Source organism: Macaca mulatta, chromosome 15 (assembly GCF_049350105.2).
Source record: "Macaca mulatta isolate MMU2019108-1 chromosome 15, T2T-MMU8v2.0, whole genome shotgun sequence".
In the NCBI taxonomy this organism is placed as follows: Eukaryota; Metazoa; Chordata; class Mammalia; order Primates; family Cercopithecidae; genus Macaca; species Macaca mulatta.
In genome coordinates this window covers 7,978,164-8,255,278 of record NC_133420.1, presented here as the reverse complement: position 1 = coordinate 8,255,278, position 277,115 = coordinate 7,978,164, and the positions used below count along the sequence as shown (strand labels likewise).

Below are 277,115 nucleotides of genomic sequence, written 5' to 3'. Positions count from 1 at the left end.
CCAGGGGATTCTGGAAGGAAGGGGGCCCGGTGGTGGTGGTGGTGGTGGTGGGGGGTGAGGGTTGCTGGTTGCGGGATGGGAGAGCTCAGCAGGGTGTCTGTCGGGAGAGGCCTGTCTGGCAGGGCCTTGTGGGGCCTCATCAAATGCACCTGATCCTACAGGTGGGAGTCGGGGAGGCAGAGAAAGAGCAGTGGGGACTTTTCAGGAAACCATGGCCCAAGTGAACGCCGGTTGGCCCGGGCCTTGAAGTTAGTTCTTTGTTGAGGGCAGAGAGAGAGATTAGTTCACCTGTCTGCACCCCCAGGGTTCATCCACCCAAGACTTTCACTCCTCTTTGGGGTGAGTTTTGCAGGCCCGGCCTGGTTGAGGGGACCAGCTTCAAGGGGAGGCGGGTGGCATCCATGCGTCTTTGGCAAAGAGCCTCGTAAAAGGGACCCGGACTGAAAATCGATTCTCTAAAGCTGAAATCAATAACAATAACTAGTATTAATACTGATGGTCCTCTCCCTACTGCACTTTGCAGTGGGGGAATGAATTGTTTTCAAGGATTAGCAGAGGCGGCTCTGCAGTGTGGTTGGGACAGGATCAGCTGGGAGCCTGGTGCTAGGCAGGAAGGTGGACCCAGGGGACCTGTGCAGCCTGATACTTCCTCTGCCTTCAGTTCAACTTTTCCAAGAGCTGGCTTCCTCGTCATTGTCCTCAAATGAGTGGGCTCACCAGCCGCACGGCTTTTTGAGCCCTGTGGGATGAGGGGAGCCCGTGACCTCAGGGGCTTAGGATCGGGGTACAGTGAAGGGGAAGAGGGGTTTGGGACATTTCTCTGGGGCCTGTGAGCTTCTAGCCTTGGCTTCTGCCTATGAGGCGATATGAATGATGCCGTAGGGAGCCCCGAGGCTGGAGTGGGCAGAGAGGGACGGCAGCACTGCACGGAAGTGGTCACACAGGTCCCGCCTGGTGCCCCGGCTCCCACCTGCTCTTTCTGGGGCTCTCTGCTGGGCATATCCTGGATTGTGGGGGTCTCTTTGCTGGGAGTGTCTGGGACTTTTGTCAGAGTCTACACAGAGGGGAGCCCAAGGTGAAAAGGGGGTGCCCGGATTTCAGGCCTTGGGGCCTCCGCTCTCCCCACTGAGAGGAACAATCACTAACTCCCGTTTTCCAGGTGCACAACGGGGAGCTGGGTGGGCCTCCCCAGGACCAGGTGTTTACGGGGCAGAGCAGGATTGAGAGCCACAGCCCTGTGTGCCCTGAGGCCCCCAGCACTGTGCACGGGGGGACGCAGCATTGTTGAAAATGGTGTTGGAGCTTGGGGGATCTGTGAGAATAACGAGTTAATATTCATGAGGCAGGTAGGGACGGTGTTATTTTTCAGGGAAGACTCTGAAGACCGTGTGTGTGTGTGTGTGTGTGTGTGTGTGTGTGTGTGTGTGTGTCCATGTGCGAGCCCACACACGGGGACATTTTGAGGACACAATTAGAAATTTTTCCTAGACAATGTTAGGTGGCTGAGTAGCCACTTTCTGTGTATAAGTTGGAAATCTGGAAAACAATATATACTGAAGCATAGAACTGAAACATGAAAATTGAAGAGAAAGTTGAGGAATAGTCTAATGGGAAGAGGAAAGAGAATTACCTCAGGAGCCAAAGAGGAGCTACTGCTGTTATTGGTCACTTAATGTGAGTCTGAGCTTCCTGGTAGCCACAGCAAGAAAGGAAAGCACAATGGGTTTTGCAGTTTTTGCCAATAAGAAGATACATTCAAGATCCCCTAGAGGAGGAATTTTCCTGGTGTGGAAGTCCAGAATTGATGATCAGATGTATCCTCATAAAAGACAAAAATAGTCCATGCCTCAGGAGCTTTTTTCTGAGTCCTCCTTAGAGGCAGGGCCAGGTTTAATAAAGTTCCCTCGAGGTGTGGGGGTAGCTGAGCGGACACTGTGGCTCCCTGGCAATGGGGTCCTATGTGGACTTAGAGCAGAGGGAGCCGCAGGGCACAGGGCGCAGCCCACCTCACTCGCCACTAGGTCCTTGGACCAGCTCGGTGGCCAGGAGTACCAGGTGCTGGTTTAACCATTGTCCCTCCTCCCCCAGGACAGTGAATGAATGAGGGTCATCCCTTGGAGGGAGGAGAAATCATGGGGTGAGGGAACGAGGCAGAGCCCACTGGGGTGCTGCTGGGGACTAGGAGAGACATGAGAGCTGGGTCGAGGGTTCCAGGTAGGCCTGAGGCTGCCCGGGCTCCTGTTGGACAAGTAAGTGTGGTGGTGCTTTGTGGCCACACCCAGACCAAGCTGCATCGTGCCCAGACCTGGGCTGCAGGTGTTGGGGGGCTGTGAGCTCTGATTCCTTCTGGAAATACGGCTCAGGGGGCGCGGGCTACACTCTGGCCATTTTGTTGGCCAAGCGTCCTCCCTGCTGCCCCGTTGCTGGGGCTCACAATCCTCGTTCCACAGCCCTCTGGGCAGATGGCAGAGTGGGATGGGCCGTGGCCAGCTGCTCCTGGCATGGCCGGGCCGAGGGGAGGCAAGCCCTCCAGGGCACTGCATTGGTCCTTCTACCACAAACCACATCTGTTTCCCTCAGTGAGAACCATTAGTGAGTCCCCGAGCCCCCAGCCCCCTGACTCCATGGTGGCCAGAGGGACTGGCCGAGGTCTTGGTTTTCTCAGAAGTTTCTGGAAGGCCAGTGCCTGGCAGGGAAAAAGCTCAAAGCAAAAACACTAAAGAGTTGAACCAGGTCTCTCCCCGAAGTTGTTTGGATGACAGCCTAGGTTGGGAGCTCTGGGTGAGATGGGGCTGGGGGTGCAGCAGATAACAGGGCACCCCACCTCCCCTGGCCCCCCGATCCCCAGCCCCCAGGTCCCCATGCCTTGGGGCTCCCCGTCCACGTACTAGAGGACCAAGTAGGCAGGAAGCTGGCGTGTAGCCCTGGCCCTGCTTCTGATGGGTGCCCATGTGGTGCCAGCCCTTGTCTCTGGGCCCTGGTGTTCCTGCTGTGGGATGGGGGATGGAGGCCATGGTCCCTGGGCATGGGGCAGCCCTGGGGAGGGCCTCTCCTTCAAGACGTGGTGGCCACTCTGGCCCTGGCTGCATCTGGCTCAGTGCTCGCCACAGGCCCAGGCCCCTGGCGTTCGTCCCCCACCCCCGTCCCTGGCTTCTCCCAGTGGGGGCTGCCCCTTGCCCCTTGCCCCGCTAGCCCTCTGGGCTGTGTTTACCCACTGTCCATCTGCCCTGATGTGGGCAAACAGACTGAGGCCAGGCCCGAGATGGGGGAGATAAGGCCTGGCTGATGGGACCAAAGGTGAAGGGGTTACCTCGCTCCCCTCCTGTCAGTTTATTTACTGTCCTTAAACTGTCACCTGCCCTCCTGGGAACACAATGGCCAAAACCATGAGGGTGTTTCCAAGGGCCCCGAGTCTCGGCTCCGGGAACCCTGTGGGCTGCTGAGCTGCTGAGGATTGCACAAGGAAAACAGAAGGAGGGAAGAGGTTCCCCACTCACTTTGACCTGCACACTCATGCCAGGCCTGGCCCCGGGCACACTGCTTACCTCCCACTGAGGTGGGTCTCAGGACAAATTAGAATCGTCAGGGTCGCCATTTTTCAGACGAAAAAACTGAGACTCAGAGAGGCTGAGCCGCCCGTCCTGGGGCACAGGTGCAGTAAAGTATTAGGTCAGGATTTTAATTCCCGTCATTCTGATTCTGGAGTTCAAGCTCGTCAGGACAGCACTGTTCTGCCTCCAAGTCTAGAAAGGACAGAGCAAGGACAGCAGCCAGCAGGCATGGACGAGGCGGGGCAGCCCTCAGGACCCGTCTTACACTGGCAGGCCCAGGCAGCGGGCAGCAGCTCTGCCCGGCCCGGCAAAGACCCCGCTGTGCACCGTGCCCGTCACACAGACACAGACCAGGACAGAGCCTCCATTAAATACAGGAAGCACAGCTTAAACACCCCCAAGAGCGAAGGCCGTCACTTCCCGGCCTTCTGGGCTCATTCTGGGCTTTGGGACTGAGCCTCGGTTTATCCTCTTCCTGGTATTTTCCATACTTTCTGCTTCACCCTCTTCCCAGGGTCCCAGTTGACAGAGGCAGAAATTGCTGAAACTGCTGTGCCTGGGGTCTGCCCATCCGGGGCCTGGGGTGGCTGCAGAGACAGAAATGTTTAACTGCCAGCAGTGGGGACAGACCCGGGGCGTGGGGCCCTTCCTTTGAGTGATGCTGATCAGCCACAGTTGATAGGAAAGCCACACCTGGAAGAAGCTTCTGGAGCGCAGGGAGGATAAGCAGGGGTCTGTCCTGTGACCCCCAGTGATACCTCAAGGTTAAGAAACCCCAGCCTCGGCTGGGCACGGTGGCTCACGCCTGTAATCCCGGCACTTTGCGAGGGTGAGATGGACGGATCACCTGATGCCAGAAGTTCGAGTCCAGCCTGACCAATATGGTGAAACCCTGTCTCTACTAAAAATACAAAAACAAATTAGCCGGGCGTGCTGGCGAGTGCCTGTAATCCCAGCTACTTGGGAGGCTGAGAATTGCTTGAACCCGAGAGGTGGAGGTTGCAGTGAGCTGAGATTGTGCCACTGCACTCCAGCCTGGGAGACAAGAACAAAACTCCATCTCAAACAAAACAAAACAAAACGAAAAAAGAAGCCCTGGTCTCTGCCATCCGTGCTGGCGAGGGCCCCGGGGGCCATTCCCATCGCACACATTCTGACCCCCCTCCCACTCCCTGCTTGCTGGGAGCCCAGAACCAGCCCCTGCTAGGGACAGACCCTGCCTGCCCCAGCGCTGCTCATGCTTCATGGTACAACCCCCTGCTCTGGGAGCCTCGATGGAGCTCAGACCTGGACCCCCCTCATCACACTCCACAGAGACAGCGCCCTCGACTCTGCCACCATACAGGAGCCACCGCCAGTGGTCTACAAGACCAGCGAGTGCCCGGCGCCACCCCATCCAGGTCCTGCTCAGGGTGTCCCGAGGTCAGGCATTCACCCGCCTGCTCCTGCTGCATATTGCTGCCTGACCTTTTTGGGAAGGAGGCAGTCGCCCGACAAGGGACTGTCTGTATATGACCAGAGACGAGGCCTGAGCAGGAGGAGTGGGGGCATTATCAGAGATGTGGCAGAGGTTCAGCCAGGCCGGAGCAGGGCCGTGGTTTCACAGTGATCCTGCTTGCCTAGTGGGCTGAGGGTGGCCGAGCAGGACTTGCTTCTCCAAAGCTGAGTCCAGCACATATCTGAAATAACTCCTGCCTCCTTTCACCTGAATCCAGGCCCCCATTCTTGCAAAGCGGCTCTGACTCCCCTGCCTGCGGCTGCAAACCCCAGTGAGAGATGAGGGTAGGGGCCCCATGAAGTGGAGCTCCTTCCTGCCACTGAGACACAGACCGCTTCTTCCCATCCCTGGCAAAATGCCGCCCAGATGCTGCTCAGATACTTTCCGTGATGGGAACTCACCACCAGCAAAGGAAGAAAGCGTCCCTTAGGGCCAGCGAAGAGCTGCCTCCTGGAGGCTCCTGTCCCTTGGCCATTCCTTTGTGGTTTTGTCCACCGTTTAGAGGGCCCACAGCTGGATGCAGGGAGGGAAGTGAGCAGGCTGAGGCCTTGGGGGTAGAGGTAGTGCAGGGAGCTACAGGGACATGCAGTGGGGCCCCCTCTTCTGGGACATGACCAGAAAGCCTCTCCAGAAGAAGTGACAGGTGAGTTGACACCTGAAAGGTGAGGCCGGGTTGGGCATAAGAGTTTCCAGCTTAGGGAAGGCAGGATCTGTGGCAGGGTCATGAGACAGCTGGGTGCATTTGGGCGACGAAAACAATTCAGTGCGTCTGGATCCCGAGACAAACAGGCTGGAGGACGCAGAGGCTGTGGCCCCAGGCTTTGAGGGCCCAGGCAGGGCTGATGTCTCCCTGAGTTGGGAAACGGCGGGATCAGGCGGTGGCGAGGAGGTGGATGCCCCGACAGGGCACAAGGCACCCCAAAACCCTGGCCTAGCCCCGCCCTCCTCTCCAGACTCTCTCCAGGCACCCCACCCGCCACGTGTCCCACCCCCACGCTTCGGCCACTGCTTCTAACATGGCCTGAGCCCATCGGCTCCTGTCTTCCTTGGCCAGGACATGCTGTGCCCCTGCCTGAAGCACTGCTCTTCTGGCTAAAGTTGGTCCTGGGGTTTGCATTGCCTCCTCCAGGCAGCCCCCCAGTCTCTCAGGCCATTTAGGTGTCTTTTCTGTGTGTCTCACCAGTGCCTGGATTGTTTACTCTTCTGACACCCCGCAACATGCGTGTGCGCGCGCGCACACACACACACACACACACGCCCCGGGCACTGTCTGCCATGACATGGGCATGGCCTGCAATCCTATGGGGCAGTGGTGGAGTTGCCAGGCTGGGGAGGGTGTCTTGGGGTCCTTGGCCCCGTCGAGGACACACAGCTACCTCTGGGTGGACAGTGGCCCTCCTCTGTCCCTTTTAACTGAGCAGAGTCTGGAAGATAATGCAGAGGCCTATGGTGGCCCCAGCCCCAGGGGGTGCTCAGGGCGCCCTTCCCACACAGGGTCGGAGGGTTAATCTCAGAGACCCTCGTTGGAATTGGGGGTGGGGGTCTGTGTCTGTGTCGGCCCCTCTCCCAGGCCACGAGGGTATGCAGAGCAGTGTGTGACATCTTTTTCTCTGAGAGTCCCCCTCTGGTCCAGCTGACACCAAAAGAGCTCAGTCAAGTTCTGTGGGCTGCAGTCAAGTGCCCGCATGAGCCGTACCCACCTGCGCCCCTGTACCACCCCAGCTGCCCTCCCACCCCCTGGCTCACAGCTCTGAATGAAAGGCCAGCTCCACCCACGGCCCCTTCCACAGCCTCTCCTCTCAGCTGCTGGCCGACCTATTCCCAGGGACTTTCAGAAGCTCGGGACCAGGCCACCTGGAGGGGCTGGGAGACGGGAGGATGCGACCCTGGGCCTAGGCTGTGAGCTGGGAGGGAAGGAAAGGGTTTATTTTCACTCTTGGCACATTTGAGCCGCTCCCCTACCCCGAGACACTCAGCAAAGGGGTGAACGAGGTCCGCTCTGGGGAGCACTTTCTTTCCAGGGATGTATCAGGGCCGAGCCAGGAAACCTGATGCGGGTGGGGAGGGCAAGAGAGCGGGAAGGAGAGAAGGAGGAGGTCTGTGGTCTGCAAGTGGGGTTCAGGGCTCGTGGTTTTGCTGTCAATTATTTGGAGTGTTTCTTTCACCTAATCAGCTGCAGTGTTTCCCTGAGGAAAGGACTGCGGTTCCTTCTTGAAGAAGATGCTGCGGAGACCCTGGTCAGCCTGGCCGGGGCCCAGGAACAGCCGAGGGACCAGGTCTTGGCTAGAGTGTTCTCTGAGTTTCACGTGGCCGTGATTGCGTTCAGCGGCCCCTCTCCCTTCACTTCTGGATGAAAAGAGGGAGGGTTTCTGTGTCAGCTGGGGCGGCGGCCCTGGGGCTCCCTGCTCCCATCCTGCCCTCCTATCCTCCATGGTGGCCTCCTTGGACTCGGGAGAAGGGCAGCCTCTGCAGGTCTCTCCCTGCCCCTGAGCTCAGAGTCCTGCAGACGCAGCTGGTAGCTGGAGACTCAGGGAGAAGGCCCGAAAAATCAAAGCCCACTCCCAGCTCCACCACCACCTGGTGAGGCCACATGGCCAGGCTGGGCCTCAGTCTCCTCGTCTCTGAAATGGGGATGGCGGAGTGTTCCTGGCAGTTTTCCGAGTGAGCAGAACTAACCCAGGAGCTGAAGGCAGTGACAGCGAAGGCTCACCCGCACAGCCCCTGGCTCGTGGGATCTGCAGAATGGCGGAGGGGGTCACAGTGCCCCCTCTTGGCTTTTTGCATTTCTCTGGCCACAGGAGGGGTCAGCTAGAGGTGCTGGAAGTTGATGCCCCTGAATAGCCCTCCAGCCAGGGAGCTGACGGGCAGGCGTCCCTCCTGGGGACAATTCCAGGGTGTGCTCTGCAGTCTCACAGAGGCCTGGGGTATGGAGCCCCCTTGCCTGCAGCAGATACCCACCCCATGAAGGCCCGTTCTTGTCCCCGTCCCTCCCCAGCTGCTCCTCACGGCGTTTCTGGGGGTGTCTACCTACACCTGCATCCTTGTCCCGGGGGCTGCTTTCAGGGGAAGCCTGGCTAGGAAAGGTGGTTGCTGGTTCATCACCCTGTGACCCGCAGAGAGCGGAGGAGACAGGACAGTGGCCTGGGCCCAGCCCCGAGAGTGCTGACTCTGGCAGGTGCAGGCAGAGTGGAGTATCAGTACTGTGGGCGGACTTCTTAGCAGAGGTCCCTTTTGAGAAACTGGGAATGGTGGGTGGAGGAGGGAGTTAGGGGAGGCTCTGAGCTCCTGCGGCCCCCACTGCATTCCCAACCCGAGAAAGCTGGGGAACCAGGATGGTTTTTGACCCCCTGTCCCTGGACTGGGCAAGCCGAGACCCCTGTGGCCAGAGGGACCATGACAGCTTGGCTGACACCTCACAGATTCCAGGCCGGCTCCTTTGAATGGTCTTATTTGTGCAAGTTAATGTCGTGTCATTAGCAGTTGGAAGCCTCACAGGAGATTAAACATTAAATGGTGTGTGCTTGGAAATGTGGTCTCGTGCCCAGGGCCAAGGGTCAAGGTTGTGGCCCTTGGTCTTCATTTAGAGGTTCTCTACAGATTTTCTAAGTGGCCATTACTGAAAAGTGATGAACCAGGAGCTCTACCTCCCAGGGTGCCCCTCCAGAGATGAGCCAGTCCCTTGAAGAAACTCCCAAATGCCCCCACTGGGCTGAGAATCCCTGGGGTGAGGGCCGGCTGTGCAGGGCAGGGCCAGCGGCTTTCCAAAGACTTGTCAGTTTCCTAGGGCTGAGTCTGGCAAGTCTTCCCAGGAAGGCGTAGGTCAGTCCCCATCCAGATGCGGGGATCCTGTGGCCTGGGACTGGGGATAGCAGGAGGGCACCTTCCCCATGGGCTAGGAGTCATCCTCAAAGAAGGTGCCAGGTGTCACACGTGGGTCCACAGAAGAGAGGGAAGGCAATTCGCCAGGCCAGAAGGACGGACGGCCAGGGCCCGGAACCCCTGGTGGGTGGGTCACAAAAGGGAGCTCTGACCGTTCCTCCTCCTTCCCTCCCTCCCTTCATTTCTTCCTTCTGCAAACACTTCTCAAAAGCATCGGCTCTTGCATTGGGTCTGTGTGGGGATTGCTGATGTGAATAGGACAGGACAGGCCCCTGCCCCTCCAGGGAGCCCCCAGTCTAGAGGAAAAAAAAAAAGAAGGCTGTTGAGGTGCAGAGTGTTCAGTGCTTCTCAGGGACACACAGGAAGCATTAGCTTCGGGCTGCAGCTTGGGGGCAGGTGGGATTTGGATATTTAGACTGGAGGGAAGGATGTTACTTCAGAACATGCAAAAGTAAGGGGATAGCAAGCAGCAGGGAAGGCTGGTAAGGGGCTCAGCAGGAAGCCCCTCATGAGATGGTGCAGGGACAGTGCACTCCACAACCTCAGCACACGGTCCTGTTGGCTAAGTTCCATCCACGAAGAATGCCTGTACTCTATGCTTCACAAGCATCTGTTTATGTGTCTGTGTCTATCTTAAGGGCAGACACCAGGTTGGTGCATCGGGACCCTCTGGGACTAAACAGTAAGACACATGATAGGTGCTGAGTGAATTCTGAATAGGCAAATGGATGAATAGATGGATGAATAGATGAATGGAAGGGTAGATAAATGGATACCTGGGTGGGTGGGTGTTAGGATATTTGGATGGATGGATAGATGGATGAATGGAAGGGTAGATAAATGGATACCCGGGTGGGTGGGTGTTAGGATGGTTGGATGGATGGATGGATGGATAGATGGATGGAAAGGATGAACATGTAGATGGATGGATGGGTGAGTTGATGAATTAATGGTAGGTAGACATATAAATGGGTGGGTGATAGGATGGATGGATGATGGATAGAAAAGTAGATGGATAGATGGATGGGTAGGTATTTAGATAGGTGGGTTGATGGATGAATGGTAGGGTAGATGGGTGGATAGATGAGTGGATGGATGGTTGGTAGGGTAGATATATAAATGAGTGGATGGATGGTAGGGTAGATACATAAATGGATGGATGGATGGATGGATGGATCTCTTTCATCCACCATTTCTGTCTAGATCAGAAGTTGCAGGTTTCCACAGAGAGCTGTAAAAACCTACAGCTTAAGTCACCTCTGTTGGGTGGAAATGGACTGCTTTGTTTGTTAGCAAACGTTCTCTCAACCTTAAATGCAGCCCCATTGAGGCCGGGTCTCCAGCTACTGAGGAGGGTGACGTTTGCGGGTCCCCCTGGTCCCCTTCACGGTGGAAGTGGAGCCCTCTCCTTGGGGTGCAGTTGCTGAAATCAGGTGGAGGTGGGCTCTTGGGGGTGAGGGTTCTCCTCCCCAGAGTAGTTCAGCAGAAGTGAACTCCCCAGACACACTCCCCACCCACTATAGTCCGACCAGAGCCTTGGCGAATGGGTTTGTAATCCCCAAGCCTTTGGGACCTGGGGGTTCCTTGAGTACCTGCCCATCAGTACTTAGAGAAACATCCATGCTCTTGTCAGTGGAACCTTCTGGAGAGCCAGGACAGGGCAGCCTTCAGGAAGTGGAGAGCCCATCCCTGAGCTTCCCTCCCAGAAGGAGAAAAGTTTGCAGCCAGAAGGAGGAGCCAGCAGGTGCATGGACTGGCATAGCTGGAGGGGCGCAGGGCTCCGTCTTCACAGAAGAATCCCTGCCTGGCCCCGGGGAGTTGCACCTCCTCACCGGTTGTCTTCAGAACCCCTGGTTCTGCACTCTCATACATGTGCCAGGCTGTGGACAAATTCGGGCTCACGTCCACATCTGTTGGCTGGACCTGGTGTCAGCAGGCGAGGCCTGGGGTCACTGAGGGGGCTGCAGAGTGGCCAGGAAGGTGAGACTTTGGGTGCTTTGGAAGAACAGGATGGTGTGAGTGTTCTTGTGAGTGCGACCCCAGCTGTCTTCTTAGGTGTCATAGAACTGACCATGACCTGAAATGGGAGCAGTTTCTGGAATGGGCGGGGAGGTGGTCAGAAGGGCAGGAAGCAAAGGCTCCCTCTGCTCAGGGTCTAAATCCTGTGCTTGTTGCTGTCCAGGCGGCGAGGCCTCCCACCCACAAGGACTGGGGTCAGGATGGAGGCTGCAGCCAGCAGCACGCTACAGGCATCGCACTTCACCAGGTGAGGGCTGTCACCCGCTTACCCTGACCTTGGCAACCGATTGTCATGCATGTCTGCGTCATGGGATTGCTGTTCTCCAAGCGTCACTCTTATCAGGAGCCAGCGCTGGAGCACGTGAGGAGGGGCCTGTCATTGTGAAAGGCACCAGCATCCCCGCTAAGCAGATCCTGGTGGGCTCCCTGCCCCTGCCATGGCCCAGCTCTGAGTCTTGGGCTGGATCATGCTTCTGCTTCCTCGCCCGGACACTGGGACAGTGGAGCTTCCTTCTGTAGGTCATGGAAGGATCCAGGAGAGAGTGCTGTGGGCTCCTGTGAATAAGGACCCAGGAGACGGAGGCGGCCCTAAGACTGTTCGTAAATAAATGGAAACCCGATCTCCAAAGCCAACCTCGCTTCTTACAGTGTCTAAACCTCACACACGTCCTGCCGTTTGAGTCTGCAATGAGCTGCCAACACCAAGCCCCTGGTGTTGCTCATCACAAGTGAACCTGAGCAGCTGGTCTCAGGAGCTCAGCTGCAGCCTGAGGGCCCGGGGTCACCTGCATCCTCCTGGTTTGCGTTGGTCTGAGAGCTGGCGGGGCAGGAGGGGAAAGCCCAGGGGGATGGGGAAGTGGCTGCAGCCCTCTACCCCTCCTCCGAATCGTGTCTCAGCGCAGTCAGATCTGGGCCTGGGAACTCAGCTCCAACACGATTTACAATTCAATTGTGAAATGGGATAAAAATTAGACATCCCCCTTCGGGCATCTCGATTTCCTTTGTTAAAGCTCTGGTTCCTCCTAGTAAATTTATCTATTTCTAGATGAGCTTTTATGTTGTGTTGACAGGCAAGGGGCTGGGTTGTGGGAGGGTGGTCTGCTGACTGCTTTCCTTCTTCACTCTGGGAGCGGTTGCAGTGAGGACCCAGGGCTACAGCAGTCACGTTCACTCACCACGTGGGCTGTGACCTGAATGGTGGAGCTGAACAGCGAGGAAGCAGTCCTGGTGGGAATCCCAGCTTCCCCGTTCACAAGCTGTGTGACCCTAGGTGGGTTACCAACATTTCTCCTTCTGTGTGAATTGGGAATTTATAATGCAGGTGCCAGGCCGGGGGCCAAGGGACAGTGCCTGGGACAGACCCCGAGAGCAGGATTCAAAACTGTGTGTGTGAGTGTGTAGGTCACCACTGTGGGCTACCAGAGCTCTATGCCCCCTGGGACTATGTGAACCAGTGCAGAATTGGCATCACTGCATTACCCAATGAGGGGTGAGAGCTGGGGTGAGTGTCCACCCTTGCCCCGTGAGTGGCAGGCAGCCCCTACAGTTCTGGCCTGTCCTGTGCAGGCAGTACTGGCTCATGTCCAGCAAGTGTCCTCAGGCAGGGCCCTGGGGGCTGGTGGTTAGGCCAGCCACAAGGCAATGGTGGGTGGAAAGGGTGTGGGTGGCTTATTGGGCTGCAAAACAAATTCCCACCAGCTTAGGGCTTCCAGCACCTCATGGCTGAGCGCGGCCCTGTGGGTTGCAGTCTGGCACATTTTGTCTGGATACTCTGCTTAGGGTCTCGCAGGCTGAAATAAAGGTGTGTCCTGGGCTGTGTTCTCACCTGCAGCCCGGACTGGGGAAGACCTGCATTCAGGCTGCCCCACGGGGCTGGCAGAATAGTTTCCTTGCATCTGCATGCCTGAGGTCTATTTGTTTGCTGGCTGTCCTCTGAGGATGCTCTCAGCAACTCCAGCACCCCCAGCTCCTTGTCTATGGTCCTCTCCAAAACAGGACATTTTGCTAGCTTAGGCCAGCAGGAGAGGTCTGCCATTGTCTAACACATTCTGACATCCTTTGCCTCTGACCTCCAGATACAGATTTAAAGGGCTCATCTCCCCTTTGATGATATCAAAATTCTGATTAGAAGCCTAATTACATCTGCAAAGTCCCTCCAGTGTGGGAGGAACAAGTTAGTGTGATGGGAAGCACCCTTCATGGAGTGTCTTCACGGAGTGCCTTCACCCTTCACCTTTCACCCTTCACCCTTCACAGAGTGTCTTCACCCTTCACCCTTCACCCTTCACAGAGTGTCTTCACCCTTCACCCTTCATGGAATGCCTCCACCCTTCGCCCTTCACCCTTCACAGAGTGCCTTCACCCTTCACCTTTCATGGAATGCCTTCACCCTTCACTCTTCACTCTTCATCCTTCACGGAGTGCCTTCACCCTTCACCCTTCACCCTTCACCCTTCACCCTTCACCCTACATGGAGTGCCTTCACCCTTCACCCTTCACCCTTCACGGAGTGCCTTCACCCTTCACCCTTCACCCTACATGAAGTGCCTTCACCCTTCACCCTTCACCCTTCACGGAGTGCCTTCACCCTTCACCCTTCACCCTTCTCTGAGTGCCTTCACCCTTCACCCTTCACCCTTCACCCTTCACCCTTCACCCTTCACGGAGTGCCTTCACTCTTCACCCTTCACGGAGTGTCTTCACCCTTCACCCTTCACCCTTCACCCTTCACCCTTCACGGAGTGCCTTCACCCTTCACAGAGTGCCTTCACCCTTCACCCTTCACGGAGGCCTTCACCCTTCACAGAGTGCCTTCACCCTTCACCCTTCACCCTTCATGGAGTGCCTTCCACCCTTCACCCTTCACAGAGTGTCTTCACCCTTCACCTGTCACCCTTCATGGAATGTCTTCACGGAGTCCTTCCTGTCACACTCACTTGTTCCTCCCACACTTGAGGGAGTCCTACAGGCATCTAGAATCCTGCCCACCACAGCAGGCACCAACTTTGTTTGTTCACATGGTGACCAAACAGCAAGGTCCTGGTCACCAAGATCTCACTGCCCAGTTGTAGAGACAAACAGAAGGTATGCACAAAATGAGATTCTAAGTGGCTGTGAAGGTGAAGAGCAGAGGTCCCGAAAGACGATGATGCGGCGTGGTCAGGGTCAGCAACTCTGGGAGAGTAAGTTTTTTTTTTTTTTTTTTTTTGAGATGGAGTCTCGCTCTGTTCCTCAGGCTGGAGTGCAGCGGTGCGATTTCTGCTCACTGCAACCTCTGCCTCCAAGGTTCAAGTGATTCTCCTGCCTCAGCCTCCCTAGTAGCTGGACTTACAGGCACACACCATGCCCAGTTAATTTTTGTATTTTTAAGTAGGGACAGGGTTTCATCATGTTGGCCAGGCTGGTCTCCAACTCCTGACCTCAAGTGATCCGCTTTGGCCCCCCAAGGTGCTGGGATTACAGGTGTGAGCCACTGCGCCCAGCCAAGAGTCACACTGAAACTGAGTGCTGGAGGATGGGAAGGTGCTGGAGTAGGGGTGAAGGAAGGGAGCGTTCCAAGTGGTGAGAGCACCAAACAGCCTGTGCAAAGGCCCCAAAGCAAGGAGAGCCGTGTGCATCTGAGGAACAGAGGGAAGGTCAGTGTGACTGAAAGGGGTGAGCTGGGAGCAGGGGAGGGGATGGGAGCCTCCAGGGACTGGCAGAAGCAGCCATGCAGTACCCCCAGGGCCAACAGTGATGGGGGGTGGGGATACCCACCAGCTTTATCTTGAAAGAACTGAATTAAGGGCCAGCCATGGTGACTCATGCCTATAATCTCAGCACTTTGGGAGGGCAAGACAGGCAGACCGTTTGAGCCCAGGAGTCGGAGACCAGCCTGGGCAACATGGTGAGACCCTGTCTTTACAAAATATAATTTAAAAAATCAGCCAGGCTTGGTGGAGCGCCCCTGTAGTCCCAACTACTCGAGAGTGAGAGAAACACCTGAGCCAGGGAAGTTGAGGCTGCCGTGAGCCATGATCGCACCACTGTACTCCAGCCTGGGCAACATGGCAAGACTCGGTCTCAAAAATAAATGGAATGAAATTCTATAAGCACAGCAGGTGCCAGCACACAGCCTGGCACGCTTGACGAGGACAGAATTCTGAAGTGACCCCCATCCTCTGTGACCCTCTCCCCTAGGTGTGGGTGAACCCTGTAACTTGCTTCCAGCTAGTAGAAAATGGTAGAGGTGAAGGGATTGTACAGATAAATCCCCTACTCTGCAGGATTTAAGTTAATCAGAAGGGAGGTGACGCTGGGTGGGCCTGGCCTAATCAGGGGAGCACCTTAGAAGCGAGCCCAGAGGCAGAGGTTTACAGAAGCAGATTCCCTCCCCTATCTCCCTGCTGCTTTGAAGATGGAAGCATCTGCGAATTCTACAGCCCCAAGGAAACGTGAGCAGGGCACCCGGCTCAGCCTTGCTTGGACTCCCGACCCACAGCAACGGTGAGGTCAGCAAAGTGTGTTCGAGCTGCTGAGTGCGTGGCAGAACAGCAACAGAAAACAGACATGAAGTGTGAGCATTCTTGCTCCTCTGACCACTGCCTCTCTGGGGAGTGCACACTGTACCCAAACAGAAGGAGGCGGTTCCCGCTGCTGCCTGGGGTCGCCTCACCCCTGTCATCTATGCATTAATTATTGCAATTAAGTTACGCTTGCCGGCAACCCGCTGTTCGTGTTCAAACCCCTGCCCGTGGGCCGGAGATGCATGCTCTGCTGTGTCCACTCCACACTCCCACCGTGGCGGTGTCTCTCAGCGGTGCCACCTGCAGAGCCAGAGTGCACTTCAGCATCCTCCTCAACACCAGGCTCTGGGCAGCGGCACCTGCTCTTCAGAGCTGCTGGAAGATGGCCCTGGTCTGTACCCTGACCAAGACCAAGCAAAGCACTGCATCTGGCACAGTGAAGCGGCCAGAAATGAGGGGACAAAGTCCCGGGGCCAGCAGGCGACCCCAGGAAGGGCAGGTGCTGTGCTCTGGCCCTACGGGAGGGATGGGGGTCTTGAGAAGTGCAGAACATAAGGGGGGAAGGGGACTTCCGGGAGGGGAACACCTGCACCTGAAGCAAAGGGGCAGAGCTACAAAAGGGGCCCTTCCTAGGTGGGCTGTGAGGTGAGTGGCAGGCACGTTCTCATTTGCTCCTGGTCCTCACAGGTGCAGAATCCTCATGCGGTTTACAAACAAAGAACTGAACCCAGCCTGTGTCAGTGACTCGCTCAAGGCCACTCAGCTGCTCAGTTGTAAATTTGGGGTCAAATCTAAGTCCATCTGACCCTTCAATTTGTGCAGAGAACCAGGATACCCCAGCCTCCCAGGGCCCTCTCCCAGGCTGGTACAGATCCTGTGATCAAGCCCAGCTGCTCCTTTCCCGCCGAATCGCCCGGGTCAGCGCAGTCCCTGCCAGCTGCTCGAAGTCCTCTGTAGGTCCCTGTGTCAAACACTCCCCAGCCCTGGCCACCGCGGCTGTTTCCTCCCTGCCACCGCCCAGACCTTGACTGCCCAGACCCTAACTGCCTGCTGTCCTGACTGCCAAGACCTCCTCTGGGAATTCTTTGCCTCCCCCTCCAGCTCTGGCAGGGAGGCCGGCCCTGGGGGGTCCTGTCCAACGATGGGCCCCTGCGTGCAGGCATCTGTAGAGGGGCATTCACCCCTACTCTGCATGGGAGGGCTGGAGGGATGCCCTGAGCCTGCTCAGCCCCGGGCCCTGCCCAGAATGGGTGATGGAACAAAGGTGTCCAGGAGACTGGGTCTCCTGAGCTCCTGGACAGAGCCAGACATGCCTGCGCCACTGCCTGCCAGGGGCCTCCAGCCAGAAGGAAGCAGCGATGGCCCCGCGTTCTTCTTGCAGCCCCCACACAGCACCTGGGCGCAGCCCTGGAAACTCTGCCCGGCCTGCAGGCCCCCAGGAAGCCTGAGCTTTGGTGTGATCCAGCCTTGCCCCAGCCAGAAGCGTCCTGACCCTGACTACCTGTGGCTCTGGGACAGAGGCTATCTGCCTTCCTCACCACAGCCCCGTGGGCCAGGGTCCCTGCTCCTGCCGGCTGTGCACTTGGGGCCTGGTGGCTTTGCCGGCGCTCTGGGCATCCTGCTCTCAGGGTGGTCTGGAGCGAGTCCTGCCCTGATGCTGGGTTACATTTCGTTCTGTTCATTCACTCACTCGCGCACCCCCTAACCCCTTCATTTGCTCATTCTCTCCCTGGATCATGCAGTACCAGGCTCAGGTCTCCACTCACTGTGGGCTGTGGGGGACTGCATGACGTCTCCCGAATGCTGCCCAGGCCTGGCACACAGAGATGTTGCTGCCCTGAGGACAGAGCCCCAGTTCCTCCTCTGCCCACGCTGACCACCTGTGCTCTGCCCATTTGGAAGGGACCGGCTGTCTTTGTCCACCTGCCTGCTTTTCCTCTCCCCATCCTCCTTCTCCTCCTCCTCCTCCTCCTCCTCCTCCTTCTCCTCCTCCTCCTCCTTCTCCTCCTCCTCCTCCTCCTTCTCCTCCTCCTCCTCCTCCTTCTCCTCCTCCTCCTCCTTCTCCTCCTCCTCCTCCTCCTTCTCCTCCTCCTCCTCCTTCTTCTCCTCCTCCTCCTCCTCCTCCTCCTCCTTCTCCTCCTCCTCCTCCTCCTTCTCCTCCTCCTCCTCCTTCTCCTCCTCCTCCTCCTCCTTCTCCTCCTCCTCCTCCTCCTTCTCCTCCTCCTCCTCCTCCTTCTCCTCCTCCTCCTCCTTCTCCTCCTCCTCCTCCTCCTCCTCCTCCTCCTCCTCCTCTTCCTTCTCCTCCTCCTCCTCCTCCTTCTCCTCCTCCTCCTTCTCCTTGTCATCTGCACAGCTCCTCCCATCATCCTTGGTGTCTCTTTTTGGATGCAACTTCTTCCACATAACCCTGCCTGGTCCTTTCAGTCTGGATAAGGCCCCCAACATGTGCGCTCTGAGCTCGGCCCAGCCCAGGCCCAGCCACACATCAAAGCTGCCTATTGGTTGACCTGCCTTCCCCCAAAGGCCCCAGGACCAAAGTCCTCAGGGGCCAGGACCCAATCACAGTCACCACTGCTTCCCTTGAGCCCAGCACAGGCCTTCACCAAGTACTCAAGGGAAAATGAATGAATGAGGGAATGAACAAAGTTTCCCAGGAGTGGACAAGAGCTTCCTTTTGGATGCTGTGCGCCAGAAGGGGCTGCCCAGATGCACCTGAGGCCCATGAGATAGGGAGGTAAGAAGGCTACTCAGAGGAACAGGGTGATGCCCACGGGCCTGCCGGGGAGGGCGAGGGCACTCACAGTTGACCAAGTGGAGTGTGCGGCCCCCTGCTTGTCTCACTGGGTCCCTGGTCCCCATCACAGATGGCATGAGTTTGGGGGACACCACTGGTGTCCATTCTGAAGGCCAGGCTGCCTGCACCTATGGGGTCCAGATGGCACTTTGGGGACAGAGATGGGGGGCATTCCCCCAGGACAGGTGTCCCTCAAGGTTCTCACCAGGGACCTCCTGACACGTGTCCCAGGGAGGGCTGTGGAGATTGTCCCCGGGACTGGAGTCTGAAAGGCTCCAGCTCACTGTGTGGACTTGGACAAGTCCCTGTAGGACCTCGTTCTCTCCATCTGTGAAATGAGGGCTCCCTAAGCTTTCTTGACTTCCTTAGAGGAAGGTTGTCCTGTGTGAGCCACAAATCCAGACTCAGGACCCAGGCGGACCTGGGTTCAAATCCTACCTTGGCTTCATTCTTGCTGTGTGACTCTGGGCAGGTGGCTTAACCTCTCTGTGCCTGTTAATATCTGACTGTGCCTGAGGGGAGGAGGAGCGGCGGGTGTAAGGGCCTGGGCGAAGGAGGTTTCCAGGTCAGAGAGCAGCTATGCTTGTTTCTGGCTGCTGCAGCCTCTCATGACAACAGCCTGAGACTCCTTGAAGGACCACGAGGGACTCTGGAAGTTGAGGAAGACCAGGCCCCTCCGCAGGGGGCATGGCAGACTGGCTTCTCCGTCCCTCAGGGGCTGCCTTGGCACCCTCATTCTAGACACCACTGGCTTCTTTTTGCAGGGTCCTGGGTTGAATGGGGTGGCTGGGGTCTGGACCTGGCTCTGTGCTAGTGAGGAGCAAACTCACTCATCATGAAGGTAAGCCAAGCCTGCTCCAAGCCAGCACCGAGCAGGAGACACGGGGAAGGTGGCCTGGTGGCCTCTGAGGAGACACAGCAGTTTGCTGTTTGCGTGTTTGGGACTGAGCTATGGAGAGCTCTGGGCGCCCAGTGCAGCCATGCACAGAGGAATTAGAGGGGGTCGCAGGAAATGAGGATGGCCAGCGTTCTCCTGCATTTCCACACTGGATCTTCACAGTAACCCCCATTTTATGGAGGGGTCTTCTGAGGAAGAAAGAGGGTACACAGGGTTTGAGGGGAGGAGAGAGCTCCTACTCTGCTCAGCGTCTGCCTTCAGGGAGCTCCCCGTCTGGCAGGGGGAAAACGGCAAGAATACTAGCTCATCAGCGACCTGATGAACCGTGAGCGGAGTCCCATCCCTCCCTCCACGCAGGGGAGGAGCCCGGGTTTCGAGGTGTAGCCCCACTTCCAGCTTGTGGGACAAGTCGGGGAGGTTCCCTGAAGAGGGCGCCGTGCAGTGTCCCCCTCTGTAGAATGGGGACAGCATAGAGTCCCCCACCCCCCAACCAGTAAGAGTGGAGTCAGTGAGGTCAGGCCTGAAAAGCAGGACCCAGGGCCGGGCACCCAGGAGGCGTCTAACTATGGCTCAGCTCTCACTCCTGTGGCCGGATGGGGACAGACAGAAGCAGACACCTGAGGTCCTCCCTTCCGGCCCTGCCCTGACCCCAAACCCTGCAGGGCAGCCTCGGTCCACTGCCCAGCATGGTAGCCAAAACTTCAGGGTTTGAATCCAGGCTCTGCAGCTTCAAGCTCTCAATCTCCTCCCTGTGAGGTGGAGGCAGAAAAGATGGGGAGGGGAGGGGCTGCCTCATCAGTGCAGTGACCAGCAGACCGGACTGAGAGAGGGAGGTGCCTTGGGGGTAGAGGGGCAGGAGAAGATCCCCGCGTCCCCAGGGCTAAAGAGAACCCTGATTGGAGTGAGTGAGCCAGACTGGGGGCGGCGGGGGAACCTCAGGGCATTCCCAGCCCCCCACATCTCAGGGCAGCTTTCCTTACGCCCCTTCATATCTAAGAATAAGCACATCCAGGATGAAATAAATAGTGCAGGGCGAGGGCCTTCCCTCCCCACCCACCCTGCTGCCGAGGGTCCCTGCTCCATCCCCCGGGGGCCCAAGCTTCCAGGGCTCACGATGCCCACTCCCAGTCTCACTGAGGATGGCGCTGGGACCCCGCTGGTATTTTGGAAGGCAGATTGGAAACGGGTATCTGAAGCATTTTCCTTCAGAAGAGTCACCCCAGGAGGTGCCCACTGGCTGTGGGAGGAAGTGAGCCTCTCGCCACTAGTAACCAAGCAGAGGTTACAGCAGTATCTCTCAGAGGTCTCATGTCAGATTCAAGGCCACAAGGTAACCTTGGAACCCGCGGCCTCGGCGTTGACCTCATGGTCCGAAGGCCCCACTGCCCAGTGGATGCCCGAGGAGGCCCTCCCTCGCAGTCCACCCCTGCTGGCCCCAGACTCAGGCCTCGTCCCCTCCCATCCCCTCTTGGGAAACCTGACCCTCGGGCTACTTGAAAGAAGAGAGGAACTTGGGTTTGATGTTTTGAAGAAGTGGCTTTTTATCAGAAAGCCCTCTGGGAGTCTGGGGCCCACAACCAGTGACATTATCGCTGCTATTTCAAGGCGGGAAGAAAACTTAGGCTGATGGCCATTGAGATTTATGGCTTCCCCTGAGTCTAATTGCCTTGAATCTTTTTAACAGTTGGGCTAAGTGGTGCTAAGAAGGACAACAATGGCTTGGTGGCGCAAGTACTCCCTCTGTCCCTCCCTCCCTCCCCTTTCTCTCTCTTCTCTGTCCCTCCCTCCCCTTTCTCTCTCTCCTCTTTCCCTTCCTCCCCATTCCCCTTCTCTCTCTCTGAGTCTCTCTCTGCTGGGGCTGAGGAGGCGCAGGCAGCTACTGGTGTCCAGATCTCTGAACGCCTTGGGCTCGGGGTGCTGTGGCTGGGGGCCTGTAGGAGACGGGGTGAGCGGGCGGTGGCAATCCTGGCCAGAACAGGGCAGGGCTCTGACTTCCCAGTGGGGAAATGGTGCCCATGCTGTTATGCTGCATTCAGCTGGTGCTCAATACATGCACACTCTGGTTGTGCCTTGGCTGACTGAAGATCTGCCCTGTGGGAGCAGAAGTGGGACTTTGCGGCACTGCTCAGGTCAAATAAGGAAGAACTTTCTAACGGCCGCCTCAGTGGAAGTGAGACACCCATCTCCAGAGGCATGGAAGCAAAGCCAGACGACCTCTGGCATGGAGGCAAGAGGCAGGGCTTCTGCAGCAGAGTGAGATGGAGCCAGACTTACTGGGCTTTGTAAGCCTCTGCTGGGCTTTCCTACGCAGTCACCGTGCCCCTGTCTGCTCTCCTTGTTCATTCATCAGACAATTCAATGCCAATCACTTTGGCACTTCCCACCCCTCCCTTGCCCTAGAGGCTTCCCGGGCTGTCTCCCCAGCCCCACCTCCAACGTGGACAACGTGGATACCTGGTGGCCAGGTCTGGAGCACTTGGGGCTCACTGGTGAGAGAGGTTGCTGGGCAGACCCCACGGTGGAATCAGGGGCAGCCTTCTCCCTGGGTCAAGCTGTGTTCAATGCCAGGCCCCTGGAGCCAGAGGCAACTGCGTGCCTGGATGGGGCAGGTGGCACTAGGGGGCCACATGGACTCCAGATGGTAGAGATGTACTAGTGCCAGGTGCCAACCTGGTTTCCTTGGTGTTGAGTGGCCAGTGGGTGCAGAGGCAGGCTGAGTACAGGGTCTCCTCCAGGCACGGTGGAGTCTCAGAGGCTCCTGCACAAAGGTCCAGCGGGGGCAGGTGGCGGGGGACCCCTAGACGACATCCTGACCCCTTGCAGCTCCCAAGGCTCTTAGGAGAGCAGGCTTGGTCCTTCGCTGTGGCAGGGCAGGGCAGGGGACTTGGCTTGCTCCTTTACTGAGCAGTGACGGCTCATGTGTCCTGAGCTTCACTCACTGCTCCCCAGTGCCTCATGATGAAGGCAGGGCCTTGGGTACGGTGCCCAGGTCCTCACTCTTCTAATAGGTCACTCCGTGCCTCCCACTGCGGGTGAGGAACTTCCCCGCCCAGCCGTGTTGGGCCTGGGTTTGGGCCTAGCCTGGGCTCAGGGACAGCCAGTCAGGTGAGTGGTGAGGCCGACCGGTGCACGCTTCTGCAGCATCTCACTCTTCTACGCCCTGTTGAGCTGTCCCGGCTGAGCATGTTCCACGGAGCCACTGGTCCAAGGAGAATGAGGAAATACAGGGAGCAGACCTGAACCCAACCTGCGGCCCGGGGCGGGTCCAGCCGAGCACAGCTGAGCCTGCCAGGGCCACTGCCCACCCACAGGCCTACAAGCAAGGAAACCACCATTTGCTGTCGTAAGCCACTTAGTTTTGGGGTGTTTTGTTATGCAGCAAAAACTGACTAATACACATGGGTACTATTATCATCATCCAATGCCACCAGTGGAGAAACAGGCTCAGAGAGGCCAAGTCACTCCGCCAAGGTCACCCAGTTCTCAAATGGCGGACTGAGAGTCAAGCTCAGGCAGTCCCGCCCCTCAGCTGTCACTCAACCTGCAATTCCCCCTTCCAGGTAGAAGCCTGAGGAGCTCACCAGGCCTTTGGACAAACCTTCAAAATCAGTCTCTGGATTTGAAGGTTTCTGGGCAGACACCAGGACCAGATACATGTATTTGCCAAATGCCTCTCCTATTGCCCCGACCAGGATGGCTTCACTTTGTCCTTCAACACCGTGGTGGCCCCCAGCTGGACCTCGGCTGCGGCCTGCCTCCAGTCCAGCCTCCACCAGCACCTAGGGACCTGCTGACAGTGTCAATCTCACCCTACCACACTCTGTGGCTCCCTAGCACCGCAGGATCCAGTCCTGGCGCCTGGCATCTTACTGTGGTCCACAAGGCTCTGTGACCTGCAACTTGCACATCAGACCTCGCTTACACACTGACACACATGCATAGCCACACACTCACACACGCTCATTCACACACTGCCACATCCTCACCCACTCACATCACACACTCACACATGCTCATTCACACACTGCCCCATCCTCACCCACTCACGTCACACACTCACACACTTACACACCTCATTCACACACTGCCACATCCTCACCCACTCACATCACACACACACACTCACACACCTGCTCATTCATACACTGCCACATCTTCACCCACTCACATCACACACTCACACACTCACACTCACACACTCACACACACGCTCATTCACACGCTGCCACATTCTCACCCACTGACACCACACACACACACTCACACTCACACACTCACACACACGCTCATTCACACACTGCCACATCCTCACCCACTCACACTCACCCACTTACACACTCACACACTCACAACTCACAATACTCATTCACACACTCCCACATCCTTGCCCACTCACATCTCACACACTCACACACTCATACTCACACACTCACACTCACACACATTCATTCACACACTGCCACATCCTCACCCACTTGCATCACACACACACTCACACACTGACATGCTCATTCACACTGCCACATCCTCGCCAACTCACACCACACACAAACTCACACACACACACTCACACACATGCTCATTCACACACGCCCACATCCTCATCCCTTACACGGATTCACACGCAGGCCCATTCACACACTCCCTCACCCACTCTCACACACTCAGATCCACACACTCACACACACTGATTCACACATTCACACTCCTATTCCCCCCACGCCCTCACACACTCAACCCAGCTCCGGCCAGGCTGAGCTCTTGGCTCCTGGAGCTCCCGGGCTCCCCTCGCCTCCTAGCCTTTGTGGCTACTCTTCCTCTGCCAGGCGTCCTCCCTGGCCCTGCTCCTTCACCTGAGCTTGGCTGGTCACCTCCTCCTGGAAGCCTTCCCTGGCAGCAGCCCCCACACCCTGCACATCCGTCTTGTGTCTCAGCAGACACTCATGCCCTCCCTTCATGGTGACAGGAGCCCGTGCCCAGGACATAGCAGGAGTCCCTCATTGTGGGTGAATCACTGGTCACCACAGAGCATTGCTGAGAGGACAGCTTGGGCCCCAGCAGCCCCCAGGAGTGGGGAGTGGTCTCCTTTGGAGGGACTCTGCCAGACCCCGGTGTTCTGGGGCTCATGCAGGCCCAGGGGGCTGCTCCTGTATGTTTATCCTCAGGGTCTCTGCTCCCCGCCAGCTCCCTGTGCCCCCAACCAATGCGTCTGAGCCCTCCTTTCTCCCAAGGTACAGACACAACCTAGAAGATCTGTCCCCACTAAGATCCAGATGCAAGTGACAAATAAATGGAATCAGGATGTCTTTAGGCCAAGCTGCACTTTGCCACCATCAGCGGTCACAGGGGCAGCCATGGCCCAAGGGTTCCAACGACTGGGGGTGGGTTGCAGAAGGACAGTCCCATGACCCACGTCCTGGGGGACCTCTGGTCGTACGGTGGCCTCAGGGCAGTGGACTCTCAGGGGCCCTGCAGGCCCCTCTCCTCCCCACAGAGGCCCCTGGCCCTCCACCGACATCAAGGTACCTGGCCCTGGCAAGGGCAGGGCTGGTAGGATCTTTGGGCGGCAGGAGCAAGGGAGGGGCACGGAGGGTCCGAGGTGTCCCTCCACCGTGGGCCAGCCAGACACACGAGCATGTGGCCACCTGCACACAGCACGGGGCCTCACACAGAGCTGGGTGAAGGAAGCCAGACACCAAATAAGAAATTAGCTTGTTTGTTTCAAGCTGGACACAGGCAAAGGCCACCTCAGATATTGGGAGTCAGGAGAGGGGTGTGCGGGTGTGACTGGGATGGGCCCGGGGACGCTTCGGGCCTTGCAGGGGGCGGGAGTGCCTGCCCCTTGCCTGGTGGTGCTGACACAGACCATGGCTTTGTGACAATTTACTTATTCTCTGTACACTTCCCTGTGTATTTTCCGTATCTTGATGAAAAAAATAAAGGGTTGCACTTCAAAAGGAGGGTGGTTCCCCAGGCCAGCCCTTGGTGACCTGCAAGTCCCAGCTGCCTCCCCGGTGTTTGGGCTCCAAGCTGGAGCCATCCTCTCTGCCCTAAGACAGGGGTCCGGGTCTGGCCAGGTCTGTCAAGGCTACCTGCCTTCCCCATCTCCAGGCTGGGTCCAGAAACCTCTGTGGGGGCAGACGTGAGGACGGAGATGGGGGCACAGAAGAGACAATGCCCTGTGAGAGTGACCGGCCAGGGAGGAGACCCCTGGAATGGCGGGACAGAGCCTCCACCGGATGCTCCTGAGACAGTGTCCCGGCAGCTGCGGGAGAAAAGAACTCCCTGAGTCTATCAGTGCCCTGATTACCGTGGCTGACATCGGAACAGTCCTGGTGCTGGGCACGAAAGCACGCTCAGGTGAGACTGAGTGTCTCCGCCGGGCTCATGTGTGTGGACGCGCACACGCATGCACATTTGTGCTTATGGATGCACATACGCAGTCGTGCATGTGTGTGTGCGTGTGCACGTGTCTGCTCGTGTGTGCACGTGTCCACGTGTGTGTGCGCCGTGTCCCTGCCCAGTTTACACAATGCACACAATTGCCTCCAAAGAAATGGGATGTTCTTTAGAAAGAGGATGCTTTTTTGCATTTCAATTGACCGCCTCAACAATGTCCGTTTAATTAGTGTGTTTTGAAGGGGAAATGAAGGAAAATTATAACTCATCCGAGAAAATGGCTTGTACGTGCTCAGCTCTTCTCGCGGGTTCCGGTGGAGCCGCCCCCCAGGTCCGGCAGAGCCTGGGCCCAGTGCCGTCCTCCCAGAGGAGGAAGGGAAGAGCTGGCATGGCATGGTCCCCGGGGGTGGGGGACACGGGGGACAAGGGCAGGTGGACGCTGCGATCTATCTGGTGGCCGGGCAGTGAATGGGCTCAGATACAGAAGCCGCAGGTACCACCCCATCCCCTGTGAGGCCGTGAGGCAGAAGCAGTGCGGTCCAGCAGAAAGAGGACAAGGGCTCACTCAAGACCTGAGTTCGAATACCGGTTCTGCCACCGTCATCTGCGAGAACCTGCCAAGATTCGGTTTTCTTGTCTGTAAAAACATTTGTAAAATGGTGCTGATGGCTGTGAACTCAATAAAGGGATGACCAAGAAAGGGCTTTCTAAGTTGTTGGTCTCAGAAGGATGTGGTAATAGGCATCTCGAAGGATCCAAGGAAAGTCCCACATTGGAGCTGCGGCTTGGCTGAGGCGGCTCCATGGCCTGGGGCCTGGGCTCCCTGCGTACTCCTGAGTGCCTCCCGATTGCTCAAGACCGCCCTGAGCCAGCAGGTTCTGCCCTCACCCTGCCTAGGGCTCCTGCCTTGAGGCTGCCTCCAGCAGGGTCCTGAGTGCAGGAATCGGAGAGATCCACAAGTACAGCTCCCGGCCCCGGCCCTGGTCACACCGACACTGAGGGCTCCAGTCTCTTCTCCAACCCCCAGGCTCTGGGTTCTCCCCACTGGCCGCGTCGCCACCACCTGAGCTCTGGCCTGGGCTGGGGTGGGGAGACTTACTCTCCTCCCTACACCTGCCCATCCCCTCTGCTCCTCCGAGCTCCCCTCTGCAGAAGCCAGAGGTCTGTGGGCGGCTGTTGCATGACAGGCTCAGAAGATCAGGTCACGTCGAGGGGCGGCTCAATGTGAGGGTAGGGACAGTACGGGGGCTCCAATTCTGGAAGAGCCGGAGGTGGGAGGCAGTCTGCATTCCCAGGGTCCCCAGAACCCCTCCACTGACAACCCCACTGTCCAGTGAGGAAGGTTGCCCCTGCTCCAGCCTAATGGACCCCTGTTCACTGCCTAATGGAACTATGCCTTCCCCATTTGAAGGTGGGGAAACTGAGGCCCTGCAACGTGGAACCACTGGCCGGCAATAGCACCCTTGGTAATGACAGGTCTGGGTTCAGGCCTCAACTGTCTGACTCCAAAGCCCCTTTGCTGTGTCATCAGGTGGGCAGCAAGATGTGGGGGCTCCCCGCAGAGCTGGGAACTAGCACACAGACTACCCCAAGCCACCGTTCCCATGTGTGCCCACCCCCCCGCCTTGCCCTCTGGCCCACTAAGCGTGAACGGCTGTGTTGCTGTGGCTGGCGTGCCCGTGCCACCATCCTGCCCCTCCCCGCCTCTGCTGCCAACCCTCCCAGCGCCGTGTGCCGACCGGGCCCGTACAGCTGCCTTCCCGGCCGCTGGCTTCCCCGAGCCCCATTGTTGGGTACCTGGGAGCTTTCCAGTTCTTTGCTGTATGAATAGCATTGTTTTAACCATCTTGGCACGAGCTGCTTCTTTCCCCTCCCGCTCACGTTCTTTCCCTCTTGCAAGGGTTTGGGCACTTTCCCTGACACGTTCATTCTCTTACGCAGCCAGGAGCTGGCGGGACGCCTCCCAGGAGAAGTTGGCGGCCGACCAGGAGGCCTCGGTCTCCGCCTCTTGCTGCGGGTGAGCCTGTCCTGGGAGCGTGGGGCTCCTGCCTCCTTGGCGAGTGAGTGTGCCCAGCTCTGCGCCCATTGCTTTACACGCACATTGGTTCAGTGAGGCAAGAGCCAGTGTCCCCATTTCACACACGAGGACACTGAGGCTCTGAGAGGTTCAGCCATGACACAGAGGATGTAGGAGCAGCCAGACTTGACCCAGGCCAGTCTAAGCAGAGGCCAGGCTCAGTACCGAGACCCTGTCCTTGGGAGCCCCGTCTATACCCACCTGTCCTTGTGCCCACTGCCCTGGGTTCACCCCAGTCTCCTTGCTTCCCTGTCCCAGGAGGCAGGTCCCCCAGGAAACACAGGGGTCCTCCATGCCAGCCTGCGCCTCTCCCCACTCCCATCCTAAACTCCTTCCTGGGGCTGGCAGTGAGCCCCCTGACTGGGTCATCTGGAGGTGCCTCCTGTGAGCCACCCATCACGCCTGCTCCAGGGCGGTCTGTGTGGGTGGGGACCTGAGCTCCATGGTGGGCTACAGGGCAGCACTGTGAGGAGCCATGTTGGGAAGCCCACGGCTCCCACTCCAGTGCCTCTGCCTCCCACCGCCCCCAGGCTTGGCAAGAGCTACTCGGATGGGCAGACAGGTGGACGGGTGGACAGATGGACCAGTGGACCAATGGATGGGTGGTGAGAGGATAGGCTGAGAGGCGGCAGGATGTGCCATAGAAGCCTTGGAAAGTGCCACACGTGCCCTGAGAGGCTGCATCTGCCAGGAAGGGAGTGCCCACCTGGACCCCATGCTCTGGTAGGTTGCAGGCCTTCTTGGTGATGGAATCTCAGCCCTCCACTGGACGTGGCAAGCCCAGGTCTCCCTACTTGCAGCCCGGCCCCTCCTGTACTGTGGCAGACATGACCGATCCCCCAGGGCTCGCCCTCCCACTGAGCCTGGCTCCCGGCCCTTCCTGGCACGCCGAGTCCCTCGGAGTTCCTCATGTGTTTTGGGATGGCAGGAGATGCCAGGGTGAGTTTCGGACATGTGAGACCAGAGGGAGCAGCTCCAGTGCAGCTCTGGACCCAGGCGGCAGAGGCTGAGCTCTGCCACCGCAGATCCGAGTTTCTGCTGAAAACCCAGGGGCTGAAACGCAAGTGTGCTGGGTGCCGCCAGCCTGGAGAGCGCACAAGAGGCCCTAGAGGAGTGGGGCCCAAATTCATTCTCTGGTTGCCCCCCACCCTCCCTGTCTCCTTCACTTCACTTTCCACAAACACTGGGAGTCAGTGTTCACCCTAAAAGGTCCAGGGCCACAGGGAGAGGCCCAGCTATGTGAGGGAATTGTTGGGGGGCTCTGGGCACTGCCCAGCCACGCGAGGGCATTGTGGGGGGCTCTGGGCACTGTCCAGCCACGTGAGGGCATTGTGGGGGGTTCTGGGCATCAGCGGGGATGCTTGGTCCCCATGTGTTTGTGCTGGTGCGTCCGGGGCGGGGCCTGGAAACCTGCATTTTTCACAAGCAGGAGCAGGAGCTCTGGGGACCACCCCTACAAAAGCACAGCCCTGGGTGGTCGGCTCCCTGGGGCCCCAGGATAAGGTGCTGCTCTCCCACCATGGAAGGTGCCAACTCCTGGAGGAGCGAGCTGGCCATGGACATGTCCCCTGCAAAGCTCCCCTCGCCTCTGTATGTCCCCAGGACCCTCCAGCCTGGGGTGGGTGTGTCCTACTACAGAGTCCTCGCTTGAACTTCATGGACCTCAGAGTCCTGCAAAGACCCCCCACCAAGTGCTTCTCAAGGTGTGTTCCTGGGGTGGGAACCCACGCTGCTGCTGGGCTCGGGGCCTTGTCTGTTCCTCCGGGTGAGCCGCACCTTCCCGACACTCTGCCCGCTGTGGGCTCTGTGAGCCTCACTGGACCTGTGTCTGTGTGTGTCTGTGTGTGTGTCTGTGGTGTGTGTGTGTGTGTTTGTGTGTGTGTCTGTGTGTATGGTAAGTGTGTGGAGTATGTCTGTGTGTGTTTGGGGTGTGTGTGTGTCTGCGTGTATGGTGAGTGTGTGGAGTATGTCTGTGTGTGTTTGTGGTGTGTGTGTGTCTGCGTGTATGGTGAGTGTGTGGAGTGTGTCTGTGTGTGGGGGGTATATGGTGTGTGTGTGGTGTGTGTGTCTGTGTGTATGGTATGTATGGTGTGTATGTGTCTGTGTGTGTGGTATGTCTGTGTGGTGTGTGTATGGTGAGTGTGTGGAGTGTGTCTGTGTGTGTTTGTGGTGTGTGTGTGTCTGCGTGTATGGTGAGTGTGTGGCGTGTGTCTGTGTTTGTGGTGTGTGTGTCTGTGTGTGTGTCTGTGTGTGTGTGTGTGTGTCTGCGTGTGTGTCTGCGTGTATGGTGAGTGTGTGGAGTGTGTCTGTGTGTATGGTATGTATGGTGTGTATGTGTCTGTGTGTGTGGTATGTCTGTGTGGTGTGTGTGTCTGTGTGTGTTGCATGTGTTGTGTGTGTGTGTCTGCGTGTGTGTCTGCGTGTATGGTGAGTGTGTGGAGTGTGTCTGTGTTTGTGGTGTGTGTGTGTCTGTGTGTGTGTCTGTGGTGTGTGTGTGTGTCTGCGTGTGTGTCTGCGTGTATGGTGAGTGTGTGGAGTGTGTGTGTGTTTGTGGTGTGTGTGTGTCTGTGTGTGTGTCTGTGTGTGTTTGTGGTGTGTGTGTGTCTGCGTGTATGGTGAGTGTGTGGCGTGTGTCTGTGTTTGTGGTGTGTGTGTGTCTGTGTGTGTGTCTGTGGTGTGTGTGTGTGTCTGCGTGTGTGTCTGCGTGTATGGTGAGTGTGTGGAGTGTGTCTGTGTGTATGGTATGTATGGTGTGTATGTGTCTGTGTGTGTGGTATGTCTGTGTGGTATGTGTGTCTGTGTGTGTTGCATGTGTTGTGTGTGTGTGTCTGCGTGTGTGTCTGCGTGTATGGTGTGTGGAGTGTGTCTGTGTTTGTGGTGTGTGTGTGTGTGTGTGTCTGTGGTGTGTGTGTGTGTCTGCGTGTGTGTCTGCGTGTATGGTGAGTGTGTGGCGTGTGTCTGTGTTTGTGGTGTGTGTGTGTCTGTGTGTGTGTCTGTGGTGTGTGTGTGTGTCTGCGTGTGTGTCTGCGTGTATGGTGAGTGTGTGGAGTGTGTCTGTGTGTATGGTATGTATGGTGTGTATGTGTCTGTGTGTGTGGTATGTCTGTGTGGTATGTGTGTCTGTGTGTGTTGCATGTGTTGTGTGTGTGTGTCTGCGTGTGTGTCTGCGTGTATGGTGTGTGGAGTGTGTCTGTGTTTGTGGTGTGTGTGTGTGTGTGTGTCTGTGGTGTGTGTGTGTGTCTGCGTGTGTGTCTGCGTGTATGGTGAGTGTGTGGAGTGTGTCTGTGTGTGTTTGTGGTGTGTGTGTGTCTGTGTGTATGGTGAGTGTGTGGAGTGTGTCTGTGTGTCTGTGTGTGTGTCTGTGGTGTGTGTGTGTGCCTGTGTGTATGTCTGTGTGTATGGTGAATGTGTGGAGTGTGTCTGTGTGTGTTTGTGGTGTGTGTGTGTCTGTGTGTGTGTCTGCGTGTGTGGAGTGTGTCTGAGTGTGTGTCTGTGTGTGTGGAGTGTGTCTGTGTTTGTGGTGTGTGTGTGTGGTGTGTGTGTCTTTGTGTATGGTATGTATAGTGTGTATGTGCCTGTGTGGTGTGTGAGTCTGTGTGTTGCGTGTGTTGTGTGTGTGTGTCTGTGTGTGGTGTATGTGCGTGTGTGTGTGTGAAGTGTCATGACCCATCTCAGAACCCTCACAAGGTAGAACCCAGGTATGCATATTTTAAAATTCTGAAGTCAGCTGGGCACGGTGGCTCATGCCTGTAATCCCTGCACTTTGGGAGGCTGAGGTGGGCAAATAACCTGAGGTCAGGAGTTCGAGATCCACCTGGCCAACATGATGAAATCCCGTCTCTATTACAAGTACAAAAAATTAGCCAGGCGTGGTCGCAGGCGCCTGTAATCCTGGCTACTCCCAAGGCCTGAGGCAGGAGTATCCCTTGAACCCGGGAGGTGGAGCTTGCAGTGAGCTGAGATCATGCCACTGCATTCCAGCCTGGGCAACAAGAGCGAAACTCTGCTTCAGAAAAAAAAAAAAAAATTATGAAAAAAAAATTCTGAAGTCTACCCCAATTACAAACCACTGACAATTCAGCCTCCTCATTGTTTTCATTTTATGTTATTTATTTATTTATTTTTAATTTTTCTTTATAGACAGGGTCTAGCTCTGTCGCCCAGGCTGGAGTGCGGTGGTACGATCATAGCTCACTGTAGCCTCGACCTCCTGGGCTCGAGCCATCCTCCTGCCTCGCCTACTGAGTAGCTGAGACTACAGGCACACAGCATCATGCCTGGCTAATTCTTTTTTTTTTTTTTTTTTTTGTAGGCGGGGCAGGGGAGGTCTTACTGTGCTGTCCAGACTGGTCTTGAACTCCTGGCCTCAACAGATCCTCCTATCTTGGCCCCCCAAAACACTGCGATATACCTTCTGTTTATTGTTTTAAGAATGTCATATCGCTAAAGAGAAGTCATGAAAAAATCATGTGTAATCCAACGTCCTTAACACGTGAGTCTGTTCATTGTTTGCTCCTCAGCATCACTTGGCCCCTGCACCATCCCCCACCCCCAAACAGTGCTGTCAGTGAAGCTTGCACTTGGGGCTTGGCCTGGCAGAACGACCGCCCCCCAGGCTGCCTGCAGCCCCAGGGAAGTGAGACATTCTGTCCTGGGCACCGCCTCCCAGGTGGGGGCCGCTGTGCCGTCCGCTGTGGCTGCCCGCAGGCCGCCTCTCTGCCTGCCAAGCCGGCCACACACAGCCCTTGGCTCCCCCCGAAAGTCAACAGACCCGTTTTAGCAAACGTGGAAGCCACAGAAAAGCAGAAAGATGTCAACAAACTGCCCGTTCCCCGTTCCGCCCCAGCTCCGCCACCCTCTGGACTGTCCTTTTCCACGTTCGCTTTTACACAGTCCTAATAAAAGCACCCAGCCCGTCCTCCGAACCAGGGCCGTGCCCCAGGCCTCTCTCTATTCTCAGGACGACGTATGAACTGGGTCTTAATGATGATGCTCATTTCACAGATGAGGAAACTGAAGCGCCAGGACAATCTCACAGTGGCCCCGGGGTGGGAGACAGGGAATAGCTAGGGAGATGTGGCTGTGTGTGAACCCCGGTACCCTGAGCCCAGTTACCTGTGGGGCTTGTAGCCACAGTGGGAGGAAACACCTGGGAGAGACGATGAGCGAGAGGAGAGCGCAGGAGACGTCTGGGTCTCCTGAGAAGTTCCCGGGGCCCCAGGACCAGGCTGTGGCTTGGGCTGGAGTGTTTCAGAGTCCCTTGTGTGTCCTGGGATGGCAGGAGATGCCAGGGTGAGTTTCGGATAGGTGAGACCACAGGGAGCCGCTCAGTGTCACTTGTGCCTCAGTTTCCACATTAGTAAGGTGGAGCCAGTTGTCAGACCTACCTGGCAGGACCCTCAAGAGGACCCTATGAGTTCTGCTGGAAAGCACCCAGAGCTGTGCCCAGGTCAGGCGAGGGCACGCCGTGGCTCCTGCTGGAACTGAAAACGTGTCTTCGGCGGCCTCGCTGGAGCTCGCCACTGCCGCCCCCTCCACCCCGACTCCGGCGTCCCTACTCACTGAGGCCAGGTCCCCAGGTTTTCTCGCTCCTGCTGCAATGGCAGTTGGTTGCTGCATCCGACTGGGGTAGAGGCAGGGCCTCGACTCCAAGGAGCTCCCATATAAATCACCCCCACGTGGAGCAGCTCAGAGCACCAGGCCTTCAGGGCCCGCAGCGCTTCACCCCCACCTTCCCGCCCCGCCCTCCTTCCCACCCCTCCCCCCGCCGCCCTCCACTTCTCCCCTGGGCCTGCCTTTGTGGGCTGATCAGCCGGCCGGCAGACACGGCTGTCTTCCAGGTGAACATTCCTCAGAAAAATGACTTCATTATCACCTTCAGTGGCCTAGTGTTGGGGGAGGGATGTGTGTGGCCAAGAGGGGCAGGTTGGGTGGACGTCCCCTCCCACCGCTCCTCCTGCAGCTGGGCCCAGGATGGCAGGAAGGCCTGAAGCCCAGGCAGGCAGGGACCCCCATACGGGCAGGCTGACGGAGACAGATCTGTGGGATTAAGAGGCTGGAGGGAAATATTACATTATGATAGCAAATCACTCGGCTGATTGGAATTTAATTACGTCTCTTTTATCTTGGTGACAGTCACGCACCTGGGCTCGAGGCCCTGGCTGTCGGAGCTGGGGCCAGGCTGCTGCCGGGAGGGAGGCCTTGGCCCCAGGGGATTAATGAAGCCAAATCCTCCCCTGCCCCTGCCCCTGCCCCAGAGGAAGCTGCGAGCTAACCCTCCCCTTCTGCTGGGGCGGGGAAGCCACGAAGGCGGCTGTTCCTGCAGGAGGGTTGGGATCACAGGGTCTTGGTGTGGGTAGGATGGCCCAGGGGGTGTGGCCAGTCCTGCCCAAGTAAATCCAGGCAGGGCCAGACTCCAGGAGAGAGGCCACCACGGGCGATCCAGTCATCAGCAGGTATCTACTGGCCATCTTGGATGGATGGTGTGATGTTCCAGGTCCAGGATAGGGACGTGCATGACTTTGTGGCACCCCAGAATGGGGCAGGACAGGAAAGGGGCTGAGCTGGCTCTGGATAGATTGCAGAGGGCCAGCTGGGCCTTCTGGAAGCCCCAACCATGACCCCGCCCTATTCAGAAAGCAAAATCCTGCCAATAGCCACTTCTTTTTGAGGACAGATGTATCTATGGATTTTTGAGAAATGGCTTTGATTTTAGACATTTTGACCGCAGACCCAGTGAAATTCAATATTCTGGAGTTCCCATGGCACTCCCAGGGCCACTTTGTCCAGCAGAGGAGAATTCGCCTCCTGGAATATAAGTTCACCAGAGATCTTTGCAGGGCACCCTGTCTGGGTCCTTCATGAGTGGTGAGGCCCTGGCGGGGGGCCCTCCTGGGTCTTGGTCTCCTCATCTGGAGAATGGGGCGAAGATCCCGAGCCTCCAGGTCTGGCTAGAGGCTACATGAGATGCGTTTTCAGTTCTACGGTGAGCCACGGAGCGCCCTCATCCAAGCTGGGCACAGGTCTGGGCGATTTACAAAATTAACTTGCTGAGCCCTTGTGAGGGCCCTGCCAGGTCAGTCTGACATCTGGGCCCACTTTACTAAGGTGGAAACTGAGGCACAGGCTGGTGGTGTCACCTCCCCAAGGCCACACAGCAGTTAAGAGGCAGAGCCAGGATTCGGGCCCAGGGCGTCAAGCCCAGATGTCCACTCTTGGGGGCAGCTGTCTTGCTTTCTGTATCTAGCTAAAAGCAAGTGTCCCCAGTGCAGACATTATCAGAGTTGTCATTTATACAATGATGGTTCATTCATCAAACTATAGATACCTTTGCTGTACTAGGCAGCAAAGGGGGTTCGTGTGGAAAGGGGTGCATCTTGGGGAGGGAGAATAGGGTTCTCATGCAGGACCCAGGGTATGGATTGAAGATGCCAGGGTGCCCATGGCCCCAGGGACTCCCCTGACCCTCTGAGGGCCCCCCCTCTTGTGGTGGGGGTGCTCTGGGACTCTTTTGTCCCCCATTAGAGAATGTAGGGCTCAGGAGTTCATCACAGGGGGTGCTGTCCAGGCACTCTCCCTCCCAGCTCTTGGCTGTGGGGTCCGGTTTGGGTGTCCCCCTACTCTGTCCTCCCAAGGGTCGGGAGGGGGGCCATGTGGGTCTGTCTTCTGGACGCGGGGCAGCCTGGCAGTGTGCACACTGTTTCACAGACTGGTGGATGGCTGCGCATCATCCGAAAGGCGATCCAACAGCCCAGCTGCTAATGGCAGGGAGGAGAATGATGTTACTGCTTTGGGGACAGGGAGGTGGCAGGGTGGGCCTCCGTCTCCCACCCACCTCCCAGTAAGGGGTGGACAGTCTCTGGAAGAGACTGGGGTGGAGATGGGATGAAGCATGATTTGTGTGAGCATGTGTGGGGCACGTGTGTGTTTGTGGGTGCACACGGGTCTGCAGATGTGAGTATGGGGGTGTACACAGCCCGTGGGGTGCACTTTGAGTCCTAGACACTGGTGCGTTATGTGCCCTGGTGCATCTGGGGCCATCCACAGGCCTGTGCAAATGTGTGGCCAGAAACATGCTTGACATGTGTGCTCAAGGATTTGCATAAGGGCTGTGGACTTGAGGGAATTTGGGGTACAACTGAGCTGGACAGGGAACCCTAGGTCTGTCACACACAGCCTCTCACCTGAAGACAGTGGACACAGCAGAGCTACTGTCACTGTTGCCTTTGCCTTCCATGAGGACCAGTGCAGAGTCCAGCCCAGTGTGTGGGCTCACGGGCACTGTTGTCAGTGCGTGGAGCCGGTGTGATCCTCCTTCAGCTTCGTCCACCCCAGCTTCGCTTAGGAGCGTGTGCTGAGGTGGCACATTACTCAGGGCTCTTTGGAGAAACAAAGCAATAGGACGTGAAGAGGCTTATTGTAAGGAATCCGCTCACACAATGATGGAGGCTGAGAAGGCCCCACTCTGCAGTCTGCACGCTGGAGACCCAGGAATGCTGGTGGCATTCGATCAGATCCTCATGACCCAAGAGCCAGGAGCACTAGTGGTGTAAGTCTAAGTCCCTGGGCAGGAGAGGACCCATGTCCCAGCTCAAGTAGGCAGGACGAGAAAGCCCATTCTCCTCTCCTCGGCCTCTGCATTCTATTCAGGTCTTTGGCAAATCGGGTGAGCCCGCCCACACTGGGGGACACCTGCTTTCCTCGGTCCAGCATTCAAATACTCATCTCCAGAAACACCGGCGTGGACATACCCAGAAATCACTTCAACCAAACATCTGGGCACCCCGTGGCCCAGTCAAGTTGATACGTAAAATTAACCACCCCAGGTGGGTTGGTGCACAAACATGTGACCACTTGTCCCTGCTTGTGTGGGTTTGGGTGTGGGTGTATAGGTGTGTGCGAGCCCCTCAAGTTTCCTGGAGATGGATGCACATCCTACTACGTGCAGCTCTACACACGTGTGCATACCTGTCTGCGCTGCAGTGTGTGCTCATGAGTACTGTCCCGGGTGGTGTGTTTGCACACTTCCGTGCTTGTACACCACACCTGTGCATGCAGGGGTGTGTGCACACAGGCATGTTTGTGAGGGCCCGGTACAGCATCTCTAGGGACCACCGGCCATTGGTGCGGGTCCTTCTCTCTCAGCCTCAGACAACTCACTAGTGGCCCAGACTTCTCTGTGCAGAAGATGCTGTGTGGACATGGAGGCTGAGCTCAGCGGTCCTGGCCTCCACTGGGGTCCTGCTGGGCCTCAAGGTGCCGTTGGGGATGGGGTTCTCAGACAGGAAGGCTCGGCTAGGGTAAGGGATGTGATGAACTTTGGGATGGCCAAGGGACTACCAGGGAAGTGCCCTCTCTGCCTGAGACCTCATCACAGAGTGAGTACAGACATGAACAGAGTCAGGGTGTCCTGGGGCCCGCCCTATCCCTAGCCCTCAAGGGAGGGCTGGTAGCCCACGGTGGCCTCCTCCACCCACCGCTGTCCTTCATGGAGGAGTCAATAAAGGCCCTGCCGGGATGGCACCAATGTGTTTACCTCCCGCCCATGGTGCTAAATTTGTCCCTGGTGTACAAGGACGCTCAGTCTCGTCGAAGGCTGACAGCCTGCACCTGGAGCTCCTCCCAGAGCCAGTGCCACAGCCACGGGGTGGGGCTGGCACCCAAGCCTCTCCTCCCCCACGGAGAGACCAGAGACAGCCATCAGCCCACTGGGCCAAGGCTTGCACAGGCTGTTCCGGTTCTTTTCTGAGGGACAGCAGAGGCAGCAGCAGCCTTTTGGAGCCTCCAGCATCAGACAGGGCTGTGCTGAAATCCAGGAAGGGAGCTTTGGGCAACTTGCTTCACCTCTTGGTGCCTCAGTTTCCCCACCCCTGCCTTGGAGGCCTGAGGACAAGCATCCGTGTCCACGGTGTGGCGGACCTTGGCCATGGTGTGTGCTCTGTATGGGTGGCCCAGGCTGAGGCTGCTGGGGCTTGGTGCCTCCAACTTGCTCCCGGAGGAGGGGCAGGAGGGCAGCCTGGGAGTCCCTTCCACTCTGGGCCTGGGGTTCCTCCGCCTGGGCTAGGGAGGAGTCAGCGAGATGGCGCGGCCGCCAGACAAATGCGTGGTGGACAACTGCACGTTGCGTGAATGCGTGAACTCAGGCTCACCGGGCACCAGTGGCAGCCTGGCTGCTGTTGCCCTTGGGACCTGGGCTCCACGTCTCCATCTGTAGGCTGCCTCGTTCTGGCCACCGTGAACTGTTCCTGAAATGCAACATCGCCCAGGACACATGTGCAGGTGGAGTGTGGCCAAACCCCCCGGGCCTGTCCTTGCCTTCCGGGTGTGGACCAGTCAGTGTGGACCACCTGGATTCCTCTGGGCAAGATGGCATCCGATGGGGCACCTGCCTCCCTTCCTGGGATGCTGAGCTCCAAGCTCATGCTATGGATGGAGCTTTGGTGGACACCCCGTCCCCGATGGGGGCTTTGGGCAGCTTGTCGCCTCTTGGCACCTTGGTTTCCTCACCCCTGCCTTCGAGGCCTGGAAGAGATGTCTGTGGCCACGGGGTGGCGGAGCTTGGCCTTGGTGTGTGCTCCGTACCCAGCCCTCCCCTGCAGGACCCAGGGCCGTCCTTGGGGGACCCAGGGATGCCCAGAGGGTTGAGGGGCCTGACTCCAGTTGCCTAAGCCTGAGGCCAGTGTCTGGGACTGGGCCTTTCTGACAGTACAGGCTCAGCCCCTCAGCACCCCCACCCTCCCTAGTCCCTGCCGCCCTTCTCCATTTCAGCCCCTGTGCTTGTCACCATCTGGGTTCCTCTCTCTTGCCTACTCTATGTGGGTTACAAGGGCAGGGATCCCGTCTGTGTGGTTCACTGCAGGTCCCCAGCCACTGTAGGAGTCTGCGGAAAACTGGCTGAATGAATGAAGGAAGGAAGGAAGGATTAATGAGCACGGCTGAGTCTGGAGCTTGGCTCTCCTGTGCTGCCTGTCAGTTTCCCCTGGAGCCTGACCTTCACCTTCAGCAGAGCAGCAGCTCCCGGTCTCCATGTGGTCACCACTCACCCCTGAGGCTCAGGCCCGGCCACCTCCGGGAAGCACACCCTCACCACCCGGCAGCCCTGGGGCCCCCTGGTCTCTGCTGCAGGTCGTTCTACCGCCTTGACCACCCCGGCAGCCCCGGGCCCCAGTCTCTGCTGCAGGTTGTTCCTCCGCCTTGTCCTTGCAGTGAAGGCAGGGGCTCCTGGAGGGGGGACTATCCTTGTGGTTACCTTTGTCTTCATCTCCACTCCCCCCACAAAGCACCTGTGTGAACCAGGCCCGGGAGGCAGCACGCGGGGAGAAGGGCAGGGCGCGAGGCGGCCTGACGCTGCTGGACTCTGAAGTCTTTGCTTACCCCAAACACATGGTCAGGTCTGCAGCAAACCCTGAGGCACCGAAGACTGAACAAAGACTGGCAGGGCGGCTTCTGCGGGGGTGAAGCCAGCTGGAGCTGGGCCTGGAAGGGTAAGGGCATTCCTAGGGACACAGATAAAGGGGTTGGGGGAACCTGGGTGCAAAGGCAGGGAGACGGAGGGCTCAGTGAGAGCCAGGACCCAGGGGGTCGCTGGAGCAGGCCTTGGCAGCCTTCAAAGCCGTGGGAAGGAGCAGAGGTCCCTGGGACCCCCTCACCTGATGCAACCCTAAGGGGCTGGTGGAGAGGAACCCTGGCCTCAGCCCCACCCGCGGGGGCTGCTTCCGCCCACGCCCTGCCCCCTCCACAGGCTTCTGTCTCTGCTTCCGTAGACTCTGTTGGCTCAGACTGCAGCCCTCGCCCTGCACCAACCCCCCCCCCAACCCAAAGTGGAAACAGATGTGTCTGTTCACGCACACGGAAACGCACACACGAGCCGCCTTCACATCCAAATCCCCATTTCTGGGGAGAAAAATACAAGTGACAATAAGTATAAAGACAGGAAAAAAATTTCCATTTCAAACAAGCGAAAGCAGTTTGCACTCCAGTGAGCCCGGGAGGAAGCAAGCAGCTGGCGGGGGAACAACACAGCGCCAGCTTCCCAGCGAGCCTCCGCAGGGCCTGGTCCTGGCTGGCGCGCGGGTGTGGCCCGGGGGGTTGGTCCGGGGTTGTCTCTTGCTCCGTCTGGGCATCACTTTGATTTCCAAGTCAGTTTGCTCCATCCAGTGAGCTGGCTCAGGGAGCTCCTGCCCAGTCGGTGGACCCCTTTCCCAGGACACCTGTGAGGAATGTGAGTTGGAGGTCGGGTGTGCTGAGGCAGTTACGTGCCCTGGGGTCCACACAGATGCCGCCAGGCAGCTCGGGCCTCACCTGGGCGGCTCCTCGGCCTTCCCTGGCCTGTGCACTGCAGCCTCGTCCACCCAGCACCAGAGAAGTCTCCGGGGGCGGGGCTGGGGCTGCGGTTTGCATCCGGAACAGACACGCTGCCTGCCTGTGGCCACCTCTCCTTCCCAGCCTGGCCGCAGCTGCGATGAACTCCTGGTGAACGTGGAGGACTTCACGGGACTGGCTGCCCTGGAAGCTCTCTGAACACACTCCTTTGCTCGTGGCACCTCTAGGAGGTCAGGGTGTGTGCTGGGCTCCGCCCGTGCCCTCAGCTCGTTTTCCCAGCCTGAGCCGATCGGACCACAGTGAAAACGAGCTGAGGGAAACCTGACCAGGACGTCAGTGGAAACACCCTGAGCTCCTGGAGGTGCCGCGAGGAGCCGAGTGTATTTGATAGGTCGTGTGCATGACACGCTCAGGGCGACCTCTGGAACCCTAACCCTGGCTGGAAATGAAGCTTCCGGATGGCTCTCGGGATTGTTTTCACAGACACCTGATCCCTGAGGACCTGACCCCTCCAGGTGGAGGCGGGCGCCCTGGATGGAGAGGGCCAGCTTCCATCGTTAGGAGGGGGTGGTCGCTCGGCGTGAGACGGGCTCGCTTCCTGGCCTTGCTGTGCCCAGAGGTAACCGAGAGCACTCTCCAAGTCAGTGGGTCCACGCGGAGAGGGGAGTCCCCCAGGGACTCTTTCAGGCAGCCCCGAATGTGGAGCACACGGATGAGGCTCCCCTGCAGGTGGGGTTGAGGGGGGCGGGCAGGGCCTTGCCCCAGGCCCAGGCCCACGCCGGCGCTTCACATTAGGGAAGGCAATCTGCTTTACTCTGCCGACTGAAACATCAGTCTCTTCCCAAAACACCTTGAAGAAACCACCGGGGTCATATCTGACCCGGTATCTGTGCACTGTGCGGCCTGGACAGGCTGGTTGATGCCTAAAGTGAAGCAATGCACTTAGCATTGCGATTGGATAACACAAACCCTCTCCCCACCCAAGGCCCTTACCAGTGCTGACGCCGCCCCACATGCCAACCCGTACCATCAGACAAGTGATTTTCTGAGGCGGACCATGGTAAAGACTTTGGGGGCTTTTACCTGCCTCTCGTGGCCACTTTTGTGACACCTCATAGTCCCCAGCCCCTGAAGACGTGAACTCACGCACAGCCCAGGTGACTGGCTGAGAGTGTGTGAGGCAGAAATCCTAAATTCCCCGAGGTGCCAGCCAGGAATGCGCCTGCCCCCGTGGGTCGAGAGAGGAGGGAGGTTCCTCGGGAGGGCAGCGTCTTCTGGGGGAACAGGTCTGGTGGACACAGTCAGGTGTCCTCTCGGCTCTGCTCACCTTCTCGCCTTTCCCCTGCCGCTGCCCAGTGCCAGTGCTCACACCCAGGACTCCACCGGCCTCCAGGTCCCCTCTATCTCTACCGGCCTCCAAGGCTTCTTCACATTCGACCATGGCCAGCCTCCCAGCCCTTCCATAGCTCCGCAGTGCCCTAGGTAAAACCCAGACTCAATGTGACTGACCAGACCCTGTGGGACCCGACTGTGCCCCTCCTGCACCCACCCCAACTCTGCCCACCAGCCAGACAAAGCCACCTGCTGCTTAGGGTGGGCAGCGACGGGCAGCATCCTCTCCAGCCTTTGCACAGGCCATTCCCTCTACCTGGGATACCCTCCCTGCTCTCCTGACCCCAGTCATCCTTTAGGCTGTTACCGCTTCTGACCTCCCAGGCCTGGTAGAGGCCTTGCTCGGAACTCCTCTTGTCCCTGACACATCACGTCCACTTATAAGGACACAGGTCATATCAAATTAGGGTCCCCCCCAATCCCAGCATGATCTTATTTTAATGAATCACACCTGCCATGACCCTATTCCCAAAGAAGAGCACTGTCTGACGTACTGGGGGTAGGGGCTGCAACGTATCTCTTCCGGGGAGCAAAGGCACCCCACAATGGATGATTTTGAGGGTTAAAGTGAAAATATTCACAAAAGCATTGCCCTGACCAGGCTCTAGACCTGGGAGGGGAGCTGGGCATGTCACTGTGCGGTTCAGCTTCTTGATGGGCCACGCGGCTTTGTCTCCTGGGGGTGGCACTGGGAGACTCCTGGGGACCATCTGCCTCGAGGCAGCTCTGCCCTTTCCCTAGCACCAGGACGCAGACCCTGGCTGCCCACGCGCCACTCCCGGCTACTGGGGCCCATCTCCGAAGCTCCATCTTTGCAAAATCAGCAGGACGGTGCCTTGTACCCCTCCCCCGAGGTGTAGCTGGAGCCTGCAGCCCTGCCCTGGGTCTACAGCCCACCTGGCTTGGCACTGGACACCGCCTCTGTAGGGAGCTGGGAGGCAGGCACTCCTCTGGTGCTGAGGCTTCTGTGTTATTTGAGGGTGCAAAGGCCGGTGGCGGTGGGGGCAGGCCTGGGGGAGATGCAGCGTCCACGGGTACATCTTCTTCCCACAGTCCCCCACACTGAGCTCCGCCTTCCCTGGCCCAGGAGCCATAGCCCCCAGGTCCCTTTCATCTTTCCTGTTCCAGGGCTCGGGAAGAAAGGACAAACAAAGGTGTCAGCGGTATCATTTTTCTCCCCGTTCACCCTCTGGTCCACCCTTTTCTTCCTTTTATAATGAATTTTAATAGGGTCGACCAAGATGGATGGCCCTGCACTGGGATGGGCGGTGCCTGTCCCCTCCCGCCCTGGCCCTTGAGCCTGGCACTGTGCGCTTGGAGCCAGGACGGACAAAGCCAGCAGGAGGAGGGGCGCGCGGGGGCTGGAAGCAGGGCGCCCGCTCCCTGCCCTGGGGTCTCCTTGAGAACCTGGTCTGTGGCCTCCTGGGGTGCTGGACCCTAATTCCAAACTGCCCCCTGCTCCTGCCTGCCCCAGTAGGGCCCCCCAGCAGTCAAGGAGGCCATATATGGGGCTGGAGGTCTGGCCCCGTGCCCAGCCTTAGCGTGGGAGCTGCAGAGGGGACCCCCAAGCCTACTCCTTTCCCTGGCTGAGAGGTGGACTGACTCACAGCACACCCACAGGAGTCTTTGATCTTTTTGGGATGAATGGGATCCCTTATTGAAACTGTCACAGGCTCCTCGTCCACTCCTAGTGTTCCTTCCCCATCGACTCAACTATTCACGTCTATGTTAATGACACAGATATCATCGTCCCCATTTTACAGATGAAGAAACCGAGGAGCGGGGATCGAGCAGCCAGTGAAAGGCTGAAGCAGCCTCCCAGCTCCCAGCCCCTGAGGCGGGCAGCAAGGAGGATTCACCGGACTCTCGAAGTCCAGGGCCTTCAGCCTCCCAGGCCCGAGGGCCTCTGCTGTGCAGTGCTAGGGGCAAGTGGGCCTCCCTGATGCTTGGCTTCTTGGAGTCTTTGGCAGTGTCATGTAACCCCACCCCTCATGGGGAGGCTGAGGCTGGGAAGGACCGGGAACCCGCCCACCACACCTTTGAGTATCAGGAAAATGGGGCTTGAAATGGCGGCTCAAGTTTCTGGGCCGACCCTGCCTCTTGCTCCAGGAAAGAAACTACTTTTGAAAATCCAAAGGGCCGACCGCAAAGGGGGTCAATTCACACGTGAAGCCAAATCCAAATGGAAACGCACGGATCGATGTTTCCCTCAACAAGAGAGTTGTTCCTCGGCTTCCGCAGGCAGTTCTCCCTCGCTGGTGTGTGGGGGTAGCTCTGCTCACGGGAGCTAAAAGACAGGAGCAGCCGTCACGTCCACCACCAAGGAACGGACCAAGGATGCGTGGCAAGTGGAATATTACGCAGCTATGAAAAGCTATCACATGGATGGATTCTGTAAACTGTGCTCCATGAGAGAAGCCAGACACAACAGCCAGTATACTATATGACCCTGTTAATATGAAGTGTCCAGAACAGGCAAATCTATGAAGACAGAAAGGAGATGAATGGATGCCAGGGACTAGAGGCGGGGGAGAAGGCTAAGGCCATGGAATTCCCTTTTCTCTTTCTTTCCTTTCCTTCCTTTCCTGCTTTTCCTTCCTTCCTTCTGTCCTTCCTTCCTTCCTCTCTCTCTCTCTCTCCCTCTCTCTCTCCTTCCTTCCTTCCCTTCCTTCCTTCCTTCCTTCTTTATTTATTTATTATTTATTTATTTATTTTTCTTTCTTTCTTTCCTTTTGAGACAGAGTCTTGCCCTGTCACCCAGGCTGGAGTGCAGTGGCGTGATCTCCACTCACTGCAAGCTCCACCTCCCAGGCTTACGCCATTCTCCTGCCTCAGCCTCCCGAGTAGCTGGGACTACAGACACTCGCCACCACGCCTGGCTACTTTTTTGTATTTTTAGTAGAGAGGGGGTTTCTCCGTGTTAGCCAGGATGGTCTGGATCTCCTGACCTCGGGATCTGCTTGCCTCGGCTCCCAAAGTGCTGGGATTACAGGCATGAGTCACTGTGCTTGGCCTTTTTTTTTTTTTTGAGACAAAGTCTCGCTCTTGTCCACTAGGCTGGAGTGTGGTGGCGTGATCATGGCTCACTACAACCTCCACCTCCTGGGTTCAAGCAATTCTCCTGCCTCAGCCTCCCAAGTAGCTGGGGCTACAGGTGCCTGTCACCAGGTCCGGCTAATTTTTATATTTTTAGTAGAGACGGGGTTTCACCGTGTTGGCCAGGCTGGTCTCGAACTCCTGACCTCAGGTGATCCGCCTGCCTTGGCCTCCCAAAGTGCTAGGATTATAGGCATGAGCCACCACGCCCGGCCAGTGCCATGGAATTTCTTTTGAGGACGGATGATGAAAACTTTCTGGAGCTTGATAGTGGTGGTGGCTGCACAACTCTCTGACTACACGCTAAGAGCCACCTGCTTGGTCACTTTAAAATGGTGGATTTTATGGTATGAAATTATATCTGTGTTTTTAGAAAGCCCTAAGGGGGATGTGATGGTTAATTTTATGCCAACTCGACGAGGCTAAGGGATGCCCAGCCGGCAAAATGTTATTTCTGGGCGTGTCTGAGGGTGCTTCTGGAAGAGATTAGTGTTTGAATCAGTAAACAGGGAAAGGAAATCCACCCTCACCGGTGTGGCATCGGTCAATCCACTGAAGATCTGAATAGAACCAGAGAATGGAGGAGAGGTGGGTTCTTTTTCTCTGGTCTCGAGCTGGGACATCCATCTCCTCCCACCCTGGGACGTCAGATCTCCTGGTTCTTGGGCCTTTGGAGTCAGACTGGGTCCTACACCATTGGCGTTCCTGGTTCTCTGAAATTTGGGCTGAGACCGGGACTACACCAGCAGCTTCTGGGACCTCCGTCTTACAGATGGCTGACCACGCGACTTCTCAGCTTCCGTAATCGTGTGAGTTGAGTCCCATCATAAACCTCTTTCTACATCTCTATACTTCTACCCTGCTCATGACTAATACAGGGGAGCTGTGGTCAGCCAGGGCAACATTCTGTTCTCTGGTGCTTTCGAAAGTGGTGTGCAGGTGCAGCCCTGGCTCAGCCCCTGGAAGGGAGCTCGTGTCAGGAGTAGGGCAGGACTCTTGGACCATGGCCTTGGAATCTCAGAAGCTCGTGGCTGGAACAGGTGTTCTAAGCTCAGCTCCTTAATTTGACAGATGGAAGACTGAGGCCCAGAAAGGGATGGCAACTCCATGCAGAGTTTGGAATTCCCACCCCTCAGTCCTGAGCTCTTTCCCCAAAGATTGTGGTGGAAGCTGGGTGTTCTAACAGGTTCATCTGAATACCTAGAATGTGGATTCCAATCCTTCATTTCAAATGTACCATAGGTTTGCATTTGAGTATATACAAGTTATCTACTGACGAATAAGAAGCTATCCCTCAACACGTAGTAGCTATGATAAAACCAACAATAACCATTCATTATCTTCCACAGTTTCTACAGCTCAGGAATTTGGGAGCAGCTTAGCTGGGCAGGTCTAGCTTGGAGTTTCTTGAGAGGCTGCAGTCAACGTGTTGGCTGGGCTAGCAGGACTTGATGGAACTGGAAGATCCAGTTCCAAGGGGCTCACCCGCATCTCTGGCAGACTGGTGCTGGCTGTTGGCAGGAGTCACCAGTTCCTCCCCATGTGGACCTCTCCACAGAGCTGCTTGAGTGTCCTTGCAACATGGCAGCCAGCTTCCCCCAGATCACACGACCCGAGAGAGGGCAAGTCAGAAGCCACAAGGTCTTTTATGACCTAGCTTCAGAAGACACACACGGCATTTCCACAACGTGCTATTGGTTACACAAGTTGCGGGGTCATCCAAGGGCGTGAACACCAGGAGGTGAGGGTCACTGGGGGCCATCTTGGCGTCTGCCTAGTACAAGTATATTAAGTTTACATTTGAAGTCAAACTCTTTCTGGAGTTGGTGAGTGCAACCTCTCAAGCTTTTGCTGTCACTGTTTTTAGTCCTTCCAAATAAATTGATGATAATTCCCTGTGATTGCCCACACTGCAGCAAATCTTGTGTGCATCTATCTGCCCAAGGCGGTATTTTAAAAGCTGCCTAACACTGTCTCTTTAGCAGGCGGGGAAGCTGACAAACCTGGGGAGTGAAGGCAAAAAATGTCCCCACACACATCCCGTCCCACCCCCAACGGCTCGCACAGGACAATAAAGATGGAAGCAGATTGTGGCACTGGTGCTTGCGGGACGGTCCATGCCATGATAATCAACAGTGCTCATAAATCAGTAAGAAAGGCCAGGTGCAGTGGCTCACACCTAGAATCCCAGCGCTTGGGAGGCTGAAGCGGGAGGATATAGCTTGAGGTCAAGAGTTCAAGACCAGCATGGGTAAAAACATGAGACCCTGTCTCTACAAAAAATTAGCCAGATGTGGTGGTGTGTACCTGTAGTTTCAGCTACTTGGGAGGCTGATGCTGGAGGATCCCCTGAGCCCAGGAGGTCCAAGTTGGAGTGAACTATGATTGCATTGCTGCCCTCCAACCTGGGCAACAGAGTGAGACCAAAATGAAGACAGGAAGACAGGAAGAAAAGAAAAGAAAAGATAAGAAAAAAATAAAAAAATAAAGAAAGAAAAAAGAAAGAAAAGAAAGGAAGAAGGAAGGAAGGAAGAAGGGAGGGAGGGAGAAAGGGAGGAGAGGGAGGGGAGGGGAGGGGAAGGGAGGGGGGAAGGAAGGAAGGAGAGAGAAAGAGAAAAGGAAGGAAGGTAGGAAGAAGGCAGGGAGAAAGGGAGGAGAGGGGAGGGGAAGGGAGGGGAGAAAGGAAGGAAGGAGAAAGAAAGAAAAGGAAGGAAGAAAAGAAAGAAAGAGGGAGGGAGGAAGGAAGGAAGAAAGAAAGGAGGGAGGGAGAAAGGGAGGGGAGGGGAAGGGAGGGGAGAAATGAAGGAAGGGGAGAGAAAAAGAGAAAAAGAAGGAAAGAAAGAGAAAGAAAGAAAGAGAATGAAATTAGAAAGAAAGAAAGAGAAGCTGACTGAGCCGCAGGTCATCCTTGGCCTCTCGGGAGCCTCCTCCCTAACCTCCATGTGGCTCTGTGGCCTTGGAGGCTGACCCTTAGGGACTGAACGAACAACTCAGCCCTCCAGCCTCAGAGAGGCGTGTCAGGTATGGTCAGGGTATTGATTTCTCCAGCTCCCTCCCTGAGAGGTCACCTTAGGTGAGCTGCGTCATACCCCCTGCCAGTGTCCCCTCCCTGCCCTGTGTCTCTGGGCTCAGGTCACTGCCTCCTCCCCTTCCGCTGGCAAGCCTGCAGGGGAACAGTCCCTCTTTTCTATCGTAGCCTTGAGCAGGGCCCAGGCCTTGCAGTTTACTCGTACCCGTCACCAGCGCTCCCTTCACCAGCACCCCTCCAGTTCCTCTCTGTGAGGGTGCTGGAGGTTGAGGACCCCAACCGATACGCATCTCAGGGGGAAAATGGGCACGGGGCGGTCGACAAATGGACCTTGCTCAGATAAACTCTGTCTCTCTGCAGGGGGATGCCCGGTTCTGATCAGTTTTGTGGATGGTGAGAATGTGAAAAAAAGGTTCACATACCTGAGTCATAAAAGAACTGAAAACCAGTCCTCAGTAAAACACCAACAAATAGCTCTCAAGAATACCGTAAAGGTGACAGCCGGGCCCTTCCTGAGCTCACCAGGCTGCAGGGATGCAGTGAACACACGTCCGGCCTACAGTTCCCTGGCCAGGGAGTCATGCTAAGAAAACAGCCCGGGACCCACTGAGACGTATGGACAAGGGTACTTGTCAGAGGAGTTATCTTAGAGAAGAGCCGGGTTAATTGCTATAAATCTGTCCGCCAGACTCCACTGCAACCATTACCAGTGAGAGCTTATGGGTATTTAATGAGACAATAAAATGTGTCTAATTGAAAATTAATTGAAAAATACTTATTAAGTTAATAATTTGGTGGAAAATGTACATTTGTAATTAATAATTAACTAATCAAATTAAATTAATAATTTAATTGAAAAACAGGGTAGAAAGTGGTAAATATAGTATGATCTGAATTATGTAAAAAACGTATGAATTTATTCACGATAAAAAAGGCTAACAGGAAATGAAACAAAGCACAAATAATGGTTATTTCTTCAGGGTGAGGTTTTTTTTTTGATTTTTTTTGTCTCTTATCGTTTATTTATTTTTGGTTTTTTGTGTGTGTTTCTTATCCTTTATTTAAAAAAAATTTTTTTTTTTTTTTTGAGACGGAGTCTCACTCTGTCGCCCAGGCTGGAGTGCAGTGGCGCAGTCTCGGCTCACTGCAAGCTCCGCCTCCCGGGTTCATGCCATTCTCCTGCCTCAGCCTCCAGAGTAGCTGGGACTACAGGCGCCGCCACCGCACCTGGCTAATTTTTTGTGTTTTTAGTAGAGACAGGGTTTCACCGTGTTAGCCAGGATGGTCTCGATCTCCTGACCTCGTGATCCGCCCGTCTCGGCCTCCCAAAGTGCTGGGATTACAGGCGTGAGCCACCGTGCCCGGCCTATTTTTAAAAAATTTCTAAGCTTTCTCAAATGAATTTCTTTTTTCATTTAAAGAGGAAAGGACTTTAAAATTCATGCCTCCTGGGACAACATACATAGAAAGGCCCACTTCAGACAGACGACCTAACGTGATGGAGGTAATACCTCTTGCACCTGTGCCCTGTACCCTACAGTTTACCAATGCCTTGTCCTGCAGAGTCCCAAGGAAACACTCTGACAGAGGCTCCAGAGAGGTGGTGACAGGTGACCAAGAGCGGAATCAAAACTGAGGAAGCAGGGCTGGACCATGGGATGGATGGGGTAGCCTGAGGTTAGCTCCGGGCAGAAAAAGCCCTATAAGCATGGTCAAGAGGGTGACCGTATGGACCATAAACAAAGAATGGCTTTAGAGGAGATGGCGGGAAATGAAGGTGTGTGGATGGATGGGGGTTTGCTGTGAAGGTGGCAAAGCTGGAACTTCTGCACCCTCACTTGTCGCAGGACCTTTCTGCAAGGCTGTAGACCTAATTTTAGATTCCTAACTTAGTATGCTTTTTCTTTGAGACGGAGTCTTGCTATCTATAGCCCAGGTTGGAGTGCCGTGGCACGATCTCAGCTCACTGCAATCTCTGCCTCCTGGGTTCACGCCATTCTTCTCTCTCAGCCTCCCGAGTAGCTGAGACTACAGGCATCTGCCACCACACCTGGCTAATTTTTTTTGCATTTTTAGTAGAGACGAGGTTTCACCATGTTAGCCAGGATGGTCTCGATCTCCTGACCTCGTGATCTGCCTGCCTCAGCCTCCCAAAGTGCTGGGATTACAGGCGTGAGTCACCGTGCCTGGCCTTTTTGTTTGTTTGTTTGTTTGTTTGAGATGGAGCTTCACTCTTGTCTCCCAGCCTAGAGTCCAATGGCAAGATCTCAGCTCACTGCAACCTCCACCTCTGGGTTCAAGTCATTCTGTCGCCTCAGCCTCCCAAGTAGCTGGGATTACAGGCGTCTGCCACCACACCTGGCTAATTTTTGTAATTTCAGGAGAGACGAGATTTCGCCATGTTAGCCAGGCTGGTCTTGAACTCCTGACCTCATGCAATCCGCCTGCCTGAGCCTCCCAAAGCATTGGGATTACAGGCGTGAGCCACCGCGTCCAGCCTGTATTCATTTGCTTAAAGAGGTCTGCAGATTGAATGTGCTTTCTGCCTCTCCCGAATCTAGACCTGCCCTGACATAAACACATCCAAACTCCTGGTGCAGAATCCCTGGCTTAGGTGAGGCAGGTCCTGGGCACTGTCCCCGCCAGCACTCCCGCCCCCGCTCACCTCCATCCTCGGCCCCCTTCCCCATGGCAGGACCTCCTAGAGCCTGGTCTATCCCTCTCCCCTTCTGGATCGGGGCGTTCAACCGTGTGGCTCCTTCAGCTGGAAATGTGCTTCCCTTCTTTCTGCTTGACTGCTCTGAGACTTATGCCAAGCCGCTTCTTTAGAGGGCCTCCTCCCTTCCCAGCCTGAATTAGGCATCGCCTCTGCCGTCAAGCCTCTTCCCCCAGCCTAATGTTCACCACCTATCCCTGTAATTGTAAAACCGTCAGCCCCAGGGCAGGGGCAGTCGCTGCCTCAGTCACTATTGTGTCCTCCGTGTCTGGCACTATCCCTGGCACGTGAGGGATGCTCAACATTTTTCCTAAATAGACAGCAGGACAAAGGAATGGATAAAACCAGACCCTTCCCAATCCACGTGGCCCAAACAAGTGCCTTGTGCAGGTCTCCTAAGCCCGCAGGATCCCTGGAAGGCTGTGTGCCTCTTGCTACGGATGCCCCGTCTCTGATCCACCCAACCCTCCTCTGCCTGCACTTCGTACCCCGAGCAGGGCGTGGGCTCTTCAAGAAGCCCATGTCTGGCTGCTTCTTCCTGTTCCCCTGGTCTCCCAGCCGGACCCCTGTCTGCCCACTTGGGGTCACTGAGCTGGGATTCATTCAGGCCGCTGGCCACCCCGGGCTTGGCAGAAGGGGCGTCTGTTGTCCTCAGTGTGTGCCCTCTCCTCACCGTCCGCTACTGTCCCTGGCCCCCGGCCCCTGCGATCATGCCCTCCATTGCAGCTGAGCCCCATGGTCAGGCGGGCCCTGCTGCTTCACTTCTGACTCCTCATTGTCGATAATACCCTATTAAAACTTGAAAATACATTTTCTTCCTGCCGATCTCTTTCCTTTTCATTTAGCAAACATTGATTTTTTTCCCCTCCTGCAGATGGAATAGAAATGAAATCACACACGTCTCTTTGGGGTGATTTAGTTGTCAGAGCCGGAGGCAGTGGGCAGATGCGGGCTGCTCTTGTCACCTCATCCACGGGTCGCTTCGTGACCTCCGACAGTCGTCTGGCCTCTCTCCTCTGCTGTGTCTCCCCACCCCCAGCTAGAAAAGGAGACCTTGGTGCCCCTGGCTGGGCAAGCAGGAGGCCCCGTTCACCAGCCAGAGGAGCCTCCTGGAGAGGTTCGGATAAAAGCCTCTGTTAGAAAGCCCAGCTCAAGGTTGTGTCAACACCAAACACCGTGAAGTGGCAATTATCCAATTAGCTTGATCAGTGTAGACAGCACTGCCAGCTGCTGCTCTGCACAGCCCATCCTGTCCGTCTCCCGAGCTCAGACAGCTGTGCAGGACCTGAATACTGGACGCAAGAGGCTGGGCCTCCAGGTACACCCGGGCTCGCCCTCTCTGGGCCCTGATTTCTCCACTTCTTGTTTGGGGATAATAAAGACTTCCTCACAGTCTGTGGTGAGGATTCATGGGCTGGCCTCAGCGCAGCCTCTGGGAGACAAGAGGAGCAAGTGCTTTGATGGTGACCACTTGGCCAGTGGTGTGGTGTAGGCCAATTGATACTCAGGGCCCCAATGCTTCTCTCAGGGTCATTGTGGGCAAGCCACATTGTGACCTGGTTTCTTCTTTGGTTCCAGAGGGATTCTGACAGCACTGGCCTCAGAGATGCATAGGCACAGGGTTGGTGCCCCACAGTGAGGGTGACTGCCATGAGGGTGATGATGATGGTGATGATGACTATGGTGGTGATGATAGTGGTGATGATGGTGCTAGTAAGGAAGATGGTGGTTATGATGTTGATCGTGGTAGTGATGATGATGTTGATGGTGATGACAGTGGTAATGATGTTGATGGTAGTGCTAATGGTGATGATGGTGGCAATGATGCTGATGGTGGTGGTGATGGTAATGATGGTGGTGGTGATGATAATAATGGTAATGATGTTGATGGTAGTGATGATGGTGGTGATGGTAATGATGCTGATGGTGGTGGTGATGATGGTGGTAATGATGATGCTAGTTCTGATGGTGGTGATGGTGGTAATGATGTTGATGGTGGTGATTGTGATGGTGATAATGATGCTGATGGTGGTGATGATGGTGGTAACGATGTTGATGGTGGTGATGATGGTGATGATGGTGGTAATGATGTTGATGGTGTTGGTGATGGTGTTGATGGTGGTGGTGATGATGATGGTGATAATGACATTGATGGTGGTGATGATGATGGTGATGATGGTGGTAACGATGTTGATGGTGGTGATGATGGTGATGATGGTGGTAATGATGTTGATGGTGTTGGTGATGGTGTTGATGGTGGTGGTGATGATGATGGTGATAATGGCATTGATGGTGGTGATGATGATGGTGATGATGGTGATAATGATGTTGATGGTGGTGGTGATGATGATGGTGGTAATGTTGTTGATGGTGGTGATGATGGTGGTAATGATGTTGATGGTAGTGATGATGGTGATAATGTTGCTGATGGTGGTGATGATGGTGTTGATGGTGGTAATGATGTTGATGGTAGTGATGATGGTGGTAATGATGTTGGTGGTGGTGGTGATGGTGATGATGGCGGTAATGATGTTGATGGTGGTGGTGATGATGGTGATGATGATGGTAATGATGTTGATGGTGGCGGTGATGGTGATGATGGCGGTAATGATGTTGATGGTGGCGGTGATGGTGATGATGGCGGTAATGATGTTGATGGTGGCGGTGATGGTGATGATGGCGGTAATGATGTTGATGGTGGCGGTGATGGTGATGATGGCGGTAATGATGTTGATGGTGGCGGTGATGGTGATGATGGCGGTAATGATGTTGATGGTGGCGGTGATGGTGATGATGGCGGTAATGATGTTGATGGTGGCGGTGATGGTGATGATGGCGGTAATGATGTTGATGGTGGCGGTGATGGTGATGATGGCGGTAATGATGTTGATGGTGGCGGTGATGGTGATGATGGCGGTAATGATGTTGATGGTGGCGGTGATGGTGATGATGGCGGTAATGATGTTGATGGTGGCGGTGATGGTGATGATGGCGGTAATGATGTTGATGGTGGCGGTGATGGTGATGATGGCGGTAATGATGTTGATGGTGGCGGTGATGGTGATGATGGCGGTAATGATGTTGATGGTGGCGGTGATGGTGATGATGGCGGTAATGATGTTGATGGTGGCGGTGATGGTGATGATGGCGGTAATGATGTTGATGGTGGCGGTGATGGTGATGATGGCGGTAATGATGTTGATGGTGGCGGTGATGGTGATGATGGCGGTAATGATGTTGATGGTGGCGGTGATGGTGATGATGGCGGTAATGATGTTGATGGTGGCGGTGATGGTGATGATGGCGGTAATGATGTTGATGGTGGCGGTGATGGTGATGATGGCGGTAATGATGTTGATGGTGGCGGTGATGGTGATGATGGCGGTAATGATGTTGATGGTGGCGGTGATGGTGATGATGGTGGTAATGATGTTGATGGTGGTGCTGATGGTGATTGTTGGTAACGATAATGATGGTAAAGAAGCTGATGGTGGTGGTGATGATGTTAATGGTGGTGGTGATGATGTTGATAGTGATGATGTTAATGGTGGTGATGATGATGATGTTGGTGGTGCTGATGGTGATTGTTGGTAACAATAATGATGGTAAAGAAGCTGATGGTGGTGGTGATGATGTTAATGGTGGTGATGATGATGATGTTGATGGTGATGATGATGGTGGTAAGGATGTTGATAGTGGTGATGATGATAATGTTTATGGTGATGATAAAACCCCTTTCTCATGGGTTCACTGTACAGCCAGCCAAGGAAACAGACTTGTCAGAGAGCCCTTCCAGAGCAATCCCTCTCCTATTGAGAGGTGGAATCTAATTCCTCTCCCTGTGAATCTGGGTTGGCTCTGCAGCCTGCTTAACCAACAGGATACAGTGGAAATGATGTCACATGATTTTTAAGCCTGGCCAGAAGAAGTCTTGCAGCTCCCCTTCTGAGCCTCTGGGACATTCTGGGAGCCCTGAACTGTGACACAGAAGGTTGACTACTCTGAGAACACCATGCTGGATAGGCCATGTGCAGGAATTCTGGGTGACAGTCCCAGCTGAGCCCAGCCTTCTGGTCACGCTGCCAAGAAGCCAGACTTGTGCAGACAGCCCTGTTAGAGCCTCCAGACCAGCTGGCTGCCAGCAAACACCACCCAGTGAGCCTCGTTTACACCCCATGGAGCAGAAGCAGCTGGATGGACCCCATGGGATTCCTGACCTACGCAGTTGTGAAATGTAATGAAACGGCTGCCAGGAGCTACTAAATTTGGGGGCAATGTGTTCTATGACAATCGGCACCAGAACAGTGGATCTGATGGTTCTGGCCTCAGCCACCTCTTAGACAAGTGCCATGGCCGCCTGGCTGAGCGTTACAGGCTTAAGCCCCGACCTGGGCCTTGTCCTGCTATGGGGTCCACAGTTTCCAAACTGTGGTTGTTTTTTTAGACAAAGAGCCATCCAGACCTCTGACTTCTCAGCATGGGGGAGGCAGGCATGTTTTGAGGCTGGCACTTACAGAGCTGTACCAAGCCGTAGAAGAAAGGCCGTGAAGGTCGTGTGTGGCCCCAGCACAAAGTGAGCCAAGAGCTGCTCCGGGGCCCTGGTGGAGCATGGTCACTCCAGAGCAGGGCAGCCCTGGAAGATGAGGCAGGCTGGAGGGTGCCACCCAGCAGCCCCAGGGGACCCCATGCTACCTACAGCTGGGGACTTTCTCCTGCCAGGCCTGCCAATGGGGAGTCACCACAGGGTCCTGGTTGCCCGGGGCTTCCCTGAGAGGAAAAGGGGCATGGGCAGTGGAGAGTGATCAGAGTGGGAACAGAGCAGCCTGCCTGCCCCAGAACCTGCCTGAGGGAGGAGGACTTCCTCTCCCACCCATTTCATTTGCAGATGAGAATCTCGGGGTTTGGACTTTGGAGACTGGACTGAAGTCACGCTCCTGGGGCCGGAACTTGAACCTAGGTCTGCCTGATCCACAAGCCCGTGCCCTCTGTCTCTTCCCAGGATCACCTCATAAGAAATTGAGGGGTTTATGGTTACAAGGCAGGGTGCTTTCTGAAGCTCTTTTCCTCCTCAGAGGGCTCAGTTTGGTTATGGCATGGAGCACAGCCCATTGATCTTGGAGCTAACTGAGTCCCGCCCCTTTCAGTGATTAACTCCCCCCACCTACATCGGGTGAAGTTCAAAGTCTTCTCTGATCAGACACACCCAGTACAAATAGCTAATTGTATTTTAGGTGTTGGGGTGGGGCGTGGAGCGGCCAAATGTCAGAAGGCTTAGATGCAAGGCCAGGGAGCCCGGTACAGCCCACTGCTTGCTGTTTCCTGGGGGACAGGAACATTTTTTAAAGACTCACAGGAGCTGCTTGTGGCCCAGATACAGAGCCAGACCTTGAGCAGGTGAGGACAGTGGAGAGTACGTTGATGCTGGGACCTGGGATCCCAGTGATTTTGATTTTTGACTGCCCTCAGGCCCTCAACTCACATACTACTGGTGTGGATGCTCTTGCCTCTCACTCCAGCTGTACCTAGCACTGACAGCTCTAGCTTCTACCAGAATTCCCTCCAGGGTTCTGGTTCTGAGCCCTGGACCACACAGCCAGTCCCTCCCGGACCACAGACTCTCTTTTTAGGCACCCCAAAGTGTCTAAATCTGTATGGTTGCCCTGCTTCTTTGCTCTGCTTATGCACTCTCTTCCTGCCTTCACCCAGCACCTGCACCACAGACACCTGCACCATGGCACCTGCACCACAGGGACATATACCACAGGAGCAGACACCACGGGAGCCCCCATCATGGAAGCAGACACCACAGGAACCCACACCACAGGAGCAGACACCACGGGAGCAGACACCACAGGAGCCCACACCACGGGAGCACACACCACAGGAGCCCACACCACGGGAGCCCACACCACGGGAGCAGACACCACGGGAGCCCACATCACGGGAGCCCACACCACGGGAGCAGACACCACTGGAGCCCACACCACGCGAGCAGACACCACGGGAGCCCACACCACGGGAGCAGACACCACGGGAGCCCACACCATGGGAGCCCACATCATGGGAGCAGACACCATGGGAGCCCACACCACAGGAGCAGACACCACAGGTGCCCACACCATGGGGACACCACAGGAGCCCATACCACAGGAGCAGACACCACATAAACAGACACCACAGGAACAGATACGATGGGAGCAGACACCACGGGAGCAGACACCACGGGAGCCCACACCACGGGAGCCCACACCACGGGAGCCCACACCACGGGAGCAGACACCACTGGAGTCCACACCACGGGAGCCCACACCATGGGAGCAGACACCACGGGAGCAGACACCACGGGAGCCCACACCACGGGAGCAGACACCACGGGAGCCCACACCACGGGAGCAGACACCACAGGTGCCCACACCATGGGGACACCACAGGAGCCCATACCACAGGAGCAGACACCACATAAGCAGACACCACAGGAACATACGATGGGAGCAGACACCACGGGAGCAGACACTACAGGAGCAGACGCAACGGGAGCAGACCCCATGAGCACCCACACCAGTGGTGTCCAATGTGGCTCCCCACTCCCAATCTTGGGAGCTGATGCTCACTGAGCCACTGATCTCTCTCTATGATACATCAGAGTAGACCAGACGGGCTCTTATATCCTCCCTGTTTTACAGCCAAGGAAGTGAAGAATTGGAGAGGGGAAGGCACACAGCTAACAAGTAGCAAAACCAAAGCTGGAATCTCCAGGGCCCACAGAACCTTCTGTCTTGCTTCCTTTGGTGACATATTGCAGGAGTAGGGGAGGAAAGCTCCACTCTGAGGGCACCTGCTGTGAACACTCACATGCAAGTCTTTCTGAGAACACGTGTCCTAGCGGTGGATGGTTGGGTCATATAGGAGATGGATATTTAACTTTTAAAAAATTACCATTTTTTCCCCAGAGTGATGATACCCTTGTCTAGTCTTGTGACCAGTATAGAAGAGTTTCAGTTGCTCTATATCCTCCCCACCACGTGGAATAGTCAGCCTTTGATTTTAGCCATTTCAGTGGGTGGGTGGTGATATTTCATGGTGGTTTTAATTTGCATTTCCATAATGAGTAATAATGTTGAGTGTTTTCTGTGTGCTTATCGGCCGTTCATATATCTTCTTCTGTGAAATGTATGTTCAAATCTCTTGACTGTTTAAAACTTGGTTGGTCTTCCTACAACTGTGCTTTAAAAGTCCTTTATATATTCTAGATAAAAGTCCTTGTATGGGGCCGGATGCAGTGCCTCATGCCTGTACTGTCAGCACTTCGGGAGGCCGAGGCGGGAGGATCACTTGAGGTCAGGAGTTCAAGACAGGACCTGGCCAACATGGTGAAACCCTGTCTCTACTAAAAATACAGAAATTAGCCGGGTGTGGTGGCAGGCGCCTGTAATTCCAGCTACTTGGGAGGCTGAGGCACGAGAATTGCTGGAACCCAGGAGGCGGAGGTTGCAGTGAGCTGAGATCATGCGGCTTCACTCCAGCCTGGGTGACACAGTGAGACTCTGTCTCAAGAAAACAAACAAACAAACAAACAAACAAAAAAACACAAACACAAACTCCTCAGTGTGATATATGTCTGGCAAACATTTTCTTTCAATATGTGCCTTGTGCTTTTATTTTTACTGGTATATTTTGTAGAAAAAAAGTTTTTAATAGTGACAAAGTATAATTTACCTTTTAAAAAGTGTCATGATTTTTGTACTCTAGCTTACAGTCCTTTACTAGAGATTGCAAAGCTCTCTTTCTATATTTTCCTCTAGAGATTTTATAATTTTAGGTGTACATTTAGTTCTATGGTCCACTGCAAGTTAATTTCTGTGTTTCATGAAGGGTGGATATTTAATTTTTATGCGGATATTTAGTTGACACGGCACCATTTGTTGAAAGCTTTCCTTTCAACCAATTTTCTATCAAATTGCCTTGGCACCTATGTGAACAATTGATTGTACATATGTGCGTCTGTTTTTAGGTTCTAATATAGTACATTCCTATTCTATATATTCTATACATACATATGTATGTGTGTATGTATATGTGTGTGTGTGTGTATATATATATAGCCAATAGCAAACTGTCTTGATTAATGTGATTTTATAGAACGTCTTAAAATCAGGCAGGATAAATCCTCCAACTTTGTTCTCTTAAAAATTTGCTTAGACTATTCTAGATTATTTGCATTTTCATATAAATTTTTGAATTAGACTGTCAATTTCTATGAAAAATCATGTTGGGGTTTTGATTGGAATTGTATTGAATCAAATTGGGGAAATTGTCATCTTATCTGATATTTAGCCCTTTATCGCATGAACATGGTATGTCTATATTTACTTGTGCTTCTTGACTCTTTTCTCAGTACTATCTTGTTCTTTTCAGTACAGCATTCCTGGACAAACTTTGTTAGATTTGCACCTAAGCATTTTACTTTTTTTGTGCTATTTAAGTGGAATTTTTAAGATTTTATTTTCCAATTGTTTATTCCTAACAGATAGAAATAAAATAGATTTTAAAAATATTAACCTTGTGTCTTGCGACTTTGCTAAATTCATTTACTGGTTTTGATTGTTGTTTTGTGCATTCCCTGGGATGTTCTACATAAATACTAATTATATCACCTGCAAATAGAGACAGTTATACTTCTCTTCTGGGCTCTACGTATTTTATTTCATTTTCTTGGCTTGTAGCAATGTCTAGGATCCCTGGTACAATGTTGAATAGGAATGGCAAGAGAACATCCTTGCTTGTTCCCAATCTCAGGGGAAAACAAGTAAGTTTTTTACTGTTAAATATGATGTTTGCTGTAAGGTTGTTCTGTTTTTATTTTATATATTCTTTTTGTCAGTTTGAGGAAGTTTCCTACTATGCTTAGTTTTCTAAATGTGTTTAGTATAAATGGATACGGAATTTTGTCCATGGCTTTTCTGAATCTTTTAAAATAATCGTATTTTCATATACTTTTTCTCCTTTCATCTGTCAATACGGTGAAATCTATTGACTGTTTTTTGAATGTTAAAGCAACATTGCATCCCATTGGTCATGAGGTATCGCCTTCTTAATTTAATGTTGGATTTAATTTGTCAATATTTTGAAAAAGATCTTATTACATTTTTAAAATGTTTTTCTTAAATGTTTAATAAAAGACTTGAATGATTGATAGAATTCACCAGTGAAACCATCTGAGCCTGGAGTTTTCTTTTAGGAAGGTTTCTGATAACAAATTCAATTTCTTTAATTGCTGTAGGGCTGTTCATATCTTCTGTTCCTTTTTGTGTCGGTTTTGGTAAGTTGTCTTTTTCAAGAAATAGTAGAATTTCCTCTACATTGTCATGTTTTTGGCACAAAGTTGTTTTTAGTATTCCCACATATCTTATTAATGTTTATAGGGTCTGTGATGACAATCACTTTTTCATTCCTGAAAATGACGATTTTTGTACTCTTTCTTTTTTCCTTGACCATTCTAACTAAGGGTTAATCAATTTTGCTATTTTCAAAGAACCAGTTTTTGCCTTTGTCAACTTTCTCAATGGTCTATTTGTATTTTATTGATTTTTTTTGCTCTTATCTTTATGATTTCCTTCCTTCTACTCACTTCTGACTTAGTTTACTACTTTTTTGTTTGTTTGTTTTTTGAGACAGGGTTTCACTCTGTCGCCCAGGCTAGAGTACAGTGGCACGATGATAGCTCATTGCAACCTTTAATTCCTGAGCTCAAATGATCCTCCCACCTCAGCCTCCCAAGTAGCTGGGAGTTCAGGTGCATACTACCATGCCTGGCTAATTTTTAAAAAGTTTCTCAGAGACAGGGTCTCACTATGTTACCCAGGCTGGTTTCAAAATCCTGGGCTCAGGTGATTTTCCCTCCTGTGCCTCCCAAAGTGTTGGGATTACAGGAATGAGCCAGTTTACCCAGTCTCTTTTTTTTTTTTTTTTTTAAAGTCATCTTAAGGTGAAACCTTAGGTCATTGATTTTAGATCTTTCTTCTTTTCTAATATAAGCATTTAATGCTATAAAGTTCCCTCTAAACACTGCTTTAGCTGCATCCCACACATGTTGACATGCACGGTCATTTTTCAATTGCAATTTTATTCCCTATTTTTGGAGAGGGCAGGCTAGATCCAGAGGCCACGTATGTGGTATCATTTCCAGGCACTAGGGCAGAAATAGGCCCATGATCGGGTGAATTCTTGCAGTGCTGGCCTGCTCTGGGAGCACTGGGTCATATCACGGATTCCTGTACAAACCCCATTTCCCTTGGGCTCCCTCCACCCCAACGTCTCAGACCTCACCAACCTCCTCTCAGCAGCCCTTCCCAGCCTCAGAAGTTTCCAACAATTCCTGACTCCTCTTTGGAGCAGGGATTAGTGCCTGTGGGGGATCTATACTGCCTGCCCCAAGCCTGCCTGCAGCCTGACCCTCTCTCTGTCCATTCATTCTCTGCTGCTGTGGCATGACCAGCTAGCCCTGTCTTGTCACACCCGTTGTGCCATTGCTCCAGGCCACTGGTCCAACCCACGTGGTGCCAGAGTCTATTCCTCTCTCTGGACCTCTGTTTCTTCCTGCATGAACTAGCAGTCTTGGTCCTCATGGCTGGCATGAGTCCCGTCCTTCTCCTCACTTGGGGATCTTTGTCTCCTCCTCCCCTAGGCTGGCACTTGGTAATCACGGTGGCAGCACAACCCACAGTGCTTTGGTCTCCTCCTCACTCTGGTCCTTGCAGAGACTTTATTGCCCCATTATACAGATGGGGAAAGGGGGTTTGGAGGTGCTGAGAGCCTTGCCCAGGCTCATGGGCACATGACTCATCTACGGAAGCATGGAACATGCAGGACAGGTCTCACTGCTGCCAAGAGTTGTGGCTTCCCAGTAGCAGGGGCAGCTCTTGGTAAGCATCTAGAAAGTTGGCTCGAGGTTAACATGGAAGTGGTGCTGGTGTCTGCTTGTTCTCGCTGGAGCTGCTGGCTGGGCCCAGGGCTGGGCCCTCTGCTGTCAGAAGGAGTGCCTTCTCCTAAAGAGGCCCTGGCAAAGGCACAGGCCGGGGAGGCTGGCTCAGAGGTCTGGGACACATGGCTTGAAGGAGAAGAGTCGGCCTCCTTCCTTGGCCACACAGATGAAATCTGGGGCGTGTCTGGGAGTTCTCTTCCCCTCTTCCCACAGTCAAATTCTAATTTTATTAAAGCAAAAGTACATGATTTGCCGTAGATGTGCACTGAGCTCTGCTTTTTGGCCCTACAACTCCCCAGGGGGTGCCACTACGGGTGCCCATTTTACAGGTGAGGAAGCTGAGGCTCAGGGCCGAGACTTGTCCCAGGACACAGCCAGGAGGTGGTGGAGCCCAGATCTGCCCACTTCCATGGGCCAAACCACAATTCCCTTATCACATGGGGCTCCAACCCATCTTGGCATACCCTGGAGAGTGCTGGTAACCGAGGCATGGAGGCCTTGCCCTCTGAGTTCCATTTCAGAGGGGAGAAGCCAAAAGTTACCTGAGGCCAGTGGGGACCAGTCTCAGTCCCCTCGGAGGTAGCCACAGCATGGATCTCTTCCCAGGACACACTGGCAGCCCCACACAAAGGCCTGAGAGCACGCTGGGGGGGCAGTCCCAGCGTTGTGGGCACCGCCTGCCAGGACCCAGCAGACCCAGCACACCGGTGAGAGGGTCCACCTGAAAGGGATAACAGACTTGTTCCAAGTCAGCAGCATCCTCTGAAGGCTTCGTTCACCCAACATAGCAAGGACGTTCGGCAGGTACACAGGACACCTGACCTGCTTCCCGATGCTGACAGCAGCCTTCACGGAAGGCCCTGCCACCGAATCTGGAAGGAAGGAGGGTGCCACCACGGCGCTCATTCTGGGCCTCCTGGACGCGGATTTAACCTGAAGTGCTTAGCAGGCCCCACTGGTTCTGCACCATAGCACGGCCCCCAGCAGTGTGGGGAGGGCCGTCTGGCCAGGCCGTCTGTTCAGCACCTTCGCCTGCTGGACTGAAATCTAGCTTAGCTAGGAGCAAGGCTGACTGTAAAAAGAGAAACTATTCAGAGCAGCTCAGGCTGGTGGTCCAGGCCTGGGGAGGCGACTCGTGCTAATTCCTCTTCAGACGCCGAAGGGGGTAATCACAGGCGTGGCAAGGCGGAGAAATCCTGTTAGTCCTTTGCTCCCCAGGGCTCCTGTCGAGTGGCTCCCCGACAAAGCAGCTCCAGGGCTTCCTGAGGACAGCAGGCTTGAGGCAGGCGGTGTGGACCCCCCACAGGCACTAATCCCTGCTCCAAAGCAGAGTCAAGGGCTGGGCGGCAGCCTCCCTGGGCTCCAGAGACTGCTGGAAGCTTCTGAAACTTGGAAAGGCTGCGAGGCCCTGCACACGGGGTGGCATGGGCAAGTCCCTCCCTTCTTCTGGAGCCTCAGAGTTCCCATGTGCAAAACTGCGGGGAGGGGCGGGGTCGGGAAGAGAAGACCTCCAAGGCGGTTAGGGGGGTCTTGGGCATCTGAGTCTTGCCCAGGGCAAGGGCTCTGCATTGCTCTCGGGTCCTCTGGAAGGCAGTTGGGGCAGGGTGAGGCCCCTGGCTCTTCTTGGGGGGCAGGGCACCGTGGCCCCAGCAGCTGAACTGGCCTGGAGGGTGCTGGGGTGGGTGTGTGTGGCAGCTCCCCAGCTCCTCCCCTGAGGAGGTCAGGGTAGCTTTGCCCTCTTGGAGCCAGCCCCGGCAGCTTCCCAGGCCCCAGCGGCACAGCAGCGGGAAGCAAGTCAGCCCCCTCTCAGCAAAATAGAGCCAATAACGGCACCATCTCTGCTGGGGAATGAAGCGCCTCAGGTGGCCACACTGGGACGCACCACCCAAGTGCAGGTCCCTCTGGGCTCAGAGCCCCCTTTCAGCAGCCCCTCAGCCTGGGGATCAAGGCCCTTCCAAACCTGGGCCACCCCAACCTCCGAGAGGCTCCCCACTGAGCACCCAAAACACCTGTGACCCCACACCCTGCCAGTGCCCTTCCGCTGCCCACCTGGCCCCATGCCCGCCCTTCTCTCCATGGACCTGCCGCCTCGACACCTGGACAGAAGGCGGCTCTGGTCCCTCATCTCCTGCTCTGTGAGTGTCTGGTCACCGTGGCAGCCATAGGTTGGCACCCAGAATCTGTGTTGGACGCCGGTGCTTCACCTGGTGCTTCCTGGTGTTCCCCTCCTCTGCCCTGTTCCCCTCCTCTGGCCCGTGTTTCCCTCCTCTTCCCTCCCGTTGCCCACAGGAGGTGCTGCAAAGCCTGCGTGGCATTGGCGGGGTGCTGGGGTCCGGAGGAGACCAGCCAGTCGGCTGCGTTGGAAAGAGACGGACCTGAACAAGAGCCAAGCGGTTTCTGCATCAGCTTTTAAAACCACCAAAATGAGCTCACTTGTCGTGCTGTGGTCCAAATATTTTGGCCATTTAGATGCAACCTTCTGTGCTTCTGAAATGAGGTGTATTATTAATCTCATCCACCCAGTGACAGGGTGGGCAGATCAGACAAGGATCCTTGCAGCAGGATGGGGAAGGGTGAGCATGTTCTTATCGGTGCAAAGCTGACACAGGGTGTTTCCAGAATGACAGTGATGGAGTGCAGCCTGCCTGGGGGAGGGGTGGCTGGGAACCCCCTGTGATGAGGAGGGCATGGGCACGGGGGTTGCTTAGGGAGGAGAAGAGAGGCTTCTAGATACACGGTTACTGGCTTCCAGGATGTCACATGGGGTGACACGGCAGGGGGTTTCTGCAGATGGGCTTCTGAGATAGGGCGATACGGCCAGCTGGGGTTGGCTGCAGGCTCTAGGAGTTAGGTTCCAGATGGATTTCAGACGGGACTTTCTTGCTAACCCTACTTTTTTTCTGATTATAAAAGTAATAAAGACTCCTTGAGAGAAGGAGGCAAAATACAAAGGAGAGTGTGAAGCCCCCATCGCTCCATTAACGTTCACCAGTGGGAGGGCGGGAGGTGTTTTCCTTCCAGATTTTTGTGTATACATTTATAACCGGCATCCTTTTGCGTGCAATGTTAACTGCCTTTTGTTTTCACTAAGCCATGTATTATTTTGAGCACCCATTTTGGGGGAGTAGACAGCCTGCACCGTGGTCAGCCCGCAGACAGGCTGCACGGATCCAGGCACCTCACAGGCTCCGAAGCCCACGAAGTGACCCCGCCCACGATGTCAGAGGAAGAGCGTGCCTGCTTGGCTAATGTTTCTTGGAACCTGGAGAGCGGAGAGGACCCGTGGCTGGACTGCTGTGTGTCGGGGGCTCTTGAGGCCAGCCTGGTGGCCACCTCCTTGGCACTGCCAGTTGCAGGGGCTAACCACCTTGTGACGGACAGCCCGCTTCCCCCAGGATCTCTTGGCTCTTCCTCTCTGCTGAGTTGTGACAAGGTGTGGGCTTGGTGAGGCGAGAGCTCTCCTCTCTTCCAGTGTCCATGTGGTCACTCTGACAGCAGGAATCCATACTGCCCTCAGCCAGCTCACAGCAGGAGTCCATACACCCCCCAGCCAGCTCACAGCAGGAATCCATACCCACCCCAGCCCCCTCACAGCGGGAATCCATACCCCCCCAGCCAGCTCACAGCAGGAATCCATACCCCCCCAGCCCCCTCACAGCAGGAATCCATACCCCCCCAGCCCCCTCACAGCAGGAATCCATACCCCCCCCAGCCAGCTCACAGCAGGAATCCATAGCCCCCCAGCCAGCTCACAGCAGGAATCCATACTGCCCTCAGCCAGCTCACAGCAGGAATCCATACCCACCCCAGCCCCCTCACAGCAGGAATCCATACCCCCCCAGCCAGCTCACAGCAGGAATCCATACCCCCCAGCCCCCTCACAGCAGGAATCCATACCCCCCCAGCCCCCTCACAGCAGGAATCCATACCCCCCCAGACAGCTCAGAATGGCCCTGGGGCCCTGCTGGGAGGCACTTCTGTTCCCCTCCTGCCTTTCTGAGTGTAGAACTTCTTAAGAGCTGAGATCCAGGGTCCAACCCAGCCAGGTGCAGCTCATGGTGAAGAACCCTTCAGGCAGCTCCGTGCCCGTGGGCTCCGGGTAGCGACCTGTCATCCCATCCGTGGATGGACTTGGCCAAAACGGCCCTGGACCCACCCAGAAGATCAGGGACAAGTCTATCAATGCCAGGCCAATCTGGAAGTTTTGGGCCATGCTTAAATTAGTTAAGGCTGGGGCCCGGCCACGGGTAAGCTTGCCTTTCGCACAACTGCTGGACTCCCTGCTGAGCATGACCACAGGCCACGGGGCTGAGATGTTCCCTGATGCCTTGGAAAGCCTTGCCCTGGCCGGTCTGATGATTCCATTCATTAGGATGTTTATTGAGTGCCCATGCAGGGCTGGCCGGGGCTGGTGACTGTCCAGACATCTCATTCAAGTCACACGAGGGTGCTGCAGGGTCAGTCCTTTCAGAGGGAGAAACTGAGGCCTGGGGTCTTGCCCATTGGCCCACGGGGGACTCGGGATCAGAGAGCTCCGACCCCTGGGCCCCTCAAAGTCCAAGATGCCCTCTCCCAACACCTAGCAGGGTCTAGCATGGATACACAGGTGCGATTAACCTGGAGAACACCACATTTTTTTTCTCAAACACTAAATATCCCCAATCACAACAGCAGAACTTCAAATAGCAACCGTGCCACAAAAGCAAAATGAAGTCAGCTGACCCCTGGGGTGCAGAAATCAGATGGAGTCCAGTCCTCCCTTGGCTGCTGGCAGGGCAGGGGGAACCTGGGGGATGCTGGCTTCCTTTCCTGGGCGTGTAGAGCCCTCAGCTGTTCCTATAGCCCTGAGCTTCAGCATTGCAGGCCAGAGACATGGGGCTGGGGCCCTGTGGTTACTTCCAGGGTTGGGTGGTCTGCAACTCTGTGGAATCTAGTGGGTGCCTCAGGGCAGGGGCCTAGTGGGGCAGGCTCTGCGGCCCCCAAGTGGCTTCAAGCAGGGCATGGCACCCCCATCTGACATCCCCTTTCCATGTTCAGGGGATTCTGGGAAAAGGCCTGGTAATTAAACCCTTTTAAAGCCCACTGGCCCTGGGCAGTTGTCCAGGGCATGGGACCCAAGGCCTCCTGGTCCGATCTCCCTTTGCCTTTTCTAGGTCTCTGTCACCCCTGGGCAGGAAGGGACAGTGATGATGGGAAGGAGGTGAGGACAGGGTGACGTCAGCCAGCCCACTCTGAGAGTGCCTGCTGCGTGCAGGGGTCCAGCAGGCTCTGCGGGGGGAGCAGGGGAGCCTGAAACCCAGGGATCTTCTGCGCAAGGGAGGCCCCAGCAGGAAGATAGCAAGTCCCCGGAGTCTTGGGTGGAAGGCGGAGGGTCTGGTGAGAGCCCCACACATAGGTGCTCCACTGGCCAGCCCTGCAAATGAAGCAGCAGGCTGGGAACATGGCGGGCAGGGGCCCAGGAGGATGGGGCCAGGCCTACAGCTTAGAAAGCAGGCACAGATGCTTCTTTTGGCTCCTCAGAGATGCTCTTTCAGTCCAGCCAACGACCTGCCTACAACAGTTGTGCCTCCACCCCGAGGAGTGGCGCTGGGGCCAGGCTGCGGACCCCTGGCGCTGGAGGGCTGCAGGCGGCTGGCCGTACTCCTCCTGGGTGATCTCATTTCCAGGGCAGCCCCTCCCCTCCCTGCATCTTAGCTCAAGCAGCTCCTTCCTTGGGGACCCTCCTTAGTGGGAGAAACAAAGGCCAGTTGTCACCAGGAACTGGCGATTCATCAGCCTCTGGCCTGGACTGCCCCTCAGGGAGTGTGGTGGCTGTCTGCTGGGGGCTCGGAGCTGGGGGCTGGTAGGGCAGGAGCTGGTGGGGCAGTGATATGGGTGGGGTGAAAAGTGTCCCCCCCATTCTAAACTTCGGGGGAAAGAAAAAATATTTTAAAAGTGCTGCCCACCCTCTCCGTCCAGCAGAGATTTTTCTCAGTGTTGTCTTTGGTGCTTCCTACAGCAAGGCTTCCCAGGCTCCCTGGTGGGTAAATGCCCCTAAGCCTTCAAGGGGCCTTCATCCCTGGGGCCACAGATTCATTTCCTGATAGGTAAACCGAGGCCCTGGTAGGGAAGATCATTTTTTCTAAGTACAGAAGGACTGAGATGTCAACAGGTATCGTGGTGGCCCACTAGGACTTGGAGAGAAGCCACTGACCTGGGGGCCGAGCTGGGCCCCTTGAAAATAGTGTCTGGGAGCATTCTGATCCCACAGCTGTGCCTAGTGGGGAAGGCGGAGACTGGAACTCCCAGTTCCTGCTCTCAGCAAGCTCTGACCCTGGGAAGACACGACCAGCTGAGAGCTAGAGGCACACGCAGGTTGCTGTGGGGTGCAGAGAAGCCAGCCCAGGGAGTGTGTGTGTGTGTGTGTGTGTGTGTGTGTGTGTGTGCGTTGGGGGCTGGGGGTGGAGATGGGCAAACTGCTGAGGGCCACATTGGAGCTTAGGCAGCAAGGAATGCAGAGTGGCCAGGTGTGGACGGCCTGCAACAGCAGTCTCTCCTGTGCTAGCCTGGGGGGCTCTTGTGGGAACAGCTCGGTGCGGGCGGGCAGGAGGGAGATGACGAAGGGAAGGGAGGGAGGGAGGGCCTGGTGAGTTTTGCTCAGGAGTTTGGACTTTATCCCAAGGGCAGTGGGCAGCATGAAAGAGTTTTTAAACTGGGAGTGCCAGGGTTGGGGGCAGGGGGTGCCTCCTGCTTAGGCCAGGAGAGGCTGGGAGCAGGCTGACGGAGACGGAGAGGGGGCGGGGACCCAGGCCTTCAGGGACCTAGCCACACGTGGCTGTCCTGAGGCCTCCTCGGGGAGGATGGCAGCCTCATCGGACCCTGAGCTGCAGCCTGGAGCCACACCAGGCCCTCCACGAGCCAATGAGTGGAACAACGTGTGCCGGGCTGCGTCTGCCCCCCCCAACTTGCTGGCAGCGTGGGGGCGGAGGGAGCCGCATTTTAAAGTACAGTTTCTTTTGATGCAAGCACCAAGGGGCGTTAGGCAAACTCCTGGGCTCGGTTCCTCATCCTTCAATGCAAAATGACTCTTCTTTACGGTCCCGTCAATAACCGCTGCCATCTCCCCGTCGCCGCAGAGGCCACATAGATCATATTTAAACCACATTGGTGGATGACAGAGACGTACGGATATTTTTAATCCCAACAGACTATTACGGTTCATATCATGTCTGTCAAATAAATATTATGAATCATTTCCCGTTATCTTTATGGGGGCCGCTCGACTACATCAGGGGGACCGGGCTCGGGGCCTTCCCGCACATCCATCCGCCTTGTATGTACACACATGTGCAGGGGGAGATGTATGGAGAAGGTGTCGATAATAAATGCCCCCGATAAAACACATAATCTCCTCGCCTGATGGGCATCTAGGGGTGCACGGTAGAGAGGCGTCAGGGAGAGGCGTGCCACCTTTAGAGCCAGGGAGGCTGGGCTTGGCCCCAGGTTGGGAGCATTGGCCTCTGTGTGTCTCCTTAGCTGTTGTGAGACAGGTTGTCATTCTGTTTCCCTGTAGTCATATTCTTATTTCTGTGATTAGCTGGTTCTTTTCTCTATCTTGTAGAAGAAGAGACTGATGTCTTGAGAATGCCCTTGTCCAAGGGCCATGTAAGAGTTGGTGGCAGAGCCAGGCTATGGCCTTCTCCTCCTGGTACCTTCCCCAGCACCCTGTTTTCCAAGTCTGTTACCTGTGTCCCTTCCCCCTGGACTTTGGTCTCACCTGGCACCGGCTGCTCAGGCCAGCCGACCTGCACTGTGAGAAGCGGGGAGGTGGTGCGGCTCATTGGAGGCTGGGGGCGGAGGTCAGCGGTTGTCTGGGGGCTTTCCTGGGGGTTCTGACCACTGACCTCAGCCCCGTGTCTGGTGACTGCGGTGCCAGAGTCACCGCGTGGTCTGGAGTCAGTCACTGCTGCTCTCGGCCTCAGTGTTTCCATCTGGGAAACGGGGAAACTGGAGTCTTGGTCAGCCAGGGTGGGGTTAGAGGGGATGGTGCCTGGCAGTGTGCAGCAGACTGGCACCTCGGAAACCTCAGGTTCCTCCTCTGCGGACTCTCAGAATGGCTCTCGCCCTTCTTTGAGCATCTGCGACTCCTCACAGCTGGTGCTGGGATTTGGTGGGGCTCTTTGGTGGCTCCTGGAGGGAACCCACTGTCTCTTGTCTGGAGCTGCCCTGAAATCCTGGTTCTTCTTTACAAACCAGCTCCTGTCCCCTTAAGCCTCACTCACCTGAACTCTCTGGCTCAAGTGCCCATTCAGCTCTCCAGAATTCTGGAAGCAAGACCCCAGCTGATGACGGAGGTGGCAGTTGGCCTTCAGAGGACCTCACCTTTCTCTTCCCCGGTGCTGGTTTGGGTTTGGGGCGTGCAGGGCCAGCCAGCTGACTGCTGCCAAGGCAGATGCTGTCAATGGTGACTGCCCTGCAGGCCTGCAAACATTTTACCAGAGGCCCAGACCCAGGAGCAGAGGCGTCCTCTTCTCTTCCTCTCCCTCCCCTCCTGTCCTCTCCTCTCCCCTCCCTCCTATCCTTTCTCTTTCTCTACACTCCGCAGAACAGGCTGGAGCCCAGGTGTGGACAAGTGGCTTGTGTGTTTCCCTCTAGACTGATGGAGAGATGAGCTATGATGGAGAAAGGGGGTTGGGGCTGGGACCTCTGGGCCTACTCCCAGTTCCATGTGGCCCTGCCTGGGGCCCCCTGCCTCTCTGAGCTTTCCGCTCTACTTCCCAGCTCGAGTCATCATCAGTCACCAAAGACAAAAGGTGTTGGTCCCCAGAGGAGCCACAGCGGAGGTGAGAGTCCCCGTAGGCCGAGGTGCTTGGGGACAGATCAGGCCACCTTGCCCAGGAGTGCCCAAGCCCTTGGCCTGCCTCGTTGGAGGCCAAGCTCCCCAAACTCCTGTGAGGTCCTGCTAGTGACCAGCTCAGGACCACATAGAGCCTCTGGAAGCAGCTTAGCACCCCGTTGGTGTCCTGGGAACTTCTGGGAGCAGTCCACCCAGACGCCAGCTTCCTCAGGCTCAGCCAGCACAGACACCGGCCTTTAAAAATATTATTCAACAAGCAATTTCTGGGACTGTTTACAAGACTGAGCCGAGACAGGCATACGAAATAGGCCAAAGTACCTTAAAAAGCATCCTTCAGGGAAATTAAAAAAAAAAAACAAAAAAAGACCCAAACAAAAAAACAGAAAACAAAACCTTCTTAGATCACAGGTTGTGAATAAATGGATATTACTATAAAAATAGTTTTGGCTGTAGCAGCACATGGTGGGACGGCTGGGGTGTTTTTTTCCATGGCTGGCTCAGACCTGGCCATTTCATATGGGGCAGCCACTATCCCGGGAGGTTTCGTGTAGAATCATTTGCACCAAAAAGTTCCAAACTGAGGGGGAGGATAAAAAATAGTGGCCGCAGAAATAACAAGCGGCATCGTCATTTTCCATCAAGGACCTGGTGTGTTTTCGGCGGCCGAGCACCCAGGTCCCTCTGCCCCATGGAAGAGAAAGGCAGGGCTGAGAGCCACTCACTGTCTGTGGGCACAGAGGTTGGATGTGAGCCCAGATCTGCAGGACTCCGGACTCCGTGCGCTCTCCACGTGGTCTCTAGAGCAGGGGATGACGCCTTCCGGTGTTCCTTAGGAACAGAGGGCCCTTCTGGAACCTTCAGCCTTCCCAGGAGGAACCCACGTGGAAATCTGTCTGCGTGTGCCTCCCCGACTCCAAGCACCAACAGCTCCTGAGTCTTGAGTTTTCGGGGACAAGGAGTGAGATGGGGGTGGGGTGGGGAGTATAGCGTGCCACGCAGCCCACTGTTGGGAGGTGACCTCAGACACTTCAGCCCAGCCTTCCCACCACTACCTGGCGTGTCTTGACTTGCCAGCTGCGACCTGCTGCTCCTTCCCTCCGCAGGCCGCTGCTCGGCCGGCCCTGCTGCCTGGGCGGCCACTGCCTGACGGAACCTCCCTCCTCCAAAACCTGACTCAAGAACCAGTGATCCCAGAAGGCTGGACAAGGCCTTCCTCTCCCAGCACTGAGCACAGGCGAAGGGCCTGCCTAACTCAGCGTCATTTCACCATCATCATCATCATCACAATAACCGTCACACCGAGCTCCTCCTCCTGAGGGCCGACTCTCCGTATTATCTCATTTAGTCATCTCAGTGAGTCTGAGGAGGGAGTAGTTGTCTCCACTTTACAGATGAGGAAACTGAGATACAAGGAGGGAAGTGACCCAGCCAGGCCACACGGTTGATAGGAAGTGGACCTGCAATCTGGCCTAGGCCTTGTCCATCTGGGACCTCCCCCCTCCACCTGAGTATAGTCAGAATGGGGCCAAAGCAGTGACAGAGACAGGCCTGGAACCGGCCGGGCACATTTGCGCAGTGTATGCTGGTGCTTATGGGGGCTCTTTCTCGGTCCTATCCTATGTTTGTCGCCCCCTCCCTGGCAGGAGAAACTGTTTTAGAAGGGTAGCGGGTTGGGCCGGCATGCCATGTGCAGTGGCAAAGTGGGTTTGTTGTGGCTGTGATCACAGTGGGTGAAGACCAGGTGTCAACCTCATCCCGGAGGGAGGCGGGCAGGCTGTCTGTTGGACAGGGTGTGTAAGGGGGACAGAGTGGCCTTTGGTAGGGGCCCAGGCATCAGTGAAGAGGGGGAGGAGGAGAGGGCTACCTTGGCCTCTGGCTGTGCTGGGGGTGGACTGCCCAACCAGGGCACTCCTGTCCCAAGTGGAACCAAGACCTCCCACCGGGACAGGCCACCGGACCCCTTGTGGAATCCAGCTCCAGGTGGCCCGACTTGAGGGGCACCCAGGCAGCAGGACACCTCTCTGGTCTTGGGCTGTTATCTCTGGGCGGTGTCATGCCTGTCCACACGCGGTCATCACCTCCTCACCTACCTCCCCATTGGCGTCCCCTGACCCTGGCCACCACGTGTAGCCTGCGTGACTGGTCAGCCCCTGTGCCTCGCAGCCCGGGCCCTTAGGTCTAAGCGGGCAGCAAGCTCGCGGTGGGGGCGCGGAGCGTGGGCGCGGCCGGGCGCCTCGGCGCCTGCTCAGGAAGGCTGGGCTTGGCGGCGCGCAGGTACCTCACACCCAAACCCGAATTCCAGCCGCCTGAGACGGCGGGCAGCGCGCGGCGCGGAGGAGGCCCCAGCTGTCCCGGGGCAGGAGTGCTTCCTTTCGTTTTCAAACAAATCTGGAATTTAAAAGTCAGGCAGAGAACTACCCGGGGTATAAAAATAGCCACCGGCCACAAAGTCTATGTCCAACTCCGGGCAGCGCCTGCCCAGCCTGGTGCCTTTGAAGAGGGGTCCAGGAGTGCGGGTTGATGAGGCGGCGAAGCGCGCGCCCCTCCTCGTTCCCGGTGGGCTCATGGGTCTCTCCGTGGGGGCAGGGCGTGAAAGTGGGGGATGGACCGGGGGGGAGCGTCCGGAAGACGAAACCTTCCCCGGACGAGGAGCTCGTCCTCTGGCGTTGGGGCTCATCGCCACTCCCGGGACTCAGTTTCCCCACGTGTCCGCAGCGGCGGGGTGCGAGGTACCGGTGCCGCGGCCGTCCCGCCCCACTCTGCGCCTGCCGGGCCCGGGCCAGGGTCCCCGCGCGGCCACCGCCCGGCCGCTTTGTGTGGCCGCGCAGACAATGGCCCGGCCGCTGGGCTCCCGGCCCGGCTCTCCGCCTCCTCCGGGCCCTGTGCGTGCGAGTGTGTGTGTGCGCGCGAGTGTGTGGCGGGCTCGGGGAGGGAGTTCTGCTCCCGCCCCCGCCCCGCTCCCTCCGCGCCCCGCCCCCTCCCACGCCGCCTCCTCACGGCTCCCGGGAACCCCTGGCGGAGGCGAACTCGCAAGTTTGCAGGGCGCTCGCAACTCGGCGGCCGGGCGGGCGGCGATCGCGGGGCGGCGGCGGCGGTGGCCGAGGGGGCGCGCTCCGGGCGGGGCCGGGAGGGCGGGGCGCAGGCCGAGCGGTGGCGGCGGCGCTGCGCCGAGTCCGCGCCCGTCGCGGGCCCCCCGCCACCCCCCCGCCGGCGCCGCAGCGCCGCGGTCGGAGCGGGGCGCGGGCGCGCGGCGGCGGGGGCGCGGGCCGGGCGCGCGCGGCGGCGGCGCGCAGACACAAGTAGTTTACATTGTTGGGCGACTTTTGCAACAACTCGCCGCGCCGCGGCCTCCGCGCGCCGCCGCCGCCACCGCCGCCGCCGGCTCCCCGCCGCCCGGGCCCGGGCCGGCCGCGCCGGGGGCCGCCGCGCCCGCCGCCCGCTGCCTGCGCCGCCGGCCGGGCATGAGTTAGTCGCAGACATGGACACCAAACATTTCCTGCCGCTCGGTGAGTGCTCGCCGGGCCGGGCGGGGACGGGGCCAGGGGCCGGCGGGCGGGGGCCGGGGGCGCGTTGGCGGCGCGCGCGGGGGTCGCCGGCCCGGGCCGCGCTTGGACCCCTCGCCAACCTTCGCGAGAGTTCGGGCGCCGGGCCCGGAGGGGGTCGACCCGGGGCAACTTTTCGCGGGGCCCGGGCGAGGCTGGGCAGCGGGCGGGCGGCGGGGCCGAGGGGGCGGGTGGCAGGTTCGCCCGGGACGAGGAGGGGTCTCCCGGTCACCGGCGGCAGCCTGCGCCCTGGCGCCCAGCTGCAGCCGGGCCGCGCAGGAACCCGGCCGGAGCGGGAGGAGCAACTTCTGCGCTCCGCGGCTCCGGCCTCCCTGGCCTGGGGACCGGGACGGCGCGCTGGGCCCCGAGCGGCCTCTGCGCCGCCTGCCCGTCGGGCTGCGGCTTCCAGCAGGCCGCTGGCCCTTGGGTGTGTGTCCGCCCAGGAAACAGACTGGGACCCTGTTATCCCCAAAGCAGCCCACGCCCGGGTGGGCAGGGTCCCCCGGGAGCTGTATGAACAGAACGTCAGACCTAGGAAGACCCCATCCCAGAAATGGGGCCCCTCACTCTGGCAGTCCCGGGTGTTCTCCTCGGTTGGCTCTCCATTTGTGAGCAGGACAGCGCAGAGGGTCAGTTTCCCTCCTCCTCCTGCCATCCCGCCCGGTGGCTTCCTATCCCAGACTGCCCGCCAACTCCAGGCCCAGACCTGCCGAGGAGGAGGAGAGGGCACGACTGGGGCTCCCACCCATTGCCCTCCCAAGGGTTTGGAAGCTAGTGAGAAGGGGGAGACTTTATAAATGAGCTCCGGGAAGGATATTAATTTGGTGGTGGGACGGCAGCCAGGCTGTCAGGCCGGGTGAAGGATTTGTGCTGAATGGAAATTGAAACAGCTGATTATGAATGAAACCCCGCCATTCTTAGCCCCTCCTGCCCACCCTCCCTACAGCCTGGGGTGCAGCTTGGCCACCCCAGGAGGTGCTCAGAGGCCAGTGTAGCTGCAGGGATGTTTAGTGAGATGGGACATCAAGGGGAGCCAGCATGGACCCAGCCCCTCCTGGATATGAAGGTGAGAGTCTGAGTACCCCTACTACTCACAGGCAGGTGTGCTGCTCCGTGACTGGGGCGGGGTGGGGGGTGGGTTCCAGGTTTGTCAGACCTGACACTTACTCCCTGACTCTATCATGATGGAGTGGTGGGCTTGAGACCTTGAATGAGCTCCAGGGCTCAGCCTCCGGGGGTGGGGGCTCATGCCCATTTTGCAGATGAGAAAACTGGCAGGGAGAGGCTGAGCCCCCAGGATACAAAGTGGTGGATTTGGGATTAGCACCCGCAGCTGGTGGTACTGCTGAGTGTGAGGCAGGAGGGAACGCTGCGCTGTCTGTGACTGAGTGCACTGTGGGGCAGGGGGGGCTGCCTTTCCCCGTTAAAGCTTTGCACTCACACATCTGCACACACACATCCACACGTACAGAGCTACGCTCTCCCAGACGATTCCTCTGGAACAAGAATGCTCAGCTCAGTGTCTGGCCCCCGGACGTGGCAGGGGCCTGGCTGGTTGCACTTCAGCTGAGTACTGAGAACCGAACAGGTCCCTGTTTTTAATGCCCTGGGTGGGACAGGGATAGTCCACGGACTTGGTGTATGTAGGGTGAGGGAGCAAGGGTGCCCAGTCCCCATGGTGGCTTGCTGGAGTCCCTGTGAAGAGGAGAGGTCGTGCCTCTGAGCCACTGCCCCAGGGATCTCCCTGGGCACTCCCCTGCCACAAGGAAGCTGGGAGTCTTCTGTTCTCCAGCTCTCCCGACCAGCCCATGGCCTCCCAGGCAGCCCACGCCCCAGGGCTGAGCAGAGAGTCCTGGGCTCTGATTACATTTTATTTTTTTTCTAAGCTTGTGACCAGCTCTGAAGTCCAGAGCAGTCGAAGGTCCATTTAAGCGGTTACTTGTCTAAGCCCTTTTGTCAACACAGCCTAATCCCTCCTGGGGGTGAGTGGCGGGCGGAGGGCCTGGCTTGTCTTGGCCCGGCTGGCCGACCAGTCAGACCTGGAGCTGCTGGGGGAGACTCGGCCACCCCTTGCAGCTGCCCGGCCACTTTTGGGGTCTGGAGTAGAGAGGGCTTCTTCCTCCCCGCATTCACTGCTGCTGGGCTTGGTGGGCCGGGGGAGGATCCCGGTCAGTGCCCACCGAGCCACTCAGTGAGGGCAGGGATGAGTCCAGCATCCAGATCTGGAAGGAAAGCAAGGCCGAGGGACTCGCCAGAGGCAGCCCCAGCTTCCTGGCCCTGCTGCCCAGGGCTGGCCGTGCTCCTACGCCTGCCGGGGAGAAGGCCCTGGCTGGCCTTATCCTGAATGGTGGGACTCAGGCGGAGTCCACGGAGTCCAAAGGTCTCAGACCGCACCAGACCCCATGTGCCTGTGGAGAGACCCGCCGGCAAAGCTGTAGGCCCACTGACCACTCTTGGAGTCAGGGCACTCAGGGACCTGGGTGAGCTTGCAGCCTGGGTGAGGGGCTTCTGGTAACATCAGAGCCCTTGGGACCCAAAATAGAGCACATTCCGGGGCCTCCCGAAATAACAGGGTCATGTGACTCTCAGGAGGCTGGACTTGGGAGTCCCGCTCCGGCCTGACGAGGGCGTCTTTTAGCGTGGGCACTGCCCGATGGCGGGGTGTTTGTCTTGGTAAACTCTGGAGGGGCCCTGTTTGTTGACTGGGGAGGTGTCAGGGTGAGAAAAATGGCCCAGTCCGATGGTGGCCCTGGCCTTGCTAGCCTCCATCTTTGCCTGGGGCTCACTGCTGGGCCTGGACCGGAGCACGCAGCTGTGACCCTCTGCCCAGATGTGGGTGGGATGAGCTGGGCCCCTAGGAAGGGCTGGTGGGGGGGCGGGTGCTCTGAGTCCCTTGGGGTGTGGAGTGCAGGTTGAGCCGGCAGCCCTGGTCACACGGGCAGCTGCTGTGACTGGCTCCCGGCTCTGCCAGCACCTGGTGGTTCTTCCAGCTGTGCCTGTCCTTCAGGGCCTGTGGGGGGCTCGCCTCCACCAGGAGGCCCCTCTGACTGCCCTCTCTTGACCCCTGCCCCATCTTCCCCGTGGCTGTGCGGGAAGTCTCTGTCCGTGGGCTTTGTTTCCTCCCCTGGGAAAGGGTACCTGGAGGATTTGCTGTGGAATTACTGTGGGAACAGGGGGTACTCAGGGGTGTGCCCCTCTGCCCCTGGGGGCTGGTCGTGCATGTGGGGAGGCTCTGGCATCAGGAGAGGGTGGGACAGACCTCAGCTGCATGGAAGATGGTGTGGGGGTGGGGTGAAAGCCTTAAATGCCCACCCAGTGCCAGTGGAGGCTGCCTGGGAAGTTTCATTTCTTAGGTGACGTTTGGTTTTGCCATGGGTCAAATGTTTCAGGGCTGGGACCTCGAGTGGTGAGCAATGCCTGTCCTCTGGAGAAGAGGGCACAGCTGTCCCAGCAGACACAGGACAGAGGCCCTCCCCAACCCCCGGCTGGCTCAGGGCTTGGACACTGTCACTGGGACCTGGGCTTTGCAAGCCAAGACCTGCCCCTCCTTTCCTTCTCTGCCGGGCTTGAGTTTGTATTTTTTAGCTGGCTTTGGTGGCCAGGGCCTTGGGGTGGCCCGTTAACTGGTGTGTTTTCATGGGAATTAGCCATTTGCTGGGCTAGGGATGAGGCTGGGGTCTGGGGCTACAAGGGTCTGGGGGGCTGGCCTGTGGCTGTTGGGGGCTGGTGTCCATTTGGGGGTCACCTTCCAGACCTTTGTCCTGAGATTCTTAAGCTGATCAGTTTTAGGGTGCTATGGTGTGGGTAGAGGGGTTACTCTCCTCCGCCTGCACCTTACCCACCTGTCTGTGTGTTTCCATTTTATAGGGTGCAGCTCCGTCTTTCATCCTTCCTTCCCCTCCTCTGCCCCCTCCCATTCAGGGCCTTTGTCACCTGCAGGATGGAGGTAATGGTGGTTTTGCAGGGATCCCGGGATCAGCACCTTCCCGGAAAGAGGTTCCGACAGGCGGTGTCCCATTGCTGGGCGGGTGGTCAGGCCACCTGGGGTTGGGCCTTCTGTCCTCGCTGCCTGCCTGGTCTGCTCTTTGGCCTCTTGGGGCCTTGGCTGTCCATCTGGAAAATGGACACACTCGTTGGCTCTTCCAGATGCTGGAGAAGGCAGCCTCGTGTGTCATAGGCTGGCTGGGAGTTCGGGGAGTCCGTTCGTGGGTTGTTTCTGCTAGCCTGTGGCTGGGTCCTCTCTGTGCCTCCTGCTTGGGTTAGGGTGGGGCCAGGTTTCCAGCACTGGACCAGAGCAGGCCACGATGGTCGCTGGGCTGTCAGGTGTGGAGGAACAGACTCAGGAATAGAGGACGTTGGGGACACTGAGGTAGCCTTTTCTGTGGGTATAGGCCTGCCACTGGAGAGCTCTCACTGCTGCTGGGGCAGGGACCCTCCTCAGAGGCCCAAGGAGGGAGGTGGAACGAGGGACCACGGTTTGCACACCCACCCGAGCCTGGTGCGAGATGTTCTGAGCAGTTGTGCCCCAGCGCCTCACAGACAGGGAAATTGCGCCCTAGAGTTACAAAGCAATTGTCTAGCTCAGCAGCTGAATGAGCGTGAAATGGAGCAGAAAGCAGCTAAGGAAAATTGGCCCGGCCACCGTGGGGAGAGCGGGTGCGAACTGCGTGCGGGGCCTGGGTGTGTTCACGCTCACCGTCGCGCACACACGGAGTCACAGGCTCTCACCTGGCGCTGCTGGCCACTGGCCCGTGTCCTGGCGTGCCCATGAGTGAGCCAGGCCTCATGGGGTCCCCCAAGGAGCACGGTGGTCCCTGCAGGATTTGTTCGCCTCCTTTTTTTCTACATCTCGCCAGCTTGTCCAGGACTCACCCTGCCCCCATGAAGGTGCCGATGGCTGCAGCGGGCGCCTGCTACCTGCCAGGGACTTTATTTTTGGGACCTTGCGGAGGTGTCACAGAGACAAGCCCACTTAGCGGATGGGGACACTGAACCCTGGGTGAGGTCTGTGGGCCAGCCTTTGTGTCCCGCTATGGGGTCTGCTTTTTCTCAGGCACTTGACTAGCAGGGGCTGCCTTGAGCTCCAGCTGGGAAGACCTGTGCCCAGAGTGGGGGCTGTGCTGCCCCAGGTCCTCCTGCCCCTCAGCATCCTCAGAGGCTGCTCACCGACCAGGCTGGGTCTGTGCCCCACGGTGGTTCCCGGGAGCCCCATTGCTGGTATTGGCCCGAGTGAGTGACGTTTTTTGTTCTGTGGGGGCACTGGTGGAGGGCTGAGGTCTCACCTTGCCAGCTCTGTGCCCTGGGACTGGGCATCTCGGCCCCTTGTGCTGGTTGAAGGCCCTCTCAGGAGTGGCGATCCCTTGATCCTCTCTCCAGGCTTGTCCTTGGCTTGGGGTGGTGGCTGGGAGAAGTTCCCACTCCTAGCTGGAAAGCTGTAGTTGGGTGAGCAGCAGAGGCCCAGCCTGGAAGCTGTGGCTTGCCCACCTTCTCACGCCACCAGGACAGCGCTGTCTGCAGCAAATTCCTAAGGGACCTGGGGGAGTGGACAGGGTGAGGTTGGACCCCGGGGTCCCAGGGCAGGGCAGGGGTGAGGTTCCTTCTGAGGTCCTAACCCAGCACACGTGGCCCACCCCATGCATGCAGGCGTCGGCCCCAGCCTTCCCAGGGTGACCAGGCAGAGCCTTGACAGCCCTGGCTGGGGAAGCCGGGACTGCAGGTGGGCTTTTCCACACGTGGCTTAGGGAGAACCCCCTGGGTGCTGGCCTGGTCCTGCTGCCTGTGGAGGAGGGGTGGGGGAGGGGTGCCCAGCAGTAGGGACAGCAAGGTCTGGCCTGGAGTGGGTGAAGGGGGTGAGGACACAAGGGTGGGGTTGCAGGGCTGGAGCCAGGAGGGGGTTCACGTGGGAGGTGAGGCTGGATAGGGCCTGTATGCCGGGCGCAGGTGCATGGGTGCCTGAAGACCAGGGGATCCCAGCATGGTGCTCCTGGCTGGGATGAGGCCCCCAGCGTTGTGCAGAGGGTGGCTTGGCGGCAGCCAGGCGAGACCTGGAAGGCGGAGGTGACTCTCCAGGTGGCTCACTGGTTTCAGGTGGGCCTTGGGGCCCCTTTGAATGGCCGTGCACCCTGGCCCTGGCTGGGCTCCTCAGCGTGGCAGCCTGGGAGGGGGGTGGAGGATTCCTAGTGTCTTCCTAGGGGCGTAGGCCAGGTCCCTGGGCTGGCCTGGAGCTTGTCTTTCCTGGGCATGGGTATGGGTGAGGTACCTTTTCCCTGGCCCTGGCTCCACCTCCCCTCCCTGGGCACTGGATGAAGTGTGGGGCAGGCTGTCCAGGGGAAGCAGAGCAGCCAGGCCTCTTGTGGCCGGGTCAGGGATGCTGAGACTGTGGAGGGGACCAGACTTTGGGGCTGGGGGGTGAGACATTGAGGGGTCCTTGAGGGGATCAGAGCCTCTGAGGTTCTCTGTGTCAGGAGTTGCCACAGGGTCTGCCCTGCACAGCCCACATCTGGCTTTGATGATTGGCTTCAGCTCTGTCGCCTCTTCCAGGCGCTGCCTGCTGGGGCAAGGGACCCCAGGAAGCCCTTGGTCACAGACCTACCTCTGGGGTGACCCAGAGGCCGTGCCTGGCCTCCCTGCACCTCTGTTGGCCGTCTAAGCCATAGTAGTTTCCAGCTGGGCCTCGGTTTCCCCAGCTGTACCTGGGGCCAGGGCTGGGGGTGATAGGTGTCGGCTCAGACTGCTGCTGTGCGTGCGGGGTCTGGAGCCTCCGGCGCTGAGGGGAGGGGAGAGTGAGTTGGGCCCGGGCCAGGCCGTGTGTAAATCCTCCAGCCGCCATGGATAAACCCTCGGAGTTCAAAGACAACCCCGGGTGCGGCCGCCGGCTGTAATGAGGTTACTGATTCAACAGGCTTCCTGGTGCTGCAGCCCAGAATGCAGTGAGGCTGGGAAGCCCCGGGGAGGGATCTAAGTATCCTGTAATTGACCAGTTTAGCTTAAGTGTCCACACTGGCTCTGGGCAGAGGTCAGGCAGTGACAGCACAGGTGGCTGGAGTCACTGGGGTGGGCTCCCAACAGCTGCTGTGTTCGAGCCCCTCTGAATCGGGCGCCTCTGGGCCTGGGCCACCCTGTGCCTCTGCCGGGACTCCCCCTGCCTGCTCTGCCCTCTCCGCCTGTGTAGGCTCAGCCTGCCTCTGCAGCCAGAGCCCACCTGCCGTCCTTGGTGCCCCGCAGCCCCCTTAGTGTGCACGGTATAGAGCTTGGAGTGGGGCTGCGGCTTTGGACTTGTTGCCCGGAGCCTGCATTCAGATCCCGCTGGCAACCTGCTGGGTCTGTGCCTGACTATTGCCCAGTTTTCTCCCACCCGAGGGCCGTGGGGTGATCCCATGCCTGTGTTTGGCGTTGAGGCCGCTGCTGGTGCAGGTGCCTGGCGGGTGGGAGCTCTCCACGTGCCAGCCACCCATCCAACCTCCTCTTTATTCCCAGGCTTCCTGAGGGCAGGGCCCTTCTGAGGTGTGGGCACCCCTGCAGCACCCAGTACGGATGTGCCGGAAGGGCTCACTTGACTTAGAGAGTGGAATCAAAAGCATGTCTCCTGCCTGTCAGCAGTGGCTTCAGCACCTGTGCTTGGGGAGGATGTGCCTGGTGCATTGGAGAGAGGCTGGCTGGCTGCATCCAGCTCCTGGTTTCCCGTCAACCCAGGCATGGTGTCCAGAGGACCACCTTGGTGACCGTTTGCTCCTCAGAAATAGGACTGGGCATTGGGCAGCAGTGTCAGTGACTGCTGCAGTGATAGGGTGGGCTGTGGCAGTAGTGGTGTGTGCCCGGCCGTCCCTCGAACTCAGCTTTCTGCATGGTGGGGGCTGTTCTCTGACCAGGCTGCTGTGTAGCCCCGGGTAGGTCCCTTCCCCTCCCTGGGCTTCAGTTTCTCTGGGGGCCCTCTGGCTGTCAAAGCCTCTGCCTTGCCTTCACGTCACCCTGCCTTTGTTCTGATGTGCTGTTGGCCATTTGTCAGGGTGGCACACTGGGGACCAGCTCCCTGGAAAATGGCTGTATGCCCTCCCCAGCTGAGGGGACACGACCTGGGCTGGGGTAGGGTCTGGGTTGCTGGGGTCCAGGACGCCATGGGCTCTGAGCCAGCCAGGGTGGGTCTGGGTCTGGATGTGTACTGGGCGTATTGTGGTGAAGCACTTTTGGGATGTGAAGCTTACAATGGGGAAATGGTGGCCTGGGGGCATGGCAGAGCAGAGGCAGTAGGGGCCACTGATGAGTGGCATTAGTCTCCGTGACGGTTATCACTCAAGGCCAGGCTAGTCCTTCTCTCTTTGGGCACTGACCTCCGTTGCCTGGAACCTTCTATGGCACCACGTTGTCCCTAGCACGGAGACCAGGCCTTCACCTGGTGTCACGTGGCTCTGTAGCTTCTCCTCCCTCATTAGGCACCTCTCACTGATTTTCTCTTGTCTAAAACGAACTGGTGAGGTAGGCTGCCCCATGCGATGAGTGAGCGCCCCTCTGAGTCACAGGCTGTATGGCCCTAGGCTAGCAAATTCACCTCACTGGGCCTCAGTTGTCTCACGCGTAAACTGCCTGGGGGAGGTCAGGGAAGCTTCACAGAGGAAGTGATGTAGTTGGGCTTTGAGGGATGAGTAGGAGTTTGTTGGGTGGGAGGTGGGGAAGGAATCAAGGCAGAGAGAGTGGGTGGACTCTCTCCAGGGGGATCTGGTTATAGCCAAGGGTACAGGGAAGGGATGCCTGAGTGGGGGGCTTCCCTGTAGGGTTTCTGAAGGAGCTGACTGTGTGACCGGGCTCCTCTGGCCTGCCCCTTGCTGGCTGGCTTCCAGCTCTGTGCTGGTGTGGACCCCTGTGAGCACGGGGCTACGGTCAGCTGGCCTGGGACTAATTAACCTTGTGAGCAGCTCGGGCTGGGGGTGGGTCTCACTGCAGCCTGGCAGCCCCCACTGGCTTGATGTCCCCTCTCCTTCCTGCCCAGGTCTGAAGTGTGACTCCCACTGGTGCTCTTGTGTGGTACCCCAACTCGGGGCTCCGGCTCCCGGGGTGTGTCTGCCGCTGGGAGGAGCGGCCGGGGCCCTTCCCCACCACCTATTCCTGTACCCCTTGGTCTGTCCCTGTAGTGTCCTGTGGTCCTGCCTCGGTCCCTGCCTCTCCCTGTGGGCAGCTTAGGCGCCATTTGCCTGGAGGCCCCTGTGTGAGTGCCAGGCTGTCGGATGGCTTCTCGCCCTCTCCCCACCCGGAGGGAAAAAAACAGCTCTGACCATGGGCAGAGTCCACGGGAGGCGGCAAAGCTGTCCCTTCCCCACCCCTTCGTGGACTTTCTGCCCAGGATCAAGGTTGAGGTGCAGGGCAGGGAGGCGGGGACTCCATCAGGGGTGCCAGGTCACTCTGGGCACAGACAGTGGTGAGGCGGGCCTGGCGGACAGCACCGCCCGCACTGTGCCGGGCCAGTGGAGGGGTGAGGACTGGAAGGGCAGCGGGGCCTTCCTCTTCCCTCCCCTCAGTCTCCTGGGCACAAAGTCAGAGCCACCCACCCTTGTATCCTGTGTGACCCACCTTCTCCCGAGGCTGGGATCACAGGAGGCGCCACCCCTTAGCGGCAACGTAAGAGCTGGTCTCCAGGCCCCTGCAGACAGTGGACCCGGGCATTCTCACAGCCTGCGTCTTCTCTGCCACATGGACTTTGTGGACTTTGTGGACTTTGTGACTTGGAACACATTCCTTCCTCCCTCTTGGTGTTGATTTCCTCATTTGGAAAATGGAAGGAAGGATGCCAGGCAGAGTCCACGGCGGGAAGTGTGCCGCCGTACCCTGTGGCCGGCCGGAGCCTCGGCGGACGTCACCGAACGGGCGCTGCTTCTCTTCCCATGGGGCCCTCAGACCTCAGAGTCTTTTTTAACACAGGGCTGGCTCCAGGCACCCCCTCTCATGGCTCGGAGCTGGCTCTAGGTCTTCGTGGCTGCTGAGCCCACGGTGCCAGGTGCTGTATAAGCCTCGTGAAGTTTGTGGCATGAATCCATGCGGTCAGCCGACTGATCCCCTCAACCCTCAGGTTCAGAAATGTGACGGGGGAGCCCGTTCCTTGCAAAGTTAAGTTCTCAAATCATGAACTCCCCTCCTTCTGGAGGCTGGTCGAGTTTCCAGGGAAGGGAAGTCCTGCTGTGTGTGTAGCTCAGTGTTGGTTTCTGGGGGTGGGAGTAGATGGGAGGGTCTGGGACTGTCCTTGAGGACTCCTTGGGCCAGCTGGAATCCCTGGGGGCCCTGGGTGGAAGCTGAGGCTGAGGCTCGGGGTTGGTGTTGGGGGGGCCCTGCCTGTGGCGAGGCCCCATCGTCGCTCAGTGTGTTTGAGATGTGGCTGCCGCCGGCTGCTGGACAGAGCCTGAGAGTCCTTGAACTCAGATTCCCACATTGAGAGAGGGAGGGGTGCTTGGCCCCAAATGCCTGGCCTTGTTGGGGACCTGGCTCCTTCCTCCGCTGGTAAGCACGTCTTGTTGACACTTGTAGCAGTGTGGGGGTCAAGGCCAGCCACGAGAGAAGAAGTAGCATGCCTCCCACCTGCCTGCTGTCTGTCCGTCCATTCATCTGTCTGTCCGTCTGTCCACCCACATCCATCAGGCTCCTGCTGGCCACCAGCAAGGCCCAGTAGAGCCAGGCTTAGCCCTGAAGTGGGCGGTAGTGGTCCCTGGGGTCAGGTGGCCTGGGGTCAGGTGGCAGACCCCAGTGCTGCTACTTGATGGTGTATGGCCTTGGACCAGATGTTTTAACTCTCTTTGGGTCTTAGTTGTCTTACCTGTAAGGTATCCCTGATCCCAGTCTGGGGTGGAGATAGTGTGAGCATGGTGGTGGGAGGAGGTACTGGAGGCAGAAGGGACACGGAGGAGGCATTAGCGGCTCACCCTGGCATGCAGAGAGTTGGGGCTTTTGAACTGGGTCATGAAGGATGCGTAGGAGTTGGCCTGGGAGAAGCCAGTGTCTCGTCCCCAACACCTGTGTCTTCGCTTTGCGTCATCAAAGGCTTCCAGGGCAGAGCTCGCTGACTCTGCCTTCCCTTGCATCAGACAGCAGTGCGCCTCCCCCCGGGGGGTCACCCAGAGACTGTTGGGTGTCCTTGGAGCAGACGTAGAATGCAAAACTTGAACCTCTCCAAAAAGAAACGAGACAGACGGGTTTCGTTCGGTTCAGGTGGCCGCGTGCCAGCCCTGAGCGGTGGCAGGGGAGAGATGGGTCACTGCGCCACCAGTGCTCATGGAGGGCCCCTCTGTCCAGAGCCGCTCTGAGGATGTGACAGGCAGGTCCTTGCCCTCGTGGGCTGCCAGGTCAGCGGGGGAGATAGGCGGTCGGCGGCAGCCACGGACGACGTAGGGCTCAGGAAGGGCATGGAGGGAAACGCTGGGCAGTGACCACAGGGAGGGATGGAGGTGTCAGGAGCCCTGACAGAAGATAGGTGTGTGGTTATGCTGCGCTGTCCCGGGGCCTCCCTGGGCCTCCCTCCGGCTGGCAGGATGGGCAGGTGTGTGGGGCACGGCCATCGCCAGGCATTCGACCCCTGCTGGCTCATTCCTGGCTCCCTGTGGCTGCTATTGGACATGGTTTCTGAAGAACAAATGCCAGCCGTGGTGCTGGAAGGGCCTCCTCATGTCAGGGGCCCCCTGGCTGCAGGACACAGGCCACTTCCGGTCCCAGATTGACGGGCCTCCAGCCCAAGTGGCGTCTGGGTCCCTCTGACCTGGGCTGGCATCCCCCAGGCCATGGGGTCACAGGAGAGGTCACTGCCACTCTTGCTGGCTGGGAGAGGCGTGTCCCCGCGTGTGTCTGGCCGCAGTCAGTGGCCAGGACCTGCCTGCGTGTGGACAGTTAAGCCTCCTGCCTAGGAAGCAGTGATGCTCGCCGGCTGCTGGTGGGGTAGGGGAGGGGCTGGCTGCCGGAGCCCACGCAGCCTGGACGTGGCTGATAAGCTGCGAACTCGTTATCGGAGGGGGCAGCTGGTGCCCCTCACCTCACAGCCGGCACCCCAGCCTTGCCCTGGGGCCAGACCCCTGCACTCTGCCCAGCCCTACGGGTGAGGCTGGGGAAGCGAGCAGGCCTCTGTTGGTACTTGGGAGTCTCCAGGGTTCCCCAGAGCCCAGAGATCCTCCCTCCAGGACTCTGGAGACGGCCCCCGTGCTGCCCTCTCTGCTGACCCCTCTGCCCTCCCTCAGGTCTGCCTGGCCGCCTTTCTGAGAACAAGGAACCGATTGTTGTCACCACTGCTGTCTGCCTTCTGCTGTGGACGCCTTGCTTGGCACTGCTGGTGCCCACACCGGCAGGGACCTGGGGACTCGGAGCCAGACCTGGGTCGCCGCCCGTGTGCCTGGCGTCGGGGCAGGGCTGGTGGTCGCCTGCCTGGGGTTGGCCCCATGGGCTCAGGGCCCTGCCTGCCTGTGCCCTGTCCATGGGGACCCTCTCATGCCCTCTGGCCAGCTCAGAGGCTCCGCAGCCTGGAGGGCTCTTGGCAGAAAGGCCAGGACTGAGGTGGCTGGCATGGCACCCTCTGCGCTGTTCCTTCCTCCCTGCCTGGCCTTCAGGGGCATGTCGTCCTCCCCAGACCCTCCTCTGGGCACCTGGAGCCAGAATAGCATGGAGTGAAGGGACAGGCGGGCTTACGTGTGTGGCTGGGGTTCCAACCAGGGTTTGTGCCCACGAGCCCCTGTCTGCGTGTGAGCCTGTGAGCCTGCCTGTGAGAGTGTGTGGGTGCCATGCCTGTGTGTGTGTGCCTGTGTGTGTGTGCCTGTGTGTGAGCCTGCCTGTGAGAGTGTGTGGGTACCATGCCTGTGTGTGAGAGCCTGTGTGTGAGCCTGTGTGTGAGTGTGTGGGTGCCATGCCTGTGTATGTGTGCCTTGTGTGTGTGCCTGTGTGTGAGCCTACCTGTGAGAGTGTGTGGGTGCCATGCCTGTGTGTGTGTGCCTGTGTGTGAGCCTGTGTGTGAGAGTGTGTGGGTGCCATGCCTGTGTGTGTGTGCCTGTGTGTGAGCCTGTGTGTGAGCCTGTGTGTGAGTGTGTAGGTGCCATGCCTGTGTGTGTGTGCCTGTGTGTGTGTGCCTGTGTGTGAGCCTACCTGTGAGAGTGTGTGGGTGCCATGCCTGTGTGTGTGTGCCTGTGTGTGAGCCTGTGTGTGAGCCTGTGTGTGAGAGTGTGTAGGTGCCATGCCTGTGTGTGAGCCTGTGTGTGAGCCTGTGAGTGTGTGGGTGCCATGCCTGTGTGAGTGTGTGTGCCTATGTGTGAGCTTGTGTGTGGGTGTGCATGCCCCTGCCCTTGTGTGAGCCTGTGTGTGTGAGTCTGTGTGTCTGTGTGAGCCCGTGTGTGTCTCTGCACATCCATGGCCTTTTGTGAGTCTACGTGTGAGCCTGTGTGTGTGTGTCTGTGTGTGTGTGCCTGTGTGTGAGCCTGTGTGTGTGCATCTATGTGTGTGAGAGCCCGTGTGTGCACACCCATGTCCTTGTGTGAGCCTGTGTGTGCTTGTGTGTGTGTGAGTCTGTGTGTGTAAGCCCGTGTGTGTGTATGTGAACACCCATACACTTGTGTGAGCCTGTCTGTGTGAACCTGTGTGTGTATATGAGTGTGCACGTCTCTGCCCTTGTGTGAGCCTGTCTGCGTGTACCCGTTCATGTGTGTTCCTCTGTGCACATCTGTGTCCGTGTCTGAGCCTGTGTCTGTGTGCACCCATGTCTGTGTCTGTCTGTCCCTGTCCCTGTGCAAGCGTGTGTCTGTGTGCACCTGCGTCCTCATGTGTCTCCCTGTGCCTGTGCTGTGTCGGCGTGTGTGCGTGTGTGTGCTTCTGTGTCTTGTGCCCCACACCTTCTGATGGCCCGCACCTGCGAGTCCAGGTTTCAGATTGGCCACTGCCCGTGTCTGGCTCCCTCCTTAGCTAAGGGTCCTGAGGGCTGGGAGTCCAGGACAAGAGAATGGGGAGTTGTAGGGGGCTGTGGAGGGCCGCAGGCAAATATATGTTCTAGAAAGACTTTGGCTGTTGTGGGGATGGTGGTTTGGGGCAGACCAGTGATGTCATCCCCTGACTTTTCAGCCAGTTCCCAGGAAGTGGCACAGGGGTGATAATGATCAAGCCAGGAGCGAGGGCCGAGGGGCTTTAGGAAGTGCCAGGGAGCACTCTGAAGCAGTATGTTTTGGTTCAATGGGGCTCACGTGGCACCGGCTCACTGCCTGCCCTCTGGCCGCAGCGTGGCGGGTATCATCGACCACCCGAAGCACTCAGATCCCTTTCTGCAGACACCTAAGCAGATGGTCTCGGTGCATGAGCCTTGACCCACATCTCGTCCTGCAGCTGCCTGACTGAGCGATGCCGCAGTGCAGAAGCCGCACGCCGTCCAGGCTGGGCGGGTGGATTGGATGTGTGAGCTGTGGCCCAAGCAGTCCTCCCTGGGCCTCTCGCTGGGGTGTCTCAGCTCCAGGAGCAAGGAGCTTGTCTTCTGAGGAATTCTGTGCCCTGGGAGAATGAGCTGAGCCGATCCTGAAGCCAGGGTCAGTCACGCACGCTTTAGTGCGAACGAGCCTCATGTGAACCCTGGAAAGGCCTCGCAGGAAAGGAGAGGAAGGAAGGCTTCCTCTAATTGTGTGGATGAGGAAATTGAGGTCTGAGAGCGGCACGGCTGGCAAGTGGGGCCAGCTGACAGCCAGGCTGTCTCCTGACCCTGGCCTCGTGCCCTCACCTCCTGACGGCCCACCTTGGGGCGGAGTGAGGGTGCAGATGGGAGGACCCTGGTGGGGACAGGGAGAGGTGGGTGGCCGGAGCTGTGACCGCAGGCTCCGCTGTGGGCGGTGGTACCTGGAGCATGTGGTCAGCACAGCGCGGCAGGCTCCCTCCCTCCCTGCACCGCAGCGCTGATCAGGAGGCCAAACCCCGGAGAGGGGCCCAGCTCCTTGCCTGATATCATGTGGCCAGTTAACGGCAGAGTCGGGATTCGAATCCAGATTCTTGGGACTCTTCTTTGAGCCACTTCCAGCCTGGGGTTCTGGCACGTGGTTGGAGTTCTGGGGGCTGCTAGGGTCGCGGGACATTCCTCCTCTGGGAGGGACCTGGAGCCGAGCCCTCCCTGCTGGCTGGGGAGGGGCCTTGCTTCCTACACAAACAACCAGGCCTGGCTGGAGCCATTTTATTTTTATTTCCTATTTTTACTTCCCCGTTGGCTCTTTTTAGCAACTCTGGGTGAGATAGGCCCCCGCCCTCCAGTCTCCACCCGGCTTCCTGGCCCAGGCCAGGACCTTGGAGGAGGCGTGGGCGTGGGTGGCCCGGGGTTGGGCCGGCTTGCAGCTTGGCCGGCACACACCTGGTGGCAGAGCTTCTCTCTTTCTGGGAGCTCTTCAGGGTGGCTGACCTCTTCCCGCCTTCGGGGAGCACCGTGGGGTGTACGTGGTGGCAGGGGAATGTCTTGGTGTGTGACTGTTGCCACCCCTCTTCTGGGTCTTAGCCGGAGGTTGGAGTTTGGGAGGTAGAGGCACTGGGCAGTGTGGCCTGGGAGCTTGGCGCGTGACTGGCAGCGTCACTGCCTGGGGCCTGGCTGGGCAGGGCTGGGCTTGGGTTTGTTGAGGCTCTGCCCACTGCTGGCCTGGCCCCACCTGCTGAGGGTCTGCTGTGCTCCAGGGTCTGTGAAGCCCAACATGGAGGTTAGGGGTGGTCAGAGCATCCGGCCGGCTGGAGCCTGCCTGTGGTGGGTGTTGCTGGCTGGGGGATGTGAAGACCCCGAATGGGGAGGCATCTCCCTGAAGGCTCTCTGCTGGGCCTGGGGTGGGGGTCCTCGTGCTGGCATTTGGTGGGTAGTGGGTTCTGAACTATGAGATCAGACTGGAGAAAGCCCCGGGCCCACTGTGGATCCCAGGCCAGAGTGAGGGCAGGGGCGGGGGTCCGGGCCAAGGACTGGCAAGCCACAATGTACCAGGTGCCCCGGTGCCAGCTTGTGCCAAGCCCATTGCCCTCCCAGAACCCTGGGGGAGGGAGTTGCCCCCACTTACAGAGGAGGCCTGGGCTCAGGGAGGCTGAACTGATTTCTTCAAGGCCACACAGCTTGTGGGCATGGAGGGGCCGATCCTTGCCCTTTCCCTGCCAGGAAACTGAGGCATAGAGAGCAGGGGTCCCCCAGGTGGTCAGGCCCCAGAGGCCTGCACTTGGGACAGCGTGCTGTGTGGCCTCTTCCTGCCATCAGCGGGGGACAGTGGGGCGGTACAGGCAGAGTGATAACAGCAGGGTGAGGGCAAGGGACTGCTTGGGAGCTGCTGTGAGCCCAGGCAGGTGGTGGGGCTGCGGGGCTGTGGGAGGAGGCCCTTGTGGTTCCTGCAGGGCCATGTGTGGTCTCCAGGGCTGAGGTGGCTGGTGTGGGCTGCCCTGACCTGGTGGGTTTGGGGGAACCTGGCCCCACAGGAGAGTGGACAGTGCTGTGGAGGAGGCTGCCTACCTGCCTTCCTGGCCCTTCCTGCTCTGGCTGGCTCAGCGGGTGGAGCGCAGGTGGTGGCTGTGGCCCTGCCACCGCTGCAGTGACCTTCCCTTTGGATGTGAGTGATGTGGGTGGCATGGCTGTGGATGCAGGCACATGTGGGTGCCGGGGATTGTCGGGTAATCCTTTGATTAGAGGCCAGGAAACCCAATCCCACGGCCCAGGCAGTGGAGGGGACCTCCTTCTAGAGAGGCCCCAGCAGATTATGGGGTTTCCACTTGCCCCGTCCTGGGAGGCTTCTCGGGCCGAGAGCATTTGGCCTTGGGAGGTCTGGAGGGGTTTCCTGCCCTGGAGCCCGGGAAGCTGTCTGTGGCCCACCGTTCAGGGCCCGACACAACCTTTTTACATGCTGTGTGACCTGGGGCAGCGAGTCTGTCTCTGAGTCTCGACTTTCTCATCTGTGAAGTGGAGTGAGGGTACTTGCTGCCTGGGTGGTTGTGAGGGCACTTGCTGCCCGGGTGGTTGTGAGGGTTCACTGAAGTAAGGCCTGTCCTTCAGTTCTTGCCTGGGAGCAGGGAAGGGTGCTGGCTGGGGTCCCCTCTGAACCTCTGTGTCTTTGTCTGAGGGCCAGGAAGAGGAGTTTATTCTTCTGGGTTCTGGGGGTCATGCAGGATTGCCCATCAGCATCATGCAGCCCCTGGAATAAGGGGCGCTGAGTGTGGGGCGAAGGAATGTGAGGAGGGCATGAGTGTTCTGTCTCACCGGAAGAAGCATTTTCTTGGGAGGAGTGGTTACAGGGGCAGCTAGTTCTGGAACCATCTTAGGACCTAGAAATTGCTCAGGGCCAGTAAGTGAGACCAGTCACTGGGTGCAGCCTTGACGTGAGCTTAAGGGGTCACGTCCCCTGTCCTATCCCCGTCTTTCTCAGTGACCAGAGGAGAGAGGCGTGTGCACTTGGTGGACTGTCACGGGCCTTCGGGCCTTGGGACCAGCCCTCCATCTGCCCGTCCCCAGCCGGGCGTGGCACTGAGCTGAGGGAGCCTGCGTTCTTCCTTCAGGCAAAGAGGATCTTCTGCAACTGTGGGAAAGAGTGTTTCCTCCTGGAAGGCGGGGCCGGCTGGCTGGGTCACCAGATGGGCTCCTCCGGCGCCTTCTCACCTTCTGGCCAGTCGTTGGCCCTCGTGACCCTACCACAGTGGGGTGGGCATGTCCCCATAGACCCTCCCCACAGGACGCAGCCCTTCCTCATGGGGCCTGGTCCTGCTGAGGTCCCCGGAGGCCATGCCCCATGTGGCCCCACCTCTGTGCCGCCTTTTACACCGTTCCCTCTGCCTGGCGTGTGTGCCTGCTCTGCCCTTCTTTTTCCATCCTTGAAGGCCTGAGTCCAGCGTCCCCTGCCCTTTGAAGCTGGCCCCAGGGACCAGGTAGGCTGGGGCCCATGCAGTACAAATGTGGACAGGTCTGCCCCCACCCTGCCCTGGGCCTCCCTTTCTCCCAGCCCCCTCTGGCACCGACATGTACGGAGGCTGTGGTGTGCCTCTTCCCTGGGTGGAGGAGTGGGGAGGGGCTGGTTTTGCAGCTTGGGGTCTATCTAGCCTCGTAACTGGAGAGACTTGTGGGGTGCAGCTTCCTGCCCTCACCGCCGGAAGGGGCTGAGATTGGGGTCCCGCCCCTTTGCTCCTGACTCAGCAGCTGCAGAGTGGGGGAAACTGGAGGTTTCTTGGCAAAACCCCCAACCCTGGGCACCCGCCCAAGGCTTAGATTCCTCTTACGAAGGTGGAAGCGGAGTCCTTGGTTCCTTTCTCTGGGGGCTCCCAACAGGAGGTTGGGACGGGGCTGGATCCCAGGCCCTGGGCCCTGGAGCCCTCTCCTCCCCACCTCCCGGGCCTCCGAGGACTGTGCTTCTCTGCTGCGTCGCGCCCTCTGTGGTTCCCCAGGGCGGAGTTCTCGCTGCCGCCTGGCCACGGACGCCCCTCCGTCCTCAGGAGCCAGGCAGGCCCCACCACCGTACCCCTTAGCAACCAGCTTCCCACTCTGACCCGTGTCTGCCTGGGTGCTGCCTTCTGCAGCAGACTTTCTGGGCTTAGGTCCCCTCGACGCTCTGTGGGCACTGGGCTTCCTGTCCCAACACACTGGTGGTAGTGATGGGACACGGCCTCCGTGCGGGCCCCGTGCCTGGCGTGGACCCAGTAGAGTTGGGCGGCGGATGTGGAGTTGGGGAAGAGGGGAGCAGTGACAGCCATTCAGAGTGGGCTCTGCCTCCTGCACCCCTGGGCCGTGTGCCTGGGGACAGTTGGCCAGAATCGTGAGGCCCAGTGCTCGAGCTGCAGTGTAGACGGGTGAGTTCCCTACCCCAGGCTCCACCTCTGTCCAGCTCAGCGAGCGTGGCAGCCCCTATGCTGCTGGGACGACTGCCAGTGGCCGAGAAAATGAAAGTGGACGTGCCCTGGAGGTTATGGGCTCCAATATCCCCACCGGGTGAGTGAGGAAACTGTCCCCCTCTAGCTGCTCTGCGGCGGGCCCGTTGTCAGGTACTCATTACGTGTAGCTGCTGGGAAGGAGGTGGAACGTTTGGACCAAAGCCCTGATGGGTTTTTGTGTGCCCTTGGGTGGTCAGCAGTGGGGGTACCTGGTTCGTTCACTGCACTTCAGGCCCCTCCCTGGGACTGGCATGGATCCTCGTGGAGGGATCTGGAGTTTGGGGTTGGAGAAGCCCCAGCCTTGGCCTTGGTGGCCTCCATCAAGCAGAGACCAAGGCCACAGGCAGGACGGGGGCTCTGGCGGGAGCTGTGTCACTCTGGCATCGCATAGCTGGCCTGGCCGCACCCACCAGGTGTTCATCCAGGAGCTGCTGGCAGCCCCGGCAGCCTGTCCCACCAGCTGCCTGCCTCCGTCCTCCATGGGGACTCGTGAAACCTGGAACCGAAAAAGAGCCAAGGCAGGAGAGAGCAATCGAAGTTGAAATTAACTGTTGCTACATCTCCCTAGCCCCAGCCCTGACACTGTCAGTGCAAAATGCGTGACGGGGAAGGTGAAAATAATCAAAGTCTTGACTCTCTGGCCTGGTTCATTCATGACTAAATATGTGTCAGTTCCTGGCACAGGTGAACGTGGAATGGGTGCCCCCAGGTGGGACTGTGGCTGCTGCTGCGTCCAGATGTCCCCTCTTCTAGGGAGCCGTCCTTGATTTCCCCACTCAGGAGGTCCTCTCCTATACCTGTGTTTTCTGATACACGTGCATCCTACAGTGTCCATGTAGAGACAGTTGAGAGTCAGGGCAGCAGCCTAGGCCTCTTCTGGGGGGTGGGTTCCAGGCAGGGTGTGGCCGGCAGCCCAGGGTGATGTGGTGTTGGGGGCCACGCAGGGTCCCTTGGCTCTACCAGTGCTGGCCCATTCTGAGCACCTGATCAGGACCATGCCGCCCTCCTCTTTAGTTCCTCCCGTTCTGCTGTGGTCCTAGGGGTGGAGTCCCGGCCCTGGCCCTGGCATGCATCCTTGCCCTGCCCTCCCTGCCCTCCTGCGGCTTGCTGGGGACCAGCTGTGCTGAGTGATGTGATGTCTTCAACCGTCACAGCTTCGCACTTGCTGTCCCCTCCCCCAAATGCCCTTCTGCCGTTGCCCGTTCAGGTCTCCCTTGGCTGTTGGCTCCTTGAGGGGCCTCCCCGGACCCCTGGCTCCCGTGGCCTCACAGGGCTCCCGTGGCCTCACAGGGACCCAACTGGTCCCTGTGGCCGGTTCTGCTTGTTCCTTCTCGCACTCCTGCCAGTGGCTGGCCATTCCCGGGTGTGTTGGGGGCTCGTTAATCTTCCTGACTAGGACCTGGGCTCTGGGGACTAGGGGTGCCCAGGGACTGCAGGACCTGCCCTGTGTCCTGGCACTGCCCAGCTTCACATTAGCAGGGGAAAGAAGCCTGTGTCTGGGTGCCGTGGGTGGATGCCCGCAAGGGTGGAGCCCCCATTTTGGGGGTGTGCTGAGCCTTCACCCCACTGTCTGCTCGCACTCGTGAGCTGCTGGAGTCTGAAGCCCAGGGTGGGACAAGGAGCTGCCTTTGAGGGAGGGTCCTCCTGGAGGCCCCAGGGGTTTGGGGAGCCCGAGTCGGGACAGTGTGGGTTGGAGGAGTCATAGGTGGGACTGGCTGGGACCCCACCAGCGCTTCACTGCTCCCAGCTTACGGAGAGGAAGGGCGAGGCTGGTCGGGGGCAGCTTGAGAGGCTCTGCCTCTGGGCAGCACATCCGGGGCCTGGCCTTGTCTCTGTGGAGGTGGCAGGCAGGTGGGAGTGGGGTGGTGGCCTGTTGGTCACTGTGGAGGTGACAGGTGGGCGGGAGTGGGGTAGTGGCCTCTGTGTCGCTGTGGAGGTGACGGGCAGGGGTGGGATGGAGGCCTTGCCATCACTCTGGGGGTGGCAGGCAGGCGGGGGTGGGGTGGGGACCTCACAGTCATCTGTGGACAGGATGGGGCAGCCGTAAGGAGAGCAGGTAGAGAAAAGGGTTAAAGGACTGAGGGAAGTAATAATGTTTCTAATTTTCCTGTGTAATTTAATAAAAATGTAAATTGCCGGGCGGATGACACGCCCTGCCACGGTGTTGACCGAGATTAATTGCGGGCGCTCATGGTCAGCCTGCCTTTGTCTCTGCGCCCCGAGCGCAGCCCGGCTTCTCCGTCTGCCTGGGAGGCAGACACCGTGCCGTCCACCCTGATGGGGACTGCAGTGTCCGGGCTTCTGCCGAGCAGGAGGGGGGCCTGGTCAGTCAGAGCCAGCCCCTGCTGTGACCCCACACCCCTCTCCGGAGGAGCACGGGGCTGGGAGAGGACATTCAGGGGCCTGTGCTGACGGGCAGGTTCCAGGTATGCGGAGGGTCCCTGGCCAGCATGGTTAGGGAAGGCCCTCCGGGGGGATGCTGTAGGTGGACTTGTGCATGGGAAGGAGCAGCCGGTGGGGAGGTGGAGGAGGACCTCTCAGGCCAGGGGAACAGTGTGGGCAAAGGCCCCAGGGTGGGGCTCACTGGCAGGGGGTGGGGTGGTCAGTTAAGAGCTGGACGTTGAGGTCTGGCAGCCAGGAGGGGCCCGGTGGGTGACAGAGCCAGGCAGGGCATGGCCAGTGGTGCTGGGCATGTCCTGATAGTGGTGAGCATCCTTCAGAGGCTGTGAGTGCTGAGTGAGGGTCGTGGCGGCTGGTGAGGATGGACCCTAGGGGCAGGAGGGGAATCCGTGTCCACTCGGAGACGGAAGCAGAGGCAGCCGTGGCCATGACTGTGGGGGATGGAGGAGCCGGTTAGAGCCGTGGCCGACAGGCCTGGAGCAGGGGCTTGGGGTGACCCTGTGGTTTGGGCCCACACAGTGGTGCCATTTCTAGGGACGTGAGGCATCGAGGGGAGTCGGGGGTGCCAGGTGTGGAGGCAGTTGCAGTTGAGGTCATGCAGGACCCCTTGCAGGTTACAAGAGCAGTGCGCATTGAATGCCAGAGCTCTGGGGTAGACCTGGAAGCCTCCCAGGAGGCGAAACCCCAGGGTCTGTGGTTGGAGCTTGGAACATTTTAGTGGCCCCGGGGTCTGTGGTTGGAGCTTGGAACATTTTGGTGGCAGGGCCAGGGTTTTGAGAGGGAGGACAGAGCAGCATTTGCTGGCGCAGCGGGCATCGTGGTGCGATGGTTTCCAGGATGCAGGGCAGTGAGAGCCAGGTGCAGCTCCTCTGAGCTCAGGCTGGCTGGGAGGGTCCCCGCAGCCCAGTTTTGTCCCAAGGTCCCCCAGGGCCCATGTGGCCGCTTGTCCCCTGCTGCAGATGGAGGCCAGTCACGGACAGAATGTTGATCTGGTCCCGGGGGATGCAGGTGGCCGACACGTGGGTTGAGTCTTGGCTGAGTTCAGCCAGGCTCGAACAGCCATGCTGCTGTGGGATTGCGATGGAGGGCTGGCTCCTGCTCAGTGCTTCCCGGCCTACGTACGCCCTGTCCTCGGGGTCCTAGGCTGCATGGCACCTGCCCATCCATCCGCTGTCAAAGGCATCACGTGTCCGCTGTGTGCTGCCTCAGGCCCAATGCAGGGTTCGGTGGTCAGAAGACTTCACGTGCCTCCCCCGGATGCTGGATGTCGAGGTGGGTGAAACTGGGCCTGGGGTTGCAGTCCCTGAGGGAGAGCTGAATGTGTGTGCGTGGCTTTAAAACACCCAGAAGCCCCAGACCTTGGCAGGACCTGACTTTGGACACCAGCTCTGTACCGCCTGAGTGCCAACCGTGGCATTGCGCCAGCAGGGCCTTGAGACTCGGGAGGGGCTGGCATATCCGAGACCCAGTTCTGTCACTTGCAGTGAAGGGCTGGTCCCCGCTGAGAAGGCTGGTGATGCACGGTGGGTACGCCGCTTCCCGGGAGGGGACCTGTGCTGTCCCTGAATTCACCGAGGGCCAGGAGGGGTCCCAAACACTGACCCGCCTCGTGAGGGCCTGCACAGAGGCTCTTGCAGGAGAGGGGTCTGGCTGGGCCTGCAGACCCCAGCTCCCTGTCCCAGCCTGGCCCCAAGCTCCCGCTTCCTCATGCTGGGCACCCGGGGAGCCCTGCTGACCCCTGCTCTGCACCTGGACAGCTGGGTGTCGGTGGTGGGCCTGCTGAGGGTAGCTCTGGACAGGGGTGCCTCGGCCTGGTGGAGGGCTTGGCCGAACTTGGTGGCAGGGAGGGAAGCCTCTCCACGGGGAGCAGGAGGGAGGATAGGGACGGCTGGTTGGTGGGGAAAGAGAAGAGGCTGGCTCAGGTGGCCTGGGGTCTTCGGCTGCCACATGTGGCAGTGGTACTGCAGGGGTGGCTCGGCCCTGAAGCTCGTGGCGGGTAGAGCATGCATGGACAGGGACCCAGCAACTTGGCGAGCATGGGCCAGATGGGCAGGGTTCTCAGGTGGCCCCATGCGTGGGTGCCATCAGGAGACCCCGCATCGGGCGAGGTTACCTGTGTGCCTGCTGACTTGTCTCATGAGGTTTGGGGACTTTAGTTCTACCTGAATGCCCGTCTCCCTGGAGGCACAGGGCTGTGCACAGGGTTCCCCAGGGCTGGGCCTGCCGGGCGGTGTCCACCCGGGAAAGCTGCTTGGAGGAGGGGCAGAGCTGGGCTGGCTCGGGTGGGCGGACGGGTGCCGCAGGCTCTCCTGGGGTGGGAGTGGGGTGGACAGTGTGCACGATCTCGCCCTGCCTGTGACACCTTCCTCTCCTCCTAGTTGGGTCAGCTTCTGGCTGCGGCTGGTGTCTGGAGGTCCGCAGGCACCGCTGGGACCCCTGCGCCAAGCCCAGGACCCCTGGTTCATGCCTCTTTCCAGAGCACTTGCCGGCCTATGGTCGGGAGGAGCAGACCCGCCAGATGGCTGTGTGTGTGTTGAGGGAGGGTGGAGGATGGGGGTGCAGCCGCCCAGAGATACCAGGAGATGTCATGCCGATCGCACGCTTTGATTAAACAGCCTGTCTGGGGCCGAGTGGGCAGCTGGTCAGTGTCAGGCTCCCAGGGCAGGATGTATGGAAACCACCGGGGGAGGGAGGAACTGGCCCCCGAGAGCCGGTGGGGCTGGAGCCGCGGAGTGGCCTGAACACAGCGCTGCTGCATCGTTCCCTGGCCCCCGCCTCGCCAGCTGCAGCCTTGGAAGGCCCTTTGCCCCTCCAAGCCTCAGTTGCCTTTTCTGTAAGGGGGGATGGCTGTCCTCGCCCCCTGGGTGGTGGCTCAGAGCTGGATATGCTGTGTAGTAGTCACATGGGTGGCATACTGGTGGCTGGGGTCCCCAGGGGCTGCCCGTGGGTGGTCAGCTCCATTTGGAGGCCTGTGGTTTCCGGCTAGTGTCTTCCACCAGGCACAGCAAGCCCCAGACGATGCTACATGAGGATTGTGTGGGCCCCTGTGCTGTGCCCGGGCTGTGCTCACCCACATGGGGAGCCTGAGGCACTGCCCACTGGGGCCTCCCTGGCCCAGCTCCACTCTGCCCTTCCCCACGAGAACCAGCCTCCCCCCGGGAGCAGCTCCATCTGGGGCATTTTCATGCCTTCTGCTGAGGTGGGTGGGGGTGGGGATTGGGCCAGTGGCTCCGCTTTCCTCGGCCGCCTGTCCCCACTGCATGAGGAGACGCATTCGAGGGGCTGAGAGGCTGAGCCCGGGGCCCGGCCTGGCTTGGGTGGTGTCTCCCCTGCCACCTTGTCCTCATCTGTACTGAGGGTCAGCATCAGCATCTCGGCTGTATGATGGTGCGGAGGCCACCTGTCCTGCACCCACAGGAGGCCCTGTGCCTCAGCAAGGGGGGGCCGAGCTTCCCTCACCTGCCTAAGTGTCCCTTCCTATAACATGGAGCTCCAGCCTCAGACTTCATGGGAAGTGCGTGTGGCCTCGAGGTACAAACACCCTATTGTAAGCCCTCTGAATGCTTTGCTTAGGAAATCAGAACGTTGGGGCTCCCTTCTCCTGCACAGGCCAGGCTTGGGGCCGGCAGAGTCTGAAGAGGTGGCAGGTCTGGGGCTAGGAGGCCTGGCAGGAAATCATGGGAGGCCTTGGGGCAGTGCCTGGCTCTCTGGGCCGCGGCATCCTCCTCAGAGAAGGGACAGTTGGGAGGGTCACTCGCGAGGGGCCCTATGCCAGCAGCGGGCAGAGGGGAGGGCAAAGTGGTGGTCCTGGGCCCCGCAGGCTGATTGTGAGGCAGGCTGGTCTCCAGTCCCCACCTGCATAGCTCTGTTCCTCCAGACGGCCCTGACCCCAGCACCCCAAACTCTGTCTTCCCAGGTGGGGAGCCCCGACAGGGCAGGGATCCTTCATCTCAGGAAACGCAATCCCTTCCCTGGCCTGTGAATATTTCATCAGCAGATTAAAAATTGAAGCTGAACCATCCCTGCTCCTCCGGGAGGGTGGAGGAGGGGGGCCGGCTCCGTTTCAGGCTGGTTTGAGTATTTTTCTTGATAATGGAGCCGCGTCAATTAGAAAATGACATTGCTGGTTAAAATGCCGTTCTGCGGCCCTCTTTAATTAAGGCCGAGACGTAATAACCAATGCGCTGCTGCGAACGCATTTTTAACCATCAGAACGCGAGGTGAATGACATGGAGTTGGGTTGATCAGAGCGGGCGTGCGGGGCCTCAGAGAGATTTATGGAGGCCGCACAGCAGCTGCGGCTCTGGCAGGGCATGGGGTGTGCCAGTGTGTGTTGGGTCAGGTGGTTCTTCTTTTCTGTGTGCACGTGTGCGTGCATGTGGCATGTGTGGGTTGGGACCAGAAGGGCCTGGGGGCTGAGGTTGAGAGTCCTACTGAGTTTGCCTGCATGGGCCATGGTGCTGGAGCCAGAGGGCCCTCCGGGCAGCCCGAGGAGGGAGCGAGGCTGCACAGGCTGCGGGAGTCAGAGGCTGTTGAAGGCAGAGTCAGGCTGGGGTGCAGCAAGAGGAGGGTTCTGGGCATGGAATGAGGACAACAGCGTGGCCCAGGAGCCGCTGTGGGTTTGATGGTGCCTGGTGAGATGAGGAAAGGGGCAGACTGACTCTGTGCCTCCCGGGGTGCCTGGAAAATCCTGGGGAGGTGCGTGGGGGGCGAGGGGAGGGGAGCAGGGAGGTGGTGTCCAGCCAGCCCCTCAGGTGCCTGAAGGATGAGCATGGGAAACAGCTGCCTCGGGGACCCTGGATGAGTCCGGGGTATGAGGAAGTCTGAGGAGCCGCAGTCCTTCCCTGCTGCTGAGCGGGGGCCCTGCTCTAGGCCCCAAGTGGGCAGCACAGGGCCTGGTGGGGCTGTCCTGCCTTCCCTGCCTCACCCCTGCCCAGCCGTGTGCAGACTGTGCGGGAACTGGCGTCTGTCAGGACCACCCGGCCTCCTGCTGGCCCTGCTTTCCATTGGTGGGGCTGAAGGTGCACCCTGGCTGAGCCCTGCAGCTCTTGGGCTGCTGGCTTGACACAGGGGACCAGCTGCCCCAGGGAAAACAAGGTCAGGGCTTGCCTGGGACTGTCTGGGACGGGCAATGTGGGGGCCAGCATGGGGCGGGCTCCACAGCCGACGGCTCACATGCCTGTCTGGGCCGTGTCGAGTCTCGCTTGAGGTTGGAGCAGTCTCCCTTTGGGGACATCCAGGGCTCTTGGGCCTGTCTCTGGCAGGGAGTCAGGAGCCCTGGGGACATGGGAGTTCTCTCCTGCTTCCTTGGTGTGAGGAAGTACGTCCTCAGCCTGCTCTTCTCTTTAGGGACACTTGGCCCTGCCTTCTGGCGCCCACGTGGAAAGCCAGCCAGGGATGCTGTGACGTTTGTTGACACCCTCCCACCACCTGTGCTGTCTGGGCTGGCCTCTGGGGGTGCAGCCTGGGGGGATGAGCCACCCCAGGTATAGGGTCCCCTTCGGGAACGGGGAGGAGGGGCTGGAACTGGCTGTTGGTGTGGCTGGTAGGGGCAGGCCCATAACTGGGAGGTTCTGGGGCTTGAGGAAGAATCCCAACTTTTACTTTTGAAACAAGAGCAAACAGCAAACTGTGGAGGAGGTGGGTTTGTTTTCTTCAGTAGATTTGCTGGAGTCCTTCTCAGGGGTATCCCTGGTGCCCCAGAGGTGGCATCTCTGATGGCCCATGGTTGTAGGAGGCCTCGGGCCAGCATGCTGAAGAGTGAAAATGCAGGTGGCCTGGGCCGTGAGTGCACATGTGTGCATGTGTGCGCACAGCCCCATGCGTTACAGCGCATGTGTGTGCACATTAAGCCAGTGTCCCTTCCTGGGGCCCGGCCACAGGCGCCCTTCGCTGTGAGCCAACCCTCGCTTACGTTCAAAGGTGTGTTCACTGCCCAGTGGTGCCCCAGCAGCTTCCACGGCCTCATGGGTTCACGAGCCCCTGTACAGCCAACACCCCTCCTCTCCACAGCTAGGAGGGAGGACGCTGGCAGCTTGTCTGCCTTGTCCCGCTTTCCCCAGGGTGGCAGGGCAGAGGTGCCCTCGGTGCAGGGGTGTCAGGCCCTGGCAGGCAGGAGAGGGAACTGCTGCCTCCTCATGCTGCCCATGGGCCTGGTTGACCTCCAGGCCCGGGCTGCCCCGTTGGGGCTGCGCCTGTGGGGTGTGTACCTGACCTCTGGCTGAGAATCTGGTGGGGCTCCGGCAGCCATACTCATCTATGAGCCCTGCTGGCGGTGAGCTCGGACGGCCTGGCTGCATTTGGGGAACGTGTCCCCAAGGCTGGTGGGGATGGGGCTGTGGGTGGATGAGAGCTCGGCTGAGGGTGCCTGGTGGCTGTTCACTGGGCATGGAGGTGGCCACAAGCTCCTGGGGAAAGGGGGCAGAGGCAAAGACGAAGCCTGGACTTCTCTGTTGCCACCGTAAAATAACACTTGGGTCCGTGCCTGGGAAGGCCTAGAGGTGCGTTCCAGCCTGTGTGTCTCTTGTGACGGGTCGGATGGGGTGCCTGGGACCCAGCAGGGAAGGTGGGTAGGTGGATTGGTGATGTCTGCAAGGAGGGCTGTGGGGCACTCCTGCGTGCCACATGCTCCCCTCCTGGCCCTGTGGTCTCTGTGCTAATCTGATGTCACCTTTCTACCGAGAGCTTAGTACCACCGCTGTGTGTTTTCACTGTGACTTCTGCAGAATTTTCTGCCCATACTGCCGGCTCTTCTGGATCCCCCTCCTTGGACAGTGTTGGTGTGAGGGGGTGGTCGGTGCGTGTGTGGTGGTGGAATAACTCACCCGGGTTGGAGCCAGCCTCACACTGCCGGGGCTCAGTGGGTCTTACCTGGGCTGCCCATCGGCAACGTTTGAAGATGAGGAACTTTTAAGATTCCCGGTGCCCCGGCCACACCTCAGACCAATCAGATCGGCAGCCGTGGGGGTGGTGCCTGGGTACCAGGGCTCCCTGGTGATTCTGTTGTGCCTCAGGGTGAGCCCACTGGTGGAGATGGCCTGGGCCGGGCATTCCTGGGGTTCCTCCTGCAGCTCTGCTGGCATCTGTTGTGCCTTGGCCTTTGCCATAAGACTGAAATCTTCAGAGGCCCTGTTGTTGCTTGAAGTCTCAGATCTGGGCCTGCCTCCGCTGTCTTGGGCCCTCCAGGCTCCCCAGGCTGCAGTTGTCCTCGTCCTGGATTTGCCTCTCCCCTTCCCATAGGCCTATGTACTCCCAGTTCCCTAAGAGCGGGTGGAGCTGGCTTAGGGATGGAGGGGCTGAGAGGCCACTGGGAAGCTGTGGTTGGGAGTCTGGGAGCCAGTCTGGAGTTCTGGGTGTCGGGAGCAGAGCGGCTCCGGGAGACTGCATGAGCAGAGCCTCTCATCTAGAAGCGGTCAGGACCGTGATCCCAGGAGGCATGTACATCCCATCTCCGGCAGGGATGGGGTGGCTCAGCTCCAACTCTGCCCACGTTGGCCTTTGGGGTTCAAGGCGGGGCTGGGGCTGGGCCACCCCATCTCTGCAGGCAGGAACCTGGCATCCCTGAACCCTTTCCTGTGTCCAGCTCCTTTCTGCCTCACCCCTTGTGGGCACCACCCCTGTGCATGCTGGGGGAGGACCTCGGCTGTGGGTGCTTGCATCTTTGCGTCCTTCTCTTTCCCCTGACCTCTGTCCTCACCTGCGGGAAATGCAGGCCCAGTTGTCCAGGAGCTGTGCTGTGGGTCCCAGGTGTATGAGCAGTGCCTAGTGTGCCTGGGCCTGGCATGGGTATCTCTGCGTCTCTGAACTCCCCAGCTGGACCGGGCACTGTTAACTGAAGAGCAAACAGTAAAAAGTAGCCTGACCCTTGGCCACTTATCCTCGGTCAGGGAGGTAGTGGACAGAGTCCCCGATTCCTTCCTAGCCTCAGTTTCCTGCTCTGCCGGTCTCCGAAGAGCTGGGAGGGTGAACAGAGATGAAGCCAACGGAGCTCACCTGCAGCTCAGCCAGCGCCAGGAACTGCTAGTTGTCGTTTTTGGTTAATTTTTCCTCGCCTGGGCTTCACGTCTCAGGGTGGGTTGGGAGGGAGAGGCACCGGCCCAGAGTTACAGTGGAGGGGTGGGGTAGTAGAGTCCGGCTGGGAGGGGCGGCGCTGTCCACACACAGGTTTTCAAAGCTGCGCTCTGTAGCCAGGCTGAGGACCCAGAGGCCAGGGAGCTGTGTGCACCCCCGCTGGGTGGGGGAGGTCCTGGGCCTGCTCCTCTGGAGTATTCAGCTTGGAACGCAGCCTTGCCACATGTTGGAGACAGGTAGGGACCTGGCCCGTTGTGCAACCTGCAGCTGTGCGGGAGAATTCCTCCCAGGGCCCTGGGCTCACCCTGCCCTGGAGTCTGCATTTTTCAGGAAGCTCCGCGGGTACCCTCTCAGTGGGTCAGAGGCTTGGAGGAGGCCAGGGTCCGCGCCCAGGTGTCAGACAAGCCCTGGGGGAGGGCAGCTGAGGGGCTGGGGGACAGCTCCCTGCCCACGGGATGGCCGCTGGGCCCGCACTGCTACAGAGTAGTGGCAGGGAGGTGCTTCCATGGCGCCCTCACTGTGGGATCTGGCTCGGGCCTGTCCCAGGCCAGGCCTCCTTTCCCTGGTGACCTGGAAAAGCATGGACCCTGCTGGCATGTCCTTCCCTCCTGCCCCTGCCAGGTGGAGCAGGGTGGGGCCTTCTGGGGAAGGTGCTCCACCCTCACCTGGCTTCCTTGCCCCAGCCCTGCAAGGGAGGGGAACTGTGTCAGGCTCTTGTAGGTGACTCTCCCTGGGGGAGCTCTGGGGCCTCGGGCAGGTCACTTCACCAGCCGCAGCCTTGCTCTCCTCATCGGTAAAAAGCGGGGAAGGGTTTCTACCTTGGATTTTGGTAAGGGGGAGCCATTGTTAAGCTCCCGCCGGAACACACCTGGGATGGCGTTGGGCTGGGGATTGCGTGCTGGCTGGGCTGAGAATCCAGGAATTGCTGCCTGTGCTTCTGCAATGCCCACCCGGGCTTCCGGGTATATAGGGCAGCATGGTCTGCAGGATGGAGGCCCTTCCTGCTGACACAGGAGGCTGGGGAAGGTCTGTGGCTGGAGAAGGTCCGTGCCTTGCCCAAAAGTGTGTCTTACCACCCCTACCTCGAGAGATGGCCCGGTGCACTGAGCACCTACTGTATCCTAGCACTGTGGTGGCCGTCCTGCTCAGTGGCTCTTGGATTAGCCATCCTTGGCCACCTGCAGGGGAGGACGAATGTTCTCACCACTGTCCTGCTGTGGAGGGAAAGGTGACAAGCTTGTCTGGTGGCACCTGTGCCCTCAAAGTGTTGGGAAAGCTTGGTTTTCCCAGGTGGGGGCCCCTGCCACGCCCCAGCCTCACGCTGCCTGAGGCCCTGCTCAGCCACCACCCTCGATGGCCCTGATAGAAAGTGTCTCCCAACACCTCCGCACCCTGCCTTTCTCCCAGCCTCAGCAGCCCTGGAGGTGGCCCGAGGCCCGTGCCCATGACCCATGCTGGGCACCCCCAGGAAGCTCAGAGGCCCCCGGGCAGAGCCGGGGAGGTGTGAAGGCATAGCCAGGGCGGAAGCAAAACAAAAGAAAAAAATCCACCCCTAAACCCACCCAACCCACACCCTGAATCTCCTTATCTGTGTCTCCGCAGCCTGTTGCAATTGCCTGCTGTGAGTGGGTTGAGAAATTCGATGGAGCAGATAGTTGCCCAGGCACTGAATCGTCTAGGGCGGTTGGACAGGTTTGGTTCCTGCCCCGGTGGAGGGCCCTTCTCCAGAACCCGGAGCAGAAACCTGGCCAGAGTTCGCTGCTGAGCAGGCCGCAGCCTCCCGCATCCTCACCTGGGCTCCCTGCAGGTTCCTGGGAAAAGGGGACTTTCAGGGCCAGGGACGGGGGGTCACACGGAGCTGATTCACGTCTCAGCCCCTCTGCTGTAGCCGCGTGAAGTCAGGTGCTTCCTGGGCCTCAGATTTCTCACCTGTGCTGCGGGTTGGGGGCCGTGCAGTTGGTGAGATCTGAATGTTCACGAGGACTGTCCACACCACAGGAATAGTGGGAGAATCATGGGTAGAGGGTGGGAGACCCCCAGACCTGAGTCAGCCCCTCAGAGAGCCGTGGCCCTGGGTTTGAGGCCAAGGGTTCGGCTGTGGTTTGTGCAGTCCCAAGCAGAAAGTTCAGGTCTTTGCTAGGGAATGCCCTGCTTAACCAGTCAGATATGTTACCCAGAACCTTCCAGAACACAAACACGCACCAGAGGTAAGCAGAATTGGCCACCCTCGGGGCAGAGCACCTGGGAAATTACGTGTTCTTAGAAAATTATGTGTAAATCACAGTTTCTTCATAAGTTTGTTTATTGATTTTTCCCTGGCAACCTTCACGCTGTCTGATCCTAGGGTGAGACCATGGGGGTAGTTTACAGCGGACCCCGTGGGCAGGGGGAGGAGCCACAGTGGGGGAGGAGCCACAGCGGGGGAGGAGCCACAGCAGAGGAGGAGGAGGAGGAGGGGGGGCAGGAGGAGGAGGGCAGCATCCGGCCTGGGGCCTGGGATGCCCCCACAGAACACAGGGGCATGGGGCAGGGATGGGATGAGAGGCATACCCGCTGTGCTCCCTGACACCCCAGCTGCTCACTGGCCCGAGGGCTGGCTCCTGCAGCACCGTCTCCGCAGGAGGCTGTGGGCCGCTTCCAAGAGGGCTGCTGCAGGGTGTGCTGCCCAGGCCCCGGCCACCTGCTGAGGACCGAGCCAGGCCTGAGTCTGTGCGGGACAGAGCTGAAACACCGAGTTCTGCCTGCACAGTCCCTGGGGGCTCTGGCTCACCAGCTGGGAGATGGGCACCAGGCCTGTTGGGCCACCACCAGCCACTTTCCTCCAATAGCAGGCAGGCAGGCGGGAGCCACAGTTCGGGGCCAACAGGTCTCCCTCAGCCTGGGTGCGGTGGAGCTGGAGGGAGGGCTTCCTGGGGGAGGTGACAGGGAACATATGGGGAACAGCATATGCAAAGGCTCAAAACTGGGAGAGTTCCGGGGCCTGTACGGGGAGGTCAGGAGCTGAGCCTGTGCGGTCCTCAGAGGCCTTGTGCAGGGTCTGGACTTGGCCCTGTTGGTGCCGCCCAGGAACTGACAAGGTCTTGTTCCAGAGACTTCCCCAGAGGTCTGGGACCTGCTTTTCGGCTCCTGTTTGGGTGCTGTTCCAGCACAGCAGCACTGCCCTAGGCCCTGCTCTCCCCTCCCTGTCCCTCCCTGGTTGTCTGCAGGACTGGGCAGAGCCCCGGGACCCTGCCTGAGACAAGCAGTTTCCAGGACAGGCCTGGGCCCCGGCTGGGGTCTCTATGGGGTGTGCTGGCTTTGGGAATGTTGGCAGGTCTGAGCCTGGCCTATGTGTGTGCTGCTTGCTCACATGAGTGGTGAGGGCTGCGGGCAGAAGGCCAGGAGCCCCCCGGGGCCTGCTGCTAGGCTCAGGGGAAGGGCAGGTGGAGCCCTGGGGCCAACAGCCCCACGTGGCAGGGGATTTTCATTAAGCCCTGTGCCCTACTCCTACCCCATGCCCAGTTCTGGGAGGCTCACCAGGGTCCAGGGAGCATTCATTGTACAGCTGCTGGGGGCTGCCGTGTGGGAGAGGTCGAGAGGAGGGCCAGGCTGTAGCCAGGGGTGGAGGAAGCTTCCAGACCCGCTGTCTATTAAATTGAGGAAGACAGAGGTGTTCTTTCTGTTTCCGGGGTCCCCTGCTCACATCTGAGGGCACGGAGGGTGAGATGTAAAGAACATGCATGCCACTGAATAGCTGGGGAAACTGAGGCAGAGCCAGGGCCACCTGCCTTTGAGGTCCTCAGGCGTTGGCTGTGAGATGGGTGTGCTGCTGCTGCCAGCGGCTCTGAAGTGGGCTTTGAAAGCTTTGGAGGCCCCAGAGATAATTATCTGGCAATAACGAGCTAATTAATGGCTGCAGGTGTGCCCCGGCCCACCTCCCCTCCCTTCCCAGGCTCCCTTCTGCCTCGTGCCTCCCACCCTTCCCCATCCCCTCCACCGGGCACACCCTCATCTCGGCGTGAACATCAGTTCCATAAGTCGTCGCGTGATTCCCGGGGCACTGTGGCTTTGCCTGCTTGGAAGGTGAGGGTGCCCGCCTGGGGAGGCCTGGAGGGGCTGCCCTGACCTCTGAGGAGGGGTGTGACCCACCCCCTGCAGATCAGCCACGTGCATTGTTTTCCCTCCCTCCCTCCCTCTGCTGGATAAATAGCACACACTGGCTGAGGGCAAGAGAAGCGTGGTCCTGGAGTCTGGACAAGCCCCGTGTGGCCCCGGTGGGGTGGGGAGGTGACACCCAGCCCTGCCCCTCCCAGCAAGGATGTGGCCTGTCTGTCCTGGATGGTCCTGGGTAGGCTCTAGGCCCTGGTCCCAGCCCGTTTCCCCAGGGGCTTTGTTCCCGAGATTGTCCTGCTATGCTGGTCAGCATGGTGGCTCTGGGTGGGCCTGGCCTGTGAGGGAACGGGAACAGGGAAGCTTCTGGAGCCGCGGGGGTTCCCGGGCTAGGGTTGCATGGGACCAGGAGGGGAATGGAGCAGTAACCAGAGGGTGGAGGTGTGGTGCGCCCAGTGGGCCCACCTGGCACAGATGCCACCATGCTTTCGCGGCTGCTGAGTGGCCCCAGGGCTTTATCTAAGGCCCCCGTGATTGCTCTGTCCTGCCTGGGGTGGGCCAGATCCCTGGGCAGGGCCTGGAAGCTGCCAGCTGTCCTTGGTAGCCTTGGTGGAGGTTACTGGGCTGGGTGTCTGCCTTCCCTGGAGACTGCACTGCCTGAGCCGGTGACAGGCTGTGGACTGGCCTGTCGGGCGGCAGGTCAGAGCGAGCAGGAAGCACTGGTTCCTTCTCCATTCCCACCCTGCTCGTCGCGGGAGCCTGGTGTGCCCAGGCCTGGACTTGCCCAGCCCCACAGCCTTGCCGATGCCTGGAGTTCTGGGTTCGAGCTCTGACTCCGTTGTGGCTGCAGGCAAGGCCCATCCTTCCCTTGGTCCCGCCGCCCACAGCCTCAGTTTCCCTTTCTGAAGGACTCGTATCAGGAGACAGTGTGGGCAGCCAGTGCCCGCCGTGCCAGCGCCCCTTCCGGCGCACTTGTGTTCAGGTTGCTTGAGGTTACCCACCACTCTCTGGTCTGCGGGAGGCTCTTTTGAAAGCGGCGCGCCTTGGCTGCTCAGCCTGGCATTGTATGGGGGACATGGTGGCCACCGGGCCTTCGTGTGTTGGGGGTAAATCCAGGACCTGGGACCACAGAGAGAGTAGTTCTGGCTAGAATCTGCTGGAAGAAAGAGCCCCCTTCCAATTCCTGGGGCTCGTTGGATTGCGGGACTGCCCCCAGGCAGGCTGAAGGTGGGGACGCTGAGGCCTGCCGGTGGGTAGTGGGGAAGCCTGCTGGGGGGAGGCTAGAGCCCTGGGCTCCCTGCAGGGGCCCTGAACCCGGTGCAGGGCGAGGGTTCCGGTGGCCCTCAGAGCTTTGGGTGACTCCTGTCTTTTCCCCTGGCCTGGGGTTCAGGACCCCGGGAGGCCTGAGAGCTTTTGGTGTGCTGCCATCTCAGAGCCTGGATGTAGCGAGTGTTGCCTCACCCCAGCCCTGCCAGGGATCTTATCTGACGGGCAGGAGCTGGCCCTTCGCTGTCAGACTGGACTTGCCCACGTGCCCTGCCATCTGACTCATCCAATTAATGCCGTGATCATTTTGCTAATTCCTTCAGCTGATTCTGGAACCTTTTCCGGTTGGCCACTGGGTCTTGGAGCTGGGAGGGAACCTGGAGATCCTTTTCAATGTCCTCATTTCACTGAGGGGTAAACTGAGGCCTTCTGGGAAGCACAACCTTTCCTGCCCTGCCTCCTTCCGGGCCCTCCCCTGAGCCCCCAGACCCTCTGTACTGAGGGCCTGCAGTGTGCTCGGCTCCCTGGGCATCTCCTGCAGGGAGGCCCCTTCCAAGGGCCTGCCTTGCCTGCCTGGTGCCGACTCTGTCGTTTCTTTTTGTCTCCCGGCTGGACGGCTGGGACAGGGATGGTGGTGGTGGGAAGGTGCGGGTGACAAATGAGGCTGTGGGCACTGAGGTGTTGCATCTCCTGAGACTAAATGCCTCCAACGTGCGCGATTCATCAGGGCCTTCCGCACCGTCAGTGGCCGTCGCCCGTCATTTGCTGGTAATGAGCTTTTTCATACCGTAATTTGTGTCTCCTAATTGCCGAACAAGCACCTAATGGCTCTGATTAACATCGGAGGGACTCTGAGCTTCCGTGTTTGGGAGCAGGCCTGTGGCTTCCAGGACTGCCTGCCACCTGCCCGTGTGACTGGGGGAGGCAGAATGTTCCGGAACAGTGGCTCAGGGCCTGAGAACCATGGGCCTCCTTCTGGTCTGACCCAGGCAGGGGTTTCAGCGCCTGTCCTCAGGGTCCCCATCTGTAGAATGGGGACAGCAGTGTGTTCATGCCCTGGGGGGCCAGGGTGCGTACATTGCTCCGGCTGCACTGGGTTTCTGATGCCGCCGGGCCCCAGTCCTCCCCTCCTGCTGGGCTTGGCAGGGCTGCCACTGGTGGGAGGAGCCCCAGTCTGTCTCCCAGCCTGGAGCTGCCCCCTGGCTTGGCACTGCCCTCTGTGCCTCTGTGTTCTCCCTGGACTGCCTGCTGGCTCTGCCCGCCCTGGGCCTTCTGTGTGGGTTGGGAGGGGATGGGCTCAGAGGAGTGAGCAGCGCTTGTCTGGGGCCCAGTGCGTGGCCGCTGCTCATGGCAGCCTCTGCCTAGAGCCCTCAGTGGCTCCCCGGTGCCCCTGGGGTAGCTCCTACCAAGCCTTGACCCTGGGGCCCCTCCCTGCGTGGCCGCTGCTCATGGCAGCCTCTGCCTAGAGCCCTCAGTGGCTCCCCTGTGCCCCTGGGGTAGCTCCCACCAAGCCTTGACCCTGGGCCCCCTTCCTACCTGGCCACCCCTCCTTTGAAGGCTGTTGCTCATCCTGCAAGTGCCATCTCTCCCTGGGGTGGCAGGGGCATCTCTTAGGCCCGCCTGGTTGGGCGCCCCTGCAGACACTCTGCAGCCTGTGTTTCTCCGTTCATGCCACAAGCGGTGTTTCCAGCGGCTTGTCCAAGGTCTGGCTTCCCCAGCCCCTGCCAGACTGTGAGCTTCAGGGGTGCGGGAGCCGAGTCTGCCTCATGGTCGCAGCATGGTGCTGGCATAGCACAGGCCCTCATGGGTTTCATGGAGTGAATAAATGATGGTATTCCGGGGAGCAGAGCCTCCTCCTGGGAGCTGGGCGTGGGCTGGGCACGGGGCTGACGGTTAAGTCATGGATTCCTTCACACCTACAGACATACGCTGCCGTCTTAGTCAGTGAGGCCCAGCAAGGCCCCCGTGAGTGTGCCCAGCTCTGCCCGCCCCACTTTCTGTCAGCCCCTCATATGGTCCTGGTCACCTCCCGGCTGGGGTGAACACTTGGCTGGTGGCGCTTAGAGGAGGGGACCCACTTGAACAGGGATCCTGCCTGTGTGTGCCCCCATGCCCGAGTCTGCACTGGCCTCACTCCCACAGCATTGTCCCCAGCCTGATGTGCCCGTTGTTAGCAGCCATCTCGGCTCCAGTTGGAGACCTGAGCTCTGAGTCTGGGCAAATCCTTGCTGTTGTTAATTTGGGGAGGGTGTGGACGGTTGCAAAACAGGACCCCTTTCTCTTGCCGCTTCTCCCAGACAGAAGCTAGGAAGTGAGCCTAGGGCGCCAAGTTCAGTAAATTCACCTTCCCCGGTGGCTGTTGGGTGCCATGTTCTCCTTGTGCCGTGTGCCCTGTGCCTTGTGGGTGCCGTGTTCTCTCCATGGGGACCTTTTGGGAGTCGTCGTTAGTGATGGAGGTAACCCAAGTCATGGCCACGGGCGAGGGGGTGGGGGCCTTGTTGCTCTATCCCCTCCCAGTCCGGCATGTGGCAGGGCTGTCGGGCCTCAGAGGTGTCCCCTCACTCAGGGAGCCTGGTGGTGGGCCCTGTCCACCCACCCCATTTTCCTGAGCAGCGGGAGGTGGGAAGTTGACTCCCTAAACGGGAGTCAACTTTCATACCTCTCTGGTTTCTCATCTAAGGCCCAACCTTCACGGGCCTGGTGTGGCACCATGAGCCCAGGCTGCTGGGCACGGTGACCCTCCTCTGCAGGGCAGTGTGTCTGTGGGGCAGTTTGCTTCTGTCCTGTTTCTGGGATGGGCCTACACTGCCCTCCAGGAGGCCCTAAGGGGTGCAGGTGGGGAGGGTTGGCGATGGCAGCTTTGAGCAAGATGGGCGCTGTGCCGCACCTGTGCTGCACTGGGTGTGGCTGGCATGGTTCGGCTGCTGTCTGCCTGAGCACCGCCTGTGCTGGCCAGCGTGTCTCCCAGTCCTGGGGACAGCCTTGTGGGATGCTCAGGCCGCCCTGAGCGTGGGGATCCCAGGGCTGGAGGTGTGACCTGAGCACGGGGATCCCGGGGCCGGAGGTGTGACCTGGACCTCCTCATCCTGACCTCAGCTCCGGACATGTCACCATCTCCCCTGGGTTTAGCATTTTTTTGGGGAATAGTTCTTAGCCTCCGATAAGAACTATACAGCCAGAAAAAAGAACAGAAAGGGCTGTGCCAAGAGCCTCGTGGTGGGCATACCGGGTCCGTTGGGTTTCTCCTCTCCCGGCTGCCCCTCCTCCAGCCCATTTTTCCAGACTCCTCCACAACCGTGATGTTGCCCGTCTCTTTTCCCCCAAATCTCCAGCCGAATGAAGACACTTCCCACTCAGTGGGGTGAGGTCCACAGCGTCACGTGTAAGGTCCAGGCATCAGGGACAAGGTGCGAAAGCCGTGAGGTGGGAGCCTGTGCTGGGGTGGGAGGGAGGTCCGGCAAACGCCCACTGTGTGGGCACCAGGGCGCTGTCGGCTTCAGGGGGCTCCAAGCCCCAGCATATTAAATGGCCTCCACCCCAGCATTGATGGGCAGCTGACCCTCAGACACTGACCCCGGGAAGGGCCTGGGGTCAGTGTCTTTGGGAACAATGTCAGCAGCAGCCTCTATGTGGGGGTCCGGCTGTTGTAGGCTCTGTGTTTGGATGCTCCCAGCAGCCACCAGAGGGCAGCTTGCATCTGTGGGAAACTGAGGCCCAGACAGGCCGGGGCACAGTTCTGGTGGAGCCTCACCTGCCCTCCTGGCCTTGGCCCCTGCAGACCCTGTGGGCCACTTCCTGCCGGGGTGTGGATACGGCGGCGCAGCCCTGGGTGCTCTGTGGCTCCCAGCTCCCCACACCCCCTAAGCTGGGCTCCTCCGGGCAGGGCTGGGGCGGTAACCCTGGGGTGTTCTGGGAGATTGGAGACCCCCTGGGGGGCCATGCTTTGCCCAGCCTGCCCCTGCTGACGTTAGGGCTGTCTGGGACCCAGCTGGGTCCCTAGTGTTGGTGGCTGGGGGAGAGGAGCCGGGAGCTTGGACTCTGGCATCCCAGGCTGGGGCTGGCCTCCCGGCCCCTGGCTTGTGGCCCTGGCTTTGAATGTTATATAGACGAGGCCTCATGTGGGTCCCTCTCCTTCTGCGTACCGTCTTACCTATGAGGAAGGTGAGGCTGGAGAGAGGTGTGCCCCATCCAGGTCGCCCAGCCCGTGGGCAGGGCAGGCCCACAGCTTCTGGGGAAAGCGTTTCCCAAGGTGGTGTCTGGTGTTGGCAGGAGGGGGCCGGGTGAGCCAGTGGCTCTGGGGCCGCCACAGAGGCGGCCGTTGCTGGAGGGCTGACGGCATGCCAGGCCCAGGAAAGCCCCTCGTGGGCCATCTCACGGAGTTCTCTTGAGGGCCCCTGTTGTACAGGTGACACAGAGGTTGAGGGTCACAGCCCCAGCCTGCAGGTGCCCGAGCTGAGAGCCCTCGCCCTCATGGTGGGGCAGCGCGTCCCTGGGTGAGTGACCAGGCGGCCTTGGGTCTCGGGTGAGCTCGGGGAGCGGGGCCCACCTTGCCTGGCCCAGGTGGGATTTGGCAGGTAAGGCTTGCTCCTAAGAGAGGCCGCTTGTGGCGTGTCCTGGTGTGAGACCCGGTGTTCTCGGCTGATGTGTGGGTTTGCTCATGGGTGGACCAGGCCGCCGCCCCCGCCTCCGCTCGCTGGCTGTGGCCTTGGCTGTGTGGACCAGGCTGGGGCTGCACTGGGGCCTGGGTGGCAGGGGCTGGTCTGCCTGTCCAGTGGCTTCTCTGGGGTCCTGGGCTGTCCCTCAGCAGGCCTGGGACTGGGCGGGGACAGTGGAGACCAGTTTCAGGTCTGTTCTTGGTGGCTGTTAACTCCGGGCTAGATGTAGCCCTGAGGGGCCTGGCAGAGTCTCAGAGGGGCCGGCACTTGGTGGGTGAGGTGCCCCAGGGGAAGGGAGGGCCAGCCCAGGAGGACCCTCCCGTTACCCTCTGGTGGCCTGCCCACCCCACCCTTCCTGCTGCCCGGCTCAGGCCTGTCTTGGGGAAGGGTCCTGGGCTGGGATTGGCTGTGGGGGAGGTGCACACAGATACTCAGCGCAGTTGTGGCTGCATCCGGTCAGGGGTCCGGCTGAGTGACCTCTAGGAGCCACCTGCCTTTGCAGGAGCCGTGGGGATCGTGGGACATCATCTGGCGGCTGCCTCTGCCCCTCCCTTTTTGAGAGGCGGGACTTGGCATCTTCAGCGTCTCTCGTGCCTCAGTGACAACCTGGGAGAGGTGCCGTCCCTGGGTACAGATGAGAAGCTGAGGCTCAGAGGCACCAGGGCCCCAGTGGGAGGCGGCAGAGCCTCTGGTGGCTTCTGTGTGGCATGTTCTGGGCTGTGCGTGGGGCCAGGGAGGGTGTCTTCAGCACGGGTGCCTGCTGGGTGGTCTCCCATGTGTGCCCAGGAGGAATGGCACGGCCTCTCCCTCTGCCCACCCCCCCACGCCTGCCCCCCTACCAGGTCCAGCAGGCCTTGGCACAGGCTCCAGAATTGCACGTGATCTCAGACGGTTCCCAGCTTCCTCCGCAGGGCGGGGCTGCTCCAGTCTCTTACACCAGCGCATCTGCAACTCATTACACTGCGGTGTCAGTGGCAGAGCGGCCTGGCCACGGCGGGCTCCCGGCGGGAGTGGAAGGGTCCCCCTCCGCAGCAGCCACCCCTGCCATGGGCCTCCAGGTCCCCGGGAGCAGGACTAGGCTGGCCTGGGGACAGCACTGCAGGGCCCAGCCAGGGCTGGGGCAGGGAGGAAGGGCCCTTCCACCAGTGGGCTTCGGCCTCCTCGTGAGGAGCTGGGTGGGGCCGGAGAAATCAGCTCCCGCCAGCCTGGTCTTCCTGCCTCAGAAGCTGAACCCAGGAAACAGTGTTGGTCAGAAAGACTGCCTGAAAAGGAAGCGTGGCACGCCCCCCCATGCTCCACGTAGGCCACCCTAAGGTCCACAGAGGGACAAGGGTTAGTGTGCGCAGAGACACGGGAGTTGGGGACACCTCCCCGTCAGAAAGTGGTGGAAGGGCGCCAGGCAGGCTGAGTCAGAGATGTCCCTCAGGCTCCTGCTGGGAGAAGGGGCTGGTGGTTCCTGGGCCTGCGTGTCTCCACCCCTGCCCTCCGTGCCACTCTCAGCCTTTGCCCAGCACCAGGCTTATTATCCGATTGGTTAATTGGTTGAGATACGGGTCACCTCCCATAACAGTCACCTTTTAAAGATGTGCAGCTCAGTGGATTTTCATCCAAACACTCGCACAGCCGCTACTACAGCCAGCTTTAGAATTTCGAAGCATTTCCACCGACCCCGGAAAGAAGCACCGTGCTCGCTAGAGCCGCTGCCGTGCCCCGCGTGACCCCACCAGCCACTCCCCTGCCTGCCGCCTCTGTGGGTCTGCCTGGTCCCGCGTCTGTGATTTCCCTCCATCTTCAGAGCAGTCTGGGTGCTGCGCTGGGCAGGGACTGAGTCTGCAGTGGGGGGAGGGCGGTGACCCTGTCCGGGGAGATCCAGCCTTGCTCCCCGGAGCCCACCCTTCCACTCTCTGTGGGGAGAGAAGGACACTGAGCCTGCCTTGGGTTTCTCCTATGTCCCCACATGCAGGGACGATGTGCCAGGGGCGGCTGTGTGCTCTTACCATGGTGATCCCACTTTACAGATGGGAAACTGAGGTTCAGTGATCGAGGAGCCAGCACCTGGAGCCAGGAGGTGAAACCCTCGGCTCGTGGCCCCTCGGCCAGGCGGTCTGTGCAGTGCGGTGACCCTGGCCGGCTGGGGAGGGTGGGGTGGGCTTCCCTTTGTGGGGGCCTCAACTTGCCTGCCTGTGCAGGGGGTGTGTAGGGCACCAGGGCCCCCAAGGGGCACAGAGCCTCCTTAGCATCTGCAGCTCCCCCTCGGGTGGGGGGTGCCGGGGTGTCTCGTGGCCCCTTCTGGATCCTCGGGGTTCCTCTCCCACACCTGAGGGCCCGCCCAGCCTGTCTCTGGCAGCCGAAACTGGTTCCTGGGCCCCGGCTCAGCCAGCAGTTTTGTGCTGACCCTGCAGGAACTGCTAATTAAGCTAATAGTTCCCAGAGCTGCTTGACAGCAGCTGATGGTATCGGCCTTGCCGGAGATGCTCGGCCGATAAGCCGCTCCCTGCCTGCTCGGAGTAATTTGTTATTAAACACCACAGCTCGCGCATGCTCTCCGCTCTGGAGGTGCCAGCTTGCAGGGCCGGGAGCCTGTGGCAGCGGGCCTGGGGCTAGGGTCTCCTCAGCCCCCCTCGGGACTCTCTGCCATGCCCCTGTGTCCCTGGCGAGCCCTCTGCAGGGGAGGGAGGCCAGGGCACTCCCTGATGGATGGATGGTCAATGCCTGGCTCTGGCTCCCCCAGTGCCCCGTGTCCCCAGGGCTCCACTGATGGTCAGCTGGCCTTGACAGGCGCAGCCAGGTGCCTGTGAGGCGCTGTTCTGTCCAGTGGGCTTGAGGCCCCGTTGGGAAGAAGGGCAGCTGCTCGCTCTGCCCTTGCCGCCCATTCCCCTGGGGCTGGATAGCCCCTGCCATGGGGGCCACTGGGGCCTTCCCACACTGTGGTGTTCTGGAGATGAGCCCTGCAGGATGAGAGGCTCAGGCAGCAGAAGGCTCCGGAGAGCTGGCTGGCTTTGAGTAAAAAGTCAGGTGTGCTATTCTGTTAGGGGGTGTGTGTCTGAATATGTGTATAGGTATGTGTGACTGTAGGTGACTATGAGTGTGCCTGCATGTGGATGTGTGTGATTGGTGTGTGAGTGATGACGTGTGTGTGTGTGTGTGTGACTATGAGGATGTATGTGTGAGTATATGTGAATGTGTGTCGGTGTATGTCTTCATGCTATGTGTGGATGTGACTAGGTGAGTGTGGACGTGTGTGTGACTTTGAATATGTTTGGATGTGTGTGACTGCATGTGAGTAGATGTGTGGGTGTACTTGTGCATATATGTGAATGTGTGTGTGTGTGTGAGTGCAGGGGTTTTGTGTGTGTATGGGGGTTATGTGTGAGTGGGGGTTATGTGTGAGTGAGGGGGTTTGTGTGTGGGCATTATGTGTGAGTACAGGGGTTGTGTGTGTGGATTGTGTGTGAGTGCAGGGGTTGTGTGTGTGTGGGTTATGTGAGTGGGGGAGTTATGTGTGTGTGGGTTATGTGTGAGTGCGAGGGTTGTGTGTGGGGGTTATGTGTGAGTGCGAGGGTTGTGTGTGTGGGTTGTGTGCATGAGTATGGGGGTTTGTGTGTGGGGGGATTGTGTGTGTGAGTGTGGGGTTTATATGTGTGTGGGGGGGTTGTGAGTGCGGCAGTTATGTGTGTGTGGGTTGTGTGAGTATGGGGGTTGTGTGTGGGGGGGTTGTGAGTGCGGCAGTTGTGTGTGTGGCTTGTGTGAGTATGGGGGTTGTGTGTGGGGGGTTGTGAGTGCGGCAGTTATGTGTGTGTGGGTTATGTGTGTGAGTATGGGGATTGTGTGTGTGTGTGGGGGGGTTATGTGTGTGTGGGTTGTGCGCATGAGTATGGGGATTGTGTGTGTGGGGGGGGTTATGTGTGTGTGAGTGTGGGGTTTATGTGTGTGTGGGGGGTTGTGAGTGCGGCAGTTATGTGTGTGTGGGTTGTGTGAGTATGGGGGTTTAGTGTGGGGGGTTGTGAGTGCGGCAGTTATGTGTGTGTGGGTTATGTGTGTGAGTATGGGGATTGTGTGTGTGTGTGGGGGGGTTATGTGTGTGTGGGTTGTGCGCATGAGTATGGGGATTGTGTGTGTGGGGGGGTTATGTGTGTGTGAGTGTGGGGTTTATGTGTGTGTGGGGGGGTTGTGAGTGCGGCAGTTATGTGTGTGTGGGTTGTGTGAGTATGGGGGTTTAGTGTGGGGGGTTGTGAGTGCGGCAGTTATGTGTGTGTGGGTTATGTGTGTGAGTATGGGGATTGTGTGTGTGTGTGGGGGGGTTATGTGTGTGTGGGTTGTGCGCATGAGTATGGGGATTGTGTGTGTGGGGGGGTTATGTGTGTGTGAGTGTGGGGTTTATGTGTGTGTGGGGGGGTTGTGAGTGCGGCAGTTATGTGTGTGTGGGTTGTGTGAGTATGGGGGTTTAGTGTGGGGGGTTGTGAGTGCGGCAGTTATGTGTGTGTGGGTTGTGTGAGTATGGGGGTTGTGTGTGGGGGGGTTGTGAGTGCGGCAGTTATGTGTGTGTGGGTTATGTGTGTGAGTATGGGGATTGTATGTGTGTGTGTGGGGGGGTTATGTGTGTGTGGGGGGGTTGTGAGTGCGGCAGTTATGTGTGTGTGGGTTGTGTGAGTATGGGGGTTATGTGTGTGGTGGGGGTTATGTGTGTGTGGGTTGTGTGAGTATGGGGGTTGTGTGTGGGGGGGTTGTGAGTGCGGCAGTTATTTGTGGGTTGTGTGTGTGAGTATGGGGATTGTGTGTGTGTGTGTGGGGGGGTTATGTGTGTGTGGGGGGGTTGTGAGTGTGGCAGTTATGTGTGTGTGGGTTGTGTGAATATGGGGGTTGCGTGTGTATGGGGGTTATGTGTGTTGGAGATCGCAGCTGTTGTGCCTCCAGGGGCCTCTTGGATACTTGTCACCCGTTCCCTGTGAGCTCTCTACACCCCCACCTTTGTGTCCCCTCCAGCCCCACCCAGGGCCTCCTCCCTGTGGGCTTGGGAGTCATGGGCCTGGGTTCGAGGTCTGACCTGCTCGGTGGCCTTGGGCAGGCCCCGGCGTGTTGAGGCCTCTCGGGGATCCTGTCCCAGAGCTGCCTGGGTGCACCCTCCCACAGCCTCCCATTCGGAGGCAGAGGCGTGGGAGGAGAGGCTGAGTCTGGAGGTCCCCTCCTCCTAGTTCAAGGCTCTCTGTAACCTGAAACTTTACAGACTCCATTTACACAGTCCCGTGTGTGCGGGTGCGTGAGCCCAGCTTGTGTACTGTGTACGCACACATGGGAACTCGCCGTGGACTCTGTCTCCCGCCCAGTGGGATGAGCAGGGTGTGCTCGGAGACCGGTGCATGGAGGAAAGCACAGCCCATTTCCCTTTGCTGGGTTGGAAGTCACAGTGGGGTGCTGGGGGCTCCCAGACAGGTGGGAACGGGGGCCCACTGCCTGAGTCCCCGGGACCCAGCTGGGGTCTGGTCCTTGGTCTTCTGGTGTCCAGGGTTGGAAGGACAACGGTCTGTCCCACGGCTGTGCCTTTGAGGAGCCCCGGAGGCCTTGTGGGGTGGTGTCCATCGCACGGGCCATGGGGGAGCACACACTCTGAGCTTGAGCGCTGGCTCCACCGCCGATTGGCAGTGTGACCTCGGGCAGGGCTGCGCTGAGAGCTTGGCAGGGCTCTCTGGAGCTGCCTGGCTGGCTCCAAGGCCGTTCTGGTCCCTGTGTCCAGACGGGGCCCCTCACCTCGGGACCCCAAATTACTTTCTTCTTTGTGCGTTGGTTTACTTTGTCTCTCCCCGTGGGGCATCGCCTCTACAGGACGAAGGCCAGGCCTTTGTCTGGTAGATGAAGGGCTCATGGTGACCCCCTCATTTGGGATTCTGTAGCTCTGTTGGGGCAGCCTGGCCATGCCAGGGCCTTTCAGGGTTTCAGAGTGCTGCCTGCGATGTGACCTCCCTGGTCGTCCTTCCTCGCTACCCGCAGGCTGTCCCCATGTGCTGGCTGGGCCCTGAGCTGCAGGCTGGGGCCAGGGACATGTGGACGGAAGCATCCTCCCCTTGCAGCTCACGGTGTGGTGGGACCCAGTGGGCCTTGTGCACAGCTGAGCTCAGACTGCAGAGGGTCTGGGGTTGGAGGTGGCAGGGACACGATGCGTGCCCTCACTCTAGGAGAGAACGCTGCCAGGAGAAGGGTGGCTGGCCCGGTTGGTAGCTGCTGAGAGGCCGTCGCAGAAGGTGGGTGGTCAGCAGAGTACAGTGTCCCTTCTTCCACTGGGTCCCACCCGAGGGAGTGGCAGGAGCTGGAGGGCCTGGGGAAGAGGCCACATCAGCTTCACTTGAGGGCTGAGTGCCAAAGACAGTGTGGGGAGCCCTGGGCTGGCAGGTGGGTCAGCCTCGCTCTGGGACACGCTCAGCGCCCTGGAGAGGGGTTTGCATCTGAAGCCGATCCCGCTTCCCTGTCACATTCCCACCCAGTTGTGAAAGTCTTCCCTCCCGCCGGCCTCGTGGGGGCTGCTGGGGCACGGGGCTGAGTGGGGTCCTTGCTGACTGTCTCTTCTGACGTGTGGCTTTGGCAAAGTCCCTTGATTCCCCAGGCCTCCGTGTCCTTTGCCATGAGGGCTCAGGGTACCAGTCGTCTAGAGTCAGGGTGCCCTTGGGCAGCCGCCACTGTCTCTGGCCCCCGTGGTGTTTTTGCTTCACATTTAGGCCTGCGCAGCCCTGGCTATGAGCCCAGTTTGGTGTGGGGCTTGGCGGGGCTGCTGTGTGCCCGGCGAGGGCCAGCTGGGCTGAACTTCCCCCCCAGTGCTGATGGGGACCAGGCTTCTGGGGACACCTTCTCTTCCCATAACATGATCTCCCCTAGGCCTCGCCCCCACAAGCTGGCAGAGAACTCTCGCCCCATTTCATGGCCGTGGCACTGGTGGCTTGGGGCAGGGCCTGGCGGCCAGCTCTTGGGCTAGTGCCTCTGGTTCACTGGGCCTGTGGCCTGGTCCTTGGGGTATGGAGAACGGGCCTGGGGGTGACGTGCACTCCCTTGAAGTGGTCCGTCCTTGTCTCTGCCTGTCCTGAGGATGAGGGTCATCACCTGAGTTGGGGCCGCAGGGCAGCCATGGGTGCGTGAGTGCAGGGCCGGGCCTGTCTTACCCGGGTGGCGTGGCAGGTGGCTGGGCCAAGATGGCTGCGGCCCCTTCCTGGGCGCTGCTGCGTGTTGAAACCCATCTGTGACGTGGCCAGCAGTGTTGAAATAAGGGCCTGTGCATTTCCCAACATCCTGCCAGCCTGGTGCAGGACTGGGTGCCAGGCCCAGCCTGGGCCTCCCTTGTGGGGTGCTCGGGCCCCACTTCCCTCCCTGGGGAGGGGAGGAGAGGCCACCTCGAGGGATTGACGTCAAGGCAGGGTGACATTAGTCTGGACCTACGAGATCTTTGCTACTTCCTCATTTTATGGAGGGGAAACTGAGGAGTGGGGAGGGGTGAGGATGGGGTTTGAAGCCAGGCCATCCAGCCTCAGTGCCGCTTGTAGACGCAGAAGGGCGTGGGGAGGGGGAGAGAGAGCCAGGTAGGCCAAGGGCGCCTGGCAGTGTGGCAGGATACACCCGCCCACTGGGGAGGTGGAGGGCTGCGGCCAGGGCCCCAGCCGAGGTCCGCCTGGACGCTGGCTTTGCTGCTTGGGGCTGGAGCATGGGCCTGTCCTGGGCTGAGTATGAGAGATGGGGTGGCATGGGGGCCTTAGGTGAGTGTCCCTCTTCCTTTGGCTGGAGGAGGCCTGGCCCTGGGACTGTCCCGTGAGGGGAGACAGTGGTTGGCCCCATTGGCGGAATTGATTTGTTATCACTGGTTTCCAGGCACACGGCTTAGAGGGTATCACAGAGGCCTCCCCGTCACCTTAGAGGACATCACGGAGGCCTCCCCATCATCTTACGGGGTGGGTGTTATTAGGCTTAGTTTAGAGGATGAGACAGGATCAGAGAGGCCCACTGACCCACCTGGGGGCCCCCAGCAGGCAGGGGAACTGTGTCCGGGTGCTGGACTGTGAGGCCCTGTTCTTCCCGGGACTCTACCACCTCAGAGGGTGGCAGCAGAGGGCCCAGCGGGGCATGTGCTTCTGTGGGGCAGGCGAGTCCTGGCTCTGCCCTTGTAGGCTGTGTGACCCCAGGTGGTAGCTCAGGCTCTCTGGTCTGGCCTGGGCGCGGAGCTGCTTGAGGTCTGGAATCTGGCTCTGTGGTGAAGGGGCAGCAGGAGAGGGGCTGAGACCGCCTTCTTGGTTGCAGAGCTGCCGTAGGCCAGACCCTCCTGCCTGCTGGGTGGGGCCTGGCATTCCAGGAACCTGTGGCCAAGCCTGGCCTGGGCTGTGGCGTCTGCCCCGGGTTCGTCAGCAGGGGAGGGGCCCTGGAGACCAGTCCGTTATGGATGAGGAAGCAGGCGCCCAGAGAGGGTGAGGAGCTGGGCTGGGCCACACAGCCAGGCCGCCACAGAGCCAGGGGCCATCAGGAGCCATGCTTTCTGGTAAGGCGGAAGTGTCTGGTGCCAGGGCGGGATGAAGGACTCCGGTCCCAGAGAGCAGCCTTTGGTGCTGTTCTTTGGGCTAGGAATGGCAGTGACAGGAAGGGCATGGCCACCGAGATGCTCTCAGTTGTGGGCACCTGCTGCCTGCCAGGAACTGTGGTCCATGTCCGGCTGTCTTTAGCAGCTGTGTGCCTGCTGTATGCTGGGCCCTGCGCTCAGCCCTTCTTGTGTGCGGTCTCCAACCCTGCCTGTTCCCAGGCCATTGGCCCATTTTCCAGATGAGAATTCTGCGGTCCAGAGAAGCAGCATTGTGTGCTGCAGTCCTTGGCTAGGAGGTGGTGGGGCTGTTTTGGACCCAGATCTTCCTGTGTTCTGATGCCAGGGGTCCCCATCGTCTGTCTGTCACCCTCCCTGGGCCTACCTTCCTCATGGTAAACATGTGTGCAGGTCTGTCCCATCCCCCAGCTGTCCACAGAAAGGCCAGGGGTTGGCATGGGAAGGTGTCAGAGCCTCCTGGGTTGTAGCTGGAGGGAGGTGAGTGGCACCTCCTACAGGAAGCCCACCTTGATGTCTCCTCTCCCTTGCCGCATTACCAGCCGATAGCCACTGGGCTCCTGGAAAAGCCTGTCTTTCTGACTCTGGACTGGGTGCCCCTGGGCAGGGCCCACCTTTGTTTTCTAATTTAATTTAATTTAATTTAAATTGTAAAAATTAGAGACAAGGTCTTGCTTTGTTGCCCAGGCTAGACGTGAACTCCCGGGCTCACTGGTCCTCCCGCCCTGGCCTCTCGGGTAGTGGGGACTTCAGGAGTGCACCACCTCACCTGGCCTCCCAGCCTGTTTTCTCTGCCTGTTCCTAGCCCTGGGTTCGATGGGGGAAGCAGTCGCCTGATGGGCAGGTACTCTCTGAGTAGTGCGTGAAGGCGGCTGTCCAGGTGGCTGTCTGTGGTGTCGGTTAATCCTCACGGCTTCCGGGAGTTAAAGGCAAGAGCGCCATCCCCTTTCTGAGGACAAGGACATTTAGACCCAGCGAGGCTGAGTCAGATGCCCAAGGCCCTGCCCAGCCATGAGTGATGCAGCCGGGACTCAAACCTGGATCCTCAGGCAGCGGCTGCTGTGCCCCAGTGGAGCTTGAGCCTGGGCGGTGGTTGGCAGTCACCACCTGTGGGATGGATGAGGAAAGGCCAGCCTGATGGTCACTGCCACTTCCCTAGTGTGCTCTGCGCCCGGCCTGAGGGTGGCTCTGGTCCCCGGCTGTCCTGAGGGGTAAGGGGGTGAATCGCACGCCGTCCTCCTGGTGTGGGCTGCGCTGGTCACTGGTCACAGGGATCCCGGCCCTCAGCCCACGCCCAGGGCCACTCTTTCCACAGGCTGTGGCTTGAGGGAGGCCCCCGGGGCACCTCCCCGCTCCAGTCTTCCTCCCAGACCAAACCCCCACAACCTCCACATGTTTAGCCCCGAGAAAATGCCTTTCCGTCTGCCTACCCAGAGAGCGGCCAGGCCAGCGGCTGCCTGGGGAGACGTAGCAAGTGGGTGGCAAAATTTAGACCTTTTGCCTCCTGGCGACTTCCTTCTTCAGTTTCATTTCTACGGAAGAGGAGATAGAGGCTCAGAGAGGTTGTCTAACCTGCTTGGGGAAGCACAGCGTGGCTAGTGCCTTGTGTTACTGCTTGGGTCTCCTTGAAACTTGGCACCTGCTTGGCTAGTTCTTAAGGACTGTGGAGACTCCTGCAGCCGGCGCCGACCTGGTCCCGCTATCCTGTAGGTCTGTACTTGGCACCTGCTGTGTGCCAGGCACTGGCCAGGGCCCAGGCTTTCACAATGGAGTGGCCATGGCGCCATCCTCAGTAGCCCTCAGCCTTGGCACCCAGGGTGAGGGGCTGGCTGTGCCCTGCACTGCAGAAAGTGTTCTTGAGTGGGTAGGTAGGAGATGAGACCCCTACCCCAACTGAGAGACTCTGGGAAGGCTTCCTGGAGGAGGTGTTATATAAAACGGAGCCAGACTGGAGTGAGCCAGGAAACAGGTGCAGGAGTTTCAGGCCCAGGGAACAGCATGTTCAAGGCTAGAGGCGAGACAGCCTGACATGTTCCTGGAATGACCCAAGGCTGGGGGCGGAGAGCAGGCCAGGCCAGAGCACGGGTCACTGTGGGGAGGTGGGAGCTGCCTGCTGCCTTCCTGGCCTGGTGCCGATGGCTGTGGCTGGCCGGGCACCCCAGGAAACCTTCCTGCCTCCAGAATTGCAGTGGCTTCTGGGGTCTGGGAGGGGGCGATCTTCATGGAGGGCGGCCAAGGGCTCCTGGGGGGGCTGTGGACACTGTGAACAGTTGCTACAGGCAGTCGGCAGGGGATTCCAGGCAGGTCCTGGCCCAGAATAAACCCTGGTTCATCTGAGGGTCAGCCCAGAGACGGTGTGTGGATCATCGGCCTGGTGAGAGATCTGGGAGTGACCCTGGATCGGCCGTCTAGTTTTACAGCCGGGGACACGGGCCAAGGCCAGCGGGCAGCCTGGGGTGGCCAGCAGGTGGGCCCGGGGCCGGCAGCTCTGGGCCCTGTGTGGGTTCTCAGGGCTGGAGGAGAAGCCTGAGGGCTGGGGCGGGGGCGCTTTGGAAGCAGCCGCTCCCTGGTGTGGAGCAGGAGCGCTGGCTTCTGGCCGGAGAGCATTCTCCGTGTGAGAGTTTGTGTTAGTGGCCGGGGGGTTGCTGAGAGTCTGTAAAATACTCCCCAAAACAAACAACAAACACCTCACGTCCTGCAACTCAATGGCAGAGGCCACTCAGAGAAAACTAGCTGCCGCCCATCCTCCCTCCCTCCCTCTGCTCCTCACCCCACCCACCCCTCAACAGCCTGCTGGCCTCCCTTCTCCGCATGTGGGCAGATCATAGCAAGCCTTGCTAGTTATTAATTTTTTATTTTTTATTTATTTTTTAATTTTATTTATTTATTTTTTTTTGAGATGGAGTCTCGCTCTGTTGGCCGGGCTGGAGTGCAGTGGCCGGATCTCAGCTCACTGCAAGCTCCGCCTCCTAGGTTTATGCCATTCTCCTGCCTCAGCCTCCGGAGTAGTTGGGACTACAGGCACCCGCCACCGCGCCCGGCTAGTTTTTTTGTTTTTTTTTTTTTGTATTTTTAGTAGAGACGGGGTTTCACCGTATTAGCCAGGATGGTCTCGATCTCCTGACCTCGTGATCCGCCCGTCTCGGCCTCCCAAAGTGCTGGGATTACAGGCGTGAGCCACCGCGCCCGGCCAGTTATTAATTTTTTAAAAGAAAAATGGAATTCAGATTTGTGTTTCTTATCAAAGTTGATACCTTCCTTAGGAAGGAGGGCACTCTCCCGCCAGCCCCAGTGGTTGGGGCGGAAGAAGGTGGCCCCTCTGTGGGCGCAGCCAGGCCTTCTCGTGGAGGCCCAGAGGGGTGCCCTCAGCCACGGAGCCTGCCCGTGCCAGCCGTCGCACCTCGCAGTGCCCAGGGTTGTGGGAGTCTAGGAGCTTTGGTGCCTGGAGGGGTGCGTTTATGTGCATGTGTGTGCCTCGTGCTCTGACCTGTGCGTGTGCCCGCGTGCCCCGTCCACACCACCCCCGTCTATGCTCTCTCCCTCCCCTGTGGGGTCAGAGGTCCCTCCAGTGCTCCCACTGCTGCCCTGTCGCACCCTCTGTTCTCTCTCCTCCCCCGCGGCCCCCCACACTCTGCTCAGGCAGCCTTGGGCTCATGATTCGACAGCCCGGCCAGCTGCGTGGCCTCGGCCAGGGCGACCTTTGTGTGTTGGAGCCTTGCCGTGTCCTCTGTCTATAGAAGGTGATGCTTAGGGAGCTTTCAGAGAACCAGTGAGACCTGTGCTGGCTGGCGCGTCTTGGGTGCTCAGCACGTGGGCAGCACCCTCCCTGGCTGTGTTCATGGGGGAAACTGGGCACTGGGCATGGAAATGAAAGCGTGGTAGCGAGGGACCTCCTGGCTCCTTGCAGCCAAGACCAGTCAGGGACGCAGCCCTAGGGATCTGGCTGGGCCTGTGGGCTGCAGGGGCTCAGGAGGGAGGGAAGGGGCATGGTGAGGGCACCTTGGGCGTGGAGTCTCCGAGGGAGTGCAGGAAGCATCTCCTTACTTGTGGCGGGCAGTGAGCGGGCTGACCTGTGGGCCACGTGTTCACCGGCTGAGTGTGCATCTGTGTGCCCTGACTCCATGCCCACCCCCATCACTGTCCCTGACCTGTCAGCCGGGTTTTCCTGGCAGCCCTGTGGCTGGTGGCCTAGGGGCCGCCCCGTGAGGGGCTGGCACTGGGAGTGGGGACCTGGCCAGTCTTGGTCAACCTTTGGGGATGGAGCCCCAAGCTCGCTGCATCTGTGCTGGGTACTGAGGTCACCCATTCTCACCCTCTCCGTGCTCTGCATTCATTTCTGGGGGCCTCTGGCAGTGTTGGGGCTACTGATCTCGGCCAGCCGCAGGGGTGTTGGATCCTTGATGGCGAGCTGGCTGCCCTCCCTGGGCCACGTGCTGTCCCACATGGCGTTGTCTCCATCACTGCCTGACCAAGGGCAGGTGGCCAGGAGCATGGGAGGCCCAGAGCATGGGAGGGGCCCCCAAGTGTCCAGCACAGTTGTGGGGCTGGGCCCTCCTTAGAACTCAACCCTGCTGGCATCAGTGATGCTCGGGAAGGCACGCGTGTCCTTCCTGTGCAGCCGGGTGAAGTCTCCGTGTGTGTGTGCCCTGCAGCCGGCACTCCCATACCCCCGGCTCCCGCAACCCCTCAGAGATGACCGCTGTCCCAGCTTCCCTCTCCGGGACCACTTCTGTCTCTTTTTGGCCTTTGTGAAAACAGAGGTCATTTTGGATGTGGGGGTCAGGGAGGAGCACTCTACTCTTGCAGAGATTTAACATTTTTATTCCAGCCTCCAGCTTCGGCCCGATTTTCACCGTCTGTGTGTGCATTTTGATCTGTCACATTCTCCTGTTCTGTACACGGGCTTCTGTCCCCAGGAAGCCGTCTTGCCGCTCCCCCCTACAATCTCCATCAGAGCCAGTATGGGGGACATTGCGTGAGCTGATGGGGTACTGAGCAGGGACCCTCCTGCTCTGCCCCCCTTGGAGGGGCTGTGAGAGTCCAGGTGTGTGGCGGAAGGGCCCAGCTGGGGCAGGTGGTGTGCAGCTCAGCGTCGGCCAACCTGAGAATCCAGGTGTGTGAGGAAGGGAACTGGGGCAGGTGATGGGCAGCTCAGCGTTGGCCAACCTGAGAATCCAGGTGTGTGCGGAAGGAAACTGGGGCAGGTGATGGGCAGCTTAGCGTTGGCCGATCTGAGAATCCAGGTGTGTGCGGAAGGGCCGAACTGGGGCAGGTGATGGGCACCTCAGCATTGGCCGATCCCGGGCCTGTCCCTGAGAATCCAGGTGTGTGCGGAAGGGAGCTGGGCATTCCTGGCCCTTGTGCTGTCCTCTTGGAGTAGTGGCCGTGGGGGTGGATGGTGGTGCCCTGGGTGATGAGCAGGTTTTACAGTGACTGTGGCTGGGAACGAGGAGCCAGCTCGGCAGGAAGCTGGCAGCCACCCAGGGTTCTGGGCAGGGCTGGGGCAGAGGGGACAGGCAAGGCACAGAGCTCCAGGGGTGCCAGGCCACCCTGACTGCTTCCTGGGAAATGAGTTCCTGGCTGGATGCTGTCATCCTAGGCAGATAGGCGAGTTCTCCGTCAGCCAGGTCGGCGTTGGGGAGCCAGGCCAGTGCCAGTGTTGCTGCCGTCACCTGAAGGTGTGTGTACCGGCCAGCGCCTGTGCGTGGGGTCCTTACTACTGTGCGGTTTAACCCTTGCCACCTAAGAGGGCTGTGGCCATCTGCATCCAGAACGCAGATGGTGAGCAGAGCCGGCCTGGTCCCATAGGGTCCCGTGGCCTGGAGGCGAATGTGGATGCTTGTTGGTTTATTTGCTTAGAGGCAGGCTCCTGGGTGCTGAGGGAACAGGCTCTGGCCCCTGTCACCTGTCCCAAGGAGCAGTGCCTGGGGCACGTAACGAAGTGGTGGCCCTCCTTGCCCCTGCCAGCCTCAGGACTGTGGCCATTAGGCTGGGTCGGCCACTCAGAGTCACAGGAGAGGCAGGTAGGGAGCGCTGACCCCGGGTAGCGGGTGCCATCCGGTTGCTTCCAAAGGCAGCCTGGAGTTGGGGTTTGCCGAGGGAGGCTGCTCTGCAGACCCCAGGCTGTGAAGCACCCCAGCCTTGCAGGGGTGCCTGCAGGAGTCCAGGCAGCCTCGGGAGCGGCCCCTGGAGCCTGGAGGGCAGGAGCCAGGCCATCCTTGGCTGTGACTTTGTTTTGTTTCCTCAAGTCAGATTGTCCTGCTCCATCCTGTGCCCGGAAGAGAGGTCCTGCCGCTGTCCGCGGGTGGGGACACACGTCTCTTGCCTTCCCTCCTTGTGGGTGGGGGTGGACCTCAGCCACACCCATTTGTCAGTCAGCAAACGCAGCTCCTGCTGGGTCACCTGCCTACCAGCTGAGCTCCTGGGATGCAGCCCAGCCTGTGGGGCCCACCCGGCTCCTCCAGCCCTGTAGCTCATCCCCACCACACCTTCTCTGCACAGCAGGACCCGGAATTATGCTGTTCTCGGTTGGACCTGCTTGTCCGTGCTTAGCTGGGCCTTTCCTGATCCCTGTGGGCTCCCCGAGGGCGGGGCTCGGACCTGCCCCGTCAGCAACAGCTGTTGCCAAGGGCACAGATGCCCTGTGCGTGGGGTGGAGATGAAGGAGGGCCAGGAGCTCCGTGACAGACGGTGGGAGGGGAGGCTGGCTGTCCTGTGGTGAGCTGCTTCTGGGGCACTCTGAGACAGGGCCTCCCTTCACTTCCTGGCCATCCAAAGCATCTGTGTCTCTGCGTCCAGGAAGTCGAGGAGGGCCCCTAGGACTGAGTCGCTGCCCATCACGGACCATCTGTGGCTGGCACTGCCAGTGGCCGTGGCCCAGGGTTTTGGTGGGTCTCCCTCATCAGGGGCTTGCTCCAGGCCTTAGACAATGCTCCCATGCTCCCTGACAGCCGCAGGGTCTCACCCTCCTGCTCCAGACCCTCTCTGACACCCCACCCTCTGCGGTCCTGGGAGGTAGCAGGACAGCTGCAGCGTGCAGATGAGAAGACCTTCAGCCCAGCCTGGGCGGATGCGTGGGTCCAGCTCAGCCTCTCTGTGCCTGTGGTCTGTAGGGACCTGGGCCCAGCTGCCCCTAAGGGTGGAGCTCAACCTTCCCCAGCTCCAACCCTGGGGCCTTGTGTGGGAGGGGCAGTGGCCCTGGGATCTGGCCTTGGCGGCTCCATCCCCCTCTCCAGGACAGCAGAGCCTGGAGGCATGCTGGTCTGTCCGATGGAGACTCAGGCCTCCCAGCCTGCTTCCCCTGGAGGGCGGGAAGGCCTTGGGGCTGTCAGAGCTTCAGGATTAGGGACTCCAGCACAGCAGGGGCTGCCTTTTCTGTGCTCCCTGCCTGAGCACAACCTTCCTGCCCTCTCCCCTGCAGCCCCTCTGTTGCTGTGGTTGGTCATGCCGCCTGAGGGCCCAGTGTGGCCTTGGCACTACCACCGTCCACCAACGGCAAGTCTGGGCAGGTGCGTGTGTTGGGGGTGGCCGTCCGCGGTGTAGGCCGGAGGTGGCGTGCCGGCCCTGTGAGTCACACCAATCCCAGGAGGGGAGTGGGGGTGGCCAGGGCACTGTGAGCTGGCGTGCTGAGGCTGGCCTGCCCATGGCTTGGCCTGGGGGCAGGGGTGGGGTGGGGTCCTGCCTGGGTTCTCCTGGAGAACCTGGGTCGGGAGCCAGGAGCCAGATCAGGGCTGGGGGCTTTGCGTGGGGTCGGATGGGGCTGGGGAGGCTGTAAGAAGTGAGGAACCTCCTATGAGACAGTGGTTGCAAGGAGCAAATGCCGCCTCGCAGGTGGGCGGCCCCACAGCTGCAGGCTGGGAGGTAGACAGGACGGGCCCCTCAGTGTGATGGTTGGGGTGTCCGGGGACAGTACCTGAGAAGGGTTGGTGACCCAGTGCCGTGAGGTCCCTGCTCTCTGTGGCTGCCTTTGTGGCCAGGCCTCGGCCCTCGTGTTGCTGCCCCACGACACTTGGCTGTGGGTTGTCCCAGCTCCTAGGCCAGGTGGGGAGTGAAGCTGGCCACCGAGCCTCAGGGAGCACCTTTGCAATTCCCTGGCACCCAGGTCTGGCCCAGGTCTGAGGCCAGAGGAGAGGCCTCCTCCAGAATCCAGGGCTGCCTGTCCTGAGGTCAGGGGCTTTGAGCTGTAGGCATCCCCTACCCATGGCCGGATCCCCCACTGTCCATCTGCAGTAGAGACAGCAGAGCCCCCGGGAACCCCTCCCAGCAGCTGAGGGTTCAGGGGGTGCCCCTCACTACACCGGGGAAATGTGGCCCCAGAGGGGCAGGAGGTGCAGGACCCGGTCAGACAGAGACTGAGTCTGAACCCGGAGGGGCCTCGGGCCAGCTCCGTGATCCAGACAAGGGGTTTTCCTTCTCTGAGCCGCCGCTGCTGCTGTCAGAGCCCGCAGTGGGCACTGATTTGAAGAAGGACAGACATGGGCTGGGAGGGTTGAGGGAGGCCCTGGAGAGGGGGACCCTGGGGAGGGAGATCTTGGAGCTGCAGAGGCTTTGAAGAGGCAGGGCTGTGGGAGTGCGCAGCCAAGGTGCCCGGCCTGGGCTGGGTCCTGGGTCCAGGGGTGTGGCTGGGCTCACCTGATGGTAGAGCCCTGTCCGGAGGAGTTGAGCTCAGACCTTAGCTGACAGCGCTGGGGCAGAGTGCTGAGAGGGGCTCTCTCAGGGCTGGGCCGTGTTGGATCTTCTAAGTGTCTGAGCAGGAGAGGGAAGGCTTCCTGGAGGAGGTGTCCCTGGCAGGAAGATGCAGAGGGAATGACTGTGTGTGCTGTAAGGGCCAGGCCGGGGGCTGAGAGGGGCTGGTGGGAGACGGTGGGGGCTGGGTGGGGCAGGACGCTATGGTCTATATGGTGCCCACCTGCCCTTTGTCCTCCGTGGCCACAAGGCCCCTGTGGTAGAGAGGGTGGCGCTGGCCTTGAGGGATCTGGCCGGCAGGTAGGAAAGTGAATGACCGAGCTCCTCAGGTGGCTTTGAGGGTGGGGCCTCCCGGCTCTGCCTGTTTTATTCAGCGGCCCTGGTTAGGGCTTTGAAGGGCTTCACCGCAGATTAGCCCGACCTCCCCGGGGTGCCCAGCAGGGTGTGCCACAAAGGTGCCTTCGGCATGTGGGGCCCACAGGATGAGTTGGATGCAGCCTCCCGGTGGGGGCTGCTCAGATGAAAACCATACTTGTGGGCAGGTGAAGCCACTGCCTCCTCGGTGTAGCAGTCAGTGGGGTCCTCCCCACGTCCCCTCCTCTCCCTCTGTCCCTGGACCCAGGAATTTGGGAGAGGCCAGCGGGCAAGCTGGGCACTTTGCTCTATAATGACCCTCTACCCCCACCAAGATGCACACAAGCCCTGCCAGGATGTGGGGGGCAGGGCAGCAGGCTGAGCCAAGGTGTAGCTGCTGGGAGATAGTGTTCCCCGCCCCCTGGGCTGGCACCTGCCTCCCGACCTGCTGCTCGCTGCCGGTTGCATGTAGGGAGGAAGGAAGAGGTTTGGGTGGTGTATGTGTGTGTGTGCGCTTTTGACTGGGCTCAGAGGGCTCTGGCTGGGACCCAAGCTCTGGCCTCTAGCACCTTGGCTGGAAGGAGTGAGGCCTGGAGAGACAGTGGGGCTGCAGTGGGGCTCCCTGGGGGCCAGGAGCTGGGTGCTGAGGAGACTGGAGCTGGGGGCTGGGGCAGGGCCAGGGCATCGGGTGGGAAGTCCTGCCCTTGCAGCCTGTCCTGTGGAAAAGCCCCTGGCTGCTGTCTTGGCTTTGCTGGACTGGCAGAGTGGGCCAGAGGCTGGGGACTGGCCACCATGGGCCCCTGTGCACTGATGGAGCAGTAGGTGTGTGGGATTCATAGGGTGCTAGGGTGTGGATTCATGAGGGCAGGGCCTTTCGGGTTATGAGTCAACCCCCTCCAGTTATCCAGGGTGGGGTGCTGAGGCCTGGGTGGGCAGTGTGAGGGTGGGCTGGTAACTGTAACCGCTGGCTCTCTGGGAGACCCTGGTCTGTGGCGTTGCCCTCTCTGAACTGGGAAGACATGTGCGTGAGAACTGGTCCCGGGTGGCCTCTGGTTCTGGCTGGGGAGGCCCCGCCCACCTGAGGGCAGCGTTCAGCGAGTGTGGACTCTGCCCCGGTGCTGGGCGCAGAGTTCTTGGACAGGCCGAATGCAGGCGTAACTTCGGGCTGTCTGGACAGGGCCTGGTTAGTGAGACCGTGGCTGAAGGGCCCAGAAGGGGCTGCAGTGGGACTGGAGCCCCCTGGCCGTGCCCCAGGGGCAGGCCCTGGGCTGCTGGGATCTCATGCAGTGGGTGGCTGGGCAGATGTGGCTGTGTGTGTGCACAGAGGTGGGGACGGACGGGGTGGGTCCATCTAAGCCCGTGTCCTGCCAGAGGCTTGCCTGGTGTCCGCACACACGGGTGGGCTTTGAGGGGCTGAGAGCCCAGGACGCCGCACCCCAGAAGGGCTTGCTGTGGGGGTCTTTCCGTCACTGGTGAGCCGCGTCGGGGTGAGGCAGGATGGAGGTGAGGCTGTCTTGTGTGGCCTGAGCGGGTGTGGCAGGCTGGGAGCCTGTTGCAGGTCAGGATGTGTCTGGGGGCCGGCACCAGACCTGCTGAGGTGGGAGGTCAGTCTGCGCTGGCTCTGTGAGGGGCCCTGCAGTCTCGGACCTTGCCTGTCCCCTCTGGGGCTGAGGTCAACCCTGGGGCATGGTGGGGACGGGGACACGGACCCTCATTCCGAGTCTCATGAGACCACGCCGCTTCACCGTCAGTGAGGCTTGCTGGGCATAAATGAAGCACATCGATGGGGTGAGGGCTGGAGGATCCCATGGGAGCCTCGCACCCCCCACTCCCCGCCCCACTCTGGGAACCAGGCCCTCAGGCAGCTGGTGAGGATCGGGGGGTCACAGCTGAGGTGGCAGTTGGCATGGTGGCACGGTGTGCCTCTTGGGATTAAAGCTTCGACCTGGGCTGCGTGAGGACAGGTAGGTGGGCTGTGACCCTCACTCCAGGCAGAACCGTCCCATCCCCTCGTCCGTCTGTCAGATGAGCTTGTCCAGGTTCCAGGCCCTGAACCAGATGAACAGAGAGCTGGAAAGTTCAGAGGAGGGAGGAGGAACCCCGGCCAACACCCAGGAGGCTGAGGGACCCTCTGGCCCGGGTCTTGATGAAACCAGGCCTCGAGGGTTGTTTGTGTTGTTGTTACGAGACTAGCATGTGCCTGTGGTACAGACACCAGCTCAACAAAAGCCTATCTTCTCCTCACTAGAGCTGGGAGTCCCGGACCCTCCACACTGTCACCCTGGTGGGGGGAGTCCCGGACCCTCCACACTGTCACCCTTGGGGGGGGAGTCCCGGACCCTCCACACTGTCACCCTGGTGGGGGGAGTCCCGGACCCTCCACACTGTCACCCTGGTGGGGGGAGTCCCAGACCCTCCACGCTGTCACCCTGGTGGGGGGAGTCCCGGACCCTCTACACTGTCACCCTGGTGGGGGGAGTCCCAGACCCTCCACATTGTCACCCTGGTGGGGGGAGTCCCGGACCCTCCACACTGTCTCCCTGGGGCGGGGGGAGTCCTGGACCCTCCACACTGTCACCCTTGGGAGTGAGTCCCGGATCCTCCACACTGTCACCCCGTTGGAGGGGGGAGTCCCAGACCCTCCACACTGTCTCCCCGTTGGAGGGGGGAGTCCCGGACCCTCCACACTGTCACCCCTAGTGGGGGAGTCCCGGACCCTCCACATTGTCACTCCGGTGGGGAGTCCTGGACCCTCCTCAGTGTCACCTCGGGGACCTCCCTCATCGCACTGGAACTCCAAACTGGGCAGACATTCTTGGTTACCTGCTGCACGTGGCTGGGCTGGCAGTGCAGAGGAAAACGAGCTGTGCTGGGGTCCCCAGTGACTGAGGTTGGAATCAGGGGATGTGGCAGCAGTGGAGACACTGGCAAGCTCGGGACAGCCGAAAGCTCGGGAAACTTGGGAGTTTAGTGGGTTCTGCAGAGTGTGGGCTTTTGTGGTGGGTGAGCCCAGGAGGGAAGGGACCTGCCCTGGGCCCTTCAGCTGGTGGAGCTGTGGGTGCAGGGTGAGCAGCTGTGTGGACCCATGCAGGGCGTGCTGTGGGGCAGGGGCCAGAGCTGGAGGAAGAGGCCGAGGTGGGGCTGTACTGGGCCGTCACCCAGTCAGCCTGGGGGCGAGGGTTCTCTGGCCCTTTTCTGTCTTCCAGGAGGAAAGGAGCTGTCTGTGTCCCACCTGCCGCCTTGACGCTGATGCCTTGGGGTTTTGGGGGCAGTGGGTTTCCTTGTGCTCAGGCGGGGCAGTGCCCTCCTGTGGTTCAGGGCCAGCCTGGCCTCCAGGCCTGAGCACCACCTGCAGAAGGGTTTTCAGACGGGTGTGAGCGTGTGGGGGTGCCATCACGGGAGAATTCTGGTTCCCCTCCAGCCCTGCGTGACATCTTGGCGGCCTGTCCCCAGCACTGGTGGGGCAGGCAGGAAGCTCCTGGCCTGGGATGGGCACAGACGGGGCGTGGGCTGTGAGTCCCTGCGGCTCCGAGCTACCCCTGCACAGCCTTCCTTGAGGCCTGGTTCCCGGGCCATGGCCTCTGCAGCCTGGGCAGGGCAGCCTGTTGTGGACAGAGCTGGTTGGGTCTCAGGCCTCCTGGGTGGGTGGGAACTGAGGACCCCTACTAGCATGCCAGGGGCTGGCAGGTCTGAAAGCTGCATGTCCACACCCCCACGCTCACTCCTGGCATTGGGCTTGGCCATTGGCTGATGGGCCACAAAAGGCATTCTGTGCCCTGGAAGAAAGCCCTCGTTGTGTGGCTGGAGGGAGGCTGGGAGCCATGAAGGCCCCCTTCCTGCCCCCGTGCTTCCTCAAGCCCCCCAAGGCGGGTTCCATCCAGAGCTGCTCAGGCCCTGCCTCACCAGTATCCGAGGCTCTGCTCCATTCCGGCCCCTGCCCTGCCAGGCCTGACTCCTGGCCTGTTTCCTGGACTCAGGCCTCTGCGTCCCCCACGCCCCCCACAGGACACCCCCCAGGACCCGTGTGCTGGCCTCTCCGGGGCTCCCTGCTCAGTGTGGCCCTTGCTGGGAGCAGGTGGGGATGTCATGGTGGGGACATGAGGGCCTGGGCGAGCGGTGGTGGCCCCCAAACATTGCCTGGGCTTCTTTCAGGCCACCACTCCGGGCCAGGACAAGTGCAGGCACCCTGTGTCCGGTTATCCAGCACTCCTGCATGCTGGCTGGCACCGTGCACCCCAGCACGCAGATGGGGAATGGGCTCAGCCAGGTCACCTGATCTGCCTGCAGTGGGCAGCTGGCTTGGTGGAGCCGGATTTGAACTTGGGGCTGCCCAACGTCCGGGCCTTGCCCTTGTCCTGCCCCAGCCCCTGCAGGGTGGCAGACCATCTGCTGCACCAGCTGCGGGCGTGACGATTGTGTCTCGGATTGAGGAAATGAGGCCGGGGTCCTTGTCCTCTTCCAAGAAGCTCTTGGTTTTGGCCAATGGCAGCCGCCTGTGGTCACAGGTGTCTGGTTGAGGGTGGGGGACCGGGCGGCTCTGGGAAAGGGGAACTGGGCTGCCAGGCCAGCATGAGCACCACTTGCTCGCAACCAGCTCCAGGCTGCCTGGAAGAGACTCCAGCTCTGCTCAGCCACCTCCCTCAGGCCCCTTCCTGCCCACCCAGCCGCCGCACTGCATCGCCCGAGGCTGTGGGACCCTGAGCCCCCCGGCCGGTGGCCGATGGGGCCGCCCCTGTGGGGGGACCTGTCACCTGCTCTCGCCATGAGGCTGCACCTTCTCGCCTCTCTCTCGGGCAGTGGCCTGGCCTGGCGGGCGCGGGACCGCAGGTGGCTGGCAGGTGAGGGCCAGGTTTGGTGGCCACTCCATGTGGCCTGGGAGGGTGCCTGTGTCTTGCCTTGGGAGTGTGGGACTCATGGCAGGTCTGCTGGGGCTGTCGGGGAGAGGATCTGGGGACCCCAGGTGGGGAGAGCCTGGGGAGGTGTGGGGGCCAGGTCTGGGACACCCCGCTCCATGGACTATGCCTGTGGCCTGGTCACAGCTGCTCCGTACGTGGCTGTGCTGAGGGTGTCTGGGGAGCATTCTGATTCTCCCAGGCTGCCGCTGTCAGCAACAGATGAGCAAACTGAGGCTGGCCCTGTCCTGCAGCCCGAGGCCAGGACCACTGAGTTCTCTGGTCACCCCTGGGTGTCTGGGCCTGAGGACTCCTTTCAGGCCACTTTGTTCCAGAGGAAGGACCCGGACTCTGGGCTCTGGGCAAGGGTGAGAGCGTGGGTGGTTCTCCTCCCTCTCCTTACCTTGAGGCTCTGTGGAGGACCCCTTGGGGTCTGCCCCACTCCCATTTTAAAGATGAGGAAACTGAGGCTGGGTGGTGGCAGGGACTTGTGTAGCCGGAGGGATGCAGTGGACCTGACTCTGTTCTCCTGAGCCCAGCACATTGGGACACTGTGCCAGAGAGCAGCAGGGAGGTTAAGCGACCAGACTGGGGGTAAATGGTCAGCCTCCGCCTGCCCTGGGCCGCTGCTGTGGCTTCGGTGTGGGGTGGGTGAGAGGGGAGAAGTAGGGGCAGCCCTTCTCTGCAGGGAGTGAGGGGGCTGAGTCGGAGGGTCCCCACACCCATCCTGCTGATGGAGGCCAGAGCCGGCTCCCGGCTGCTCGGCCCTGCCCGGCCCTGGCTCACGTCCTGTTTCTTTTTCATGGCAAGGAGGTCTGTTAATTGGCATGCACAGAGTGCCAGGGCCCATGTGGAGTGCTCATGTGTCTTCACAGACGTCCCTAGAAGGACGCGCTCTCGGCGCCCACGGTACAGAAAGACGGGCTCAGTGCCGTGGAGGAACTTTCCCAAGACCACCGGGAACCTCGGGGAGGGACTCAGACCGGATCGGTCTGGCCAGGGTGCAAGCCTGGACCATCTCGATTTCCCCAGGCCTTTGAAAAGTCCTTTCGCAATTTATAAATATTTAGCCCAGCCTTCCTCAGCACTGCATGGGCATTGATGGATGCCAGGTGAGGCTGTGCCGGGCCGTCTCTAGGAGCCACTTGGTTTTGGAGCTGACACCTGAAATAGAACACAGTGCACCTGGGGACCACGCCATCCTTGACCAGGGCCACCTGCCTTACGGAGCCGTCCATGAGCATTTCCCTCATTTTGTGCTGTCACTAAGCAGCAGGTGCGCGGTCTGCCTTCCCCGCACACTCGTCGCGGTGCCAGCCCTGACTTGCTGGTGACCATGAGCCCGTCCTGGGCGTCTCTGGGCTCAGCGTCTCGCCTTTTCCTCCAAGCACCTGCCTCGCTTGGGCTGTCTGGGGTGATGGTGAAGGCGCGTTCCCAGCCTGACTCTGGGAGCCCAAGGTGTTTTGAAAGCCCCAGCCTCTTGCAGCAGAGAACTCCGATTTCTGTTTTGGAGGTGACATGGGGGAGTTTGAATTCAGATCCCTTCGACAACTCTTCCTGGAGGGCAGGAAGCGCTCATAGGACTCTTATCTCTGCGCCCCGTGGTGACCACAGACAGGCCGCTTCAGCCCTTGGCTTTGGTGTACTCATCTGTAAAGTGGGCGCAGGAAGAATTTTCTGGGTCAGCTTTCTTGATGTGACAGGAGGTTTGAATTTGTATTAAGTTACTTTTCTGCAGAAAATGTCCTAGGCTGTTAGACTGTGTGCACCTCGCTCAGGGGTCCTAGACTGTTAGACTGTGTGCACCTCGCTCAGGGGTCCTAGGCTGTTAGACCGTGTGCACCTCGCTCAGGGGTCCTAGGCTGTTAGACCGTGTGCACCTCGCTCAGGGGTCCTAGGCTGTTAGACCGTGTGCACCTCACTCAGGGCTGGGCATGTCTTCGGTGCTCTCAGCTAGAAGCAGTGTGTGTGTGTGTGTGTGTGTGTGTGTGTGCGCGCGCACTTGCGTGCACAGGGACATGTGTTGGGGTCACTACAGGCATCTGGTGGCTGGGCCAGGCACTCTCAGCATCTCCCGAAGCACATTTACTGTCTCTCCTGGGGATGACTTGGGATGTTGTTCCGGTCGGGTGCAGGAGTGGGACCCAGGGTCTGTTGTAGTTTTGGCTGCTGGACTTTGATTCGCACACCTTTCCCCATGGCCTCGTGGTGGTGGTTCTTTCTCCCACGGTTACCTCTGTCTGACTGCTTATCCTCTGGGGAGTCATCTAAAGCATCAGCTTAGTGTTGTGTGTGAAGCTGAGTGAAAGGCCCTGAGTAAGAGCCTCTCCTGTGAGTCAGGTGTGGGGAGGTTTTAGCTTCTGGAGTTGGTGGCCGCCATTCTGGGCGCATCGGGCTCTCCCGGCCCCTTTCCCTGGTCTTCCTGCACCTGGGTGAGGAGGGGAGTCATCCTCCACTGTCCTTCCTCTGCCCCCTCCTCCTCATGAGCCAGGTGACAGCCGGGTGCCCTGGGGCAGATGCTGAGGGTTTCCGGGTGTCTGGAGGCTGTGCGTTCTCTGGAGGGATGGAGCCCCTCCCTGCTTGGCGGGGGCTGCTGCTGGACGGACTGTATGGGGATCAGAAGCCCTGGAAGGCACATTTCTGGCTCCCCTTCTTCCTGCTGGATGCCCCAAAGGGCTGAGTACCCGGTGACCTGCTGAGGAGGCAGGGTGGCCTCAGGCCTGTGTCTTCTCTACCTCATCCCCTAAGCTGGGTCTTCTCACCTCCCTGCCAAGCTCTGGTCCTCCAAGGAGGGATTTGGTCTCCTGGGTCCTCCTTGGAGAGTCATGTCCGCCACGTGGCCCGTCCTGTCGCTCCCGTCCCCTGCCCCTCTGGATGGCGCAGAGTGCACGTCGTTCCCATTGCACGGAACCTGTTTTCCCGGATTTGTCAGGAGGGGAGAAAATCGTGGAAATGCAGTTTTGTTGGGTTCCCCGCACACGTGGACGCTGGCTTTGGTCACCGCCTGGGGGTTGCTCGTGGGATTCAGAGAAGTGGAGGTTGGTGAGGCCAAGCAGGCTGGGAAGGGTGCTGGACAGGGACAGCAGAGGGCCGGCCCCAGGGGGTTAGGGGGCCAGGGCTTGGGTGCCTCTGTCCCGGGCCGGGGGCTTTGGACTTTGGGGGTGTAATGGGGAGCCCTGGGACAGCAGAGGGCTAGCCCCAGAGGGCTAGGGGGGCCAGGGCTTGGGTGCCTCTGTCCTAGGCCTGGGGCTTTGGATTTTGGGGGTGTAATAGGGAGCCCTGGGAAGTTCTGGTGGTGACAGAGTGGACATTCTGCCAGGTGACCAGTGGAGGGGACAGTGGTTGAGAGGGTGTGCTGAGCTGGCCTTAGCCTGGCCTGGGCTAGGTCTGGACTTGGCCATGCCTGACTTTGCCTGTGCAGGGGCTGGTGGACATTCCTGTGAGAGACGCCCTGTGGATGGGGTCACCCGGAGTCTGGAGAGAGACTCCATAGCTGCCGCCGGCCTGTCCCTCCCTCCCCTTCCTGCCGAGGCCCCTGGGGGCTGCTGGCTAGGCTCGGAGTTGCTGTGCACGCTGGCTGCAGCCCCGTCTCGGGTTCTTGGGGCTGGGCGCTGAGGAGCAGAGACGCTGCCTGCCACCTGTTCACCCTCACGTCCGCAGAAATTTCTGCGCAGAAAATTCTTTCTGCGCCCACTTTACAGATGAGTACACCAAAGCCAAGGGCTGAAGCGGCCTGTCTGTGGTCACCACGGGGCGCAGAGATACGAGTCCTATGAGCGCTTCCTGCCCTCCAGGAAGAGTTGTCGAAGGGATCTGAATTCAAACTCCCCAGTGTCACCTCCGAAACAGAAATTGGAGTTCTCTGCAGCAAGAGGCTGGGGCTTTCAAAACACCTTGGGCTCCCAGAGTCAGGCTGGGAACGCGCCTTCACCATCACCCCAGACAGCCCAAGCGAGGCAGGTGCTTGGGAGAAAAGAGAAGACACTGAGCCCAGCAGCTCGTCCCCTCCTGCTGCCACAGTACCCTGATACGTGCCGATTGGTGTGATTGGGAAAGGGACACAGTGAGGCCTTGGGTCAGAGCCTTGGTGAGGATGGGAGTGGCCGTCCTGGGGACAGAGGGCCGGGGCCTGCACTTGCCTGGATTCCCTGGCAGGATTTCCTCTCAGCCTCCTGGGTCGGCATCTCCTTGGTGCAGGGTGGAGCCCACTCCCCTCTCCCTGGGCTTAAGGGAAGGGGAGGGGGAGTCTGGCACACAGTGGGTAGGGGCCCGGGCCCCCCTAGCAGTGGCCAAGTTCAGACCTAGCCCAGGCCAGGCTAAAGCCAGCTCAGCACACCCTCCTCTCCATTGCCGTCCCCTCCGTGGGTCACTTGTCAGGATGTCCACTCTGTCACTGCCAGAAGTTCCCAGGGCTCCCCATTACACTCCCAAGGTCCAAAGCCCCTAGCCTGGGACAGTGGGTGGGGGGCCAGGCCCTTCACAGCAGGCACGGCAGCCAGGAGGGAGGTTTCTGAGGCTCAACCTGTGGCGTCTGTGGCCACGGGCTGGTTTGTCTCGCCCAGAGTGGTGACGAGCCTGACCCGGGCCCTCAGCAAGTTTCTGTGGGGCAGGAGGGACGCGCCGAGGCTGAGCTTGGAAGAGGCAAGTCTGGGTGCAGTTGAGCCTCTGGGCTGGTGCGGGTGAGCTCCACCATAGCCCTGGCCCTGGGGGTGGCAGAGGCAGGGAGGGCGCCCATGCCAGGGCTGTGATGGGGGAAGTCCTGCTCAGTGGGCTGACGTCCTATTCTCGGTCTGTCTCATGGGTGAGGCCCTGTCCCCAGTCTGCAGATGCCCCGCCAGTTGGGCCCCTGCACATGACAGGCACCCGGCTAGGGTGTGTGGGTGGCAAGCCTCTTCTGTGGGGAGGACGCAGCGTGCTAGGGTGGGCCTGGGTGTGGAGGGGGTTCTTGGAAGGTCGGGACCAGCCGGAGAGGGCCCCCATGCCAGCCTTGGGTGCTGAGCAGGTGCTGTGTCCTTCGGGGACTCCCTGCCCGGACTCTGTCCATCGCACGGCCCCAGCGGCTGTGCCCTGCCTGCTCTAACCATATCTGCAAGTGGTGCTGCTCCATCGGCCATGGGAGGACCAGGGACATCCCCCAGAGAGGCCGGCCTGGGGGAGTTCCTGCCTGGGGGAGCGTCCTCTGCCCTGATCTTTCCAGAGTCCCCGACGGAACCATCGTGTCGGCCTCCAGCGTGGAGCTGGCCACGCTCCACCACAGGTGGGACCTGAGGGTCTGCAGGTGTGTTTCTGAGCCAAGTGGCCGTGCACATGAGAGTGGAGAGGAGAGCCGCCCTGAGGGTGGAAAGCCCGGCCGTTCCACGACAGAGCTGCTGGCGGTGGTGGTGGGGCCTCTGAGCCACCAAGAGACACATGGCTCAAAATGAAACAAGAATCATTTATTTTCCTGTTGAAGGGAAACTACCCCGAGGAGCCCACAGGCTGGGGGCCCCCTCGCCGCACAGGCGGGCTGTGGGGCAGGCGGGGTTTCTCCAGGAATTCCCCTGCTTCCCACTCACCCTCCTCGAAGGTCTGGCCCTGTGGAGGTGCCAGAGACAGTTCAGGGGTACGGCCTGGAAGGGAGGCTGCGGTGCCCAGGAGCCCCTGCCTGGCTCCGGAGAGGTGAGCGTCCTGCCAAGTCCCCGGGCTGGTGCCTGTCCTCCAAGGTGGGCGTCATTGCTGGAACTCTCAGGGCTCATGGGCGTCTGCTGTGTCTGGCCACCCTGGTGGTCGAGGGGTGGCCAAGGGGTGGACTGAGGCTTCAGAAGGCCAGAGCTCCAGGCCTTGGCCCGGCAGCTCTTGTTCTGGGCTTGGAAGCATCTTGTCTCCTTGAGCCCCAGTTCCTCCCCTGCAGGACAGGTGCAGATGCTTCTCCCCGTTGTCACACTTCTGTGAGCTGTGTAATGAAATGTCGGCCTGGCGTGCACTTGCAGTAGGTGTTTGAGCTGTGGGAGCTGTGGCCTACAGCAGCTCCTCTATCACCTGAGGGAGTCTGTGTGTTTGCAGGGGGCCGTGAGAGTCACCCGGCTTGGTGCAGTGGGCAGGGCAGGCCCCGGTGTCAGAGCCTCCATTTTGCAGTGGGGGAGGGTGGGAAGGACGTCACACACAGGCGATTGGGGCTCCCAGCTTCCTGGTGGCCCCACGCCTTTGATCATGCCCTTTCCGTGACTCCGCTTCCTCCCATGGGGACTCTGCCAGGACTGGGGCTTGACTCCCACCCTCCTAGCGTGTGCCCCGGACGGCAGTCGGGTGGTCCTCTCACCATGCCTCGCGGGGAATGGCCGTGCAGGGGCACAGGTCAGCTTGCTGAGTGTCTCCAGCTTTGTGGCTGGAAAGCAGCTCTCAGGACTCTTTCAGGGCCTCTTGGCATCTTTCTAGGTGGGTGGCCCTGAGCCCGCCTCCTCCCTGCACCCCCACAGCAGGAGCTCCTTTTTGGGAACCAGTGGAGTGAGAGTGGCTGGACAGGCCTGGCCCTGGAGCTGGGCGATTTCCATCACGGCACTCCTCTGGCTTCCTCCTTGGCGCTGGCTGGTCCAAGCGCTCCTGACTTCTAGGTCCCTGGGATGGGCGGGTGACCCCGTTAATGAGGCTACATGAATTCTCGCTTACCCCAGCCATCTTTAGGCTGGGGGGCTGTGGGTGCTTCCGGGTAAAATCAGATGCCCTGTAGCTCTCCTAAAAGGGCCAGCCTCAGATTTGGGGTCCCTGGTCCTGGCCCCTGGGTTCAGGACTTCATTCTGGCCATGCGGGCTGCACCTTGGGGATGGGCATCCCTTGAGGTTTGTGCCTGTCGGGTGGGTGCAGGAGTAGCAGCTGCATTGGGAGCCCGGCCCTGGGCAGGCACTCTGGCATGGGGCTCTGAGTCCCACAGCTACTGGCCAGTCATTGCCAGCCTCTCAGCCCTCTGGGGACAGACCCTGCCTGCTTGTCCCTGTTAGGAGTCAGTTCTGCAGGTGGTCACTTGGCTTCTCCTAAAAAAAAAAGAAAAAACCTGCCTTGCCCTGGGAAGCCCTGGAGTCATGGGGAAGCGGGAAGTGACAGTAGGCAATTGGCATTTCCTGAGCCAGCATCTGGGGCAACTGCACCAAGTACAGGGTGAGCCGGGCAGGGAGGGGTGCAGCCAGCTCTGCCGTCAGCCTGAAGCCATGAGCGGCCTGGGCGCTCTCCTCCCTGTAGCACTGGGGCACACACAGGGTGGTGAAGGGGGCATGACACAACCAGAAGGCTCGGTCACAGAGGACCAGGAGTCTGGCAAGGGTTTGGCCTGCACCTCCCAGCTGCCCGGCCTAGGTGTGCCCCCCTCATCCCCATCTGCCTCTAAGCTGTGAAGAATTTGGGAGGGGATGCAGCTCTGGGGCTGTTTCTTCTGAACCATGGTGTTTCAGGCAGCCTGGCCCCAGATTAAGTGTGCCCCTTAGCGCCTGGGGCATCCCTGGACAGTGGCCACCATGGGCATCTGGCAGCCCCGCTAGCCTGGTGGGTGATCGCAGCAACAGCTGCAAGACTTGGGAAAGGTGGCTCGTGCCACTTTTGAATGTAGGTGAATGCAGCTGGGCGTGGTGGTTGGGCCTGTGGCCTCAGCTCCCATGGTGGGCTTCTCGGGGGAGTAGGCATGGCAGGGTGGGGTTCCTGCAAAGACCCTGGCCCTCATGCTCCAGTTAGCAGGTGTCTTCATCTCTCAGCTCTGTCTCGAATGCTTCCTCGGTGCAGGCGCTGACTACTCATGGGGAGCCCCCTCCTGACCACCCTCTTCCTCCTGGGTATGCTTCCCACTTCCCTCACCGTGGCTGGGCTGCAGCTGTACCTGCCACCACCAGGTCTAACCTCAGCGCCCCTGGGCTGTATGAATGGGCTGTGCAAGGGTGACAGTCAGCCTGAGCACCACTTCTTGTTCTTCCTTCTGCCCCTGGTCAGTCCTCAACTTGCTCACTATGGCCAAGAGGACCCAAAACACCATCCCCTTGCTCCTTGTGACAAAACTTGTCAACCTCTCTGTCTGGGCTTCAGCTTGCCATCTGCACAGTGGAGCAGAGCAAGGGTTTGCTTAGCTGATAGTGATGGTGATGATGGTGGTGATGATGATGATGTAATGATGGTGTTGATGGTGGTGGTGGTGGTGGTGGTGATAGTGGTGATGTTGGTGATGGTGGTGGTGATGGTGATGATGATGGTAGTCATGGTGGTAATGATGGTGATGATGGTGGTGATGATGATGTAATGATGGTGTTGATGTTGGTGATGTTGGTGATGGTGATGATGGTGATGTTGGTGATGGTGGTGATGGTGATGATGGTGATGATGGTGATGTTGATGGTAGTCATGGAGGTAATGATGGTGGTGGTGGTGGTGATGGTGATGTTAATGTTGATGGTCATCATGGTATGATGGTAGTGGTGATGGTGGCAATGATGCAATGATGGTGATGGTGGTGATGTATATGGTGGTGGTAACAATGGTGGTGATATTGGTGATGGTGGTGATGATGGTGATGTTAGTATTGATGGTGATGATGGTGTTGATGTTGATGGTGGTGATTATGGTGACTGTAATGATGATGGTGGTGATGGTGATGTTGGTGGCAGTGATGGTGTTGATGTTGATGATGGTCATGGTAACTATAGTGATGGTGGTGGTAATGGTGGTGATGATGATAGTGATGTTGGTGATGATGATGGTGTTGATGTTGATGATGGTCATGGTAACTATAGTGATGGTGGTGGTGGTAATGGTGGTGATGATGATGACAGTGATGTTGTTGGTGATGATGGTGTTGATGATGGTCATGGTAACTACAGTGATGGTGGTGGTGGTAATGGTGGTGATGACGACAGTGATGTTGGTGATGATGGTGTTGATGTTGATGCTGGTGATGATGGTGATGTTAATGTGTGTTGGTGATGATAGTAGTGGTGATGGTAGTGATGGTGGTGATGTATATGGTGGTGGTGATGGTGGTGATATTAATGTTGGTGATGGTGATGATGGTGATGTTAGTATTGATGGTGATGATGATGGTGTTGATGTTGATGCTGGTGATGATGGTGATGTTAATGTTGGTGATGATGGCAGTGGTGATGGTGATGATGGTGATGATGGTGATGGCGATCGTAGTGATGGTGGCGGTGATGATGACGGTGATGATGTTGGTGGCAACAGTGATGTTGATGGCAGTGACAGTGCAGATGTGTCATTGCACACTTGTTGGATGCCTTCACAGACATCGCCCTAAGCTGAGTCTTATAGTTTTATAGATTATAAAGACTATAGACTTATAATCTTATAGATTATAAGTTTTATAATCAAGAATGGTTTTCTTGCTGAGGCCCTTTGGGCCTTGATGGGGCCTGTCTCCATGAGGGGCCACTGCCAGTGCCCTGGGAGTTTGAGGTCAGTCAAGACTGAAGGGTGTTAGGTTGGTGTCTCCTGACTGAGGCTTGGGGAAGGTCAAGGTTTGTGGGTCACTACTCCTCGTTCTCATGCCCTGGCAGCTCGTGGAGTTCTCTGGGGGAGGGCCCTGGCAGGGTCTTGTAGGTCTGGGTTGCAGATCTGCCCCTGCCTTTGGATCCGTCTCCCCTGCGGACTGAGCTGCCTGGCCAGCTGCACTTGTATGCTACATGCCTCAGGGGCCAGAGGCCTCAGGCAGCACCTCTGGGCCCCTCATCTTAATGTCACGCCCCCTCACTACCCTGCGTCTCCCAGTCTCCCCTTGTGCCAGTCCCTGATCTTGCACTGGGGAAACTGGACAAGGTCCCTGCCATGGGGGCCTCTTGGGCTGGGAGGGCAGAGGGGTGGGAGGCAATGTCAGGGGGCCCCATGGAGCTCAGGGAGGGAGAGGCCAGTGTTTGGCTCCTCCTGGGTGAGGGGATAGGGAGTCAAGATGCTGCTTTCTCCGCGTTTGTGCAGGGGTGGGTGATCATAAAGATGGGTTTGGTATTCAGAGTCCTTGAAGGTCTCTTGGTCACGTGGAACCTGGGGGACCAAACTTACGGAGGCAGAGGCGGGACAGGAATCCAGAGCCTGACCGACCTGGCCTGGCTGGGCTCGGTCCTGAGGCCGGGACACTGTGGGCTCTCAGGGAAGTGTCTGTCCCCTCTCGGTCCTGGCAGGAGCCTGTCCGTGCTGATTCTGCAATCCTGGTCACTCTCAGCTCCCACGTGTCCATGGGGCTGGCAGGACTGTGGCATTGTGTCTGGGGCAGACCCAGATCTCTGTCCCTCCCTTGGCGGAGTCCCGCCTGGCCTCACCGTGGCTTCCTGTGTCCACTGCTGCTTCCTTCTCACCCCTTCCCTCCTGGCCCACTGGCCAGCCCGGGGGAGCCGATCATGGAAGGGCCTGTCTCACTGGGCCCTTGGGGCATCCCAGTGTGTGTCACGGAAGGTTGGGTAGGGCAGGGCTAGGGAGTAGGCCGGCCAGGGGTCTGTGTGGGGGCCTGCAGGGCACCCGGGAGCCGGCAGTCCTTAGGGCCACTTCCTGGGGGTCTTGTGAGCAGGTGCGGGCTACAGTGAAGGAGATGGACGCCTTGGTGTGTCAGTCCCCATCCTCCTCTCTCCTTCAGAGTCTGGGTGGTTCTGGGGCACCCCGGCTCAGAGCAGGGGCCTGCGTGTCCAGCTTCCTGCAGGTGGATGACTTCATAGGCCTGGCCGAGGGAGGGGCTGGACCTCCCCATGGGGGCCCTTGACATTGGCTTCGAGGAGCTCCCCCATCAGACGCTCCTGTGGAGGCAGGCCTGGGTCTCTCCTGACTTCAGGAGGGCCAATCTGGCCTGTCCTCACATGGGGCTGAGATTTGGGGCCGGGGTGTTGGTTGGGGAAAGGGCAGGGTAACCTCAGAAGAGCTGAAATTCCAGCCTGGGCCACCTGAGCTGTAAGCTGACACCTGGCCTGGAGGCCACGAGTGGGCCATGCTCCTGGGGCTGGAGGTGATAGGCCTGAGTGTTTGCCTGCCTCTGCGGGGTGGCGGGAAACAGATACACAGCAGATGTGGAGAGCCCATCCTGCCAAGGGCCCATAGGGCCCATCTTCAACAGCCCCTGCTGTTGGCATGTCCATTTTACGGAAGGGGAAACTGAGGCTCATCTAGGTTAAGGGGTTGCCTAGGGTCTGTCCATCAGGGAGCAGTGGGTCCTGTGGGCCCAAGGGTAAGCAGAAACCCGTTCTCACCATGGCCGGCACCTCCTATGTTGGGCACGGCTGCCCGCCCCACCCTGGTTCCTCAGGGCCCCTCACCCTCTGGGGCTTGTGGACACTTCCTTCCTCTTCCTCCTACGCTAACCACCTTCAGCTTCCCCCAAACCTTGACGCGCCGTGGTCCCTGCCACGTCCTCATCCCAGTGCCCGCTAGCGCTGCCCTTCTCCCTCCCCTGGGTGGCCGGGGGAAGCAGTACTTCCGGAGGTGGGGGCTGGAGGAGGGCGATCCAGGAAGCTCTGAGGGCTCGCTAGCTGCTTGCCACGGGGTTTCAGTTCCAGGGGGGTCCCCAGGCAGGTGGCACAGGGTTGCACGGACGTTGCAGAGACCGGGAGCGGGCAGGCTGAGGACCGGCTGTCATCTGGGTGCTGGTTTTCCCAGTAGGTTTCCTCAACTGCAGGCCGAGCTCCTCCCCTGTCCCGGGCACCCTGCCCTCTCTCTGCACCATCCTGGATGCCCCACCAGGGAGCCCACAGGACCCCACCACACGCTCCCCCATTTGGAACACCGTCCTTCCCTCCGCTGGGCTTCCTGGGGCCCCGAATTGGATGGTCCGCGTGTCCTCTGTTGTTCATCTAAACAGGTGGCCTGATCCCTTGGTCCCAGCCTGTGGCCTGCTCAGACCCTGCCACGATTGGCCCTGCAGATTCCAAAGGGATGTGGAGACTTGAGTTCCCCTCTCCCAGAGCCGGAGGTTCCCTGGCTGCCCAGGAGGGGGCTGGAGTCCTGAGGGCTCGCCCCCGCCCCAACCACAGTCGGGCTGGCATTTCCTGCCACCTCCTCTGCCTCCCCCGCCTGCCAGGCAGAGGCCGGAAGGGAGTTGGTGGGGGTTCCCCAGGCTTCCTGCTCTGGGGTCCAGGCAGCAGAAGCATCCTGGCGCTGGTGAGCGTTCTGGAGGGAACTGTGCAGCTTAGGAATTTTGGTCAACAGGGACGTCCTGTCCCACTTCCAGCAGACCCTCTGGGATGTGAGTGTCCTTGGGGTCCTGAGTGGTGCCTGCATACACCCGTGGTGGGAATTCTCCAATTCGGGGAGCAGCCTGTGCCATTACTAGGCAGCAGTCAAGACAAAGAACATTCCTTAGTTCAAGTTACTTAACCTGCCGCTTAGCCCCCGATACTCAGGATCTGCCATGTGAGGGCCCAGGGAGCTGCTCTGTGCCTGCCCTGGGTGCTGGGCATTCCAGGGCATTCATCTCTGGTACATGGCTTTTGTTCCCAGCTCCAGGTATCTGCACTTTAGAGTCAGTTTTGTGCCAAGGGGGCGATCACTCCACCACTTCCTCTGTGCAGGATAAAAATCTAGTAGCTGTGTGAGGCGCCTTGGCCCATGTAGGGCTGCTCGGCACTGCCCCTGCCAGGATCAAGGCCTGCTTTCTTCTCTTCCATTTAGCCCTGGAGGTCCCTGTGGGCTTCCTGAGTCCTCCTTGCTTGGAGTTCGGAGTCACACTGATTGCCTGTGGTCCTTAAGGGGGCACGGTGGGTGGGAGGGGTGTGAGGCTGTGCGATTGTGGGGCCCTGTGCGGCTCAGGTTCTGTGGTTCCCGGATCCCGCCATTCAGTTTTGCGACTCAGGCCCCTCTGCCACTCCCTTGAGCGGGGAGGGTTGTGTGTCTGCTGGCTCCCAGGTTGGGTCTGGGTGTCTGATGCTGTCCCTGTGTTGTGGGGGTACGCCTGGAGGGTCATGGAAGCCAGTGGAGACCAGCTGGTGACAAGCACCCCTGCAAGTCCAAAGTAGGATTTTTTTTTTTTTGAGATGGAATTTTGCTTTCGTTGCCCAGGCTGGAGTGTGATGGTGTGATCTTGGCTCACCGCAACCTCCGCTTCCCAAGTTCAAGCTGTTCTCCTGCCTCAGCCTCCCAAGTAGTTGGGATTACAAGCATGCGCCACCATGCCTGGCTAATTTTTGTATTTTTAGTAGAGACGGGATTTTGCCATGTTGGCCAGGCTGGTCTCGGACTCCTGACCTCTGGTGATCCACCCGCCTCAGCCTCCCAAAGTGGTGGGATTACAGGTGTGAGCCATCACGCCGGCCCCAAAGTAGGATGTTTTAAGAATAACGCCTGTGGGAGCCACCACTTATCAGGGGTGGGGACGGATAGATGGCCTGGAAGAGACAGAGCCCGCACGTACATGCACGGGGCGCTTCACTGCGAGTAGAGGATGTCGAGGCATTTTTTGCCTCTTCTTTTTTAATATTCTCTTCCTCTCCAAAAAGCATCTCTTTCCAGAGGATTCCAGAAAACACACCCAGCCTATTGTCACCCAGGCTCTGGGAAGGTGTCTGCTGTGGACAGAGTCTGTGTAAACAGGAAGGGCTGGGAACGGGGCCCAGGGGCAGCTGGCTTAAATAATTCAGCTCCTGAGGTGGCCTGGAAGGCTGTCCCAGAAACCCTCCAGTCCCCTCCTCCAATTCAGAGTCCCCCTGACTCCCCAGTCTTCCCAGATTACATCTGGAGCAGGGGGTGGGGTGGAGAAGCTGAAAGAATCCAGGAGTGACTTCTCCCATGGCCTTAAAATTCCCGTCTTCTTCCCAGAGACCAGGAAGAAAGGTGGGCGGCGTCCCCAGGGGTGCCTGGGGCCTCAGGTCGGGCCACTCCAAGGCCCGGCTTCTGAATGCAGTGCTGAAGTTTGGGCTCCCTGCATGGCCTGGCCTCCTCCCAGATGCTCCCAGGGTTGCCCGGTGGAGATGCCTGCAAAGCTGATTTGTGCACAGTCGTGCTTTCTTGTCCCTTCTGCCTTGAAGTCAGCATAGTGCTTCCCTGGGTTGACCTGGATAAGGAGGGCCCAGACTGGGTCCAGGCTCAGCCTGTGTGGACTTGGGACCGAGCAGAACTCACTGCTGAGTAGGTGTGCCTGTCTGCATTTCACAGATGAGGAAACTGAGGCTTGGTAAAGGAAGAAGCTGACTCAAGTTTCCTCTGGCAGGGGTCAGCTGAAGGTGGGTGAGGCAGGGCTGCGATGAGGCAGCCGTGTGGCATTCCCAGGGTCCCTGCAGTGCCCTGGTGGGCATGGTAGTGGTTGCCTGGCCTAGAGGCAGCTGCAAGTTTCTGGGAGTGTGCCTTTGGGGCGGTTCTCATCTCACACCTTCTCCATGCCTCAGTTTCCCTGTCTGTCACAGGCCGGTGGTGGTAGCTTCTCTGAGAGTTGCGGGAATCAGTAACATCAGGTTATGCAGATATTTCATAGACTTATGTGAGCAAACTGATTTTGTGTTTGTCTGTCTTGGAAACACTCTTTTGCCTGCCTTCTCTTGTCAGTCCCTAGCTGTTCTCTCTCTGGCCTTCTGCACCTGAGGATTCTGGATGTGGAGACTTCTGGGCTGCACGTGTTTGACATCTACATGTGGGTCTTGCCTGTTCTCCTCCCGGGAGTTTAATGACTAATAAGGCTGGTTTGCAGTACCCGTCTTTGCCAGTAGGTGCCACCAACATCTGGTTCTGGAATGCCTTAAGTCTGCATTTTTAGTTCAATGAAATGGCTTATTCCCAATATGGTGAATGATAAAGGTTTCCAGTGGGTCAGGCAAGGCTCATTTGCTGGTGGGGTCTGTCCCCGAGTGCAATGGGGCACTAGTGACAGCCAGGCCCATGCAGTGCTGACTGAATCAGGGCAATGCTGGCTGAATCTGGCATCCAGGCCTCCTTTTTGCACTTTCCTTCCTGGAAGGGAAGCGAGAGGGGGTGTGTGGGGCAGGCCTGAGGCTACTGGATAGGAATGGGCAAATGCTCCCGAGCAGGGGTGGGCACAGGGTGGCAGAGCCTCTGTGTTCCTGCTGCCTCTGAGCTGGCCTTGGACAGCTGCTGGGGGCAGCAGAGCTGTGTGCGATAGGAAGAGTGCCGGCTTTGGATGGGGTCAGGACTGACCCCAGTCCCGATGCTGCCGGGTGGTGGTGGCATCCTAAAACTCATGCCATGTCCCCCCAGGACGCAGGGTGCACAGGAGGCAGATGCCCGTGAGAGGCCTGGCCCAGGGCTTCCTCTTGCTCTAGCCTGGCACCCAGTGAGTGGGCCAGTGCCCTGGACACGGCTGCTCTGAGGCTCGGGGAGGTGAAGTCTTCCCGGGGCCGTGGAGGGGTGCAGCCAGGGGTGTCCCCTGACCTGCAGCATTTGGGCTCAGTCATAGCCACTCTGTGTGTTCATGGTCCTGCTCGACTCCTCAGAAGTGCCTGTGATTGCCGCAGGTCAAGGCACGGAGGGCCTGAGAGGCCATTCTGCAGATGGGAAGGCTGAGGCCCAGAGAGGGAGAGTGACTTGCCCCATGTGCCCAGCCCGTTGGAGGCAGGGTGGGGGCAGGCAAGCAGTGCCTCCAGCTCCCGGCACGTGCTGCTGTCTGTGCTGCCTTGGTTGGGCTCTGACATTTCCCAGTGGTCTGCTCAGGCCCATGGGCAGTGGATTCGCCACCTAGGAGCCTCCTTTCCGCTGTGCCAGCCTCCGGGGTGCGGGGGGGGGGCACCTCCTGAAGCACGCTCGGGGCTTTGAAATCCGAGATGAAAGGCGGGAGTGTGGGAGGTCTCAGCCTCTCTTGTGGCCTCTGTGGGCTGCCCTCTTGCTCCTGGCACACACCCAGGCCTGGCGCAAAGCCACCCAGCAGCGTCCAGTCCACCACCCACACGGGAGGTGCCCCATTCCTCCCCTCTGGTCCCCTCAAACAGACCTCAGAGCGTGGAGCCAGGGGTCTGAGCGTCCGCTGCCCGGGCTAACACTGCTGTGGCACCTGAGCAGGCCCAGGCAGTGTGGCCTGCTGGTTAGGGCGACAGACATGGCAGTGGGTCTGTAGGCGCTGCCAGTCCTGGCTTGGACACAGGCAGCTCTGAGTACTTGGGGCCTGGCTTCCCGCATCTGTAAAATGGGAGAATCACAGTGCTCACTGTGGACCTCCCAGATCCACGAATTCACCCACACTCAGCACTGACCAGGTCCTGGTACACGGCAGGTTCTCGGAGCCACCAGCCTTTATGCCTTTCGTGATTATTCCCAGACCTTCACCTTGGGTCCCTGTGGAGATGGGCAGAGGGATTGACTGACTAGTCCCGCCCACCAGCCCCTCCTCCCTCTGCTTTCCCAGGTGGAGGGGCCTGCAGTGCTGAGGGTTGGAGTGACCCAGGCAGGCATCCTGGGGCTCACTCACAGCGGGTTCTTCCTGCGTCTGCCGCAGGCCCAGCCTAAAGCCAGGGTCAGGCGCAGAACAGTGCCTTGGAGGGGAGCTCCGGGCATGCCTGGCCCCTAGTGAGTGTGAGTTTGCGTCAGTGAGCTGTCGAGACCAACGGGGCCGCCTGAGGGTGCCGGGGTCTTCCCGTGGGTGCGTCTGTAGCTGGGGAGGCAGTGCCTGGTGAGGCCCGGCGTCATCTGTGCTGACCCGTCTCCTGCGGCTTCTTGTCTTGCAGATTTCTCCACCCAGGTGAATTCCTCCCTCACCTCCCCGACGGGGCGAGGCTCCATGGCTGCGCCCTCGCTGCACCCATCCCTGGGGCCTGGCATTGGCTCCCCGGGGCAGCTGCACTCTCCCATCAGCACCCTGAGCTCCCCCATCAACGGCATGGGCCCGCCCTTCTCGGTCATCAGCTCCCCCATGGGCCCCCACTCCATGTCGGTGCCCACCACACCCACTCTGGGCTTCAGCACTGGCAGCCCCCAGGTGAGTGCGGGGCTGGGGCAAGGGGAGGGGGTGGGGCCAGGGGTGGGGCTGTGGCTTCAACTGCAGGGCAGCCACCTCATCTTGAGGCCTCTGGGAGGTAGGTGCTGTGGTCGCCCGACTTGACGCAGAGTATACAGAGCCTCGGGGAGCAGCGTGCTATGGGGGTTTGAGCCCAGGTCGGGCTGACTGCTGAGCCTGGGCCTTTGGATCATCAGCCGACGTGCCTTGCAGCTGGTTCTCTGCACACGTGGCCCCCTCCCATGCTGGAGGACGCAGGACTCCTTGTTCCCATGACTGGGGGGCTCAGCAGAGAGAGGCTGTGGCCTCTCTCAGGCCTAAGCCTGCTTCCCCAGAAGCCTGTGGCCACACAGCCCGGGTCCTCCCCTGAAGTCTCTGCTCACACCCCGGCCAAAGGGCCCCCCAGGGAAGGCGTGTTCGGGCTCAGAGCAGCTGCACCCCGCTCAGGGACGCTGACCCTGGGACCTGCAGTGGCCGAGTGTGGCAGCGGTGCTCTGTGGTCTTGGCTCCCCCATGGCTCTGTGGGCGCCTGACCGTCTGTGGGGTGTGGGGACCTTTTCCACAATTGAAGTTTGCTCAGTCGCTTCTCCAGCTCAGCCTGGCCCTTTGGGCTGTTTCTGGATCAGGAAGGGCTGGTGCCTGGCAGAGCCTGGCACAGTCCGGGTCTTGTCATGGGGAACTTGGAGACCTGGTCCGTGCTTCCCTTCTTCCTTCTTACCCCGAGTGTCTCTCGTGGAGTTGTGCCCAGCCCTGGGGTGTCCCGTCTGTGAGGGTGGAGGGCGAGGCTGGGCCTCCTCCCCTGGCTCCCAGTGGTTGCTTGTGGATTTCCACCTGGCCGGCCGGAACCTCCCAGACTCCCACTCGGCCCTCCCTCTCCAGGGGCTCCCCAGATGAGCAGGGGTGCTCCTTCTGCTCTGAATTTCTGTGTTTGGGTTTCACCCTTTGTCCCTAGTAGCTGAAGGTTCCATGGCAGAGTTTTGGTGCCATCTCAGGACAGCCCACCAGGGTGGGACTCGCCTAGCAGCTCCTCTGCCCACATACAGCTGACAGTGCCACATGTGTCCTGTGGACTCCCAAGCCCCCTGCTGCCCTGCCTCTGTTTACCTAGGGCAGGCACTAGGCCCAAGGGATTGCACGTGAGGGGGCCAGGAGGCAGCAGATGGTCACCTAGCCCCAAGCCCCCATGCCACCTCTCAGGTAGTCCAGGACCGTTCCTGGCCTAGGACTGGGCTGTGTTTGGGGTCTGGAGCCGGCCTACTGCCCATCTACCTGGGCCTGTTTAGAGCCAGCCTTGACCTCCCGAGCTCCTTTTCCCTGGAGAATCTTGCTGGCTTTCTGGGCCAACCCCATCAAAGCCCCTCTGCTCTGGGGGATGTGTGCAGAAGAACTGGGGCCTCTGTCCGTGTCCCTCTCATATCACCGGCCTTCCGAAAGCAGGCAGCAGGCCCAAGGTGCTGGCACGAGGGAGGCCTGGTCGTGTTATTTTTAGCACACCAGCCCTGCCCCTGCTCTTGCCGGCGGCACGGTGCCCTGTGGCGAGAGGGTGATGAAGACTTGGCTTCCGCCTGTCCCTTGGCTCACTGGCCAGCACCTGCTGGGTCCCAGGGACCCAGGATGCCCCTTGCTAGGTCCTCCCAGGTCTGCCGCCTGCCCTGGACCCCAAGGGGTCTGTTGCACAGTAGGTTACCCCTGCGGGTGGCAGTGGTGCTCCCAGAATTCTCAGGGGTGCCTGGTGTCCTCGGCACTGTTGAGCCCTTCTCGGGGAGGGGACGGCAGCACTAGGTGAGGAAGCTTTTCAGCGCTGCTTCTGGGCCGTTCTCTGTTGTTTCCTGTGCAGCCAGCTCCTGGCACAAAGTAGGGGCTTGTTGAAGCCAAGTTGCTTGGGAGTGAGTGGTGCAGGTCCCCTTGACACTGGCGAGGGCCCCCGGGGTAGGTGTGGGTGAGGAGCAGACGCGGGTTGCCCCAGACGTTCCCTGCCCGGCCGCCGTTGGCGTCGGTCTGCCGTTGGGCTGTGTGTGGGTCTCACCCGCAGTTAGTTTGCCGTGGTCCGAGGCCCATGCTTGACTTGGCCCTGGTTCCCCAGACCCCATAGCTCCTTCCCTGGGGGTTGAGTCCAGCTTCGAGGGCTCAGCAGTTTGTCTTGGAACCCTGGGGTTCCTCACATTCATGGGAGTGTGAGGAAGGTTTCAGGAGGGATGTGCCCCCACTCCTAGCCCCAAAACCACAACCGCAAAGTCAGAGTCGCTGGAGTCAGAGAGATTCTCTGACTTCTGCTGCTGTTGGGGAGGACCAGGCATCGTGCCAAGCACTGCCTCCTGCCTGCTCAAATCCATGGCAGGCAGGGCCTTCCACGTGGCCGGGTCCAGGCCACTTGACCCCTCCTGGCGGGGAAATAGGAGTCTGGGGGCGCTTGGGTAGAGCCAGGCCAGACCGCAGCTGCCTGGCCCCTGAGCTGTCCCAAGTCTCTTCCCTGGTCTGCAGGCTCTACCAGAGCAGGCCTGGGGGACATTCCCCACAGTGTCCCAGAGCCTGCCTGGCTGCAGCCGGCGCACGTGGGCACGTCGCAGGTATTGGCGGAGTGAGTCGGCGCCAGCTTCCACACAGAGCACTTCTGAGTGCCCAGCCTGGAGCTGGACTTGGTGTCAAGGCCTCTGAGCTCCAGCAAAGCCTCCTGGCAGCAGCGCCTGCCGGGGGCCTGTGGGGCTGTGATGGTGCACAGGGGGAGGGTGGACGCTGAGCGGGCTTCATGGGGTCGGAAGCAGGGCAGCACCGGCGCCCACCCACCAGGGACTGAGGTCAGAGGGGAGTGTGCGGAGGAGCTGGTTTGCTCCTGCCTTGTTGGACAGATGGTGGGCCTGCTCCTGGCGCAGAGTGGGCCTTCCCCAAGTCCGGGCTGGTGGAGAGACCCTGCAGGAGCTCAGGAAGGAAGGGTGTGGTGGGTGTGAGGAGAGGGCCAAGAGACGGCCAGGAGACCTGGGTGGGGCATTGAGGCGGCGGGAACTGAAATAAGTGCCAAGGATCTGAAAGGGGAAATGGGATGGCCCCCACCCTGGCCATGCATGGAGTCCTGAGGCTCCAACAAAGCAACAATGATGGCCTGGCTCTCTGGGGAGCTGGAGCAGGGAGTGTGGGAGGAGACCCTGGATAGCTGGGGGGCTGTGGAGACCACTGGGGGAGGGACAGACCAAAGCAGACCCCGGGGGTGGCCCTCTGCTGCGCTCCGGGGGCTGTAAGCCAACCTGAGGCCCAGCAGCCTAGGGCTGGGAGGGTGGAAGAATGCGTGCCTGGCCTCCCCGTCCTGGCACAGCCTTGCTTCTGCAGCCTGGACCATCTTCCAGGTGAGCCCAGAGAGGCAAGGTGGGTGGCCTCAGGGCCTGCAGCCAGGATGGGCACCTCAGCCCGGGCTCCGCTCTTCTCAGACATGAGGGGGCTCACTGGGCGCTGGGCTCACTGGGCTAGCCAGAGCCTCTGATCTCCCTGAGGTCTAGGGGAGCCAGGGATGCACCCTGAGTTCAGCACGGGACCTGGCTTGGCCGTGACGCTGAGAGGGAGGGTGACCATCTGCCATTCTGTCCTGCCTGGAGTCCCTTTCCTGGCCAGGGCTGCTCTGGCGCTCCCTCAGTTTACCCAGGGCAGGTGCTAGGCGCAAGGGACTGAAGATGGGGGGCTGGGAGGCAGCACGTGGATCCCTACGCACCCTAGGTGTTTTGGGGCAGCCTAGAAGAGGAAGTGTGTGAGTTTCTTTGCTTTGTGCTTCTGAGCAACCTGGACCTGCAGTCATGGCCTGTACTCCCTCAGCGTCTGGCCCAAGGACCCCCTGCTCACATGCCTCGGTGCCTCCCCAGTGCTAGCGCACACAGCGAGGGTGCCCAATGCTTCCTGCTTGTGGATGCCTTTGCTGCCCCTGCTCTGACCTGATCCCGCCCTGGCTCTACCTACTTCTTTCCTTTTTTCCAACAAGCCCTTTGCTTCCCCACCTCTGAACACTGGCTTGGGGGTCCTTCTGCCTGGGACACCCCTTTCTTCCTCCCAGTCCCTGGCCTGTCTCCTCCAGGAGGCTGGAGTCCTCACTGTAGCCGCCGGCCTCCCTGTAAGACAGCGAGTTGTCTGCCAGCTCTGCTCTGAGCCCTGCCGCACACATTGGCTCTGAGAGGCACTGGCCAGGTGCGGTGGCTCACGCCTGTAATCCCAGCACTTCGAGAGGCTGAGGTGGGAGGATTGCTTGAGCCTAGGAGTTGGAGACAAGCCTGGGCAACATAGTTGAGACCCCGCCACTATAAAAAAAAAAAAAAAAAAAAAAAAGCTGAGTGCAGTGGCGTGCACTTGTAATCCCAGCTACTCAGGAGGCTGAAGCAGGAGGATCGATTGGGCCCAGCAATTCGAGGCTGCAGTGGCTATGATTGTACCACTGTACTCCAGCGTGGGCGACAGAGTGAGACCCTGTTTTGGGAAAAAAAAAAAAAAGAAAAGAAGTAGGCACTAACATTGTTCCAGTTTTGCAGATGAGGAAACTCAGGCTTACAGTAATTAAATAATTTTCCCAGTGTGCCATGAGAACGGAGGAGGCAGGCAGAATCCGGAGCCAGGGATCCACCTCTGGGGCCTCCAGTGCCTCCAAGCGAGACAGCGACTAGACCAGCGAGCCCTGGAGGGCCGGGCAGGGCCTTGTCCGCTGGTGCCTCCCGGAGCCCAGCACAGGGTAGGGCCAGCTGGGCACTTAGTTTGGGCGAGCTCTGTCCCTCCAGGGGCTTCACTTTCGCCTTCTGCAGAGTGGGGGACCCTGTGTGACCTTGGCCAGCCCCTGACATCCCTGAGCCACAGCCTCTGCATCTGGGGCCCCCAGGGTTTTCCATGCAGGGAGTGGCAAGTGTGGGTGCAAAGCCCAGGCACCATGCCCCTCAGCAAACATCTGGAGCCTTCTCTTGCCCCTTCAGTTCCCTCCCTTCTCTGAGAAGCGCACCTGGTGCCTGTGGACGTGAACGCTGGGCTTTTGGCGAGTCACACGGTGGCCACCCGGTTCTCCGGTGACTGGAGCCCCCACTGTGGCACCCCCACTGTGCTGAGTTGTCACGGGGGACCTCCTGGCCTCTTGCAGCTCACCTGAGGCCCGCGGGGACCAAGCATCCTCGCAAAACCTCACAGCCCACCTGGGCAGACCGAGGAAGAACTTAGAAGCCGGAACAAACTGGGGCTGGAAGACTCATTCCAGGCACCGAGGCCCGTGTGAAAGGAGGCTTTGGGGTGGTTTTTGCTTTGCTTGCATTGAGCCTCAAACTCTTCCTGTCCCGTGAGAAGGGGGGATGGGATTTTGGAGGCCTGAGGAAGGAAGGAGGGGAGCTTCCTGCGCACAAGCGGTGGCAGGGGTTTGCAGAAGTGGAGGCTGGGGGCTGCCTGGCCGAGCGCTCAGTGCTGTGCGCAGCCGGGCTGGCTGGCAGGATGCAGCGGGAAGCGCCTGTGGGTCCTCTGCACTGACTGCAGAGCTGGGTGGAGGCAGCGGAACCAAAACTGCTGTGTCACTGCACGCTGCAGCTGTTACCAGGGTGACCGGGTGAGTTTCCCACGCTTGCCCGGGCGGCAGCGTGCGGGCTGGCGGGTGGGGCGGAGGGGTGTGCGGAGAGGCCAGTGGTGTCGTGCCACTCGATGCCCGGGGGTGTCCACTCCCCTCTCCTGTGTCACGTGACCAGGACCCCTGCCCTGCGGTGTGGTGGGGTACATGTGTGGTTCTTGGAGGGTCCCCAGCCCTCCTCCGTCCTGGGGACTGGGCCTCGGCGTCCTCATCTGTGGGTTGGGACCCCCCAGAGTGCCTGCCTCATGGAGTGTCCGGGGGCACCCAGCAGGGCTGGGCACTGCCAGGGGCTCAGTAATGAGAGGCAGCTCTCATTTAGGTGGGCAGCGGACGGGGGGTGCAAGCAGGGACCGCCCATGTGTTGGGGGGTTGCTGAGGGGTCCTTTGCCACAGAGGCCTGGGGTCTGCTGTGGGCGAGTCCTGAGGTTGCTGCAGCCTCTGCTGGCCTCAGTCAGCACGCACAGTGACCCCCTGCTCCGGAGCATCGTGGCGGGTGGGGGGCACGACCCTCTGTAGCCTCCGTGTCTGTGTGTGAAGTGGGGGGTACGGCTGCGCCATCCTTGCTGCAGGGCTCTGGGGGACGTACGGACGAACCTGGTGTGCACCCCACTGACCGCTGTGGTTGCCCCCCCAGCTCAGCTCACCCATGAACCCGGTCAGCAGCAGCGAGGACATCAAGCCCCCCCTGGGCCTCAATGGCGTCCTCAAGGTCCCCGCCCACCCCTCAGGAAACATGGCTTCCTTCACCAAGCACATCTGCGCCATCTGCGGGGACCGCTCCTCAGGTACTGCTGCTGTGGGACCGGTGGGACAGGGTTGTCAGGCCACTGCAGGGTCTGGAGGCCTCCCCAAGTCACCCTCCTGTGGGCCAAGCAGGACCCAAGGCCAGGGTGCAGGGAGGCAGGCACCTGGGCCATGGCCCACTCCCAGGGCTCCACGAGGCCATTCCAGGGTTCTCACGTCTGTGGGACAGCGTGTGTTGGGTGGGGTGGGGCACAGGGCCGCCTGAGGCTTCCGGAGAGGAGGTGGCTGCTGATGGCAGGGTCAGTGTGGGGGCAGCCAGCACCGTGCCTCCTCCCTTGGCTGGGTCTGGGCAAGGGGCCTGTGTTGTGCCACTGCCCCCCACAGCCTGAGAGGGAAGAACGGGCTGCACGGTGCAGACACAGAGCAGGTGACTTGCCAGGAGCTCTGGTCCCTGATGAGCTGGGATTTATCCCTGCCCCACTCCCCAGTTGTCCTCGGAGGAGCAGAGAGGGCAAGGCCGGGGCCCAGTCTGAGCCCAGGCGGGGGTCTGGAGACCAGCGGGTCCCTTCCTGAGGCCTGGCCCACCAGCTGACAGTGGCGGCATTGGATGCGGGGTGGGCTGCCTGCCGGCTCGGTGACTGCTCCCCAGCCCTGCCCTGCCCTGTCCCGCAGGCAAGCACTACGGGGTGTACAGCTGCGAGGGGTGTAAGGGCTTCTTCAAGCGGACGGTGCGCAAGGACCTGACCTACACCTGCCGCGACAACAAGGACTGCCTGATTGACAAGCGGCAGCGGAACCGGTGCCAGTACTGCCGCTACCAGAAGTGCCTGGCCATGGGCATGAAGCGGGAAGGTAGGCCACGGCGTCGGGTGGGGGCACGGGCAGGTGTTGGACAAACAGTGGGGCCCGGGCCTACGCATGGACACCCAAGATGGACAACAGGGAGTGAGTGGCCTAGACAGAAGCACGGCAAGGCCGAGGCAGGAGTGGCGGCGGGGCCCGAAGCGTGGGCGCACATGGGCCCCGGGCGGCATTTTCTGGCTGGCGTTGGCTGTCTGGTGAGGGGATGGTCAAGGAGACCTTCAGGTGGTGCTGCTTAGGTTGGAGAGGTGGAGCGGGGGCGTCTTCTGAGCTGTTGGATGCCAGGGGTGGTTCCGGGCCGGCTTCCTCCCGAGGCCAACTCTGCTGCACCCCTGCAGGGCCGCCGGATGGCCCCCAGGCTCTTGGAGCAGTTCCTCCTTTCCTTGCATTTTTGTGCCGGTGTTATTAACAAATCTGTGTTGGGGGCGGTTTGCAGGGAAGGTCCCTCCCCTGATGTCACCACAATTGTCAAGTCAGACCTGGGTCAGAGTCCCGGACCCAACAGGCGCTGTGACTTCCCAGCCCTGGCTGGCTGTGGACCTCAGTGTCTCCATCTGTCACATCCCCTTTCCTTCTCAGGTTTGGCGATTCCTGGCCTCCGAGTGGGTCCCTGGGTCATGGTTTTCTCACGTGTTTGCGGGTGTGCCTCGATTCTTCCCATCGGGTCCCGTGCCCTGGGCTTTGTGGGGGTGGGAGGTGCTGTCTGGGGTGAAGATCTGCTGGTCTGTCGCCGTGCCCCCAGCTCTGCAGGACACCCTTCCTCTGTCCTCTGCCGTGCTGCTCCCAAGGCCCCACACCTGTGTGGCTGGTGTGTCTTACTTCCTCCCCGCCAGCCCGTGGTGGGGTCCCCAAGCAGGATCCAAGCCACTGTCTCACCGTCAGGGATGTCCTGAGTGGCGGCCCTTGTGCTGCAGTTTCATTTCATCATCTCTTGTGTGTGCTGTCTCAGCCTTCACAGTCCTGTTGAGAAATCAGCTCCTCTGCCGGGCCCCGCACTCCCGCAGGGTATCCTCCTTGGGCTGTGAGGCTGAGTGTGACGTACGGGCTGGCATGGGGTCCTTGTGCCCGCATAGCAGAGCTGCCTTCCAGGGCTGGTGTGGCCATGCCCAGTGTTGCCAGTCAGGCCTTTTTGATGGGGATGCATGTTTCACAGAGTGCTGGCGTGTGCTCAGGCCCACCCTTTGCTGTGCAGGCTGGGAAACCTAGGCCAGAGGGTTCAAGCCTTGCTCAGGGTCACATACTGGGCTCTGGTTCCCATCCATACCTTGTTGCTTTCACCAGAGGGCAGAGGAGCGTGTGCCCAGCCTGGAGAGGTGTGGGCCCAGTCCGGTTCTTCTGGGTGCCTGGTGTGGGCAGGAAGGCTTGCTGTGGTGGCAGGTGCAGCTTTGTCCCTGGAAGATGGAAACTGGAACAGGGGCAGGCAGGGGTAGGGTAGGCGGTGGCCAGGGCCTCTGTGCTCAGGCGTGGAGACTGGCCTGTTCTGGGGTGGAGGCCTGAGGCATGGCCGGAGCCGGGTGGGGAAGGCCTTGTGTGCAGCCTGAGCCTGGCAGTTTCCACGAGGATGCCATAGCACAGACAGCTTGGTTTAGCGGAGACCACTCTCAGATGCTGGGGTCTTCAGGAATACGTCTGCGAGCTTGGTGGTGGATGAGAGCACTGTGCGTGGCTGGTGCCGGGCCTGGGCCTACAGCAGTGAGCTTGCTGTCCTTTGAAAGTGATCACCAGGCCGGGCACGGTGGCTCAAGCCTGTAATCCCAGCACTTTGGGAGGCCGAGACGGGCGGATCACGAGGTCAGGAGATCGAGACCATCCTGGCTAACCCGGTGAAACCCCGTCTTTACAAAAAATACAAAAAACTAGCCGGGCGAGGTGGCGGGTGCCTGTAGTCCCAGCTACTCGGGAGGCTGAGGCAGGAGAATGGCGTGAACCCGGGAGGCGGAGCTTGCAGTGAGCTGAGATCCGGCCACTGCACTCCAGCCCCGGCGACAGAGTAAGACTCCGTCTCAAAAAAAAAAAAAAAAAAGAAAGAAAGTGATCACCAGATAACCAGGGGGGGCCCAGGGTGCAGCCGGTGCAGACTTAGGGGAAGCTCAGGCACTGTGGGAGCCCAGAGGAGGCACCTGACCCTGCCTCGGGCACCCGGTGAGATTCAGGCAGGCAGGAGGGCTGTTGACGCCTGAGGAATGACAAGGTATCGGCACCACAGGCCTGCTGCAGGGAGCAGTGTCCGTGAAGTCTGAGGCTGCCATCACACCGGGCCCTCAGAAGTCAGGGCTGGCCTTTCTGAGCCCTGTCCCGGGCCCTCCAGGCTGCACTGACTCCTTCCTAAGGCCCTGCAGCCCGGTCATCCATGTGCCTGGGATCATCAGAGTCCAGCTGCCTGGGCCCCCCAAAGCCTGGGGATGACACCCCATCCCATCTCAGTGGAACCGTGCAGTGTTGGGGCTGGGGGGTACCTGGAGTCACCTGGTCAGACCCCTCCCCTGGTGCCCATTGGTGACTGGGTCCTGTTAGGAGCCCCCCCATCTGGGGGGCCACCCTGGACACCCCCTTCCTGATCCCCACGCATGGTCTCACTCACCTCTTACCTGCGAGACAGAGAAATGGGGTACAGAGAGGTGAGCCATGGGGAGGTCTAAGGGCCAGCACCAGGCGTGGCGCCTGTTTCTTGCCGGTCCTTCCTGCTCTCTGTCCTTCCTCTTGGCAGTGCACAGCCCTGGAGACCGGACCTAGGGCCGTGAGAGAAAATGCTGCTGTCAGTGGACCCCCTCCCTTTTGCCTCCAGCAGGATTCTGAGGCAGGAACTTGCTGTCGAGCGCTCTTGCCCCAAACACAGCTGCAGAACTCAGCCTCGGCGTGGAGGGCGCGTCTGCGTGGGCGGCGAGGAGGCGGTGAGGCCCCCGTGCCAAACGTGCCCTGCTGCCAGTGCCTCGTGCACAGGGGGAGTCTCTGGCTATGTGGGCTGCACAGCCAGACCTGTGGAGCGCCTTACTCTTGGGCAGGGACGGGGCCCCAGGTGCAGCCTAGGCGCTCGCCCTGCAGGGACCCCACACAGCACCAGTGGCTGGGAGGACTTGGGAAGCACCCTCCTGCCCCGCCTGCATCTGGCTCCAGGTGGGTCCTGAAATGCGGAGCCTCCCTCTCTCCTCCTGGGGCAAACCCCTGCAAGGAGGGCTCCCTGGCAGTGGAGGGCAGGGCTGTTGGCTGCATGGGTGGGGCATTGCAGCAGCCCTGGAGAAAGCTATGGGGCCAAGTTGGCCAGCGCTAGGTGTCTGTGGCCTAGAGCATGCAGGATGGGAGCTGTCAGCTGCGGGGGCTGAGCGCTCCTGAGTATCAGGCCCCTGGCAGGCAGCTATGCTCACTGGCCTTGATGCCACGTGGTCCCTCGGCCTGGTTTGTGGTCAGACTCCTAGAAACTGAGGGTGGTGCTGAGGTGTCGCATCCCAGTGCAGTGCTGCGAGGTTGGTCCCAGGGCTGGCTGAAGGCAGGATGGCCCAGGTGCCCCCATGCGGTGACTCTGCCCCCGGCAAGGGCCCACTCTGGCTCTGGGGCAGATGGGTTCCCACCCCTATGCTGTAGGATGCCACAGGCTGATAGCATCTCCGGTTGGGCAATAGGGCCTGCACGCGCAGGCAGCCACCAGGAGGGACTCGTTCTGCAGCATTCCCGGGACCAGGGGTGGGCAGAGGTGGGGGGACATGCGTGGTGGGTGTTGTCCCTCTGCCAAGCTGAGCCTGGGCCTGTTTGCTGAAGCCGGGGGTGGCAGGGCTTGGGGGGCCCGGAGGCACACGTGCTGTGATGGGGAAGACAGGCCTCACGCTTGGGGGTTCCCAGTCCGATAGAAGAGACCTAGCTTCCACCAGGGGTGGTGGGGGGAGACACTGGCCTAGAGGGGGCAATGCCTGTCCTCCATTCTGCTTCCTCCTCCTCCCCCAGGAAGGCTGCTCCCCATTTCCTCCCTGCCTGCCTTTGCTTCCTGTGCCCACCCTCCGGCTCTGAAGGACTGGGTATGGAAACAGCAGTGTCTGGCGTGTGACATGTGTGTGCGTGTGCGTGCACTGCAGGGATGTGGCTGGCCCCACAGGTCTTTGCTGTGGGAAGGGAGCCCTGGCTGGGCTCAGGTGTGGCCCTCTTGCCTTCTGGCCTATGACACTGGGCAAGTGACCTTGCCTTGCCCAGTCCTCAGGTTCCTCATCTGTGGTGGGCTGGAGGCATCGGGAAGACCCCTGAGAGCTTGTGATGAGAGTGCTGTGCGTGGCTGGTGGCGGCGTTGGAGAACAGTGGTCATGTGTGGGTGTGGGTGTGGGTGTGGTGTGTCTGTGTGGTATATGAGTGTGGCTGTGGTGTGTATGTGTATGTGGTGTGGGTGTGGTGTGGTATGTCTGTGTGTGTGTTTGTGTGTCTGCATGGTTTGTGTGCACGTGTGTGTGCACGGTTCTCATGTTCCGATGCCTTGCTCTAGGTTGAAGCCCTGGAGGGAAAGTAAGCCACTCCCTTTAGAGACTCTAGCTTGCCGTGTGGCCTCTGGCACCGCTCTCTGGGTCTCTGTCACCTCATCCTTAAGAGGAGGCCAGAATGGTTTGGTGGACTTCAGTCCTGCCTATCTTGGGCCCAGCCCTGGGCTGCACAAGGGACAGAGAAAGGACTCAGCCATTGCCACTACCCAAGGCAGAGGAGCCAGTGGGGCTGTGGATGCCCTTGGGCCCCAACATGCCTGTCTCAGAGCCGTCTGCCCTTCCCCAGACCCCCTCCCTCCTTCTCGACCCTGGGGGGCTGTGGCAAGTCAGAGAGGTCCCTTGCTTCTGAGGGGCTGCTGCACCCCAAGTCCTAGGCCAGCTTGTCTCCAGAGGCTCGGGACCCCACGGATGCTGGGGAGGGGCCGCCTGGGCGGGAGTCTCAGGTCTTCCTGGGGGGACTGGGCTGCGGTGTGTGAGCCTCCTCTGGCTCCGAGCAGCCTCCTGCATGCCTCCACTCCGCCTCCTCCAGCCGCTGCGCTCGGGGCTGGAGGGTAAAGAGGCTCTGTGTTTACAGACGCCTCCCGCCCGGCCTCCGGCGCCAGCGGAACATGAGTCAAGCATGACTTCGTCTAGAAGGTGATTGTGCTGGCAAAGCATAAATCCCGGCCCCTTCTGCCCCCCAGCCTATAAATAAAGTGATCATATTTATAATGATGCTGGGCAGAGCTGCCGGGCCCTTCACAGCTTCAAAGTGCTTCACAAAACACTCGCTAATTAATTCTCGGCTGCCCTGGCGGAGGAGGCAGGTGCCAAGGAACCCAGCCCCAGGCGCCTGGGGAGGAACTGGCAGCGAGGCCCCTCGCTCAGGGCCACCCTTGTCTGGGGCTCCCCATTCCCTGGGGCTACCTCTGAGCAGGAGAAAATCCCTGGCACTGGGCCGGGCTGGCGCATGGGGTGGGAGGCTGCAGTGACAGCTGTGAGCACCTCCAGGCCCCCTGTGTGTTGGTGCTTCCTCTTGGAGCCATCCTGGGGGTGAGCGTTGTCATTCTCGTCTTGCGGACGAGGGAGCCGAGGCACAGAGAGGTCAGGGGACTTGGCCGGGGCCACACGGCTGCTCGGGCTGTGGCAAGCTAGCAGGCTGTGTGGGGCTGGGGTTGTCGGATCCCAGGGCCTACAGCTTTAGGCCGCTCACTGTCTTGAGCACTCAGCCCTGCCCCTTTGGTTCTCAGAGCCTCAGCTTTTCCACTGGGAAGACAGCAGTGCCATCTGTGTCTTGGCACTGAGACTTTAGAATTCTGCCCTTGCTGCCCATCCTTAGGGTCTCAGGGACCTGGGCCGGTGGAGGTTCCAGTCCCCCTCTGCTCAGATGCTGGCTGCGATCTGCGTGTGCGGGTGCTTCCTGCCCTGGGGGCTGCTCGGCGTGGGTGGGGCCGGCTCTATAGGCTCAGGACCCCGTACAGAGGGTCGTGTCAGTAGTGACCCTGCCCCGGATGAGCACTGCCCTCTGGAGGGCTCACGGAAGTCCCATGTGGGGGCTGACTGGAGCCTTCTGCAGCCCCTGCCGGACCGTTGCCCTTTGCCCACCAGCCCTGCTCGCCATCCTGCCCCCACCCGCCATCAGGTTTCCAGTAGGGCCAGGCCTGTGCCTGCCGACTGCGGGGTCCCTGGCTGGCCCCTCGGCCTGGTTGGTGCATCCTGAGGCCGGGGATGGGCCTCCTGGCCGGAGTCTCCCTGTGTGGGCGGAAGTCCCTCGCTCAAGCCAGTGGGCCATGCTGGAAACTGTTGGCACAGCGTGGCTGAGAGGCATCCACGTGCGGCTGTTGCAGAGCTGTGGCTGGCGTGAAGGGAACCAGGCGTGGCTGGGGACCCCGGGCCTGGGGGTGTGAAGGGAGGGGCTTGCAGAGCCCCGAGATGGCTGCTCAGCAGAAACTGTGGCTTCGGGAGAAAGTGGCGGCTGGCACCGTGGCGGGTGGGGCAGAGAGGGTGCCAGAGGCACAGATACGTTCTCCCACCGTTTTCCAAACCCATCTGGAAGCCAGAAGGTGGGAGGGTGGGACGAGACATGGTCAGTCCACGGGTGGCTGGTGCCTGCGAGGACCCCAGGCTTCCAGGTTTGTGTTCTGCCCACCATCGAGACATCCTGGAGGGGCTGGGATGAGCCCCGCCACAGGCCCAGAGAGGTGGCAGCTCCAGGAACCCCTCCACCAGGCCATACCCTTGGGCCCTTAGGAGGGCACCGTCCTAGGCCTTGGCCCTTAGGAGGGCACCGTCGTAGACCAGGAGGAGAAGGGGCCTGGGTCAGGGACTACGCAGCCCAGCACACTGGCAGGAGGACACAAGGGAGGGAGGAGTTGGCCCCAGGTCCATGTCTGAGCTTGGAGGAGATATGGCGGGAGGGGCATTCCCAGGGTGAGAGTGGAGAGGCCTTGACTGGAGTACGGGCGTGGAACTGTGCTGGACAGAGGTGGCTGCAGAAAGCAACGGTCCCTGTTGCTTTCCTGGCTCTGCTGTTTACTCACTTGGACAGTCATTTTCTCTGTCTCAGCCATAGTTTTCTCATCGGTACAATGGGGTAATGTGAGTGCCCACCCCGTGGGGCTGTTGGGTGGTGGATGGAACGGAAGAAGGAGGTGGTGGGGTTGGGGACCAGAGCCCCAGCTCAGGACTTTCAGGGAAGGGGACGTGTCTCGGGGGAATGGCCCATAAGCCAAGTGGATGCTTCTGTCCAATTTCCATCTGGGTCCCAGTCTGCCTCCCGGCACTTCTGGTGGGAGATCCCCAGACAGGCTGACAGAGGGGCTGAGGTGGCTCCCTCATGTTCAAAGTGGACAGTCGAGGCAGGCAAATCCAGGTGGAGGGAAGCTGGGGGCGGGAGGAGCTGCATGTACCTGGGCAGCCAGGGCTCATGCCTCAGGCCCCTTCGCTGAGCGCCCACCCCCGGGGCTGATCAGAGTCAGCTGGCTGGAGCCCATGCCTGATGCAGCTCCTGCTACCTGCAAGCATCACTCTGTTTTACCTTAATGCTCGGCCTCTGGTTCCACTGGAGTGGCTGCTTCCTGGAGCGGATTGAAAGGCATCTTGGTGCCCTGCTTGGGGCATGGTCGGTGGAGCTGGGTGGGCCGCCTCTGTGTGGCCGGGGTGGGGCTGGTCGCCTGCCCTCCATTTCTGGCAGGGCCTAGTGTCATTGAGAGGGGCGTGGGGTCTGCAGGTGCACGGTTTCCTGCTTGCCCAGGTGTCTCTGAGCCTGTCACCTCCTGGATATTCCCCTTGTCCAGGCCCTCAGCCAGCATGAGTGCCCCTGTGGCACGTCATGTGTGTGCTTTGCTCTGCTTCTGGGCCTTGGCAGGGACCGTGTCTCCAGCCTGAGCCATGATTCCTCTGCAACCTCCTCCTCCAGTCACATCAACACCTCTTCCAGGAAGGCTTCCTGGTTCTCCCTGAGTCCATAGACCATTTGGGCCTTTCTCACCCCATGTTGAGGTCCCTGCTGCACTGTCTCCTGCCAGGGCCCAGGCAGGCTCCTGGTGTGAACTTTAATTGGAATGAATGCGAGTTGGCCTCTGTTCTCAGAGCACACAGCCACACGGCCAGGCCTGGGGCAGAGACGGGGTCTCCATCACCCAGCGCCGGTGGGGATGTCGGTGTTGTGGGTGCGTTGGCTGGGAGCTGGCACCACCCGGCCAGGACAGCCTTCCCTGGGAGCCACTGGCCCCGCTGAGTGTGGGGCTGACCTGCACCTCCCGGGTTGTAGCCGTGCAGGAGGAGCGGCAGCGTGGCAAGGACCGGAATGAGAATGAGGTGGAGTCGACCAGCAGCGCCAACGAGGACATGCCGGTGGAGAGGATCCTGGAGGCTGAGCTGGCCGTGGAGCCCAAGACTGAGACCTACGTGGAGGCGAACATGGGGCTGAACCCCAGCTCGGTGAGTCACCACCTCTGCAGGGGTGGGCAGCCCCACCTACCTCAGTTTCCCTCACTCACTCACCCTCTCGCCTGAGCAGCTGATGAGCCAGAGAAGTCCTGGGGGCTGCCCTGGGCCCTGTGGCCGCCTCAGCTCAGCCTCTTACCCGAGGTGGCCCTGTGGGCCCTCGCCCCAGCTGGGCGGCACTCTCCTCTCCTGGCCCATGCACGGGTGGCCCTCGGGGCGGAGGCCAGGGGCCAGGGGCCCTGCAGCCACATCCTCCTTCTTGGCCGTCTCTCCTGGGGCCTCAGCCGCTGTGTCCTTTGGAGTTTGGCCTCTCTGGGTGCGGAGGCTGTCCCTGCTCCCTGGTGCCCCTTGGAAAAGCTGTGGGAGGAGGCCAAGCCCCCCGCAAGAGGCTCTGCAGGTTGGTTCCAGGGCTGGCTCTACCCGCAGCCGTGTGGCCCTGGGCAGGTGCCCAGCAGTCTCGGTGGCTGCCATAGACGCAGGAAGCAGCTCCGCAGCCAGCCAGCTGGTCACCCCCATGCTGACCCTCCTGTCCCCCCAACCCCGACAGCCTCAAGGGGAGGAGAATTGGGTGGGCCACAGCCCTGCTCACAGGCTCTTCTCCTGGCCCGGTTCCAGCTGGTCCTGGAGGTATTGGATTCAAGACCCCCTGGCCTTGTCCTCCTCTCCTTGGACCCTCCCTGTTACTGGCTCCCTCCCTATGGCATCTTTGCTTCTGGCTGTGGCCTTGCCAGGGAGGGTGGCACAGGTGCGTTCTGAGTCCCTCCTACCCTAAGGCCCAGGAACCTGCACTGCTCGGGACCCGTTGCTTCCTGGTGAGCTTGTCTGGCTGGGAGACCCCCCCCTTGTCCCAGGCCCCACTGAGGGGGCAGCTCCGGCTGTGCCCGGGGTTGGGCAGGTGAGCTCCCGGCCGCCTGAGTGAAGGTTCAGAACTGTGCACTAAGCTTCCTGCTGCGGGGACCTGTGTCCAGCTGGCCCTCAGGGCCCCTGCATCTTCGCCGCGGTCACCGTGGTGTCCAGTTTTCACCCGTGTCTCCCTGTGGGTTTGGGGCTGGGACCAGAGCCCTGTGGCCACCGAAGACCTTGTACAGGCCGACCATGAGGTCGCTTTGACCTTTGTCCCTCTGTGGGTCCAGGCACACCAGCCTGTCCTCCATGCTGGCTGTGCCCTGCAGGTTGCTGTCCCCCTGCCCACCACTTCCCTGCCCCTTCATGCTTGCGGCTCCCGTGGCCTGGAGCTGGGCCCTCTGGCTCTTCCTCAGGCTTTGGTCTCAGTTGAGGTTACCTGTGGCCTTCATTTGTGCCCCCACCAGGATGGGGACTGCCCCTGTGATGTGGGCTGAGAGCACCTGCTCTTTTCTCTGTGGCCCCTGGCACTGGCCATCACAGGGTGAGGTGTGATTACAGGATAAGGTGTGTGGTGGGTTAATTTCTGCCCCGACGAGGCTGCTGCTGACGGCTCTGCTGTTCCTCACCGCCAGCTTCGGTCAAGGACAGTGACCCCACCCTGCTCCTTGGCACTCACACAGGGCCCGCACCCCCACTGCCTCTGTCTGTCTGAGGGTGGGGGTCTGCTCTTGTCTGAGGCCCCGTGGCTGGGTTAGGACCACCCTGCTTCCCTGCCCTTTCTGGATAGGACAACCTATTGCCCTCATGTCCCCGGCTCTGCTCAGACCTCTACTCTGGCCGGGGACTGGGCTGTGAGGGTTTCATGATCCAGCAGAAAATCCAAAAACAAGTTTGGCAGATGTACAAAGGGCTGCCACGTTTCTATTTCGTGAAGGACACTATTTGTGTGTGTGTGGGGGGGGAATCTGCCATCTGCTCTCTCCCTCACTGCATCAAAGTTGAGAGAGTTTAGAGAACCACAAAGGCAGGCAGGACTCGCTGAGGATAAAGGACACATCTTCCACGGGGACAGGGTCTCTCTGTGCCCGCTCACTCCCTGCTGTGCCTGAGCTCACACTGAACGCTCCTCTGTGGCCTGGCCTGGGTCCAACTTCCAGAACCGCTCACTGGGCCCCTTCCCTCAGATGGGCAAACTGAGGTCCAGAGAGGGGGCAGGCTGCCCAGCGTCGAGGTCCTGGTGCCTGGTTTTTCCCCAGCGCAGGGCAGGGCCTGGGCAGGTCCTGTGGACACTTCTAGGCAGGAGTAGAGCCCATCCATCACACGCCTTCTGTTACAAGAGGCATGTTGGATCTCCAGGCGAGAATGGGAGGTTAATCCTTTCCCAAGGCCACACAGGGAGGTGGAGCCGGGTTCCTGCACTGTTCCTCCCTACCTAGGGGACCCCCTCCAGGCCTAGCCCTGCTGGTACTGGAGTCAGAGCCTCACACCTGCTGGGATTGTGCCTCCTTCTCCGCTCCAGCCTCCTGGCTCTCCAGCCTGCCATATTCTGCTCCCTGTCCCGGCTGTGCCCATTGCAGGCACATGGCAGATGGTGACCCCTGTGCCCACTCCTGCAGAGGTCCGAGCCAGCCAGCCCAGGAGGGCTTGAGGCTCTCCTTCCTTACCCATGGCACCAGCCTGTCACCTGGGCCTGCTCTGGGCCCTGTGTTGGCTTCCGAGAGTGGCCGGCCAGCGGCTGGGAAGTTCCTGGGTACAAGGATCCCAAGCAGAGCCACCTGCTGCAGACACAGTGCTTGGGGCTGGTTTTCCCCACATCCCCCCGCCCCTGCCAGGCCTGCTCGATCCTGTCTCAGGGATGCCCTGTGGCAGATGCGCAGGCAAGAAGAACAGGCCCCTTTCAGTCCCCAGCGTGACAGAAGGAGAGGCTGAGGCTGAGAAGCTGGCCTGGCTGTGGCCGGCCTGGGGGGCGCTGAGCACAGAGCCAGGAGCCGTGTGAGTGCTGGGGGCTGCTGATGCTGCTCATGGAAGGTTTGCAGAGGAATGAGTGAGTCACAGACCTGTGTAGACTGTGGCCAACCCCTGTCAGCCGAGGGATCCCACCCCTCTGTGCACCCCTCTGGCTCGGGCCCCCAAGGGCTGCCCTGGCCTCTCCTGAGGGGCCAACTGCAGGCACATGACAGATGGTGACCCCTGTGCCCACTCCTGCAGAGGTCCGAGCCAGCCCAGGAGGGCTTGAGGCTCTCCTTCCTTACCCATGGCACCAGCCTGTCACCTGGGCCTGCTCGGGGCCCTGTGTTGCCTGGTGAGTCTCTGTGCCTTTCCTCGGGGGCCTTCTCCGCCCTCAGAGGCCTTTCCCACCGGGCGCTGCGTTTAGTCTGCACGTCTCTGACGAGCAGGTGGATTCTGTTTGTGGAAGCTCTTCAAAGGGAGGCATTTCTCTCCTTGGCGGATGCCCTGGAGTAAGGGATCCCCGAATCCTGTTGACGGTCGTTACTCCTGCAGCGGCATCACGGAGGGGGCCGTCGTCTGAGTTCCCCTTACTCAGGACACAGAAGGTCCATGACCCAAGCCCCACCTGCCAGGAGCTGGGGAGGGCCCTCCCCTCCTGCCCTACTTCAAGGCCGCCTGGGTCCCCTCATCTGTGAGACTGAGTGGCCCTTTTCCGGCTAGGGCTTTCCAGAGGAGCCGTGAGTGCCGCCCTCTCTCTGTGCCTGGGGCCTGGTATCTCAGCCGAGTCGCCTGCCCTCCCGAGCTCCCACATCCATGCCTGCTGGAACGTGAGAGGCCAGCCCTGTCCCCAGGGTGGGCCACCGTGACCGTCAGAGATGAAGGCGGTCGGTCCCACCCTGCTCCAACACTGCCCTGTATCCGATTTCCCCAGCTCCCTGCGCCTGCCTCCCGGAGCTGTGGGACAGACTCGTGTCCTGCCGTAACCTAGTGGCTGGAAACAACACACATTTTATTATCTGACTGTTCTGTGGCCAGAGAGCCAAAATCAGTCTTGGTGGGCTGACGTCAAGGTGCCTGCCGGCTGGCTCCTGCGGGCTCTGCTGGGGAGTCTGCCTCTGCCTCTGCTCCTGGGGCTGCCACATTCCTTGGCTCATGGCCTCTTCCTCCACCTTCAAAGCCAGCAGCGTCTCTCTCCCCTTGGGCCCCAGTGTCTGTGATCGCATCTCTTCCTCTGACCCTCCTGCCTCCCTCTCACAGGCCCCGTGCAATGACCCTGGGTCCCCCCGGTGGTGCAGGCCCACCTCCCAATTTCAGGCCACACCTAATCACCTCTGCCAAGCCCCATGTGCCATGCAAGGTCGCGTAGTCCCAGGTTCTGGGGATTGGGAACTGGGCATCTTTGGGGGCCGTATTCAGCGCCCCACATGGGCCCAGTGTGTGGGGCAGGGCTGGTCTGGCTGTGTTCTGTCAGTACACTGGCTTCTGGGACTGAATGTCCTGCTCTTATTCCTCCACTATAGCCGAACGACCCCGTCACCAACATTTGCCAAGCAGCTGACAAGCAGCTCTTCACGCTGGTGGAGTGGGCCAAGCGGATCCCACACTTCTCAGAGCTGCCCCTGGACGACCAGGTCATCCTGTTGCGGGCAGGTGAGTGGCCGGGCCTGGGCGGGGATGGGGACGCCATGCAGATGGGACACTTACCAGGACACTCCTCGCTCCCGGGACACTCCCCCATCCCGGGACACTCCCCCATCCCCGGATACTCCCCCCTCCTGGGACACGCCCCCTTCCCGGGACACTCCCCGCTCCTGGGACACACTCCTACCTCCTGGGACACTCCCCCTTCCCAGGACACGCTCTCCCCTCCCTGGACACACTCCTACCTCCTGGGACACTCTGCTCTCCCAGGACACACTCCCCCCTCCCGCAACACTCCTCCCTCCTGGAACACACTCCCCCATCCCGGGACACACTCCCCCGTCCCGGGACACACTCCCCCCTCCCGGGACACACTCCCCCCTCCCAGAACACACTCCTCCCTCCCTGGACACACTCCTTCCTCCTGGAACACGCTCCTCCCTCCCTGGACACACTCCTCCCTCCCGGGACACTCCTCCCTCCTGGAACACACTCCTCCCTCCCAGGACACACTCCTCTCTCCCGGGACACACTCCCCTCTCCTGGAACACACTCCCCCCTCCCGGGACACACTCCCCCCTCCCGGGACACTCCCCACTCCCGGGACACACTCCCCCCTCCCAGAACACACTCCCCCCTCCCGGGACACTCCTCCCTCCCAGGACACACTCCCCCCTCCCGGGACACACTCCCCCCTCCCAGAACACTCCTCCCTCCCGGGACACACTCCTCCCTCCCGGGACACACTCCCCTCTCCCGGGACACTCCTCCCTCCCGGAACACACTCCCCCCTCCCGGGACACTCCTCCCTCCCGGGACACACTCCCCCCTCCCGGGACACTCCCCCCTTCCGGGACACACTCCCCCTCCCAGAACACACTCCTCCCTCCCGGGACACACTCCCCCGTCCCGGGACACACTCCCCCCTCCCGGGACACTCCTCCCTCCCGGGACACACTCCCCCCTCCCGGGACACTCCCCCCTTCCGGGACACACTCCCCCCTCCCAGAACACACTCCTCCCTCCCGGGACACACTCCCCCGTCCCGGGACACACTCCCCCCTCCCGGGACACTCCCCATCCTGGGACACTCCCCTCTCCAAGTATACTCTCCCACCTCCTAGGACACTCCTCCCTCCCAGGACACACTCCTCCCTCCCTGGACACTCCTCCCTCCCGGGACACTCCTCCCTCCCAGGACATACTCCTCCCTCCCGGGACATACTCCTCCTTCCCGGGACACACTCCTCCCTCCTGGGACACTCCTCCCTCCCAGGACACTCCCCCCTCCCGGGACATACTCCTCCCTCCCGGGACATACTCCTCCCTCCCGGGACACACTCCTCCCTCCCGGGACACTCCTCCCTCCCGGGACACACTCCCCCATCCCGGGACACTCCTCCCTCCCAGGACACACTCCCCCCTCCCGGGACACTCCCCCCTCCCGGGACACTCCTCCCTCCCGGAACACACTTCTCCCTCCCAGAACACACTTCTCCCTCCCGGAACACTCCTCCCTCCCGGGACACACTCCCCCCTCCTGGGACACTCCCCTCTCCCAGTATAATCTCCCACCTCCCAGGACAATCCTCCCTCCCAGGGCACTCCCCCCTCCCGGGACACGCTCCCCTCTCCTGGGACACTCCCCCATCCCGGGACACTCCTCCCTCCCGGGACACTCCCGCCTCCCGGGACACACTCCCCCCTCCTGGGACACTCCGCCCTCCCGGGACACTCCCCCCTCCTGAGACACACCCCCCTCCTGGGACACACTCCTACCTCCGGGGACACTTCCCCATCCTGGGACACTCCCCCCTCCTGGGACACACTCCTACCTCCCGGGACACTCCCCCCTCCTGAGACACACCCCCCTCCTGGGACACACTCCTACCTCCCAGGACAGTTCCCCATCCTGGGACACTCCCCCCTCCTGGTACACACCCCCCTCCTGGGACACACTCCTATCTCCCGGGACACTCCCCCCTCCTGGGACACTCCCCCCTCCTGAGACACACCCCCCTCCTGGGACACACTCCTACCTCCGGGGACACTTCCCCATCCTGGGACACTCCCCCCTCCTGGGACACACTCCTACCTCCCGGGACACTCCCCCTTCCTGAGACACACCCCCCTCCTGGGACACACTCCTACCTCCCAGGACAGTTCCCCATCCTGGGACACTCCCCCCTCCTGGTACACACCCCCCTCCTGGGACACACTCCTATCTCCCGGGACACTCCCCCCTCCTGGGACACTCCCCCCTCCTGAGACACACCCCCATCCTGGGACACACTCCTACCTCCGGGGACACTTCCCCATCCTGGGACACTCCCCCCTCCTGGGACACACTCCTACCTCCCGGGACACTCCCCCCTCCTGGTACACACCCCCCTCCTGGGACACACTCCTACCTCCCGGGACACTCCCCCCTCCTGAGACACACCCCCCTCCTGGGACACACTCCTACCTCCGGGGACACTTCCCCATCCTGGGACACTCCCCCTTCCTGGGACACACTCCTACCTCCCGGGACACTCCCCCCTCCTGGTACACATCCCCCTCCTGGGACACACTCCTACCTCCCGGGACACTTCCCCATCCTGGGACACTCCCCCCTCCTGGGACCTCTTATGGACTATATGGGACTGTTGGGGGAAGGGCCTGGGGCCTCAGTTTCCCTCCATCCCTCATAAGGAGGTGTGCCATGTGGGGTCTCTCTCAGGGGCCTTCAGAGAGGTAATGGGCTGTTGGTGGAGATTGGGGGGCTCTGGAGAGGGAGGCTGGGTGTGTTCAAGGGGCTGCCCAGGAGGGCCACATGCTCTCTGCCCTTCTCCTCCCACTCCAAGGCCGCAGCCCTGTTTCCATGCGGAAATGGTGATGCACGGAGCCATTGCACAGAAATGCCTGCTCCACGCGCAGCACACTCCCCGTGATGCCATGCGGTGGCCAGGACGGTGGCTGGGAGCTCAGCTTTGGGGTTTGGGGATCAGGATGGCAGTGGAAGCTTGGACGGGGCAGGCGCCCCCCAAGCTGGTCGCCCACCTGGGAAGAGGGGTGTGAGGGACGTGCTGATTGAGGCTGGTTCTCGCTGAGTCACCCGGGGTAGCTGTGAGGCCAGGCTGTTAGTGGAGTCTCCTGCTGGTGAAGCAACACGTTGGGTGCCCAGGTCTGCCCTCACTGCCCCGCGATGGTGCTGGTCACTGTCCCATGTCCCCCTGGGCCCAAGAAGCCAAGCTCCCTTAGGGCCAGGTATCCCAGCTGCCTGGAGGCTGCTGCACTGTGGGCTCCGCTGCCTCAGCCTGACTGGGGAGCCTCGGCCCATACAAGGCGGCTCCTAAGCGAGAAATGGAGAAGGCACAGCCAAACAGAGACAGGCTCCCTGTGAAGCAGGGAATGTTCTGGAAGCTGCTTGGGTCAGGGCTGCGACCACACAGGCTGTGTGTAGAGGGCCTGGTGCCGCCGCCTCCCTCCCAGAAGGACTCTTCTGGTCATATTGGGCCCTGCCGGATGAGCCAGGATCATCTCCCATCTCAAAGTCCTTGACTTAATCCCGTTGGCCTCGTGTCTGGTAGGTCCTCGCTTCTCTGGGCCTGAGGCACGTGGCCGTCTGCTGTTGTGGGCTCAGACTTCTTTCAGAGTGTGGTGCGTATTTCGCCTGCCAAAGGAACCCTGCCCTTGTTTGCAGGGGCTCCCCCAAGAGCCCTCGGTTCAGAGCCCCTGGCTTTGCCAGCTACAGGCCTGCCTGACCCCAGTGGTCTTTGGAGAGATGCCCAAGGGTTTTGCTGAGAAAGGATGGTACCCCCACCCTGCCCCAACCCAACAGGCCTGTCCAGAGAACAGTCGGCCGCATGCAGCTCTTTTACTGGGGGATCTCCAGATGGTTGTGCGCTGGGGCCCAGGCGGAGGTCCGAGTCAGATTGGATGGCTGTGTTCGTCGCCATATCTGTGTGGTGCCTGGCCCTGCGGTCCCATGTTCTGACAGCTTCTGGCTCCAGCATCAGCCTGTGTGGGGTGAGCGTGGCGGAGTGCGGTGCTGAGGGCCTGTGAGGCGTGATCGTGGCGGAGCGCGGTGCTGAGGGCCTGCGCGGCGGGGCGCGGTGCTGAGGGCCTGTGTGGGGTGGTTGTGGCGGAGTGCGGTGCTGAGGATCTGCGAGGGGTGAGCGTGGCGGAGCGCGGTGCTGAGGATCTGCATGGGGTGGTTGTGGCGGAGCGCGGTGCTGAGGATCTGCGAGGGGTGGTTGTGGTGGAGTGCGGTGCTGAGGATCTGCGTGGGGTGAGCGTGGCGGAGCGCGGTGCTGAGGATCTGCGTGGGTGGTTGTGGTGGAGCGCGGTGCTGAGGGCCTGCGTGGGTGGTTGTGGTGGAGTGCGGTGCTGAGGATCTGCGTGGGGTGAGCGTGGCGGAGCGCGGTGCTGAGGATCTGCGTGGGGTGGTTGTGGCGGAGCGCGGTGCTGAGGGTCTGCGTGGGGTGGTTGTGGCGGAGCGCGGTGCTGAGGGTCTGCGTGGGGTGGTTGTGGCGGAGCGCGGTGCTGAGGGTCTGCGTGGGGTGGTTGTGGCGGAGCGCGGTGCTGAGGGCCTGCGTGGGGTGAGTGTGGCGGAGTGCGGTGCTGAGGATCTGTGTGGGGTGGTTGTGGCGGAGCGCGGTGCTGAGGGCCTGCGTGGGGGGGATTGTGGTGGAGTGTGGTGCTGAGGATCTGCATGGGGTGGTTGTGGCGGAGCGCGGTGCTGAGGGCCTGCGTGGGGGGATTGTGGTGGAGTGCGGTGCTGAGGATCTGCGTGGGGTGAGTGTGGCGGAGTGCGGTGCTGAGGGCCTGCGAGGGGTGGTTGTGGCGGAGCACGGTGCTGAGGGTCTGCGTGGGGGGATCGTGGCGGAGTGTGGTGCTGGGTCCCCACTGAGGTCCTTGCTGACCTGTGTCCAGCGGGCCCTGCTCATGCTGCCAGCTTCGAGGGCCACATGGTGAGGTCTGGAGCTGCACTTCCGGCGTGAGTCCCAGCCCCACTGCCCACCAGCGGCTGACCTTGGCCAAGTCACTTACTCTCGGTGCCTCATTGTCCTTGTGTGTTCTGTCTGCCGGGGCCGGCAGCTCACCCATCAGGTGGTCTCCCCAAGCCCCTGTAAGGTCCACTGAGGCACATGTCCAGCTCAGATGTGGAGCACTGGAGTTGGAAGCCTGCACTGGCCAGGTGGCTGGAGAGGACCCGGGTTGACCCCAAGGATACACTCTGCCTGGCTGGTATTGGCTGAAGGGCTCTGTCGTCCTTTAGGGGGCTTGGGGCTGGGGCTGTGGCTGTAGCCTCTGGCTGGTGTTGGCTGGAGGACTCTGTCCCCCTCCAGGGGGCTCAGGTCAGGGTCCGTGGCTGTAGCCTGACGGGACGGGGGTGCGGTCCTGCTGAGTTTTCTTCTGGCAGGAGGCAGTGGTGGAAGCGAGGCCCCGCCCAGCCCTGGCAGGTGCAGGGGGGCACTGAGTGCTCCCCCATTATGTCCCTGTGCTGGGCCCTCCCACTGTGTTCCCAGCGCTGGTGGGGGAGGTCACTTCTACTGGGCGGCAGCAGCGATGGGAATGGGTGCCCAGACCTGGGATTCCCACCGTTGTGAGAGCCATTGGCCATGCAGGTTCAAGGCCCAGGGTCTCTGCTCACTCCGGGGCGTGTCCACCCGTGGCTCTCGGTGGCACTGAGCTGGGGTGCAGTGGCCACAGCCCTGCAGGGGCCCAGAAACTGGTGGAGGATTCCAGCCGGGCTGTGGGAGGCTAACGTCACGCGTGTCTGCTCCTGCCGGGTAGGGCCCCTTCCTTGGGGTGGGCTCCTGCCCCACCTGTCTAGGAAGCCTTCAGAAATAAAGCATTAAAATGAATAGTTTTGGCTTGTTCTATGGAAGCTCCGAGTCACACCCTGACGCTTGTGTTTGTCAGATGAGTAAACTGAGACAGGGCCGGGTCGCTCACAGCTTTCAAGTTCCTCCATCCAACCTCCTTCCCGCCTGCCCCCTCATCCCAGGCTGTTGGGTTCTGAGTCTGCATTAGCTGCTCCAGTGGGGTCTTTGGAGGGCCTGGGCTGCACGGGCACCTCCTGGCATGGAGGCGGGGGGTTGGGGGGAAGGGGCAGGCCTTGCTGGGCTGTGAGGAGGGAGGAGCCAGGCTTATGTAGCAGGCCCAAGGTCCCCCTGTGGGGACAGCACACCATTTGACGCCCCTGGTCTTGTTAATCCTGCCCACATCTCCGGCCCCAGGACACAGGGGAAGCCAGGCTGGGCTCTTGTCACTGCCGCCCTGGAACGGGATCCCCATCACAAGCCCCATGGGGACAGCAGCTGTGGCTCTGGGGGGCCCTGCCCTACCTCATGAGTGTGGACTCATTTAACTCTCCAGACCACCAGGAGTAGCTGTTCTCACTGTCCCCTGTGCTGAGGAAGTTCTCACTGTCCCCTGTGCTGTCAGTAGTTCTCACTGTCTCCTGTGCTGTCAGTAGTTCTCACTGTCCCCTGTGCTGAGGAAGTGGCAGCTCAGAGGTGAGACAGGAACGCGGCTGAGCCAGGTTGGAGCCCGAGGCCCTGGCTTCCCCACGTGACCCTTGACTCCATGCTTTTCCTTCCAGAAGTGCTGTCCAGGGATCCTGCAACCCCAGCAGAGGCCCTGGGCGTGTGGGCAGGGCCACAAGGGATCTGGAGGAGTAAGTTCCTTGGGCAGGGCCAGCTTCTTGAGTTGGAGGACATAGTGACCAAGGGGCAGCTCCAGGCAAGACTCTTGGTCCTGCGCTTGGAGCCTGGAGTAAGACCTGGTATCCCCTGCATCACTGAGGTCCTTCTTCTGAAAGGCCAGTGCACCCTGAGCTGTTAAAAGCTGTGGCCGTGCCAGGCCCCCACATCGCAGGGCCAGTAACTGTCTTTTGTGCAGCAGTGGAGCACTTAGGAAGGTGAAGACGCGCCCCAAAGGTTACTGTAAAATGGGTTCCTCTCCCGTTTTCTCTTACGTCCGAGAAGGAGGAGGGCAGCTTACAAAGGTGTTCGGGGCAGGAGAGGAGAAATAACCGAGTGAGGACATCGGGTTGGAGGGACGGGGGACAGGGGAGCTGAGATGCAGCCGGCGTGCCGGAGGGTGCATAGAGAGACTCCACGATGTTCTGTCCGTGTGTCTGGCGTCCTGACCTGTATCCTGTGCTGAGGGCCGCATCTCGGCTCAGCAGCGTGCACCCAGCCGTGCACCAGGCCCCTCTGCTGGGCACACCACAGTTTCAGAGGCAAGTCCACCCTGGTGCCTGCTGGGTGGCCCCAGGGGCTCTCAGAGCAGTGGGAGGGGAGGGGGCCACCGCTCCGGTAAACCCCCAGGCCTGGAGGATGCGAGGGAGAGAGGCGGGCCCCGGAGCCAGGACTGGCCAGGGCTGGTGGGTTTGGGGCCAGCTGTGCCCCAGCCCAGCTCTTGTCCTCAGGCCCCTGGGTCCCTGCCCCTGGCCACAGGAAGTTTGTCCACACCGGGCCTGGTGTGGGAAGGGAGGGAGAGCCCTTTCCTGGGAGAGCATTTACTCTCACCGGATGTCAGACCCAGTACCTCTCAGCCCAGGAAAACCTGACAGGCTGAGCTGTAGGAGGGGCAGGAGTGGGAGTGGGCCCAGGGCTTCTGTCCGAGTCTCTGTGTGATTTGGGGCAAACCGTTCCCCTCCCCGGGCCACAGATTACCCACACGTCAGATTGAGGGGGTCATCTAGATCAGAGTTCTCCTAAATGTGATGCTACAGATGTTTCATGGGCAAAAAAAAAAAAAAAAAAAAAAAGGTTCTGTGGTCAAAGAAAATCTGGCTGGGCAGTGTGGAAGCTGTCTGCGTGGCTGACTCGGCTGAGCCCTGGGACGCCACTGCACACTGCAGCCTTGGGGTGTGTTTCCCAAACCGCCGCCCCAGGGAACCCCACTGTTCTGACTCCCCATTGCAACGGGCTGCCTGCTGCCACCTGGCAGGGAGAGGGGATGTGTGACAGGTGGGAGGTGCCCGTCCCACGTCTGTGACAGTATTTCCAGCCCCGGCTTTTCCATCAGACCGCCCGTGGTGCCGTCTGCATGCTCCCACGGTGGTGGGGCACAGACCCCACCGTTCCTCCCTCATTTTGGTTGCACAGCCTGGGGCGAGTCGGGTGCAATCCCTGCCTGGTCTGTCAGCACACCTGGGCGGGGTGGCCTCGGGGGTGGGACTTCCCTTCTGGGGCCCTGGGATTACTCAGTTGTGAAACGGGGAGAATGGGGGTGGTGACACCTGCCCCCGGGGTCCCCATGACGGGGTGGGTGTGTGCTGGGAGGGTGTGGTGGGCCGAGCTGGAGCTGGCACGGTGGTCCCCACCAACTTCTTGCTGATCACTGACCGCCTCATGCCTCAGTTTCCCCCTCTGTAAAACAAGGTTAATGCCGGTTTTCCAGGATTACAGTTAGGATTAAGTGGGAAATTCATGACAGTGTCGGGGTAGAGGCTGGAGCCTCTGGAGCGCTTGGGGAGTGCAGAAGGTGCTGAAGGTTACTGTGTGACTGCAGGTGATTCCGTGTCACCCTGTAAACGGGAGCCGTCAAAACAGTAATGCGTGTGCACGCGAGGGTCCCTGACTGTGTGACTGCAGGTGATTCCGTGTCACCCTGTAAACGGGAGCCGTTAAAACAGTAATGCGTGTGCACGCGAGGGTCCCTGACTGTGTGACTGCGGGTGATTCCATGTCACCTGGTCTCCAGGAGCCATTAAAACAGTAATGTGTGTGCACGCGAGGGTCCCTGTTTCAGGCTTTCTTCCTCCCCAATGCCTGCTCTGCCTTGTCTGCACTGGAACCTCATGCTGAGAGACTGCTGTTCTTAACTGCCTGCCCCCCAGGGAACCCCCGATGTTGAGGGACTGCTGTTACCTAACTGCCCACCCCCAGGGAACCCCCACTATGTTGAGGGGCTACTGTTACCTAACTGCCCACCCCCAGGGAACCCCCACTATGTTGAGGAGCTACTGTTACCTAACTATCCCCCCAGGGAACCCCCTGATGTTGAGGGACTGCTGTTTTCTAACCTTCCCCCCGCTGGGAAACCTCCCAAAAGACGCCGCGGCTCTCATGCACCTGCCTTCCGTTGGATAACCTGCTGTTTGGTGGCATTCCACGAAGTGCACACGGATCCCCGAGAGTTTGCTCCTGGGACCCTGCTGGCAGCAGTGGTTCTGGGGACCAACCTGGGAACATCGCTGGGTGCTCTCCCGCGTGCTCTGTGGCAGGAGCGTCCTGCACGCACAGGAGGAAGCTTCCGTGGGCACATGAGTTTGTGAGCTCTTGGGTTCCACAGAGCTCAAGGGACTTTGTGCGGGGCTTCTCAGGGCCTGTTGTGTGCCAGTGTGCACTGTAGAAGAGGTATTCTCAGGAACCTCTTTTCTGTGGAATATTTCGTGGGATTGGGGTTCCAGAGCCTGTCAGGATGGGTCTGTGACATGCTGGCTCTGTGGGCTCCCACCAGGGTCTGGGGAAGGGGCGAGCCCCGTGGGGCCTGGAGACAGCCGAGTGACCATGTGCCTCCTCCCCAGGCTGGAATGAACTGCTCATCGCCTCCTTCTCCCACCGCTCCATCGCCGTGAAGGACGGGATCCTCCTGGCCACCGGACTGCACGTCCACCGGAACAGCGCCCACAGCGCAGGGGTGGGCGCCATCTTTGACAGGTCAGGGGGGTCCCAGGAGGGACGAGGGCGCTTTGCTCACCTCCACCGCCAGGTGAGCTGAGTTCAGTCGCCTCGGCCCCCGTGCACGTCCTACCTAGTATTATTTCAGCACATGAAGGGTGCACACGTGGAAAACAGAGAAAAGCACAAGGAGGAGGCTCAGAGCCCCATGCCAGCCCTGCCTCTGGGGCATCTGTAACCACAGGGAGCACTTGGCCTATCTCTCTCCAGCTTTTCTTTTTTCACGATCCCATGTATTTATCCGTGGGAAGGAAAGCTTCATTTCTCTTTAAAGCGATGATACCATAGATGCAGTTTTGTAAAAGTGTCGATTCCGGTTGGCACATTGCAGGCTGCGTGAGGCTGGCACGGGAATGCCGTGGCAGCCCGGGGCGTGGTGTGGCCTAACGCCTGTCCCCGTGCAGGCAGGGGTGTCGGACCACAGTGCTTCACGCCTCCCAGCGGAGCATGGGCTGCACCTCAGCCACTTCTCAGGGGACACACTGCAGGAGCAGCACTGGCTGCAGAGCCCGCCCTCGTCCGGGCCTGGGTGGTCCATGTCCATTCACGTTGCCCTCCCAGAGCGCCGGCCAGCTCGGCTCTGCCAGGCGAGGCGGACGGTAACTTCCTTGTCGCTATCACTGCGGTCTTTCTCCACGAGTCCAGAGAGCCCACTGGGCCTTCTGGGGACCGGATGTCAGCTTCAGCTGGAGCAGGAGGGCTGGGGAGGGGTACTGCAGGGTCCTTGGTCAGGGATCTGCAGCACAAGGAGCCGTGGGTGGGGAGGAGCAGGCCACCTGGAGAAGGTGGCCCCTGAACATGAAAGCCCTCACATTAGAGGTGAGTAGAGGTCATGCACTGGCAGTTACAGGGGACGGATGCCCCAGCAGCAATGCCCCAGGGGGTGGTTCAGGTCCCCGCGTCCCGAGGGTGGTCCTGGAACTTGACCTCCATGGGATGTGCCAAGTGCAAAAGGGTTTGTGGCCGCGGATGGTGGGCAAACGCTGGTTTAAACAGTGTCCTCGAGGGTCTTTGCTGCAGGACTTGTCAGGGCCTTTAAGAAGTTAGTGTATGGGAGGGTCCCCACGGGGGCTACAGGGTGCCGTGTTTATTGTCCACAGCAGCTTCTTTAGGGGGGTACTGGGGATACGGCTTTGGGAAGCGAGGCCCCAGCCACTGGCCCAGCTGACAGTTCCTTTGGCTGGCTGGTAGAGAGATGGCGATGACAGAGGTGGACAGTAGCTTCCTTGTTGCTATCTCTGGGGTTACATTCTCTGGGGTCCCAGAGCAGTGACTACAGAGACCCCAGCGTTTCCTCGCCTTCTGTGCAAGTGGAATGCAAAGTCTTTGCCCTCAGTGGCCCAGGCCGTTTCCATGCCCGCTGCCCTGCCCCTCTGCAGCTGTGTGCCTCTGCCTCAGAGCAGACATCGGGGGTCCCTCCCAGCTCCTGTTCTGTCCCACCCTGTCCTCCGGGCTACTTCAGATCTTCTCCCAGGAATCAGCCAGGGCACTCCCCATTCTGCAGACCTTCAGGGCCCCCCTTGGCCTACAGGGGAGAGCCCAGGCTCCTTAGGCAACCATCCGGGCCCCACCCGGTCACCTCCCTTTCCCCTGCTCTGGCCCACCCTCAGTTCCTGGACACAGCAGTCGAGCTTTGGGGTTGGTGGGCAGGCTGCTGAGGCTAGGGGGCCCAGGACACTGCAGAGGCCGATGGGATTCAGAATCCAGCTGCAGGAGTGGGGCGGCTGAGTCTGAATCCGAGAACGCCCCCAGCCTCTCCGTGGAGGGAACTGGCGGGTTTTCCCTGTGTCGAGGCTGGTGGTTTTTTTTTTTTTTTCTGGTGATAAGAAGTGGACATGACTCCCTTTGGCAGCCCCCACCCAGGGAGATCAGGCCCTGGGGAGAGGTCTCTTCCTGGACTGAAGGGAGCGACTGGGGCTGGGGCACGGGCAGGGGCTTTGCCTCAGGTGGTGCTAGGTCTGCAGCTGAGGAGGGACAGTGGTGGGTCTTACTGGGCTCAGGAGGGGTAGACTCTGTACCTCACGTGCAGCTCCGGCTCACCTCAGCTTAGCTGTCACGAGGTGCCTCCTTAGCCTCTAAGTTCGCAGAATAAAGCCCCACAGGCAGACCTAGAGGGAGAGGAGAGGAGCCCACCCTCCGGGCAGGGGTGGCACCTGGGCCCAGGTTCCAGCCCACTCCCTCTCGGGCTGTCTGGTGGTCCTTGCCTTGGCTTGGCCCATCTCAGCCGCCTTCCGGCCACGCCGGGCTTCCCAGAGACCTTGGGTATTTGGGGTATGGCCTTGGTGAGGACCTCGGCCTAACTGGGATGGGGTGTCTGCCCTCCTCCTCTGCAGGGTGCTGACAGAGCTCGTGTCCAAGATGCGGGACATGCAGATGGACAAGACGGAGCTGGGCTGCCTGCGCGCCATCGTCCTCTTCAACCCCGGTATGGCCTTCCTGCCTCGAGGCTCCTGGCCCTGTTCTCTGGTGGGGCAGAGGCACCTGGGCCTCCTCCCGGCTGCACCTCTTGGCTGTGGCCGCACATGAGGCCAACTTCCGCTCTCCTTGAGCTCAGCGTGCTCCCCTCCCAGTGGAAGTGTGGCCGTGCTGCCTTCTGCTCACCTTGAGGGCCCACCAAGGGAGCGTGGCCCCTGGGCACAGGGGGACCCAGCAAGGCTCCTGTCATGAGGGGCTTGGTGGTGCTGTCTGGGCTCCGCGGTTTGCAGCGTTCACCATTGTGCATCGGAATCCATACTCCGGAAGTGGCCGGCTGTGGTTGTGAACTTCCAGTGCTGAAGTTTGGGAGCCCCAAGCCCTGCAGGCTGGGGATGGGGTGGGGATGGGTCAGGCCTGCCAGGTGTTCAGAGGGGACCAACCTCATCCCCGAGCCTCGGATCCAGAGTGTTTCTGGGGCTAGGCCCCTGTGGTTGAGGAGAGCAGGGCTTGGGGCTGTGGGACTGGAGCTGGGCACAGGCCTCTGGCCCACAGTGCGGCCCTTCTCCAGCCTCTGGGTTCTCGGTTTGAAAAGCCTCCTAGATGCTACCCCTTTGCCCAGCAAGTGCTGACACGTGCCTGTTTGTTCGGCACCCTGCCGGGCATGGGAGGACTCTTCACACTGCTGGGTAGGGCTTGCCTGCCCAGAGCTTGGGGTTTAGAGGGTCACGCCCACCAGCAGGCGCCCCCAGCACATGAGGACAGGAGCGTGGTGGGTCGAGGGTGCGGGCCACGTCCTCCGGGAGCTGAAAGTTAGACAGGGGCCAGGGGAACGGGAGGCACAGAGGTGGGGTGCACTGGTGGGGGCAGCCCAGGCAGGGTCTTGAAAGTCTTGCTAAGTCTGGGTTTTCTCCTGGGGCCACAGGGAGCCAAGTCCCGAGGGGTTCCAGCTGGGAGGGAGCTATGGGTTTCTGTGTTTGGAAACTCAGCTCATTGCGATAGGGGTGGGCGGCTGGGGTGTGGAGGGAGAGGTTTGGGGCTGCCGTGGGGAGCTCACCTGGGCCGTGGTGGAGGGAATGGAGCCCTCTTGGTTCCTGGCCCTGACCTTGCCCTTTCTCAGACCTGGCTCTGAGGGACCGGGCCGGGATGGAGATGGGCATCTTCTTGTGGGGAGAGCTTGTTTCCAGGGACATTATATCACCCAGGCTGTGCATCCAGGCCATAATCCTGCCGGCTCGGAGGCTGAGTCACGCCACGGCCCGGCCCGGCCCGAGGAATCCCCATTCAGGTCCTGTGTGGTCTGGTTGCTAGAGCTGGGGCACCAGCGGGACCTGGGCACGGGCCTGCAGGGAGGGTGAGATTGTCTGGCACGAGCAGGGTCTAGGCACAGGCTTGCAGGGAAGGCGAGGAGACCAAGGCACAGGCTTGCAGGGAGGGTGAGGAGACGGGCTAGAGCTGAGGCAGCTCAGGGAGCCAGACATGTTGCCAGGGAGCCCCAGGACACGGGCCCAGGTGGCATTCACATGGGGTCCCTTGGCCTTGGAGGTGTTGGTGGCTGCAGTCTCAGCCCCTGTCCACTCTGGGCTCTCGAGTCTGGGTCCTGAGCTCAGCACTCCCCGAGCATGCCGAGGATGGGTTCCCTCAGGGTCTGGGTGCTCCTGGGAGCAGCAGTGGTAGCTCCCGTCCGTGTCATGGGGCTGAGACCCAAGGGCAGCAGAGGCCTCCATTGTCTCTCCCAGTTCCCATGGCGGCTGGAAGGCAGCAGATTCCTGACACTTTATCGATGGGGAAACCGAGTCTCTGGAGGTCAAATAATTGGCCCAAGGCCACATGGCTGGCAAGTGGCAGAGCCGAGCTTGGACCCAGAGCAGCCTGGCCTGGCCATGGATTCCACGGTCATCCCCCTGCCACCAGGCTCTGGGGGAGCAGGCGGGGGCGTGTCCAGCGGTGTCCCACACACCACCTGCTCTGCCCGTGGTGGGGCAGCTTGGGAGACCCCACACAAGCCTGGGTCCTGGGGGCGGGTACCTGGAACACACCCAGCTGAGGGTTCTGACCTGTGGCCTCTTCTCCTTTCAGACTCCAAGGGGCTCTCGAACCCGGCCGAGGTGGAGGCGCTGAGGGAGAAGGTCTACGCGTCCCTGGAGGCCTACTGCAAGCACAAGTACCCAGAGCAGCCCGGAAGGTGGGCCCCGCCCTGTCCCACACACACCCCAGACCTGGGCTCTTGTCTCCAGAGCCCCCACCTTGCTGCAAGGCTGTTTTATGTGAATGAGAAGGTGGCACCTTCCCCAGGCCCAGCCCGTGCCAGCAGGTCCTGAGCAGGCAGCGGGAGGTCCTCCAGGCCAGTGGGCTGTGGCAGGCACACCCCACAGGCTCACGCTATATCCCCACCGGAAGGATTACCTCACACCTGGCGCATAGTAGGTGCTTGTCTTTGTCAAGTAGGTAGATGAAGGCTGTGCTTCACCCCCCACTGCGCTCCCCTGCCAGGCAGAACCACCAGAGGTCCGGCGACACCAGCACGTAGTAGGTACTTCACAAGCATGTGTAGAGTGGATGGCCAGATGCCTACACATTCTAAACACTCTCTACAAGTGTGTACAGAATAGGCAGCCACAGCCCAAGCGCAGAGCTCATCTTTCTCCCCTGCCCGGCTGTGGGCCCTAGAAGGGCTGGGGTTCTCTCGTTTCTGAGTCCGCAGTGCTGGGTGCACAGTAGGTGTCCAGGAAGAGAAACATTTGTGGATCCCTCGGTTTCAAAGTCAGCTCTCCAGAGTCTGCCTCTTCTCTCAAAAGGGGCATCTCCTGGCCTCTTGATCCTCAGACTGTGGGTGGGGGTTTGGGGGAGGTGGGGCCCAGCAGACCTCCTAGGACACCCAGGCCCTCCCGCCACCAGCACATACACAGTTAACCGTGTCCCCGCTGCCTGCTCAGCCCTCATCTGGCTTGGTTTAAAGTGAAACTTCCCGGAGGACGAGGACAGGAGGGGGTGGCAGGCAGCTTATTTTTCCTGGCTTTCTGCCCTGGCCCATCTCGCCAGCTCAGCAGAAAACAGCTTGTTCTCTGGCCGGACTCCAGCCTCTGCGCTGTTTTTGCCTTTAAAACAAGGACTGCGAGGCAGCCAACCACAGAGCTTTTCCCTGAAAGAGAGACGTCGTTAATAATTAATGAGGTCCCGCAGCCCCTGGAGGGGCCGTGTGGAGAGACTCAGGCCGTGCACAGGGGCCTTGGGGCAGACACGGCCAGCCAGAAGGGACACCTGGTCCCCCCTGTCCTCAGCGGCAGCTGCTGCCCTCATGCCTGGCCCTGCCATCCCTCTTCCCAGAGCCCCAGACTTCCCCCCGCTCCCTCTCCGCCAGCCCACTGGTCCCTGCCCCAGGAAACTCCCCGGGGTGGGCCAGGCCCTGAGGAGCAACCCATGCTCCCTCCCTCCCCCGCCAGCCTTCTCTGACCAGGCTGTGCCCAACACCAGCAGAGCTATTTCTGGGGAAGGGGTGGCCCTGCTCTGAGGCCCACAGCCCTGCACGAGGTGCCGTGGGAGGCACTCATGGGGTGCTGACGCTGTATGGAAAGGGGCTTGCCCCAGTACACAGCTCCCAAGTCAGGCCCGGCTCCACCTGCAGTGGGGGTGCAGCCTGACTCCTCCTCCCCCACCTGATGCCCTTTGACTTCTTGGTTACCCACCATGTGCCCTGCCTGTTCCCTGCAACTCACCAGTGTGCTCAGCAGCCCTTTCCCTGACAGGCCCCACAGTCGCTTGCTGCGATGGTTGCTGCAGCCAGATGCATTGCTGACCTCACACCCGCTCCTGGCTGTCATGGCCCATATTTTTCCATTTTTTAAGAGAGAGCGTCTCGCTGTGTCGCCCAGGCTGGCATGCAGTGGTATGATCGTAGCTCACCGCAGCCTCAGCCTGGGCTCAAGTGGTCCTCCGTACAGGCATTATGCACCACCACGCCTGGCTACTGTTTTTCTCTTGTTCTTTTGTAGGGACAGGGTCTCACTGCGTTGCCCAGGCTGGTCTCGAACTCCTGGCCTCCAGCCATCCTCCCACCTCGGCCTCTCAAAGTGCTGAGATTACAAGTGTGAGCCGTCATGCCCAGCTGCCCACAATTTTTCACTTCTTTACAAAGAACTATTCAGCCTGCCCTAGCCAGCCGCTGTCTGGCCCCTGGTCCTTCATCTCCGTCCTCGGCCCCAGGGATCCTCCTTCACTCTCTCCTGGCTCTGGGACGCCACCGCCCCTGTTTCCTTCTAGCCTCCCCTCCTTCCCTCTGGAGGCTTGGCACAGGCAGCTCCGGGGCTACAGACCAGCCTCGGATGGGTTGGGCTCTCAGACGCAGCCCCATCCCCAGGGAGGCCTCCAGTTGCCAGGGCAGAACGGCCCCTGCCCGTTGCCTGGCCCTCACCAGACCCGTTCCCTGCAGGTTCGCCAAGCTGTTGCTCCGCCTGCCGGCTCTGCGCTCCATCGGGCTCAAGTGCTTGGAACATCTCTTCTTCTTCAAGCTCATTGGGGACACGCCCATTGACACCTTCCTCATGGAGATGCTGGAGGCGCCGCACCAAATGACTTAGGCCCGCGGGCCCATCCTTTGCGCCCACCCGGTCTGGCCACCCTGCCTGGACGCCAGCTGCTCTTCTCAGCCTGAGTCCTGTCCCTGCCCTTCTCTGCCTGGCCTGTTTGGACTTTGGGGCACAGCCTGTCACTGCTCTGCCTAAGAGATGTGTTGTCACCCTCCTTATTTCTGTTACTACTTGTCTGTGGCCCAGGGCAGTGGCTTTCCTGAGGCAGCAGCCTGCGTGGCAAGAACTAGCGTGGTGAGCCCAGCCAGGCGCCTCCCCACCGGGCTCTCGGGACGCCCTGCCACACCCCACGGGGCGTGGGCGACTCGCAGGGTCTTCGGGCCCCAGCCCTGGAGCTGTAGGCGTTGGGAATGGGGTTTTTGTTTCCGTTGCTGTTTATCGATGCTGGTTTTCGGAATGTCCGTGTGGCCCTCCTGTCTGGAGTGACATCTTCACCTGCTCTGAATACTGGTGCCTGGCCAGCCTGTGACAGCTTCCCCCTCATCAGGAGGAGGGGACAGCTGGGGGCGCAGGCTGGTGTGTCGTCAGCAAAGACCTCAGCCGCCTCGGGGAGGAGAGGGGACTCGTGGGGCCAGCAGGCTGCCCTGTGCTCTGAGTGAGGGGGAAGCAGCCCCTTTTTCCAAAGATAACTCACAGGTTGGCCCTTGAGCCAATGAGAACATGAGCCACCGTCTGTGCAGGGTTTTGGGGCCACCTCCAGGCTGCAGGGACAGGGGTCACTCACCACCCCTCGGTTTTCTCTCTGCCTTGGTGTCCTGGTTTCAGACTCCCTGCTCCCTGTTCAGACCGGAGTGCCCTGGCCCCTCCCCAGCCTGAGTCTTCTTGCTCTGAGGGCCGGGCCGAGGCTTGTCCTTGGTTCCTGCAGGGCTGGCCCCGGCTCGGGCGGGTGGGGTGTCACCACCTCACTGGCCTTGCTGGAGGCACAGGGCTCTGCTGACCTGCAGCCATCTGTGAGGCCCGCGGGGATGGGAGGGGAGGAGGGTGGCCTGTCGGTTGCCCTCAGAGGGGGCAGGTGGCCTGGAGAAAGAGGGGCTCAGGAACTGGGAGCCTCGTGGGTGGGGCAGATGCTCCGCGGCCCGGAGTGGCTCTGCGGGGGCATTGGTGGAACCCCCGCTCAGGCTTTCTCTCTGGCTGCCAGTTGTGTCTAAAAGACTTGGAATCTGAGAACCCTGAGTTGCAGCGCCCTCGGGCCTGGGCCACACGCAGGCCCTGGTGGGACCCCCCAGCCTGGTGGTGTCCACGGACAGCGTTGTTCACCCAGAGCCTTACTTGGGAGCCTCACTGAATGTCTTGCTCTGGTTGAAGGTGGTGGGGGCTCAGCCCCGTGCGGCCCGGCGCTCCTCCCACAGGCTCTGCCCCCCGGGCTCCGGTGGTGTGGGGACCCTCTCAGGTTGAACTCGCCTCTTTTGCACTGGAAGGCCCTCCCTTTGGCCTGAGTACTTTTCCTAGTCACGCCTCAGTCCCGTGGACCCAGCGTTTGTCAGTCGCAGGTGCCTGAACAGGGGATGGATGGGGGGATACAGGAGGGGGTCTTGTCTTCCCCGGAGCAGTCTAGGAATGATGCGGGGGAGTGGGTGCCTTCTCCAGAGTCTTACCCCACCTGGAGCGGGGGCTTCCTCACTGGGGAAGGGAGCTGCCTAGGAGGTTGGACTGGGAGGCAGTGGCTTGGAGAGGCAGTTCTCCAGTCTCGGTGGGGAAGAAAGTGTCCATTCTTTTCCTTCCTGGATCTCTCAGCCAGAGCTGAGCTGAGGCACCTGGGTGGAGCCTGCAGCTGAGTCTGTGCCCGAGACAGAGGCTGTCAGAGATTCCACAAGCCTCTCCTTCGTGTCCCCCTCCACCCCTGCCTCCTTCCTGCCCCCCTCCACCCCTGCCTTTCAGCGTCGTGGATCCCCAGAGGTGGCCCCCTGCCCAGTCCACCATCCTGAGGCAGAGTGTTGAGCCTCACACCTGTACCAGGTCCCTGGCCAGCTGGGCCCCTCCCAGGCACTGCCAGGAAGCCCCAGCTGCCCCTGGGGGGTGTGATGGAAACGGCAGGAGGATGCAGGCATTCTCGGGGCCCCGGCGGTGGGAGCGTGAAAACACCTAACGCCAACACCTGGTGCCTTCTGCAGCCAGCGCCCACCCATCCGTGCCCGGACCCTTGGGAATGCCCGCGGCTCCAGAGGAAGAAGCCCAGGGACGGGCCTCAATGGTAGGGGGTCGGCTTCTTGGGAACTTGGTCGTTTCCGGCGCTGGCTGGCTGGCTGGATGTAAAGCACTGAAGGCCCCCCGGGCCACCAACCCCTGAAAGCAGAACTGGGCCTACCTGGCCCCGGCAGCCTTGTCCACCGCTCCACGTGTCCTGGGCTCTTCCTGGCCCTTTCTCATCGGCCTTGCGGTTGTACAAACAGTGCTGTTGGTTTGAAAAGGTGACGCGTGGGGAGTGTGACACATCACTGAGTAGAGAGGTAGAGTTTCTATTTAACCAGACCTGTAGTAGTATTACCAATCCGGTTCAATTAAGGTGATTTTTTTGTAATTCTTATTTTGGTGGGACAATCTTTAATTTTCTAAAGATAGCACTAACATCAGCTCATTAGCCACCTGTGCCTGTCCCCGCCTTGGCCCGGCTGGATGAAGCGGCTTCCCAGCAGGGCCCCCCCTTCCCAACGGCTGCTTCCTGGGCCCCCGGGGCACTCCGGCACCTTCAGTCGGGCGCCTCAGCTGGTCACCTTCCGGCTTTGCCGTTCAGATGGCGCTCCTAGGCTGAGGAGTGAAGATGCCACAGAGCTGGGGTCCGCTAGGCTGCGTCGGGCACGCTTGGAAGCTGGCCTGCTGGGACTTTCCACCCTGGGGCCTGTGTCAGCCACTGGCCCTCCGTACCCTGGAAGCATACGACCTCTGGGAAAGACAGCCCTGAGCTTCGGTTTTCCAAGCACGGTGTTCCCCAAGAATTCTGGGCTGGCGGCCTGGTGGCAGTGCTGGAGATGGCCCCGAGCCCCTCCCCATGGGGCACCCAGGAGGGCTCTGCCAGAATGTGCAGCCTGTGGGTAGCCGGCTGGTGTCCCTGTCGTGGAGTTGGGGTGCGTGACCTGGTGCCCGTCCACGCGGGTGTGCGGTGTGAACATGTATGTCCTGTACAGAGACATGCGTGTGGAGAGAGCCGCACGCGAGTGCCACGCGGGAGAGGCGGAGCGGCCACCAGTGTTTTGTGTTTATTTTTCATCAAGACATTTCCCCTGTTTTCCTATAAATTTGCTTCATGTAAGCAAGTATATAAGGACCCTCCTTTGGTGAAATCCGGGTTCGAATGAATATCTCAAGGCAGGAGATGCATCTATTTTAAGATGCTTTGGAGCAGACAGCTTTAGCCGTTCCCAATCCTTAGCAATGCCTTAGCTGGGACGCATAGCTAATACTTTAGAGAGGATGACAGATCCATAAAGAGAGTAAAGATAAAAGAAAATGTCTAAAGCATCTGGAAAGGTAAAAAAAAAAAAAAAAAAATCTATTTTTGTACAAATGTAATTTTATCCCTCATGTATACTTGGATATGGCGGGGGGAGGGCTGGGACTGTTTTGTTTCTGCTTCTAGAGATTGAGGTGAAAGCTTCGTGCGAGAAACGCCAGGACGGACGATGGCAGAGGAGAGGGCTCCTGTGACGGCGGCGAGGCTTGGGAGGAAACCGTTGCAACAGGGGTTGTCTTCCTTGGGGGCAGGAGGGTGGGCCTGAGGCTTTCAAGGGTTTTCTTCCCCTTTCGAGTAATTTTTAAAGCCTCACTCTGTCGCGTCCTGTTGCCGGCCTTCCTGCGACTGTGACTGTGAAACGCTTCCCCGTACGATTGTCTCTGAAACATCGCGGCCGCAGGTGCCAGGGTTTGATGGACAGTGACGTTAGAATGGTGGAAAAGAAGCACGCAAAGGGAGAAACGTGAGAGGAGAAACAAAATATGAGCGTTTAAAATACATCGCCATTCAGTTCGTTTGTTCTGTGTGGGGATTTTTTTTGTTTGGGGCGGGAGGGCCCGTAATCAGTCCCCACCAGCCCGCCCTCCTCCCCACCCCACCCGTTGGTCCTGTGTGGCAAGGCCGGCGTCCTCTGCGGGCCACACTTGGGAGTTCTCTCCCTGTCCACTGGCCTCTGCTGCTTCTCCAAGGGGCAGGGGGCTGGGGCCTCCACGAGGGTATCTGTCAGCAGCCACGGGCACCGGGCCTGTGGGTACCTGCAGAGTGCGAGTGTTCCCACCTGTCCCTCACCGGGCTGCCTAAGCATCCACATCTCTGCAGCCATGCTGGCCTGGGTGGGCAGGAGGTGAACCCACAGGGCCAGGGAACACACGATGTCACCCAACTGCCCCATAAAAACAAGTTAATGATGCCCCATCTGCACTGTCTCCTGTGATAAATGCCCTCCGTCTCCATGCTGTCTGGGGCTGGGCTGCTCCCGGCCTGAGGTTTCGTGGTGGTGCCCGGAGCCCTCTCATGCACCTGTGTCCAGCCAGGCACCCTCCACGAGAAGCACCAGACACAGTGAAGATGGGGAGTGGGGCTCTGAGGGTCCAGGTCCTGCCCTGTGATGGTGGGCAGAGGGCCGTGTGGCCTGTGCCCAAAGCAAGGGTGGCTCCTGGGTGAGAATTAAAATGGAAGGGCCTGCCACCTGAAGGGCAGGGGCTTCCTGATGGCATTCCCCTCGTGAGCACACACACATTCACACACTTGCCTACTCACCCGCACAGACACGCTCACATGCACCCTTGCACCCATTCATATGCATGCACACATCACATGCTCACACACATGCTTTGGCATGCACACCCATGCACAACTGCTGCCATGTACACACGCATGCATGCCCGTGCAACCACCGATACACACTTTCATATGCACGCACCCGTACACGCTCCCATGCATCCACACTCCCAAACACGCACCCATACATGCTCATGTACACACCCACACTCCCATACACATTCCCATACACCCACACACCCACACTCATGCACACCCACACTCCCATACACATTCCCATACACACTGCCATGCACACACACTCCCATGCACACCCATACACGCTTGTGCACACCCATACACACTCCCATGCACACACACCTATACACCCCCCACACACCCATATTCCCATGCACACACACTCATGTACACACCCATGCACGCTCTCATGCACACATACATGCTTTCATATGTACACCAATAATCCCATGCACACACACCCATAGCCGCTCATGCACGCACCCATACACACCCCCAGGCACACACACCCATACACGCTCCTGTGCACACACACTGACACTCAGGAACATACACACTTGCACTCAGTCCTGGAAGGCTCGACAGAGCAGTGGGGGTCGTGGGGGCGTGGCTGAGCCAGCCTCCCTTGGTGGAGTCAGGACCCACCATTCTCCCTCTTCCTGGGAACGGCAGCTGTGCCCTGAAACTCTGGGTCACTCCCTGGCCCTGAACTGTGGCTGAATGGTGGGTGCCACAGGAGTCTGGACTCACTTTGCCATCTTATGAGCCGCCCTGGGTCCAGAGGAGGCTCCCCGGGCTGCACACCCTCCTCTGCCAGGGCCTCGGCTCTGCCCACCAAGACCAGCCTGGGCTTCTCCAGAGGGGCCCAAGTGTGAGTGGACCCCGAGGGAAGGCAGAGTCCTCGAAGTGCCCACCTGCTTTCTCCTCATTGGCACAGCCCTCTGCCGACCTGGCCTCCTGGGTCTGGCCCACCCATGTTCTCTGCATATAATCTTACACACATGAAGCATGTGGGCCTCTTCCATGGTCTGGAAAAGGGGTCGACCCTGGGGCCTCTGGAGCTGGGTTGTGGCCTCCCTGTTGAGGGGCTCCTGTCCTGCTGCACATGTGCGCACATGGCTGAGTGCTGCTGTGTGAGACACCAGCGGTTGGAACCTGGCTCTGTCCCCTGGTGGTCCCCTGGACTCTGGGCACAGCCTCCACAGACACCCGTCCTTGGGGTGAGTGAGCTCTCGGCGTTCTCAGGCCAGGGCGCAGGGACAAAAAGGGAAAGCTCAGGTATGTGGGTGCAGGACACAGAGCCCTCGGGGCTCTGAGAGAACCCCAGGAAGGGGAAGCTCCCCACGGGTTCCCAGGGCCTTGGTGCTGGTTTTAATAATGGGGCGAGGCGTTACTACGGGACTTCCTGGGGTGAGCGTGGGGGGAGTTTGGTGCCCCTCCAGGGACGTGAACACCTCCCCGTGCTCCCACCAGCCAGGCAGAAACTCCAGGCTGCTGGCTGGCATGGCATCGCAGGACAACCCAGCTTTGGGCCTCCCTGTGGCATCTGGTTGCCATGGCGACTCTTGCCCAGGGCTGTCCCTCTGGACCAGAGATGCTGGGCTTGGTAAGTTCCTCACCAGCACGCTCAGGCGGCGACAGCGAGCCAGTGTGGGCTGGAGGTTTGTGAACCGAGAGTCGAGGGAGGGGCAGGGACTCAGGCACCTGCGGTGGGGGCAGGGACACATGGGGACTCCTGGATGGGTGCTGCTGAGCTCCCTGCGCTTCTGTCTCTGCCATCAGCCAGCACACAGCGTAATGGGAGGAAGGGCAGGCGTGGGGAATGGGGTGCATCCTGACAGCACCTCCTGAGAGAACGGGGCAGCCCCTGCACTGTGTGCAGGCAGATACACTCAGGGCGGAGGAGGGTCATCGCTGTGCCTGAAGACAGCTGCACCCAGGTGAGCAGAGATCAGGGAAGTCTCAGGGGCCTCAGGAGGAAGGGACTGGGGCGTGGAAGGGCCACATAGAGCCTGCAGCCCAGTCCCCTGGACTCTCAGATGGGCACAGCTGCCCCCCAGCAGGGACTCAGACAGCATCGGGGCGGGCAGGCCATTGAGTGTGGCATTTTCTACCTGCCTTTCCGCAGCGAGCCCCCTCTGCAAAGATGCCCCGAGGGAACCCGCAGCCCCTGCGGGGCTGTGTCCCCACAGCTCACAAAGGCCCCCAGAGGAAGGAGTTTGCCCAAAGGGATGCCGAGGCAGGACCAGGCCCCATCCCACCCCCTCGGTTATGAAGGACCTGATTAGAAACCCAAGGACCCACAAGGACAGATGCCCCGGCGCCCGCTGCGGTGCCCACGGCGTGAGGCAGCCCTGCCCCCTGCTGGCGACGCTGGGACAGCGCGGGTCCTCCAGTCCCTTCTTGCTCCTCCAGGCCCGTAGGGGCCACAGTGGCTTCCGGCAGTGGGGTTAATTACCGGGAGTTAGAATCAGCTGGGCACTCTGCCACCCAGCCATACCCCCGCTCACTGCAGCAGGCGGTCCAGTCAGGAGCCGGCTTCATCCCAGTTTCACCAGGAAGCCTCCGTGGTCAGCTGTTCAGGAAGCTGGGCTCACAGCCCTACTGGGTGCCAGGTAGGCTTGGCCTGCAGCAGGTGCAGGGAGGGAGGGAGGCGGGTCCTGCCCTCTCCGAGCCTCAGTTTCCCCATCTCCCCACCTCCAAAGTGAGGACAAACTCCCCACTTTCCAGGGCTGTTGTGACCAGGGCCTTCACCCAGAAAATGCTTTAGGAGGAAGCAGCCACTTATTCCTTTCTTTTGGTGTGAAGAGGCTGTAATGCAGGGTATCGGTGGAGGAGGCCAGGCGACTTGGTTCCCTGAGCAAAGGGTGGAGAGCAGGAGCCCTTGGAGATTTGACCCAGGGCCCACCTCTGGAGAAGCACAGGACGGTGGGCCCAGGTTCCAGGGCCTGGGATCCATGACGTGGCTTTTCCCATTATGGGGGATGGGGAAGGTCAGGTACCATGGTGCCCTCCAAGGTGAGGAACGGAGCCCTTGAGGTCCAAGGGCAGGGCAGAGACCCCTGTGTGGGTCAGTGGGGGCATTTGGGAAGCACAAGAGAGGAGACTCAATGGTCTTCCTTTGTTCTCACTCCTTCCCCCACTCCCTCCTTCCCCCTCCCTTCTTCCTCCCTCCTCCTCTCCTTCCTCCTTCCTTCCCTGCCTCCTTCCCTCCTTTCTCCTTAATTCCCCCTTCCCTCCTTCCTTCCCCTCCCTCCCCCCTTCCCTCTTCCTCTCTTCTTCCTTCCCCCTCCTTCCCTCCTTCCGCCTCCCCCCTCCTTCCTTCCCCCATCCCTCCCCATTCCCCCTCCTTCCTTCTCTCTCCATCCCTCCTTCCCCCTCCATCCCTCCTTCCCCCTCTCTCTCTCCTTCCTTCTCCCTTCTCCCTCCTTCCTTCCCCCTTCTCCCTCCTTTCCTCCCTCCCTCCTTCCCCCTCCCTCCCTCCTTCCCCTTCTCCCTCCTTCTTTCCTCCCTCCCTCCTTCCTTCCCTCCTCCCTACCTCCTTGCTCCCTCCTTCCCCCTTCCTCCTTCCTTCTTTGTCCCTCCCTCCTTCCCCCCTCATCATTCCTTTCCCCCTCCCCTCTCCCCCTCCCTCCTCCCTCTGCCCCCTCCTTCCTTTCCCCATCCCTCCCTCCTTCCCTCGTCCTTCCTTCTCCTTCCTCTCCTTCCCCACTTCCTCCTTCCTTCCCCCTTCTCCCTCCTTCTTTCCTCCCTCCTTCCTTCCTTCCCTCCTCCCCTACCTCCTTGCTCCCTCCTTCCCCCTCCCTCCTTCCTTCCCCCTTCTCCTTCCTTCTTTCCTACCTCCCCTTGCCTTCTTCCTTCCCCCTCCCTCTTCCCCCCTCCCTTCCTCCTTCCCCTTCCCTCCCTCCTTCTCCCTTCCTTCTTTCCCCTCCCTCCCTCCCTCCTTCCTCCCTCCATCCTTCCCCATCCCTCCCCCCATCCTTCCCCATCCCTCCTTCCATCCCTCCCCCATCCCTCCTTCCATCCTTCCCCATCCCTCCCTCCTTCCTCCCTCCTTCACTCCTTCCTCCCTCCTTCCCCCCTCCTTCCCTTCTTTCTCCTTCCTTCCCCCTCCCTCTTTCCCCCTTCCCCCCCTCTTTCCTTCCCCCTTCTACCGCCTTCTTTCCTCCCTCCTTCCTTTGCCCCTCCCTCCCTCCTTTCCCCTCCCTCCTTCCTTCCCCCTTCACCCTCTTTCTTTTCTCCCTCCCTCCTTCCTCTCTGCTCCCTACCTCCTTACCCCTTCCCTCCTTTCTTCCCCCTTCTCCTACCTTCTTTCCTACCTCTATCCTTCCTCCCTCCTTCCTTCCCCACTCCCATCCTCCTTCTTTCCCCCTCCCTCCTTCCTTCCTCCTGTCTTCTTTCCCCCTCCCTCCCTCCTCTTTTCCCCTTCCCCTTCCATCCTTCTTTCCCCCTCCCTCCTTCCTTCTCCCTCCCTTCTTGCCACCTTCCTTCTTCCTTACCCTTCACTCCTTCCTTTTTCCTTCCCCTCCCTCCTTCTTTCCTCCCTCTCTCTTTCCTTCCTTCCACCATCCTCCCTCCTTAGCACCTTCCTTCTTCCTTCTCTCTGCCTCCCCTCTTCCCTTCTTCTTTCTTCCTTCCCCTTCCCTCCCTCCTTCCTCCCTGCTTCCTTCCCCCTCCCTCCTTCTTCCCTCCTTTCTTCTTCCTACATCCCTCTTTCCCCCTCCCTTCCTTCCCTTTCCCTCCCTCCTTCCTTACCCCTCCTTCCTTCTCCCTCTCTCCTTCCCTCTCCCTCCTTCTTCCCTCCCCTTCCTCCCTCCCTCCTTCCAACCTCCCTTTATTTTCCCTCCCTCCTTCCTCCTTCCCACCTCCCTTCCTTTCCCCTCCCTTCTTCCTTGCCCCATCCCTCCTTCCACCTCCCTCCCTCCTTCCTTCTCCCTCCCTCCCTCCTTCCTTCTCCCTCCCACCTCCCTCCCTCCCCACTCCCTCCTTCCCCCTCCTTCCTTCCTCCCTTCTTCCTTCCCCCCCTCCTCCCTCCTTCTCCCTTCCTCCATCCCTCCTTCCCACCTCCCTTCCTTCCCCTCCCTCCCTCCCTCCTTCTTTCCCCCTCCTTCCTTCCCCTCCTCCTTCCCCCTCGCTCCTTCCCCTTCCCCCTTCCCCCTTCCTCCCTCCTTCCTCCCCACTTCCCCTCCACTTCCTCCTTTCCTCCTTCTTTCTTCCTTCCCCCTCCCTTCCTCCCCTCCTTCCTTCCACCTTCCTCCCTCTTTCCCGTCTTCCTTCTTCCTTCCCCCTCCCTCCTTCCTTCCTCCCTTTCTCTTTCCTTCCTCCTCCCTCCCTCCTTCCCTCCTTCCTTCCTCCCTTTCTCTTTCCTTCCTCCTCCCTCCCTCCCTCCTTCCCTCCTCCCTCCCTCCTTGCTCCTCTCCTTCTGGCCCAGGCCCTGTCCTGAGGGACCCTTATCTACTACCAGAGCAGGAAGGAACTGAAAGACCAGGCCCTTGGAGCTGAATCCCCGAGGATTCAGACACCTCCTCACTGTCCCCAGGGGTGACACTGATGCAGTGGAACCCACTTCGGTGACAGAGAGACAGGTCCCAGGGCCCATGAAGAAGAGGGAGCTCCATCCTCAGGGGCAGGAGGCTGGACAGGGCCTTCATCCTCCCCTATCCTTGCACCAGTAGCTTCCAATGCCTGGCCCAGCCCATCTGGGGAGCAGTGGAACCCCACCTACCCCAGTGTGAAAGTTAGAAAACCAGGCCTGAGGTCCATGCCCAGTTGGAGGACCATGGGCAAAAGCACTCCCCCCCAGCCTCAGTCTCCCTCATGGCCTGGGTAAGAGTTACAGTGAGCATTGTGTTGTGAAGCTCAGGAAGGTCACACCAGGGTTGAGCTCTTACTAAAGAGTGGAGAGAGCAATGATCCACCAGGGGAGATAAGCCATTGCTCAGGTAAGGAATGTGGCTGGAGAGCAGGTGGCATTCAGGGACAAGAGCTGCCTGCAGTGCCTGCTTTGGAGGACCCCTACAGACAGATGTGTGTCTGTACACAGGTTAGGATGTACACGTGACTTTCTTGCTGTGTCTGCTGTGAGAGACATGAAGGAATGAAGACTTCCCAGTAACAATGGACACCCTAGAGCCCAGATCTTGGTTTCTAACACCCTTCTCCAATAAAAGGACTGGGCTCCTTGGAGAAATGCTGATTCTAGGACAGGAGCATCTTGCAGAACCAGAAAGTACAAGTAAAGAAGTGCTGAAAAAAATATTAAAAACAAAGCCAAACAATGAGAGTGTGTCAGAGGGACATGGGAGCCAACTAGAAGAGTTCCTGATGGCCAAAGCAGGAACATGTAAGCTGGAGCAAAAAAAAAAAATCATGCAATATTGGATTAGAACTCAAAGTGTAGAGTAAATATCCATGGGTCCACACTCATGCAAATAAATGACTGAATCAATAAACACATAGAGGAAAGGGACAAACTCCCAGTGCAGAATGCCAAATAATTTCTGCAGATGTTCAGCCCTTAAGGAGCGGGGCATAGCTATCACTCCATGAATGTAGGCTGAACATGAAGATTTCTTTATAAAGACTATGGCACAAAAGGGAGAGCAAGGAGTCTCTTTCCATTCCCTTTTCTGACAAGCACTCCCCCTGCCTAGTGACCCATGTCAGTGTCATCAGCAGGGTCCTGTGGAGAGCAAGCCCTGGTGAGAAGCGACCCTTGCCTCTGCAGCCTTCCTCCCAAAACTCTAACCCCCTCTAACCATGGGAAACACATCCGACAGGTTGCAAATATGAGACTTTGGATTTGGACTTTTGAGTTAATGCTGGAATGAGTTAAGACTTTTGGACTGTTGAGAAGACAGGATTGTGTTTTGAAATGTGAGAAGGGGCTGGGCACAGTGACTCACTCCCAGCACTTTGGGAGGCTGAGGTGGGTGGATCACTTGAGGTCAGGAGTTCGAGACCAGCCTGGCCAACATGATGAAACCCCTTCTCTACTAAAAATACAAAAATTAGCTGGGCATTGTGGCAGGTGCCTGTAATTCCAGCTACTCGGGAGGCTGAGGCACGAGAATTGCTTGAGGTCAGGAGTTCGAGACCAGCCTGGTCAGCATGGTGAAACCCCTTCTCTACTGCAAATACAAAAATTAACCAGGTGTGGTGGCAGGTGCCTGTAACTCCAGCTACTCAGGAGGCTGAGGCACAAGAATTTCTTGAACCTGGGAAGCAGAGGTTGCAGTGAGCCAAGATCTCACCACTGCACTCTAGCCTGGGTGACAGAGTGAGGCTCCATCTCAAAAAAACAAAAACAACAAAAACAAAAACCACAAACAAACAAAAACGTGAGAAGGACATGAGATTTGGGAGGGGCTAGGAGCAGAATGGTATGGTTTGGCTCTGTGTCCCCACCCAAATCTCATGTTGAATTACAATCTTCGGTGTTGGCAGGGGGGCCTGGTGGGAGGGGACTGGATCATGGGAGTGACTTGCCCCTTGCTGTTCTCATGATAGTGAGTGAGTTCTCACAAGATCTGGCTGTTCACTGTCTCTCTCTCCTGCTGCCATGTAGGACGTGCTTGCTTTCCTTTCGTCTTCCACCAGGATTCTAAGTTTCCTGAGGCCTCCCCAGCCATGCCCCCTGGACAGCCTGCAGAACAGTGAGCCAGTTAAACCTCTTTTGTTTATCAATTACGCAGTCTCAGGTTGTTCTTTGTAGCAGAGTGAGAATGGACTGAAACAGCACCTGATCAGCACTCCTCAGGACAGTCAAGGTCATCAAAGACAAGGAAAGTTTGAGAAACGGTGACAGCCAAGAGAAGCCTCCAGAGACACGATGACTGAATGTCCTATAAGGACATAGATAACGGTGTATCAGTGCTGGCTCATGATTGCAACAAAGGTGCTAGACTAACGTGAGATGTTAGCGTGAGCGGAGCTAGGTGTGTGGCATATGGGAACTGTAGTATCTTTGCAACTCCTTGGTACATCTAAAAACTATTCTAAAATTTAAAAAGCTTATTTAAAAAACTGAAAGCAGCATGTATATATATGAAAAAGTTGGCTGAGGTGCCTGTAATCCCTGCACTTTGAGAAGACAAGGTGGGCAGATTGCTTGAGCCCAGGAGTTTGAGATCAGCCTGGGCAATGTGGAGAAACCCTGTCTCCACCAAAAAAAACAAAAAACAAAAAAAAAAACCCACAAAAATTAGCTGGGCACAGTGGTACATGCCTGTAGTTCCAGCTACTCGAGGCTGAGACAGGAGGATCACTTCAGCCTGGGAGGTCAAGGCAGCAGTGAGCTGTAGTCGCACTGATGCACTCCAGCCTGGGCAACAGAGCAAGACACTGTCTCAAAAATAAAAAAGTCACAGACTATTGCCTTAGTCCTTATGGAAACCAACCTGCTCACTGAAGACCTATCATGAGACATTCCAGCAGCTGGAAATAAGGACCTAGCTTTTCCAGAGTGATTCCATGCCTTTGCTAATCTCCAGAGTCAGATGCGCAGTGGAGGAGACACAGAATGAGGGAACGGGGCTGGTGATGGGAAGAGGCTCATGGGGAGACATTTTTTTTTTTTTTAACAGTTTTGCTCTGTCATCCAGGCTGGAGTGCAGTGGCATGATCTTGGCTTACTGTAACCTCCACTTCCAGGGTTCAAGTGATTCTCCTGCCTCAGTCTCCCGAGTAGCTGGGATTACAGGTGCATGCCACCACACCCAGCTAATTTTTTTTTTTTTTTTGTATTTTTAATACAGACAGGATTTCACCATGTTTGTTAGGCTGGTCTTGAACTACTGACCTCAAATGGTCTGCCAGCCTTGGCCTCTCAAAGTGCTGAGATTACAGGCGTGAGCCACCACGCACGGCCCAATGAAGTGACTTTTGAGGCTGGCTGTCCCCTAACTCCTTCCCCCTCGCCTCTTCCCTCCCTCCTACACTTCTAAGGCTGGGGTGTGAGTGACTTGAGGATCCTTGCCCATGTGTGGAGGGGGATGCTGCTTCCCACAGTGCTGGCTCATGACAGGTAACTGTGGAAGAACCGTAGCCCATGTGGGAGGGGGCTGGGGCTAAGGGGCTGGGGGATTCCACCTGAGCAGACCCAAAACCCACCCACCCACTGCACGGCTGCTGAACGTTGCCCTCACGCCCTTCTCACATCTGCCTGGCTCTTACCAGCGTAGCAACGTCCTTCATCTCCAGGAGCTCAAATCCTCCCAGCACCTCCGTGAGGAAGGAGGGACAAGGTTGACAAGCCCAGGTTCACAAAGGAAACTGAGGGCTGGAGAGGGACGGGTCTCACAACTCACACAACAGTGTCAGGACTCTCAGGAAAGTTGTCTCTGCAGGTCAGCAGAGGCCTCGTTCCCACAGAGTGATCAGAGAGGGTCTTTCCTTAAGGGCTTCAAAGGGAAGCCAGGTGGGCCCGCGGCCCTTCCCTTCTCTCCCGCTGCCCGTTCTGGAAGGAGGGAGGCACTTCTGGGAAGCTTCTCACTGGCTCCTCTCACCTGGCACTCGCTGGGGTGCAGCTGTTGGAAGCAGCATGTCCACCCTCCAGCACAGATGGCACCTTTGCCACCGCAGGCCTATTCCCTGATAGCTGTCACAGCTGGGGAAGCTGAGGCTGGTGCATGACCAGCAGTGGTCAGGAGTGCTGCCCTCACATGGGAAGAGCAGGAACACGTAGAATCCGGAGCAGCACCCTGAGGGAGTCAGGTGCGGAGACTCAGTGCCCTATCACCCAGAGGGAGGAGGATGTGGATGGTGGGGCATCAGGGTGCTTGGGCCCAGCTGTGGGGCTTCCTCCAGGCTGACGTGGGTGGCGGTGGGCAGGGGTTTCTCTGGGGTCCTGGCCCTGGTCCTGCTGAGCTGGTGATCATTGTTGCACGTGCCTGTGACTCAGTTTCCTCTGTTTGGTGTTTAGTGTGACCACTGTCTGTGGGATGGGCGTGAGACCGTCACAGGGCTGCTTGTGGCAAGTCTGCCTCCACGGTTCAGCTCTTGCATTTCAGTCTGAAAGGTCCCCCAGGCTCAGCCTGTTTGGGAGCAGCCTGTGTGCATTGGGGTAGGGGAAGCAGAAGTGGGATCCCAGCTCCCAGACACTGCCCACCTGGAGGAGCCATGGCCTGGTTTCCAGGCCCAGTGCCAGTGAACATGCCAGGAGTTGTGGGTGGACCGGGGCCTCAGCTTGACACCCGGGGAGTATCTCACCCCCTCTGGTTCAGACTCTTGCTCTTTCATAAAAATCTCCCAAATTCTTGGTCAGTAAGACCTGGGTTAGTGGCCCCAGGGCCAGGGGACTGAAGTCGGGAGCTTTCCTAACAGACAGGCAGGGTTTGGGGAAGATTTTTCATTTGTTGGGGGTTGGATAGGTGGGGGAGGGGAGCGGGAGGACATGGGCTCTGCAGACCCTCTATAGCTCAGGAAGTGGCCAGGAGCCAAGGACCCTGTTGGTGGTGCAGGCCTGGAACCCAGTTTTCGGTCTCTTCTGCTCTGCCCCTGGGAGATACGAGTGTGGGCTCCGGAGTCACACATGTCAGCTCCCCGCTTGCTCACCCAGAGCCTCAGTTTCTGCCCCTGTGGAATGGGGCTAATACTAGCACCTTGCTTGTGGTGCTGCCTGAGCCAAGACCTGCAGTGGCTCCCATCTGGCATCACTCCAACACTCAGTGAGGGGCAGCTGTGCTAGACTGAGAGCGAGAGACCTTCCAGGTGCCAGGCTTTGCAGCCTCATTGGCCTTTTCTACTAAGGTCCTTTCTCTGGGTACCCACGGAGGTGGGTGGTTTGCACAGAAGCCATGACAAGTATGTGGGTCAACTGAGGACCCAGCTGCTGTGAAGGGCCTGGGAGAACCAGAGGTGCATGTGCTCAGGGAGTCTAACCTGGCTCTGGGGCAGAATGTCATAGGGCTGGTAGTGGGAGTGGAAGGTGGGGTCACCTGGACTGCAGGGGCCTGGGGTCAGCAAACTGCAGACTGTCCAGGGCATAGAGGGCCAAGGTATCAGTGTCACTGGAGGACATGAGGTGGCAGTGGGCCCTGGGTGGGGACAAGTCAAAAGGGCAGGACCCAGGAATTTTCCAGTAAGTATGAACCTAGTGAACTTTGGGTGCAACAAACAAGCTACTTTAGTTACAAACAATATACTTTAGATAAAAGCGAACAATTTGCCAAAAAACCCCAAGTGAACTAGGAGTAAATGGAACATGGATTGAGGGGGCCATACAGCCATTTGACCATTCTAGTTGGTAGCAGGGGCTCCCCACAGCACTGTGATGAGAAGGATTCTGAGGCTTTGTCTGGGTGCAGCAGACACAGGCTTTGTGGGACTGTCGCTGTGCAGTTGCGTGCTTCATTGGGTCAGTTGGAAAGTGAGGGTGGGAAGGTAGACAGCTTAAAGGTCCAAGGTCAGCAGACTTTGTTCCACTGTCCTCCTGAACTTGGAATTTGGTGGTTTATTTCTGTTGGTCATGTCAACCCCTCTTGGGCTTTAGAAACTCCACCAGTCCCTGAACACCCACCCTGCCCCACCCTACACCCCACACATAGGCAGAGACCTTGGTTTTGTTTGGAGAGTTACAACAGCTTATAAAGCTGGGTTGCAATTTTCTGAGTCTCCACTGGGTGGCACCCTCTAATGATTCCAAGTTTTAGGATTTCGAAAACCAAAATACCTTATTGAAGAAATTCAGTAAAGCCTACCTTTGCCACTGAATTCTGCAGATGACAGCGTTGAATTTAGTCATGTTCAAGGAAGGAGGCATCTCATGGACCCTTTGTCTTCCCTGCAAGGGCCTCTGTTTCCTTGGCATGCAGGGCAACACTTGATGGGAACTGTAGCAAAAGCAACTTCGCCAGAGGTCAGGATGCTTGTGAAACCTCATCACAACGGAAGATCCTCAGCTTGCTCCCCCAGAGAAGCCATGTGAGCTGTGTGCAGGGTCAACCCTACCCGGGTATCTTTACTATACACGGAGCGAAGGGAAAACATCCTAATGTGCCTCCATTGACTCAGGACATAGCGATCCCTGGTGCCGTGGCTGTCAGCATCCCCATCCACCACCTGAGGGCAGCGTCACCCCGCAGAGTGCACCCGGCAACCAAACTGGTGGCCCTTGCTGATTGGCTAAGCTCTGACGTTTCCCTGGCAACCACCTCCCAGCTCCTCCCTCTCCCATTTGCCCAGCTGTGGAACATGCTGCTTATTTTTATTTGCAGAAGCTGTCGTTTTGCTCTCCGTCCCCATGCTTAGGGGCCAAGATGCTGCCCCAAAATGGACCATGGTGGACTGTGGAAGCAGGGACAGACCCACGTATGAACATCCCTGATTTCATCTTAGCTGAAGGGTCCTCCTTTTCCTCCAGTGCTTGTGTTTCCCGCATCCTGCTCTGGAAATGAAGAGCAAAATACAGTGAAGGGGCTTTCAGAGCCAGGAGTGAAGGCAGAGAACTCTGTGATGCTTCCGTGATTCCCCAGGCAGAGCCCCTGCACCCCTCCTTGCCTGTTGCCCATCTCATGGACTGGGGAGAGTGTCTTGCCCCTGCCTGCTGCTGAGGGGAGGGAGGAGATGCAGAACACTGGGGTTCAGGAGCGTGGAAGTGTGGTGCCTGGGACATCTGCCCTGATTAGTCACAGGGGAGATTTGTGGTGGTCCTTCTGGAGCAGACCTTGTCAACTACAAAGCGACTATGAATTCTAATGACTTGAACCTCAGTGGCACACAACTAAGTTGTCCCCAGGGCCTGCAGGAAGACTCAGGAAGGTGCCTTCTGAGGTCAAAGGAAGACAGAGAGGAAAAAGCGGCATGCCTGGAGCCTGCTCGTGGTGCCTGGCCTTGAGGCTGGTGGATGCCTGCATCTGGGGCTGGAGCCCTTGGTCCCAGTTAAGCATGTGAGGAATCAAGGCATGGGGCAGGCAGTGAGTGTGGGAGGTGGTGGTGGGGGTGCCAATTTCGACAGCATGGCAACTGGGGCCTCCATGGGAAGCTGACCTGTCCTAGTCCACTTGGGCTGGGTGGCTCACAGACAACAGCTTATTGCTCATGGTCCTGGAGGCTGGAAGTCCAAGATCAAGGCACCTGCAGATTTAGTGTCTGGCAAGGGCCCATTGCTAGTTTAGAGATGGGTGCTTCTCTCTGCGTCCTCACATGGCAGAAGTGGGCAAGGCAGTTCTCAGAGACCTCTTTTATAAGGGCGCTCATCCTACTCATGAGGGCAGAGCCTCCCAGAGGTCTCACCTCCCAACACCATCAACTTGGAGGTTAAGATTTCAATGCATGACTTTTGTTGAGACACAGATGTTCAGTCTATAGCACAACTATACAACAATACAGGGAAAGGCATCCCAGGGTGGGGGAACAGCATATGCAAAGGCTTAGAGGCAGGAGACAACTGAGGTATGCAAAGAACAACACAGAGACACATGGGGAGAGAGGCTGGTGATGAGGTGGGACCATCGGGGCTGAGGGTTCTCCATGTTGCCCAGGCAGACATGTGCCAGAATTGCTGGATGTATCGTCCAGACATCCAGCAATTCCAGTGCTTCTTCTCAATCCCCTCTCAAATGCCTCTTTCACCTTTCACGAACGTTCCCTCCTGCTCAGGAGGGTCAGCTTGCCTGGCCTGTGTCTCTGCCCCCTCCTTCCCTTCCCTCTCTCCCTCCATCCCTTCATCTGCCTTATGGACTCCTCCCTGAGAAGAAGGCCAGCTCCCAGTCTTCCCAGTCTTCCCTTCCCTCAGGCCCAATCCAGCCTGAGCACAGTCTGGATTGAGTCTTTAGGCTTGGTCAAGAGTGTGTTTGCAAACCTCTTCACTCCTTGCTGGCTAGGGCTTCCCATCTTCTTGACCAGGTCCCCTGAGACCCCAAGGCAGGCATCCACTGGGGCTAATCACATGAATGGGTATAGTTCCAAGAGGTGGGAACTGTGGTTTTGTAAATTTCACAGGTTGTCTGCATTTCACAAGTGCACAGGTGTACCATGGTGAATCAGAGGCTCCAAGGCAAGGCTTATGGTGTTTAGCCCTGAGCATACACCCACCCATCTACCCACCCATCTATTCACCCATCCACCCATCCATCCACCTACCCATCCACCTACACACCCACCAATCCATTCATCCATCCATCCATCTACCCACTTACCAATTCATCCATCCATCCATCTACCCACCTATTCACCCATCCACCTATCCATCCACCCACCCATCCACCTACCCACTCACCAATCCATTCATCCATCCATCTATCCATCCATCCATCCATCCATCCATCCACTTACCAATCCATCCATCCATCCACCCATCGATCCATCCATCCACCTATCCATCCACTCATCCATCCATCCACTCATCTATCCACCCACCCATCCACCTACCCACCCACAAATCCAATCCATCCATCCCTCCACCCACCCATCCATCCACCCATCCACCCATTCACTCACCCAGTCATCCATCCATCCATCCATCCATCCATCCATCCATCCACTCATCTATCCACCCACCCATCCACCTACCCACCCACAAATCCAATCCATCCATCCATCCACCCACCCATCCATCCACCCATCCACCCATTCACTCACCCAGTCATCCATCCATCCATCCATCCATCCATCCATCCATCCATCCATCTATCCATCCATCCACCCACCCAGTCACCTATCCATCTACTTATTCATTCACCCAGTCACCTATCTATCCACCCAGCCAACCCACCCATCTATTCATCCATCCATCCATCCACCCACCCATCCATCCACTGATCCACCCACCCACCCATAATTCATCCATCCACTTATTCATTCAGCAAATACAGAATGGAAATTGCAGGGATTAGGTCCTGTACTTGGCTCCAGGAAAGAGCAGAGTTTGTAGAGTCTGTTCAGTAGAAATCCAATGTGAGCCATATACGTAATTAATTTAAAATTTCCTAGTAGCCACACTAAAACCAGGTGAAATAAGTGTAATATTTTATTTAACCCGATATATAAACAATATTATAATTTCCACATGCAATCAATATAACAATTATCGAGGTATTTTACATTCATATTTTGGTGGCAAGTTTTTGAGATTTGGTGTTTATCTTAGCCTTGTAGCACATCTCAATTTGTACAGGTCACATTTTAGGCTCTTGAAACCACATGTGGCAAGTGGCTTGTGCATTGGACAGTCCTGGTCTAGAATATTCACATGGTGTTGCATGTTGGCAGCAAATGTGGGCTGATCTGTGCCATGAGGAGGTCACAATCAAGGTAAACTATGGGAATACGGAGGAGAAGCAACCATGGGTAGAGGAGGCTGAATGGCTTCCCAGAGAAGGCAGCACTGGAGTGGGGCACTGAAGGATGAACAGGAGTTCTTCAGGTGAAAAATAGGGAAAAGAAAATCTCCCAATTCCCTGGTGCCCCAAGTAGGGCTCATGAAGGTCCAGGTCAGCCTGAAGAAACCAAGAGCCTTTAATGACCTCCCCACCAGGTGCTTCTTATGGACCCATGGTTCAGATCATCTTATTCCTGGTCCCTGGGCCACTGTTGATGCTCCCCATCTTATAGTGACAAACACTAGGGCCTGGAGGTCCAGCTACTTACAGCCACGGTTTTCAGAGCATCTGCATGAGCTAGAGCTCCAACCAGATGGTGGGGTTGGAAGTACAAGGAGAGGAGAAAGTGTGGAATAAAGCTCCTTGCTCTGAGCCCGTAAGCCCCCTCCGGGTGTGGGCTCCGTGGGTTGGTGCTGGGAGACTCACTGTCCCGCTGCCCTGCCTTCTCCCGTAGTTGGTGGCCCTTGAGACCACATGGAATCAATTTCCCAATTAAGCTAATTGGAAGAATCATGGCCTGCCTTTCTGGTTATCAGCCTGGGAGGGCAGACTGGTGCCTGCCCGCCGAAAAGTCCATAAACGTTGAGCTATGCTGGTCAGACCACTGGATGGTATCCCCTGCTCCAACCTATTTTTAAGGACTTCCTGAGATCACTCAGGCTACTGTGCGTGTGCCTGTGAACTTCCAGGTCCTGTACCTGCATGTTATAGGAGGAAGTGCTGGGGGTGGGGTGTGGAGAGGCTCCTGAAACTTGTCTATAACAAGGCATGGCCATCTGGCTCTCACTTGGGTGGTCCTTCTTAGGTCTAACTGCAATCTCTCTTGCTGCTGACTCAACATGCCCCCTTCCCCTCCCCAGTGGTTGGGGCCCCAGGTGAGCGCTGGCCGGCAGGGCTGCTCACGATTGCTATCTGAGACCAGCCTGGAAAGTTGCCATTTTCGTTAAAACCCTTAGACACAAATCTTCCAAAACGTTTCTATGAGGAACCCAAAGGAACCCACGTCAGGGACATCCTTAGCTGGATGAGCAGCCTGGGAGCGGCCGGCCTGGGACAATCTCTGTGTGACCACAGGCTCATCCTTTCTGCTCCGTCGAGGCCTCAGCTTCTCCTTCTGTGGAAGGAGGGAGTTGTTCTGGAATCCACATCCGATGGTCCGTGTGATTTGGTGGGGGCAGGAAGGAGGCCTCCCCCTCCGCTAACGCTGCCTCCCTGCTGCCCAGGATCGTAGCAGCGGGGTTCTCTCCTGAGGGTTAGGCACTATCCTCCCCGGGGCTCTCTCCTGAGGGTTAAGCACTGCCCTCCCCGGGGTTCCATCCTGAGGATTAAGCACTGCCCTCCCCCAGGCTCTCTCCTGAGGGTTAGGCACTGCCCTCCCCGGGGCTCTGTCCTGAGGGTTAGGCACTGCCATCCCCGGGACTCTCTCCTGAGGGTTAGGCACTGCCCTCCCCGGGGCTCTGTCCTGAGGGTTAGGCACTGCCATCCCCGGGACTCTCTCCTGAGGGTTAAGCACTGCCCTCCCCCAGGCTCTCTCCTGAGGGTTAGGCACTGCCCTCCCCGGGGCTCTGTCCTGAGGGTTAGGCACTGCCATCCCTGGGACTCTCTCCTGAGGGTTAAGCACTGCCCTCCCCGGGGCTCTGTCCTGAGGGTTAGGCACTGCCCTCCCCGGGGCTCCATCCTGAGGGTTAGGCACTGCCCTCCCTGGGGGCTCTCTCCTGAGGGTTAAGCACTGCCCTCCCCGGGGCTCCGTCCTGAGGGTTAGGCACTGCCCTCCCCTTTCTCAGAAGCTTGCTGCACATTTCAGGGTGGAAAGGGCCCGACCTCATTCTTGCTGGGAGTCTGAAGAGGTTTGAGCAGGGCCCAGCACGTGGCCACACAAAGAACACTTGCTCTCAAAACCGAAGCTCCACCTTAGGTTCAAGACAGATGCCACTGCTTCCCCAGAGGCAGCCACCACCAGGCCCCCCGTTCTCGAGCCCCCCTCAAGACGTGGGCCAGGCCCCGTTTGGCTCCTCCACTGCTGAAGAGGTGGAGCCAGGGGTGACAGGAGCAAGCTGCATGAGGACAGGGTTGGGTTTTGGCACCATCCCAGGCTGGCTCTGTGACCTGGACACGTCATAACCCCTCTTCCTGCCTCCGTCCCATCATCTGTAAAGTGGAGGTGACGCCAGCTGCCCTGGCTCCCGCTGGACTGTAATTTTGTCTGTGGTTTTCTCCGCCTCCTCCCGTCTCCCGCCCCAGTCGGGACTCATTCAAGCTGATCATCTCCCAGTGGGGTGCTGGTGGGCTCTGGTCACTGTGCAGGAAAGGGTTAACTCAGCAGGCCCGAGTTGTCCACACCCTGCACATTCCAAAGGAAGGTCTGGCTCTGGCCTAGTTCCTGGGAGGTGACCTCTGACCTCTACCCACTTGCCATATACAGTGTGATAAGTGTCTGTGTTTGCTTGGGGGTCTTGGGCCACCCTAGTGACCATGCTAATGATGTCATTTACAGTGGGACCTTGGGCTATGCTGTATCAGCTCATCATCCTGGGGATGAGACCAAGGCCAAGCACACGGACAGTCAGGCATGTCTTTGCGATGGATCCCCAGTAGGAACCCTGGGCGGGTGCACACCATTCTGGGAGAATTGAGCATTGTCTGCCCGATTCTACTGAGACGGGACCCCTGGGTGCTGGAGTCTGGTCTTGACTAAACCCTGCCGTCTGGAGATGGCTGTTTTGCTGGTTCAAGGCTGTGTTCTTTCACGGTGCTGAACCCTGACCTCCAGTATTGCTGCCTGGCTGAGTTCTGTGAGCCAGTCCGGCACGTCCCTGAGCCTGAGGGTGGTTTGCGGACCCTGAACTGCAGTGTCAGCATTTCTGTTGATGGGTTCTGAAGGCAGGTGACAAGGAGGTGTCAGCCTGGGTTGACTACGAACTTTCAAGTCCTATTTCTGAAACAGCCCATGGAAGGTTCGGGGGCCATTTTTCCCCCTTTAGACATTTTGCTGAGCCTTCGCCTGGCCTTGACACCTGTCTCCACTTGTCCACATTCCCAGCTCTGCCCACCAGGGACTGTGCCCACACCCAGGGATGGCCTAGGTCAGAGAGGTACAGGCTGTGGACTGAGGTCGGGTGTGAGCCTGCCCTGCTTGCCCCCTACAGTTGGGAATCCTCTGGACGAGGGAGGCAGACAGGACAGAGGGACACCGCAGGAGAAACCTACAGGACCCCCCTTCTCCTGGAAATGCTGGACCTGCTTCTCCAGAGACCCGCACGTGCGGCTCTCTCAGGAATGCCTTGGGCCCCCACAGCCTGTGTGCCCAGCCGCCAGGCCTCTGATGAAGCCGCTTCCTCGCCTCGGCCCCCCTTCCCTGCCTGTGCCTCAGGAAACCCTGGGCCTCCTTCAAGGTCCTTCCCTTGTAAGCCCCTCCGTGTCAGGCTCTGCTGTGTCTTCCGAGACCGCACCTGTCCTAGGTGCCTGGGTCCAGGTGAGACACTCCCTGCTGCCAGCAGTGGACAGAGACTGGTTTTAATTAAAGCTCCCAGCAACCAGCCCTATCGCCGTGGAAACAGAGGTTCCGGTGGAGACGTGGCTCCCAGGCCACACGTGTAAGTAGCGCAGCTGGGAGTGGCGCCCAGAGCAGCCTGAACCCAAAGGCTGATCTTGACCGCAATGCCCTGCTCCTTCCCGGCCATGGTCTCCACTCGGCCCACAGCTGGGCCCGGGCCGTAGCGGCCAGGGAGGGGCTGTCCCTCACGCACCCTGGCCCCACGGCCTTGTCTCTCAGCACCCAGACCCCAGGCACAAGGAGGCAGGGGGCTGGGACCTGCCTGGAGCCTGCTGCTGCCCCAGCTGCTGACGTGGTCGCCCCCGCCCACCCTGTAGACGTGGCCGCCCCCACCCTGCCACGTCGCCACTTCCACCCTGCAGGCAGGAAGCTGCACACTCTCGCTCTCTTTTTGTAACTTTTTGGAGGGTTGTAGTTGCAGGAAACATCTGGATGTGGTCCAAGGAACATAATAAAAAAAAAAAAAAAAAAAGGGAGAGCAGTGGGGAGAAGGCAGGGCTGGGGGAGGTTTGGAAAAGCCATCTGATTTCACTTTGCAAAGACAACTGCAATTATGCCTCTGAGGGTTCGCAGTCACTTCAGATTCAAGCCATGCGGTGACGTCAGTGGGAAACTATGAAGCTCGCGGACTGCGTGGTGACACACACCCCACGAAACACGGCTCGGGCCAGCGGCCGGCCATGCTCCAGCCCGACAGCCCACCACCAGGGGTCTCTCCCAGGAGGGAAGCTGAAGCTGGGCGAGGGGGTCCCTAACTGTGGACATGCTGGAGTGCCCCCTCTCTGAGCTCCAGCTGTGCCTTCCCCTGCTCAAGCTGCATCCACCCTGTCTGACGCCATAGGCTCCTGGACAGAAATGGCCCAGCCTTGCCTAGAGCTCAGCTTCCACTCCAAGACAGAGCTATGAGGGTCCAGGCTGGCAGGGGGGCCATGGCCAGGCCCTCAGGGGTCCCTGCTTTCCAATTGCCCCAGGATTAGCGGTTTCCAGTGTCCTGTAGCATGCAGCTGGGTGTCACCATCGTCCCAGCATCCTGTGGGGTGGGCCCAGGGTCTGTGTCCCTCTGTGTCCTGTGGGGGAGGCCCAGGGTCTGTGTCCCTCTGTGTCCTGTGGGGGGGGCCCGGGGTCTGTGTCCCTCTGCTGTGTCCTATGCGGTAGGCCCAGGGTCTGTGTCCCTTTGTGTCCTGTTGGGGGGGCCCAGGGTCTGTGTCCCTCTGTGTCCTGTGGGGTGGGGCCCGGGTCTGTGTCCCTCTGTGTCCTGTGGGGTGGGGCCGGGGTCTGTGTCCCTCTGTGTCCTGTGGGGTGGGGCCGGGGTCTGTGTCCCTCTGTGTCCTGTGGGGGGGGCCCGGGGTCTGTGTCCCTCTGCTGTGTCCTATGCGGTAGGCCCAGGGTCTGTGTCCCTTTGTGTCCTGTTGGGGGGCCCAGGGTCTGTGTCCCTCTGTGTCCTGTGGGGTGGGGCCCGGGTCTGTGTCCCTCTGTGTCCTGTGGGGTGGGGCCGGGGTCTGTGTCCCTCTGTGTCCTGTGGGGGAGGCCCGGGGTCTGTGTCCCTCTGCTGTGTCCTATGCGGTAGGCCCAGGGTCTGTGTCCCTTTGTGTCCTGTTGGGGGGGCCCAGGGTCTGTGTCCCTCTGTGTCCTGTGGGGTGGGGCCGGGGTCTGTGTCCCTCTGTGTCCTGTGGGGTGGGGCCGGGGTCTGTGTCCCTCTGTGTCCTGTGGGGTGGGGCCGGGGTCTGTGTCCCTCTGTGTCCTGTGGGGTGGGGCCGGGGTCTGTGTCCCTCTGTGTCCTGTGGGGGAGGCCCGGGGTCTGAGACCCTCTGTGTCCTGTTGGGTGGGGCTGGGGTCTGTGTCTCTCACAGTGTTCCCAGTTTCTGGTCACCATCTCTGTCCTTCCTGCCCTGGGGTCATCCTGAGCTGGGTCCTGCCTGCGTCTGAAATCTGAGGAGCTGGGGTGATTCTCTTTGCTGAGATGGGTTGGTCCTCTTTGCTGCTTCTCTGCCTGAGAGTCCAAGGGCTTCCCAGGGACAGTGCCGCACCCCTGATGGAGCCCCGGCCTCTGGGAGAAGGACACAGCCTCTCCCGGACCTGCCCCAGACCCCTGAGGCTTTTTAGAGCCAAGGTACCCCAGGGCAGGAAGGGTTTGCCTGCCACGTGGCAAGTACTTCTGCCTTGAGGCTGTCACAGACAGGGTCTCTGGACTGTGGTGTAGTGTCCTGTCACCTCCAGGTGTAGTCTCAGAAACACCTTGAAATGAAACCCGAAGGAGAAGCCCAGTTCCGTGGTGTGGATGAGTGTGTCTGCCGGAGGCCTCGGAGTCGCACCCACCAGTGTTTATTGACAGTTGACTGGGGCTGTGCCGTGACACCCAGGCCCTGCCCTCTGGCACTCAGTCTACCAGGGGCCAAGGACTGCAGCCCTCCCTCTGGGCTCGCCTTGGCCAAGCCTCTGGTGGACTTTTAAGGCCCATGGGGAGCCACCCCACAGATCCCCTTCCCACTCTGCAGATGGGCAGCTGAGGACCCTGCAGACGGGCCCAAGCAGCAGGGCCTGTGCTCATCGAGGCCTAATGGCTCCCACCATGGCCAGGGTGAGATGCAGAGAGCCTCGGAGCCTGCAGTGGGGCCCCGGGGTTTGACGTTGGGGCCCTGCCTGGAATGGGGCCTTGGCGTGATGGGAGCCGGGGGCGGGGTGGAGCCTGCCTGGGCCGAGGGGCTGTCTGGTCGGGAGCGATTCCTCAGCAGCAGAGCCTTGAGTCATGGCTGGGGCCTCCCGGCCTCTGGGGGGGCCTTAAGACATTTTTTCCATGGAAAGTAGCTGCTGGCTCTCTGCTTACCGGGGAGCTCTCTGTCCCCTCCCACCGCCTGCCGAGGGTTTGGTGGGGGCTGTGGCAGTTCTTTGCTGGACTTTCCACTGGCCTGGATGGGCTGAGAGCTCCAGGCAGGGACCGGACAGCCAGACTCTGGACCCAGTCCCAGCCTGCAAGTGCCTGTCCTCTGAGCCTGAGTTTTGCCTTCTGCCAGGGTGAGGGCTCTGGGCGAGGCTGGAGGCTGAATGGCAAGGACCGGGCTGTGATGGGACGCTGGGCTCCAGGTCTCCATTAACTCTTGAAGGGAAAGGTGAGGCAGGATATGGAGGGAGGGGTGTGCATCATCCTCCTGGGGCCTGCAGAAATTGAGGTGAAATTGGCAGATCTTTTGGGAGTTTGCAGTGCTGCTGAATTTAGGAGCAGCCACCCTGAAAAATTCCCCCAGGGGCCACCCTGGTCTTGACCCAACAGCCGGTGGGGAGGCATCCACCTGGTCTGTGTGACCCCTGGGTGGTTCTTCGCTGGGAGACACTGGCCGTAAACAGGTCGGTCAGAAGCCTGCCCGAACCCCTCGAAGGCCTCATCCCTCCCCACGGGAGACCAGGATGGCAGCCGTGGAGCTCAAGGCCGTGCACTTCAAGTGGGCCTGGGCTGTGGGGCAGGATCTGCAGTGGTCCAATGTGGCTAAGTGTCAACTGGGAAAACAGAAGTCTGCAGCCAAGCCGGGGACCTCCCTTCCCTCTTCTCCCCGCAGCATGGGCAGGGGCGGGGTGAGGGCACGGAGAATGGCAGATAGGCCGACCTCAGGCTGCGGGTCTCCAGCCTGGAGCCTCCTGGCTAGGAATAGGTGCAGCTAGGAAGGACCCAAGGTGGATTTTCTCCAAGAGAGCTTTACAAAAGGGACCTGGGGACTCACAGGGGAGGCTTCGTGACCATCCGAACCCCAACCCCTCCTCCAGGAGCCCGTCTGAGCCAGCCCTGCCAGTCTGAGCTCCTCCCTCTGTGGCTCCTGCCTGTCATCCACACCTGACTGCCATGTCCTCTAGGTTTTCAGGGAACACAAATCTTATCTCTCGGGCCTGTCGTGGCCGGGCCTCCCTCCTGCTGGCTCTGTGGCCCTCATCGCGGGAGGCCTCGCCCCTCGAGGCTCTGCCCTGTGTGTACCATGGGCCTAGCAGGGCTCTCATAGCACTTCACTGGCCCTGGTGGTCATTCGGAGTCAGCCCTTGCACACCTCTGCTGTTACCCACGGAGGACATTTCCCAGATGCTAGACGATGTTGACGTCTAGGTCCCCTGTGACCCAAATCGAGCCTGAGTCTGAAGCTGTGGCCTCACTGTGGCATCACCCCTTGGGGATGGTGAGGCCCAATGCCACCTGCCTCTCTGCCCCCTCCCGTGCAGCCTCCATGCAGCCGTGAGTTCCTCAGAAGGGACTCCACCACCCACTCCCTAGGATGGAGCGTGATGCTCGCTGAATCCCCTGAGGTCCCGTCTCCAAGAGACTTTATGGGTGACAGATGGGACGCTGAGGCTCAGAACAGGGAAGATGTCAGCTGTGGGTCATGCAGCGGGTTGGAACAGAGTCCAGACTCGAACACATCACCCTGATAGTCAGCCAGGATGAGCTCCGTTCTTGGTATCTGCACTGAGAAGTGTGTGTGCATGAGAAGGAAACTTCCGGAGGGGGCTTGATTAAAGTTGATGATGCCCTCGCTCAGCTGGCCTTGCTGCTGTTGGGGCTCATTCTTCCGGAATGTTCCAGCACCCACCCTTCCCACGACACATTTGGTTTCCGACACTCCAGTGTGTGCTTCTGCCAATGGCTCTCCTTCACGTGCAAGCGTCAGACCCTCCTTCCTGGAGGCTGCGCACGGAGCTCCTGTTCTTTCTAATGATGCTCCTGGGCCATTTTCTCTGTGGGGCTGTCACCAGCTGGTGCCGTCGTGAACACTCCTGTCCAGCATTCGGCAGGTGCTCTCCTGGATGGAGTTCAGAAGCGACATCACTGGGTCCAAGAGGCGCACCCGTTTTACGTTCTAAAATTCGATGGGACCTCGCTGGGGCTTTGGTTCTCTGAAGAGGAAGTGTGAAGGGCACCCTGGGGCCTGTTGGAAGCCTTCACCCAGTGGGAGTCACCTATGTGGGGAGCTGTATTGGGGTCCCTGCCCCCTTCCAGAAGGTGTCAGGCACCGTTGCCAAAGAAACGACTCTGCCTCAGGCCCTGCCTGGAGAAGCTGAGACAAGAGGTGACCAGGGCATGACAGGTGGCCACAGGAGACGGGACCACAGGCTCTGGAGCTCCTCAGCTGAACAGAGCAGCTCCCTGAGCTCAGAGAAACCCTGTCCTGCTCGTTAGAGGGCTGGTCAACCTAGTCCTGGATGGGTGTGGCTGTCAGCAGGTAGGTGACCTTTATGAGAGTCTGCCCACACTTCATTGCCTATCCCTCTCCTGTGTGGAGGTGGGGTGCTGCGGGCTGGGCAGGACGGTAAGGAAGGCCTGTGGCTCCATGGTTGGGGGCCTTCTCCCCCTCCCTCTGCTGGCTCTGTCTCCTGACCTGGCTGCTCTGAGCCTCTCTAGAGGGCTGTAGACCTGCCACTTCACCCTTTGTGTACATCATCCTGTCACAGGGTCCTGGGGGTTCCTGAGAGGACAGCAAGACCCCACTCTTACTCCAAGAGCTCTACATTGGGAGGGAGCAACTGCCATGTGCCCATGGGGGGCTGAATGGGAAAAGACATATCAGTGAAAGGTGCCACACATGCCTGAGGTTTGGGTCCTGGTGAAAATCTTCCACCTTCTTTCTTTAGGCCAAGAAGGGCCGTGCAGGGTCTGCCTCTTAGTTCTCTGTTACTATGTAACAAACCACCCCAAAACTTAGTGGCTTAAAACAGCAGTAATCATTCATCACCATTCCCAGTTTCTGTGGGTCGGGACTTTGGAAATGGCTTAGTCAATGGGTGGTTCTGACTTGGGGTTTCCCATGATTCTGCAGCCAGATGTTGGCCAGAGCTGCGTCATCTGAATGTTGGCCAGGGCTGGAGGAGCCGCTTCCAAGGTGGCACACCACGAGGCTGCCACGCTGCTTGCCTCCACAGTGCTGCTTGAGCATCCTCTCAACATGGTGGCTGGCTTCCCCCAGTGCAGGTGATCCAGCAGGCCAAGGCAGAAGCTGCCATGCCATTAAGGAGCCAGACTTGAGAGTCATGCATTGTTGTGTCCACAGTGTTCTGGTGGTCACCTGACCCCTCAGATTGCCAGCTCCAGCCCAGCCAGGTCCCACAGTGGCCCTTCTCCAAGATGGCTCTGCCCTATGGCCCATTTTCTCACATGCCTGGCTCCTCTCAACGGGACCCCTGGGGCTGATTTGCAGGAGGAGTTTGGTCAGTGCTTGAGTTGAACCGAGCCCCCAGGCCTCCCAGCTTGCCTTCGACCCAGGGTTATGGAGCTCATTGAACTCTGAAGGGCCTGCGTGGGCCATTTTGTAGCTTGGGAGGAATGCACAGTGAAAGGGACATGTGTTCTAATTCTCGCTGTGTGGCCTCGGGCTCATCACAATGCTGCCCGCCCTTGGTTTCCTCATTTGTAAAATGAGAATATCGATGGAACTTTCTCCTGGAGGTTGAAGCACAGCAGCTGGATGGGGCTGCAGACGTGGCAATGGGGGCTGTCAAAACCACACCGACAGCCAACTGTGTGGCTTGTCAATACCCTGGCCTCCACCATGGGAGAGGTGTGCTGGCTGTGCTGGCTGTGGGAGGAGCTGGAGAGGACCGACGGGGAGGACAGAGGTGGGGGAGGGCACGCACCTCCCAGCTGCAGGCTGTGGTCTGTGTCTGTGATAGGAAAATCTGGGAGGTGGGCCCCTTGTCATGAGGCTCAGGCCATACAATCCACTTGGCTGTGGAGCAGAGCCAGTGCAGAGATGTGGGGGTGGGAGAGCATGGGGTGACGTCAGTCAGCTCAGAGGTAGGAGGGCAGTGCGAGGGCTTCAGCCCCACCTGGGACTCCTGCCGGCACCTCGCGCCCCAGGCTTCGTGGTTGGGGAGCACACGGGAGTCCTTGTGGGCTGGTTGGTTTCCGAAGCGTTTTCTGTTTCTTTGTCTGGGCCAAACCCTGCTTCCTCCTCTTACGGTCATGTCAGTTACAGGGCCCCTTGGTTCCATTTTTCTGCCTGAAGACAGAGGACAGCTTGAAGAGCAAAGGTGACAATCATGCTGGAAGAAGGGAAAACATAATCCTTTACACCTACTCAACAATAAAAGCCCAGACAGGCGGGAGGTTTGCATTGTGGGCGAAACGGGCTGCTGGTGTGGTGGGACATGGGGCCCCGGTCAGCTGGGCCACCAGGCATAAGTCCGTGGGTGGGTTGCCGGGCCCTGCCCTACCTCTGGAAGATTCTGCATCTGTGTAGGTTGCAGTTCTAGAGTCTGTCCCCAACATCTCCACGGTAATGGTTTTCATTCTCTGTCCCTCCAAGTTCCTTTTAAGTAGAAAAGAATAACAAGTTTGAAAAGGAGGAAGGAAGATTCCCACTTTAGGTCCAATTGGTCCCTGACCTCGGCTTTAGAGGGCACTGGTGCTCAGAGATCTCTGCTGGCTATGAAGAAGTGGGGTCGGGGGGCTGCCTCTGCCTCCTGCCTGTCCCCCGGCCACCTTTCTGTGAGGTCATCACTGCCCTGAAAGCCTGCAGCTGCTGCAGTGTCCCTGGTCTGCCCACTTCTTCCCAGGTTCCCTCTGAAATCTGCCCTTCACCCCACAGCGGGTTGCCAGTCTGACTTAGTCACTCCTTGGCTGGAAATCCTCCAGGTGAAGCAGAGTTGGGGCCTGAAGCCCGCCTTCCAGCCCTGGGCAAGCCGGGCCACTCTCCCGTCCCCGGATGCCTGCCTCAGCAGGGCTGCCTCCCCTTTGTGTGTTTTGTCCTCAGAGTTTGTAATTCAAACCTTTCCTAACTCCGTTCCACCTGGTCCTCTCTTCCTCATCCCTCAGAGCAGGGCTGAGACCCCAGAGACCCTGGCTGGGTCGCAGGCCCTTCGGCATGCCCCCATCCCCCTGCCCCCTTGGAGCTGCAATGCGGGTGTCCACTTTCCTCGCTGGGCTGTGACCTCCCTGAGGGCCCCGGCCTCCCCTCCCTGTTCCCAGGGCTTGGCCCGGTGTAGATATCCAGTGGGCATCAGGATGGACGCCACAGCGACAGCTTAGGTGCAGTTTTGGAGATCGTGATGGTGCTGTTGGGGCCAGGGAGGAGAAGCCACCATGAACACACAAGCCAACAGCCCCTTGGCCACAGGAAATACACAAGGCCCATTTCCTCAGTTGTGGCCCCAGTTCCAGAGTCAACACCAACAGGTGGACTCCTTCCTGGGCCTTGGGGCAGCCAGCCAGTCTGGGATCTAGCTGGCCGGTTCGTTCTGGGTTTGCAGCCTCGGCTCTGGAAACCCTGCGGTAGCAGAGCTTCTGTTCTGTGCTGGAAATTTGAGTCCTTTGTGGAGGAGACTGCGGGGGAGACGGAGGATGGTTTATGATGCTCTGTGCCCCTCCTGGGCAGGGGGTATGCCAGATGCCCCTCCTGGGCAGGGGGACACCAGGGCTGGTGAGAACACGGAGTAGGAGCTGAGGCATCGTGGGAGTCCTGGCCATGTTTCTCACTTGTGAGGACCTGACACCCACCAGGGCCGGCTCTTGTGGATGACATCAGTGTCATGAGCTCTGATGGGACATCTTGGGGCTTCCTGGATAGGAAGGGAAGCCCGCTGGCCTCTTGGGGGTAGAGCCAGCAGCCTCTGCTTCTCTTGGAGGCCCCCATGTCATGCCTCTGCTCCTCCCCACACCTCTGCCCTGCTCACCCTGCCAGCCACCCCCCCCATTAGTACCCACTCTGCACCACACATGCCTCTGCCCTGCTCACCCGGCTGGCACCCCCATTAGTGCCCACTCTGCACCACATGCGCCACTGCCCATGTCCCTTGCTTCAGTTCCAATGGGCCTCCTGGCCTCGGCTCCCATATCCGCTCCAGGCCTGCACTTGGGAGATGGGGTCACCTGGTGCCGGGCCCCTGAAGCGTGCCGATGACCTGGGCCCTGCAGAAGTGCCCATCTTGGGGAGGCGGGAAGCAGAGCAGAGCTCCAAGGTGGACTTTGATTTTCTACTTCCCCCAGCCCCATTCTGGGGACCCCTCCACCCTGCTACACCCACCTGCATGCAGGGATATGAGCCGAGAGCCCAGAGGGGACCCATGAGAGGGCAGGGAGGAAAGTGGGAAGACTGGTGCCAGCAGCCTGGAGTCATACTAGGACAACCAGAGGCTCCAGGGTGCATCAGCAGAGGAGGACTGTGTCCCTGAGCAGCTCCCAGGCGGCTTGGCCATCCTGGAGGCCCCGGGGGTGCTGTCCTATCAGCACCAAGCAGCCATGCTCCCAAACTCTGGGGCGTGCAGCCTTGGGGCGAGGTGGTTCTGGGTGGCTGATGGTTCTCCCTCAGGGACTCTGAGCAGGTCTGAACCTTTCTGAGCCGTTGTTTCTTTAGGTACAAAGTAGAGATGCTCACCTGCCAGATGGAAGGTCTAAGGGGAGGGGGAGGGACTTCAGAACGTGCCGCTGGGGCATAAAATTATTTTGTGCAGAAGCTATTTGAGTTTCAGAAACCCCTTATCTGCCTAAAAGCAGAGACTCCCAAAAGAACTCGAAAGAACTCAGTTGTCATACATCCCTTCCTGGAGCAACCAGGGAAGATGGACTCTTCTCACAATCAGTGACGAGAAACCTCCATAGCACACGGAGATGGGCGTGGTCGCATCTGTCCACCTCAGGGCCCATTTACCTGTCCAAAAAGCCATTCATTTTCCTGTGTGTGCCCTTCTCCTTCTCCCCTGAGTTTTGTGTACCCCTAAGAGGATATGTAAGCCCCAGATTCTAACCACTCCTCTGAATCCCATTTTCCTGTGGTCTCCCATGTACATTTCCACACGAAAACATTTTTACCTCTTCCCTTTTTTTTTTTTTTTTTTTGAGATGGAGTCTTACTCTGTCGCCCAGGCTGGAGTGCAGTGGCCGGATCTCAGCTCACTGCAAGCTCTGCCTCTCGGGTTTATGCCATTCTCCTGCCTCAGCCTCCCGAGTAGCTGGGACTACAGGCGCCTGCCACCGCGCCCGGCTAATTTTTTTTGTATTTTTTAGTAGAGACGGGGTTTCACCATGTTAGCCAGGTTGGTCTCGATCTCCTGACCTCGTGATCCGCCCGTCTCGGCCTCCCAAAGTGCTGGGATTACAGGCTTGAGCCACTGCGCCCGGCCATTTTTCCTCTTCCTAATCTGCCTTTTGTCCATTTACTTTGCAGGACACAATGCCATCATCAGAGATGGTAGAGCCCTTTATCCCCATGGGAACTGTCCTCGGAGCCCCTGGCCCCTTGAGGGGACCCGAGACTCGGGGAGGAGGGTGGTCTGCTTATGTCCGGGTGGGGCTGGGCTGACCTCTCTCCACGAACACCTGGGTCCTGTCTCGGCCTGGCCAGCACGATCGACTCCTATTCCCATGTCCAAGCCCTTTGCAGGCACTACCTCCTTTCCAGAAGGGGCTGCTGGCTTTTGTTGCTGTTCCTGAATCAGGTCCTGGGCCAGGTAGTTTAGGAACGATGAGGTCCTTCATGTTTACGGCCCTGTGTCCTCCTTCACAGATTAGGGAGCTGAGGGTTTAGAGGGATGGCGCGATTTCCCCCAAGTGCCCCAGCAGGTTTGAGGCCAGGCTGTTACATCCACCCCAGGACCCTAGGGCCCTGCAGGTGGAGGCTGGGACCTCTGCACTCCCCTCAAAGGCCTGTCCATTTGCAGAGTGGGACTGCCCACGAGGCGGGGTCTGACCCAGCTCCAGACACCAACCCCATGGAACCCCAGTTCCACCTGGGGCAGCCTGTGAGGAGCATGTCACCTCACGTCTCCAAGTCTTAGTTTTGTGTCTGCAAAGTAGAGGCAATGCTATCCCTTGCTGTACGGGGTTGATGCAAAGGGGCAAGAAATGAGGTGGGGGAGACAGAGGCTGCCTGCGTCCCCCCCGACATGCATGCTCCCTCAGGAATTTGATGCCTGGGAGGCCTCCCCAGGCTAGCATGGGGCCCTGCCTCTCCGAGGCAAGACTCGGAACCCACCCACAGTATGGCCACTCGATCTGGGACCCTGGCAACCTCCTCCCCTGTCTCTGGGCCTCAGTTTCTCCCCCTGCACCACGAGGGTCTATGCTAGTTGACTGGAGCTCCTTCTTGGCCCACAGAGTTTGTGCAGAGCATGAAACCAGTGACCCAGGTGTCCCTCTGGCTTCCCAGACCATGCGATGCTGCTGGTTAGCAACCGCAGAAACAAACTCATCAAGAGGCATTCCTTGGCTTTAAAAAGAGGCCGTTTGAAGAGGCAGGCCGGCCTCCCCCACCCTGTGTGCCCGGCATCTGGGAGGGGCAGGGCTGGGAAGGTGACCAGTACATGGCAGCCAGAGCCGGGCTGGTCGGAGGGGGCTGGCGGGCTGGGGCCCTGGCTCCGGTCACGCTTGTTTTATGTCAGGGTGACTTGGGCCGCGGAGGAGCTGCCGCTGTGCCAAAACAATGTTTAAAGCATCTCGGAAAATGTGCAGCCACTTCTTTTCCACGGGATTCATGCCGGGTCTTCCTGGCTTGTTGGGGAGGGTTGAGGACTGGCCAGGAGGGAGTGAAGAGGGCGGCCACATGAAAAACAGTGAGAGACTTTAGACCGAGGCGGGGGCCTGTCCCTGCCGCTGTCTCCCGCCCCTCACCACCCACCCCAGGAAATCAAAGCTCTGTCTCTGTTTCTCTTGCCACCCCAGACCACCCTGGGAAGTGAGCACTAAACCCATTTCACAGATGGGCAGCCACGGTGCTGGGGTGGGAGATGAGGCTTCTGACCCACCCAGTGTGGGGGCTGGGAGCTGTCGACTACAGAATGTATAGTGCTTCTGCAAAGAGAAAACAGAGGCCCCACATTCCAGATGGAAATGACTGCGAATTTTAAGAGGGCAGCAACAAAGCATTAAACCAACTACAGGACCCTCCTGAGCCTGGGTCCTCCGGAGTTGGGGTCCTCCTGAGCTGGGGTTCTCCTGAGCTGGGGTCCTCCTGAGCCTGGGTCCTCCTGAGCCTGGGTCCTCCTGAGCCTGGGATCTTCCTGAGCCTGGATAGTCCTGAACGTAGGGTTCTCCTGAGCCTGAGATCCTTCTGAGCCCAGGGCTTTCCTGAGTTGGGGGTCCTCCTGAGCCTGGGTCCTCCTGAGCAAGGGTCCTCCTAAGCCTGGGGTCTTCCTGAGCCTGGGTCCTCCTGAGCCTGGGAACTTCTGAGCCTGGGGTCTTCCTGAGTCAGGGTCCTCCTAAGCCTGGATCCTCCTAAGCCTGGGGTCCTCCTAAGCCTGGGAACTTTTGAGCCTGGAGGCTTCCTGAATTAGGGCCCTCCTGAGCCTGGGTCATCCTAAACCTCGGGTCCTCCTGAGCCTGAGGCCTTCCTGAGTCAGGGTCCTCCTGAGTCAGGGTCTTCCTGGGCCTGGGTCCTCCTGAGCTGGGGTCCTCCTGAGTCAGGGTCCTCCTGAGCCTGGGACCCTCCTGAGCCTGGGTGCTCCTGAGCCTGGGCCCTCTTGAGTCAGGATCCTCCTGAGCCTGGGGTCCTCCTGAGCCTGAGTCCTCCTAAGCTTGGGTCCTCCTGAGTCAGGGTCCTCCTGAGCCTGGGTCCTCCTGAGCTGGGGTCCTCCTGAGCCTGGGATCTTCCTGAGCCTGGGACCCTCCTGAGTCTGGGTAGTCCTGAGTCTGGGGTTCTCCTGAGCCTGGAATCCTTCTGAGCCTGGGGTCTTCCTGAGTTGGGCGTCCTCCTGAGCCTGGGTCCTCCTGAGTATGGGTCCTCCTAAGCCTGGGGTCCTCCTGAACCTGGGAACTTCTGAGCCTGGGGTCTTCCTGAGTCAGGGTCCTCCTGAGCCTGGGACCCTCCTGAGTCAAGGTCCTCCTGAGCTGGGGTGCTCCTGAACATGGGTCTTCCTGAGCCTGGGGCCTTCCTGAGCCTGGGTCCTCCTGAAGTTGGGGTCCTCCTGAGACCAGGTCCTCCGGAACTCGTTGTCCTTCTGTGATTCAGGTCCTCTTGAGCTCGGCCCCTCTTGAGTGTGGTCTCTTTGGGACAGTGGGGACACAGCCTGTTGGTCTATAGCCTTCCTCACCCCTGATGACTGCTCAGACCCGCTGTTCATTAGTGGTGGGGCGGTGCAGAAGTCTTGGCTGTGTTTGGCCCTCAGGCTGGCTGCAGGGAGCTTTGGCGGAATCCTCTAGCCTCCTGCTTGGCTGTCCCTGAGGGGTGGGAGCCAGGCTGGGCATGAGCCCTGTGGGTGGCAGCCCCAGCCCTGGAGTTGCTGACATTTGTGGGCAGGAGAGGCTTTCTGGGCAGGGACCTGGCCCCTGCAGCCCAGGAGCTTGGTCAGAGGCGGGAGGCTGGCTGGGGTGGAGACGCCTTCCTCGGTGGTACTGCAGGCCTCGGGCTCGGCGGAGCCGTCTGAGTCTCAGTGCCTGCCTTGGTGGGGCAGGGGTGGCCTGGCCCTGCCTCTTTGGAGCTACTCGCCTGGGGCAGGTCACTCTGCACCTCTGGGAGCCCCAGTTCCCCGCTGGAATTTGGGGAGCCATAGTACCTCCCCAGTGGGGTGTTTCCAAGGAGCCTTCATTTAGCACCTGCCAAGCAGCAGAACGGACATCTGGCTGGTCCGGAGCCTGGAAAGGCTGGTCATATGGGTGAGGGACATGGGCCCCTCTCACTCAGGCCCGGAAGGGACTGTGGGCTCCCTGGGTTCCTGCATCCCCAGCGTCCCCAGCTGGAATTGGAGCCCTGGGGTCCCTGGCCCACCCCACCCCTGGGGCCTCTCCACTGTCACTTTTTCCCAAGGAAAGGCTGGGTGGTCTGAGGCCTGGGCTTCCCGCTTTGAGAGTCCGAACAGTACCTGATCATGGCCAGGGCCGGGCTCACTACAGGCGCCGCTTCCACGTTCCTTGAGTGCCTCCTGTGTTTGCATGGCCCTGGGCTCCTGGCTCCTTCTCCCTTGGGCCTGGAGGAGGTGGCGGGTCCACCCTCTCTCAGGCGACACCCCAGTGTTGAGTCTCACACCCCGGGTCACAGCACCATGGAACTCTGGCTTGGACTCTCGACTTCACCTCCCTTTCCAGGGGGCTGGCGAGGGAATAAGTGCACCCCTCCCCAGGCAGGAGGGACACAGAGCTAGGGCTCCAGCTTCCAACCAGAGGTTCAGAGGGGGCCCACGGAGGAAGCCACAGCCTGCCCATCACAGCACCATAGCCCTGGCCAAGGTGCACAGAGTCCTGTCTTCCGTGTCCCCAGGGAGGCCCGGTCACCCTCCTGAAAGATGCCCAACCCTGAGTTGCTGTCTTCTGATTCAAATGAACTTCTCTTGGCTCATATGGTCCCATCAGCTGCAGTGGATGTTTTGCATAATGACAATTTGGAACTCAACCTATTCTACTAGAATGTCCAATTTAATGCCAATGAAGTCTGGAATTGAATGATGTTCTCTGGGAATCGCGCACAGATGAGCCTCAGTGGCGCTGGCTGCAGAGACCGTACTCACTCCGGCTTCTTGGAGCCGCCCTAGCACAGGGCTGTGGGCTCCCTCATCTGGCCTGGCCCTGGGGCTACCCCTGCCACTGCCCTGATGGGAGAAGCCGCTGGACGGGCAGCCTCACATGTGCTGGAAGAAGTACTGGCCTGGAGGTTGGGAGGCGAGGCAGGCTGGGAGGTGCTCCAGCTGAGGTGGATGGCTCTGCCTCCCTTCCTTTCTCACTTCCACCTCCTCTTCCCGGCCCACTGGCCTGTCCCACACCTGCTCCAGGAAACCTGCCTGGACTGCCCTCCCTCTGAAGTCTCCGACGTCTCCATGCCTGTTCTGGTGAGGCTGTTGCATGCAGGAACCTCGCTGGCTTTTGGGGAGAAGCTCTGAGGTCCTCTAGTTCTCGCTGACTTACGTTCATCCTGAAAACACTGGGCTCCGGGTGGCCCAGTCTGTGTTCCAGAATGTGGTGTGGAGGTTGGAGGCTCGGCCTGCCGTCGGCTGACCTGGGCTGGTGCCTGGGGGGCTCCTGGAGCTGGTGACTTGAGGGGCTTGTAGGGGTGGCTATCTCCCCGCTTTGGGTTGATGTGAGTCGCACAGACAGTGCACGGGTGTACGAGCCAGGCCCGGTCACTGCAGCTGTTAGGACTTTTGTATTTATTTTGGACGATCACCAGGGGGGCCAGTGTGGCTGCAGCAGAGTGGGCTGGGAGGGCAGGGAGCAGAAAGGGCCGAGTGAGGACTTGCCTCTTCCTGCAAGACAGTGTGTCCTGAGCGTGGCCACCAGGCCTCCCCCACTGTCCCTAGGGTGAAGTCCGGCTCCTCTGCTGACCCCTGTGGAGTCCCACGACTCCTCCAAAAGGCTCGATTCCCACAGCCTCCGCTGGCTGGAGCAGCCCAAACCGCACAGGCTTGCAGATCCCACGGGATGTGGGGGCTCTGGGAAATGCCCTGGAACCTTCTGAGAGCAGCCTCCTGGGTGCTCCATCGTGGTGGGCTTCCACAGAGAGTGCCTCCCGTTTGGCGGCGAGGAGGGCAGTTGCTGAAGGAAGGCCAAAACGGGGCAGAAAAACGCCCGTGCTGTGCAGAGCTGCCGTCTAAGGCCACGCTGGGCCATGAGCATCTCCCTGTGTCCTGACAGCAGAACCTGGAGGCAGAGGGCTTGTCTGCCACTAGAAGGCTGACTCTGAGACTCTTCAAGAATGAGCCTCAGGCCCTGGCCCTGCTGGAACCTCCCTGGAGGGGGCTGTTGGCTGATGCACTCACCCCTGCTGAGACCTGGGCCTGCTGACGATGAGCCCCCAGCCCCAGGGTGAGGCGCACAGCTGGGGCTCAGTGTGTGTTTGCTGAGTGGATGGCATGCCCGCTCTCCCTGCAGCAGTCAGATGTCCCTGAGGTGGAGCCATGGAGTGTGTCTTGCCACCAACGGGAAAAGAGGAGGCCCCAAGCCAGCCCCTGCTCCATCCCTAGCCCCTGCCTCGCTCCCTCCCACACCCCAGGAGCCCCTCTGTCCAGGTGCACCTGCCTGGGGCTTGTGGCACTTGGCTTTGCCCTTGCACCTGCCTCTGGCTGGGGCCTCCTCAGAGGGCTCTAGGGGACGGTGCCCACCCACGGCTCTACAGCGATCTGGCTTCTGTTCGCTGCATCCTCCCTCCGGGTGCTGGAGGATGTTGCAGAGACGTTATGTGTTTTGCTCTTAGCTGTTTCCCTGGGGCCTGGGCTGACTGAGCAAGTGGAGGAAGCTGACAAGATGTGGGTTTGGCTGCCGCCGGAAAGCCTTGCCTGGGCCTCGGGGAGCTGGGTGGGTTCCTGCTGCCTGGAGAGGCCTGGTGGGCGTCCCCTGACTCTGATCGGCACCTCAGGAACCTGCTGCCCTGCTGTCTTGAGAGAATGAGGAGCAGATCCCCGGGGAGCAGGAGGGGCCCAGGGAAGGAACAGATCCCCGGGGAAGGAGGAGGGACCTGGACGAGGAGGGGCGCTGCGCTCCACACAGGATGCCTATCCAACCTGAGCCTGCGGGAGGCCGGTGGCATCTGCAAACCCTGCCACGTGGACAGGCTGCACACTTCTTTCTCCAGGCGTGTTCAGGAAATGAACTTTTCTTCCTCCTTTTCTGGACCGTGTCCCGGGAGGCGGGGCCTTGGGATGTAGGAGGGAAGGCAGCTCTGGCCAGGCAATCGTTCCTCGGTGAGCCCCCAGCCAGGGTGGGGCGGGGACTGTGCTGGGGCCCTGGTGGGGTCCCCCTCCTGCTGGCCTCTCTGCTTGGCTCCAACTTCAGCCTGCACAAGCCGCTCCCCACTCTGCTCGTCCCAAAGCCCAGAGCCTGTGTGGGTTTTACAGAGAGCCTGGGTTTGGGGTTGCAGCCAGGACAGCCGCCTTTCCAGCCTCGACACATTCCAAGGGGGTTCCCTGGAAATCCCTGGAGCCCCCAGAGCTTCTCTGGCACTGAGCATGAGTGCATGCTGCGCTCGGAGCTGGAGGCCCCGGACCCGCGACTGGTACTGGGGTTTGCTCGTTACATCCTCACTCTAGGCCTCAGTTCCTTACTCTAGGCCTCAGTCTGCCCATCTTCATGAAGAGCAAGGTGGCCCTGAGATGGGTCTCCACAAGCTGTGTGGGTTAAGATATAGGCTTTAGTGTTGGACAGCTGAGGATCTGAGTTCCAGTGTGGCCAGGTCTGCCTGAGTCTCAGTTTCCCTGCCCTACCAATAGGTGGATGACAGGCCACATGGAGCCTGGCACCACTGGGAGGGCCTGCTGTAGCCACTTTGCCCACCCAGAGCTCCCGAGTTGCCTTCTCTGGGGTGTTCTAGAGACTGCTGGCCAGGAGACCTCATGGGGACTCCACTGGCCTTGGCCCCTCCACTGGAGCCTGAGCCTCAGCCAGAGAAGGCAACTTGGGAGCTCTGGGTGGGCAAAGTGGCTACAGCAGGCCCTCCCAGTGGTGCCAGGCTCCATGTGGCCTCTCATCCACCTATTGGTAGGCAAGGAAACTGAGGCTCAGGCTGGCATGAACCTGTGAGCTCCTGCTCTGTGGGCTAGAGCCCCAAGCCCCAAGAGGAGGAGGGAAGGACAGGGACGTCTTCCAGCCACATCCTGCTGCCTCCATCATGCCCCAGCTTCTCGGGTGTCAACCCGGAGACAGCCTGTGCTCCCCAGCCCTGCCATCAGCAGTCTAGGTTGAGCTGTGGCCTGGACGCCACCATTCGTCTCCACCACCAACTAACTCAACTCGCAGGGAGCCCGGGAGTTCAGGAGGGTGGGGCAGGCCAGGGCTGAGCTAATTTCCCCAGTCCAGGTCTGGAAGGACCGACGCACCCCACTCCTGATGGAGCCCGGGCTGGAGCCAGGAACCTGGGGCAGGCAGAGCTTGTGGACTGGGATTAGAGTCGCGGGCTGTCCCTGCCTTCCAGAGTTCTCCATCTCCCTCCCTCCCTCCCTCTCCCCTCCACACTCTGGCACGGACCACGCGGGCCGCCCTTATAAATGTGCCCAGGCACACTTTGGAATGGGAAAACATTCTAGGTCTTTGGGAAGGTTTATTTAGGAAATACAGAAGCCAGGTGGACAAAATTAGCTTTTAGGTTTTGCCACAGTTGCAGCATGAATTAAAAAATGCTTTCAGATGCAGTTTTTTGAGACTCCTTTCAAAGGAAATGGAAATATATATATATTCTGCGTGTGTTCGGTATTTGAGGAAAATTCAAGGCAGGTCCCCAGGACGTGGCTCTCAGGGAGCTTTTTTTTTCTTACTAAAAGGAAGGAGCCATTTGAGGGGGTGAGATCAGCCTCCACAGGGGCTCCGGGTGTGGATGGGACGGGAGGGTCTTGCCACTCTGGTCCAAGGCCTGCCTCGGTGAGGCTGCAGTGAGTCTGCTGTCCAGCTTCACCTGCACCCACAGACTGAGCCAACCCACTTGGCACCCAGCCTGGGTGTGGGACCCCCTGTGTGGCCCAAGGAGGGAGCCGAGGGTGGGTGCTGTCCACCGTGGAGGGGGCCGGGGGCCAGGGACCTGCAATTTGCTCGTGTCCTCTGGCCCTGCCCACGTGGCATCTGAGAAGTCTTGCTGCCTCTTAGAAAGGCTTGGTGCCAGGGATGCCTGAGTCTGTGACGGGGAGGTCTGGGGTCCCATAACCTGGCCTGCAGTCTTCGCCAGGCTGCTTCCCCAGAGGACTATACTCCTACCCTGAAGAGGGCCCCGGCACCTTGGGGGTCTCCACACTGCATCTTTCCCACTGGTTCTTGTGTTTTTTCCTAGCCAGGGGACAAATTTTGCTTCTGGGCGACTGCGCCAGGTGGAACTGGTCCCCGTCTGATTTGATGAGCCAGTCCCTTGCTCCAGCACCTGGGAGCTGAATCCCACACGTGCCCCCAGCTGCTCCTGGTCTGTCTGTGACCTGGGCTCCCCATTGCTCTGAGGCGCAGTCACCTTTTCCCTGCTGAGGCTGAGTTGTGACTTCACCCTAGTTCTAGGTGGGGACTGTGGGGCACGTGTTCTTTGACCAGGAGAGGCCTCTCTCTGCAGTGGGACTGGGGGCCCTGGTGGTCTGCCTCTTACAGCGATGGGTGGCCATGTCTACAGGCTCCACGGCCTCCCAGGGGACTGGGGAGCCAAGCTTTTCACACGTCTCCAGCCCGTGTGTGTGGCTCCAGGGTTTCCTGACCGGATCTGTCTTGTGCGACACTCGACTGTCTTTGACGTCCAGCCACTGAGTCTTGGGCTTGGTCCTCGTGGGATCCTCCAGCCCTGCAGGCTTCCTGGCCCCCCAGCACCTGGGTCCTGCCTCCTGCTCTAGGCCCTTGGGCTCCCTGGCCCCCCAGCACCTGGGTCCCGCCTCCTGCTCCAGGCCCTTGGGCTCCCTGGCCCCCCAGCACCTGGGTCCCGCCTCCTGCTCCAGCCCTTCCTGTGGTGCATGGATATGCTGCTCATTGTCCACCTGCTCCCTTACCCACCCAGACTTGCCCTTGTCCCTCCTGGGGTACGAGCTCCAGTTCTTCCCCAGCCAAAGCTGTCACAGCTGGACCCCTAGCTTCCATGGGGGGCTGCTTGTGCCCCACACTCCAGCAGCGAAGGGGCTGTGAGTGGCTCCCAAAGGCCAGGCGAACCTCTCAGCCTCTCGGGCCCGCGGTCTCAGGCTCTAAGCTCCGGAAGCAGACACTGAGGTGAGCTCAGGAAGCTGCCTATGTGTGAGGGATTCTCACGTCCACGTGGTGAAGGTGCTGGGGTCTGAACGTGTCCCCACCCAAATTCCTGTTGAAAGCTCCCCGCCCCGCATTGTGGTGGCATTCAGAGGTGGGGCCTTTGGGGGAGTTATTGAGCCACGAGGTTGCCACACTCATGAACAATTCGGGCCTCACGAGAGAGCTGGAGGAAACTCGCCCCTGGGCCCCTCTTGCCCTCTGCCGGGTGGGAACGCGGTGCCACGGCACCACCCCAGAAGCAGAGCGCAGTCCTCACCAGGCACCAAGGGTGTTCTAGAGGCTGCTGGCCAAGGGACTTCGTGGCGCCTTGAGCTCGGTCCTCTCAGCCTCCAGATAGTGATAGATACATTTCTGTTCTTTATAAATTGCCCAGTCTGGGGGTAGTTTTCTTTTATCTTGGCTCAAACGGACTAAGACAGAAGGGAAGGAAGAAGCTGGATTGGGTGGAAAAGGTGACTACACCGTGGTGCGGGCCTCGTAAGGCCTAGTCCAGCCCTCCGGGGACTGCCAGAAAAGTGTCCCGCGCCATGCTGTGTCCCGCCTGTTGGTGTCCTGTGGCACACGGCCGTGACTCACCCACGGAGAGTGGGAAGGGGCATGACCTAGGGTGCGGAGGAGCTGCCAGCAGGAGGCTGTGTGCCAACCACTCCCCGCGGCCGGGCGGCAGGTCCCTCCTGAAGGAAAACCAGGGCAGTGGTTCCTGTGCCAACCACAGCAGGCCCTACGGAGAGGCCGGACTGATCACTCTCGGGAAGGCAGGCTCCACACTCCCATTTTACAGGTATTGAAACTGAAGTCAGAAGGTGTGAAAGGGGCTTTCCCAGGGACCGGCCAGCACCCACGTGGTGGAAGGAGATGGAACTTAGCGGGGCTGGAGCGCTGTTTTTGGTCTCTCCTCCTGTGGGCAGCTGCTCTGTGCAGTAGGTTGTGATGTCTATTTTGTTTGCCACTGTAGCCATGTCTGGGAATGGCTTAGCCGTTTCTATTTTGAGCACCAACTCTGTGCCAGACTGATGATTTTCCCAGAGGAGGGCTGGATGCGTGCACAGCCTGGTCATTCTCATCAGACTCCTGCCAGCTCTGCCACCAAGGAAACACCTGGCGCTTGCAGCCGGCACCTTCCGCAGGCTCCTGCGCCCACAGGAACTCCAGCTGGGATTCTCTGAGCCCCCAGGGACCAGGGATTGCCAGACGAGCTGCTGAGGGGCAGATGGATGAGCAGAGCCACCCCTCTGAGAGGTCCTGCTGTCCCTGGCAGGGTGAGGTGGGGTGGAAGGTCCTTCTTCGGGTGTGCCCATGTGCCGGGCTGCTCGGTGTGCTGAGACCCAGAGGGAGCCGGGCACAGCTGACGAGACCTTGGATGCCCTTTCAGATGTGTGAAGGAAGGAAGAGTTTCTTATTTCGGTTTGCTCATGAGTTGGCAGGAGTAGTGACCTTTTAGTCATTGTATAAAGCAGCAATAAAATGTGATTTCGGGAGGAACCGCTGGGTGGGAGACACCCGCGCCGACCTGCACGGGGCTCCCCTGGGGGTGATCTGTCTGCCGGGGTAGGTAGGCCTCCTCGCCAGGCTCTGACTCACCTTGGCGACAGCATGACCGAGCAGTGCAGTGGCTGGACTGAGAAGGACGAGTGGCCACGTGGTGTCTGGGCTGGAGGCACCGTCCACACCCCATCTGCCAACGAGGTCTATCCTGGTTGAGTCTGGTGGCCTCTCTAGGACACGATGCTCATGTGGGCCATCCCTGGGGAGACCTGTCCTTCTTGCTTGGACCCAGTCACTCTGAACCTGTTTCCCGGTGGACTCCTTTGTTCTCAAATATCCATTGCTCTTGTGTGTATGCTTGTGTGTGATGGAAAACGATTTTGGGCAGTGTTTTGGCCACTCTCTCTATAGTTGAGGGAAATAAGAGAAAGCCCAGGACCCATATGCTTGTCCATGGCCGAGGGAGAGGCCTCTAACCTCCTCTGCAGATGGCCAGGGGGTCTGTTATGGGCTGAACTGTGTACTGCCCCTGCCTTCATATGTTGAAGTCTCAGTTTCTGGCGTGACTGTGCTTGGAGATGAGGGCTTTCTGGAGGTGATTAAATGAAGGCATAAGGATGGGGCCCTGATCCCATAGGATCAGTGTCCTTATAGGAAGAGACAAGAGGGCTCCCTCTTCTTTCTCTCTGTCTCCACTGTGTGTGGACACGAGGCAGGGAGACGGCCGACATCAGAAACCAATTGGCCAGCACCCTGATCTTGTACTTCCCAAGAGTAGATGTCTAGTGCTTAAGCCCTCCAGTCTGTGGTATCTGTTATGGGCACCCGAGCAGAAGAAGACAGGTCCAAATGCCTTACTGCTTCTCGAACTAGGTCTCCACCAAATGGTTTCAGAGAGCCAGGAGTGACGCTAAAGCTTCCTGATACATGACTCTGGCTAAGCCAACATAACGGCCCCGTTGACTCATAGCCATTGGAGAGCTGAGCTTAAGAATCTTTTGGTGGTCTGGAAACTTGGAAAAAGAAAGGGGTAACATATCCCACTTGAGCCAAGGCAGGTTCCCACATCACAAACGGCTCAGAAATCCGGGGCCTGAGTGTGTTTTGGGGTTTGGGCCCCTCTCTCTTGGTAATGGGTCTTGGGAGCCACAGTGCTCTCTCCAAAATTTGAATAGTGTTTTGCACTTTGTAGTGCAGTCCTTTAAATTGCAGACATTATTTTATTTAAAACACTTCAGTATATAAATTATCTCTCCACTATTGCTACCAAGTGTGTGGCCTCCCTGCAGTGGGTCTAGTGCCTAGTGCTGCATGACTGTGGCCCTGACTGAGCAGCTGGAGCAACACACAGTTTATTACACCACAGCTTCTGTGGGTCAGGAGCCCGCACGTGATCTGACTGAGTCCTCTGCGAGGCTGCAGCCAAGGTATTGGCCAGAGCTGGGGTCTCATCTGGAGGCTTAGCTGGGGAAGAGTCTGCTTTCAAGCTTCCGTGGCTGTCAAGAGGCCTCAGGTCCTTGTGGGTTGTCACACCAAGGGCTCCAGTTTCTTGCTGGCCGGAGGCTGGAGGCTGCCCCCAGGCCTCTCTCAGCCACGTGGACCTCTCCTGCATGGCACTGTCTTCATCACAGCCCATGAGGGAGAGCGTCTCCTAGCAAGATGGGTGTTAGGAGATGGTGTGATGCAGTTTTGAAGGTGACATTCCACAACCTTTGCCATATCCAAAGGATTAGAAGTAAGTCTCAGGTCCAGCCCCCACTCAGGGGAGCAGAGTGCAAAGGGCATGGGCTCCAGGAGGCCACTTTGTAATCTGCCCATCACAGTTGGCTGTCTGGCCCCCAATAATTCATGTTCTTCCCACATGTGAAATACATTTGTCTCTTCTCAAGGTTGCCAAGAGTCTCATCCATGACTGCATTTGCTCATCATCTAATCAGGTCCAGGTATGTGCAAGGTGCCTGGGGTGTGATCCCCCCAATCCATCCATCTGTAAAACAGAGACAAGTGAATGATCCTCTCCCCGACCCAACACACCATGGTGGCACAGGCCTAGGCGACAGCTGCAGATACTCCTGTTCAAAACAGAGAGCACTGCAGGGTGCAAAAGAGTCGTGGGGCCACAGCAACTCTGAAATCCAGCTGGGAGAATGCTGGGATTTCTCTATGAGGTTACGAGTCATGGCAATGATTCTCCCTGACTCTTGGCTTTACCCCCAAGACTTACGCTTCTGTCCACGGAGTCACCTTTCGTTTTTTGTGAAACGTAGCTTTGCCACCAAGGAGCTTTGCCAGCCTGCTTCTGCTGGTAGAATTTTGGGGATCTGATGGCATCTTTGTGTTTTGTGTGCTCTAGGTTCCTTTTAGCTCACACTGGCAGTATTTTTGCTGAGACAATTTTTTCAGAAACTTTGTGGTCTCCTGTACATTTCCCTTGGATTCACTCCCTTAGAAAAGGCCACACACAAAGATCTTTTTAAAAGAAGCTCTTCTCTGCCTTGGGCGCTTGCTGAGATGGTCAAAGGGCCATGCGTTTGAGCTCCATAGAGGTTCTGTGGTTCCACTGAGAGCGTCCATGAGACTGGCCTTCATCTCCTTACAGGACTGTTTGTGTGGCCTGGTACTTTTAGCTTCTGGTTTTTCTGAATTTTAGCGGAAGCTTTTACAGTCACAATCTCAGCTTTTCCTCCAGGCCATACTTTCCTGGCTGCTCAGAAAGCATTTTTCTTTGTCTCCCCTGCTCTTCCCCACCTTGAATGTGGATGTCCTGGCTGGGAACCCAGCAGCCAGCTCGTGAGTGTGGGTAACAAGCAGGGATAAAAGTAGTCACAGAGTCACAGAGATGCAGCTGTGGTGACACCTAGGTGAGAATCATCACCAGCAGCCACTTATCTCAGGACTGCTGGGTAAGAAAAATAAACCCCTAGTGATTGCGACCATGAGATTTCGTTTAGGTGTATATTGCTACTTGAAGCTGACAGTATTAGATACCATGAATTTGAAGGTCATCCCTTGGTCATTAACATGTAAGGTGAGAAAAAAGTGTAGCCCGGAACAGCGTGGGGTGTGCCCGTGAGAAAACAGGAGAGGGGGAAGCCCAGGAGAGTGGGGGAGCCGCCGTGTGCAGCGGCAGAACCAGGAGCACTGGCAGAAGCAGCCAGGAGCGCAGCAGACTCCCTATGGCCCCACCTGTGCTTTTGTGTTTCTTAATTTTAGCACCATTTACCATTGAGAGGGGCTGAGAATTTTCAAAATCATCAAGTCCTGTTTCTTTTCTTTCTTTTTTTTTTTTTTTTTAACAGTTCTGTCCTCAATATATCTCTTTCCTCTTGCTCTGTACTGTAAGCAGCAAAAAGAAACCAAACAGTACATCCCAGACTTTGCAGGAAGCCTCTTTAGCTCAGTAACTCAGCCCAGCCTCGATCCATCCTCCTTGCCGCATTCCTGCCGGTGACGATTTTGCTGAACTTGCTGTTAAGACTTTGCAAGCATCTCCCCTCCTCCAGTTTTCAGTGACATTGTCCTTACTTCCTTCCGAGTCCTCTCTGGCAGTGATTTTTTAAAAAATTATTATTATTATTATTATTATTTTTGAGATGAAGTCTCATTCTGTTGCCCCGGCTGGAGTGCAGTGGCGTGATCTCAGCTCACTGCAACCTCTGCCTTCCAGGTTCAAGTGATTCTTCTGCCTCAGCCTCCCCATTAGCTGGGATTACAGGTGTGCACCACCACGCCTAGCTAATTTTTGTATTTTTAGTAGGGGTTTCACCATGTTGGCCAGGCTAGTCTCGAACTCCCCATCTCAGGTGATTCGCCTGCCTTGGCCTCCCAAAACACTGGGATTACAGCCGTAAGCCACTGCGCCCGGCCTCTGGCAGTCATCTGAAAGCTCAGATTTCCACCAACAGTTTGCTCAAGGCAAATTAGGCTTTCTCTACCACAAACTCTCAAATCACCCTCTGCCCCTGTCCAGTTCCAAAGCTGCCCCAACATTTCTAGGTATTCCTTATGGCAGCCCCCACTTCCAGGTACCAAATCACCTGTTAGCTACTTAGTGCTGTGTGACAACGTTACCGCAAAGTGATTGGCTTAAAACAACACGCGTTTATTGTCTCAGTTTTCTGGGGTCGGGCACAGCTTAGCAGGGTCTTCATCTTCGGGGTCTCAGAGGCAGCCATCGGGGTGTCGGCTGCATCTTCGGTCTCATCTGCAGACTTGGCTGGGCTGGGAGGGATCCCCTCCCCCGTGTTCGTGGTCATTGGCAGAATCCGGTTCCTGGTGTTTGTGGGACTGAGGGTCTCCATCTCTTGCAGGCTGCGTCAGCCTTTGCTGCCTTTGCTGAGACCTTCGCTGAAGCCCCTTCACCATACAGATGAGAAGCCGAGGCTAATGGGGGTAAAGCAGCATGCTCCAGGCTGTGAAGACAGGAAGAGGCAGAGTCGGCCTGTGTCTAGGCCCGGCCGCTCCTGGGCAGGGGTCCTCCTGCTCTCCTACCTCACTGGATTTCCCAAGCTCAGCCTGGCGGGGTCTGGCAGAGGCTGGCAGGGCCTGGCAGGGATTATGAGGTGTGTCCGAGTCTCCTGGCAACGGGGATCGCACCCAGGCTGGCCCAGCACCTTTGCCCCGCAAGCCGGGGAGCGGTGCCATTGCTCCAGGAAGTCCCCCGGCCTGACACTTTCCTAAACTCTACCCAGACCCAGTGCCCAGAGGCTGGTGGGTCCTAGGTGCCCAGGCCAGGCCTTCACGTGTGGGTTTTCCATGGAAGACAGAGCCGGGCTGGCACTGCGGGCATGCACCTCATGCCTACACGGCACTCGGTTCTGGAATTGGCTCCTCGACCTGTGATGCTGTGGGCTGGAGAGTTTATCCAGGGATAATAACCATGGGCTCATGAAATCACAAGATTCCTGGGGCTGGGCGGGACCATGGAGAGGGCTCTGCAGCCTCTCCTTGTTGGACGGAGGGGGAGAGTGGCCCAGGCAGGGAGGGGCGTGTCCAAGCCTCGCAGCCGCTTGTGGTGGGACCCAGGGACCCAGACCGGGACTTGTTCACACACACAAAATGGGCAGTGCCAGGTGGCCTTCTCCAGGGCATGGTGGGTGAGGGAGTCTCAGGCTGCCACGTGCCCGCGGGCTTGGGACAAGCTGGAGGGAGGTGCTTGCCGGCAAGTGTACGTGGGGACGCTGGGAAGAACCGCGTGGTGGTTCTGTCCTACCTTGCAGGGGGTCTCTTCCTGGCCAGGACCAGGCTCTGCCCAGTGTGGAGGACTTTTTTCTCCTGGTGTCTATGCCATGCTGCCTCTGCCAACCTTACTGGAGGTTCCTTCCGTGCCAGCCTCTCTGCCAACTCGTTACAGATAGTTTGTTTCTCTACAAAGAGCACCCGTGTTCATTGTGGACGATTCAAACATTTGAGCCAGGTTCACGTGGGAGGGAAAATCTCCCCGCGTCCGATGATCACAGAGACAGAGCTCCGCTGAAATGCCCCAGCCTGGAAATCCACGGCGAGCGAACTCTGCGTGGCCCGCGCTCCTCACCGTCCGTGTGTCTGTCCATCAGCAGTTTCAACGGCCACCGCTGTCGTGAGCATGTTGCTGCTCTTCGGGTGGAGGGACCTCAGCACCCTCCCAGCTGGGTCACTCACCCTCCCCCGCTCCATGCAGGCAGAGCTGTGGGCTGAGCCCACATCCCCACGGGCCCAGCCCTCTTGCTCCCCTTCTCCCTGCCCTGTGCCCTAGAGCATGGTCATGCCTGAGTTTCTGCACCACCAGTTAGCTGGAGAGGGAGAACCTCCAGATCTGGGTTTGAGCCCAAGTCGTAGGCCCCAGTCGGCTCTGCTGGAGTTCCCATCAGGCGGCATGGAACCATAGCCCCGATGGGTAGAAGCCGGGTACACTGACCGTGGGGGCTCATCTCTCCTGTGTGGACCCCTTCCTCAGTGAGCAGGGACAGTGGGCAGGGCTGAACCTGGCAGTCCCCCACGTTCTAGGGCACCATATGGGTGCCCCACAGCCACGAGCACAGCAAACCCTCTTTCCTCCAGCCTGCTGGTGACGGACATTTAGGGGGTGCCCACTGATTTGTTAATACAGTAACGTTCCCTGAACCTTGTGAACTTGGCTTATTCCTTCCAAGGCTGGCTTCGCAGGTCAGGACTACAGATTCTGAATGAATGCTTTTTCTTGTATTTTGATGCCTACTGACAAATGACCTCTGCAAAAGCAACCCAGCCCCACCTCTACCAAGAGTAGGCAGGGACGTTCATTCCCACATGCCCCACGCATGAGCGTCTGCTGTCTTGCCCGCCCTTCCTTCCTTCTTTCCTAGCTTCCTTCCTTCCTTCCTTCCTTCCTTCCTTCCTTCCTTCCTTCCTTCCTTCTCTTTCCTTCCCTTTCTCTTTCTTTCTTTTCTTTCTTTCTTTTCCTTCCTTCCTTCCTTTCTCTTTCTTCTTCTCTCTTTCTTCCTTCCTTTCTTTCTCTTTCTTTGTGTCTCTCTCTTTCCTTCCTTCCTTCCTAGCTTCCTTCATTCCTCCCTTCCTTCTTTCTCTCTTTCTCTCTTTCTTTCTCTTTCTTTCTTCCTTCCTTCCTTCCTTTCTTTCTTCTCTCTCTTTCTTTCTTCCTTCCTTCCTTTCTCTTTCTTTCTCTCTCTCTCTTTCCTTCCTTCCTTCCTAGCTTCCTTCCTTCTCTCTTTCTTTCTTTCTTTTTTCCTTCCTTCCTTCTCTCTCTCTCTTTCTTTTTTCCTTCCTTCCTTCCTCTTTCTTTCTTCTCTCTCTTTCTTCCTTCCTTCCTTTCTTTCTTTCTCTCTGTCTCCTTCCTCCCTTCCTTCCTTCCTTCCTTCCTTCCTTCCTTCCTTCCTTCCTTCCTTCCTTCCTTCCTTCCCTGCCTCCCTCCCTCCCTTGCTTCTTTATTTCTTCTTTCTCTCTCTCTCTCTCTCTCTGTCTCTCTCTCTCTCTTTCTTTCTTTCTTTCATGGAGTCTTGCTCTGTTGCCTAGACTGGAGTCCAGTGGTTCGATATCGGCTCACAACAACTTCTGCTTCCCAGGTTCAAGCGATTCTCCTGCCTCAGCCTCCCGAGTAGCTGGGATTACAGGCGCACACCACCACACCTGGCTAATTTTTGTATTTTTAGTAAAGATGGGGTTTCACCATGTTGGCCGGGCTGGTCTCAAACTCTTGACCTCAAGTCATCCACCCACCTCGGCCTCCCAAAGTGCTGGGATTATAGGCGTGTGCCTTATCTCCTCCAGGACAGAGGATGCCCCTTCATGCTGGATGCCTCATGCCTTCAGGTATGCAAATACGACTGCAGTGGGTGGCGGTCATCTGGCTCCCTGGCCTTGCACGGCGTGGCAGCGGCAGTGGACACAGAGGTTGGAGCCTCATTCAGGCAGGGCCCGGTGCAGCTGCCCCTGCTCAGGCAGTTCTCCTCTGAGCAGTTGCGTAAAAACCCAGCTCCTTTTGTCTGGTGGCTTCTCTGAGCCCTTTACGGAGAGTGCATGGAGACAGTGGTGTCTGCACGTACCCACCTCCACCTGGAAGTGCTTCCATCACTTCGGGGCTTCCACCGCTGAGAACCGGTGCCTCGGCTCCACCCAGCGACGAGGGCGCTGGGAAACATCCCTGCGGGCAGCTGCTTCCCACGGTGACTGTGCCCCGGAGGGAGTCAGAGCCTGATGGACAGCCGGCCACCTCTGCTGAGCTCCGTCCTTGGGATCCTGCCTCGTTGCCCTTCCTGGGGGGATTTTAACCATCTGTGATCTCATCAGTTTTGTGTGGATTTCGTGGTCAAACGATCAGAGTCTGGGGACGTCTACTTTCTGTCTGTGGAAGCTCCACGCTGCATCTTTCACTCCAGTGTGATTTGAGGGGCCGTGGAAAACTGCCAGTGCCAAGCTGTGCTTTCCGTCAGCTCTGTGGGTGAGCAAGCTCCCTCGCTCCCCTACCAGCTGCTCCTCCTGCATTTCACCCAGTCCCCAGGGATCAGGGAAGCAGAAGGAGGGCGCTTGGACAGAAGCATCTTTCTGGTGGAAGCAGGAGGAAATACCCTTGGAGGGGCTGAATCTGAGCATCCAGGTCACCCCCTGCCCACCGCCTGTACCGGGGCAGACGTTGCTAACTGGCCACCGAGCCCAGAAGGAGTCTCACATCTCTTCTTCACATAGTGCCCTTGGTGAAAATAAACGAAGACCACCCAAGCGAGAACAGGCAGAGGCTATTTATTCAGATCTGACTCTAGCACGGGAGTCGGCCGCTGTCACTTGTGTTTTAGCAGAGGCCCAAAGGCAGGCAGAGAAGTAGAAAAACCCGATACCATACAGGACAAAAGGGAAGACTTCAGGTGAGCCCTGGTTGGAGGCTGTTAGCGTCGGGAAGCTGGAGGTGGTTGACTAGAAGCGGTGTCCTGTGTGATGGGCTAGGGATGTGGCTTGAGTTTTCTCTGGTTGGTCCTAAGTCGGAAGGAAGGAAAACACGAGGAAACGTATCAGTTATTCATTAAGTCCAGGCCGCTCTGGGCAGATTGTTACAGGGCTTACCGTTTGGCTTCCTGGACTGTTTGCAAGAGACAGTGGTCTGACCTTCTCTGCAAGGCTGACTTACAGGTGGCAGGTGACTTCCTGGGCTGCTGGCTGTGGGTAATGCGTTGTGTCCTGGGTGGGTTGCTGCGGGTGGCTTCCTGGGCTGCTTGCTGTGGGTAATGCGTTGTGTCCTGGGTGGGTTGCTGCGGACTGTGGGTCAGAGTCGTTTTTATATGCGATCTGGCTGTTACCAACTTGTATACACAACCTCTCGCCTGGCTGGGAGGGGGCACTACCCCTGGGTTGCAGGGAGCTTCCGAGATGAAGCCTATTTACCATTCCTCCTAGAAGGAGCACATCTCCCTCGGTGCACAGCGCCACACTGGCTCCAGAATAATTCCAAGAGGTGAAACCTATTTATCATTCCTCCTAGGAGGAGCATATCTCCCTCCGTGCATGGCGCCACACTCACTCTGGGATGATTCCAGGTCGTACTGGAACACCTGCTTCATTTCTCACCCTGAGGTGGATGCAGGAAGGAGAGAGAAAGACACCGGTACAGAGTCCTGCTTTGGATGGGCTGATCATGCCGGTGTAAAGAAAGGACCGAGATCCTGCTGCAAGGAACCACCCTCCCCAGTGTGGCTGTCCCCAAAGGAAAGGGGCTGGGTGGGGAACATCCCCTGGGAGTACCACAGGGCCTTATGATGAGAAGAGCTCAGCCTCTGGAGCCACCAACTTGGGTTCAAATCCAAACTAAGCCCGGGGTCAGGTCCCCTCCAGGAGCCTGTGTGCTTGTGAGTCAGGGTGGTTGGGGTGAGGTCACCATGTCGCACAGTTTGGGAAGGTTGAAGAGGGTCAATGATGCAAAGCACCAGCATGTGGCAGACACTGGAGTCAGCCCCTTACTACTGGGGGCCATTTCTTCTAGGGGCTCCAGTGCCTTGTCTGCGACAGGGAGGAGAGGTCTGCATGGTGCAGATATGGACACCCAATGCCCCCGGGAGGAAGGGGCTCCTTCCCTCGGGCTCCCAGGGGGACAATGGAAGTTGCAGATGGCTGAGCCTGCACCGTAGCAGGGATACCATGGGGCGGACACTCTGAAGTCAACTCCGACACGGTTATATCCCATCTTTAGAAGAGACAGGCAGTAGGGACCTGAGAATCAGCCTCCTGAGAACTGCAGAGGATTCTGGGCTTCACTTGTGTGTGCGGAGGACGAGTCTCTGTTCCAGCACGGAGGCCTCTCTTCTGCATGAGTGTCCTGATGGACCTCAGGCCTGTGTCCACATCTTCACTGCTCTGCCTGGGACCCTGGGCACGTTATTGGCACTTCCGAGCCTTCCACGTGCACAGTCCTGGTGATCAGGTTCTCTTGTTAGAAGGAGTCTGTTGGCTCAAGCCTGTAATCCCAGCACTTTGGGAGACCGAGACGGGCGGATCACGAGGTCAGGAGATCGAGACCATCCTGGCGAACACGGTGAAACCCCGTCTCTACTAAAAAATACAAAAAAAACTAGCCGGGCGAGGTGGCGGGTGCCCGTAGTCCCCGCTACTCGGGAGGCTGAGGCAGGAGAATGGCGTAAACCCGGGAGGCGGAGCTTGCAGTGAGCGGAGATTGGTTCTGCTCTCCAGCCTGGGTGACAGAGCGAGACTTCATCTCAAAAAAAGGAGTCTGTGAGATACGGGGTGGAGAACATTTAGCCGGGGATCTGGCCAGAGTAACTGCTCAATAAGGATACCCAGGAATTGGCCGGGTGTGGCGTCTCATGCCTGTCATCCCAGCACTTTGGGAGGCTGAGGCGGGCGGATCACTTGAGGTCAGGAGTTCCAGACCAGCCTGGGCAACATGGGGAAACCCCGTCTCTACTAAAATTATAAAAATTAGCTGGGCATGGTGGCAGGTGCCTGTAATCCCAGCTACTCGGGAGGCAGAGGCATGAGAATCACTTAAACCCGGGAGGCGGAGGTTACAGTGAGCCGAGGTGGCACCACTGCACTTCAGCCTGGGCGACAGAGGGACTCTGTGACCAAAAAAAAAAAAAAAGGATATCCAAGAATAACAAAAAGAGAGACAGGGATGGAGTATTCTGTTATTGTGTCTCCACGTGTGCCACGCCGTCCTGTCTTGTGCTGTGTGCCTCTGCGTGTCGGGGGCTCTGCCACTCCCTCTCACCTGAGACCTCACTGGCGGAACCTTCCAGCAAAGCATGTGGGCCACGTTGCTTCCTTTTATCCGAGGAAACTGCAGAAACAGTGACAGCCTCTTTGGCCTGTTCCTGGGGCGTGACCTGCTCTGTGAATTCAGTGCCTGACTCTCCCATCTTTCTTTCCTCGTCGGCATGCTCGCAATCCTGGGTCTAGGTTCTCTCTGTGGACGAACAAGGGGCCCCATCATAATCTGAGCTAGAAGCAGGATCTGTCTATGGTCAGAAATCAGGCCCCCAGGACAGCCGGGGCTAGCGGCCACCATCAGAGCTGTCTTTTATTGAGCCCAGAGCCTTTTGGACGGCAGGACATCACAAAGTCATTTCCGCATATGGACGGCCTACTAGGTGCCGGGCGCAGCGTGTCTGCTGACTCTCTGAAAGGAGAGTTCGTTTGTTTCCTATTGTATAGATGAGGGGACTGTGGAATCAGTGGGAAAATTCATTTGCTGTGGTTTGAACCCACGCCTGACCCCAGGGCTACTGTAGCCACTCCGGTACCCCGACCACTTCTTCCTGCCTCCGCCTGCCTCTCAGGCCCTCCAGCCATGGTGCAGGAGGTGCTGGGTAAGTATTTGTCGCCTGATGGAGTCAGAGGACAAGCCATGGCTAACTCCGCCCAAGTCCTAACGGGAAAACGGGCTACGGGCTCGGGATGTCGGGGAAGCTGCCTGAGAAGACAGGACTTGCATTTTCTTGGCGGCTGAGGGAGGTGCCCCTTGCCTGGCCGTTCCCTGGGCTACCCCTGGAGGTCTTGACCCGTGAGGTTGAGAGGTCAGAGGAGTAATGGACCCTACCCCAAGCACCGTGCCGGATCAGAGAAGAACAGGCCTCCAGCTAAAGCCTGCGTGGCCAGCAAGCCCCGATCTGCCTCTGAAGAATTTTCAATATGAGCATTAAGAAATAGTCCATATGGTTCAGAAAAGTCTGCTCACGCCCTTCCCAGCATCTGCTGCTGATTAAGGATCAGTGAGTTCACCCCCGGGCCCTGAGCACTGCTGGTTTGCGTGTTCTCTCCATGGACAGCTGGGATTAAAGCGAGCTCCAGGGTTTTCTGCAATCCTTTAAGACAAGGAGTCCAGTTCGGCTTTTGAGCACATTGCTCCGTGCAGCTGAAGCAGTCCCAGGAGTCCGGAGTCAGAGCGGAGCCCACGCCTCCGGGGTGGGGAGCTTGCAGGGAACACGGGGCCAGTGAGGACGGCATTCCATTCACTAGTCCATTCATTCCCTTAGCCTGGTTCTTGCTCTGGGCTGGGTGCCCTGCACAGTGCTGAGGATACAGCGGGGAAAAAACCAAAACAGAACAAACCCAACCCAATCTGCTCTGGCCCGAACAAGCGAACAGCCTAGAGGTGTTAGCCAAGTGACCTGAGAACCAAGAGTAACATGGGCAGTGCCGAGAGGGCGGGCACTCAGTTCTGTGGGGGCCAGAGTTGCCTTGGAGATCAGAGAGGGCTTCCTGGAGGAAGCAGCATCTGAGTCAAGGCTTTGCGGGCTGAGTAGGAGTTAGTGAGGTGGAGAGCTGGGGCTGTAGCCTCCAAGACAGAGGAGACAGGCTATGCTCTGGGGCAGGAGGGAGTGGGGGCAACACCTGGGCTCTGCACAGGCCAGGGAGTTGGTGACCCAGGACAGCGGGGAGGAGGTGGGGCCGGGGGCACGGCCACATGGTGGAAGCACTGAGAAGATTTCAACAATGACCATTACCTCTCCCCTAGAAGGAGAACTGAGAGCCAGGCTGTGGTAATGTCCTGGAGCCGTTTGTGGAGTTAACCTTTTAGTCCCATTGAGACACCGGTGTTTGGGGGATGGGAGTGGGGAAGTGACTGGGTACTGACCCCAACCCGTAAGGCAATATTTCAATATCTGAAACCCTGGCCCAGCGGTCCCGGCGGCCCACCTGCCACCATACCCGGCTAATTGTTGTATTTTTTGTAGAGACGGGGTTTCATGTTGGCCAGGCTGGTCTCGAACTTCTGACCTCAAGTGATCTGCTCACCTTGGCCTCCCAAAGTGCTGGGATTATAGGTGTGAGGCTCTATTTTATTTTTATTGAGGTGAAATACACATCACCTACACTCCCCCACTTTAAAGTGTGCAATCGGTATATTCACCAGGTGCAACCGCCACCTCTCTCTCATTTTAAAACTTTTTGCACTCCAAAGGAGCGTTCTTTACCCTTAAAACAGCCCCTCCCCAGCCCCTGGCAACCACGAGTCTCCTTTCTGTCTGTATGATTTGCTTTTTCCTATTCTAGTTCATACAAATAGGATCCTACGGTATGAGTCTTTGGGATCCGACGTCTTCCTGAGCCCCATGTCCTTCAGGTCCCCGTTGCAGCGTGCCTCCGAGCTTTGCTCCTTCCTGTCGAATCACACTCACTGTGGGGATGGGCCGGTTTTGTTTCTCCATCGCCGTTGCTGGATGTTTGGGTGGCTCCCACCCTTGGACCACGGCATTCTGTATATCGGCGCAGAGGCCATCCCCACCCGGAGCCTTTGCTAACGACTTTGAGGAGCTTTCCCGCTCTGCAGGCTGGCAGGTTCTGAGTGCCACGGTGCTCCTGGGTCACGATCCCTATGCCACCTCCCTCACAGTAGCAGGTGCCTTGTCAGAGGCAACCTCATGCAAGATGCCGTGTTGGCAAATGAGATGCCCTATGAGTCCTTGGAAGGCGCAGGTGGCAAGGCCACGTGGAGAGGGCAGGTGAGCCATGCCTGGGATGTGGGTTCACCCAGCGAGGAAGTGGCCTCCAGGTGGCAGGGTCAGCTGGGTTCTGACGTGTCACCGGGGAAGTGGCCTCCAGGGTGGCAGGGCCAGGTGGATTCTGACAAGTCACCGGTCATGAAGGTGTTGGTTGGTCTCCTTAAGAACTGAAGCCTCCTCTGGACAGCTCGAGTGGCTCTCTGCTCTGCTGGCACGCGGCATTGGCAGACACAAGCAGCCTGAGCGAGAGGACCTCCCGGACGTGAGCCGTCCATGCTGCTGGGGCTGTGCGCTCACTGTTGCAGCTCTGCGGGGCAGAGAAGGCAGGTTGACTCACTGCTGACTCACAGGCCCAGCATCTGTCCTCCCAGCTACACTCATACCCATGAACCAGGAGGTCTCAGACAAAGTTTCACACACTTCCCAGTCCACCTGCACACCTCTCCCCCAAGCCATCTTGTCTCCATCTTTCCAGTCTTTTCCTTCTAGACCCCGACCATCCTTCCAGGCCACTGACCACTGCCCAGGACTCACAGCGTATCCAGATCTCCGTCCATGTCTCCTTCCATGCAACGTGGATGTCAGGCGTCTTGCTGACAGCTCCACCTTTCAGGGCCACTCCGAGAGAGGGGGGTTGAAGTTTGGTCGCCGCTGTGGCCTGGCACGTGCACGAAATCATGGGTGGCCAGAGTATGTGGGGGGCAGGGGAAATGCCATGTGAAGAAAACATGAAATGTGTGTGGAAAATAAAGGCAGAGGGCCTGCCTGAGTGTGAGCGTACAATCGCCTCAACTACCCTGTGATTTTGTCATTTATTGAATAGTGTAAACCCACAACTATTTTTCTACTGTTTGGTAATGCTTTTTCAAATTTTGCAATAAATCCATTCAGCAGCAACAAGCAGAAAAAAAGTCATGCTTAATAACAACGTTAAATTTTTATTTCTCTTTCTTGAGGAAGTTGATGATGAACTCGTATATAAACTTAGTGTTGGTATTAACCATCCAGTATGGGGGCTGCAGTGACACACATGAGAACCGGGGGAGTGAGTTGGTCCTTCAGGCTGTTGCTTTAAGAGGACTGGCTGAGGACGTGGTTGGCTGAGGGGCCCTAACACAGGACTCTGTGGAGCCTGCTGCCTTATTCAGATGAAATGTCTGCTCCTCTAAATGAATTTTGCTTGCCTTTTATTCCACATTGTCTTGTGCATGGATTCTCAGAACTTTACAAACCATTCATTGATGCCTGTTTCGCTTGGCTCATCAGATGTGTCAAGCAGGAAATCAATTAAATTAGGTCAATAATGCTTTGATTTTTTTTTTTTTCCTATCCAGCTGCAGGAATCTAGGTGAAGCATCTGCAAGTATGTTTTATCACATTTGAAACCTCTGATGTACAGTCAATACTGCCGCAAATTCAGCAAGAAAATGTCAACATTGGCATTTTATTTGTTTTGATGATGGTGACAGGGAGATGAATTTTGGAGGACCGTTGGCACCATGGTAAAAATGCAGTGTTGTGACTCAGTTAAGAAGCCCATTAAGGGGAACCGCTTGTGGTGTACAAAACTCCTCACTGCGTTTAAACAAGCTTGATATTCAACCAGTACAAATAGAGGGTGTAGTTGTCAAAGCGTGCACGTATTTTTATATATACACAGAGTAACTCAACTGTAGTTCGGTTTGTGTCAGAGTGATGCGTACAGGAAAAACCTTTCCACGTGGAGGCATGAACTTTTTGTTTGAGCCACTGAAGAATTACCTTGTAATTCAACATGACGGTATTGAACATGTTTGAAAATGAGTCTCCAGGCCGGGCACAGTGGCTCACGCCTGTAATCCCAGCATGATGTGTAATCCCAGCAAGGTGGGACAATTGCTTGAGGACAGGGGTTTGAGACCAGCCTGGCCAACATGGTGAAACCCTGTCTCTACTAAAAACACAAAAATTATCCGGGCGTGGTGGCGTTGCAGTGAGTCGAGGTCACGCCACTGCACTCCAGCCTGGGTGACAGAGCGAGACTGTCTCAAAAAAAAAAAAGAAAAAAGAAAAAAAGAAAAGAAAACGAGTCTCTAAATTTGGTTGCATTTTATTTAAAACCATTTGAAGGTTTTACGTTAAGCGATTTGACAGACAGTGTCAAAACACTTGAACTTTTGCATCTTTTTCTGCAAAGGCGAGTTCAACAATAAGGCTTATCCCTATGAAAGCAAGGAGGAAGCAGGACAAACTTAACTGCAGGCCCAGGGGGTGTGCAGCGTTCAGTTTCAAAATTGAATAACTGTGCTCTGGAAAATCTTTACCTGTAGGAAGAATGCTTTGTTGCTGCTTTTGTGTTAAGTGGATACATTTATATTCTGAAACTAAGCGGAAGAAAATTGAAAAGGTCATTCAAAAGAATCCTATGCAGAGACGGCCTATTTGAATTTCGTTTCACAAATACATTTGTTGAAGAAGGGCATACTACATACAGCACCTGTGAGAATATTTGGGAGGAAATATTTACACATTTAAGCAAAACAAAATCAAAAACAAAAATGAAACAAACCAAAAGCCCCTAAACAGACCAACCTAGGGTCGCCAGTATTCCCGACTCAGCAGAAACCGTCATCAGGTTTGAGCTCAGCATCTGGTGAGAAGGTATTTTTTTCAAATAAAAACGCTATTTTATCTCCAGAGAACTGGCTCTGGAGGGCACCAAAAAAATTTCTAATTAATTAACATAAATTGAATGATTTGTCAGGCATTTCATGAAAAAAAAAAATAATGCCATATTGAAAAAAACCACCAGGGACAAGTATTGGAGACCAGTGTCTGAGACACTGATGGGAATGCCTGGTTATGTGCCAAAAATAATTAGTATAAAGATGTTACTTCATGTTGCTTTAGTATACACAGATATATTTTCATATTTGTAGAAAGCTTTATTTATTTATTTATTTACTTATGAGATGGACTTTCGCTCTTGTTTCCCAGGCTGGAGTGCAGTGGCACGATCTCTGCTCACTGCAAGCTCTGCCTTCCAGGTTCAAGTGATTCTCCTGCCTCAGCCTCCCGCGTAGCTGGGATTACGGGTACCCACCATCATGCCCGGCTAATTTTTGTATTTTTAGTACAGATGGGGTTTCACCATGTTGGCCAGGCTGGTCTCAAACTCCTGACCTCAGGTGATCCATCCACCTCGGCCTCCCAAAGTGCTGGGATTACAGGCGTGAGTTGCTGTGCCTGGCCACATTGTATTTTTGAAAGTAGTTTAGAACCTACCGTTGACCCTTGAACAACACGGGTTTGAACCGCATGGGTCCATTTACATGTGGATTTTCTTCTGCCTCTGCCATTCCTGACACAGCAAGACCAACCCCACTTCCTCCTCCTCAGTCCACTCAACATGAAGGCGACGAGGATGAAGACCTTTATGAGGATCCACTTCCATGTAATGAATAGTAAATACATTTTCTCTTCCTTATGGTTTTTCTTTTCTTTCCTTTTCTTTTTTTATTGAGACGGAGTTTCACTCTTGTCTTCCAGGCTGGACTGTAATGGCGTGAACTCAGCTCAACACAACTTCCAGTGTTCAAGTGATTCTCCTGGCTCAAGTGATTCTCAAGTGTTCAAGTGATTCTCCTGGCTCAGCCTCCCGAGTAGCTGGGATTACAGGTGCACGCCATCACGCCCGGCTAATTTTTTGTATTTTTAGTAGAGACGGGGTTTCTCCGTGTTGGTCAGGCTGGTTTCGAACTCCCGAACTCAGGTGATCTGCCTGCCTCGGCCTCCCAAAGTGTTGGGATTACAGGCCGGAGCCACCGTCCCCAGCCATGATTTTCATAATCACATTCTTTTTTCTAGCTTACTTTATTGTAAGAATACAGTATAGATACATATAACGTACAAAATATGTGTTAATTGACTGTTATCAGTAAGACTCTGGTCAACAGTAGGCTATTAGCAGTTAAGGTTTTGGGAAACCCCGTCTCTAGTAAAAATACAAAAATTATCTGGGCGTGGTGGCGGGGCACCTGTAATCCCAGCTACTCAGGAGGCTGAGGCAGGAGAATCACTTGAACCTGGGTGGTGGAGGTTGCAGTGAGCCGATGATTGCACCACTGCACTCCAGCCTGAGTGACAGAGCAAGACTCCGTCTAAAAAATAAAAAGTAAAACCAAAAAACTTTCTATGGATTTTCAGTTGCAACAGGGGTGGGTGCCCCGAACCCCTCGTGGTTCAAGGGCCGGCTGTCTTTTATGGAGCCACCATTTTCGTACACCCAGCGAGTCACTAAAATATGCATTTCCAGCCTTTATAAATTTAATTATTGCTGGTGCCCTGCCAGGAGAAATCCTAGGCGTCCTGGCTTTGGGGATGAACCACGTGGTCACCCAGCTGGGGGTGAGGAGAGGGACGGTGCCTCCTCCCCTCTTGTCTTTGGGTCCTTGCCCCTCCCCTTGACCTTTTCCTCCTCTCTCCTCGTGCCCATCCTTAGATTGTCAACCCCATGGGAAGAGGCCTCGCAGCCAGGACCTGCCAGCCCAGAGCCCGCTCACCGTGAGTGGTTGAATCAATCAACGCATGCAGGGACAAACCTGTGCGCGCGAACGCTCAGCCCCGGGAAACCTGTGCGCGCCAATGCTCTGCCCCGGGAAACCTGTGCGCGCCAATGCTCAGCCCCGGGAAACCTGTGCGCGCCAATGCTCAGCCCCGGGAAACCTGTGCGCGCCAATGCTCAGCCCCGGGAAACCTGTGCGCGCCAATGCTCAGCCCCGGGAAACCTGTGCGCGCGAACGCTCAGCCCCGGGAAACCTGTGCGCGCGAACGCTCAGCCCCGGGAAACCTGTGCGCGCCAACGCTCTGCCTCGGGAAACCTGTGCGCGCCAACGCTCAGCCCCGGGAAACCTGTGCGCGCCAACGCTCAGCCCCGGGAAACCTGTGCGCGCCAACGCTCAGCCCCGGGAAACCTGTGCGCGCCAACGCTCTGCCTCGGGAAACCTGTGCGCGCCAACGCTCAGCCCCGGGAATCCTGTGCGCGCCAACGCTCAGCTTCTGGGCCCTGGCTGTACTCCTGGGACCTTCCTGCTCTCCTGGCCCCCCTGGTCTGCCCATCCTCCTCTGTTCCGACTCAGCTCAAACACGCCTTCTGGGGATCCCCCTGGCCCACCCAGGCCAGGCGGCCAGGCAGGGCATGGGCTCCAGAACTCTTAGCGTGGTTTTCAATCACGGTCGTGCTAAGTATATCAGGGCTGCGTGCAGGGCTCGAAGCGGGTCGGGTGTGTCCCTAGCGAAGGGTTCTTCTCCCACCCGCCCCCTCACCCCTGCTGAGTCTCCCTCCCTACCCCTGTGGGGCAACTTGGGTGGGCCCGTGGGTCCTGGGAGCACTTCGGAGATGTCAGGGCAGGCTCGTGGGGGTATAGGAGCCTAGTCCAATCTAAATCACAACTCCGCCTCTGCGGCTTCAGCCTTCAGCCCTCTTCTTCCTGCCAAAGTGAGGGGGCTGCTGGGAGGTTTTGGTCCTGCAGACTCCAGAGTGGCTGGGAGGAGGGGAGACTACGTCTGCCCCAGGCCCCCGGCTCTGCTCCTGCACTCTGGCCTGTGGTTTCTCCGGGAGTAGGAGAGGAGGGCAGGTGAGAGGAAGGGTGGGGCTGGGGGCTTCTCTCCCACTGCCGGCAACCTCCTTAGGAGGACGGCTCTGTGAGTGGGGTGGGGTGGGGGTGTCTGTGACTTCTTCCCCAACCTGCCCCCAACCCCCCACCCTCCACCCTCAAGCTGGGGGTCCCGATACTCCCGTCACATCCGTTCCCGTCACACCCTCTCTCTAGCTTCTCTTTGCAGGGCTGCCCTTGTGAGTGGGGTCCTTGAAGACCCTGGGGGTGGGGAACAAGCCATGTGGCTGGGAACCGCCATGGGCTTCTGGGCGCAGAGCTCCCGCCTGTACGTACAGCTGGCACCCCCCCCAACCCCAGCTTCTCCCTTTCTGCCTCCCCCTGCCTCCCCACTGCCTCAGCAGCAGCTCTGCACCCTCCTTCCTCCTGTCAGGAGCAGGCTCGGGCCCTCTCTCTGCGCCGAGATGCCGTGGGGCCGGCGAAGGGGTGAGCTTAGGTCGTGGGGGACAGGGGACCTGGTGGCTCCAGCTGGCCATGTGGCCCACTCTGAGTCCTGTTCGCTCACTGGAGGATGGGGGTGGGTGACAGCCAGGCCCAGCCCCTGGTGGAGTCTGAGTGCCAGCTGTGGCCCACAGAGCTTGATGAAGGGGCCTTGGGGTGAGAGGTGGGTACAGTGAGAGGCCACCAGGCCACGTCCTCGCCCTCCTGCCCTCCACCTTTGTTCTCTGTCTCATGTGGGGGTGTCCATGGACGAGCCCCCTTCCAGGACAGGCCAGGAGGACCGTGAGCAGTGAGGCCACGTGGCTGGGGAGCCAACTTGGTGCCTCCCTGTCCCTCAGGCCAGGAGCTCTCCCTCGTTCCTGCTGCTGCTGCTGCTGCTGCCTGCAGCTGGGCCTGAGCCAGGGAGGCCATCCTGGGGCCTAGGGGCAGGCTTGAGGTGGGGACGTGGCATCCGCAGCCCTGGCCGGCCTTGTCTGTGGGAGGCCTGACTGGGGCTGACTCATCGGGAGCTGGGAGCTGAGCGGAGCAGGCCCAGCTGTCTGGGGAGTCCGGGCTTATCCCTGCGTTATGACGAAATCACAGTGCGGAAGCCCAGGAGGGGGCCGCACTCGCAGCGGAAAAGCTGTCGTGGGCCGCAGGCCGGGCATGGAGGGGAGAGGCCCTGGCCGCCCACATGTCCGACCCATGCTGCCTGCCTTAGGGTGGCCCACCACCCTCGCTTGCCCAGGACTGAGGAGCTTCCCAGGACTCAAGCCTTTCAGCTCTGGCGGTGGTAGAGTTTTGAGCAAAACTGGACAGTTGTCACTCTAGTGGGGGCTGCATGGCTGGACCTTTCCTCTTGATACAATGGCCTGGCATGGGGAAACTGAGGCTCATAGAAATTAAGACACAGGCCCAGGGTCCTGAAGCTCCTGGGACCAGTGCCTGGAGTTTTCAGAGTGTGGCCTGGCGCTGTTTCTGCTGAGAGACGAGGTGGCCTGGGGTGGCAATGGTGGCACAAGGCAGTGAGCTCTACCCTCTCCACAATTACTGGTGCTCCTTCCTGTTCAGCCGGAGGCGGCTTCCGGAATGCTCCCCTCCGGCACCCAGCCTGCATTCCAGAACTGGTGGGCTCTGTGGCAACTGGGCCAGACCAGGGCGTTTAGAGCCCCTCATCCTTCAGGTCTACTGGCACCCCACTTCTCTACACTGAGCAGCCAACGCCCGGCCTCACATCCTGGTCCTTTTCACACCCAGACACGTCTGTCGGCCCCTTTCCCCTATGCCTTCAGACAGGCGCTGATCTGACCTACCAGCTCATGCCAAGGAACCAGCTTCCTTCAACTGCCTTCCCTGCCTCGGTTTCCCATCACTGCAAGTGGGGAGAGGCACCTTTCGCACTAGACTCTGTGAAGTTGCCATTTTTCAGACCCCACCAGCCAGTGCCCTGGGCGCCTCCCACGCCTGCCCACAACTGCCGGGAGCCTCAGCCCGGGCCTCATCCCGGCTGACCAGCTGCGCTAGGAAGGGTTGCCGGGCCCCCTGGCTGTATCCCCTGCTGAACCATGGGCTGGGTCTCTCCCGCTCCTCCTATCGGGGGCAGAGGTTAATGAGCACAGGCACTGGAGTCAGACAGTCTCGGGTTCAAATCCTGGCTCTGCTGGCCCCACATCAGTACAGCAGGAATACTACTGACTCCCTGCTGGGAAAATCCAGCAGCAGCCGCCATTCACTGGCCGCCAGCACCGGCGTGCCGGTGGCGCACCAGGCACAGCTGGTTCCTCACTCACTCGGCCTCTGGATAGCTGCAGGGAGACAAGGTCATTATCTTCATCTTCTCCATTTACAAATGAGGAAACTGAGGACCAGGGAAGGTGGGTGAAGGCCAAGTTCCCCCAGCCAGTGAGAAGGACCTCGTCTCCGGGTTTGTGAAAGGGGAAAGTTGTAACTGCCACTTAGGACTGAAGAAATGATGCTGCCCTCCCTCCAGGCATGCCCCCCACCCCCCCAGGAAGCAATCCTATCTGCCCCTCGCTGCAGAGATTGCAACTGATTTGTTTTTTTGTGATGACGGTAGGTTTTTGTTTTTTTGAGACACAGTCTTGCTCTGTCATCCAGGCTGAAGTGCAGTGGCACAATCTTGGCTCACTGCAACCTCCTCCTCCCGGGTTCAAGCGATTCTGCCTCAGCCTCTCGAGTAGCTGGGATTACAGGCGCCCACCACCACACCCAGCTAATTTTTGAATTTTTAGTAGAGATGGGTTTCGCCATGTTGGCCAGGCAGGTCTTGAACTCTTGACCTCAGGTACTCTGCCTGCCTTGGCCTCCCAAAGTGCTGGGATGACAGGCGTGAGCCATCACGCCCAGCCAGTTTTGTTTTGTTGTGATCTTCATTCTTAAATGATTTCGTTTTTTCCAATTTGTGATGCACATAAATGCAATCAGGCATTTTTAAAAATTCTGTCCTGGGTCACGGTCCTTGTGCCACCTCTCTCACTGTAGCTGGTCCCTCGGCCAGAGGCAACCTCATGCAAGATGCTATGTTGGCAAATGAGATGCTCTTTGAGCCCTCGGAGGGCATAGGTGGCCTGGCCATGTGGATAGGGTGGGTGTGTGTCCCCTGTGTGACCAGGCCGTGTGGATAGGGTGGGTGTGGGTCCCCTGTGTGGCCAGGTCATGTGGATAGGGTGGGTGCAGGTCCCCTGTGTGACTGGGTCATGTGGATAGGGTGGGTGCGGGTCCCCTGTGTGGCCGGCTGTGTGGACAGGGTGGGTGCAGGTCCCCTGTGTGACTAGGCCATGTGGATAGGGTGGGTGCGAGTCCCCTGTGTGGCCGGGCCGTGTGGATAGGGTGGGTGCGGGTCCCCTGTGTTGTTGCAGGGACTGTCATTGGTTCTTGTGCGTTGTTATGTAATGTTTCATTCTCTGACTATTCTGCAATTCACCTGCATTGCTTCTGTCCAGGGATCCTGTGAATAAAATGGCGCAGATGTGCTTGCACCGATTTCCTGGTGAGAGTCCATGAGCGTCTCAAGGATTTGGTGAGTTGTAAGATTTCCACACATTCAAAGGTGGGAGACAATTCCAAATTGCTTTCCAGAGTGGGTTTTTACAAATGGACACCCACATCTGCAGCTAATGAGCATTCCTGTTGCTCTGAAACCTCACCGATAATTGGCATCTCCATTTTTTGACAATCTGGTGGGTAATCAATACTATATTGTGGTTTTAACTTAAATTTTCTTCATATGGATGTGCTAGAGTTCCTTGGCATATGTTTACTGGCTACTGCAGGTTCATTGTCTGAAAGTCAATTTTTTTGGCCTGTTTCTGTATTGCAATGTTTGCCTTTTAAAAATACTGATTTATAGGAGTTCTTTATGTATCCTGGATTTGCACCCTTGACTTGGTTCTGGGCTTCCAGCTTTTTCCCACTCCCTGGCTTGTCTTTTCCCTTTCTTTAGCATGTCTTTTGCTGAACAGGGACATTTATCTTCTTTCTGTTTATGGTTCGTGACCTTGGTCCCTCGTTTGGGAAATCCTTCTGTGCTCTGAGGAATGGTTTCCCAAGTCGGTTTCTTAAAGCTGTAGAATTGCGTTTGCCATGTTTAGGTCTTTGTTTCACTGGAATTGGTTTTTGTGTGCAATGTAAGGTCAAGTGTCAATTTCATTTCCCCCCCATGTGGGTGGGTATTCAGTTGTCCCTGAATCGTTGATTGAATTAATTTATCTCTTCCCCACTGATCTCAAATGGCATCTCTGTGAAACACATCTTTTTTTTTTTTTTAATACTTTAAGTTCTAGGGTACATGTGGACAACGTGCAGGTTTGTTACATTATGTATACATGTGCCATGTTGGTTTGCTGCACCCATTAGCCCATCATTTACATCAGGTATTTCTCCTAATGCTATCCCTCCCCACTCCCCACACCCCATGACAGGCCCCGGTGTGTGATGTTCCCCGCCCTGTGTCCAAGTGTTCTCATTGTTCAATTCCCACCTATGAGTGAGAACATGTGGTGTTTGGTTTTCTGTGCTTGCGATAGTTTGCTCAGAATGATGGTTTCCAGCTTCATCCATGTCCCTACAAAGGACATGAATTCATCCTTTTTTATGACTGCATAGTATTCCATGGTGTATATGTGCCACATTTTCTTAATCCAGTCTATCACTGTTGGACATTTGGGTTGGTTCCAAGTCTTTGCTATTGTGAATAGTGCCGCAATAAACATACGTGTGCATGTGTCTTTATAGCAGCATGATTTATAATCCTTTGGGTATATACCCAGTATTGGGATGGCTGGGTCTAATGGTATTTCTAGTTCTAGATCCTTGAGGAATCGCCACACCGTCTTCCACAATGGTTGAACTAGCTTCCACTCCCACCAACTGTGTAAAAGTTTTCTGATTTCTCCACATCCTCTCCAGCACCTGTTGTTTCTTGACTTTTTAATGATCGCCATTCTAACTGGTGTGAGAGGGTGTCTCATTGTGGTTTTGATTTGCATTTCTCTGATGACCAGTGATGGTGAACATTTTTTCGTGTGTCTGTTGGCTGCATAAATGTCTTATTTTGAGAAGTGTCTGTTCATATCCTTTGCCCACTTGATGCAGTTGTTTGGTTTTTTCTTATAAATGTGTTTGGGTTCTTTGTAGATTCTGGATATTAGCCCTTTGTCAGATGGATAGATTGCAAAAATTTTCTCCCATTCTGCAGGTTGCCTGTTCACTCTGATGGTAGTTTCTTTTGCTGTGCAGAAGCTGTTTAGTTTAATTAGATCCCATTTGTCTATTTTGGCTTTTGTTGCCATTGCTTTTGGTGTTTTAGTCATGAAGTCCTCGCCCATGCCTGTGTCCTGAATGGTATTGCCTAGGTTTTCTTGTCGGGTTTTTATGGTTTTAGGTCTAACATTTAAGTCTTTAATCCATCTTGAATTAATTTTTGTATAAGGTGTAAGGAAGGGATCCAGTTTCAGCTTTCTACATATGGCTAGCCAGTTTTCCCAGCACCATTTATTAAATAGGTAATCCTTTCCCCATTTCTTGTTTTTGTCAGGTTTGTCAAAGATCAGATGGTTGTAGATGTGTGATATTATTTCTGAGGGCTCTGTTATGTTCCATTGGTCTATATCTCTGTTTTGGTACCAGTACCATGCTGTTTTGGTTACTATAGCCTTGTAGTATAGTTTGAAGTCAGGTAGTGCGATGCCTCCAGCTTTGTTCTTTTTGCTTAGGATTGTCTTGGCAACGCGGGCTCTTTTTTGGTTCCATATGAACTTTAAAGTAGTTTTTTTCCAATTCTGTGAAGAAAGTCGTTGTTAGCTTGATGGGGATGGCATTGAATCTACAAATTACCTTGGGCAGTAAGGCCATTTTCATGATATTGATTCTTCCTATCCATGAGCATGGAATGTTCTTCCATTTGTTTGTGTCCTCTTTTATTTCGTTGAGCAGTGGTTTGTATTTCTCCTTGAAGAGGTCCTTCACATCCCTTGTAAGTTGGATTCCTAGGTATTTTATTCTCTTTGAAGCAATTGCGAATGGGAGTTCACTCATGATTTGGCTCTCTGTTTGTCTGTTATTGGTGAATAGGAAGGCTTGTGATTTTTGCACATTGATTTTGTATCCTGAGACTTTGCTGAAGTTGCTGATCAGCTTAAGGAGATTTTGGGCTGAGACGATGGGGTTTTCTAAATATACAATCATGTCATCTGCGAATGGGGACAATTTGACTTCCTCTTTTCCTAATTGAATACACTTTATTTCTTTCTCTTGCCTGATTGCCCTGGCCAGAACTTCCAACACTATGTTGAATAGGAGTGGTGAGAGAGGGCATCCCTGTCTTGTGCCAGTTTTCAAAGGGAGTGCTTCCAGTTTTTGCCCATTCAGTATGATATTGGCTGTGGGTTTGTCATAAATAACTCTTATTATTTTGAGATACGTCCCATCAATACCTAGTTTATTGACAGTTTTTAGCATGAAGTGCTATTGAATTTTGTCAAAGGCCTTTTCTGCATCTTTTGAGATAATCATGTGGTTTTTGTCTTTGGTTCTGTTTATGTGATGGATGATTATGTTTATTGATTTGCGTATGTTGAACCAGCCTTGCTTCCCAGCGATGAAACCAACTTGATAATGGTGGATAAGCTTTTTGATGTGCTGCTGGATTTGGTTTGCCAGTATTTTATTGAGGATTTTCACATCGATATTCATCAGGGATATTGGTCTAAAATTCTCTTTTTTTGTTGTGTCTCTGCCAGGCTTTGGTATCAGGATGATGCTGGCCTCATAAAATGAGTTAGGGAGGATTCCCTTTTTTTCTATTGATTGGAACAGTTTCAGAAGGAATGGTACCAGCTCCTCTTTGTACCTGTGGTAGAACTCAGCTGTGAATCCATCTAAGTGTCCGTGTGTCTGGGTCTCTTTCTGAGCCTTTGATTTTATTCTCCTGGAGATTTATCTGCTCTTGTTCCAATTTCACACTGTCATGATCATTACAGCCTGATTAGAAATCTTGACAATAAGAAGGGACAGTTCTTTACCTTGCTTTCCTTCAAGAATATCTTGGCTATAACTGGCCCTTTGCAATTAAACATGAACTTTAAAATCACTTTACCAGTTCCACAGATGACAATTCTCTTGGGATTTTGAGTCCAATGAATTTGAATCTGTAGCCCACTTTGGGGACAGTTGACATATTTACAATACTGAATCTTCCAATCCATTAACGTGTTATATCACTTATTTGTATATTCTGTAATATGTCTCCAAGTCTCATTATATTCTCCAAATATACATTATTTTCTTCATAAATGTCTTTCAGTAGATATATTCATAGGAAGTTCATATTTTTTTATATTATTAGTATTCTCTTTCTTCATTTATAAATATTTGTTGCTATCATGTAGAAATTTATCTCTAATTTGTGCATGAATTTTTGAATTTGGCAACTTTGCCAAACTTTCCGTCTATTGGCATAGCTCCACATTCATATGGCTCTTCTATGTACATAATCATATCATCAACAAATGGTGACTGTTTGGTTTTTTCTTTTCAATGCCGGTAGCTTTTATGCCCCTGTCTTCCTGTCCTGGCTAGGACTTCTAGTACAATATGGAATAGAGGTGGTGAGACCGGACATATTGTCTTATGCCCTATTTCAAAGGATAGCTTTAAAGTTTCACTATCAAATGTGATTTTACAGTTGGTGTTTTTCACACGCTTTTTATCAGGTTAAAGAAGTTTTCTTTTATAAAGAAGTTAACTATTTGTTTATCAGGTTAAAGATGTTTCCTTCTATTTTCGTCACTGAAAAACGGTTTTAAATCCTGAATGTATCCTGAATTCAAATATCTTCTTCCGTCTTCACTGAGATGAGCCTATGACTTTTAAATCTTTAATCTGTTAATGTAGTATGTCGTATTAATTTTTTTGAATGTTCAATCATTTAGCCTTGCATTCCTTAGATAAACAACTTGTCCATGGTGTGTTACTCTGCATATGTAGTTGGTTTTAGTTTGCTAATATTGTGTTTGCATTTATGTTCATGAGTGAGGCTGGCCCATGATGGTCATTTCCCATGCTGTCCTTGTCAGGCTTGGGGGTAGTAGAATAATTCCTTCTTTTCTATTATCTGTGAGTGATGAGAATTTTTTTTTTTTTTTTGAGACAGAGTCTCACTCCGTTGCCCAGGCTGGAGTGCTGTGGTGCGGTCTTGGCTCACTGCCTCCCGGGTTCAAGCAATTTGCCTGCCTCTGCCTCCTGAGTACCTGGGATTACAGGCATGCGCCACCACGTCTGGCTAATTTTTTGTATTTTTAGTACAGATGGGGTTTCACCATGTTGGACAGGCTGATCTCAAACTCCTGACCTCGTGATTCACCTGCCTCGGCCTCCCAAAGTGCTAGGATTATAGGTGTGAGCCACCGCACCCGGCAGAGTGATGAGAATTTACTCATGAATTGTTCTTGGCCTGAGGTTTTATTTGTGGGAAGATTTTGAACTAGTGATTCAGTTTCTTGAGTGGTGATAGGACCATGTAGGGGTTCTATTCTTGAGTCTGTGATATTTTTCTAGGGACATGTTTATTTTGTCAAATTGTAATATTTATTAGTGAAAGTTTTATAATGTCCTCTTATTATAACATTGTTGTATCATAATATGTGTAGTGATTTTCTTTTTTCATTCCCAATATTAGTAATTTGTAACTTTTCTAATTTTTTTATCTTTTTTTTTTTGAGATGGAGTCTCGCTCTGTCGCCCAGGCTGGAGTGCAGTGGCATGATCGTGACTCATTGCAAGCTCCGCCTCACAGGTTCACGCCATTCTCCTGCCTCAGCCTCCCGAGTAGCTGGGATTACAGGTGCCCACCACCATGCCTGGCTAATTTTTTGTATTTTTTAGTAGAGATGGGGTTTCACCGTGTTAGGCAGGATGGTCTCGATCTCCTGACCTCATGATCCGCCTACCTCGGCCTCCCTAAGTGCTGGGATTACAGGCGTGAGCCACCGTGCCCGGTCTATTATTTATTATCCTTAAGAAAATGACTTTGATTTTTTTATTCTCTCTACTTTATAGTTTTCTATTTCATTAAGTTCTTTTTATTTAATTCACTCACTTATTCATTATTTTATTTTTTCTTCTACTTTCTTGGAATTATTTTGCTGTGTTTTCTTCTTGAGATCTGGATTTAGCTGAGTAATTGTCAACCTGTCTTTTTTTCTAGTATAATCACTTATGACTCTAAGTGTCTTTAATGTATTGCTTTATGTAGCATTTTGCATTCATAACATTCATGAATTTTTAGTATTCAGTAAAGGCATTTTCTAATTTTTGTTAAATTTTGCTTTGACAATAGGTTATTTAGAAGTGTTCATTAGTTTTTAAACATATGAGGATTGTCTAATCATCTTGCACTGTGGTAAGAAAATATTTGTGTGCTATTTTAATTCTTTGAGGTTGTTTGAGGTCCACGTAGGCCTCAGGATATAGTCCCCTTTCCTCAGGGTTCCATGCCTGCTTCAGAAGGGTTTGTGAGCGCGGTTTCCTGCGAACGGAACCGAGTCGCTCATTGCTTTGCTCACCTCTTCTCTGCCTACCCGACGCCTCTCAAAGTCTCCCTCTGGGACTGTGGGTTTGCTGGTTTCTTCTTGGAGGTTTTTGATTTTTACCTTTAACTTTCAGGCTGTGTTTTAAGTCTGTGCAGACTGCTTTTATTTTCTTTTTCTGGTGAATTGAACTTTTCACGAGGCAACGATTCCTGGTGGTGCATTTTGTCTGCAGATACTCTGTCTGGCTTCCTCTGGTTTGCCGTTGCATCTTCTTTATCTCTTTACTTCCAACCTCTGCAGATCTTTATGTTTTGAGCATTTTCTGTAAACACCACAAGGTTTGATTTCTCCCCCTAGTCTGTCGGCCTTTGTCTTTCCATTGCAGTGTTTAGTCTCTTTAAATTTAATATGATTGCTTATATTTAGGTTCCAATAGACTACTTTTTTCTATTTTTAGCTGTTGCATGTTTCTTTTTCTCTTCTATATTGTCTTCTTTTGGATTTAAGTATTTTTTAATTTCTATTTTTTAAAATTTATTTATTTTTAATAATTTTTAAATTATTTTATTTATTTAATTTAATTATTTAATTTCTATTAGTGTATGAGTTCTGTACGATTGCTGGTCTTTTTGTGGTTTATCTAGTAGTTGCGATATGCATCTTTAGCTTCTGTGAGTTTTCCACAGAAAACTGTAATAAATCAACTAATCGTGGGCCTAACACAAAGAAAGTTTCTTCTGTCACAGTTCTGGAGGCCAGAACTCTAAAGCCAAGGTGTTAGCAGGGCCGCACTCCCTCTGGAGGGTCTAGGGAAGCCTCCTCCAGCTTCTGGTGGCTTCAAGCATTCCCTGGCTTGTGGTTGCATCCCTCCAACCTCTGCTTCCGTCTTCATGTGGCCTCTTCTCTGTGTCTCTCCGTGTCCTCTTCTCTTCCTCTAAAGGCTCAAGTCATTGGATTTAGGGGCCTACCCTAATTCAGTATGATGTTACCTTGATCCTTAACCATGTGCATCTGCAAAGACCCAGTTTCTAATTTAGGTCTTATTCTGAGGTTCTGGGTGGACGTGAACTTTGGGGGACCCTACGCACTGCATTATACTTACCAAGACACAGAGTTAATCGATACCCAGACAGCACAGGAATCCCACACGGAACCCTGGGGCTCCACATGTACTCCTCACTGATTTCTAGGTATTTCAATTCTGTCCTGTTCTGTTGTAACCCACAGGCTTTATTTGTTTTTGCAGCCAGAGCTCCTTTCGACTGACCCACTTCTGCCGGGATCCATGCCTGCCTTATCCCCCTCCACTCAGTTCTTCCACCTAGAATGGCCCATGTTTCTTGGGCCTGGAATTTATCCTTTAGGCTTTTGGTTGGAGACACTCTGTGTTGAACTCTCTCGGGTTTTGATTTTCTGAAAATGTCTTTATTCTGCCCTGTTTCTCGGAGGGCATTTCAGTGGGGTTTTCTTTGGGCTCATCGAAGACGCCATGTCATGGGCTTCCGGTTTTCACTCCTGTGTGTGACAAGGCAGATGTCAGCTTGCCTCTTAGGCAGGTGATTGTCTCCGTCTCTGGCTGCTTTGAAGATGTTTCTCTTTGTTTGTGCAGTTTCACTAAGATCACACCTGTAATCCCAGCACTTTGGGAGGCCAAGGCGGGTGCTTTTTATTAAGTGTGGATGACTTTTTATTAATTCTACCTGGGCCCATTGGGCTTTTTTACATCTGCGGTTGTGTCCCATCAGTTCTGTGACATCCCCAGGCGTTTTCTCTTCAAATATCATGCTGCTCCCATCGCCCCTTCTTACCTTCTGCAACCTGATGAGATGACACGAGAGCTTCTCACGTTCTTCCTCGTGCCTCCAAACTTCTCAGATCTCCATCCTCTTGCCTCACTGTGCAGCATTCCCTGAATTTCTTCTAACCTAACCTGTCTTTACTTATTTTTCATTTTTATTTTTATTTTTTGAGACAGAGCTTTGCTCTTGTCACCCAGGCTGGAGTGCAGTGGCGCGTTGTTGGCTCACTGCAACCTCCGCCCTCTGGGTTCAAGTGATTCTCCTGCTTCAGCCTCCTGAGTAGCTGGGACTACAGGTGCACGCCACCACGCTAGGCTAATTTTTGTATTTTTAGTAGAGACAGGGTTTCATCATGTTGGCCAGGCTGGTCTCAAACTCCTGACCTCAGATGATGCACCCACCTTGGCCTCCCAAAGTGCTGGGATTACAGGCGTGAGCCACCACGCCCGGCCCTAACCTATCTTTAGTTTATCAATTATTCTTCAGTTGAATTGAACATACTATGAAAATAAAAATTCAATATATAATCTTAGTTATATTTTTACCTTAGTTTTCTACTCCTTTTTCACCAAGTTAGTTCCTGTTTCTGGCTTTCTGCTTACCATTTTCAGTTTGGCTTTTCTTTAAGCTCAATAAAAGCAGGTTGTTTTACGATATGTGCCTGATTTCTTTAGTATTTGAAGTCTGCGTGTCTGTTTCTGCTCTCTGTTTTCTCTCTGGTCTCTCACTTATTGGATTTTGTTCCCCTTTGTCCTTGTACTGAGACCTGCCTGTGTTCTTTAGTATGTAATATGTGGAGGTTCTTGGAGGCCTAGGATGAAGGTGAATTTTCCTGGAAGGGATTTGTGTTTGGTTCTTCTGGACCACCGCAGATCCAGGGTTACCTACTCCAAACTCATCGATGGACGCATCTTTAATTTGCCAAGAGATGGGGGCTTGTGCTGCAATGCTGGCTTGTGGTTGCCATTTTCAGTGACATGCCCACCCCAGCCCCACCCTGAGCTTAGCACCAAGGCAGCGTTTCTGGTGGTCTCCTGAGGTGGGCCACAGGTGGGTTTGTTTCTGGCTAACCTACATCTGAGGGGTGTGCTCCTTGTGCCCCGGCTCTGCGAGCAAGGCCTCCCGCCGGCCTTCTCCTCAAGCGGGCCCTGGGCTTGGCTCTGTGCCTTGCATACGGCCTCTGAGTCCATTTGGTTCTGCCATAGGCTCACAACAAAGGGCACTGCCGGGCCCTGCTCACCTCTTTGTGGCCCCACCTCCCTTTAGAAGGCATCTGCTGGCCGGGCGCGGTGGCTCAAGCCTGTAATCCCAGCACTTTGGGAGGCCGAGACAGGTGGATCATGAGGTCAGGAGATCGAGACCATCCTGGCTAACACGGTGAAACCCCGTCTCTACTACAAAATACAAAAAAAAAAAAAAATTAGCTGGGCGTGGTGGCGGGCACCTGTAGTCCCAGCTACACGGGAGGCTGTGGCAGGAGAATGGCGTGAACCCTGGAGGCGGAGCTTGCAGTGAGCTGAAATCTGGCCACTGCACTCCAGCCTGGGCGACAGAGCGAGACTCCGTCTCAAAAAAAAAAAAATAAATAAAGGAAGGCATCTGCTGATTCCTTACTATCTGGTCACCTCTTTGCTTTTAAAAATACTGTTTTCAGCAGTTTTGTTCCTCGGCGACTGATTGAACTGATTAACCTAACCTGGTGCTTTACCAGAAATGTAAGTTAAGGCAAGGACTTGGTTCCTTCACTCCATGCTTTCCACGTCCCCGTCATCAGCAAGTCGGTCGAGCTCTGGGGTAAGGGCCTTCCCTGTCCCGTTGCCCTCACTAGCTGCCCCACCCCATGGCCACTCCCTGTCCTACCCCGGTCTCAGAAGCAGCCTCCTCATTGCTCTCTGGGGCCACCCTTGCTCCCCACCCGTCAGAGACTTTGAAAACACAAATCGGAGCCCCTCCCTTTCCTGTGGAAAGCCCTCCCGTGTCTCCACTACAGTCAGAATGAAAACGAATTCCCTCGCCACGGCTGAGTCTCCTGTGATTTGGCCTCTGTCCAGTCCTCCGGCCCCATCTCCCCACGGCTTACTCACCAGCTGCCTTAGCCTTTGTGCCCTGGCTCGCCCATGCCAAGCTCTTTCCCATCTTGGTCCTTTCCCCATAGTCTGGAAGGTTCTTCCACTTTAGAAGGTTCTTCCACTTTAGTCTTGCACTTTGCAGCGCTTCGCAAGACGGGGTCTGTCTCATCCTTCAGGCCCTTCTCAATCTTGTCTTGTAGAGAGGTCCTCCGAGAGCCCTCTCAGCTCCCCTGCCCTACCCGTCAGCTCTTTTCTGACCTCCACCGTCTCCTTCTTTCTTTACTGCTGTGGCTCTCCATGAGAAACTAGCACCTCTTCCCAGATGAACCTGCTTGTCCAGCTTCCTGTACAGTGGAGGCTCACAGGCATCTCGGCACCCACACCGTGCCTGCACCCAGTAGCTGCTCAGGTCATGCTTGGTGGATAAATGAAGGCACTAAGTCTCTTTGTGTGCTGCTCACGGGAGGCAGGGATGGGGCTCAGCGGCCTCCAGTTTCCACACAGACTTTTGGTAGAAGGTAGCGAGTGGGATGTGTTTCCAGATCTGACACGGTGTTTGTGATTTAGCCCCACTCTCTCCCCTGTTAAGAAAAATAATCTAGCCAGGTGCAGTGGTTCACACCTGTAATCCCAGCACTTTGGGAGGCTGAGGCGGGTGGGTCACTTGAGGTCAGGAGTTTGAGACCAGCCTGGCCAACTTGGTGAAACCCCGCCTCTACCAAAAATATAAAAAAAAATAGCCAGGTGTTTTGGGATGTGCCTGTAATCCCAGTCACTCGGCGGGCTGAGGCAGGAGAATTGCTTGAACCTAGGAGGCAGGGTTTGTGGCGAGCTGACATTGTGCCACTGCACTCCAGCCTGGGAGACAGAACGAGACTCCATCTCAAAAAAAAAAAGAAAAGAAAAGAAAAGAAAAAGCATCCTTTTTCAAGTATCTTTTCCAAGTCATCCTGGGGCATTGTATGACATGCAAAGAGAATTTACTTATGTAGAGACATGCACGGTGCCTGTGTTTGACTTTGCTGTTTCCTATTAATTAAGGATTCAGACTTTGTAACGTTACATTAACCCATAGATTTGTATCTGGTAGAAAAGAAAAGGGTTACGACCACTGCCTTGTAGCACATTAACCAGTTTTACTTCTGACTGGGCAAAGGCGTGGCAGAATGCCCTTCCAAGTCCTCAGACGGCTCCAGGAATGGACTTATCCCATCTTATGAGTTTCTGTGTTAAAGAGCTCATACATTTTTGATGTGTATTCATTTTATATTTGTACAAGAGCCCTGCTCTTTCTGTAAAGTATACTCTGACAGCCTCCGAGAACGGCGACAGAACCTGCGGCTGCTTACTGTGCAGTGGGTCCTTGCCTGGTTCAGTTTCTGGTGTCGGGTCTCATGCCTGCCCCGTGGCCGTCTGTCAGCTGTGGGTCCGTGGACGGGTTGCCTAACCCCTGCCCTAGGCTGAGGTCCTCTGTGCCTCAGCTCCCTCATTTATACAAGAGACGATGACACCATCAGTCTAAGGTTCTTAAAGGGGCAAATGAGACCCAAGTCAAGTGCTTGATCCTCCACTTTAGGCATTAGACGGACAGTAACTGTAAGAATGATGATGATAAGAGTGAGCTGTTGGTCTCTGTCCGTCTCCACTAGCAGCAGGGGAGGCCCCATTTAAAGGCAGACAGGGGTCATACAAACACCCTTGGCCCCCACCAGGCGGTCTTAATGTACTTTACAAATAGGGGGGTCCTCGGAGCAGAGCCCCTCGGGTACCTCTGCCCCAGTCCTTGGGTCTTCTCTACACAACAACCAGGTGACTGTTTTTTTTTTTTTTAAATAGCTTTATTGAGATGTAATTGACACTATACAATTCACCCATTGAAAGTGTACAATTCAGTGGCTTTGAGAATATTCACAGCTGGGCAACGGTCTCCACCATCAATTTCAGATGCTTCTGTTACCTGAGAGGCACCCCCATACACCTCAGCCACCTGCCTCCCCTCCCGCCTCCTCTCCCTCCCCTCAGCCTGGCAGCTGTCAGTCTGTTTTCTGTATCAGTGGATTTGCCTACTCCAGACGCTTTGTGTAAGTAGAGTCGTGCAGCACCTGGCTGCCTTCACTCAGCACAATGGGTTCGAGGCTCATCTGTGTGGGCCTAGCTCACTCTTGGCTGATAGGTGGCCCCTTCTGCAACGTGGGATTCCTTGGGGCCCTAACCCAGCCTGGCTCCCCACAAAGCTGGCGGCCCCGTTTCGGCTCTGCTTTTCTGTCTTGGCTGGTGCCAACCCTGGCCTGAGGGGTGTCCTGTGCCTCAAGGACACCCCCACCTGGCAACTGCTCTCCCCGCCAACTGGTCCTGCCGCGCCTTCACCCAGCTCAGGTCCCGCCCCATGTGGACAGAGGGAACATTGGGGGTCAGGGAGGCGGATGGAGCCTCAGAACCTCACGCAGGTAGATTTCTTGTCCCTTGTCTCACCAGCTGCTGGCAGCTCGTCTCACTCCCGTCCAGCAAGCAAGAGGCAGTGGTTCATGTCTGGGGGTGGTGGGGACTTCAGGGAGCCTGGACAGGCAGGAAGCACCACCTAAAGGCTCTGGGGGAGGGGGTCAGAGTCCCACCAAGTCCTCGGGGACAGTGGGGCGGCCTTTCACTTGGTATTTCCCCAGCACCAAGTATGCACAGGCAGCACGCTGGGTGCTGGAAATGGCACGAGCAAGGTGGGCACCGTGCCCACCCTCATGGGGCCGAGCCAGTGGGGGAGGCAAAGCAGACAGCGGTTATGGCTGGGTTGGGTGGGACTGTGATAGGGCAGCTGTCCTGACGCCTCTGTGCCCCTGGGCCCACGCAGTGGTGGGCTGCTCGCGGGGTGCCTCCCGAGGTGCTCCTGGACTAGGAGGGAGGCCGCCGTCTGTTTCTACTTAGTGGCCTCCCGGGCCAAGATGATGTCATTGCAGCTCGGCCTGGCGGGCGCTGGCGCCGGGCCACCAGTGACAGCTCAGCTGGGAGCCCCAAGCTAATGAGGAGGGGGCCATGGCTGCTGCGGCCATGGTGGGGCTGCTGCCTCTCATCCCAGAACCACGGCCTCATCCGCAGAATCCTGGTCTGTCCCCAACAGGCAGAGTAGGGGGCGGCCAGGCCCTGCAGGAATGTGGGGTGGGGTGATTCACTAAGGAACTGCACCCGAGGGGGGCAGGCGCAGCTGGGACCAGGGCCTCGAGCTGTGGTCCTTCTCCTGCTCTAGGAGGGTGCTTCACCGAGGAGCTCTGGGCCTGGCCTGTGGGCCTCTGTGCTGCTGAGCTGTTGCTCAATGTAGAGTCCATGGAATCGGCAGGCCTGGGCACCGTCTGCTGAGGCCAGGCCCCCAGGCCTGGACAGGGGAGCCGTTTCTCCCCAGCCACTGGGGCTCACCTCTCCCTGCTTGATATGGTCTGGCTCTGTGTCCCTACCCAAATCTCATCTGGAATTGTAATCCCCACAGGTCTAGAGGGGGAAGTGATTGGATGATGGGGGCAGCTTCCCCCACGCTGTTCTCATGATAGTGAATGAATTCTCACGAGATTTGATGGTTTTATAAATGGTAGTTATTCTCTCTCTCCTGCCGCCATGTAAGACTGGCTACCTCCCTTTCTAGCACGACTGTAAGTTCCCTGAGGCCTCCCCAGACATGTAGGACTGTCAGTGAGTTAAACCTCTTTTCTTTACAAATTACCAGTCTTGGGCAGCTCTTTCCAGCAGTGTGAGAAGGGGCTAATCCACTGCTGCCCACCTGTGGCTGTGGACAAGGCTGAGGACCAGGGCCTTGTCTGGCTCCGAGTGTCCACAGAGCTAAGGGCTGCAGGTAGGGTTGGGCTGTGCCCTCCACAGAGGCCTGAGACCCACGAAGCACAAACCATCAGAGCCCTTGGTGAGGAAACTGAGGCCTTGGGAAGGAGAGCATTTGTACCAAGCAGGATGACCTTGCCGGGCTCTGGCTATGGCTGCCCTGGCACCAGTATATACAGTCAGGCTATGAGCTGACACAGTAATCCCATAGTGAGCCCATGAAGGCAGATCAGTGTATTTAATCCTCCCAGTGACCCTATGAGATAAGATGTGGAGACTCAGACACATTATGGAGGGGAGACTTGAACTCAAGTCTGGCTGACCCAAAGATGTGTTCTCGGCTTCTTCTGCCTGCTGGCTCTTCCTGGCTGATCAAGGGGTCCTGGGCCCTTGCACCGTCCATACTGTGTAGCTTTGGGGATAAATGGTTCCTGAGCCACTGTGTCCTCTCCTTACAAAGAGGTGACAGATCTGCCTGGGATACCACATTTGAGGAATTGGGAGAGGACGGGGCGGGGGCCTGAGGTTGCAAGGTGCACACCGTCCCCGAGTGAGTGTCAGGACTATGGAGCGCTGCCACAGTCAGGGCTCAGCCTGGGGGTGTGGAGCTGGGCAGCAGGGCCCAGTGGGCTGGCTGAGGGTCTTCCCTGAACAGTGACGCGTCCCATGCATTGCATTCCTGTTCTCTGTTTGGCAACGAACACACATGGGGTCTCTCCCTGTACCCAAGTTAAACATCTACAGGGCTTTCTGGGGGAAGGGCTGCATGCAGGCATGCCGTGAATGACCGGCGGCTCTGGCAGGGTGCTGGGCCCTGGACCGGTGTCTTGGACTCTCACACCTCACCTGTCAGGTTGGAAGCGACACTGTGGCCAGGCTCTGTGTCCCCGTCACCCTTCCACACCCACCTGGCTTGCTCCGTGTGCTTTTTTACATACGTGTATTTTTTATCCCTAAAATAACTGCCGCGTGCATTTGTTCTGCCCCCTTCCAGGTGTTTTTCCCTTCATGTGTCACACTGTGGCGGTCATGGTGGCCACACCATGTGTCTGCTTTAGTTGATATGATTCTATTGGCCAGTCCCTTGGGGAGTCGGGTGGTTTTCCTACACATGACAGACAGGAGACACGGTCTTTCACGATGTGGGTTTCCCATATCATGTTAAATATCTGTGGGCTCTGGCATTGGGCAGACATTTCAGACTGACTGTTCCCTACGGCTGAACGTTTAGGTATTTTGAATTTTTCCTGTCCTAATTAATACTGCAAATAACATCTTTGTACATAGAGCTTTCCCACCCACTAAAAATACTTACTATTTTTTTCCTTAGGATAGGTTGAGCCTTTATTGGCCTTTGAAGGCATCTTCCTAGACCTCAGGGGTGTCACTGAATTGGATCCATTATAACCCTCCATTCATCTGCTTGGCTCTCCACAGACTCACAAATGTGCTCAGAGGCCGAGTCGCCCTGCGTGCCGCCAGCCCGGGTGAGTGCGCTTCTGCCCTCCCACTGGCCTGGCTTTGTTGAAAGTGTCTTTTTCATGTTTTAACTATTAATAGAGAAGGAGATATGCCGCCTTTTTCCCCAGAAGGAGTACAGTGTCCCCCTTATGTTTCTTTCCTTCTTGATTTAGGTGAGGTCTGTCTCAGTCCGTGGTCAGCTTTGCTCATTTGTCATTAAAGAAAGCCACGCTGCCCACATGGTGCCCCTTTCCCCACAAGGAGCTGCATACTGGACACCACATCGTCCACTGTCTGTTATTTATGGGAAACCCTCCTTTCTCGGGACGCAGACCCTGGAGATGGAAAGGTGGTTGGGTGCCATCAGACGCTTGTTTTATTTTTGAAGATAAAATCTGGGGGAAGTCCAAAGTTGACACTAATTGTGGAAAATTTTCATAATATTAAAAGTTAGAGCTAAAAACATGAAAATCCTCTAACATCCAAATATGCTATGACAGCTGCTCTCTACCTTTTGGTGAACATCCTTGAAGAGCTTTCTCCACACAGGTGCACAAATCTCCTTGAGAGATCTGGGTGAGTCCGACAGGCAGGGCAGACATAACAAATGGTCATCCATCTCCTTTCAGGGCATGCGTGTTCATGTCATGTCATCATCTGTTCAAAGTACTGTCATCAGCAACAAAGCATGGCTTGACACATGGGCAAAACTGCACCAACCACCATGCATGGACACAGCACCCATCTAGCCCTGACCTGGTGGTTTGTTTGCGTCCCCTTGCTTTGCCCCATCCAAGGAGGATGGGGGGTTCAGTGTGTAAAAAAATAAAGTCTCGTCTCATAGATAATATTATTATACTGTGGAGACAGGTGTTTTTTTTTAAGCATTTTAAATATGGGAGAACCAGGCCCGGAGAGGTGAGCTAACCTACCCTGGTCCCCCAGTGGGGATAGGACAGGCTGAGGCCGGACCGTAGCCCCTTTGTCCCAGGCCCAGGCTCTCTGCTCCTTTTGGCTGGAAACCTCCAGCTCTAGGGGCTAGTAAGGGTTCCTCAGGGCTGGGCTCTTAGCTTCTGGGGGCCAGGGGAATTGGGGCAGTGCCAGGAGTCCAGGGATGGTAGCATCTGGTTTTTCCAGCCAATGCAGAAACAGCACCTGCTGTAACCCCAGAGGCCAGAGGACTTCCAAGAACGTACTGCTCAGAGTGGGGGCCCCTGCTGAGGGGTGGGGCTAGAGACGGCAACCCCCAGGTTTGCTTTATCAGAGTGGAGGATGGGCCGGCCCTTGAAACCAGAGCCCGTGAGGTGTGGGAGCTTCACTGAGCTGACGATGGCTCACCAAGCGTCTCTGCATGGACACTCGTCCCCCCAAATTTCCTACAAGAGACACAAGGCAGAGCTGCCGTTTGTCCCTGTTAGAAAGGAGGCTCTCCGCAGGTGGGGGTGCCCTGGCTTCTCGCTGGTTCATCCCCAGGCCTCTTCTCTCTTTCTGCTCCCACTTCCCCAGGCTTGGGGGCTGTGTCTCCTCAATGTGCGGATGAGGGCACGACATATTGGTTACCGAGCAACCAAGACACGAGCCAGAGCCCCTGGGATTCCTGTAGGGGCTGACGTGGCTGGGCCTCACCAGAGTGACCAGGTCTCCACCTCTGTCTGGGCCCTGGGTTTCCTTGTGTTTGTGTGACGGCCACAGGGTTGGTGCGTCCAACCTGCTGCGAACCATGCGCGGGTCTGTGCCCAACGTCTGCTATGGGCGCTTGGGCCTGGCAGAGGCTGCTTAGGAGGCCAAGCATGGAGCACCCCCGACGCTCATGGAATCCCAGTGAAACAGTGATGAACTGTGAAATGCACTCCAACTTGTCCAAGACAGCTTGGTTTTGTCCCCATTTTTTCCCCAGAAGCCCCTTTTATTCATATTTTACCTATTTTTGGGTGCCCCAGACACATGCCTGCTCGGCTCCCTCGGGGAGCCAGCCCTTGGCCTGCCTGTGAAGGTCCCAGGCTTCTGGGAGGCCCCATGTGGGGTTACACAGCGCTCCCAAAGCTGGAAACCTGCGCCATCCTCCCTGGGGGAGTGGCTGTCTCTCTGTCTCTGCCTGGGAGCCGCTGCTCCAGAAGCTCTTTTTGGGGTCTGCTTTCACCTCTCTTCTTTCTGGGCTGCTTCCTCATCATCCCTTCCTCATTTTTTGTTTTAATGAGAAAAGGTCTTGCCCTGTCATCCAGGCTGGAGTGCGGTGGTACAATCACAGCTCACTCCAGCCTCCACCTCCTGGGGTCAAACGATCCTTCCTTCTCAGCCTCCCGAGCAGCTGGGATTACAGGTGCATGCCACCATACCTGGCTCCATTTTTTTTTTATTATGAAAATTTTCAAACATTCAACATTTTAAGCAAAGATTGAAAAAATAGAACCATGATTACCCATATGGCCACCACCTGGATTCCACAGTGCACTCATCGCGTTTGCTCCCGGCTCCCTCTCTGCAGCGTGGTCAAGGATGTGGCACCTCAGCTGGAGGCCGCAGCTCCTCTCAAGGGATTCTGCCTAGAACTGCCCTCTGGGAGCCCAGAATCTTCCCTGTTCCTTCTTCAGACCAGTGGGTGGGAGTCGTGGCTCCCACTGTCACTAACACTGCAGGCATACTGTTTGTCTCGGGTCCTTAACCCCGTCCAGACAGTGTGTAAACTGTCCCTCCACTTCATGTCCCCAGCCACCCAGTTGGACTGGCCTTCTGACCAATGTCTCTGTCTCCTCCTCCCGCCCTGCTCCTCTTCCCTCCTCCTTTCTTTTCCTCTTTTCGTGTCTTCCTCCTCCTCCTGCCTCCTTTCTGGTCTCATAACCACTTAGAAGAAAGCTGCAGGCGTCCTGAATCTTGACCTCCAAACAGGCGGACATCCCTCTCCTGAAAATAAGGACGGTTTCCTTCAGAACCACAGCATTGGCACCCAAGACACCTGACCATCCCCTCCCATCTCCTCCCATCCCCTGGGATCCGGTCCACACGCGAATTTCCTAATTGTTCACCTGACCATCCCCTCCCATCCCCTGGGATCCAGTCCACACGCGAATTTCCTAATTGTTCACCTGACCATCCCCTCCCATCCCCTGGGATCCAGTCCACACGCGAATTTCCTAATTGTTCACCTGACCATCCCCTCCCATCCCCTCCCATCCCCTGGGATCCAGTCCACACGCGAATTTCCTAATTGTTCACCTGACCATCCCCTCCCATCCCCTCCCATCCCCTGGGATCCAGTCCACACGCGAATTTCCTAATTGTTCACCTGACCATCCCCTCCCATCCCCTCCCATCCCCTGGGATCCAGTCCACATGTGAATTTCCTAATTGTTCACCTGACCATCCCCTCCCATCCTCTCCCATCCCCTGGGATCCAGTCCACATGTGAATTTCCTAATTGTTCACCTGACCATCCCCTCCCATCCCCTCCCATCCCCTGGGATCCAGTCCACATGTGAATTTCCTAATTGTTCACCTGACCATCCCCTCCCATCCCCTGGGATCCAGTCCACATGCGAATTTCCTAATTGTTCACCTGACCATCCCCTCCCATCCTCTCCCATCCCCTGGGATCCAGTCCACATGTGAATTTCCTAATTGTTCACCTGACCATCCCCTCCCATCCCCTCCCATCCCCTGGGATCCAGTCCACATGCGAATTTCCTAATTGTTCACCTGACCATCCCCTCCCATCCCCTCCCATCGCCTCCCATCCCCTGGGATCCAGTCCACATGTGAATTTCCTAATTGTTCAAAACGGTCCCTTGTGCTTATTTTTGAGGCAGTGCGTGATTGCACCTGGTGTGTCTGGTTTAGCTTCGGAATCTGTTTTATGCCAGGACATGCCCATCTTCTGTTTCCCTACGACGCTGACTTTTGGAGGCCGGAGCCAGTGCCTGGCAGCCTGTCCTGTTGCCGGGTCCCCCTTCCCCTGTGTGGCACCCCCAAAGGTTGACTCAGGGTCAGGTCAACCTTTCAGAGAAGAGTGCTCCCTACATAGTCCTGCTGCTGAGGCCACGTCACCTCCCGCGAGGGGCGTTGCTAAGGCCAGTGGGTTCCTTCAGCAAACCCACTCTGGCTCCTGCTGTCTCAGGACCAGTGGCATGGGCCCAGCTCTGCCCACAGCGTTCCCCTTGAGGTTGTGAATGTGGCTTCCGGTGGCCCAGGTGTGCACGGTGAGCTCGCACCCACTTCCAGCTAACAACCGTCTTGCCTGGTGAAACTTCCCTGGGCTGCCAGACCTGCGAAATCCCAGAATGCCAAACATTCCCGCCTCACGTGATCCCAGAGGGAGGGGACTCAGCGTTTCCAGCTCACAACTGAGGAGCCTGAGGTCACCGTCAGATGAGAACCCCAGCGTCCCGGTCTGCAGCTTTGTTAGATGCGACGGGGTCAACAGGGCCCAATGCCCTCGTGCGGCCTGGCCCCGCCCCATGCTCGGGGGCCACAGGGTGACCTCCTTCCCTTCCTTGACCGAGGCTCTTCGCTGGACAGTAGACAGGCAATGCCCAGGGTCCTCTGGCCTACGTGGCCTCCCGGTCTGGAGGCGCTGTTCCCGGTCGGGGGCCTGGTCTGGTGGGGAGGCAGTGGCCTGGGGTTTTCTCTCGGCCGTGTGCTCCTCCAGGCCTGATGGAGCCCAGCCTCCTGGGCACTGACAATCAGGTCACGGTTAAAACAAAGCACCAGTGGGCGGCAAGGTGCAGGGCCTCTTCACCACCAGGGCTTCACCGGTTCACTGACCTCTCCCTCCTGTTCCTGGGAGCCACCATGCATCCAAGCACTGCCGGACGGTGCGGAGAACAGCAGCCCACATCTAGCGTGCTGACCGGCGGCAGCCTGCGCTGTGGCTGAGGATGAAATCACCGTGTTCGAATCCCAGCCCTGAGAGCCAGCCAGAGTGGCCCAGATGTTTCCACTCAGGGTTTGGCAAAGGCACCGCCAGGAGGAGGACAAGAGCGGAGAAAGACGACTGCCTGGGCACGGCGGGAAGATGGGAGCCACTGCCCTTCGGACAGCTGCTGTCGGGGCTCCACGAGGGTCCCTTTGGATAAGCCCTGGCCCGAGACCTTTCCAGGGATGCAGGCTCCTAATGGCTCTTCTGAGCACCCGTCGTTTGTAACCACAGAACCAGGGCACAGAGCCCAGCGGACAGAGCTGTGTGTTGCCCGAGGAAGCGAGGATCTGCTGAAACAGCTCTCGGGCATGTCGCTGCCACGGATGGTCCCCCGAGAACAGGAGCCCCCAGGGTTTGGTGGTGTCTGTGGAAGGAGTTCCTAGGCTGCCAGAATATAGAAAGACAGCACGAGGGGTGGAGGCTGCCCCAGGAACCCTCAACCTACCCTGTATCCCTGTGAGTTTTCAGGAGTGCCACAGGTTTGAAGGAGCCCAACTTTAATGCTTTAAACTCAATGTTTCATTGGTGGAAATCTTGTCTCACTCCATGAGGATTTGCGGTGGTTCTCGGGAAACTGTACAGTGAAGAATTAAAATGAGAAGACGCTAGGAAATCCCTGAGCCAGACACTCAGGAACTGGAGCGTGGCGACAGTTACACAACCTTGGGGATCTGCTAAATGTCCCCGAACTGCACAGAGCAAAGTGGTTAAAATGCTACATTTTATGTTATGTGTATTTTCCTGCAATTAAAAAAAAAAAAAGCAAAACCAAACCAAAACAAAACAAGAAAACAACTCTGGGCTGGGGAAAATTCCAACTAGAGCAGGGAGAAGGAGAAGAGAGAGCCGGGCCCAAGTCCTCCCAGCTGGCGGGGTGGAGCTGCGGCTCGCGGCCCCTCTTCTGCCCGCAGCCAAAAGGAAAAGAAAA

At 58.2% G+C, this 277,115-nt stretch overlaps 4 protein-coding genes, 4 long non-coding RNA genes and 1 pseudogene across 40 annotated transcripts; 5 read left to right on the top strand and 4 right to left on the bottom strand.

Annotated features, from left to right (window-relative positions):
- Positions 1 to 25,711: 25,711 nt before the first annotated feature.
- On the bottom strand, positions 25,712 to 27,489 carry LOC114672621 (uncharacterized). Its single transcript, XR_003723019.2, has 2 exons — positions 27,341 to 27,489; positions 25,712 to 26,180 (listed from the first exon to the last, which is right to left on the bottom strand). It is a non-coding gene; the product is annotated as an uncharacterized LOC114672621 (long non-coding RNA).
- Positions 27,490 to 39,675: 12,186 nt separating this feature from the next.
- Positions 39,676 to 41,055, bottom strand: LOC144334685 (uncharacterized). Its single transcript, XR_013404808.1, has 3 exons — positions 40,969 to 41,055; positions 39,921 to 40,207; positions 39,676 to 39,829 (listed from the first exon to the last, which is right to left on the bottom strand). It is a non-coding gene; the product is annotated as an uncharacterized LOC144334685 (long non-coding RNA).
- Positions 41,056 to 55,427: 14,372 nt separating this feature from the next.
- On the top strand, positions 55,428 to 59,152 carry LOC144334684 (uncharacterized). Its single transcript, XM_077966001.1, has 2 exons — positions 55,428 to 55,567; positions 55,880 to 59,152. The coding sequence occupies exon 2, from the start codon at positions 55,964 to 55,966 to the stop codon at positions 56,720 to 56,722; it is 759 nt and encodes a 252-aa protein (XP_077822127.1). The 5' UTR covers positions 55,428 to 55,567; positions 55,880 to 55,963; the 3' UTR covers positions 56,723 to 59,152.
- A 13,138-nt stretch (positions 59,153 to 72,290) lies between these two features.
- On the top strand, positions 72,291 to 192,860 carry RXRA (retinoid X receptor alpha). 33 transcript variants are annotated; one of them, XM_077967177.1, is made up of 11 exons: positions 72,291 to 72,413; positions 149,828 to 149,984; positions 151,954 to 152,204; positions 158,423 to 158,573; positions 159,205 to 159,384; positions 167,602 to 167,771; positions 172,094 to 172,223; positions 181,744 to 181,876; positions 184,231 to 184,322; positions 186,389 to 186,494; positions 188,739 to 192,860. In XM_077967177.1, the coding sequence occupies exons 3-11, from the start codon at positions 152,007 to 152,009 to the stop codon at positions 188,884 to 188,886; spliced, it is 1,308 nt and encodes a 435-aa protein (XP_077823303.1). In that variant the 5' UTR covers positions 72,291 to 72,413; positions 149,828 to 149,984; positions 151,954 to 152,006; the 3' UTR covers positions 188,887 to 192,860. The 33 variants fall into 33 exon arrangements, with proteins under 33 accessions (XP_077823303.1, XP_077823287.1, XP_077823283.1 ...); XM_077967162.1 differs by lacking the exons at positions 72,291 to 72,413; positions 149,828 to 149,984 and adding exons at positions 91,349 to 91,382; positions 92,333 to 92,436; XM_077967165.1 differs by lacking the exons at positions 72,291 to 72,413; positions 149,828 to 149,984 and adding exons at positions 94,549 to 94,804; positions 95,988 to 96,050.
- On the bottom strand, positions 100,283 to 104,394 carry LOC144334971 (uncharacterized). Its single transcript, XR_013405313.1, has 3 exons — positions 103,367 to 104,394; positions 102,309 to 103,310; positions 100,283 to 102,226 (listed from the first exon to the last, which is right to left on the bottom strand). It is a non-coding gene; the product is annotated as an uncharacterized LOC144334971 (long non-coding RNA).
- LOC144334970 (uncharacterized) lies at positions 174,996 to 179,976 on the bottom strand. Its single transcript, XM_077967186.1, has 2 exons — positions 176,556 to 179,976; positions 174,996 to 176,294 (listed from the first exon to the last, which is right to left on the bottom strand). Exons 1-2 carry the CDS (start codon positions 177,143 to 177,145, stop codon positions 175,847 to 175,849), a joined length of 1,038 nt encoding a protein of 345 aa, XP_077823312.1. The 5' UTR covers positions 177,146 to 179,976; the 3' UTR covers positions 174,996 to 175,846.
- On the top strand, positions 189,556 to 190,331 carry LOC106993576 (uncharacterized; annotated as a pseudogene).
- LOC106993577 (uncharacterized) lies at positions 190,401 to 192,340 on the top strand. Its single transcript, XM_015116404.3, has 3 exons — positions 190,401 to 190,539; positions 191,007 to 191,086; positions 191,679 to 192,340. The coding sequence occupies exons 1-3, from the start codon at positions 190,401 to 190,403 to the stop codon at positions 192,186 to 192,188; spliced, it is 729 nt and encodes a 242-aa protein (XP_014971890.3). The 3' UTR covers positions 192,189 to 192,340.
- A 59,104-nt stretch (positions 192,861 to 251,964) lies between the features above and the next one.
- Positions 251,965 to 276,975, top strand: LOC144334969 (uncharacterized). The gene is made up of 5 exons (XR_013405312.1): positions 251,965 to 252,621; positions 253,005 to 253,086; positions 256,044 to 256,120; positions 271,145 to 271,301; positions 275,079 to 276,975. It is a non-coding gene; the product is annotated as an uncharacterized LOC144334969 (long non-coding RNA).
- The last annotated feature ends 140 nt before the right edge of the window (positions 276,976 to 277,115 follow it).

What these genes read in the sequence shown, in the direction of transcription:
- RXRA (XM_077967153.1), top strand. Translation starts at nt 95,840, where the DNA reads ATGCTGCTGTGGGATTGCGATGGAGGGCTGGCTCCTGCTCAGTGCTTC. An exon ending in TGGGGCTGAACCCCAGCTCG is followed by an intron (nt 167,772 to 172,093) that starts GTGAGTCACCAC and finishes CCTCCACTATAG; the next exon opens with CCGAACGACCCCGTCACCAA. An exon ending in GGTCATCCTGTTGCGGGCAG is followed by an intron (nt 172,224 to 181,743) that starts GTGAGTGGCCGG and finishes CCTCCTCCCCAG; the next exon opens with GCTGGAATGAACTGCTCATC.
- LOC144334684 (XM_077966001.1), top strand. Translation starts at nt 55,964, where the DNA reads ATGGAAGCAGACACCACAGGAACCCACACCACAGGAGCAGACACCACG.
- LOC106993577 (XM_015116404.3), top strand. Translation starts at nt 190,401, where the DNA reads ATGGATGGGGGGATACAGGAGGGGGTCTTGTCTTCCCCGGAGCAGTCT. An exon ending in GGAAGGGAGCTGCCTAGGAG is followed by an intron (nt 190,540 to 191,006) that starts GTTGGACTGGGA and finishes TGCCTTCTGCAG; the next exon opens with CCAGCGCCCACCCATCCGTG. An exon ending in CCCAGGGACGGGCCTCAATG is followed by an intron (nt 191,087 to 191,678) that starts GTAGGGGGTCGG and finishes GGGGTCCGCTAG; the next exon opens with GCTGCGTCGGGCACGCTTGG.
- LOC144334970 (XM_077967186.1), bottom strand. Translation starts at nt 177,145, where the DNA reads ATGAGCAGGGCCCGCTGGACACAGGTCAGCAAGGACCTCAGTGGGGAC. An exon ending in CACCACAACCACCCACGCAG is followed by an intron (nt 176,295 to 176,555) that starts GCCCTCAGCACC and finishes CCCGCCGCGCAG; the next exon opens with GCCCTCAGCACCGCGCTCCG.